Source organism: Caenorhabditis remanei, chromosome V (assembly GCF_010183535.1).
Source record: "Caenorhabditis remanei strain PX506 chromosome V, whole genome shotgun sequence".
Taxonomy (NCBI): domain Eukaryota; kingdom Metazoa; phylum Nematoda; class Chromadorea; order Rhabditida; family Rhabditidae; genus Caenorhabditis; species Caenorhabditis remanei.
Window position 1 is genome coordinate 11,103,508 of NC_071332.1, and position 221,358 is coordinate 11,324,865.

The following is a 221,358-nucleotide window of genomic DNA, read 5'->3' on the forward strand; positions in this document are numbered from 1 at the left end:
TATTCAAGTTTAAAGCCCTAGATTACATTCGGAGCGTTCTAGAAAAAAGTAACCATATCCCCGAAAAAGATCTATTCAAATCATATTCATGATGCTTTTGTTTATTTTCATAGTTCGTAGATGCTTCATATATGAGTCATTGACATCGTGTTCATTCTCACTGTGAATTTTCACTGATTTGAAAGTTTTCTCGTGATCATTTCAGTTTTTCCTTCGTCTTTAAAGTCAAACTATTGAGCATCCTTGTTGGTTAATATTTTTTCTATTTTTCAATCCAAACTCTGGAAAGTAAACGTTCCTGATAATCGCTAATATGTTTTCCTCCTAGCGAGGTTCTCCGAAAAGTTTTTTAAAAATTGAAATCACCTTCATAGTACTTCTCAGAAGGTTCAATGAATTTTCGTGCTTTTATGCCGTCGACACCTTCCTTCTTACAAAGATTTCAATTTAACTAACACAGCTGCTTCCGAGCGCACTTTTTGCTACCCTATAGATAACACGTGCCGCCCGTCTCAATAAATTGTCATTTTTTGTTCAATCACTTATTGTCGCCACAAAAAAGTTCCGACATTTTTCCTCACGTCAGAATGCAGACTCAGTAGTAATTTAGCACTTAGTCTGCATTTTGTCGTAAGAAAAAATGTCGGAACTTTTTGTGGCGACAATAAACAAAAAAAAACATTTACTTCTTGTTGGTGGCAAGAGACATCCGATAAACAATTCATTGTCGCTTCTTATCACTACTGCTCCTTTATTTCATTTCATCATTGAATTCATATTGATTTTAATTTTTCAGATTACAGCAACTCATCTTTCAATAAGTGCATGTGTTCTCGACACGATAATTATGGTTAGTTTCCTTTTTTAACAGAAAATGAGTTAGCCGCAGCTCTTGAAAATCTCTGACGTCTCACAAGAAAACCTATTTCTTTTTTAAAACTAATAAAAATCAAGTTTGTTTTTCTTTTGATCTGAAACCCGAAAACTCCAGATGAATCCGCAGATGTTTTGGGCGGTTCACATCCTCGTCTCCCATCCAGATCATAACTTCTAACTCATAACTCAAAACAAAAAGAAAAAAATCATCCAGATGTTCAGATAGTTATGAGAAGAGAAACCCTTTCTTCCGGAACGGATTTTCGTTGGGTTTTCTCTTGAAAACGATTTAAAACCCGCCGAAAATCATGCATAAACCAGAAGATATTCAAGGCCACAACCTGACTTAACCACCGTTTATTTATGCATTCAATTTCTTTGAAATAGCAGAAATTTATCAATTTTGGAGGAAAAACATGACATGTCTTTTATAATTCATAGCAACATATTTCAGCCGTAGCTGAAAACACATTTTTTAGTTTTTTTTTAACAGAACATGCGAAAATCGACCATAATTATAAGTAATTTCAAGCAGTGCGATAGTTTTGTCGTCAAAATTCAACAGGGCACAAATTTTCAGTTAAAAACTTACATTTTTATCATTTTTGAATAAGATATCTACACAAGTATTGATATTTTCAAGAAAGTCTTTCTAAATCCAAAACATGCAAATTTTTCCAAATATGTGCATTTTGACGTGGTCGTGTTTGCGGACGTCTCCAGTTGCGCCACTCGGCGCGCTGTTGGTAGAATTTGAATTAGCCCCGTTTCTGCGCTATTTGAAGGGATTCCTTCCTTTTAATTGGAGAAATATATTATGTTTCAAAATGAAAATGTCTTTTGTTTTGAAAAATTAATCATATTTTAAAATTTTTCATCTTTTTAACATGAAATTTACCATAAACAACCGTTTGCTGGAAAAACTCTGACAATAGTTTTTTTTTCTTCACTGTATGCTCGGATTGCACAGATATTTAATTGTTTGAGCTTTGCGAAAACCCGGCGTATGATTATCTTTCTTGAAGTTTTCAATTAAATTTCAGTATAAACATTCTTTGTGCGATTTCCGACATCAAATCGAAAAATGTTTTGTTTTCTCTCTTCTTCTGAACAACTTTTTAATATTGCCTTTAAAAATTTTTGCAATTTTCAGGCTGACAGCGATTTAATGGAGCATAACGACTTTCGAGTCGTTTCATCGTCCACAGTGTCCAGGAAAGGTTCTACAAATATGGGAGGTGGAATGGTCGTCGCTGGCGGACTTCAAAATTCGAACAGATTCAGATACACGTTAGGAGAGGTAAGTTGAAAATGGAAAATGAAAGAGTAAGATCAAAATTTCACAGGAGTTTTACGGTGGACACAATTTATTGTTTTTGATTTCAGGTCTGCTCAACAAATGTGACATTGGATGTGAACGTCGGAACTGGCTGGACTAGGATACGGCTGAAAGAAGTACCAAAATTCATCGTCCACGCCTTCAACATGATTTCAAAATATGGAATGGAAAATGACGGATTATTTCGAAAAGAAGGAAACGCGCCTCGTTTGAATCGTGTTGAAACACAAATGATCTACAGAGGACAATGTGATATTTCGGGTGATTATACTGTTGCTGATGTGTGTACAATGGTTAAACGATTCCTTCGCGATCTAAAGCCACCACTTCTGGATTCTGAGCAGTTTCGTGCACGGCTTCTGAAGAAAGCGTGTCAGGCGAGAATCTCAGATTCGTATTTAATGACACGTGAAGAAATGGCAGACATGTTTTATGTGGAAAGTAAATCAAAAGAGAAACAAACTCCTCTTCTTTCGGATGTTCATTCTTCGACGTTGGGTTATGTGATGCGACAGTTATATAGGGTGAGTAGAGTTCTGAAAATAGAAATATCACTCAATTTACAAGACATTAAAACTTTCAGATCTCAATGTACAGTGACAAACACAAAATGTCGATCGAAAACCTTGCCGTTGTCCTCGTTGGAAGCGTTTTTGGCGATGGAATTCATGATCCAAAAAAGAGCGGACAGATGCGTCGTGGGTCGAGAGATGACATTTTGGCCCAGAAAAAACAAGATATGAATGTGCACGTGGCGGCGGTGAAATTGTTGATAACGAATGTGAGTTTATGCAATTTCTGTAGATGAGGGTAATTGTAAAATTCACGTCGCTTCTGATATCTGCAAATTTTCAAAAACTAGATTTTACAATGACAAGTTATTTCTTATTTTTTCAGGCCAATCTAATTGGAGTCCGCCGTGATCCGTACGTCACCAGTAACGCAATGGCTCGAAGCTCCAGTGCGATGCCACGTTGCATGTCCAGTGGATATGAGACGGCATCATCTGAAGCTGATTGTATGTCCACAAAGACATCATCGTCCACATTGAAAAGTGGCCAAGAGCCTGGACCATCTTCCCATATTTATCGTCGGGATTCAGAAGCGGCTCATAAAATCGTCACTTCCCGAAAGAAGGGAGAAGCTAATTCAAAAAAGAAAAGATCTGCATCATTCCTCCCAAGTTTTCGTGACCTTAAGCATCGTCTGACAAACATGAAACGGGCGAAAAGTCCTAGCCCGGATCGACTCATGACCGGACACTCTGCAACAGAGCCGAAACTGACGGATACGAGTTCATCAGATATGTACACAGATCCTCATGAAACTCAAGTTCATCGGAAGAAAGTAGCGAGAAATGAATCGAACACTGCTTCAACTGGATCCACAGCATCTGGAAGACAATCGAGAAGTCAGCAATCACGACGTCTCAACACAAATGCTGTACCGAGAATGGGTAGTAATAATAATAGAAACGTGTCGGCCAGTTCAAAACCAACGATCGCCAAAATTTTTGACACTGACATGATTCCGAGCAGCGGAGCACTTCGGCGACTCTCTGCTAGTGATCAGAATTCGGATGCTATTCGATTCGCTAAACATCGGTCGTCGAATGAGAAAATGAGTGCTACAGGTGAGTTGCTGCAAGAGCGAATAAAATGTGAATTGCTATCTGGACGGGGATGTTATTTTCTCTAAAGAAGTATTATCCTTTCAGAGTTCCTGATGTCTGAGCATCAGAGAGATTACCGTGATGTCCCGTTAACAACAAATACTTCGAAAATTCTGAAGCGTAACACGATGGTTCTTGGTGAAAACTCCAACTCAAAATCCAGTACGAGACATACCAACCGCCGGCACACAGCTCCAATTCACAATAACCGACCGCGTCGAAACCGTCCGAATACTGTTGGCACTGGCCTTCCACACAGGAAAGATTCAGTGTTGAATGGAGGATCATCGATAGAAGAAAAGGAGAATCAAGCGGATTGTGAGACGGATGACGCTTTGGAATCCGCTAAAAATGTTGATCATTCCGAATGGCTTCTCGAGCAGAAGGCACTTGAGGCACGTTCAAGAAGAGCTGGAAGAAAGCAGAAACAAGCGCCGAGAAATATTAATACGGAAAGTACGATAGGATTGAATGGATCTATGGCAGAGGAGCCGACAACAAGTGTAATGAAAGTGGAGACAATGGATTCAGTTAAAGAGGAATCTCCACAAAAACAACGGACATCAGTAATGGTAGTGATGAGAAAAGATTTGGACGAGGTTAAGAATACTAAACAGTTCTGTGACACAGCGACATCTCCAATGGTAGTTGATACACCGAAGGTGCGTTATTCTGGTCATCTAGGTGACTGTATCGAACACTCTTCGTTGCAGAAACAATCTCATGAAAATGGTCATGTATGGGTTGGAACGAAACAAGTCGTCACTGTGACACCAACTCCAACGATCGCGAGACGCCAGAGTCGTGCTCGTCTTTCGTACTCAAAAGCAAACGAATCATCACCGTTAGACATGCCTTCTGGAGCATCAAGAAGAGAATCGAGTCCATTGATGTCACCTATATTGAAACATGTGACAATAACAAATAATTCACCACAGGCACAAGTGGTCACATCGTCACCAAGGTAAGAGTGATGAAACATCAATTTGTCTTAAAATCAACAGATACAATCATTAAGTTTTACTAATAGTTTCTTTTCAGAAGTAGCCTCACTCCGAAATCTCATGTGCTTTCGCCTCTCGTTATCAAAATGGATAAGAATCTTGACACCCCAACACCACCGCCAGTTCCACCTCACTCTCCACCCAATCTGACTCCGCAAACGTCGCGAGGATCGATGGAAGCTGCTGCCGAGATGAAGAGAATCACAATTTCTGGTGTCTCCCATCAGCCTCGGCGACCACCGACGCCTCCATCTCATCCCAAAATGTCAAACCCATTTTCTCCAAAACTGCCGATCAGATCGGTCACTATTGACAATGGATTTGAGCTTCCGTCGAGTGCCAAAGAAGCTCCAGCCACAGAACAGCCTCCTTCTGCTAATCTTTTTAAACTTCCACAGTTGCCAATCACAGCAAGAAAAATGACGTCGAGTCAAATTTCGCCACTTGCATTCCAACGACAACAGAACCCACATCAGTCAAAATCGACATTGTCTGTTCCAAATCGGGCGAATCTTCGAGAAACGAAGAGCATCGATCCCGAGACTTTGCCGTTACGGTCAGCTCCGCTTCATGGAACATCCTCAGGAGGAGGACAATTGTCCCCACGATCGAATGACTACTTTGAGTTTGGAAAATATACGAATGCGCTGAGATCAGCGACTGATGAGTTTGTAAGTCAAATTTTATTATATGTTCTAAAATGAAAAATCATTTTCCTATTCAGGCATTACCCCACAGAAAGCTATCAGTTGAGACACGCCCATCGGTTGCCATTATTCGAACGAATAATTGTGGATTGGTCCGATCAAGAGTTCATCATTTCCAAGTGAGTCCCATTCTGTTAGAATCAGTAATATTTCAAGCTGATCTTTCTTGTTAACAACTTCAAAGTCTTGTTTCCAGGAAATTGAACAGCTCCAACGAATTGATTCTTCAATGAGCGGCCGTTTATCCGCCCTTTCTCAAACATCACTTCGAAGCAATGATACTCATCCATCTTCATCTGATCGCTTCTCAGATGTTTCCGATCTTCGTCACAATTTGACCTCATCTGAATCGAATCGGTCGTTGGAATCGACTCCAAGCACACCGACAGCAACAGCTGTAACTTCACGGGTTTCATATGGTTCTTCTGCTCCTCGCCATCATTTTTGAAAACAAAAATAATTATTGTATGTGTGTGTTTTTTCATGAATTATGGGTATTCTTTCATTTCTTCACTTTTTGTGTCTACATCTCAAACGATCCTCACCGTAATTATTTATAGATTTTCTGTCCTATTTTCTTGCTACGCCCCAGGCGTCTTGAGACTCCAGTACTTGAAATCTCCATGGTCCCGCCCTTTTACATCTTTAAGTTTTCCTAAAAACTCCTTCACCTACCTTCCATTTGTCATTTTTTAGACGGATTTAGTTTTTCTTCGTTATGTTTCAACGCTGAAATACTTGCATCCAGACTCCCCCCACCTTTCCTCCCAATTTCCATTCATCTCTGCTCGCCCGCTTCTTCTCCGTTTTTCTCCGGTGTCGCTGTGCATCATTACACCGCTGCTTCTGCTGCGCACGTCTTCAGCACAGCTCCAGAATTGGAATTAGAATTAGAATTCAGCACATTTCTCTTTATTTTTCGCATTCCATCTGGCACGTCTTTTGCTTGTGCAAGCACCTCTTCTTCAGCTCCCACATTTTGGTGCCAGCGGTAGCACCCAGGAAAATGGAGAAGAAGCGGACGTTTCTCATTTCCCACCTCCTTCTCATTCGTTCGCATTCCACATTTTTCTTCATATGTTTCTCCTTTTCAACATTTTTTTCACTGTATTTTTCGAGACATCACATCCTCCCGTCCAGCATCACATTTATTATCATTATTCTCATCATGTGCTTTACTTTTCTTTCCCTCAAATCTTTTTTTATAATGTATTGAAGAAACACTTATAAGAATGTCATAGATGAAGCACACTTGTCATAACTGGATGATTTCTTTTCTCAAAACTCTTGCTGTCTTTTAACGATGGAGTTATCAATTTGAGCACACGGAAGCTACGACGGAAAACGAAGGACGGAAAGCATGATTTCTGGAGTACAGGAAATTCGAATTAAATGAAAAGAGGAAACGATATCAGATCACCGTTTAGGAATCTGAAAACCAACTCGATGGGAAATTCAGCAGCTCCGAGCAAACAATTGGACTTGGAGGAGTTATGGATAAGGAACATTTGAAACCAGGAGCTGGATCAATCTCACTCCTGCTCCCAAAGTACTGAAAAGAACATTCTCGATGTATAATTTATGACAAAATAACTCGATCTCCATCATCTTCTCCATCTCTATTTTCTCCCAATTTCTCTCTCCTTTTCCCACTTCATTTGAAATCATTAGTGGCCTTCCCATTTATCTATTTTCCCCGGTTTTCCATCCCTCTCTCTCTCAGCTCGATCTATTTTTTCTAATTAACTTCTAGTTATCTAGAAAATAGAGTGAGTGAGAAGAGGTGTGTCTACTCATTTCCATTTTCACTTTTTATACGAATCGACTAGACGTTTTGCTCCGTTCTTCGGGAGTTCTGAGAGTTTTTGTTGTGGGATCTTCTGGGTGTGATGACTGATGTGAGTGCACACGAAAGCGATGGAATGGATATTCAGCTCTCGTTCTAATATAAGTAATTCCTTGTGACATCCCATAGAGTTCATATTTATTTAAGATATTTATAACAATTTCATTCTGATTTTGACTTGACATCCAACAAGTTATCTCCATTTCACTTACTTCCTGGTTCGCCTTTTGTAGTCCTTGAATCCTAATGATTGTTTTTCAGAGACCGTCAACAAATTCTTTAAGAGTGTGACATAACCACGTCGAAGTTAGGAAGTCATCATGTTTTCGTGAGTTTTTCAAGTATTCTCTTTGTCTTCGTGGAATATTCCGGCTAGTGAGTGTTGTGTGAGATGCCATGTCTGTTGCCATTGTTTTATGTTGCGTTTAATTTAGTTTTCACGTAGGAGCTTGAAACTTCAAACATGCATGTATTACATCAGATAAGCCTGTGCATTCTGATTTCAAAATTCAAGGTAATATCAACTTTTCCACCCCCGCACTTATTTTCAGATTAGAAATTCGAACATACTCGAAATGTGATGCGAGATTTTAAGAAAACCTATCATGTCGTGTAGTAGACGAATCGGTTATTATTAAGCTTTTTCAGACTAATACCAGCTTTGTTAAGATTTGATAAATGAGATACCGTCAAGCCTCCTGTCGACCGGTTTGTTTTCAGATACGGGGTCACTTCTTTTTGCAAAGTGTATCCGATTTCTCCAAACTTGGATAGCTTTGTGTTTTCATCATATATCACGATTCATGGGATTCCCTTGGCACATTTTCTGATAAGAACAGTAAATTGAAGACAAGTTTTTGAATATCGGAGGATTTTGTGGATGATAGTCAGACTTCTCTATTAGAGGGTACCGCACCATTCAAAGTTTTACGGTTCATGGTTCAATTGAACTTATAGAATCCCTTCACGATACTCTCTCCATCTGCCTCTGTCCCTTATCTGTTTCCAATTCTATTTTCGAAATAAGCAGAAACAAAACCGAAAATGTATCGGATTTCGTGTCACTTCTCCATTTTTCACACACCCCTTCTTTCCGTTTTCATCCGGCATAGTGGACTTCATCCCTCTTTCTCACTATTTTTGTTTTTGTGTCCATCCAATTTTTGTTTCATCTTGATACCAAAAAGAAAGAAAAAGAGACCCCAAAAATAGAGCTGATGTGTTGAAAACAAAACAAAAACACATTGGGAAAACACTAAAAAAGAGAAAGGAGCAGAAGAAATAATGAGACTGACTATGAGAGCAATTATTTTGCTTCTGGAACACGTATCGTATATTGTTTCATGGTGGCTCTTTTGCTTGTATAATCTGGGATCTTTTAAATTGTACTTTTGAATCTACTTTTAAATTTTGATATCAAACCTCATTTTAAATAATTAAGAACATATTCAGAAAAATTGAATGTTCTTTGCTGTATATCTCTTAATATAAAAAATCTATTCAGAAAGAATAAGAGAAACTGGAAAATAAAACATTCTCTCACGTCTAATCCTTTTTCAAATCTTTATAACCATCGACTCTAGTCCAGTTATTTCTTTTTCAAACTCTTGTTTGTTCTCTAAATTTTCAATTAAAAAAACATAATTCTCAACATAAAAACGCTCCTTTTCCATGTTGATCGGTCAAATTTATAATGAGGTTTTCCATCTAAACTCCACAAAAAGTCAAGAAAAACGGCTCAATTTCGCTTTTCAAGAGCAAATAGTTCGGCGTCGTCGACTCGAATTTCTTCTTCTTCCAAAGTTGGATGAAGGAAACAGGGTTGTTTTCTTTTCAAAGATTCGGATTTGTTGTAAAAACATTTGATCGACGTTTACGAGTTCATGGAAACTTATCAACTTTACGGTGATAAATCATTCCATTTTTATAATTTCTGGTTTTTTTTTAGTGAGAGGTTTCTGAAAAGGGATCTTATAAAATTAATTTTCCCTAAGTCGCTAGAAGTTTTGATAAAGGGACTCCTGTCTCTATAGCCAAACACTATCGAGAATCTCTTTGTTTTTAAGTTCAAAAGTTCTTGTTCCCATGAAATCTGACCATTTCTATATTCTCTTTTGACCCAATTCGACCCGATTCGAGTGATTCTTCCACCCTCAATAAAAGTTGTCTGATCTTCTTCTTCTCCTCTTTCATCAAGGGCACAAAAAATTGAATAGGCTCAAAATGAGGCACATCTCTTTTCCCTCATTCTCCCATTTTCTGAGCACAATCAATGCTTCCGACACTCTTTTTTTCTCGTCTTCTGGACACCAGTTTTCTATTCTTCGTCTTCCAAATCGAGAGAAAAATTGAATGAAAAAAATGTATTTGTTTGTGTATCCTATCTGTGTGTGTGTATGTCAAATGCTCTGTTATTGAATGGATTCAAGCCACAAAAACGGAGATAAATGCCAATAAAATGGATAATATAACGGATATTATTTGGCAGTTTTTGAAGCACAGCAGCCTTCATTCCAATCCATTTATGTCAGTTCTTTTCATTTGTTTTTCTCTGTTTCCATGCGATTGTTATCTTTTTTCACGGATACATTTCTAGATTTTTGAAGTTTGGGCTATAAATTCCAATTGTTGTTGTTGAAATCAATACTCAATCTCTCTCGGATCCAGTACCACTTAATTAGAAACTTGTGTAATTTCAAAAATTTTGAAAGTTTGGATTTCCATGAAAACCCAGGACATTAATTAATGCTCAAACCGTAAAAGTTCTCGTCGCCTTTCATTTAGAACTTGCACTTTTTCGTCTCAAAAACTATCGATCAAAATACTATTCCCTAGGTACACATGTATTCAAATTCTCCATTTCTTCTATTTTCTATTCACATCATCACCGCCATAATCCCATCCTACTGATAAAATGTATCTCTCTTTTGCTAATGCTCTCCATATCCCTTCTAACACCTTATTCTGCTCCTTCTGTTTCTTCTTCTTTTCACTGCTTCTTCTGCGTCTCTTCTATCCGGATGCCTTCAATCCTCGTGCTTCTATCGATTCCGTCTGACGCCCTCCGGTCCTTCAGCACTATTTCAGATGGGGTGTGCTCAACGACTTCTATTTTTCTATTCACATGTACATAAAAGAGAAGGAAGAAAGGAAAAAAGAAGTATGACAATGATGATTTGTGCACTTTTCGAAGCTATTGCTGAGGCTATTTTTGTGATTTTTTGAGTTGGGAAGTTGAAGATTTTCACAGAAGGTTCGGAGGCTTGCGAAGGTCTATTTCCAGGACCTCACTGACTTGATTTTCATCTAATTTCAAATGATCACCACCGACCGCGTTTTGAATATCAGTGATTATTCAAAAACATTAATGAATACTCGTAGAACAATTCCTGAACCTCAAAATCTCAGTGTTTCTATAACGGGGTTGAAACACCGTCCGATCCATGGTCTCTTTAGAACGATGCTCCGAACTTTCTCTCAATTTCTTTTTCAATTTCCTCAATTTTCTTCAAAAAAATCCTTCTTCGACGTCTTCTTTTCTCTTCTTATTCACACTTGACAAGTTCAGTTCAGCTGTCATGAAAAGAACGAAAAAATTCATCCTATTCTCTTTTCTTCCCCTTTTTCCCATTTTTTTCATAAACCATTCAAGTGCTCCTTTTTCGTTTTCAAACCCCCTTTTATTTTTTTCTATTCTTTTCAAAAGGGGGGTCACTCTTTCTGGATTATCATAAAGAGAAGCTTTTCAGTCTGCTTTTGACACTCTTTGACATTTTCTCATCTTCTGCACAACTGGTTTTGAAAAATAGAAAATGGTTCTTGTTACAAGATCTTCATGTCTTAATCAAGAAACTTCAGATATCTGAAACTTCGATTTAAATCACATATCTTTTCCAAAATCTTCAAAAAGAATTCATGTAACTTCTAATTTTGAAACCAAAAATGCTCCGAAATTCCAAATAAATTCCCTGAAACTTCTAACATTATGACCTCTTCGCGGAACAATAAATATGACATTTTATGCGTTTCCATCATCATTTTTCCATTCAACGAGGAATTATTGTTGTGTGGTGGAAACAAGCAGACCACTTCTTTCTCCACTTCCAGCTATTCTCTTTCTCCCGCCCGCTTCCTTTTCACGAAATTTTCGTTCTGTTTTTGTTCCAGCCAAATCGAGAATTTCCACCTCTTTCCTTTTTTATGCGCGTGTGGGCCACTCCTCATTCATTTTCACACCTTCTTTTTGTTTTTCTTCTTCCTTTTTCTCAAAGAGTGAAAGAAGGTATTTTCATTCGAGGTCTGGGTTGGGACGTGAGATAACCACAGGGCAAACTCGTGGATTGCAAGAATCCGATATACTGATTAAGAAATATTACCTTTCAGAAACATAACTGAAGACATAAATCTGATACTAGGGTCCAGATACATTGTTTTAAATAAGAAACTCCCGCTTTTTCAAATTTTTACAGTCTTACTTTTGTTTTTTCTCACCTGACATCTAATTTATTCAATTCAAAACCAAAAAAAACTAGAAAACCTCATTTTCATATAAATCGAACAGGTGTTTTGGCTGAATTACTTCAGTTTCCGACCATCTAGATTTGAACACTTGAAATTAGATTGTGTAGGTTGCTGAGTTCAATTTATAGAGATTTTTGAAAACTAAAATTAAAGATCTGTTCTACCCAATGTCTTCTCTCTTGAAGTCTTCCATATTCACTGAGGCTACATTCTACCTTCTCCAACACATCCATATCTTTGAAATTGTAGAAAACGTGCATAGAAAAAAAGTTAGACTCTGGAATAAAAAAGTGGAATTTTTTCCTCATTCTCAATGAGATGCACTTGAATAAATTAACTTTTTGCTACAAAAAAGAGGATAGCAAAGAAATTTATTAGAAAAAGAAAGTTTCGTTTGCAACAGAATGTGCCATCACGTCAATCGGATGCACTTTTGATCATATTTTTTAAAGTTTCGGAACTTCTAATTCATTCTGGATTTGAGAAATTCAAGCTGGTTCTTCAAAAAAACCAAAATTCAAACTTTGGTCAGATCCTGAGAAAAAGGTTCTCCCGGATTTCTTTTTCTGAATTTTCAAAAATTCTTACTCTTTTTGTAGCATATGTGTATGTGCTCACTCAATTTTTGCTCACTCATCTCCTTCTTCTCCTTTCGTTTTTCTTTTTTTGGGACCGCCCGTCTTCTTTTTTTCTAACGAAGTATTTACGCATTGCTGAGCTCACATTAGTGGTTTGAATAGATGGATGCTCCCTCGACTCCTTTTCACTCCTCCCGGCTGCCAAAAACATGCGCTTCTTTTCTTTTCAGCCGTTTGTTGATAAAAATTTGTTCGATTAGTTCGCGGTCCGCTTCATTTCAGAAAAACGGAAGATGTTATCAAGAACTCATGCTCAAGACAATACAGAATTACCTGGTGATAATCAGTCATCCGGACCATACTCACTCGTACTTACTAGTCAAGTTATTGAGGTGTTTCCACTATTCAGTCTATTCCCAACCAACCATTTTCTCATTTCCCAGTATTTATTTCCAATTCCCTCTGATTTTTTCTCCTACCTTTTTAATGTACAGTTTTGTTGCTAAATGCATTACTTTCCATTCATTCTTTTTTTAAAACGCTCTCAACATTTTCTGATTGTCTAACAAATTTTCAGACCATCTTAAAAGTACCACCTAGCATCTACTAACCAATTTAATAATTGATAACCCAAATAAGAACTAAACCATGTCAGAAACGGACTTCAGGTAAAACACTCGTGTGTTTTCTTGTGTGACAGTAACAATCATTGTGTGAAATGAATGATTTTGTGGTGTGTTAAAGTGTGTTGACCTGGCTATGAAGTTGATGAAACTTTGAGATAAATATTAATGGAGAAAGTTATTTAGTTGCCACAGTTTCTCAATCTTTCTACTGATTGTGACTCAAAATTGCCCCTAATTATCCCAAAATTGACTTCAATGTTTCTTCCCATCTCTTCCAAACCCTTCCATTGGAATTTCTAATGAAAAAGTAGACTCCTCGATATTTTTTCTCAAACCCCTCCCCCCTCCTCAGTACCCAACTCTTACCCCCTTTTTCTCCACTTCCCATCATGTCTCCTCATTAGAAATTTCAGAGAAATACGAGTAGTAGTTGAGGGAGCTCACTCCTTTTTTCGCTGTATTTTTTTGAGTTTTCCTCTTCCCCCCTGAGATGATACGTGTATAACATTCTCCATCAACATGTTTTTAGTTACGGCACATTTTGTATACCCCCGCAGAAAAAATGTTCATTTTTTTAAATACCAGTTCCGTTTACTGTCTCATTAGTGTTTTCGTTGTGTCTAGACCTTTGTATCAGCGGCTCCAAGTGGGTGTGTTCATTGTCGTTGATTCTTGTTTGGGTATAGATATTGTACTGGAATATACGTTCGTAAATCTCGTGGTTTTGTACGGTTCGACCGAAAAACTTCAGGAATTCACAGCCCATCCCTGTCTGATCTATTTGGGACTTTCACCGTCTCCAGTGAACATCGATCCATCCACTTTCCTTCAATATGTTTTTCTCTATGACAAGACAATAATCCAATAAAACATCCTGAAGAGATGGAAAAAAGAGTCCTCCATAGTCTCTGTATCTCTTCGTCACCAAGATCTAATAAAACCTTTCCGGCTCAGTAGCTTAAAAGTGCATTCTTTATGAGAATGTCAATGAGAGACATACAACGAAAAAAGAGAAACAGAAGAATTGAAAAAAAATACATAGATGGGGGAGAAAAATGGAGAGAAGAGCCAAGGACCCCCACCAAATAAACCTATGTTTGTTGAGGGGTGGGTTGCTCTTTGTAGAGGTCCTTATGGCTGGCTGGGAGCCCCCGTTTTTAGATATTGACGTGGTGTGTTTTGTTTTGTAAGAGATGGTGTGTGAAGATAATTTATCTCGTTTTTAGAGACCCTTCTCCCGAAATTCCTTCGTGACCCCGTGAATTTGTCGAGTTGTTTTCTTCTGTTTTGTTATTGACTTGTGAATGAATATCTCTGTACCGTTTCACCCATTCACCTGAAAGCTTCCCGAATATGGGAGCTGTTCATACCTACTCAATTCATTTATTGAGAAATATTCAGTTTTTTTTCCAGTATGTCTGTGTCCAAAAAGAAGGACGAGGACAAGGAGAAGAAGTTCCTCGGACGACTTCAGTACAAACTTGACTATGATTTCGATAAGAATGCGGTGAGTGAAAAAGCAGCCCGATCAAACCTATTTCTAACCAACTCAAATTTTCCAGCTCACCGTAGTCATCGTTCAAGCAGAAGAGCTTCCGGCAATGGATCTCGGAGGAACTTCGGATCCTTATGTCAAACTGTTTCTTCTTCCGGAAAAGAAGAAGAAGTTTCAGACGAAAGTACAAAGGAAGTCGTTGAATCCGGTTTTTAACGAGAGTTTCACGTTCAAGGTGAATGACAAAGAATGTATCAGGACTTATAGCATTAATTTTTCAGATTCCATTCAGTGAAATTGCCGGACAGACATTGGTGCTGAATGTCTTTGATTTTGATCGTTTTGGAAAACATGACCAGGTAAATCATGTTGAGAGCAAAATCAGTAGAATGTATTGAGCGTTCACTAGAGATTTGAGATAACGAGACAGAACCTATCGAGTTGACTTAATGAACAAAATTTATGAGATCTTACTAGAAAATTTATTATCATGAATTTCCATTCACAGTAATCTTTCAGATCGGTCAAATCTCGATCCCACTGGGAAAAATCGACTTGGCTGTGTCCATTGAGAAAACTGATCTCATCGAGAGTCCACCTGAGAATCGTCTCGGAGAAGTTTGTCTGGCTCTTCGATATGTTCCAAACAAGAACAAGTTATCTGTGGTGGTCATGGAATGCAAGAATTTGAAGAAAATGGACGTGTTGGGATTATCAGATCCTTATGTAAAAATCTATTTGATGATGGGTACAAAGCGTTTGGAGAAGAAGAAAACTACAATCAAAATGAAGACGTTGAATCCTTATTACAATGAATCGTTCAGTTTTGATGTGACACCTGAGAAAATGATGGTGAGTTGTCTTTTTACTAGATTCTCTTCTTTGCTGAAGCTTTTCTTAACTTTCGTTCATTCTATTGTTTTCAGAGAGTCCACCTTCATGTCACAGTATCCGATTACGATCGTGTTGGATCGAATGAGAGAATTGGACAGGTAAGGAGAAAAGCCACAGTCCAAAATATATTGAATTTTTATATTAATATGCCATTCATATACTTTCAGGTAATCATCGGCACTTGTGCCACCGGCGTCGCCCTGAAACAATGGAATGATATGCTCGCCACACCACGTCGATCAGTTGCTCAGTGGCACACTTTGGTGCCGTTCAACGACGATTAAATTGTACAATTTTTCAGTTTTCGGAATATCATGTATCGATTTTCAGGTCTTATAATAATTCCACATCACCAGATCGATAGAGATTGTGATCTGTGATTATTTTAAGAATTTTTCTCTTTTTTAGTTTTGCATTGTCGATTTCTTATCTCATACGCTTTCACGTTCTCGTTTTTGCTGGAATATTCAGAAATATTTCCAGCTCAACAGAAAAAGGAACGTCTACATTTAACCTCGCTAGATCAAAAACAGAGCCCAATCGAACAAAACTACCCAAAAATTCTGTGACGCATAACTTTTTGTTTATATTTATATTGTCGATTCCTTCTCTCTTCCCACTCTTTCCTGCCTAACCTTTCCCAATTCCAGTAGACTCATCCTTCCTTCTTCTTCTCTTTCAGAATATCATATTTCAATAACAATTATCATTCCTCCTCCCACTTCTCATATTTTCTCTATTCTTCACACTCTTTTCCCATTGAACCATTCCTTTATTTTGTGATCTTTCGTCGATAGTTTTTCACATAAAGTAATTTTCTTCGTTTTTTTGGATTTTCAGATGGGAAGCAACCCTCGGTTTTATACAAAAATAATCGTACAAGACGTGTTCAGAACTTCACAAAGTCGAAATGTACTGATTCTCTAAACCTCATTCACAAATTTGAGCATGAACTCTTAAAATTCTTCGAACACTCAAGAGTGTTCTAAAATGAAATTTAGAATAACATTGAGAGCACACTTCAGTGCCTGAACATATTCCAATTTCTGATTAATTTTTCTTGTAATACTGAAAGAGCATTTAATAGATTCTAAAGTAAACTTTTATACCAAAATTCTCAACTTTCTCTGATAAATTCCACTTTTTTCAGATAAAATGCTTCGAATATTGATATTTTTTCTTTCAAACTTGATATCACATATAAATGGAAACCATTTCACATTCGATGCTGTTAGCCTAATCACTAGTTCAGATAACTGGCTCAATGAGGAAATTCCATGTATTGGTAAGGAAGAATAACACTCGGAAACTGAGAAAAAAGAATCCATTTCAGGCGATCGTATTCGTTTTGATAATTCAATGCCTGTCGTTGCCTTCATGGACCATAATGTTGACGTTAGTTCCCATTCTTGAATCATGCTCACACCTAGAATTCATTCAGGTTGAATCGATTCATTTACCAAACAATGGACTTATTGTTTTCACGGATAACGGAGCTAATTTCGGAGATGATGTTCATTGGCAGTGTGCCAAGGATAATTTGGAAGAGCCGAAAGGTGAGCTGATAGTTTTCGACTTGTGAACCTTAATAGGAATACTTCATTTTTACTTCAAAGAAAGTTTTCCAGACGTGTTTTTCACTCGTGGAAACGGTCGTGACATATCGTTTTATAATCCAAAAAATTGGATTCCTGACCGGAAACTGTTTCTTCACATGAATCAAGTGCCGTCAGAAGTTGTGAGTTCGAATCAAAAACGAAAAATACTATACGTTTTCTGAACTCCTTCTCACTTCAGGACGATGTAACCGTTTCCTCAATGTCAAGTGCTCAAATTTATCTGGACTTGCCGGTCAAAGTGAACACATTTCGATTCTACAAAAGAGAAGTTAGTTTAATCTTTCATTATTGATCCGAATTCTGAAATAACTTGCGTCATAATACTTTTCAAAAAAATAATGCTTCATTTATATATGGCGCGGAAAAAGGGAGAATTTTTGGAGGGTGATGGCACAGTACTCGTAAAAAAGGGATCAGTTTTCGGTGAGTGAGAGAATTTTTGGGATGCGGAAAACACATAAGCAAAATAAAGAAAAAAGTAGAATATGACATATAGGATACAAGGAAATGTACAAAATGAGAGGATGGAGCAAAAGGAGAAAACATGGTTAAGAGTGGAAGAGGGGGAGATAAAAAAATATCAAATTGAATCAAGGCATTTGACCGATTGCATCATCAATCGCCCAGACTCCCATTTTCATCTCTCGGATTATGAACGAGATAAAGATGTTCCAAGCTTCAAGGGCGGCTTCTCGTTCCTGAAATTATTAAGTTTTGGTTCCAATGTTGTAAATTATCAAAAATTATCAATAAAATGCCTCTAGTCCTGAACTAACCTGTGGCGATGTGAATTGGACTTCTGATATGATTGTCTGTATCGTATTCTTGAATTCTTTCCACGCAGATGAGGAAAATACAATTTGTTTGTCAAAGTGAACTGCGCCAACACGTCGAATTCTCATTATGATATACTGTAAAACGTAGTTTGAAATATTATTGAGTTCGACACTCGACACTTACACTCTCTGCCTGATTACTCTGCATCAGATTCAGAAGTTCTGTAATGAATCCGGATATTCGTCCTCCGATCTCTTGGAACTTCGCATGATCTATACTTCTTTTGCATGAACCGTTTAGAAGGGAGACTTTTTCGGGTTCCTGAAAGAAAGATTTTCAGTTGCATTCGATTATTCTGACTCCGTTTTTCTCAGATTCCAATAAAAACTACTTACATCTTTTTTGCACATAGTCGGATGTTTTCTAAACATATTCCACGCCACTCGAACTCCAATCTCTTCATTCGTCATTTCTTTCGCCTTCTCCCATGAAGATATCAAAATAGACAACCGATCTCCCAGAAGTTGTCTGAAACTGAAATTCCACTTCATTTTTTGTGTCTAAGGGTGTTTCTAATCAATTCAAACCACACCAAACTACTATTCTACCATAAAATCTATACTTACCCAGAATCACAAATCGTCTTCTTCCGTTTTATCGTCATTCTTTCATTCATTCTTGCACTTAACCACTCTGTCGCTTTCAAGTAGATCAAACAATTAGTAGCAGAATTGATGAGGACCAAAAAGTTACTCGTATCAATCAAGTAATAGTTAGTGACTCCAACCGTCACTTCCATTATATCCAGTGCGAACGTCATACTTCGGAACAACAGAAATTTTATGACCAATAGGGCAGAAATGACTGTATTCATACTTTCTCTTGATGCATATCTTTCCAATAAATTATCAGTCATCTGGAACAGTTGACGACGTGATCGATTTGATCCTCGGAGGAAGAAAAGAGTTGCAATACTGACAAAGATGATCAGACAGGTTGGACCAATTGAGACAAAAAACATTCTCAGAAACATTCGATACATCGAATAACTTGTGTCTGTTCTCAACCAAGTTGGCAGCAAATGATATGTGTTCTCGTTCGTTTCCAGATCGAAACAAGGCACACATTCGATTTCAAAGAACACTGGGAAGTTGAAAACGAATGCGGCTAGAGATAAAAGCAGTGGCATTCTGAACAGCCGGCGATACGTGGCACAGTAGATGAATGATATTCGTCGTTCACTTCGGAAGGATTGAACGATTACTGTAGATCGAGAAGTCCTGAATGGGTCTCGTGTTGCCATGAACCGTTGGAGAGTGATGGCAACAACACACCATGTCTGAATTTACTCAATGAGATAGAGTACCAGTGATGTATTTAAAACTCACCGATGCAGTGTTTGCAGTATGTGAGAACGCGTGAAACCATGGAACAAGATGATTGAGTTGATCTAAATTGCAACCAAATGATAAGCCTATTCTCCTAATTGAATAGTAGAATAGGGAGGACCAGAGAAGTACAGTATCCCAGAATGCAAGTGCCAACATGGAAACTGCCAAAACGACTCCTCGATTACGATCCAGTGATGTGACATGTACACTTTTGACACCATTCAGATTTCCATATGTACCCAAAATGACGACTGCACATGTTAAATATCCATTAACCATTAGGGAGAAAGCTCTGAAATTTTAGAAACGTTAACTTCTCTTTTCTGGAATAAAGTGCATTGCTATAAAATCATGGAAAATCTGACCAAAAGATGAAAACGGGAAACATATTTTGCATAATGCGGAAATTGATGTTCTTGGTTTTGCCTCGATTTTTTTGCTCCCGCTTCTTCGAATCAAATTTTAAGGTCAAAGTCTATCAGAATCTTGTCAAATTTGTTCTTCCTAGACTTTTGAGCAGAAAAAGTCTAGTTCATAGACGAAACAATTTTGGTTAATTGAACTTCATTCAAATTGTATTTTTTTAAATTTCGGAGTATATATCAAAAAGAAGAAAACGTACGAATAGGTGGAACTGTGTTCTGAAATGAAGCAATAACTTCTATTGAAGTGTGAAAACTCATCATCAGAGTCATTCAAAATTGGCGCAATTGTCGTTGCTGGGATAAGATCCATCGTTGTCATTATCGACACATTTTCTTTCGTGCTGAAATTAAGATAGCTATGGAAAGTAACTGAGTGATAGAAGACGAAAGTTTACACAAGATTACGATAAGCAAGATGAATACGAGAAAGAGAAAATAAGCATTTTCACTTCATTCCGTCCATACAAACTACCAAAAAGAGAGAAAACAGAAGATACGGATTGAATTAGAAAATGAAGAAATAGAGTGAGACGAACCACTTTTTAGTAGGAGGGGTGCACTTTTTTGCACGAAACCTGACCAAATTTAGGATAGGATAGGACATCGAAGTTTTTTTTTCCGAAAGTTAAGAGAGAAAGGAAATGGAGCTTCTCAAACTTGTTTCCAAATAGATCTTTTTTCTCATGAAAAAGAACTTTAACTGATACGGAAGTCCGGATAAAGAGAGAAAGAAAGAATGTTTGGAGAAAAAATTGAGCGGAAAAAATAGAATCAAATGGGGAGGAAGAAAAATAAACATCAGAATAGTAAAGTAGACACAATCTCATGATTTCTAGGATTTTTGAACTTGTTTTAGCTGGGTTCGCTTTGTTTTTTGGTTTGTGCTCATGGGTTAAACTCTCATACTCAAAATCACTCTATTCATCTGAAAGTCATGATGGCTTTCGAACCAAGTAGACTAGAATTTAGAAAGCTTGAAGCAAATAACCATGTGACCAATTTTTGTATAAGAATGAGTTGGGGGAGGATAATATTCTAATTAGCTTTTTTGTTTATAAAAATGCAAATAATTTTTGTTTGGCTGAAAGTGCAATCAAATGGTGTCAGGGTACGGGAAAGTCTTTGAAACAATATTTGAATATAAATGGGATGAACAATGAGAGAATTTCGGATATGATAATTATCAGAAACGTGCAATTAGATGAGCATAGCACAGAATATAGTTTAGTTAGTCTCGGATCAAATCGGAAAAGGGGGCCGAGCTACTTCTAACAATGAGAGCTGAATTTCCCTATTCAGGCAACTGTAGAATTGTTAATAAAACCCGGTTTCAAATGGAATCCAGTAACTCAAAAATCAACCATGTGATTTCAGCAGTTAATGCTTTTTGATCTATTAAAGATTCAAGTTGAACAGCAGAAATGAGAAGAAAAAAGAAGAAGACTCAATGCAAAAATGACTAACATTCCTATTATTCCATTATTCTTTTCTTCACTAGTCTTCAGCAAATACAGAATATGAAAGTGATCACCTAGTTAATTGGATGGACTTGGCTCTGCTCCAGAAAGCTCCAGAATCCTCTGGCACCTTCAGAAGACACAAAAATGCTGGCGTGAATAATTCAGAAGACGTTGAGGCTTCTTGCACTACTCATACAAACATGAAGTTCTTGAAGGGTGTTGGCGGAGAAAAGAAAGGAGGGACGAAAAACGGTTTATGGGGTTTTTCGCGGCGAGCACCAAGTTGATTCAATTCAATTGGATTGGTAGAAAAAATGGGAGAAAGGAAAAGAAGAAGAGGATAAGAAAAAAGAAGAAATGGGAAAGGTGAGGATAGGAGGGGACTTTTGGAAATAAGAAGAAGAGAACAAAATAAGAGCACGTGAAGTTCTGTAGGTGATGGGTAGTAATGTAGGAATCAAGAAATTATTGGAACTCTTTTTACTCGGTTCTGATGGAATATGAAGTTGTTATAAGGCTTGTGTAGTAGCAAAAGATATCTAATCAGTTCAATATTGAGAAGGTTGAATCTAGAGGAAGATTTTTTCAGTCGTTCGCCTTGGAATGTAGATACCTGGATTTCCAGAATTGTATCTAACTAGCATATAACTTCTGAGTAACAGAGAACAGTTGAGAGCAGTCCTAATCAAAACTGATCCAGGAAATTGAACTTTCATTGTTTCTCCCAAAAATAGTGAGCGTCCAAATCCACCGGAAATCGAAACGCTGCTCCTACACTTGTCCCAGGGAGCACATGTCCGCCATGCGGGGTCCTCCCAACTGATGAATGATGTTTTCATTTCCGGGAGGCATCATCTTTTGTCATGTCAACACCAACAAGGGCGGACGGGAAGAGAAAAGAGACATGAGAATGGAGGCATGATGCTCTTTTTATCTAGAAAAGAAGATTGAAATTGACTCCTCGTGTCCTTCTGTGTTTGGGATTTGTTAGTATACTGAGAATTATTCAATTAGTTGTATTGGAATGAGATAGGAAAAAGAGAAAGAACAAAAGGAATTTAATTTTGAAAGGACGACACTTGAGCTTGTTACAGCTTGGCACATTTCGATAGGACCCACTTGATCTTCTCTTGGACTGAAAAACGACTGAGAGGGAAATCTTTTCTTGATCAGAATTTTGACCCGAACACCAAATCCTACATTTCGCGAGTTTTGAAAGAATGATGGGAACTCAAAACTTGCCCAGATAAATATATAAAATTATAAATAAATATCCATACTCGAGCACCTCTCGCTTTAAAGTTTCTACCATTTCCGATTCTGCATTTCAACTTTCAAATACATGGTCAAAAATAGCAACAAACATCTACAAACATTTCGAAAGATGAAAACAAAACTCTTATGGCTAAAACACCAGTTCAAAGCCACCAATTAACTCTGATTGAGCAGTTGTAAGGAGAAAACAGAACGAGAGACGAAATAAATATTTGTGATTTTTTTGGGGAGTTCCCTTTTGAGAGTGTTAGGGTACTCCGTCATCATCTCGAGAGCTGTTGAGCAAAAAACTCAACAACTCACTTTTTTGTACTGTTCACAGTTCAATCTGTTGAGGTGGAGTGGGGTGGACGAGGGCTATGGACAACTTCAATCAGAAACAGTTCGTCGAGGAATCTAAATTACTTCAGAAATTTTTCTCATCTAATGTCCATCATGGGGGAAATAGATATTTCTAGTCTAGTAGACGCGGTCAAAGAGTTCTCTATTCATACATAAAAAATAAATGAATATGTTTCTCTCGGAATCCGTCTCTCAAAATAAAACAGGAACTATATATTTGGACTTTGACGGAAACATAAAAATACTAGTTGGTCGTAGGGAAGAAATACTAGTCAAAAACTAGTATCCTAAATGAAATTGAGAAATGAAAATGACACAAAGTGCAGTGCAAAACGGAGTGAGAAATTTACTCCTGAATTTGACAGGAGACACAGTGAATCGGCCTCGTCCGGAGAGTTGTGTGTGTGTCTTGTGTGAGTATGAAATTGACTTTTCTCAATTAAGAATAAAAACAAGAAATGGAAAAATTCTGGGATGATTATAGGGATTGGTAAAGAGTACTAGTGAGGTATTTGGGTGAGGTTGTCATTATAGTTTTCGGAATTTCAGAAATAATGGGATAGTAGATGCTGGTGCCAGGTACCAAAATAGAGCTCTTTCCAAGATACACATGATAAATATAAAGGATTTTTCTATTATATCTTGAAAAGAAAAGTATTTCTGGTGGACATGCACCTTCTGTATTGGCCGGAAAGATCCATAACACTTGTAATCAGAGAGTCAATCATGACTGAAAGCTCCAGTTCGGTAAGTTTTCAATAGTGAAATCATGAGACAGATATACTCTACGTCATGTTCCAGGAAGAAGAGTAGTTGTCATTTTCTATAGTCAAAAGCATTTTTCTGACATATTGTTTATGGAACACGTGAACCTCAACAACTGATTCATAGACTGGGGGATTTTAGAGAATAACAAAACTTTTGGCTCTGGGATTCTTCCGATAGAACACTAGGAATTAATTGAAATTTTCTGAGCGGTTTAGAGATCATTAAAGTAAAAAAAGATTTGAAACATTCAAAGTTAAACTGAATTTTTGCATCTCAAGTTAAGATTTTGACAAGAAGGAAGGGTTGTCTGTAAAGTTATCATACAGTTGATTAAGGAATTACTTATAAGCTCAGACGAGATACTTGGCAGGTTTTGAACTGAAGAATCCAGAAATTCATAACAAAAACCCAAGAAAAAACATCAATTACCTGATCATGTTCGTCCATTTTTCCCACCCAATTTCTCAATAGCAGTTGGGAACAGTGTAATAACAAATTTTTTAATTGGTCGAAGAAGCATGTTTTTCCTACTCCAGTCTACTCAACCATCCCAACAATATTTTCTTCCCAAAACATGCTAAACTTTGACCTTTTCTCTTCTCTTCAACATTTCCAAAAGTCAGTCTATCCTTTCCGATTAAGCTGAGAAAAATGGGGAAAAGTTAGTAGTAGTTTTAGGAATAGTGTACTAAAAATGAGGTACAAAATGAAAAGAGGAGCATCGATCACTCTCACTAAAGCCCAGATGACGTGCGTCATCAGAAGGATGGGCTATTCTTTTCACAAAAAAAGAGGAAAAGTTTTCAGTTTTTTCGGGAAATGGGGTGGAAACGGAAGCGGATACAGACAGAGTGTGTGACTTAGTAGCGACATACAACAGAAAGATAATTTTGGAATTCTAGGATGGAGTCGAGATGGTAGTCAAACCTTCGGAACCAGTTGGATTAGCTAGACTAGAGATATTGTATTAGCTGAGATGTCCACCGTTAGAATTTTTAAATGTGAGGAAACCTGAAAATTTAAAATTATACTTTTCTAAAGAAAGAAAGAACAAGACTGAAGGAATAAGATTGAGAATACAATAAACTATCACCTTCATCGAAGGAGCAAACGACCAAAAAACAAAGAAAAATGAAAAGAGAAAACAAGATGAAGATTACAGTACTCCCTTGTTGTCTTCAAATAGGCACCTCATCTAAATCCTACTTCATCCCTTGTTTCCGTGTGGTTTTCAGATTCGGATTCTGGATGTCAGAATCCAGGATTCCGAACCGAATTCCAAAATCCAAAAACAACAAAAATAATTAATTTTTGGAAACAAAAACTGGGGAGAATAATGAAGAAACAAGAGGAAAAAAGTGAGAAATTTTGGAAAAACAAAGAAATTGGATACGGTGTTGGAAACAACACAAAGAGGAGCATGTGAAGAAAACGTAGAGGAAAAATAACTTAGGGAATAAAAAAGGACGTTTTAAAGAGAAATAGGAAGAGAAAAATGCAATAAAAAGTTTGAATTTTGCTTTTTTCTGGTATTTCGAAAGTAAGTAAGTGCATAAAAAGTGACGAGACATTATATAAAAAGTCTAAAGTTTATAAGTCGCGTAGTCACATTCTTGAGACTAGTGGTTTCCAAAAAATATGCAATAGCTTCGAGTAGCCTATATTTTCTTGAGGAGACAGTGAAACTGATGACTCACAAAAAAGGGATCGTGAGACAATAAAAAGGCAGAAGAAGCACGAAAAAGGCGGAGGTATTCGGGTATTCATTCTTTTGTTTTTTGGTAAAAACGTTCGTTTGGAATATTTTTTAGAATGGGAAAGAGTTTATTGACGTCAAAATATTAGGGAATAAACATAAAGGAAAGGATCAGGCGGTAGGGAAAATGAAAAATAAAAATAGGAATTTGACTCACCATCGTTTTTTGAAATTACAGTACATTAAAAAACAATTACTATTGAGTTTGAAATCTAAATGACTCAGGCTTGTCAATATTCCTGTTCTTTTATCTATTGCTCTAATCCGCAACTTTATTTTTTATAACCTGAGTTGTATAATTTCTGGTATTTCACAAGTCTTTTAGATTTCAAAACACAAAAAAGTTTTATTTTTATTTTTCCTCTCTCAAGTATCGTAGGATCGAAGTATCATAGTATTGAGCCTACAGAGGTGTCGAATTTCTCAAGGATAGACTATAAAATAGTCCATCGAGTTAGTGAGAAAATAAACAGATATCATGAGAATTTGTGTTGACGGAATAAAATATTGAAGAAAAGTAGGAACCGGATAATTTTAAAAGTAAGATTTTCAAGTGCATCAGTTCCAGATATTTATATGAAAGTCGGACTCAATCAGGTGAACGATCAGCTCAGAAACTTTGACATCACTTTCATGTTTCACATTAATTCAAATTTCTCGTATAGATTTGAAACTGTCAACTTTAGTAGAAAACTCAAACTACTCACTTAGAAAATGACATCACGATGTTAAACATAACATGACAAAAATCATCAGATCCCTCCGTTTTCCTTATGACTTTTCGATGTACAAGGTTTCAAGTGGTGCTGAGAAAAGAAAAGTAAGGGAACATCCAAATCTATATGGGAAATAGAAAATAAGAGAAGGATAAAGGATTCTGCCAGTTTCACTATTCCTTTTTCCATTTCTAAGAATCAAGTCTGAATTAGAATTGGACTAAAAGAGGCGAGAAAATAGAAAATCGGATTAGAAAAGTTCAGAGCCGATGGATCCCGGAGAAATTGGAAAACTGCCTGCGGGGAAATAAATGAGTCATAAGTTGAGAGTTGAGTTGAAAGATTGGTAGACTATTTATGGTTACGAGGCACTATGAAAAGAGAAGAGAGCGTACAGATATCAGACGATCTGGATAATGTTTCCTAGTTTCGGTTCTGTGATAGCAAATTCGTTGAAATCAACTTCAGTTCATTCCAGTTTCAAATTTACTGTTATTACAAAATTACTATATTTTGAACTGTGAGTATTTGGAATTCTAGATTTCTCTACAGATAGACCTACTGAAGTTTGCTTCTACAAAACTAAGTTGTATTTCGTGTTACTAAAATCTTGAAAATTACGAAATAAATCACTGAAACACGAGTAGAAGCACATGGAAATGAGTAAACTGTCTGTGTTTACAGTTCACGTTTTGAGGATACATCGTATTTTACCAGAAAAGCCGCCAAGAGCCACACGACAGGCCGCTGACATACAGAAAATGAGAGCTGCGAGATTTTTGTGGAGCACACAGAGAGACACTTTTGTGCTGGTTGGAAAGGGGGATTTCAAATGTTTGCCTTCTTGTCAAATGTACTTGGAGTGAGAAAAACGGTGAAATTTGGGATGATCGAAAAGAACAAACTGATAATTTCTATAAGTATGCTTATTGACAGTTCAGAGAAATAGATTCCTCATCAAACGTAGATTCAGTATTAGGGTGATTCGTACTACTTCCCTTTCAAGAACATAACTGAAAACCTCTGTTTTAGTACTGGACCCCAACAAGATCCCACTCAGAACACAATACACAAACATTCAATAAAACATCTCCGAATAAAAAAACTTGACTCCAATGCTCTTTTCATTGGCTAGACATTTCGGAAAGAAGGTCCGAAAGCAAAAGAAAGTCAGGCTCCCGCTTGGACAATTATAAATCGCCGGAGGGCACATCACAAATCGTTTTCTCTGCTACCACCTTTCGAGATCTTTTTGTTCATTTTTTGCCATTTCTGACGACAAAAACTTGAGTCTAAAAGAGTTTCTAGCTAGTGACATACTTTTGTGTGATGAATGAACATGGACTTTGTTCGGAGAAGAGAGGTGGGTTCTCGGGGGTCTTCGATGTCTTTTTTGCAAAAAGAAAAGCAGAAAAAGGTAAGAAAAAGTGGTACAAAATTGGTTTGCACTTCATTTCCCATTTCAAAGTTTTCGAGGAATCGGGAGGAAATTTAGAGGCGGGAAAATAGAATTTGAATGCAAATTCAATGGTAGAGGTGCACGAGAAGTTCTTGCAAGAGAAAAAAGTGTTGAAAAAATAAAATAAGGAAATGGAAAATATTTGGAAAGTTTTTTGGATCTTGAGAAATGCGAGGAAAACCAATAAAACAGAAATATGTAGAGAACGACTTTCACAAAATTGGGGGAAAATTGTAGATCCATCAATGAAAGACCATGCGGTCCATGGGATTCAGTTGAAACCTGTAGTCCTAAGATATTCAAGAATCAGATTTCATCTCATTCAATCCAGTAAAAACGAGGAAACCCCAAGATCCTTCAAATACTTTCGTCACCTTTGAAAATCCTTGACAAATAAATCTAGAGAGGAAACACCCACTTCCGACTAACTACGTACTGGAATTAATTAGTTGTATACAGAAACAAAAACACAAGAGGAAGGATCACAAAATTAAAGAAAAACAAGTTCCAAGAAAAGTTCAGAAGGTCATGTCATTTCCGACACAGGGTGATCTTGTGTTGTTGGGTGGAAATTGGGAGGGCCGAGTGCGAAATTCTAAACTCAAGAAGTTTTTCCTCCTCTTTTCTCAGTTTTTTGCAAGCCGAAAAGAGAAAAAGAAGGACAAAATCCAGGACAGAAAACAATGTGTATCCTATGTATCCATGATGGCAGCAGAGGGTCACAACAGTTGTTCTTCCCGCGAGAGAAACGGAATGATGTGATGATAAAAGATGAGGAGTTGATGGGAAGCAGTAGATCATGCACCACTTGGTAACCCGGATGAGATTTTATTGCTGCCGATAAATTCTCGGGGAGAGAAAAGTTTCTGATGGGGGAGGGAGGATCATGAAGTTTATGAGGTGCAAAGAATGAGGAACGAACAGATGACACTTGACTCGGAACTCTTCAGTTTGAGATAATAGGGACGCGAAGAGGGCACATGTGAGGCTATAACGTGTGAATAGAGAAAGATCGTTCCAAAAACGACCAAAAGTAAAGTTGATGTATATCAGAAAACGTGACAAAATTAGAAAACATCCGAAAAAGAAGAGTCATGAATTGGCTCACCGTCTCAAGTTTCTCTCCTTGTAGTGCTATCAATAACATTTTCTTTTTCTGAAAGAAACTTGAGATCTTCAGATCCTCCCTCTTGGAAGCATATATGACGTGACCTGTATGGCTAATAGAGAAGTTTTGAGATCGAACAATAGAGAACCGATGGGAAAAGTGTGCAATTCACATGACAATTTGGAAGCTAGGGGGATCTCTACAGTATGACGTAAAGACAGAGGTTAACAGAGGTTACCCTAAACAAATACAACTGTTTCATCAGGACTTGACTCATTTCTAGACAGGATTCTGGTCTCTGAACCATCCCAAAAATTTCTTGAATGAAAGAAAACTACTGAATGAAAGACTCCCATTTCAGTGTATCCATCTATCACACACTTCTCAAAGTGTCCTTTAAAAGTTTCCAACATTTCCTACCCTCCTACGTCTTCCACGTCTTCAAGGGCGGGCTCATCTTTCAAAAAAAGATGGGAGAGAGGAGAAGAAAGTTGATTTAAATTAACTTTGGTGTTTGAAATGACGCATTGCTTTGAAAAAAGAAAAGAATGAGGAAAAGAGACAAGAACTTTTCTATGTGTGTGTTTGTCTCCGACGTCTTCTGGACGTCTTCTGATTTTCTTCTTCCTTCAGAAGCAACAACAACAATGTGTGAAATGAGATTTCCTGTGCTGATGGTAGTGGAAGGGAAAATTAAAGAATTAATTGAAAACTAACCAAATCCCGAGAATCTCACTAGAGCTGCCTCCCAGTTGTTTTCCTTATTTTTGTTTTATTCTCTTCCAGTCAGAAGAGAAGTGTAAAATAAGAAAAAAGTTGGAAAAAAGAGAAGAATTCGAATGGAAAAATGTATCAACTGAGTATCAAATGTCGTTCTGTGCCAATTAGTAACTCAATATTGTCCGGCAATTGCATCTTCAATTATTTATCAAATTCTTCTTTTTCCTCTCGCACTTTCTATATCTCTTTCCCTCACTTTTTTTGTCCTTATGGAGAACAAAATGTGACAAAGATGGACTTGTTAGGGATATATTATATTTAAAAAGTTAGAGAGTTGATTAACAAAGAACTGTCAGAATAACTAAATTCTGGAAGTTACTTCACAGCGTATAGGAGTAAGCTGACTGGAACCAGATCTCTTTAATTGGACATTTGAAAAGAGCATGAGCATGCTTTCGTCTAAAACTGCGTAACGTCAAATCAATGGTTCTATATAAACAACTAGGTCTGACCTGGTCTCAATCTAAAAAAAACGAAATTTGAAATGATTCGTCTTTTATAGAAACCATACAAAACTTTCAGAAATTGACTAGACTCTGAGAGATGACACACATTCTTCTTTCTCTTAAATTTTCGAAGATGTTCACGTAGAAACATGTTTTCATGTACTCTCAAAGTTTGGAACTTCCGTCAACAACCCAATATCTGATTTTCGTTCTCTCTTCAAACGCGCGAACCGCGCACCAGTTAGAACCGAAAATTGCCTGAAATAGAAACCGATTGCCTAGAACGTCCTAAGAATAAGTTGTTGTGTTTGCCTATTTGTGGTGCATCTGTGTTGTTTCAAAATGAAATCTCATGAATTCCGGGAGACCACGTGGTGTCGGCCTTCCCGCCTAGATGCCGCCTAGATGATGACCTCGTTGAACCGGAGGCTTCTGCTGAAATAGGAAAGAAGACATAATTGTATTTTCTTTGGTTTGCAGGGGTCATGTGATTTTTAGGAGGAGAAAAAGAACATCTGAGAGACTTCTTAGTGGGTAGACTTCTATCGGGAGACGAATAGACTTGCAGCGGGGAGGACGATGGGATGGAACGGCGTCGAACGAAACGCTGAAAAAGTCCAGACCCAAATATTTTACAGTATTGAACGTCAGGTTTTGATGACCGAGTGGAATGGATTCTCGCTTAGACAAAATAGGCACCATTGAAGACTTCGCCGTCAAAGGGATTCTGTTTAGAACAGCCTGTTTCCTAAAGTAACTCAATGTAGTTCGATCTCTGACTTTGCCAATTCTACTTGGGGATTACTTTTCTTGACAGTTTCAATCTAATTGTACTATCGGGTGAAAAACTTTTTAATGGATTTTTGTAGACTACCAAAGATCCACGAGTTCCAAATTTGATTGTTTGTATACCACCTAATGTTTTCTTGAAGTTATGAAACTGTTGTCTTCGGTTCTTACAAATGGTGGTTCCCAAAACTCCCATAAAGGCTAAGCGTAACAATTGTCAGTTTTTTGATCGGTGAAAAAATTGAAGAGAAACATCAACAGGAGGATGGAGGGAAGATGACAGGATAAAAAAGGAGGGAAAAGTGAAATTCAATTGTTTCCAAAGGGGGCCTGGTTTGTGGAGATGAGTGGGAGTTTTAAGAGTGGGAAAAGATAGAGCAAAAGAGATGAGCAATTAGACTGGTAAACATAGGGCAAAGAGTGAAAAAAGAAAAGAATTTTGAGAGAGGAGGAGGAGCCGGATAAGGACATGGGCATGGAGCAGAAATCATCAATGAATAACACATGGATTTTTGGCCTTTTCAAATAAGAAACTCCGTAGGGGGACAAATGGGGGAAACTGTATGGAAACATGTCCGCTGAATTGAACCATCAACCGGTTTGCTAGGTTTGTCACCCGACTCGGTTATAGTTTTTACTAACAGAAGCAGGATGTTTTTATTTTTTTCTGGAATGTGAGATGTCACAAGAAATCAGTCAATTTAGATAGACGAATGAAAATGAAGGAACATGGGAAGAAGTGACGTCTAGTCGACAACTGATTTCTGAGCAAGCCCAGATCTCAAGATTCCAAACAATCGTCAGATGGTGCTATGAAAGAACTGTTCCATTTTCTACGAACCCAAAGAACCGAAGAAAAAAAACGGAAAAATAGAAAAAATGAGGACAGAATGAGTTGGAAGGAGAAAGATTCCCAAGAGTATATCATTAGGACAATGTCTAGATTGAGAAGAGATGCTTCTTTTAGAACGAACTTGAAGACTTTTTTTGGCTTGTCGAAATGTAATTTGGGGAACTCTTTGAGAATGTTTCTGGTACTTGGAATGAGGACAGTTGGAAAGGAAACGAATTGGGACTTTGTGGTTCTTAAGATTCGTACGGGGAGTTTCGGTCCTTCCTCACCTGGCAGATTCATAGAGATGGATAAATGTTATATAGAAAAATAGGTCAAATCGAGTAGGTTCTGAAATGTACTGGGATACGGTATGACTTTTGAAAGAAAATGAAGTTCAGTGAGAAACCATTCCGTCCTTCACACAAGACAACAACAGAAACAAAAGTCACAATACTTATGTCATCCAGCACTAAAAATAGCCCAATCTGCCCTTTTTGTGTCTTTTGATGTGTTGTCAAAGAATGATCACCGGACAAAAAAAATCAAAAAGTGAAGTAGGAGCTGCGAGTTGCCAATAGTTAACACTGGCGTTAACACACTAAAACACACAAGTCTGTCAATGGGTCAAGTATCTCTGATCAAATAGAAAAGTGACAAAATGGAGAGATATTGGGGATTTTCGGATTTTCCTTGGGCTTGAGATAGGGTAAAACCAATTCTGGGAACAAATCCATCTGAATATATATATATATATATATATCCACGTTTATTACAGAGAATGACAACCGACGACTTCAACTTATTACTTCGTAGTATGGAGGGACAATTTCAAATCAATTTGGCAAGACCATGGGCCAAAGAAAGCGATCAAGGAGGGGTCCAGCGAATGATTGCAGACGATGCGATTACGGTGAAAAACAAGGAGTTGGCAGAGGATATAAGAGGGATTGTTAATACCAATTCGAATAAAAAGGTGAGTGAAGTCACATGTTAGACGAAACTCATAACAAAAATCTTCAGATTTTCATTCAATCAGAAACTAGTTTATAGCTGTCTCTAAAGCCTTATTCTTGACACTGTAACATGATATATCTCAGACTATTTGATGTCTCTAGGTTCACATTACGTACACGTTCAAAGTTGAAACTACACAGACAGATTTATGACGAAAAGTAGGGAAAGTTTTAAGAAAAGTTATAGTACTTGGAGAACAGTTTATCAATTTTATTGAAGCAATTCTAATGATAGACAAGGTATTCAAAAATATATTCAAACCATAATGAGTACACAATCCCATTTTGAGCTAAAACAGTCCGTCTCAAGATCAGATCAAAACGTGAAAGCGAGTGAATCAAAAAACCAAAATTCAGTATCAAACGTGACTCGGTTACCAACATCACCTAGTACTCCATGTACTCAAAATCTCAAATAAAACGAAGACCAAACAAGAAAAACGTATCGGATCAAAATGAATCTTTGGACCGACGTGTCTTTTCTCTAAAATGTGTCGTCGGAGACACTGATACAGACATACAGCAAATGTTGAGAGAAGAGATGTATCTCACTCTCTGAGGCTCATTGTTGGTGCTCCCACTTGACATTCAAAAAATCGGTTCAAATTTTCGAATGTATTTAGTGTTTACTAGGGTAAATGAGTCGGAGTGAGACTAACGAATTGAAAAATGTGATCTGCACTGACACGTAGAAAGGAGATATGAGAATAGATAGATAGTTTCGTTAAACAGAAAAAAATCTAGTGTGATCTTGCTCTTATCGTTGTTCTCGAAACCTCTCCGAGCAAAAATCTATGAGAGCTCAACAGAGCAAAAGTATCAGTTTCCTCCTTATCACGGGTAGGTCAGGTCAAAGTTTATCTTTACAGATCCTCTCAACAATCTGCTCATATATCGCATGTCAAGACATCCAGGGACAATGTGTCGACTTCTTCAAACCTTTTGGACATTGTTGCTATGTTTGTGGAACACAAATTAACTTCTTCGCATCGGAGTTGCATCTTGATAAATCAAGAGCAATGGTATTTAATGTTTTAAGTGAAATGGAAGTGACTGATACAGTTTTTTCAACATTTGAGAGGAAAACAGATGACCAATTGGGCTCTGAATATGAGGTACGAAGCGGTTCGTGTGTAAATACTATGTAATTTTTTTTTTCAGATCGCAGTAATATCTTCTCATAACATAACATTCGATGAAGATTTCCACAAAAAAGCCCGTGATGAAATAGTCAGAAGACTACTGTCAATCAGCTCCAACAAATTTCCGACCGTTTCAAGTATGAAATTGTTCTCGTCCAAAATCGACAGAACAATTCGAACTCTTTCGAAAGTTGTAGCATGCCTAATTTACTTCTCAGTTGTCATTACTTTGGTTGGAGTGTATGCATACAAAAACATGGAGTTGAGAGTTTCAAGGTAATTCTGATAAAAAGTATTCCTCATGAATGTTGCACTTTCAGGAAAAACTTGTTCAATCCGGTTATCAAATACAGAAGACACCAAGATGACGTGGCAATTGAAATGGAAGGCGGGGTTGAGGAGGAGACTGAAAACGTTGAGCCTCGAGAAGAGATACTGGAAAACCAGAAGGAAGAAAAGACAATTGAAAATCCAGAAGTTATAGTAAAAGAAGAAGAAAAATTGGAAAATGTGGAGGATTGGAGAAACATAAATCCGAATTTTGAGCTGACTGGTTCATCTGACGATGTGGAGAATCAAATAAGTTATGAGATGACAGAGACTGTTAAGCGGGAAAATTCTGATGTTGATGTGAAGAGAGAATCTCCAGATTGTACGGAGTTGATCAGAGAAACAGAAAAGAGCTACGTGGCACCTTTTGAGAGTATTGATACTCTGGAAACAGATTATTTGACTTCATTTGAAAATCCAGATGTCCAAGAAAAAGATGAAGAAGAGAAAAAAGTGGAAAAGGATATGGGATCAGCAGTAGAAGAACAAAATGAAGACGTGGCAAATATATTTGACATCAACCCGAATTTCGAGGAAGAAGAAGATACTTCTGAGCCGGATTCTGATATAGCTCGAGATGTTGAACTTCCACAAATTACCGTTACTTCTGGAACTTCATCTGACGTGGATCCAGAAGCAGAACCAGAAAAAACTGTCGGGAAAGAGAATAAAGATGTAACGGAATCAGAAGAAGTTGAACTAATGGATTTATTGTGAAAGAAGAATCCAACTAACTTATTGTCTGTGATAAAATGTTGTTCGAGTACAAACCAATTTTACAATAAACTAAGAATCACAATTGTTTTTATCAAAAATTATCATTATCATTATACATACAAAGCTGTTATAAGATCTGCGAGAAATTTGAAGTTTGATTTTTTTCAACTCAAAATGGCAAAATAATGTACATCAGAAGGGGGAATCATCAGAGAAGTTAAAGCAGTTTCAATTTGAAACACACCAGTTTTTGAAGACTTTTAATCCCAAAAGTTCTTCAAATGAAAAGATTTTCAGCTAACCAGAATCTAGAGAAGTGACAACCGGTTTTGGATCACAGAGAATCATTTGTGGTGGAGAAGAAGTTATTGAGTGATTTTCAGGAATAGTGAAAATATTTTATATAGAGAGGATAATTTATTTTTTGGCCTTTGGCATGTTCTTGTAGGCTTCTGGAACTTCGGAAAGAAGACTGTGCCATTGACCGACCGGTTTGTTTTTCTGAAATATAATTATGAAATAGATTCTATCATCCTTTTACTGACCTGCTGCCCTTCCTCTGGAACCGCGTTTAGACAATTTTCCCATTGAGTTCTCCCGTCAGCTGTCGGACTGTCCTTACCCAATATACAACACCCCAGAAGATCATCTTTTCCTATTCTGTAACATGGCTATTTTGATATTTTGATCATTTCATTCCTTTGATCTCACCTATCCCAATCCATGACTTGAATCAATATGTTCGTTTCTGCGATTTGACTTGATGGAATGTCGAAAATTAGAGTTTCATGGAAGACTGGATTCAAATTTGCTCGTTTTGTTGAAGACTTCTTGGATTTGAAGCGTTTTCCGTTGAATGTTTGCTCGATTTTCACATAAGGATCTGGAATTACTTATGATTTCTTCTATAATTACTTTTTGACGACTCACCGGAAGCTCCAGTAATATCCATTGGCCTCAAATTATAGGCCTTCGACACGTTTATGGATAGTTTTTCGTCTTGATGAGAGTATGTCAAAAAGAGCAAAAGATCCCCATAGTCGTTTTTATTCTGACTTCCAACAATGTGCATTGTGTACTCAGTCCACGTGTAAAGATCGGATTTTTCGAAGAGATCCCGCATTATGATATTTCCGATGAGCCCGTGGCGAGTGAAACGATCGAAGTCATAGACAGTAAACTGAAAAATTGAGAGCTTTAATTTTAATTTGCAGTTCGTTCAACTCACTTGTAGCATTCGGTTTGCCAAGTTATTGAACGAGACATCAAAAGAAAACATTTCGTTGAATTCCGGATCGTTATTCTTCTTACAAATTCTAGTTTTACAATGACCACGTCGCTCCGGTAACAAATACATTTTCACATATGGATCCACCGTAGTTCCTTTGTCTTCGACTGGAAGATTGTTGGCACGGATTACGTGTAACATTAGTACCCTGTAATATATATGATCAACAACTGAACTACACGCTTTTCTTCATGTTTACCTATGGATGAAATCATATCTAAGTGCAAACGTGAGTGTTCCACGAATACAACCTCCGTCCGACTTATCGTAGAAACCCAATTCGTAATGCATCACAGATCGCTCGTCGATATCCTCCATCTGAAATTCAAAAAGGAAATAAAATACGGAAAAAACCTATATGCCAAAATGAGAAAGAAAGAGATCCGTTTATGTTTGCCTAGAACAACCCGTTAATCCATTTTAGTCACAGATCAGATTACATTTGAGAGTAAGTAGAGTAACTAGTAATTGGTCATTCAGTCAATGTGCTCTATTTTCAGATTACTTTTGATCTTTTGTTTTTACACATTTTAGCTTCACGGGATCCCCACAGTGCGTTACAAAACATCATATTAGACCTAGCCACTAGTTGGGAAATCTAGAAAAGAAACCACCACCAAGATACATTTTTATAAAAATACCTCGTCTATAACTTCATGGTTTCCATCGACGTTGAATAAGAACATTGAATTTCGCAAAGAAGATGCAGATCTCGGATCATCGCCAAGAAGTTCGCAGCTATCGGAACTGAAACAGTTGAGCATGATGAGAATGAAAATGAATGATGAAAATGAGTATTTCACATGTGGGAGGAAAATTGAGAATAGGGGGGAGGGGGTGTCCCTTTTCTCACTTCTCCTATTTCTTCTACTAATTAGTTACTAATCTTTTGCTTCTAGCTTCATTTACATTTTTAGAGCCTAGATGATTCAGAAGAAAACTGTATAGTTCTCGAGACCCAGAGGACCGCATCGATAGAGAAAGAAGATTCGAAACCCGGAAAAACTGAGTATTCCCAGAATTCATAGTTGGAGAATTTTATGGTTTTCCCTAACTTACACAGGCAACGAATTGGTGGCATGGAGCATCATTTTTTGCTGAAGTTTCAAAAGATGATATCACGAGAACGTATAACAAGTAGAGGGAAGATAATGAAAGAAAACCAGAAATTATCAGATGTTTGGTCTTGTTAACAAAGAAAAAAACAGAAGAGGCAAGGGGCAGGGGGTAAGAAAACTGAAAAGAAAACTATGAAGATGATGGAAACGTTTCATGAATGAATGATTTCTGCTGCTTTCTCAAATAAATTAAGCTGGGAGGAAGAGGAAACATCTAGAATAAACGTGGGGTAGGTTAGTGATGGTTGAATAATCTAAAAGAAAGTTTCTAATGGGAACGTGGGTGGAAATTGAAATGGCTAAAAATTAGGTTGAATAAAAGTGATAGCGAGGATGCTCTATAAATTTAAAATTGTTATTAGAAGGATCAGTCAATTGTGGTAAATTTCAGTCGAAAAATTGATCTACCCGGAAAATCACGAGAAAATGATCCCAGAAATATGGAGAAACACCGTATGAAAATATTCACTGATTTCCAGTTTCTATTTCTTTCTGCTCGCTGATCACTATCACTGAATGGATGTCCATTATTAAGAAGACGAGCTCGTTGAGATAAGATTAATTATGAAACTTGACTTTTTTGTTATGTGGAAAGAAGAAAAGAATAAGAAGAAGTCGAGATGAGTGTAGGAGGGTAAGAGAACAGGTGTTCTGTATGAAAGACGTCATTTTGAGGGTTCTTGTGTCGAAGATGATGAGCTGAACTGACACCTCTGGAGAAGGGAAAAACGTTTTGAGGTTTGGTGAGAAGTAATATAATACTGCAGACCAGAGAAAGTACGTGGCAAACCTTTTTTCAAAAACAATTTGAGTCTATTTCAAGAAAAAAAACTAGTGTGCTCCGGAGAGACCTATGAGAGGTTGAACGTTCTCCAGTTATTCGGAATTCTCTAAACTTCCGATGACATAACATCAAAAGATGAGTATCTTCCAGTGTAACAATATAATAAAAGTGCATGAATCTAGGAGGTCAGGAAATCCGAGAGTCCCCTCTTCCTCCAAGTAATCCTATGTAATGTATCACGTGATAAACTGAATGGAAAAGAGGAAGAAGAGCAGGCTCATCTCCGACAAATGAGCTCAGATAATGTGTTTTGTTTCTTCTTTTCCCGCGGACGCTTGTCGGAAATCAAAAAGTTTCACAACAAAACAATTGACAAGACGACAAGGAATGCAATAAAATGTGTCAGGTTGGAATGGGTTGTAAATCGTGTCTAGGAATGTTGCTCGTATAAATTGTCTTGTTTCGTGTAAATAGAAAAAAGAGAACCCAAGAAAAATCGAGAACTTCAGGACCTTTTCTGTGAGAAACTAAACTTTTTGATTTGAAAGTTTGAAAAAAAATGGCGACATTTATTATCGAACTAGACTCCAATATAAAAATGAACTTGAATGAAGTGCATGAAAAATCTAATATGAGCCAATATAAAGCATGTCTGTATAATGGATTAAAAGCTTTCACTACAATAGAAAAGGGCACAAATCATATGAGAGGGAGGGTAATCCTGTTCTGGTTTTATACACTTTCTTCTTTTTTCAGATCCTCGATCCAAAAGTGCAAAGCAAATAAAGTCAATAAAGATAGATCTCAGCATATCCCAAATTCTGGAAATCGGCAATCAGTTTTAGATTATCAAGAGTAGAGAAATCTATATTTTTACTTCAACCCACACAAATAAAAATTCAGAAAAAAGAGCTATCGAAAAAAGAAAAAAAGAAGCTGGAAGATTGAGTTAGTCTCTCAAAAATGTATGAAAAATTCAGTGTTATTCGATGTGTCTGGGCGGGGATTTTTGGATTCTAGATTTCATAGATTTATGTCATAAATCCTAAATTTCAGGAAATAACGAAGAGTGAGTGAGCTCTCGTGAAAAATGCTCTTTTTCACGAAATTTGATATTATACACCTAGGATATCCTATCTTTTTTTCTTTTTCACTTTTTTCCCCTATCTTTAATGTAACAAAAATTTATGAATATGGACTAAATTTGAAGAGAGTAGCAAGTCTAAGAATAGTTCAACCAGAGTTGCCTTTTTCAAATATAAATAAATCTATAAAAAACGAAGAAAATGGAAAAAGACGCATGAATATTCATGAGTGAAACAAGGATAGGCTTAGAAAAAAAAGGTGACCGCCATCAGAAATCCCATATTTTTCATTGGGTTTCGGGTTGAAATCATGCATTTTTCAACAAGCAGATCAGTTTTTGAATAGTGGATCAGCAATTTTACTAAAGATCAGAATAAAATGAGTTTTCTGAAAATTGTCCTACATAAGAAATAAAAAGAATAGTCAGAGCTAATAGATTTTGATTGGTTTATGCTGAAAAGAGTAATCCGCTAAAGTATAGATTAACTCTTGCTTCTTTTAAATATCAAAATAATACTATTTCTCTCGTATAAAAATAATACAAATTCCTTGATCCCATAAGTCTCCAGAGAGTAATTTTCATGTGGGAGAAATGAGAACATCTCAAATCGTTTCCTTCTGAAAAAAGCAATAACAAGAATGTAATAGTAGTAGTTAAGGCTAACAACTACTACTAGTTCTAACTGATATCAGATGGGCGGCTCAGAAAAAATAGAAGCTTTTGTAATTGCAACAAAGTGACAGAAATACCTGGAAAAGGCGTGAGAACATGAGAGAATTTGATCAAAAGTACATGATTTGTACCGAGAAAAGTTTGGGAAAATCAAGATCAGATCAGCTAGATCACCGACTTCAAAAACTGAATTATGGTATTCTGGAAGCCCCGACCAACTTAAAAACTCAAGAGTGTTCGTTTTTGTCCTCTCATTCTTGTAACTTTATTGGAAATATGTTCCTTATTATCTACCCATTTGAGAGAGATTATCCTCATAGACTATTCTCGAGAAAAAGAAAAGAACCTAAAAAACAAGAATAGAAAATTGAGCGGATGGGATACAGAGTACTGTAGGTTTAGAGAACGTCGTTCATTCTCACATCTATTTTTCTTCTAATGGGTGAGATTACATAAATAATAATCAACAATCACAAGATATAACGAAAGTGATCTAAAAATGAACTTGCACATAATTATAGTATATTGAGAAATATTACTCATTGTGAACTTTTCTTTCGAGAAACTCGAAAAAGGCACATCAAGAAGAAACCTGGAAATGTCGACAGAACAAAATGCTGTTATGTTTCAGAAATATGACATTTTGTATCTCCGATATGTTAGTTTTGATTGTTCGACATAAATAACAGAACTACACAGAATCTTCGAAGTCATCTCCAGATCGTTTCCAGAAAAATAACTTACGTTGAGGCGATCGCTGGAGATGTACAAGGAGTGCTCCGATTGGAGAGATCAAATGTTCGATCCATCCACGGTGGCGAACATCCGTTCCTACTGAGCACCCGAGCCCGATACGAGCCATTCATTTCTGCAAAAACACATAATTTTTAATATTCGTCTTTCTGAAAGAAAAATTCTCATTTTGAAAGAAAACGCAAGACACGTGTCAGTTTTCAGCCATCAGAATGAGACGCTTCCGTTCCTCTTCAGCGTAAGAAGAAAAAAACTTGAAGAGGAACATAAAACATATGGAATTTTCATTTTTTCTGTGTTGGCTGCTGGTAGTACACAACAACAACACAATGCACATTTCAATTTTAAAACGAGACACTTTTGATGTCACTATTTCTTTCTTTGACAAAACGTTTTCGAAATTTAAATTCACAGAAAAAGTTTATCGAAAGATCTTTGAAATAGCAGTAATTTTGAAAGTTTTTCAACATTCTAAGAAACAGGAAGAGTCAATTTATCTGATATCAGTCATTCTATATCTGATAGTTTCAGCCAAGATGTCTGGATGTTGAACATTTCATTCAATATATCTGAAGTTTTTGGTACTCAAACGCCAATTGAAAATTGTTTTCAGATCAAATGACATCGTCTCATCGTATCGGGTTCTTTTATGAAAAGAAAATTACAACGAATGTAGACAAGATCTGACTGTCTCCCCTGCTCCAAACAAAATTAGCTCCATCTAAAAGTGACGCATTCTTTCGGCGATTCAGCCGGACACCTCGACTCAAAATTAAAAGGATAAGATTGGAGGGATGAATAAGACAGATTCGAAGTAAAAAGGCAATAGTCGAGGCGACTAATGAGCTAAGCGGCACAGCTTGAGCACAGGGTGTGCTGACACAGAGCGATGAAGAAGAAGAAGGAAAAGAAGACAAGATGAAGAAGAAGAAGTTTGGTGAGCGTGTCTCGGGAACTAGCACAAAATATATAAGAATGCCTCTCAAAACTTGACGCCCCTAATGATATGTTAGAAGAGCGCCCTGCGAAAGGATAGTGGTTTCTGTGTGTGGTGTGGGATGGATGGAAGGAGAAAAGTATGCGCGTGGTGGAGGTGGAAGTTGGAAATTACCGCGTGAGAGATCGTTGGTGACAAGATTTGAACTTAAAGTGTGCAAGATAGTGGGTTGTAAATCGAAGAAGTAGGAATTATAAAATAGCTAACCATCGAGATCTTTTAGAACTCAACAATCTATTCTTTGATTATTTCGGTGTCTTCCAGTTTTCTAGTCTCGTTTACCGATAGAATCTGATCACCCATTTCAGTAACCATCTGGAGCTTTACCAAAACCAATCGACAGATCCTGTTCTATTTAAATTATTTCAGACAAGAGAATCAACTTACTGCTGATTGACAATGTGGATGTACTCTGCGGCACGCTGACTTTGATCTCCGGAACCGAGGTCGGCACCTCTGAAATAAGTATCATTGAATATGAAGGTGACTAAAAATAAGAAAATCTCTTATATTCCAGCCTAATCTGGTTATTTTCGGGTGTGATCTCATCGGATTTGAGATATTTCTGGTTGCAAATATGTTTTATGGTCTGGGAATTTTCTCACACCTTTTTTAGAAAGTGCGGATAGAAAAGTTAATTATAGGAGCATTGATTTGGTGAGAAACTGACTACAGAAACATAATTTTTGAAATCAGGACGGTACAACTTGAACACCTTCATCGCAAATATAATCAACAGATTTAATTTTCAGCGAGTACACCCTTACAGGAACAAGACATCATTTCAGGTATCACTGTATTGAACGCATGATTACTGTGCTATCTATTCCCTGATTTAAACTTTCAATCTTACAATCCGATTTAATCAGAGATCGCGAAACTAGACATGTTTCAATTTTTTCACTCTCATAGCTCCACCTGGTTTGCTGATTCTTCTCCAGTATCGAGACATTTTCAACGTTTCCTTCTTTTTCTTCCGTTGAAATGTTATATTTTGATCGTTGGCCTATATGACGAGAGTGCAGTAGACAAACGGCGGCTGTAAGTGCCTAGTTTTTGACAGGTGTTCTTTTTCTTCGATGGAGTATCGTTTTGATGAAATTCAATGGTACGGAGTAGTCAAATGAAAACAACGCGAATATGGTAGCACCAACGAAAAATTGTTTGAATAGATTTGGGAAGTTAGGATTCTCCTGGTTTTCAGAAACGTCAGACTCAAACTACGGGAAATAAACAAAAAAGCAAGTCGATGAAATAATGAAAATGACGGGGAAGGAGGTCAAGTTTCAGAAAGAAGTATAAACTAAACTGAAGGGTATTTGAAAAATGATACAGACTAGTAAGTGGGGAGTTGGCCACTTATGTTACAATATTATAAACTGAGAAAAAAGAGCAAAAGCCTAAAAAATAGGTGCAAAAGGTTTTTGGAAGTCATGGAGAAAATACTGATATACTTCTTGAAAAACGAATGGGAAGAACTCAAAACAAAAGACCGTTTTTGGATATGAGAGAAATCAATGCATATCAGAATATATACTAGCAATATAAGAAAATAGATGGGGAATAAAATGAAAATCTATAATTTGGTAGGTAGGTCTAACAGCGACATCCTCTGGAGACTGGTTTGTTTATTATCGTTTTATCTGTTTCTCAATGTTATAATTTTGAGAAGATACAGAACTTACGAAATAGATTTACTCTGAATGACTCAGTATATCTGATAAAAAATACAATGTCTGAAAATCCAAACTTTTATATATATATATATAAGCAAACCAGATCAAAAGAAAACTCTGAATGTACTCGCTTATTCCAAAAATGGATCATTCGATGGATTTACGTCAATTTCGAAAGGTTTGAGAAAATGTTTGTAGAGTTTATCCATTCTTATAGTTTTTAGAAGAATGAATAGTGGATTACTAGTGGATTAGAGGAAAGGATTTAAGAACAAATATAAAGACTAAAACTTAAAATCTTGGAGATTTAGGATAAAATGTCAGAAGCATGAAAAAGTTTGTGCATTTCATATAATCAAAGTATTAATCCTTAATCTTCGCTAACTGATGGCATTTTTCTGGATTCCTAATGAAAGAATTTGAAATGTTTCATTTAGTGATAATTCTATTATAATGTCAGCTTCATAGTTGAGATATTGCAGAGAAGTGTGGAGAATGAATCCGAAAAAAACTAGAATCGACTAGTCCGAGACTTCAAAATTACGTCAATGGTTCTCAATTCTTTGGCTAGTCTCTTCTGACAAAAATTTGTTTAGATAATCCCCATCTCTTTGAAAATCTCAACGCATTTTCAATCAAATATATTTTGAGAAAGTTCAGTATAAAACAGAATTATATAAACTCTGAACTTGAAGCGAAGTGCCGGCGGATCCAAAAATTTAAACAAGAAAGTATTTGAGAAAAAAGATATGTATTCTATTTATACTAAACGAACTTACAAAAAGACTTATTCGTTTCCTGAAATTTTATTAAAAACTACAATAATCTATTAATAGAAGGCAAAACATTTCAAACTTCTCAGAAAAAGTTGTTGATTCGTATTCAACGGCCCGTATTCTTAATTTTAACTTCGATCTCATAAATCGGAAATAATGAGAGCGCAATTTGACGGACGAAGCTCCGAATAATTTGAAAGTTTTCTGTTGTTTCTCGGTTCAAATATCAAAATGTTTCTGCGCAGAAGTTTGAGATTTTAGAAAGTCACAGAATAAAATTCCAAAAAAGTTTACATACATAAATCCTCCCAATCTATCCTAACAATTAGACTCAATTCAACTTTTCCCATGGCCTACCCCCAGATTTCCTTCCCTTTTTCTTATCCTTTTTCCTTCGATTTCTCAAAAAGAAGCTTTTTCTCAACTACAGTATTCTTTTCAAAAGTCCATTTGACTAATCACATAGCTTTCAGAGAAATTGCAAAAATGGAGAAAAGAAGAAGAAGAAAGCAGTGAAGAAAAAGAGATTCTTGAATATTCCAGATGAAGAAAATGGCAAAAAGTATTGACATTCACTCCACCACAAACTGATACATACACGTGTTGAAGAGGATTAGACGAGAGGATTTTAAGCAAGAAAAATGGTGGAAATAGGCTAAAAAGGAGCAGATTTGTTCTGGTATTGTGACAAATCAGAATAAGCTCATAGCATGGAAATATTTAAATTTATCAGTCTTTGCTTTTTTAAAGATTCAATTTTTATAATGCTCCAGGAATTGTAGGATAGCGCATTCCAGAATTCGAATTTCAAAGCATTTGTGTCCCTATTTCTTGTGGTTCCAGCAATGTATAAAATATTATTCATGTCTGGTTTTAACAAGAAAGAACTATCAAAAAGCAAAACCTGAATCCAATTTCTTTTGACTCTGTGAATGCTTTTCAAAAATAAATTTTCGTGGAAAAGTCGCACTAAAATTGCACCTGGAAATCGTTTCATTTGCGTGTTTTCAGCGTCATTAGTTCGTAAAATTCTGAAATTTCTGTGAAAAAATTGAAAAATTATGGGAAAATAGCGAAACCCAGAGCTTTTTTAAATCAGAAAATTCCATATTTCCCAGAGAGATTCTGCAAAGACTCTGCAAAGTTTAGATGTAATTCGAAAAATAAAAAGTAATAAATATCAATTCTAGAGTTATCGGTTCTTTTGATATATCCAAAGGCTAAAAATAAGACGTGCACGAAAAACGACATAGAAATGACTCAAAATCAAGTCTAGGTCACCTTTATAAATCTTTATCCTCACTAGGGAATGTTGTGAGTGGGGTATGGAGTTATGGCAAGTGACCTATATCATTGGAAAGCTGAGAACACGTTGTTTATTTATCTGTTTTCCATTTTTGCTGAGGACCCTCATAGTTCGAGAAATTTAGGTCTGAAATTTTGAGGATATTTTCCCCGTGAACTCGCGGTCACAGTTGATTTTTGAAGATTTTCGGCAGATTCAGTTCACGTGAAGTTTCAAAATATAATAAAAGTGAAAACCTTAAAAAATCAGCGGTCGAATGGTTCAGTGGTAGAGCTCGGGAATAGTAATCGGAGGGTCTGGGGCTCGATATCCTCTACTCGAATTATTTTTTTTTTTGTAAAGCTCATAACTGGCTCCAAGAGCAATGTGGGTCACTTTTCCATGTTTTCGGGGTTCTCTGATCTTTAGAGCATCTGGTTCAGGCCTTTTCAAAAAAATTTTTTTGAATTTTTCAAGACTTTATATGATCATGTATAGGCAAAAATTTTTAGAATTTTTTTTCTGGTTAAAAATGTGAAAGTTGCCTATGTGAGGCTGTTGTTGTGTGTGAAAAAGTGACCCACATTGCTCTTGGAGCCAGTTATGAGCTTTACAAAAAATAATAAAAATAATTCGAGTAGAGGATATCGAGCCCCAGACCCTCATTACTATTCCCGAGCTCTACCACTGAACCATTCGACCGCTGATTTTTTAAGGTTTTCACTTTTATTATATTTTGAAACTTCACGTGAACTGAATCTGCCGAAAATCTCCAAAAATCAACTGTGACCGCGAGTTCACGGGGAAAATATCCTCAAAATTTCAGACCTAAATTTCTCGAACTGGGAGGGTCCTCAGCAAAAACAGAAAACAGATAAATAAACAACGTGTTCTCAGCTTTCCAATGATATAGGTCACTTGCCATAACTCCATACCCCACTCACAACATTCCCTAGTCAGCTTCCCACATCCTCATATCACTTCGAATGAAGCCTCCCAAAAAGTAGATTATAATCCATGTGCGGTCTACATTTTTCATTTTTCTGCTGGTGTACTTTAGTCTGACTTATGCAAAATGTAGGGATAAGGTGAAAGCTGCTCGAAAGTACTTTACACCTTTCAAGATGTACTGGAGAACAGTAACTTCAAAAACTATTGATAACTGTCGAACACCTATTTCAGTCCCTTTTCTGATCATTTGCTTTATTGAACCCAACCCCGTAACAAGGTATCATTTTCAATACATCGGATTAGAATAAAATTTCAAAAATTGCAGATGAAAATTGCAGAAAACACTCCAATCGCGATTGATTCTATCACGTGTCATCTGAAGTGTCACGTCTTCTGGTTTTCTTGATTTTCATCGTCCAACTCTTCGAATTTCTCACACGTCATTTTATGCGAACAACAAGAAAAACGACACAAATGGAATTGATTTGACGCTGGATATCCCGCCGTTTTCTTCGTTGGACTAAGCAAAAAGAAGAAAGGAAACAATAAACAATGGGTTAGGTCTTGAATAGATATCTGTTATTTTTAGATACATTTGTTTTTAATCTCAAAAACTGTGGCGCCTAAGATACTTTAATAATATGCGTATTTTAGGATTAACCTGTGGAGGTATCGAAAACATTGTGTTGGGGTTCAGAAGTACAAATTTTTGGTGTCTCAAGTTGCACTGTCCTATTCATTACTCCCAAAAGGTTCAGATTTACCTAGCCGTTCAAAAGAACCCACCTGAATATTTGACCTTCCTTTTGATCTGCCGCACACATATCCTCGCTCCGAAGTAGAGGGCACATGAGCTCAGAATCAGTGCACAAAACGACAATATCGCTACCAGAACCCACCACCACCATTCGTCCATTCGGGTGTTTCGAAGGAGACGAAAGTTCTCCTTTACAAGGTAGTTCAACAATTTTGCCTGAAATTTCAAGGAAGTTAGAGGAACTATATGTTTACTGACGGGAACGAAAGATACGTTGAAATCGAAACAGTACCGAGAGAAGAATTTGAAAAAGAAAGAGGATTGGTAAAATACGGATGCGTGTTCATAACTTCAGAAAAAGTTCGCACGTGAGGTATAACGAAACTTTCAAAATGTTTTCTAGATTACAACTGTTTCATTCATCCAACATTTTGAGAGAGGAGCTGAGCTAAAATCTTCTTTAGCGAGTGATAGTGAAGGTTCAGATCTACGAATGGGTATTTCTCTGTAATCTCTCTCCCGATCACACTGTACACCTCTTTGAACTCTACCACAAAACGTTGAATCTTTGTTCTCCAATTTTCACCGAAAACTCAAAAAATGAGGTTTTGCAAGAAATCTCTTCCCCGGAATCCCTGCGGACCAAAAACTTGACGATTGAGCGAAAAAATGAAAAATGCGCTGTCGGCCAGGGAGTCCGAAGAAAAAAAATGAAAACGATTTGATTTCGTTTGGAATTGGAAAAAAGGCATAACTGACGGATGACTGACAAAATTCTGCAGAATTTCTTCCCGAGAAAAAAATAGAAGAAAAATGGAAGGGCTCCGTGGAGTTCTTAAAAGTAGAGAAAAACGGGCGGAAAATGGGAGAAAAGGAGTGCGGAGTGGTAGATAAATCACTGAAAAGGAAATGGAAATGAGTGGAGAGTTTCAAGTGGGACTCATAAATCTACCGTACTTCTCTCCCTGGCCTCTTTTGCATTTTTTTTTGCAGATTGACGTAATTCGCTCAACGCCCTCAAAACGTTTTTTTCTGAGTTTTTTTTATAGAGAAAGTGTGATGAATAGAAAAGTTGATTTGCTATTATGATCTATTCTAGGAAAAAACCAAAAAAGCAATAAAAAAGAGAGAGCAAAAAAATAAAAAGGTTGGAAATGGAGCAGTAAGACATGTATGTATGTTATGGAGCACACAGGGCACATGAATAAAGTATTATCTTACCGGGTCGGGGTCATTCAGTACGATTATTGAGTCTCAAGAGTTGCATTTCGAACAAAAAAAAGAGGCTCAAGATTTGTTTTGGTTCGATCAGGATTGATCAGAAATAAGCTTGTTTCTGTTCATTCAATATCTTTTGGAGAGCTTACCAAGCATAACTTTGTTAACAGATTTATGCGTGTCAGATTCCTCAAACAGTTTCAAGACCTTCTCCATTTTGTTCCAGTTTTTTTTGTTACAGAAACAATACGAATCTGTTTGACTTCTGTACTTTTTGTTGCAACATTACTCACTGAAAAGCGTAGGTGTCTCGGATGCCCTAATTCCATCCTACGACATTCCTCATTTCTTTTATTCTCACTCTCACCCTAACTCAGAAATATAATGATTTGCTTCCGAACAAAACAACGGAATTCAGAATTGGATGAGACTGATGCCGTCGCACAGAAGTTGGAGACGACAGAATAGTGAGGGGAGGCGGTAGGAGGTATATAATATTATATGAAAATTTTATTGGGAGCAGGAATATTTGTGTGCTGTGTGTGTATGGGTGTGGATCCTCGGAGATAGACGTCCCTTATTTTTGGGTTGAAGTGAGTGGAGAAGGAGATGCATTATGATGATGATGGGCTTGATGGAAGAAAAAAAAGACTGGAACAAAAAACAAATAGAGAAGAAAGGAGGAGAGATGGAGAAGTGTGAATGAAAACTGAACTTTGTTTGAATTTAAAAATGGTTTGAACAGATGGATGACCTAGGGTATAAAAGCGAAAAGTTGAAATTTCAAAATTAATCCATATTCCTTTGAAGACCCACTCTCAAAACAGGTGAAACTTGTAAAAATTCCAATAAAATGTCTCGTGAAATGACTCTTGTTTCTTCTTATCAGTTCAAAAAATCAATCATTAATAAAACCAGAAAACACAAGAAGCTTGGCTCCTTTTCTGTATTGATAATTTTGTCTTGGAACTAGTTTTTTTTTAATTTTAATTAAATTTCAACCTTTCCCTGTTCAGTTTTGTGAAATGTGGTTTCAAAATCCCGCTCAACTTTTTTTTAAATTCAGATATTGTTCTGGAACTGGAACTGGAACTGATATGAACCTATAAATGAGGTATATGTTTTCTGTCAGCGGGTAAATGAAAGAAGTAGAAAAAATGGGAAAGAAGAGGTGGGAAATTAGAAAGCGGTACATATATCTATATTCATATCATTAAAAGCAGCGTTTTCACATCTCCGGCGGAAATTTGCGTTAGCACATAGAGCACATATTAGTGTGGTCATTCTAAGAAAAAATGGAAACTTCTTCGAAGAAAGAAGAAGAAAAAAGAAGAAGATGAGAAGAAGAGGAAGGATAAGGAAAAGAAAAAAGTTGTAGAAAAAATGGAAAAGTGGAAGAGGACATTGGTCAGCACGGTCAAGGAGTTCACATTCTACTGAATCTGATAGTTTCAGTTTTTCCATGAATTTTAAATGTAGCACTTTCTAAAAGTTTCATGTAAGAGTTCAAGAGGAATCGAGCGGGAAAAAAGTTTGTCTCGAACATTGTCAAAATTCAACAGTTTTCTGAAAATTTAATTGGAAAAACATTTTAAAAATCATAATTTCTTGAAGCAAAAAGCAAATAATTGAAGAAAAAACGAAAAGAAACGCACTAGGTTCAACACAAAACACTCGACTTTTCCCCTTTTTCACTCTATTTTCTTTTCTCTTCAATCGTCACACAGAACAACTAATACGATTATCTTGTGCTCTGAAATTGATCGTGCTGAAAATGTTTCTCTTAAAAATATGAAAGAGAGTGGAAAGTGAGATAAGAGAGGAATGGGAGGAGCAAGAAGTTGTTCGAACTCTGAAGGAAACTGAAAAAAAGAATGAATGTCTTTATGAAAGACGAGCATTGGGAATAGGAATATGAGGAGGCTTTTGAAGGTCATTTTTTGGTTGAAAGACAAGAAAAAAGAACAAGTTTCTGGTTTGGGAGGGAAAAAAGTGAAGTGCACGTAGAACAAAAAAGAGATCATTGGGTTTTATAGCAGTCTCGAGAAGGTAGTACTGATCATTCTTTAGAGTCGGAAAGATCAAGGAAATGTTTGAATAAAACTATTGTGTAAATCAAAAAAAAGAGCCAGAGTTGAGGTATATCTACTTAAATTACGTTCATCTATTTCTGTGAGACATCTCTTCAAGGTAAAACATGAACACTGCAAGTTAGGCTCTTGTTTGCTTATAGTGTTAGTTATAAACTTCCATAACTACAAGGTACAAATAGAAGTGCCAAGTTCAAAAATCAAAAAAATCTTTGAATAAAGTTTACGGAACAATTCAGAAAATCAGGCAGTGATGTATTGTGATCTGAGATCAAAGACAGTTCTCATAATTTCTGAAACATATTCTCGAGCCAAAACTGTACAGGTACTATCCAGGAAATCCAGCAGAAAATCAGCAGGTTGACCTGTACTGTATTGAACAATTCTGGCTATGAAAGTGGTACTAGCCACTTCAGTAAAAAATCGTGCTGGCACAGTGCCAACAACTTGTACCTAATAATCTTTCTAGTCACAGTCCTATTCGATTTCGGAAGCTTTCTAAGTTCAAAAGTCAACAATATCGATTTCAATCGAACGATCAACAAAACATAAATCACATAGAAAAAGAAAGTACAGAAGAGAAACAAATAATGAAAAAACATAAAAACGACCTACTGGTTGAGAGATTTTTCTACTGTGTTGTCTTCTTCTTCTTTCTTCTTTTTTTCTTCTACCCCCCGAAATGACATGTGTATGCAGAGCACTCGAGACCTCCCTCCAAAGCCAAAGAAAAAATTCAGTGTGTTTAATTTTGTCAATCTTTTTTTGTCTTCTTTGAGGGTTATGTTTTTTCTCATCTTTGAAGATAAGAGGAAAAATAAAACTTGAGAAAAACGTGGTACGGTAACGGTCTAGCTTAGCAGTTTGCCGTACAAGTGCCAGACATGCGTATTCGAGAAAAAGAGCTTGCAGTGCCGGATGACTAAGAAAAAACGGGTAAACGGAAAGAAAAATGAGAAAGTGTGGAGATTTGAGATCTGAGTAAAATAAACGGGAGGGGGATAGGAAATTAGAAAAAAACATTTTTTAGAGATTGAGAATGAGATTTGAAATTTATATACTCGGGAAAAAGGGGGGCTCTTTCAGTTTTTCCTACTGTTTCGTCATTTCTCAGGAGCTGAAACTTGGTAAAAATTGATCATTTCCGTTCCTAAAAGATTTTCGAAATATTGAGATATTTCGAAATTCTGAATACTCAACCAATTTAGAGAAGTTTCTGGAGGAATCTCATATTGAAAATAAAACAAAACGAAAGAGAAAAGTTTTCGGGTCGCTAGGAAACCGTTCGGAATGTTTTGTCATGAAGCAGTAAAAGAAAAGAAAAAGGAGAAATCATCCATGAAATTTCTCCAGGGAACCACTGAAAGGACGGCTTCTTTCTTTAAAGGAAGGAGTAGTAGGTCAAATGAAAACTAGACAACAAGACTCCTAGACAATACGGCGACACCAGAAGAATAAGAACATGGGAACCTGAGATATAGTCAGGTACAGAATCAAACCAAATAACAAAGAGCTTCTTGGGTGAAGTTCAAGATGTTCTCGGCTCGATGATTTTATACCCTTCCGTGGTACATTAACCGTATTCTAATCAACTATACTACTAATTAAGCAACATAACACTTATTTCCGGACCTCAGTTGGTAGTCTACCTTTATTACGTCTTTCCGGGTGCATGTATAGACGTTAATATTGTTACATTTCCTATGTCTACTGAAGTAACCTAAAGATCTTTCAAAACAGTAATACTGTTGGTTGAGGTCTGCAAGTTACACAGTAGCATCTTGACTGGCATTTCAAATAGAATCACAACTCCAATGTTCCTCTTAAACTGAAACAGAGAACTCTCATACCAGAATCTTCACCCTAGCTGTCATAGCGCTCACTTCTCGAAATTCGACAACTACCATACAACACAACTCGAGTCCCGCCTTCGCTTTCGATTAAAGTGACACTTGTGTTCCGTGCAAAAAACAAAGAAAACAGATGTGGGGAATAACATCCGCGGCATCAGTTTCCTTTCTTCCTTTTTCTCACATCAGAAGGCGTCGTCGCCTTCCGCTTCTTTGCTTCTTTCAGATGAAGGCGACGACAAGTGGCAAAATTGGGCAAATTAGGGTCGACTAGAAGGCACGACCTAGAGGAGCATCCAATTATCGGCTAACTACATGTTGCTTCCCATTTTCAGTGGGAGGCTTCGGAAGGCTTACGTCTGTTGAAAAGAAGCAAAATATTAGCATCGTTTTGTTTTGCTGAAAACGAATAGTGTGAGATGAGATGGATTTGAAAATGAAAAAATGAGTAGGAGATGAGTAAATGACCAGTCGAGACTATTAGTGAAGAGTTATTAGTTTTTTTAGGGGAGCCGTATATTTCAGGGCCACAGGGAATGTTTGGTCTTGGTGAAAGCGTTCAATACGATGTGAGATGAGAGATTAGAATTGGAAACGGATTAAACACATTGAACGACTCTGATGTTTACTGTAATTAATACAACTTTTTTGACATCTCTGTACTCTTTGATTTATCTGTTTCTTCTACATTAATGAAGGATGATTGACGGTGCTGCCATAAACTGCATCATCACAGAAGCCACGCCCCTTCTGTGACTTATGGCCTTCTAGAATCCGGTAAACAATTCCAGACGGTTTTAGTTTTTAAATTAAATCTATCGTATACTTCGTCTGGCTGATAGTGAATGGATTACGAGAAACAGAACCAACACTGGGATATTATATTGGAAAATGATTTTCATTTTCTTTTCATTAAACCGAACCCACGCATTATCTATTCTTGGTGTCCAAATAAAGGACTTTTCTGGTGTGAAGAGGAAGAAGAAGGACGCGGAACAGAAAAAAAGTAATTAGATTTTGTCGTAATTTGATTATATGGAAAAAGGACCAGATTCGGAGAATCGGGTTGGCTACGTTAGAGTCAAAAAAGGTTTCAAGATATTGCTGGTTTATTTCAATCAGGAAAACAGAGATAAAAATATTTAACCTATTTAGGTCTTCTTTTCTCTACAAACCTAAAACATTCACTATTCCGAAATTGCTATAGGCGTTCCATCGAACAGCGTATTTTTTGAGAAATGTATAATAAGAAATAAGAAAGATGCTCTGAGTGACCTTTCGTATCAGCCAGATGTGCTCATGTGTGTGCTCCGTCGAGTCGATTAGACGAACAAGTTTCAGAAGAGCAAAGAGGCGGAAGAGAATAGAATGAAGACAAAATATGTGTGTGTAGTGAATGGAACCCAATGTTTAAAAGATCACGTGTAGTTCATCTCAGGAAATTGAAAATTAAGAAAATATAGAAGTGGAGAGTGGTTAAGAATGAACAAAAACAGGATGAGAATGGGGTCAAATGTCAAAAAGTTTGGGGCCAAAAGGAAGTGATTTTTGTGGTCATTTTGAAAGAAAATGTGCTCACAGCACTTATTTTAAAGTACCACATGAACAACGAGGAAATGGTTTTTGAAACTTTTGGGAGTTATGAATAAATTCGAGAAGAATGCTCTCTACGACAAATTTTCTTTGAAAATGAAATTCGATATTGAGATTATAAAGTGGAAAGTCTCATGATTCAACATTAGAACCCCATTTTTTGAGTGAGAATGCATTTTTCTTTACTCTGTGTTCTCGAAAAACTTAATTTTATTTCTTGAGCAGGTGCAACTGAAAAGTTAGTTTTTAGTGTTTCGGAACAGCTGTCTTTTGAGAATTTTGAATTAAGAAAAAAGGAAATTTGAAAACTTCATCTTGCAAGATAGTCTAGAACCTAGTGATTTTTAGGAGAAACATTGTAGCATAGAATATTCTGAACAATAGAAACGCAGATAGAAGTTTCCATCAGAACCAAAACTGTCAAACCACTTCGTCATCACTACTCATGTTCAAATGGAAATATCAAACCAACAGATTGCCTCATTTGAGACAGGTAATGTATGTATTGTGTAAACGAGAAGGAGGCGATGAAATAACGAATTACAAGAATTTGACAAGGTCGAACACCTCGGTGACGTTCTTCGCAACTTTTTGACTAATGATGGGCGAGCGAATGTGAAATTAGGGATTGGCGAGAAGTTGTCGGAACAGAAACTGCTGCAGAATATCTAGAAACTAAAAACAGACAAATGAAATTTGAAAAATAGAATTCTAAACATTTGGTTTCATGGAACCAACGATTTAAAAAATCAATTCGTTGATCTTATAGAGTAAAAATCAGAGAATTCTTTCTACATGCTGGTCACGAGTTCAAAATTAGTAAACGAAATAAATATTGGTTTCCAGCTATTAAAAAAGTGGATTGAACTAGAAATAGATTGATAAAAAGGGGTGCCGACTACAAAGGAAACATTGTGACAGAGCAATCTGAAAAATAAGTTATGATGGCAACCAAGGTAACGTGAATTATATAAAGTGGGAGTAATTATATTATCGAGTTCTTTTTTTGGTATTCAGAAAAAAAATCGAATAGAATTTGTGCGGAGAATAATATGATTTCAAACCGAATTCCAGTGACTATCGTGAAAACTTTGACCTGCATTTCGGAAATCTGAATTCGAAAGTTCAATTGATTCTGACCATGTTTTGAACCTTTTTGTTCCATCTTCCAGTTTTTCCACTTTTTTTCAAGCAGTCTGTTTTTGACATTTCTGCACTTAAGTCTCTCGATATGTCATCATTTGAATAGTAAAATAGAAGGAAACGAGACCTTGTGAACATGGGAAGAAAAATAAATTAATTGAAACTAGAAGAAATAAGAAGAAAAGGAAAAAATAAGAAAAGAAAAACTAATGGGCCGTACTCTCCTTAAGTACGTCTCTTTCTATTCTTTTAAATTCTCTTGTTCATGTGTTTCTTCGATAGTTTTTAAAATATAAGAGTGATTGGATTATATTAGAAAATTGTTATAGTTCTAAAGCTTTGAATTCTAATTCGCTTCAGATTTTCAAAAAATTTTCTAGATTTCAGAATTGTTGTCAAAAAACAGTACTAATATCTACAGTTTCAGATAAGAACCAGTGAAATTCGAAGCTGTTGAAGTCTTTTTGAAAACTGAAACACTTCTACAACAAAAAAAGCAAACCTCGTGATATTCAGATCAAGAATGAAATGGAAATAAGGGAACGACGATGATGAAGGGTAGAAAAACGGGGAAAAATGGGAAAAAGGAACAGAGGACTAGCAGAGCGAAAACACAATTATGACAAGAAGCCGAGTATTTTCAGTATATGAGAATATATAGATGTAGAAGGAGAGAAAGAAACGAGACTGGAGAAGAAAGAGGTTCTTCTGTTTCCAGAGAGCAGTCTTCATGTTTTTGTGACTTTTAGAAGACTAGGAGGTGTTTTGTTTTATGATCAGACGAGAAGTAAAGAAGAAAAGTTGCAGAAAATGGGATGGAGGTGGACCACTTCCATTAGAGACAAGTAATTTTTGGTCTTTTTTGGCAAGGTGGAGTCAGGAAACAGACTTTCTTATTTTGGGGCAGAGGCTTCAAAAAACTTCAAGCTACATCATTTCCGGGAAAATCCCTGGATAATGAGGGAGTTTATACCCTCAATTCAGCAGTCGGTCAACAGTTTTCAATAACTGAATCTTAAATTTTTGAGCGAGTTGGTTCGTAATTCATTCATTGAAAATTCAAATGTAATAAGTGATGTCAGAAGTGATGTATTTCTTCAGACTAACAAACATATCGTCACTTCTTTGTTCTTCAAAAAACTGACTGGTCATAAATTTATGTACCAAGAGTCGTAATTCAACCGAGGGCACAAAAAGCGAGCATGTGGTGTCATGGTAGCATGAAAAGGTATTCTAGGCAAGGGAACAGGAAATAAATAAAATAAAACTGGCTGTACGGAGAACTGAGAAGATACTGGAAATATGTAAGATGTAGAATTGATGAGAGAAGGATGACAAGCTTGAGAAAAAAGAAAATTCCAAAATCTCATTCTGTTTTTCTATATTTCACTGACTCATAGAAAATCACTGAAAACCCAGAAAAGGGCAATCTGATTTCTAGAAATTTTGCATGTTTAGAAACATCCAAGAAGACTTTTCCTTACTTTTGCAAACCCTCTTTTAACGAAAAAAGATTGATAGCCGGAACCAATAAAGTCCAATTCTTTTTCTCTTCATTCTTTTGCATGGACGATTCTCCTGTTGAGTGAGGAGCCAGTAAGATACATAAATGAACAACATTCCGTGCCTTCTTCATCAGCTTTTTTCCGCACTCGACGTGTATTTTATGTCTCTGCGTTTGCCCGATTTGCACTATCTCTTCGAAACAATTGAATTTGTGCGTGTGTGTCTTTGAAGACGTCGTCGTCGTCCACGTCTTCTGGAGGAGCCATCATCTCCATCACCTTCTTCTTCTCTTCCTTTTTATTTTTTATTTCATACCAATTCTTCAATAGATGAGCGGAAATTGGATTCATTTATTTCCCAGACTCGTTTCTAGTAAATTTCCAACTTCTGAATCGGGAAAATCCCATTGATGGTTCTAAGAAATATGAGAAAGCCAAATTTGAAAATTTCATCCTCTGACTAGTGACTGACTCTGTAGTGAACAAGACCTCCCATTTCTTTTAATTAATCTGTGGATTCCCAACCGTTTCAACGTGGTCATTGAAATTCTATAAATATGGGAATTACTGCTGAATTTCCACACGTTTTGAAGATTTTCGAGAAACAACGAGTTTTGTGGGAACCAGGCAATAAAATCGGATTATTGCTGAAACTCTAGAAACAGCCATCCTTAAAACAAAACGAGATGATCACAAAATCAGTTTATTGAGGTAAAAAAATAATGTTTAATCACAAAATCACATATTCGTTGAAAATGAGAAAAAACTAGAGAAAGTTATAGGATATGTGGATTCACATTCTGATTTCATGAAATGGGAATGGGGAAACTTGGAGAAAGCCAAATAGAAAGACGCTGGGAATCGGAGAGCTTTCACAGAAATACTCGTGTAGACCTCTGAATATACTTCCGTCTAGCCAACATTAAACATTCAGTTACGAGGAAGGTTTTCTAACAACTAACCTTTTCTGAAAAATCATTTGTCTGCTAAGTAAATACCAGGGTTGGGAAATTCCGGGCCGGGCCGGGCCGACTGAAAAATTTTCCTCGGCCCGGCTCCTGTAGAAATTTGAATATTGTTAAAAAATTTTTGAAATTTTTTTTTTGATTTTTTGCAAAAAACGTCGAATTTTCTACTATTTTTTGAAAAACCGATAAAAACTGAAGCGTACAAGAATTTTGACTATTTTTTTAATAAAAATTTTCAAAAAATTGTGAAAAAATTGTGCCCATTTTTGAAGCCGGGCCGGCCCGGGCCGGGTTGAGGTTGAGGAGTCGGCCCGGCCCAGCCCGGAATTTCCCAACCCTGGAGCTCACGAGATGCGAGGAACCCGAAGAGGAGCCCACGTGGAGCCAGGAACCCGAAGAGGAGCTCACGAGGATCCAGGAACCCAAAGAGGAGGCCACAAGGAGCCCGAAGAGGAGCCCACGAGGAGCCCACGAGGAGCCCACGAGGAGCCAGGAACCCAAAGAGGAGCTGACGAGGAGCCAGGAACCCGAAGTGGAGTCCTCGAGGAGGCAGGAACCCAAAGAGGAGGCCACGAGGAGCCCAGAGCCCGAAGAGGAGCTCTCGAGAAGCCAGGAACCCGAAGAGGAGCTCACGAGGAGCCAGGCACCCAAAGAGGAGGCCACAAGGAGCCAGGAATCCGAAGAGGAGCCCACAAGGAGGCAGGAACCCAAAGAGGAGCTCACGAGGAGCCAGGAACCCGAAGAGGAGCCCATAAGGAGCCCAGGCTCGGAAGGGGAGTCCACGAGGAGAAGAAAGAGCTGGGATTCTCGACAAGTGCTGAAGCTGATTCTCGCGAGACGACACTCTACTTGGTATTGCAGATGACAAATGATTTTACAGAAAAGGTTAGTTGTTAGAAAACCTTCCTCGTAACTGAATTTCAGAAGTCTTACGATGGAAAGTTGGCTAGACGGAAGTATATTCAGAGGTCTACACGAGTATTTCTGTGAAAGCTCTCCGATTCCCAGCGTCTTTCTATTTGGCTTTCTCCAAATTTCCCCATTTCCATTTCATGAAATCAGAATGGGAATCCACATATCTTCACGCCTATAACTTTCTCTAGTTTTTTCTCATTTTCCCCATTCCCGATGCAAGCATCCACGAGTAGTTTACGATTTCATTTTATTTACTATTCAAACGTTTGTTTTTTTTATTTTCCCCAGATTCGTTTCATGCAACGAATATGTGATTTTGTGATTAAACATTATTTTTTTACCTCAATAAACTGATTTTGTGATCATCTCGTTTTGTTTTAAGGATGGCTGTTTCTAGAGTTTCAGCAATAATCCGATTTTATTGCCTGGTTCCCACAAAACTCGTTGTCTCTCGAAAATCTTCAAAATATGTGGAAATTCAGCAATGCAGATGCATTTTCCCAAAAAATTCTGAAATGCTAAGAAAATCTGTGATAATTTCTCATCTTTAGCGAGATTAACCGCTGCTGCTCAGAAGATGAAATTTGCAAATTTGGCCTGTTTTATATGAGGAGAAGAATATTTATTTTACTAGAAATTCTATATAAATAGAGATGAATACAAAGTAATAATAATTTACTAAATTGATTTTTTGGATAGAACAAGATTTAGATAAAGTTGAAAATTGGTCGAAGTTCGGGGTTGGTATCCGTAGAATTCCTAGTTCATGAAAAAGACGATCAACCTTTTCGATTTGAGATATATCATCTTTTTGATCAAAAACTATTCAGATTCTGGATACCATTTGAAAGACAGAAAGGCAAAAACATGGCGAGAAGAAGAAAATAAAATAGAATTTTGTAATCAATAAAATAATGTGAAGAGTTGAAATAGTTGAGGCACGGTTTAGTATTGGTAGCAGATTTTGTATCCGCAGCTGGTCATACAACAGGATGGTTGAGCCTGGAAACAATGAAAAATTGATGGAAATAGTAACTGGCAGAAGTTTAGGAAGTGTCTCTACTATGGTACATTTGACAATGATTTTTTTTTAAACTATAGAGAACCAAAACTACATTGGTGTGAGACAGCTTTCACATTCTCTTCTCACTTCTTACCGTATTTTCACGTCCCAAACAATCGCTATCACTGTTGCAGGCATCAGCATGGGCGAACAAGCAGTTGAGTCCAGCATTGGCATCATTTGGACAAGCTGGTGTTCCAGTAACACCACTCTGTCCGCAGGTGGCTTGGCAGGAAGCAAGAGATTGGAAGTTGTTCGCATTTCCACCACATCCACTGAACATAAATTGGTTGCAACGTCCAGATGAAGCATCATAGTAGAATCTGACAGCTGGAGCAGTGCATGATCCAACAGCAAGTGGAAGAGAGCAGATTGAAGTACCTAAAGAAAAAGTGCTCCTGTGAAACGATTCAAAATTTGCTCACTCTTCTTACTGGCAATTCCGACTGGATCACGGCAGATTCTGGTGGCAGAGTTGGTCACTGGATTTGGTTCGACACAACATTTCTGAATTCCTGGACAGTTTGAGTCCATCCAACATCCGATTGTGGTATCTTGGAGGACAGAAATGCCAAGTGGACGCGGGCAAGATCCCGATTTTGAGTTGATCTCCGACGCCGGGATTCCTGAAACACATTATTTTGACCAGTGAGAGAGAGGTGTTTGCCCAGTGCGGGAAAAATGCAAAAAGTGTCATAATCTTTTACAAACAGGCCTAAGCGCCGCCTGTTTGTTGAAGTATGTTTTGTTGTGATCTTTCGCGCCATTATATTTGAGCAATAAGTGTCTGAATGAGAGGAATGACTACACATGAAATACAAATATCATTCGATTCTAATCTATCTTAATCGGATGATTAGGTTTCTGAGTTCGAATAATAGCTCAAAAGGGTTTCAATCAGAATTCAAGCAAAACGCCGCCAGGCCAAAAAAACGAAATACAGTTTCTTGAATGTTCTTTGATGTTGAAGTAATCGTGGCTGTAACTGTTCTGCCTGGAAGGGCTTCTTAGACATTGGAACTATGAATTCCCGAGTCCACTCTTTGAGCGAGTATAACTGGAGTGATTCACATTTTAGTAAAGAAATTATCGAGTTTTTTCTAGTGTTCTCATCCTTCTTTCATTCTAATTCACTTAAAAATAAATTGATGTTCAAGTGGAAAAATTTTTTCAAACAGAACAATGCAACAACTCACCAGCTGTCACAATTTGGCAGCACTTGTTTCCATCAGATTGAATGCATACTTGGCCGGAAAGTGGGCACGTCTGAGCATCGGCTGTGCACTGGATGAGAGCGGCGGAGCTGGAAATAAAATAATTCTGATGAGGGGATCAAGCAGGGCGACGAATCACTATAGACAACATCATGAAGTCGTTTCAGATACTATATAGACTCAATGATTCAATTTCATTTTTACCTGGAACAGAATCCAATTCTTGGAGCAGCAGTCGTTGGAGCCGGAGTCGAGAACTGACGAGCACACTCTGGATGTTCGTGAAGTTTTCCAATATGTCTGTAGTATTCGCAGATGTCAATGACACCAAAAACACTGACAAAAGTCTGAAAAGAGAGAGATTTTCAGAATATTTCATAAAAATGAATGGATTACCAGTGATGTAAAGATAATAGTCCTAATCATAATGTTGCAAATAATTATCAGAAGATCGGACTCGCAAGTGGGATATGAATTGAAATGAAGGCCGAATGAATGAGCTTGTTTGACCGGAGACACTCGGAGCAGCCAGGTGGGAGGGAGGGCGGCTGGAGGAAAGGCGGTTTTCTGCCGGCGCCACCTCCCGAAATGCTCTTTATAACCGTACGCAACACTAGAGATAATTGATTCCAAGGAGAGTTCTCAGATAGGAAACGGAAGAGAATAGGGACAGAGCATGTGTCCAATTAGAGGATTAAGCGCTTCTTAGGTGTGGTAAGCAGGTTTTAGCAAATATTTGTGGATTTGGAGGATAAGAGAGTTTTTGGCATTGTTGATCGGATGGATTGGCACTGATGAGACAGTGGATGGTCACTTGAGGATAATGATGATAGCAGTGGTGATCAACAGCTGTTTTGAGTACAGTCACTGTTTGAACAGATATGAGAACGTGTCTTTTGGCAGATCGAACAACATGGAAAGTGAGCACTCATTGTGGTTTTAACATATTGAAAGCCATGGTATCTGGAAACTGAGTCTTCTGTAAGTTGATGAGAAAAACTCCGTTCAGCGAGAATCACTAAGAAGAAAAGATCATCTAGCTGACATAAATAATGTGGTTTACATGCGATAGGGTATCTCTTTGTTCTCAAACACTTTTGATGTTCTGACATGTATATTTATTCTTAGAACTTTTACAATGACTCTCAGATTTAGTAGAGGGCCCGGGAAAGTCTTTGGCAGAATATGCATCTCATGAGTCCTACCTAAACATAACCAAACCATGCTTTCTTAAATGAAATCGGAAGGTTTTGCCCGATTGCGAATTTCAGTTTCTGGAATCCAATTTATATAGGGTTATTTTCATATTACAAATTCATCTATATGTGTTTTCATTACTTCGACGACTTGTTTCCCATATTACACGATTTGGTAATCAAAAAAGTACACACAAGAACAGAACAATTTCTTATAGTTATCAATGAACCATCAGATCTTTGACGTTGCTCAGATTATGTTATGAAAAGTACGGACCATTGATTCTGGACTCCGAAAAGGAAATATACGTTCCTTCTCAAACCGAAATATTTTCCAACCAGTCTACACTTGGACATCTTCTACTCTCTGAAAAATTTCAGTCCCCGGACACTTTTCGTCAAAAAAACTGTTCTGCACCTAAATGACGTCACACGCGGTCAATCAGTCATCGGCAAATTCTCCATCTTCAGTACTCGAAGCACACCTTTTTTCTCTTATCCCTTGTTTCTCAACTGTAACCGCCATTGTCCACTTCCGGCGAGAGTTTTTGCCGTGTGCTTCCATGTTTGCTTGCGTCGTCCTTCTCTTGGCCATCCGACGGCACAAATAGAGCCGGTGGTGAATGGGAGACGGTCGGGGCAAAAAGTGTTTGTACAGGAAAAATGACAAGATAAATGACAGCGGGGGCTCATGGAAAAATAGAGAGTGAGAGAGCATGAGCACGGATATAAATTCATTATTATTCTTTAGGTAATACTTAACTGAGGACTGAAGTCATTTTTATTTCTCATGACTCAAAAGGAGCCTAGGTGGAAGAGTTTTTCCACGCAACCGTCTCTTTCTAAGTCAGGAGAACGGGAATAGCAGCGTCTAGAGCGATTTTTGGCATATGTTCCAATGATGAAAGTTTTTAGAATTGTCTGAGGTATCATAATCTGAAATAAAAACATGAATTCAGTCCTCCTTTAATTTCTAATAATTACAACTCGTTTTTCTCATGAGTGGATTGATGGTTAGCACTGTTAGTTGGATCGACCAAATCGAATCCTTCTCTCTTACGAAGATTGTTCCAGAACTCGAGGGGCTCTGAGAATATTCTGTTTTTTAGTATTTTCTAGCAAGGTCATCATACCTTGGAAAAGACCATGTTTCATTGAAACTCCAGTTGATTCAAAATTCAAAAAGTTGACATCATCTGGATCACTCACTGGTCTCCATTCCACGCCCTCAACTCTTGGTGCGCTGAAAATAATATTAATATGAAAATGGGAGACGTGATTTTTAGGAGGTGAAGGGGACTTTCTAATAGCTTCAACATTCAACCTACCCAGATTTCGCGAATGACACGATCATATCAATCAAGTCATCCCGAATCCAGCTATCTGGCTCTTTAGTGAAATCCATTTTCGCCATAATTGGCATATCGAAGAGATAGTGATACTCGTTGGCATGTGGAGATCCTGAATGGAAGCACGTCAGTTTAGATTTCAAGTTATAGCAAACCTCGAGCCTGCTGCGGAACGTATTTTGGCCAGATATTCTCATTGTAATGATCAAAACGATAGGTCCAAACTGGAGCCTTCCTCTCTACTCTAGCCGTGATTTCACGAAGAATCGGCACATTGAAAGTAATGTCGGAAAGAATCTAAAATTGAATTTCAATTCAAATTACTACTACCCTAATTTTTAGAAACAAACCTCAGAATACCGATCGACATAAAATCCATTCAAGTCTTTCTCATTTTCTGGTTTTCCTTCTCTCACGTAGTAGTCCAGAATTTCTTCCCAAACCTTTTCACGATTTTCCCCGTATCTGTTGTTGTAGAGGAGTTTTCTTCCAATGATTTCAGAAATAAATTCCTCGTCAACTTTCGGAAGTTCCTCTGGAGACAAACCAAAGTCAGCAATAACTCTTCCCATGTTCATGGCAGCTGAAAGTACTTTTCTCAAGGCCTTTTTCAGAGAATAATTTTCAATTGAACTAACCAAAATAGGATCCTTCTTTGTTGCTCATCCCGATCAATGTTGGCTTCACTGGAGCATCTTTAATCAAGTCTTCTGGATTCTTTGGCAAATAATCTCCATCAATAACAGGTGACCATCTCAAAATATCAATTGTTCCAGTCGTGAAACCTTGCTTCTCAACAGCATCAAAAATCTCATGAAGCGTCTTTTTCTTCATGCACTCTCTGGCTCCTGGCCATGGACACTCGAGAATTTCAGCGAGTTGTTTAGAAGTTTCCACTACGTTTGGACCAGTTGCCCACCCGACAAAGGAACTCGCTGACATAATAATAGCCTTCGAATATAGATCTCTTGTATAGGGGCTCATGGTGAGTTGGGAAACACTAGCAGCTCCAGCACTGTATCCCCAGATAGTCACTTGATCTGGATCCCCTCCAAAATGTTCAATGTTTTCGTTGACGAATTTGAGTGCTGCTGCTTGATCAAACAGTCCCCAGTTTCCTTGAACATCTTGAGTTCCTTCGCTGAAGAAACCTGCAAAACAGAAATTTGTAAAATTCTTCTAACAACTTCAGGATATGAGTTTTCGACAGTTAACACTTACCCATGAATCCAAGTCGGTACTGAATAGTGACCACAATGACTCCTTGGGTAGCATATCTCTTGGCAAAGAACTCGTATCCATGTTGACTTCCAGATCCGATTTCATATCCACCACCGTGAACCCAAAAAAGAACTGGAAGTTTCTTCTCCGCTTTCTTCGGTTTGATTACGTTCAAAGTCAGACAATCCTCTCCAGAATGGCTCGAGAATTGTGCTACGAGACGATAGTGAGGAGTACAGTCATTTCTGAATTGAGTTGCTTGATAGACATCTTCCCATGGTTCGGGTGATACTGGTTTCTGAAAAATATTGAATGAAACATAGTTACACATAAACTTTTGGAATCTCAAAACACATATTTAGAATTATAAAATAAATGTTGCTCACCTCAAATCTCAAGTCATCAACTGGTGGTTTCGCGAATGGGATTGCAAGGAAGACTTCGGCATCTTCGTAATCGAAACCTTCAACTTTGCCATAATTTGTATCTACTATTGGTCCGGCCCAACAAATTCCGAGCACTAGAAAAGAGACCAGGAGAACCCGCATCTGAAACAATTTTTGTTTAAAATTTGATTGTTATCAGAAAAACGGTACGAGTATAGCACAATGGTATTTTATTAGAAAACTAAAAATTATGAATGATTTGTTGGTAAAGAGAGGGCAAATGGTTGTGTTGCGAGAGGTAAGTAATCATCTCACGTTCTGTTAGAGAGTGAGAGACTTAGACGGGAATTATTGGAGACACAAATACACAGAGAAAATAATTTTTGATCGTTGTGACCAGTTTAATAAAGTTAAATGAGTATTGGAAAAGATAAGATAGACAATAAGTTTAGGACAGAGATCCGCGATTTCGTTGGTATCGTTGAGAGACTTTTGCAGGTGAATGAACCACAATAAAAGAAAAATAACTCTGGTCAAAAGTACGTTCTAATTTCTTCCTGTCATTTCCATTTCTGTTGCATTACCTTCTCTTCATCAGAAACAGTGTACATTGATGTATGTTCATTCATGTGTGCATAAGAGTATTCATGTGTTTGTGGTCATTTTTCAATGATAAGACATTGTGACTTGAAAGTCAAAGAAAAGAAATAGTTTGTGTTAAGCTTTCATGACTTTGAATGACTCTAACCACGAAGAAAATTCTTCGATTCGAGAAAAATAGTGAGAATGTTTCAGAAGTTTTTACAGATTTGCCAACTACAGTTGCCTACTGAAAGTCGCTACCTATCCTACTTCCACTGATATTTACATCGGGTAGACCAAAAGACAGAAGGAACAAAACACACAAGATACATCTAGAAGTAATAAATCAAATTAGAACAAAAAAATGCGAATGTGGTGACTTCAAAAGATAACGGTCAAGTGTATATAATGTTAGTTCCCTGTTCCGATTCTCCTATTTCTATTCTATAAGTTTATCTTCTTTTCAGATACTTTAGAAATAAACAAAGGAATATTATATTTATTTTTGTTTTTTGTTTTCGGATTGCACCGTTCCCAGACAATCTCTAGTCTCCGAAAAACTGAAAAACAGCCTATTTCCATTTCTATCTGTTCAATTTTTGTGTTTTCTTTTTTCCCACCAGAAAGTAGTTTCGATATTTCCCTATTCTCTCTTTTTTGTTCTTTGAAAGTCACGAACGACTTCTTTTCATTTTTCGCAGTTATCATCTAATCTGTCCACGATGTGTCCATGTGTCTTGTCGAAATTGTACTTGACGTAACAAAACCTGTTTTGAACTGACCGGACGGGACTGTTCTATCATCTTACTATAGGTATTGGGAAAGTATCACCTGATAATTAAAATTGAGGAACTTGTTTTCAGAAAATTAAAAAGGAGTATGAGTGGAAATGAATTTTCATCTTATAATTGATTGAATATGTAGTTGGTTTCAGAGAATGATCATGGTATTAGTATATACAGTTTCCTTCAGATGATATAAAAACTACCTTAAGCTCTACATTCACTTTTCAGATTATTCTTCAAATACATTAGGAATTCCCCAGCTAATCACACATTTTTTGCACTTTCCCATTTTCGATCCACTTAATGAAATTTTATTACATATCTTACTCAATTTTTGCATTTTTATAAGCAGAATTTCATACCTGCAAGTTCAACTCATAGCTGTGTTATTCAATTTTACTTGCCGCCAAAATCGGCATGTCCTAAACCTATTATGATCATTTCGTGAAAAGTTAGTCATACTTGTTTTGAGTTTTTTCATATTCTGATCAGACGAATTCATTTGGATGAGTGACGTTGAGGCGTTTTGCTTGAAAATGGAATGATAAATTTGATTTTAACTTCAAGTTATTGTTTTTTTTCAGTAAAAATACAAAAAGAGAACCCGAACATACACATATTGAGCTTCATTATCACCCGTCATCATCTTCACTTTTTTCATTTCAGTTTCTTTTTTCTTTTCCTTTTTCAATGCCCCTCTAATCATGAATCGTCATCGCTGCTACTTCCTCCTCCTCTCTACATACCGAACGTGGCATCTTCTATGTCTCCTTCTCACTATTAGTCGAAATACGTAAAAGATGAACCAGTCTCTGATTTCAATCTTTTTCCTCGTATTTCTTTTTATTCTGCATTTCTAGTAGTGTTTTTGTAATATCCGTTTTGGAAATTCAATAAACTTTTATAAATTCTAATTTCTAGTTTTTCTTAAAATCAGTACCACTACTCAAAGTATATGTCTAGTCTAGACTCAATCTTCGAATAAATTTCAGTAACAAACTTTAAGTGTCAAAAACAATTTAAACCCATATGTTGTGAAATACATTCTCGCAACATTGGGTTTTGCATAAATACTTTAAACACCGGGGCAGAAATAAACATCAGTTCAAAAATTTCAAATAAAATCAACTACTTCCGTGTTTACCTAAATCTCTTTTTTGGAAGTGCAACCATACTAATGTTTTTCAAACAAGATTAATTTTGCATGAGTTCGATTAAAAACAAAAGTTCGGTCAAAAGAAAAAAGAACAATAGTTATAGCTTTGCATGAACTTTTTTTTGTATTTTGTAGTTCCTTGTTTATCAGAAAATTTAGTTTTTAGCTGAGACAGACGTTAATTTTCTTTCTTTTCCTGAAAATGAACATTAATCCTAAGCTTATTTCTACTGGTTTAAAACAATTTTGTATATATTTTGTACTATAATAGTCATCGTCGGCTATTCTAGTTATTTCTCCAAAACCATTCCGTTCACAACTGGTTCATAATATCTCGTTCAATGTTCAGTTCATCAGTTCATCCTGTTCTAACCTGTAACTATACGGATACGCAGACACACTTTGGACATTCTAGCATTTCTGCGTCTGTCAATTCACAGTGATATTTCTTCATTCAACGTATTTTCACGTGGTCAAAACCTGAAGATCATCTTCGTATCTCGTCTATGTATCAGATGATTGATAACTTGATAACCTTCCCCTCCCCCTAACCACCTGGGTGTCATGATCCTTCCCCTTTTCATCTTCCTTTAAAATATATTTTTCCACGACAAAAGAATTACATGTTCCATTATTTCCCATCTTTTCATATTTCCACATTCTTCTATTCTGTATTATATTTTTCATTTTTCAGAAAACTCTCTGCCAATTGTACAACTCTTCTCATACTGGTGATTATTTATGACCACTGCCACCCAAAAAACTGCCGATAATCACAATAATGAGAGGTGGGTATTGTTTATCAAGGGTTTTTAATAGTTTCAAAATTGGAAAACAAAAATAAGTACTACTATTTTGCATTGTGTTCAGAATCGCCTGCCAGAGCCGAATGGAACAAAATTCGGATAAACATGGAATGAATGAGAAAATGGAGATGTCCTCAAAGCAGGAAAAGCATCTTCCAGATGTGAGTTGTATCTAAGTTTTTAAATTATTCTGAGTTTTTTTAAGGAAAAATGGACACCTTATCTCTTTTTCTGTATATCTTCAATAGCACTTGCATCATTTCAAGACGGGTTTCAAATTGGGTGCATCAATGCTCCGGGTCCTTTGATAATTGAATGGATCAAACAGTGTCATTTTGAACTTTTCGGGGAAACTCTATCACAATACAAAGCCGATTTCATTTGGTGAGTTAGGTACTGATAATTCATATTCTAATTTAACATGTTTCAGGTCAATTGCCGTCTCAATGTTCTCAGTTGGTGGAATGTTTGGAAGCTTTTGTTCCGGATATTTAGCTGATAGAGTGAGTTCTAATACTAGTAGTTCTACTGTACTGTCTATATCAACCACTCATAACAACTTATTCGTTTTAGTTTGGCCGTAAATCCACTCTCCTCTACAACAATATTCTTGCTTTAATTGCTGCCACGTGTCTTTCATCCTCTAAGTTATTGAATCTCTACCCAATGATTGTCATTGGCCGTTTTCTTGTTGGTCTCAATTGTGGAATTACATCAGGATTAGTTCCAATGTTCTTAACCGAGTTGGCACCTGCCAATCTCCGTGGAAAGTGTGGATCCTTCCATCAACTCAATATTTCTGTTGCCATTGTATTATCACAAGCTCTCGGTCTCCCATTCATTTTCGGTTCTCAAGAAGGATGGCCATATATCTTTGCTTGTGTTGCTGTTCCAACATTTTTACAACTGGCAACTATTCCATTCTGCGTTGAATCACCGAAATACTTGATTTCAAAACTTAATGATCGAGAAGGAGCACGTAGAGTTTTGGAACATCTCAGAGGTCATACAAAAGTAGATGAAGAACTGGAACATATGGTACAGGAGACAATGATGACTGCTGAACCAACACATCAACCTGGATATCTTGCATTGTTCAAGGGGGAGAATCAGTGGCCAATGATTGTTTCCATTCTGATGATGTTCAGTCAACAGTTTTCCGGTATAAAGACTTGAATAGTTTTGAAATATTTGAACTTACTTTTTTGAGGTATCAGTGCCGTTACATTCTACTCAACTCTCATTTTCAAACGGAATGGATTGTCTGGAAACGAACCAATGTACGCTACTGTTGGCTTTGGATGTATCAAGCTCATTGCCACATTCGGATGTCTTTTCCTAATTGACCACCCCAAGTTCGGAAGGAAACGTCTTCACATTGCCGGACTCTCCGGAATGTGTGTCTCATCTATCCTAATCGTGATTACTCTGACACTATCCAATGCTGGGTTCCGATGGGCCAGTTATCTGAATATTTTGTTTATTCTATCGTTTGTGGTCACATTCGCATTCGGTCCCGGCCCTATTCCATGGTTCTTCACGTCTGAACTTTTTGATTCGGCGACACGTGGCCGAGCTGCAGCGGTATCAGCCACAAGTAACTGGATCGCCAACTGGATGGTTGGACTCACTTTCCTTCCAATTAATGTGAGTGATTAGTCTATTTGAAACAATATCATAATCTAATTGTTTTCAGAATATAATCCACCAATACGCTTTCTTGATGTTCACTTTCTTCACATTCACTTTTGCCATTTTCACATGGAAATTAGTTCCAGAGACAAAAGGAAAATCTCCATCTGCCATTCGAAAAGAATTGATTTTCATGAAAAAACGTTTATTATCATAGAGAGAATATAAGCGGATTTTGCTTCAAACAGGATATTTTTTGAATTTGTAATAAATATTTTTCGAGCTAATTTTTTTTAAGATAAAGGAGTAAAACGTTAGAAACAAAAATAAAATTAAAATAAGAAAGACAAGACGTTTAGTTGAATAACTGACAAAGTCATCTAAATGTTATTTTCTAAAGATCAAATTCCAACAGCGGCCCGCCTCTTCTGTTCTCCCAATTCGAAATTTGAAATGTTTTGAGGTTGATGCTGAGTTCTATCAGGTCAAAACAATACGTCTGCAGAACAAAACATGGACCCGAAAACTGGTGACCAATCATCAAGACACCTACCAAATTAGTACATCAAAACAATAATAAAACACTTGATGACGAAGAGAATTTGGACAACTTGAACGATACAATTACAGCTGATCTGATCTACGGAATAAACTTTTCGTCTTAATTTCTGCGCAGGAAATATATTTGATTGGAATCACCCGTTTCAGAAAGGAGGAAGCTACTATGAACCTGCATCTGTTGAACTGAATAGCTAAACTGAAATACGGTTGGTTCATACAGGATTAACTTTACACATATTCTAGAATACTCGTTTGACTATCAGAACCCTTCAATCCTTTGTGAAAAGTTTAGGATTTTTCTAAACTGATCTACAGTGATGTACCAAGTTCAATAATTAACCAGAGATCCAGATTGTCCGGAGACCAAGACAAGGCACATGTCTTCCTTCTTGTCATAAGCGACCAAACATTTCCAACCCGAATAACATACGTTGCACCTGACGACATCACTCCAGAATAAGTCATGACTTCTTTGTCAAAAAGTTTCAGATCAACGGTCATCCGAACATCGTATAAAATGGAACGGTTGTGAATAGTCTGGCAGAAAATTAATAAGTTTTCTAATAGTTGAAATGCTTCGCTTCGTTCTCATCCTTCTGGTTACATTGTTCGTCATTGCCTCTGCTCAATATGGTTAGTTTTTATTTTTGGAGAAGTTGACTACAGTAACAGAGACTCTACGCTTTTCAGGATACGGCTATGGAAACTACGGATATAATGGTGGATATGGTGGTGGATACCCAGGATATGGTAGATATGGAATGAACAGTGGACTTGGTGTTGGAGTTGGTGGAGGCGGTCTTGTTGGATCTCTCCTCGGAAGAAAATAATGAAACAAATGAATTGTGATCGGACTGTGATGACTATTTTCTTTGTCTGAAACTGTATAATCTGTATTTATATAATAAATTATTCCATTTTCTCTTCCAATACCTTCAAAAACAACATCTACTCAGCATTGAATTCAATGTTGAAGCCAAAGCCAAACTCTCTAAAAGGCTTTCAGGCACAATGAAAATGTTTTGGAAACTCCATCAAGTCAGTTTATTATGAAAAGTATGCACTATTAAAATCAATGGGAAAGCAAAATTAGAGATATCTAGTGCTGAGATTCTAACAAATTTGGACATGCGATATGTTAAAACTGAAAATCTTACTACTCTCATGCATAAATCGAGAGATGCGAGAGATGGTTATTTTTCGCGTATTTCTAGTCAGATTTATCGAATTCAGATTTTTCGATGGTCTCAGACATTTGCATCAATATAAAGTGTGTAGATTCTTTTTTTTCACAATAACATGCAAGTTTCTACTGGAGTTCAAGTTGACGTACTATTGACCGTTGATTCTCTGAGAAACGAACGAAGGGAAATTGAAGAATCGCATATATTTTATCATTTAAACTTTGAGTTCATCTAGAATGACTTGATGTTTTCTGCAAATAATTGATGACTGATCAGATGTTATCAAAAACAACCTCTGTATAGAGATCCAGAGTGTCCGGACAGACAAACCAGTAAGTTCAAAGACAAAACGAATGCCTCTTTACTCATATCCAAATGACCGAACAGACCCGATAAACAATTCTGCACCTGACGAACAGACCACGGATGACATCACAACTTCTTCGTCAAAGTTTTAGATCAACGTCATCAGGATACAGTATATAAAAAAAACGGACGAGGATATTCCGGCAAAGAAGTAAATTTTCTAACTGTTGAATAAAATGCTTCGCTTTATTCTTGTTCTTCTCGTTGCCTTGTTCGCAATGTCGTCTGCCCAATATGGTTGGTTTTGGGGGAACAAGTTATTTGTTATGGTTCTGAAGAAATTAACGACACCATTGAACTTTTAAGTTTTTATTCTATGTGTATTATCCATATTCTGATCATTTTCAGAGCAAATTTTGTTTTGAATTTTTCGGGAAAAAAATTTTCACGGACTTTTTTAATGAAAAGTTGAAAAAACATGAAAGTGGAATTTACTGGAACGGTTTCTGGGGTGTCTGATTGTGAGGGGATGAAATTTGTGTAGGGGTAGTCAAAAACACTCCTAACATGTACCGAACGTTTCACAGAGTTATCTGAAAAATTGAAATTTTTGTGAATTTTTGGGTGAAAAGTCAATTATTGGGCATATTTTACTAGGATGACGTCATAGGGGACTGGTAACATATTTTTTGTAAATCACTACCATTGGGGTACATATGCTGTAAAAAGAGTTCGGATTGAAACAACTTTTTGCAAATGTGCCAAGGCCCAACACAAACATTCTCACTCTTACAGATAGTGCCTCTTAAGATGCTTATGTGCAGTGTTCTCCTCTCCTGTTTTTAAAATGAATTTTTTAGTTATCCTTATTCAATTCTTGAATTTTTCTCTTTTCAGGTGGTTACTACGGTAACTACGGAGGATATGGTGGAGGCTACCCAATGTACGGTGGATATGGAATGAATGGAGGATACGGTATGGGAATGGGAGGAATGGGAGGCGGTCTTCTCGGAATGCTCCTCGGAAAGAAGTAAGCAGAGAAAATTAGAATCAATCACGGTGTAATAAATGGGAATAATTCTTTAATGCCTAATAAATGTATGTAATGTCTTATTTGAATTTCTGCTCAAGCACCCCTTTCTCTATTTGCCAATTTTGACACTTATAGAGAAAACTAACGTCATTGACGTTTATAATCCAAATATTATTCGGTCAGATAAACGATAATTGAGATAAGAACCAATTTATTGAACTTATATATTATACAGTTTTGTTTTTTTGCATTACTCCAATTGATATGGCATAGGTGGGAGTCATCACAATTTCATCTATTTCTTTCCGATCAACAATCCAAGAAGCCCTCCACCATAAGCTCCGTAACCTGGGTTATGTGGATATGCGCCGTAGCCACCGTATGGACCGTAACCGTAACCTGCAAAAAAGTTTGTTGGTAATGAATAACACATTTACTATAATGCAAAATAAGCTAATCGAACACAAACGAACCCCATTGAGCTGAAGAGAAGGCGATGAGGGCGACGAGAAGGATGAGAATAAAGCGAAGCATTTTTTAGAAGATCAGGTAATGTCTGACTGACGATTGAAAGTTCTGTTTACTTTTATACTACTCAATTCAGAAGGTTTTCTATAACCATAACGTCATCTTAAAAGAATCGTCAGGTGTGAGATTGTTTGTCTTTTGGACCACGAGACCTAATTGTTTGTTGTTTTTGTTTGTATTGAATTTTGCGTTAATGTAGTGAATTCGGCTAATTGTAGTAAAAAATTGTTGATTTTTGAGAATCGCTTTGAGATTAAAAGAGCATGGTTTAGAAAACTCCGCTCAAATTCAATTATTTGATAATTAGTGGCGTGTTTTAAATTTGCCTAGAGACACATATGTTCCTGTTAGCTATTACCCAGTTTAAAAAAAAACCGGCGATGTGGTCCACTTCAATCAGAAACCGGCGATGTGGTCCACTTCAATCCAATTAGAGAACAAAAAACAACAAACACTAATTATATTTGTTTTGTTTCTATATTCAGAAACAATTGTGCACCTGACAGTTTCTGTGGCGACGCCGTTGGTTGAAGTTGATCTATTTATCCCCGCCGACTCCCCTCTTCGGGTAGAGCAGAGATAAATAGGCATCGGTGGTGATAGAAAGACGTTGAAGACGAGTTGTGGTTCAGTGGTGGTGGTATAGTGTGGTTCAGTGGTGGTAGAAAGAATAAGAAGTAGGGGAATAATCATTTATTGGTTTGAGCCAACAGCTGGGGACAACTTATTGGAGGGAGAGGTGAAACTCACCTCTCCGCTCGCTGGGGAAGTTAAAAGTATAAGAAAAAGTGAAAAGGTGAACAAGTGAAGTGAAAAGTGAGTGGGCGAAGCGAAACATGTTTTGTTCTAGAAGGAATTGAGAAAATCCCGCCGAAACATGTTTTGCCGCCAGTGCAGCGGGGCGCGTTTCCTTTGGGTTTTCCTCGGCCACTGCTCCTCGTCCCTCGGCCGCGAGGTGCGGGGATTATTGATTGGGACGATGAAGCTTGGGGAATTGAGCAAATAAGAGCTGGGGAACTGAGCGGAAGCGGTTAGTGAAGACATCGTGAGGTGACGAGTCGAAGATGAGTCGCCGAAAGGGTCGCGGTTGTAATATAGCATATTACGGGCGCGACATTCCGGGGGGAAGAGGAACCTACTTTCGGAGTGAAACAAAGAAAGTAGGTTGAACCACTTAGTTTTGCGAAATTCCCCGACCCTCTTCGGGCCTGACGGAACCTCACGCTGTGGCTGGTGCTCTTCTGAGTCCGGGTCTGGATCGCCGAAAGAGATCACGCTAATAACCAACTGGCTATGAGCGCGACATTCCGGGGGAAAGAGGAACCGTCTTCCGGGAGGAAGAGGAACCTGCTTTCCGGGTGGAAGAATTCCAGACCAAGACCCTCTTCGGGTCGTATTGGACTTTGACCACGCTCTCCTTGTGGATCTCCTCGTGTCATCTCGACTGTATGGATGTCCTTGATGTCGTCTCGGTGGATTGAGAAGAGTTGGAAGTTAGGTGACTATCCTTGTAGAAGAAGTCGACGAGTGGTGCATCTTTGAGTGACGATGCTGGTGGTTTGACCACTCTCCTTCCATCCGTGTCTCCTCCATGACTCATCGCTTGTGTTGCTCCGCTTTTGTGCTTTAGCTCCTTGTTTGGCTCTAGTTTCAGCTTTCTAGGAGAGTCTTCCTCTGCCTAGAAAGCCTTCATCTTCCTGTCTCCTTCGGATCCTTGTTGCTCCTTGAGGACGATCTCCAGGATCCTTGTGGCAGTTCACTTGCTGGGCAGTTGTGGCGGTTTACCATGATTGTAGGTGTATGGGGGATTGAAGTTGGGGAAATGAAGTTGGGAAATATAAGGACTGGGGCTAAAAAAATGGGGAAGATGACTAACAAGGGTAAATAAAACAAAGAAAAGAAACAAAAATGAAGAATTTTAGATTTGTTTCTTCGTAGTGGCATCAGGTTGTCCTAGAGGGGCATTGTGTCCTGAAGCTGGGGAAAGTTTGCTTGGGCAAGCTGTGGATGGGCAGATTGAACAATCGTGTTGTCAGATGCAGACGATGGTCCTAAGCAGCAGGTCATGTTGCTTAGGTGAGCCTGGATGGCGTTGACTTCTGTTGACCTGTGGTGAAGACTTCTGTCGACCTGTGGTGAGCTTGTCTTACGAACTCTTCGTTCGTGGACTCATCTCCAGTTCCTGCTGTCGTTGTTGGCACATTGGTGGCTGCTTCTTGGCCTTTGTTCCAATCAAGAACCTTCTGCTTGGACTTCCGTTCTTCACAGAAGCTTTCCGCTTCGAGTACTGACCTTCTAGCTTGATTGCTTGAAGCTGATGTTGGCCGAAATGAGGTGTTTGCTGGGAATTGGAGAGTTGAGTTGGAAGAGTATGTTGATGAGCTAATGGTCGGAGGTTTCAGCTCCTTCGACTCGAAACAACTGGTGTTTCTGGCTCTTCTTGTCGGCTCCTATCTTGATCATCATGGAGTGCTTGATGAAGTACTTGTTGAGGGAATTGTCCTCTGATCCAAGTGTTGAAGTCTTTGGTTTCACCTCTTCGGTGATTCCAGAATCCTTTTGTTGGGCGATGATACTTTGTTAAGCTTCTCTAGCTTCCTTCTCCTGAAGGTGCCTTCCCAGAAGCGACGACCGTCTCTGTTTCGTGACGACAGAGCTGTCTACCAGTTCTCCTTGTCGACCAGTGTGTGGTAGGCCTATGTGGATTCTTTCTTCGCCGTCTGGGGTGAGGGACTCCTTGAACTCCTTGATGAGTTTGTTGATGAGTGTCTTCTCGTCGACATCCTCTTGTTTCTTATCGGTTTGAACTCTTCGTTCGTACCGATTATAGAATTATAGCTCCAAGTCATCGAGTCGTTCCGACCTCAGACTGGTTGTTGGTATCGCCGGAATCATCTTCTGATTCTGACGGTGTGCCATTTGTCTTTGAGTTCGGTTCGGTCCTACTGGCTTTGTTGACTTGTCTATGTGGGCATGGGGACGTCTTCTTGCTCTCTTGATCTTTGTTGGTAGAGTTGTGCTAGGGTCTTTGTCCTGGCGCAGTAAGATGTAGCTACTGGCTCTTTTCGGGAGCAAGCTGTCCTGATCTCCTTGATCTGTTGTCACGAGCTGTTTTGAAGAGAAGATTCAGCTCTTCGCTGTTTTCCTCGATTTGAGCTCTCGTTGAAGGCATTCATCCTTCTCCTTGAGCTGGGGCGAAAAGTTTGTTGATACTTTTTGACACGCTACTCGAGTCCTTGGTGGCAAATCGGTGAGTTGTTCCAGGAGGAATCCTTCGTGTCAGATCGGTGGATTTTTCAAAGGAGAAATCCTTATCGAGAATCGTTTCTTATCCATCTTCAAGTGATGGCTGTTGACGATTTGATTGGGAAGAATTTGCTGCAATTTGATGGTGGATCAGTCGAACTGATTTTGATCTGTTCGGTGTTCCGATCCACCTTGGCTTGTCGGGCTGTTCATGTAAGACGGTTGATTAGCAGGAAAGGATTTTGATTCTTTCCTTTTTCGCAACCGCCGAACATATTGTTCCGAATTGCAATAATTTCTGCTGATCGAATCATCAATACTCATTCCCTCTTCGGGACGAGCTCGAAGATTGACGATGTCCGAATCCTCGCTCTTGCCCTAATCCGATTTGCTGGGGATTCTGGAGTTTTCCTCTTCGTTGACGATTGTAGAATCGCTCGGGTTGCTGATAAGGAGTGCCTTCCTAGGAGTGATAACACGCAACTTCCAGATCTTCTCTTGAATCGCTGGATCGTATCCTGTCCAGATTACTTCTTCGGTAATTCTAGACAAGATCATTTCCACTGCTTCCGGAGCTGAGAGTTTGTTGCTGGGACGGGGACAATTGCTGCAGGTCGACTTTGGCGATGATTTCACTGACAGGTTGTTGCTCTGACCATTTAAGCTTGGGGATGGGGGATTTCATTGTAGGCGACTTGTTAATAAAACATTTTGGATGATGAGACATTAGTTGGCTTAACAGATTAGGTGAGTTTTTTCAGTTGTGGATTGACTAGAGTTTAGGATTTTCATCCTTCTCTTTCCGCGACGACTGATCTCTGTTGCCTTTGTCATCCGAAGCGTCGCTGTTGGTGTCTACAATCCTTCCATCCTTTGACCTGTCTGGGCAATGTCCTGTGAAATGACGTTTGTGGCAGCTGGAGCAGTTGAATCTGGACTGGCAGGTGAAGACTCCATGACTTTTGGACAGACAGTTGGAGCAGAGAGCCTTCCTGGTGACTGCTTCGAGCTTCTTCTTCAGAGAGCTCGAACAGTCCACTGCTGCATGTCCTTTGTCGTCGCAGTATCTGCATGGTTTCGTTCTACTCGGCGGTGTAAATGTAGACGTTCTGTGGGCTTCAGGCTGTTGGAGTCTTTGAGCTGGGGATAAACAGGACGAGGAACTTCTTCCCGACACTTGATTTTCCTGGATGTTGTTCCGATGAAGAATGGTGTCTGTATGACTCTTCTCCATCTGATTTTCCTCCATTCGAAGCTTGAACTCCACTGTTTCCAGCGTTCTCTGCACTAGCTCGTCGAAGGTGTGGATCCGTCTTGCCATGAGCTCAAAGGCTTGTTCCTTAAACTGTTGTGGCAGTTTGTAGGCGAAAATAAATTGGAAGGACGGATCTGATGGGTTTACTCCAAACATCATAAGTTTCCTGGCGTAAACTCGGGTCATGTGCAAGTGGTTGATGAGCTGAGCAAGATCGTTGCTGGGGAAGGGTGTGAAGTGTATTTGTTTCAGTAACTCGAACATCTGTCTGTCCGGGTTACCGAATTGCTTGATCAGTCCTTCCCGAAGTATCCAGTACCCTTTTGGAGAGTACTCCGTGGGGTTATGTAGACGTGCAACTTCTTCTGTGAGCAGCTTGAAGAGAATGGTTTGCTTCATCTTCGCATCGATGTACTTGTTTTCGTGGACCATGCTGTCAAACTGAGCCATGAAAGCTTGGAACTCGTGTGGTTGTCCGTCGAAGGGTTTCAGCGTGGCCATGAGTGACTGGATGATAGTTGCGTTCATTTGAGCTTTAGCAATTCGGCATTTAAGCTCTTCCATTGACACTTGACGTTCCTGCTGGGGCATATAATATCTTTGGACTGATGTTTCGATCCGCGGATAGAATTGCTCCTTGGAGTGTTTCCCTCCTTGATTGAAACAATCATCAGATCCTCTTCGTCTCTGTTGCTTGTCACGAAAGTTTTGGTTGGCAACCTGTAGTGAGTCACCTTCTCCGCGAGTTGTCGTTGTCTCAGGATATCCTTGATTCTGGAAGCTGGGGTCTCTTCGACCTCTGCTTTCATCAGAATAGGATGGATTCCAGCATTCTTTCCGTACTGTTCGAGCGATAGGGACGTTCGTGGAGTAGTTGGCGTGATGTTGCCTCATTTCCTTGTTTCCATGTTCGATCGCGTTGATTTGGGCAGCAGAATTGACTCCACCGGCTGGGGCATGGCTTTGAGGCGCTGGATTGGAAACAATTCCAGACTTTCCAATTGCTGCATCAGATGGGATACCCGATAAGGATCTCTCCTTCTGCAGCTGATCTTGTTGAGCTTCCTCCTGAGTAAGCTTTTCATTGATCTTCTCAATGGTCCGCTTTACTCTTTCCGTTGTCTCTTGGAATCCTTGAGACTTCAGATGAGCCACCATTTCCAGGCGAGTGGATTCCTCTTGGATGCTCGTCTCTCCTTGCAGGATAAACAGAGCTTTCTTCTTGTCAACCAATGACTGTCTCCTCTCGAACAGGGAACGTTGTTTCCTATCCTTTGTGGGATTTGCCAAGACGACTTCGTTCTCGTTACAGCATCCATTTGACTCCTTGATCAGCTTAGTGGCACGTCCGCGATATTGCTCGATAAACAGTGTATCTTCCGCCATTTCAGATGCGCTGGATGATCTTCTCCAAGCCTGTAATCAGGTTACATCGTCGACGGGGATTGAGCAATGCACGGAGGTTTGACACGAGGCAGAGCAAAATAGATCAATAACATGTAAAAGGTCGTAAGAAGGTAAAAGAAGTGTATGCCATAAAGGTACAAAATTAAAAGAATTTTCTCCTTTGATTATTTGAGCTGTTGTGGCATAGTTAGCTTCTTCGACTAGAAGTTTAAGCGCTGGGGACATGAGTGGTTGACTAGATTCTTCATTCGTCTTCCTTGTGGATGTTGAAGCTGTCTTGTTGTCCATCCTTGACTCTCTTTTCCTAGTCGTGGTATCTCCTCTTCGGAGACATTGCTGACTCTGCGTATGCCGTTTGTATTCCTCTGGCTTGTGCTCGGACGACTGATGAAGACGTTGTTTTCTTGAAATGGAGTTTTCAGTAGTTGTAGTCTTCATGCTCCGTTCCAATGCTTTTAGAAGTTCGAGCTCTGGTTGAATCTCTTCCTCTCCGGTGGACTATTGACTAGCTGGTCATGTACGAGATAAGACTATCTCATATATAAGTAATCTTGAAACCTCTTCGGTTTCAGATCACTTTGATCCTGACTTGTCAGTCCAATTTGCTTCTTTCGTTGTTGCTGGCAGCTGGTGAAGACGTCCATGAAGTAGTTGACTTGGATTTGTCACGTGGATGGTTAGAGTGTACCGTTCTAACCATCTTGCATCCGCTGGGGAACGAACTTCTTCAATGGTGACTTCTGCGCAGCTAATCTTGGAAGCAATCCTCGTGTAGAAGTGAATTGGACGGTAGGGTGTGAAGTTGTTGTTGTCCATCTTCTACAAGATGATTCTCGTCTTCAAGCTACCTCTTCGGTAGCTCTCTTTCGAGATATCTTGTGTGAAGATTTTCCAGAGCTTTCGTATTTCTTCTTTGGTAACTTTGTTTGATTTCTTTGAGTTACATTCCTTGTAGTTGTGATCTTCGTGAGCTTGCTTCGTACTCGAGGTACCTCTTCGGTAGCTAGGACGAAGTTCGCTGTTGGAGACCACGGGTGGGGGTAGGGTAGGCTGGGGTAGGGATCTCCGGTTTTAGCTTATTTAAGCCTGTGGCATCTTTGTGATGCCATGATAAGCGGATGGCACGCCAAATGCCATATTGTGATGTGGGGTAGTGCCGCGTGTGGCATCAATTATCCACATCCGGTGGGTAGTGACTTCTGATTGTCACCATTAACGTCCTGATGTTGACGTTGTTTATTTTTCAGTGCAGCATGTTGCACCTATTATCAAGTAAGTTTGAGTGATTGTTGCAACTCTATGTCATTTCGGCAGCTGGGGTGCCAATGATTCCAGATGGTGATGTAGATATAGAGGTTCCATAGATGGGAACATCAAATTGCGAAGGCGAAAAAGGGGTGAGATGTAGAAGACGAAAATGTGATGATGTGTGAGTTGATAGAGACGAAAATTGTTGTGAGTTGTTGAAGGCGAAAATGTGTGAGTTGAAGACGAAAAGAAGACGAAAAGAAGACGAAATGAAGGCGAAAATTGAAGGCGAAAAGGTTTGGAGAATCCACTTTTGTGTGCAGCTGGTGCTAGTTAGTGGGCTCCTCCGGTGCTACCGACGTCTTCCCTTGTTCGGGACAGTAACACCCCGATGATTCCTGCTTGTAGATGCCAGACAGGTTTCTCGACCTCCTCCGCTTTTCCGCTGAGGCCTCAGCTTCAATTGGAGTCGGCTAATCATCGGTAGGAAGCAGGGGGAGAAGGCAACCAATCCTCTTCAGACTGGCTCCTCCTCTCTGGCCTCAGGGTCCCTGTCTCCATCTTGATATATCCCTTGTTCGTGGTTGGGAGTGAAGATTCAACACATTGGATTGTAGAATCGATCCTTCCTCGCATTGTTTGCTTCTAGCTTCGAGTTCCAGTTCCGTATCCCTTTGGCCGAAGGGAAGGCTCCAGAATCCGTCGCTGCTGATGTGGTGAAGGCTTCAGAATCTCGATGACACTTCGTGATGGGGATCGCCTAGTCTTGACGTCCTCACTTCCTTGATGCCAATAACGTATCGTTATCCTTTGATCCGTTGAGTTCTTCGCTGGGGTACAATGTACGTCTCTACTCATGTGGTCTGGCCTCTCGTCATCCTGGAGTCATCTTTGGACCAAAGCACCTGGGGAAAAACCCGCTGATCGCTCCGATAGTAGTAGAGAGTTGCTGGTGGAATAGCTGATTGGTTAAACAGAATTTCTAGTTGAGCTAATAATTGTGCTCTTCGCACTGACTAGCTTCTCTGTTAAATCAGCTACTCACCTAACAAAACTGGTACAAGGTTTGTGAGCTCCTCTACTATAGCCTTTCTACTACGCATTAGGACAACACGCAGTATATCGGCTGGGGGCTTCATATAGTAGAGGGGGAGCGGCTCTGATGCGTCGGGTGCCACGATGTTCCTTGCTGAAGGGAACCCTCGACGACTTCTTCTTATGCATCACTCTCCTCTGCTTCATGCTGTCGTGCGCGAAACTTCCACGGGATATCCTCTTCGGATTTCCCTTACTAATCCTGTGGAATTCGCTGCTCGGTGTTGTTCCGACGAGCAGCTTCCCTAATCCTTCCGGTACCGAATTCGATTGCTCGCCGGTGCCCCAAGAAGGCAGCGTTGTCGCTGTAGCTCAGGAAAGCTGGGGAGGCAGAGGTAGTGGACTGTGTGATGCTAAGGTGACTTTTCACTTGCCCGGCTTCCATATCTCTGATAATTTTAGATTATCGTACTTGAAGGCATGAATAATCGCACTAGGCGAAACATTCTCCTCCGTTTCCGCGAGATATGGGTGCTGGCTCGCTTCCAGTAAATGATTTCGTTGCTCCAGCACGAAATATTGAAATCTTCCGATGAAAAATCGATAATTTTAGCAAATTATCGCAACAAATAACACAACTCTTCGTTGTGAAATCTGTAACAATGCTTACGCGACAATTCCTTGGTAGTTCTCCGCGGAATAATGCCTCGGCTCTTCGCCGGGGACTTATCGCAAGCTTTCGCTGTTGCATCATCTTCATCGGTCGATTTTGTCACTGCTGGCCAGTTCTTCGCTTCGATTTGACGAAATGGGTGTCCAGCGAGTAATTTTCCTTTGCGATAATTGACGACAGGTGGGGGTTGACATGATGTTGTGCGATAATGCTCCGAGACTCTTCATCTCGAAACATACCGCTCGGTTTCCTCCTATTGCATCATTATCGATTGATTGTCTCGCTGGGGAATTTGTCCACATTTCGGAATCGGTCAGCGTCTTGTTCTTCGTGTTCTTCCGAAAAAAAAATTTCGACTTTTCTCTTCGAAAAGCCAAAAGATTCTTCTGTGCGAATCGGCGTCCGAAGTCTTCGAGTTCTCCTTGGAAAAAAATCTTTTCCATTTCCGGTCGATGTACCATGTGGCGACGCCGTTGGTTGAAGTTGATCTATTTATCCCCGCCGACTCCCCTCTTCGGGTAGAGCAGAGATAAATAGGCATCGGTGGTGATAGAAAGACGTTGAAGACGAGTTGTGGTTCAGTGGTGGTGGTATAGTGTGGTTCAGTGGTGGTAGAAAGAATAAGAAGTAGGGGAATAATCATTTATTGGTTTGAGCCAACAGCTGGGGACAACTTATTGGAGGGAGAGGTGAAACTCACCTCTCCGCTCGCTGGGGAAGTTAAAAGTATAAGAAAAAGTGAAAAGGTGAACAAGTGAAGTGAAAAGTGAGTGGGCGAAGCGAAACATGTTTTGTTCTAGAAGGAATTGAGAAAATCCCGCCGAAACATGTTTTGCCGCCAGTGCAGCGGGGCGCGTTTCCTTTGGGTTTTCCTCGGCCACTGCTCCTCGTCCCTCGGCCGCGAGGTGCGGGGATTATTGATTGGGACGATGAAGCTTGGGGAATTGAGCAAATAAGAGCTGGGGAACTGAGCGGAAGCGGTTAGTGAAGACATCGTGAGGTGACGAGTCGAAGATGAGTCGCCGAAAGGGTCGCGGTTGTAATATAGCATATTACGGGCGCGACAGTTTCAGTCAAATGACTTATTCGACTAATTTCAGAACATTGGTTCACTCGACAGGATTGTATAAAAGTGGCTCTAATTTGAATTCACTAAGAATCAAATTGGATTTTCAAATTATTCTTCGGCATGATTCGTTTTCTTCTGGTCCTTCTAGTGGCTCTTATTGCCATATCATCTGCACAATGGGGTAATCTTTTACACGTATTTTCGTTTTGACTAAAAAGTAATATTTACTTTTGTAAGAATAAATCGGTTTCAGGTTATGGCCCATATGGTGGATATGGAGGATACCCAATGTACGGAGGATATGGAATGTACGGAGGATACCGTCCAGGTCTTCTCGGAATGATTCTTGGAAAAAAAAAGTAAAGTGAATAATTTGCATGAGTAATGTACATATAAATTTAAATAATGATGATAAGCAATAAAGTTTTCTGACATGAGTTTGAAGAAATAACAATCAGAATCTCAAGGTCACTCGTCTTTAATTAACAAATAACTGTGACACTCGATGAAAGAGGTGCGGAGAAAGATTATCAGATTTGGATACCAACATTTTGGATGTGTATTGTTGGAACCTTGTAGAGTCGGAATAAAAACTCGAAGTTCAAAAAATGATCTGCGACAAGAGGAAGAAAGCTTGATTTAATAAACGACAGCTTCCTTCGATCTATCAAATTTTGTATTTTCAGCTGAAAACTTTTCCCATAAGTTCAAATTTTTATTGTTTCAAAAATAAAATGACGTCAATGACTCATAATTGAACCAGTCCTAACTAGGTTGAAGACCTCCTTACCCACACCCAGACAACAACAAAACGACTGTTTGTCTTATGTTGTTTCGTTTATCTTGATTGATCTTCAACACATCACATCTCGCAACTTGAAACAACCGTCCCAGATGACGTCAGATTTCTTCGGCAAAGTCTTCGAATCACGTCATATTTGGCCCGTATATAAAGGGCATGGTTAGCGGGATTCGGGCAAACCGTTTCCTTTTGGAAATTGAAATTTCTAAACCTATTTGAAAATGATTCGTGCTATTCTCATCCTTCTTGTCGCTTTGATTGCCATGTCTTCTGCTCAATGGGGTAAGCATTTTCATGTTATTATTTTCTACATCTCCTTTTCTACATCTTGGCTCTATTTCAAAAATCTGAATTATCCGTCGAAAAACTTTTTTGAACCCAACAGTTTTTTTTTTCATTCCTAAGTCGAAACTGATTTGTTCATCTTTAATTTTGTTCAATTTCCAGGCTACGGACCATACGGAGGATACGGTGGAGGCTATCCAGGAATGTACGGAGGATACGGCATGCGCCCATATGGAATGTACGGTGGATACGGAATGGGAATGTACCGTCCAGGACTACTTGGAATGCTCATCGGAAAGAAATAGATTAGTCTCGGTGGAAAAGAATTTGATGACACAGAGGATCTCAGCTCAGTGATTCCGGTTTATGATATGTTTTATGTAATTCTTTTTGTAACTCAAGTTATAATTTTTTGAATAAACTGTATTCTCGACAAAAAAGAAGTGAAACTGTGCAATAATATGAATTGTTACAGCTCTCTCAGGAAACCACCACAGAAATTGATGTTGTCCAAAAACATTCTGGCACCCACTTCAAATTACCGATATTAGAGAGAGGTTAACTCTTGTGTTACTTATAGTGGTAACCATTTGTTTTTTAGTCCGTAGATTTGATCCATAGAGAGTTGCATCTCGGTAAAGTTATTTTTCTTTCTTATCGAGCTTTTTAATGAAGAGATTGTACGAAACAGTTTCAAACTGAAAAGTTAAAGTTCTACTCCTGATCTGCAAACTCCGAAAAGTTGGCTTTTTGAGAAAACCAGTAAAACCTGATTATAACCACATTTTCAAACTTGACAGTTTTAAACTGGAACCTGCAAGTGTTGTATCTAACTTCCTAATTATTCATTTATGTGAATCCAAACATCCATAATATCTGAAATTGTTCTGGAAATCCTTGTTACCCCGATAGAAAATATTCCCAACCTCCGCGAAAAATCTAAACACTTCAGATGCTACCGAATTCCCATCTCCATCTTGACACTCTCTATTTGATTCGATGCTTTGATACTTCTTATCTCAAGCCGAAGATCGAATGCATGACTTACTTCCAAAACCCTACAGTATCCTCTTCTCAAGTCTCACACGATAACAAAAACCTGATGTCAAATATCCGTCTATCAAATTAAAACGGTCTCGAGACCATTGTCCATATGGAGACAGGTAGCCGCAGCGGCAGCGAACAGAAATCGAATCAGAAGAAGAGGAAGAAGTTAGAGATAAAGAGACCCAATTCGTCAAATCACTATCAACATCTGCATCAAATCATCCTTTTCCATATATAAGAAGACCGAGTCAAACCATTTGTCTAGAAGATTTTTTCTCGGAAAATGATAAAATCAATTATTTTGGTATTTGCTCTTTTTGCAGTTTCCTTTGCTCAATGGGGTAAGATTTTTGGAAGAAAAATAGGAGAAATAGGTCAGGAAAATCAATGTTTGTTTTTCATTTTCATTTTTGCACCAAAAATTTCGAAAGAAAATTCTGGACAGAATGCAATCTCCAATCCGAATAAAATATTGCTTCAATTCCATTTACAAAAAAAAATAATTTGAGTTTCCAGGCTACGGTGGTCCAATGATGGGCGGCTATGGTCCAGGCATGATGGGAGGTTACGGACCCGGAATGATGGGTGGATACGGTCCTGGAATGATGGGTGGATATGGACCAGGAATGATGATGGGCGGTCCAGGAATGTACGGAGGATACGGAATGGGAATGTACCGCCCGAGCCTGCTTGGAATGCTTCTCGGATGATGTGGGCTTCAGATATTGTTCCTAGATCTCTGAATATTCAACTTTGCATGTTTTTATTTTGTTTCCAGACTGATCATAATAAATGTTTTCCGTATTTTTATCGAAAACCTATTCTCATGCGAATTTGTTATGTCACTGGTCAACGGGAACTTTCTGTTGAGAAACAAAAACAGGTTAACATGTCCATCGAGAAGGACGAAACTGATAACAAACATTTTTGACAGATGGATTTGATAACATTTCCTAGATCACCGATGAACAAGACAGAAACTAGTTTTTGAGTAAGAGTTCGTTGATGTTCCAGCAAATACGCTCTATTGAAAATGCTTTTCTGTGTGAGGCAGTTGCTCTTGAGGATAATATATACTTTTGAGTACAGTGCAAGAACAATATTTTCAGAATTTATTATTTCCAACTGAGCGTGCAACAAGAGATCTAACAGAATACTACCGTGAAATCAAAGCGGATAAAAATGGAATGTCAGCAAAGAGATATTTGTCATAGAATTTGCATCACGATTACTTTCCCATGAGCATTCCGAGAAGTCCTGGACGCATCATTCCCATTCCCATTCCGCCACCGTATCCTCCCATCATTCCGTATGGACGCATACCGTATCCGCCCATCATTCCTCCTGGGTATCCACCGTATCCCCCCATCATTCCTGGATAACCACCGTAACCTGAAAATGATGAATTGAAAAGAAGAAGATCTAGCCGGTTTAGATGAGAAAATCTACCGTAACACGCAATAAGTTTATTATATTTTTGGTTCAGACATTATTGTTGAATATGAAACTAACCGTATTGAGCGTAAGACATGGCAATCAAAGCGACGAGAAGAATAAGAATTGAGCGAATCATTTTTCTGGTTTAGGTTCGATATGAAGCTATATCCCTTTTCTTTTCAAATTCTTCATTTTATACTACCCAGTTGATGCTGATCTACTCCGCCCCCTTCAACCCACAACACATTGATTTGACGAACTGAAATATGACGTAGCATTTTCGGGTTGAAGACAATACTTATCATTAGGTTGGTCATTCGACTGTAGGATGAACACCTTCTGACGTTTCGTGGTCTGTCTTCTGGTTTTAGTTGTGGTTTGCACGTGGACTCCAGTTGTCACAGATTTTGTGATCGGAAGTTGTTCGGGAATAAATCGGCTATACTCAAGTTGGTAAACCAAATTCAAATAATATGTTTTATTTATTTTGCAAACTGTACATTAATTTTGCCGAAAACTGCTTGATGCTGTTCAATTATTTTCTGAATTACTATTTTAACACAGAAGACAACGCTCTCAAAGTTTTTGCACAGTAAACCAAAGCGAACAGTTTAAGGCATTGTCTGCGTCTCTCCACATGAAGCCGCTCTCTTGTCAATAATTTTTCTGTTCAATTTTCTCCACAGTTTTTCTAATTTTCATTAGCTGTTCAGTTTTCTACGTCATTTTTTTAAATTTCCAAATTATTTCATGTTTCCTTGTTCTAAAAACTTCTAGTTTGATCTGTATAGCGTTCGCGGGCGCCGCGTAACAAGATATTGAAACGCTCAAGCATCTCTTTCTTCCGTGTTAAATAAATAATCTGAAACTCCTCCGCCAACCCTCTTGATGATTCCACGCATACTTCTTCTCTTCTCTATATTCTCAATGGTTAGTTTTCCTTTGTCTCTGTTTTTCAGATTATTTGAATAATCAATTAATTTCAGAAAACCTATTAAAATCTTTTTTTCGAATAAATATCAATTTAACGAGCTTTTTTTGTTTTCAGGCGTCCGCAGTGACTATCGAGCAGCTGACATGGCAACCGGAGCTTGTCACGAAAGAATCGATTCTGAAAAATTATTTGAAACTGACCAACGAAACGATTTTCGAAGAAATGACGACACTTGCATTCGTCACAATAGTGAGTTGGTCTGGTTTGTTGATATGTTTCAGTGTATAGGGAAAAACAACAGAATTAAAAATAATTCACTTTTTCAAATAAAAAACGTATATCTTCCTTCATTCTCATGTCAATCATCTCTTTTTTCAGTGGAACCCACGTGGATTTTATCTCGCACGGAAGCGTGTCAATCGCTTATCGTATGTCAGTAATGTATGGTTCGAAGTGGAGCCGACGTTCGGAATGGACGTAATGTCAGACGTTGCAATTGTTGGAATAAAGAATATCGACAGAGATTTCATAAAATTTCTCCGAAAAAACAATCCGAATATCAAAATTGTACCGCGCTTCATGTTCACTAAGTTCACAGAAGAGGTCGCCGATTATTTTATTCGAACGGAACACATAGTGCAGAGAGTCGCACAGACACTTGCCAACTTCTGTCACAGAAATGGATTTGATGGATTAGTTATCGATAGTTATTCGACTTTCGGAGAATCGTTAATGAAACACAGAAGGTGAGTGAAAACGGATAAAGGAATATATTATTTATATTTCGATATTCTATAAAAACTTTCCAATAACATGGATCTGCGAATTTCAGAGACACTATGGAAACATTTGAACAGATGGGCAACATGATTCGAAGAAATAGGCTCATTGCGATTCTTTCCTTGCCAAGCCCTGTCGGCAATGAGTATTTTCTAGGCGACGAAAATCAGTAAGTTGTACCACCGCTTGTAAGAAAGAGAGGCGTAGTTTGTGGTATGAATTGAGTTTGTGACACGTCATGATTGTAAAAATGTTATGCTATGCTTATTTATTTTCAGAGAAAGTACACTCATCAATTCGAACGAATGTGAGAGTTTGCTGAACTCGTATGATTATTTCCAAATGTGGACATACATCGACGGATTACACACTCGAAACTTTATTCACGATAAGTACCTTCTCGCTAACATGGAACTTTGCAAGTTCTCACCGAAAATCATGCTAGGAATGAGCTTGTACGGACTTGAATACGAGTTGGAAGACTATCTTGAGGGACCACGGCTACGTGATTGGACAACAATCGATTCGAAACGATTTTTACAAGTTTTGAAGTTGGAGGATTCGGTATTGACGTGGAATAAGAAGAACAAAGAACATGAATTGACTTCCAAGTAAGGAATTGAGAATTGTTCACGCAATAGTTTAGAACACGCAAAAACAACACGCATTGTGATATTTATAATGAGATTTTACAATTAGAAGAATGCTCGAAGAAAGTTTTTCAATTTTTGTTTTGGAAAAAAGGATTTCTGTTAAATATTTTTCCCAATACCGAAAAGAAATTGTTCTAAACGCTCACAATAACTTTTTTAATAAGAAGATACCGAAAACTAACCTTGTCATAATTCAGAGCCAACAACACATTCATCCTCTTTCCATCGCTCACGACATTGGAGTATCGGCTCGCTCTTGCGAAGGAACATGGCGTTGCCGTTGCGTTTTGGGACTACGGACAGGGACTCGACTATTTAACTAATTTAATCTAGCTATGTGGCAGCTTATGTTAATTATTATTTGAATTGTATCAATATTTTATCATGTGATGTATTTTAAATTAATTGCTGTCTTACTTATGAATAATCTTCGCCGTTATTACAGGATGCTTCGCTCTCGCCTTGTTGCCGTCAAACATCACGTGTAGGTAGTTGGTGGTGCGGCGACAGAATCACCCCATCGAAAACCTACAGTATCCTTTTCGTTTTGACTGAACACGTGAACAGGGTGTGCTTTGTATGCTCTTTGAAGGGAAAATGAGCACGCACAGACCTTATCATTGTCAGTGAAGACGGTTCTTTTGACGGAAGATTCTCTAGTTCAGAGATTGACTAATTTTGTTTTGAACAGAGAACACGGAAATGAGGGTGCTTTGGTTTTCAGCGTATTCCAGTATCAGCATAGGATAAAATAGGACTTTCAACATCAAATCACCGAAATTTAGAGAAGGAGGTGAGAACTAAACTATATGTATACGATCGAACTTGATTAGAAAAAGAGTAAGAGAAAATCAGACCATACTAGGCAGAATGGAGAAAATGTTATTTATCAGTTTGCCATGTGGCGATCAGACCATTTTGTCCTGACATAACCTTTCTGAAAATGAGTGTTCTTTGAAGAGTTTTAAATGGTGGCGATACTGTAGATTGATAGCGGATTGACCAGAAGTTTCAGAGATTCAGGATTCAAAGAGTTTGATCACACTGTGAAACAAAGTAGGCCAAACAACTTCACCCGGTACACTGTCTAAACTTTACTGAGTATCAAGTGGGTTCAGCAGAGCAATTGAGAGCTTTATGCAAAATAAAATCTGAAAAATTATAACTCTCTTTGATTGAAATTCCCACTTTTTTCACAATTTCAATAACGATTTCCCATCATTCAAACCTGCGTATTCAAATGTCTCAAGCATACAGTTCCCCATTCCCAACTATTGCTCCGAAGTTTCGATTTTGTTTGGCTTCTTCACGGAATCATACTGTACTATAACATAGTCTACCAAGTCGTCGTCTCCATTTTGGTCAATGTTCATCAAAACAGTCACTACTATTACTACTACTATTACCAACTGAAATATACCTAATAATCTTTGTCATCTTCCGAGATAATTGCCTTCGATTTTCGAAAGTAATATTTTTGTTCAGCTCACTATGAACAATACATAGTCAGCTGACATTGTGGGTCCTTTCCGATCATTATTGTATTTATCACAAATGTTTTCTGGCTTCCAGAAAGAAAAAGATGACAAAAATGTAAAGTTTTGCTTAGTACAGTTGAAATTAGCTCAGATTACAGTGAAGAAGCTCCGCCCCCTTTTTCCTGCAAAGACATCATTACCAAAAAACCGAGACGCTAGCTCTTTGAGTGTTATGATTCCCGACTCCGCCCGGAATTCAGTCAAGGAATCACCCTCTCCTCATGATTTTTACCATTTCGCATCTTATCAGTAACTTTTTTGAAGAGAGAGCAAAACGTTATCTTTTCTAAAACAGCCCACTCTCTCCTGTTCACATGCCACTTTTTCAGTATAAAAAGGTGACGATTTCGTTCTTTCCAGTCAGTTTTCAGACTCATTTCTCAAAATTTCAAAAAATCTTTTGCAAAAAGAATAGTCAGTTTTCTTTTTTATTTTGGGAATATGCTTTCCATATGTATAAAGGTTCTAACCAAAACCTGCAGGAATTTTTTCAAATATTATCATCCCAAAAACATAAACAAATTTTCTGAATGTTCTCCTTTTTTTAAACTAAAATCAATCACTTTTTTGACTCACACCTCCATTTTCCATATCCGAATATATAATTCTTGTTGTTTTTCTGAAGGTGTCATCATTGCTTATAAAATGAGTATTTTCTAGAACTCACTCCTTCAAAATGGTCCAAACTGAAATGGAGAAAAGTAAGCCACTTGTTGCCATTTTCGGCGCTGGAATGATGGGAAGTGGTATTGCTCAAGTATGCATTCAAGCTGGTTATCCTGTTAATTTGTACGGAAGAAGCGAGAAAAAACTTCTAGAAGCTCGTGAGACAATAAAGAAGAACTTGATTCGTGTGGCCGGAAAGAAGAAGGTTGATATTCCAATGGAGCCAGAGGCATTGGAACAGATTGCTTTAATGCAGTTGGAATTACTCCAAATTCATACTGATGTGAGTACATTTTAAAGGTTTCGGATATTTTAGGACATTAATTTAGATTATGTTATTGTAATTCTCATCCAGACAAAGTATTAATTATTGTTATCCAGATTCCCTCTGCTGTCGAAGATGCCTCCATGGCTATTGAAGCCGTCGCTGAAAACTTGGATCTCAAGCTGGACATTTTCCAGACTATTCAAAAGACTTGCCCAGAGTGAGTAAGATCTATCTGACTCATTAGTATATCTTTTTCTTTCTTTCTCTCTAGAAACTCTTGACTGAAACCAATGCTTGTCATTTCCAGACACTGCATGCTGATCACCAACACTTCTTCTCTGAAACTCTCCCAAATGCTTCCAGTCATCAAGAATCCATCTCTCTTCGCTGGTCTTCATTTCTTCAATCCAGTCCCTGTCATGAAACTTGTTGAAGTGGTTTCTACTGACGAGACCTCCCAAGATACTACTGATTTCTTGTTCAATTTCTGCAAAGAAATCAAGAAATTACCCGTCGCTGCCAAGGATACTCCTGGATTCATTGTCAACAGACTTTTGATTCCATACCTGATGGACTCGATTCGTATGTTGGAACGTGGAGATGCCACTAAAGAAGACATCGACACTGCCATGAGATTTGGAACTTCCTATCCAATGGGACCAATCGAATTGTGTGATTACGTTGGATTGGATGTGCTTCAAAGTACTTTGAAAAGTGGGTTTAGCTGATTTCAAAGAACTTTTCTCAACATTTTATTTCAGTCTTCCGTGAAACAGTTCCCGGAGATGCTCGTTTTGCTCCAATTCAACTTTTGGACAAGCTTGTTTCTGAAGGAAAGTTGGGAAGAAAAACGAAACAAGGATTCTACACTTATTAGCTCCATCTCTTGCTTTCTGTATATAAAATTGCATTTTCAATATTTGAAAATCATGTATATTTCGCTTTTACACAGGTCATTGTAGTTTAAGAAATAAAGTATTTTCTATGAAACGATCACGAAATAAACTAAATTTGAATATCAATGTATTCCAACGATTGTAGTCATTCTTTGAAAGGATTGAGTTCATCCATCTCTTCTGCTGGTCCCACCTCAGATTGCCTTCTTCTTTCACCTCTTGAGAATCTTTTGGTTTTCAGCATATAATAGATGTATGATAGATGACCAGCGGTGACAAAACCATAAGAAATGAATATACAAATTGCAAATGTGGACGGTAACGGAAGAATAATAACCAAGATATCTTTGAGCACCGAAAACGTGTTACAAAGAGCATTATGAGTTCCAAATACTGTATTTCTCTCTGTTTCAGGAATAGTCATTTGCATTATTTGGGTAACAGCAAGATCCATGCACCAGAGTCCTGGAAGAAAAAAAGAGTGTTCACATTTTGATTGCTTACCATATCTTGCAGATGCGATGGCAACTAAAAACGCCATAATACTGGCCAAACTGACACCATCGGAAGTAAAACTAGCCCAATCCACATGCGGACTGACTCCCGTTGAATTTTTCCCATCGAAACTGTGAACCATATCATGCCACCAGGTACCCATCGTGATATTTTCCATATAACTTTTTATATTCATAGGGGATCCAGGAAGGAACACGGAACTGACTGCCAGTATTGCGAATACTTGTTGGACGAGTAATCCGATTAATCCCGATATCAGAACACCAAATTGTTTCTCAAATATCGCATAGGAAAATGCTCCGAAAATAGCAGTAACAGATCCGTAAGATCTGAAAGCACCAAGTATGAATTCAGGTAGTCCGGCACTTGATCCATATCCAACTGCCAATCCACCAAATGCCATCACAGTCATATAAAGTAATGCTTCTCCCAGGGCAGCTGCAAATGATTCTTGACGCCAATAGGTGTAGATTACATTCGAACTCCGACGATTTGACACTTCTTCTAGCTTATCATCTTTCATTTGGAGTGATGGGACTGACATGTAGATTAGTCGGAGGAAGAAGGCTTTGGATATCATTGAAACGAGAGAGACTGCACCCAATATTCCAACTGTTTCTTGAAGACCAATGCATGTTACCAATGCCTGAACCAAAGGTTTGACTTTCATTTTAAAGATTTCTGTATTCGTGTTTAGCAATATTCTCCTTGTGAACCGTGTTTTAAAATGAGTCAAACAGAAACTTACTCCAGTTATCAATGGTCCAATCACGTTTGTAAATTGATCCAAAGTCAGTAATGTTGCATTAAGCTTTGACAGTTCTCCTTCCTCTGCTATCTTCATAACCCAATCTCTTCCAATTATAAATCTCTCTGCATTGATGAAAAGTCGGTTTACTGCACAAAGGAACATTGCAATAACCATAAAAGTAATGAATAATGCAGAAGAAGTATTCATTGAAAGGCATGCTGAAAACAGGTTATTACAGTTATTTTTCAGCCAGTATTGAAATAAAACTCAACTGATAATGAGAGCAGCCGCGGCACAAATCGTCAAATTGTTCAACGGCACAACGGTCGAAATAGCTGAAAATAATTTTGTGAAAACTTGGAAAATGTATATTGTCGGAAACTACTAGTATTTTGCATTCAAGATTATGATTCAAAAACTAAATACTTGCCTCGTTTCCGTGAAAGGTTATCAAATTATTTTCCAAGGTGACCGCTGAGAAACATTTGAAGAATTTCTTCACAAAACTGTTCTATGGAAAGTATTCGCATTCCACCCAGAAGATCCATACATAACGAAACACAAAATGACCATGTTCTGTCTTCCTGAAATAGTTTGAGTGCACGGGAATTCAGTTTTCTGAAACGAAAAACAAAAGAGTACTTACCAAACACGCAGAGAAATATGCACAATACAACCAAATTTTGCTGTTTTTCGAGTGAGAACTGCCGTTCTGTCTGCTGACAGGTTTTTCAATCATCAGTGAATAAATTATTTTTTAAAGCAAAAAATGTGAGCGTCTGACTGATTTTATACGTAATCACCTTTTGTTTTAATGACAACATTAGCGAGGAGGTTTTATAGAACAAAATATTTTATGAGAGAGCACGTTTTCCAGTTTGTGAGAGAAACGAGACTGGAAAATAGAAGCAATACTATAACCTTGCATATTCTTCTGTCTGTTCTTTCTCTTCAATCTTAGTAATTCTCCTTCCAACAGTCCATATACTATTGGTTTTCACTAGATAATATACAAAGAACATGTGTCCTACGGTAACAAATCCATAAGAAATGAATATACAAATAGCAAAAGTTGCAGGTAATGGGAGAATTATAACTAGAACATCCTTTAGCACAGAGAAGGTGTTACAAAGAGCATTATGCATTCCAAATACTGTATTTCGTTCTCTTTCAGGGACAGTCACTTGCATGATATGGGTGATGGCAAGGTCGAGACACCAAAGTCCTGAAGTTTTATTTTTGAAAAAATGATTGCAGTCAGCAGATGCTTACCGTATCTCGCAGATGCAATTGCAATCAAAAACACAAAGATACTGACCAAGCTGACGCCATCTGAACTGAAATGGTTCCAATCGACATGAGGATCAAAGTTAGTTCCATTGTTTCCATTGAAACTGTGAACCATATCATGCCACCATCCTCCAGCTGTAAAATTTCCAAAATATCCACCGAGATCCATTGGAGATCCAGGAAGAAACACAGAAACTACTGCCATCATAGCAAAGAACTGTTGAACCACCAATCCAAGTAGTCCCGACGTGGCAACACTATATCGTTTCTCAAAGAATGCATAAGAAAATGCTCCCAGAATTGCGGTCAATGAGCCAAATGACCTGAATGCTCCAATGATGAATTCAGGTAGTCCAGCACTTGATCCATATCCAACTGCCAATCCATCGAATCCCATCACTGTCATGAAAAGAAGAGCCATTCCGAATGCAGCTGAGAATGAGACTTGTCGCCAATATGTTTTCACAACGGACTCGTTCAGACGGGAATTTGAAAATGGATCAGTCGTAATTTCCTCTTTTTTATCCTTTTTAACTTGAAGCAGTGGATTGGAAATGTAGATCAAACGGAGGAAAATGGATTTCGAAGTCATCGATACGAGGGATGCAATTCCAAAGATTCCAACTGTTTCACGAAGACCAACCCAGGTGACAAGGGCCTGAGAAATGCTTTATTTTTTATATCTTAAACTTGTTTATACCACTCACTCCTGTGAATAAGGGTGCAATCACGTTCGTAAACTGATCCAAAGTTAACAGTGTGGCGTTCATATTAGACAGTGTCCTGTCGTCTCCAAGTACCATTACCCAATCTCTACTCGTAATGAATTTCTCTGCATTCAAGAACAAACGATTCACTGCACACATGCACATCGCCAGAACTAGACACATAATATACCATGGCGATGTCGCATCGATGGACAAACAAGCTATAAATAAACGAAGTGAACCTGGGTCAATTCAATGATAGAAACTCACTGATAATAAGACCAGCAGCTGCACAAATACTCAAATTATTTAACGGCACAACGGTCAGAATGGCTGGAAAAAACTCTGATTTCTTACGTAATTCATAGTTCTGTTAATCATGGACACTTAGAAGAGTACAGAAAACTTAAGAATCCACTATGGTAATAGTTTGAGTTCTCAGCAATACCTCTTTTTCTCGAAAGTCCATCAAAAAGTTTTCCCAGATAACCACTTAGAATCATTTGTAGTACTCCTTCAAACAGTTGTTCTATCGAAACAACTCGCATTCCACCCATCAGAACCATACAGAGAGAAACACAAAAAGACCACGCTCGATCTTCCTGAAACATCTTGTTGGAATAATATTATATATTATGATAAATATTATGAAAGAAAAACAACATGCAAGAAATATGAAAACTTTCAAATAATTTGAAGCTGGTTATATTCCTCACATTACTTAAAATTACTGAAAACTCACCAAGCATGTCGAAATATAGGCGCAATACAAAAAAATACTAGTTCTCGAGAGGGTACCACTGGTACGCCTGTTATTTTGTGGCGACGGTTGCTGAAAAGTCATTTCAAATGATGCACTCGGCTCGTCTACTCTTTTATGACTGATAACTCTCGCTTTTTATTTCCAGGTGACATGATAACGAGACAGGAAGCAGGTTCGATGGGTTTGTGAAATTGAAGAGATACAGAGCATTGTATAGTTTATTACACACAAAAACAGTACTGTGAGTTTCCAAACAATCAATACAAAGTGGTATGTAAATCTGTGTGAACTTGCATAAAGTGACGACAATGGAACGGTAAAACAACAAACTTGACGTAGTGATAGGGCAATTCACAACAAACAAAGTTCTTCTGATAGTTATTTTTCAGTTTAAAAACAGTGAAGAAAGTATTGTCAATGAGAGTGGAGCATACCAAAATGATTCGGATCAGCAACAGGATTATTTTGTTTCATTTATTCCCTAAATTAGGAAGAGCTGGACATCGTATCTGAATCCTATTGTAATCGTTGAAAAAGGATTGTATTTGACGGATAATTTTGGGGACCAAAAATTTTATATTTTTTCATTTCAGGCATCAATATATCCTCAGTTTGATTCAAACTTTAATTATTGTTTATAAAAACGATTGTACTAGACTCGAAAAGAAATTCAAATCAGTTCAAAATGTTTCATGCTGATATCATTGCGAATGAAAAGCTGTTATTATGAAACATAATAACTACCTTTGACCCATTCTGTCTTGAGTTTATCTGCACCCAAAACAAATAACAAGATTTTCAATGTTTGATCAAAATAGAAAATCTCTAAATGAAGTGTTAGACATAGCTGAAAGGCAAAACTAGCAATCAAACAAGGCGGGGCACAAAACAATTTTCTCCAGCTTTCTACCAATTCTTATTTTAGACACTTTTGTCTTCAATGGCCAACTCGACTCTATCGGATCCCTTGAATTGGTTTACTTCAGTATTGATGACTGTGGTTTGTTTGACAGGATATAAGAAAACGGCTGGTTCCAAAAAATTACACATTACAGAACGCAGTCTTCGGTATTGTATGCAATGTTATAATAATAAACAATGTCGCGAAATCAGCTACAGAGAGAACATCTTTCAATCTCATCTGTGCTGCTCGAGCAATCGCTAACGTTATTATTCTGGGACTAGGATTCTTGTCACTGTTTGTTCCACTCACAATATAGTAAGCTCGAAATTAGTTCCTACCAGATGTGGTTTGTTTCAGCGGAGATACATTGTTTCCTCCTGTACACCACGCGATTGTTATCACAATCATCAACAGTCTCTACACCGGATTACAGAATTGTGGAGTTCTAATAGCTATAAACAGATTCTGTGCAATGTTTTTCTCCATCCAATATTCTAGATACTTCACTCCAACAGTCACTTTTGTAAGATCTAGAGCTAGACATTCCTTGAACAGTAAATGGAACAGTACCTCATTTTCAGTTTGCAATCCTACTGTTGCTCTCCTACAGAATCTTCAGAATGGGTCAAGACATTGTTCAGAACATTGGTAAGTCGTCTGAGTCTTCCTCTCCACTATAACATTGGTTTATTTTCAGAGACTCAATGTTTCTCAACATATTCATCAGAATTTCTAACCTGGTTCCCCACGAGAGACCCCAATTGCCGAAATAAGTATGCGGATGTTGTAGATGGAACAGTTATTCTTTTGGTTGCATTGGTACTTATTAACATTGCCACTTTTGTGAAGATATACTTGTTTTACAAATCAACTGAAATGGATTCAAAAGAAATCAGAAATAGAATCAGAAAGAACAGAATAATGTTCTCCCAAACGATTATTCAAGACTTGAATTATTGTATTGATATGTTGTTCACTTTCAAATTGAGGTAATATAACAAACCAAGGTTTTCTTCTAGATTTATTATTATCCAAACCAGTTCATTCAAAAACTTTAATCGAAATATTCAGCACAATCTCGTCCTCCCGTATTTGGACATTCATAAGTGGAAGTCTCATATGGGAATGTGTTCATTCATCTGATGGGTAAACTGCACTTCTCTAATTACCTTTTGAAAATATTTTGATTTCAGTCTAATTATGATAATGTTTAATGAAAAGCTGACATTCTTGAAAAGAAGTTTCTTCTCTGCTTCATCACCCAGCTCATCAGTGGCTCCTCAACAAAGTCCAGTTATTCTCGTTTCATCACCAAGAAGTCCGGCGCCAATTGGCTGATAATTTAATTTATCTAAACTATTCTCATTTGTAATATAATGTAATATCTATTCCTCAGTTTTATAGTCAGCGATCCCCTCAGATTTCAATTTCTTCCACCAACTTGAATGAATGAATAAGCTTTATCAACAATTCAACGAAACAGAACATTTTCGAAATGACAAGTTCGAATGTCGGTTGAAATTTTTCGTAAACATAGTAGTAAATGGCGGAAGTAAGGCGGAGTTGTTTGATAATTACAGAATGAAAATCTCGAGAATTTCCTCATTCTATCACATATTGTTTGTGTCCACTACCAATCCTTCTCAAAACTTCCATTATGAATTCTACTTATAATATAAGTGATCCATTAAATCTAACAGCGTCTGCTGTCATCTTGCTCGTGAGTTGGAAAGTAACCTAATTGTGATAATTTAACAGTTTCCAGCTTGGAATATTTGGAATTGGATGCAATTCCCTTGTAGTTTATGTATTCGTAAAAGTTCGTGTTGAAAGAACATCATTCAATTTCATCTGTGTTTGTCGAGCTGTATGCAACATGTTCATTTTGATATGGGGATTTCTTGGAACATTTTTGCCAATCACTTTCTTGTTAGATGATTTCCACTCTGTAGTTAATAATATTCCAAGAAAATTTCAGAAATAACATTTTGTTCTCATATGAATACCACACAATAGTGATTGGATCATGCAACAGTGTCTACACTTCCCTTCAGTTCAGTGGCCTTCTGATTGCTGCCAATCGGTTCTGTGCAATGTTCTTCCCTGTTCTCTATTCTAAAATATTCGGTTTCAAATTCACAATTGTAGGCACTTATATACTAACTTGTGTTGTTGATTACTTTCTGTTTCAGGTTATCTCATTTTTTGTATTTGGATATGAAATTGCAAAAGTCATTTATGAATTCCTGGATTTTGTGATACGTGAGATTCAAATCGAAATATATGTACCTCAAGCCGAAAATGTTCAAACATTATAGGCTTGAAGTGCTATCTCATCTATTTCCCAGAAGAATTGGCATGGGTTCCGAAAATTCCAAAAGAATGTCACGATGGAATAGATGCGAATCTTGACACGACTGCTATTTTTCTTGGTCTGGTAGTTGCGCTCAATGTCGCAACATTCACGAAAATCTTCCTATTTTATAAGTCAACTGATATGGATTCAGATGAGATCAAGACAAAATTGAGGAAGAATAGAGCTCTGTTTCTGCAAACAATGATTCAAGATGCCATCATTCTGGCAGATATGTTTTTCACTTTGAGAATTAGGTACGTTCAAACTTCTATTGTTTATTTTTTCATCAGTTTAATTATAGTAGACTGAGCAACGCTCGTGCCTGGTCATTCTTCTGCGGAACAGTCATTTGGGAATGTGTTCATTCACTTGATGGGTTCGTTTCATTTTGTTCGAAAATGGTTAGAATGTCAGTATTTCAGACTCATAATGTTGTTGTTCAATGAGCGTTGGTCTCTACTCAAAAGTCATTTGTTCAATATCTCTCATCCAAAATCTACATCGTCAAGAACGACTCAATCCAGAATGTTTGGTTCTGAGAAGTGATAGACTGTCGACAATTTTGCACATTTTTCAAAATACTATTACTCTTCAAGATATTTTTCATGCGAAAACATTATCTTTATGGCCTACCCAAGGAGTAGTATCTCTCCCTATTTAAAAAAAATAAAAAATTCAATGAACGATTTGCTGATCTTTTTGTCAGTCAAATGATAAGTTAATCCAAATGTAATACCAACTAGACTATACCAAGTCAACAGCTTACTCAAACTGCAGTGTCAAAACCAGTTACTTTTCCTTAAATTTATCTTTCCCGCAATCAAAGATTATTTAGATAGCCTCCACTCACTACCGCACTTTTTTCATCTCTGCTCTTTCAACAGGCGAACACTTTTTCACGCGATAAACTGTTTGCCGCGAGCTGGCATGTGCAATGCGGAAGGATGGGCGGAAATCAAGAAAGAGAGTATAAAAGCGAATAGATTAGAAATGATTCTTCATCCGATTCATCTTTCGGCTCTTCTTCTTCGATATGCGCTTCACATCACTTGCCATTGCTTTCCTCGCTTGCGCCCTCGTGGTGTCTGTAAGTAAAGTTATCTGAAGTATCTATAGTCTGAATATCAACTTTAAGGGCAATGTGATTCGTGAAAAGAGACAGTGTGGATGTGCACAGCCGCAGCAAAGTCAGTGCTCGTGCCAACAGGTTCAACAGACTCAATCATGTTCGTGCCAATCTGCTCCAGTTGTTCAACAAGCGGCCCCAGTTCAACAACAACAACCGCAACAATCCTGCTCTTGCGCTCAACCACAACAGACTCAAACCGTTCAAGTAAACTGTGACTTATCAACTCATTTACAATACTTTCTTCCTCAGGTCCAAGCTACTCAATGCGCCCCAGCTTGCCAGCAAAGCTGCACCCAACAGTGCCAGGCTGCTCCATCAGTTTCCCAGTGCCAACCACAATGCCAACAACAATGCCAGGCTCAATGTTCTCCATCGGTTGCTACCACCACTACCACCCAAGCCCCACAAGTAGTCCACATTCAGCTCCAGGTCCAACAAGTTCAACAAGCTCAGGCCCAATGCCAACCACAATGTCAGCAACAATGTCAGTCCTCATGTGCTCAACAACAGCAACCAGCCAGTCAATGCAACTCTGCCTGCAGCAATCAATGCTCTGATATGTGCCAACAGAATGCCCAAGCTCCTCAACAAATCCAACAGGTTCAACAAGTCCAACCAACCAACACTCAGATGTACAACCCATACAACAACAACAACCAAGGATCCCAATCCTGTGCTCCAGCTTGTCAACCAGCCTGTGACAACTCATGCACTTCCCAACAAGCTCAACCAGCTGCTCCAATGTACAACCCATACCAGGACACCACCACCCAAGCTCCAGCCTCATCCCAAGCTGTCATTCAAATCGTCCTTCAACGTTCAATGGCTGAATCCTCCCAATGCGCTCCACAATGTGAGCAATCCTGCCAGCAACAGTGCGTCCAACAACAGCAGCCAGCCGCTCAATGCCAGACAGCCTGCCAGGATTCGTGCTCCAGCTCCTGCCAAGCAGCACAGCCAGCAACTACATCTTGCCAACAGGCTCCAGCTAGCAGCCCATCCAACTCGTGCTCCTGCCAAGCTAACTATTCTCCATGTGGAAACGGACAATGCTGCAAAAGAAAGTGAACGGACTTGAATTTTGAGTCTAATCTGAAACAAGTTTTTGTATATAATGAAACCATTTAGTTTCACAAGAACTTAATAAATCATTTTTCATTTTTCAAAGTGTTTCAATTATATTTAGCATTTCTTGACTCTCCGGTACATCTTCAGTAATTCAAGTATTCTATCCTCATAATTCTAAGAGAAGCAACCAATTTAGAGAACCGGAGACATAGAGAAAGGGGTATTGGTCTTGTGAGAGTGTACTGCTGCCTCGTGTCTCCTTCTCTTGGTCACTCTCCTCCACGCGAATTTATTGATTTGCATCTATACTTGTTCACAAGAATTTCAGCTTATCGAGATTTTATTCTGATTGAATTCAGAGAAATTTAGACTCTGAAAAATCTCTAATTTGATAGTTGTTGAAATTTTTAGTCAAATAATCAAACTGAAAACTAGAAAACTGGCTTCAAAAATTATGTACTGGAATTAATACAATATCAGAATCAAATTGATCTTTTTTCAAATCGTACATTTCGTTATGATTAACAGTTTTTTTCAGTTCTTGAATGAGCTCTTTATAAATAGTTTTCAGTCATGGTAGACCGTCCACGTCATCTGGTTGAAGAAGTCCGAATGGACGACGGTGAGGACAGTTCTGATGATGATCGACGTGATCGAAGAGTCGATGTCATTGAAATGGACAGTCCAGGAGAATTCGATGAAGATGAAGACAACGACGATCCATTTTATGATGAGCCGCCAATCAATTCGACTTCTGAAAGTACTGATGAAGAAGATGAAGAAGATAATGATGATGCCATGACATGGGACACTTTATCTGAAGCAAGTGCACCTGAAGCAGAGCCAGAGGATGATGATGAATGGTATCCGTTGTCTGAGAGGCAAACACAGTTCCCAAACTTTGCTTTGCCAACGACCACGTGAGTAGTACTTGATTCTGAAAAATGGACCGGAAGTTATCTAGTCCTCGGGATCTCAAAGTAATATATAATTCCAAACTCGAAGTAACGTAGTATGTAGAAAACTAGGTCCTCTGTTTGAGCTGTTTAAACATTTAATCATTGACTAATGTAAAAGTTTTCAAACAGCTCCCAATACGGAATTGAGATGAAACGAACTAAATAACAGTGAATCTTATGAGAGATGATGGCATTAGTAGATTATCAGTTGTTTGAAAATTTCTCCAAAATGGTTCCAAAGTGCGAGGACTCCTATCTTATTATTAATTTTGATTTTTCAGAAGACCCGCCATAAATTCAGCTCCACAATACCTTGCTTCTTCTTCGCGTAATTATTCTCCAACTGGATCAGAACAGTTTTCTGATCAAGAAGATGTCGAATTCAACAATTTTGTCGATGTTATGCGTCCGGAGCCAACTCGTGAAGAGCTTAATCGCACAGCTCTCGATTACTTCCTCCATCATGGACATTCAGAAGTTGTGCACACTTTCTGCAAGGAGATGGGTATCCCATTGCCAGAAAAAGAAATTCGCGAGATGAACGAAAGAAATGAAATTCGAAATTTGATTTGTGAGGGAAAAATCGAAGAAGCGATTGCAAGACTTCCAGCTGTGGTTATGGAAGATGAAGCTGTTCATTTCGCTGTTCATAAACAACATATCATTGAGATGATTCGGAATGAACAAGCACAGGAACCAGTGGAATACTTTAGAACTCATTTGATGAAAGATGGGAAGAGACCGAATGATGAGAGAATGGAAGTTATTGAAGGAATATTCACATTGATGGTCTTTGCGGATGATGATTCCGAGTTTCATGTATATTTGGAACAACGGGAACGAGAACTGGTAAGATTCACATTCGTCATTGAAATGGGATTGACTAAAGCGAAAAATACGAAAGATACGGAAAAATTTTCATGAGAAATATCTCTTTCCAGACCGCTAAAGTTGTGAATAGTGCTCTCCTCGGTCAGATGGGACAATCTAGATCCTCAAAAGTTGATCTTCTTGCTAAATCTCTCGCATGGGCCAGAAATGAAGTTTCACAAAAACATGGTCAACAAAAGGTGACAACCACAATTCAGTGGGCTGACGATATGTTTAAAACGGAGTATAACATGTAGGTTTTTGGGATACTTTTCTGCAATCAAAAAAATAATTTTCAGAAATGACCTTGTTGAAAAAGCACTCAGACACAGCCCTCTTGATGATACTGCCGATCTGTGTTAAGCTATCAAACGATGCTTCTTGACAGAATACATCGTGACTTCTTATGATATTTATTCCAATGATCATGCTTCCTATAATTCAAAACTGAAAAACACTGATTCATGTATCTTATCTGTATCTTTTTTGGATCCTCTAAGTTAGTGAAATGCTTTTTTAAATTTGATCGCAGTCAAATAAATGAGATCAAGATGTTCATAATTTCTTGTTTTTCTTCCCAGAAAATCCTTCCACTCAATTTTTGCCTTCTCCACCCCCGTTTTTCTTCTCTTCTTCATCTTTTCCATCACCCGCGATTCGCCCCCACTGTACACAAAAGATTTCTCTGCACACATACACAAACAGCTGCCTTCTTCTTCTTTTTCTTCGTTTCCCTTCCCGCCGGGATATTTCTATCAAATCTCCGAGAGCTCGTTGAGCACATTTTACGCTGACGGGAACACATTTGCATATTTTACACTTTCTGCGAGGACTGGATTTCAACTTTACTGCTTTCTGCTGCTAGTGATATCAACTCTTCAGTTTTATGAGATCACTTTTGAGATTTCAAATAGAAAATCAGTTTCGCAACATGTTTGATCCTCACGTGCTCTTCTGTTCCCTTCGGGTGGGAAGAGAAAGATTTCAAATACTTTGTGTAATTTTGTTATTTGTGTCGGGAAGGGTCCGTCGAAAAGCATTTTATTTTGTGATGATCGGAAGTTCAGCGCTCACAGTTGGAGTCCCCATGCGCTTTCTCTCGAATTAGTGTGGTTTCGGTAATAATTTTATATCGACAAGAACGAAAAACTTTGACGACATTTTCTAAATTAAAAAAAATAATTAACATATTCCCAAGTTGTGAAATCGGAATGATTTCGAACGTTTATTTCATGAAATCACACGAAGATTCGATAATTTTGAGCGAAAACTAATTTTCTACAGTTCCTGCATATGCGCTCTACTGCAAAATTTTAAACTCGCGCTGTTTTGAGCGACGGGTCTCGCCACGAAATGGAATTTTTTGAATTTGAATCGAGCCCGCCGGGTATCGTTGTGTCATCGTTTATGTTTTGGACGCTGTTTCCGGATTTTTCTGTTTCCAAAGCGCGAAAATCGTGAAATATAGTATTCGTCCCGCTACTATAATGTATCTTTGAAGATCTCTCAGTCATTTTTTCATCTAAAGTGTTAAAAAACAACACTTCTCAATTTTATTCTCAAATTCGTTCAATTATAATAATCTCTAGTCATTCAAGTACGCGATCTCCGTTTTTTGAAACTTTTTCACTTGAACTAGATGCTCCTTTTGCCAGAATGCCAGAATTTCGATTTCTTCCTCTATTTCGAAACCACCGTCACCTGTTCCTGTTTTGTGCTCATTACGTTATTACTTTTTCTGGTTCTAACAATCTTTTCTATTTTTTTTCACATTCAGTCTTATTTCGAAACCCAGTTTCTGCTTTTTGTCGTCTTCGTCATCCGGACCTCGAGAATTTTATTGCGAAACATTGGCTATCCAAGAACCATCCGTTTCCCTTATTTCTTCGAATTTCATTTTCTAGGATTGATTCAGAAAATGAAGGCGCGGCGGCGCCGCGGCAGTAGTGACGACGGCCCATTGTGTCAATCGATGAGAAGAGAACGAACCAAAAAAAAACGAAAACGGACAGGCGGCGCGCAGCGCTCCGCTTCTTCAACCGCGCCGCTCTGGGTCATTTGAATGAATCAGTTGTGGCGCGTGCCGATACCCGACGACGATTCCTGTTCATTTTCATCCGCTGTCCGTTTTTTTGCCAGTATTGCGATTTGTCTCGTTCGTCGGTATTCGTTCTGAAAAACGATGATTCATATGATTCTTTGTTTTAGAATCTAGAACAATTCTTCGTCATGTGTTTTATACATTCTTTCTGATTCACTTTTGTTCCCATTCGAATTTTCATTGATTGAGTGGGCAACAACCAGGATGGACGGATGGACAACGTGCGGACACTCCTGAGAAGTGGGGTCGGCGCATACAAAGTCTAGTAGAGGACACTGCAGCCAGCGCCGGAAAGAATAAGAAAGACGATCGACGACCCTGTGTCGCACATTACAACATCTGGCACTTCTCTTGACTGGCTATTTCTCAGTTAATTTCTCTTCATTTCGAATTCATTTCGGCAAGTCGGAGAAGAGCCCTGATGGCAATCACTAGTTGCGTTTGGCCTTGTCATTGAGAAGAGCGGTTTGAATGACGCATCGCTCAAACACAGAACACACAGACTGACTGTCCTTGAACGATTTTCACAATCGTCTTCTTTCATCCTGCGTTTCGGCATAATCGAGTTGAGCTGTTTTGATTTCGCAATCTTTTTTTCTGGAGGTTCGTCTTTAATAATTGAAATTAGAATTTAATGGTTTTGACGATATGATATCTGGCCCATACACATCATTATGCGAGTCAAGACTGGAGTTGGATTTCTCCGATGACTCATTTCAAGACAAGGGCGTGGCCTATTCTTTCGAAATGATAACAGTTTCAGTGTTCCGCCCACAAGCAACCATTTCGTTGCCCCCCCCCCCCCATTCTAGTCAATCGGCCTCCCACATCTTCAATCTCCCGAATTTTTTTGCTCCTTCTCTACAAGACAAAAACACATATCACGTTTGATTCGTTTCTTTATATATATATATATATATATATATACCAGCCTGTCTCCCCCGCCTTCGGCGGTTGAGCCGGCTGGTCTCTCTTCATTCGCGTGGCCATTAACTTTTGAATGTGCCCGCATGGCCGAGTGGTCTAAAGCGGCGGTCGTTGTCCAAAGCACGCCAGTTCGGTTTTGCCCGCTGGCTCAGTTTCTCTTCTCTTTCCAAAACCGCTGCGGACATCGCCTCAGACAAACAGACAACGCCCAATTGTCTTTTATATATAAGAATGATAATGTAAATTTTGTGAACTTTCCTCAATGTTGCTGGGCCCAAAGTAAAGAATTGGAGGGTAGAGATGGGCGGTGTAGTTGTCTGCGCGTACGCTAAGTAGAGATTATACGCTTCGACTGTCGCAGCACCGAGTTCTTTTCGCTAATTACTCTCATCAACTATTGTTTCCACTGTGCGTCGGTCCCCCTCCTGTATTGTGTCCTTTTTTCCTTTCAAAGCCGAAATCGATGGCGGTTTTTAAGTTTCCCATAGAAATGCTTTGAATCTTCAGATGTTTCTACGCTTGAAGAAGACATGATTTAGAATGATTTAGAATTGTTTTTCTAAGGTATTTTATTCTTCATGATGCTGCTTCTTTCATTTTGATACGGTTTCTTCGTCATTTTTGTGCTTGCTGACTCATGTTCCGTCGTCTATATCGTTGTGTACAACACAAAAACGGGTGGTTTTCTAATCTCTCTTCTTCTCCCCTCAATTGATACCAGAGAAAGTATATAACGTTCATTCGAACTGAGAAAATGTGATGACTAATGAAATATCTTTTTTTTCGAATTTTTTATTAGCTCGCATAGATTTCTTCTGATGGCCTCTAGAAACTAGATCAAAACGGTGCAAACGGAGAGTAGTCACCGTGTTTTTTTTTATTTCGGGAGTGAGACTGAGTAAGGGCCGGACAATGGTGTGAGTGTTGCACATGGCGAATGTTTGCTCGGTTCTCTTTTCACTCTACTCTTCCTCACTCTTCTCTAACAGCTCTTCAGATCGTTCACTCTCTCTGTGCACGGAAACGATGACCATTCGGTCTGGGTGCTGCTGCTATCCGCGCCGCGTTTCCCCCAGTCTTCTACTTGTCACTATCTCTCATTGTCTTCCTCTCTAAATTTTCAATACTCTATCGTGCCGCTCCTAAGCGGACGCGCTCGCACAGGCAAGCACTCTGACTGGCGGTTGTGTTGTTGGTTGGTTGGGGTGGTTAGGGTTAGGACGAAGGGACGGCCCGACGTTTTTGCTTCTTTCTATCCCCTGTCTCTCTGGCAAAGCTTTTTGTCTCTATTTCTCTACTAGCTTACCAGTGGGGCCCACCAATACTACCAATATACCTCACACTTATCTTCTAGCTGATTCTCTTATCTGGGTTACACTTTACCTTGTTGCGTTCTTTCCTCCACTCGTGAGAGCTTCTCATTCTTCTCTTGTTATCTTCCTTCACTCGTGATTAAATCGATCGATTATGAAATTTGGAATTTACAGGAAACTCGACTTGATTCTCGGATTCTTTCCACCCCTACGCTACTAAACACATCAAGATGGTAAGTTTCTGGTTTTTTGTTTATTTATCCTTTATCGGATGTATAACATCTTTAGAAAATTTGGAATGTTCTGTTTGAAGTGTGTTTTATTGTAAAAATTCGAACTAAAATTGGAATGGATTTCCTCTGTCATCTAACCTAACCCCTCTATGTGTGCTCTTGTTTTTAGAGTTCCGGAGTCATGGTTGATCCTGACGTGCAGACGTCTTTCCAAAAGTTATCCGAAGGAAGAAAGGAGTACCGCTACATTATCTTCAAGATTGAGGTTAGTTTGTCTTCTTTTTTGAGAAGTCTAAATCTCTCGATTCAGTCTTAAGAGAAATGAACTAATTTCAGGACAATAAGGTTATCGTCGAGTCCGCGGTTACCCAGGATCAATTGGAAATCTCTGGTGACGACTACGATGACTCCTCGAAGGCTGCCTTCGACAAGTTCGTTGCTGACGTCAAAAACCGTACGGAAAATCTCACTGACTGCCGTTACGCTGTTTTCGATTTCAAGTTCACATGCTCGCGCGTCGGAGCTGGAACATCTAAGATGGACAAGATCATTTTCCTCCAGATGTAAGTTTCCAACCAATTTTTTCAAACAAACTCAACTTTTCCTGCTTTTACAGCTGCCCAGACGGTGCATCTATCAAGAAAAAGATGGTGTACGCCTCTTCGGCTGCAGCCATCAAAGCTTCACTGGGAACCGGAAAGATCCTGCAATTCCAGGTAAGAATGACGCAATTTTTCCCATCGCTTCCCCAATAGTAACGAAAGTTCGAACCGAATTGATTTCTTGTTCAAAGCCTCTCAATCTGATTAAAAAGAGCTTTTTCGTGTGTTTCAAAAATTCCCGATTTTGAGCTCAAAAATTCAAACACTCGAGAACTTACAACTTTTCGTGCGAAAACATCAACCCTATGGTCCGATGAAGGAGCAAGATCTCCAAATTTCTTATACTCGAGAACACCTTTCAAATCTGTTATTGATTTTTTTTTCAGGTTTCGGATGAGTCCGAGATGAGTCACAAGGAGCTCCTCAACAAGTTGGGAGAGAAGTACGGAGATCACTAGACGCCCGTTTGATCGAGAGTCGACCTTCTATCGCCGTTTTTGTCTTCACTGTCCTTCCTGTCAATAGTTTTAATAGCTTGATATTCTCGATAATTCGGCGAATGTGTGCAGTTTGAATGTTTTTCCGAGTGTTTCGCTCTCACCCCTTCAACAGTCACTTATTCTTCTTTTTGTTCTTGAATTCTCCTCGTCATTTTCAAAACTGTCACATTAGGACTGCGACGACGATTATGACGATATGATCGTCTGACTTCTCTATTTTTATCATTTCTTAACAAAGCTAATTTATCCTCTTTTTTATCGTTTTCCTGATTGATGATTGATATTCTGGGGGCGATGTGTGTGCCCACTAATTTAATACAATGTGTCGGGTAAGCTTCTGAACGACGAACACGTTAGATTCCCTTTTGAAGCTTCACTGTTCTCGTCGCTATGAAATGCGTGTTAACCCTTTCTCATTTCGATTATTTTTCAATTGTAAACGCCTCAAAAAGCCTTTTTCTATTTCGTACTCTCCCCCGGAATTCTTCATCTTTACATTTTCCTTTTTTTCGAATCTTCTATTGCGTATTTATTTCCCCTTTATTTCACTTTTCTCATCTCCCGTTTTCACGAGAACCCGCCCCAAACTGTTCATGTATGTGTTGTGTTTATCAAAAAAATTATCACAATGAAATCACGTTTGGAGTTTGTATTTGATGTGCCTACTTGATCTAACAATCCTAATAATGTGTGGAAATTGTGGAAAATCAAGTTTTGTAGAAATAGGTCGATCTTATTATTTATTCTCTGAAATACAGGCCTCTGGAGTCAAAGTCGATCCATCGTGCAAGAATGCCTACGATCTCCTTCACAACAAGCATCAACACAGCTACATCATTTTCAAGGTGGGAATCAAGAAAAAGACGAGAATGATGAAAACAAACTAATTATATTCAGATTGACAAGAATGATACCGCTATCGTTGTCGAGAAAGTCGGAGAGAAGAGTGCTCCATACTCTGAATTCGTCGAGGAGATGAAGAAGCTTGTCGAGGACGGAAAGGAGTGCAGGTAGATAGACAATTAGGTAGCTAACATTTTCGGGATAATCAATTGAGAGAAACATGGAAGTATCTGAAAAACAGCGAGAAAGCTTACAGTTCTCTCACAGTTTCAAATCTAATTTTTCAAAGAAACCGAACTTTCAACATCGAAGGAAAATCCCATACACGAAATCTAGAAAACTAGATAAATGACTGAATCAAATTTACACTTGTTCAGATACGCTGCCGTCGACGTCGAAGTGACTGTTCAAAGACAAGGAGCTGAAGGAGCAAGCACGCTCAACAAGGTCATCTTCGTTCAATAGTGAGTTTTGATGAATTCAAAAAAAGTTCTAACGTCTGAGAAGACATTACAATTTAGCGACAATCGCATTTTGAACTCAAGTGAAGATTTTGTTGTTTTACAACGCTTTCTTTTGAACAGAGAATTTCTTATATCGATTGAGAACAATTTTATTTAAAATTTCAATAACAGACTCCACTTTCAAAACATTCCGGTATAAATGACAAAAACTACAAATTCTGAAAATTCCAGCTGCCCAGACAATGCTCCAGTCCGTAGACGTATGCTCTACGCTTCGTCTGTCCGTGCTCTCAAGGCTTCTCTCGGTCTCGAATCTCTCTTCCAAGTCCAAGCATCTGAGATGTCGGATCTTGATGAGAAGAGTGTCAAGAGCGATTTGATGTCCAACCAAAGAATCTAAATGACCCATCTCACACCATCCAACTTTGATTAATCCCCTAAAATCTTCTTCTCTTCTAAATCAAAAATGTTACTTTTTTCTGGTACAACCTAGTCTCTGGACAATTTTCAATTCAAATCAAATGTGCCTTTTCTGCTTTTTCTAAATTATCGATCCTTTCTTTTTTTTTCTGTCTGTAAGTTTCGCAAAAATAAATTTTTTTCAATCAAAAAAAGATTCTTGATTGTCGGGAAGACCCCTTGAAGTGGATATGAAGCAGTTGTTGTTGTGCCATTCTTCTCGGAATCCACTTTCACCAAAAAACAATAAAATAGATGTTTTCCCTCCCAATTTTTTCAGAACCTCTCCCTTTTTTTCATGGAGCACCACAACACAAGAGATTGAGCACATCTTTACTTTTGACCCTCCAGCCACTCGACTTCGGCCTCTCCGAATTATCTTACCTATGAGATACCTTAACTTTTCTCTTAGTTTTTGTTTGTTTCGAGAGACATTTTCTGTCGAAATGAACAGAAAACACAAGAAAACGGATACTTTTTGCAAAGTTTTCTGCCAGTTTTTCGAAGAATTCGGCAAGAGACTTGTGAAATTCATGCACAACGTTTGCTTGACTTTTTTGTGTTTTGAAATTTTTCTGCTGAAATTTTCCAAGTGTTCAGATAGAAAATAATTTATCTGGAAGGGCTCCGCTTTAAAGTTTAAACTTCGGTTGTTTCGATATTCCAGGACTGAATCCCAGAGCCAATTTTTTCTCAAAGTTTCACATATTTCGGGCAAATATTGTTGTTTCAAATGCTTCCCGAGATACCAGAATCTAAAAAAATCTGGAAGATCTTTGTATAAAAAATCCCATGTTTTCTTCATGTTCTTTTTTATTCGTTTCACCCCATTTCCCCTCCCTTCTAAAATGAATGGCCTCCAGATGCGGTTTTCTTGATTTCGTTTTTTTATGTTCCTCCATGTATCACGGAGAGAAAAACACATAAATATGAGCAGTTTGTGCGGATTCAGACCACATTTCTTAGATTCTGAGAGTTCTTGGTTCGTTGTAAGAGTGCTATTTATTTTGCTTTCAGACTGGATTAAGGGATAAGAACTGAAATTTTCTGCATTTTGAGAAAACCAAATATCGAACACTTTTTGAATTATAATACCAAGTCTTCAACACACAGTAAATTTGCTCTTGTGCCTAAACTTACGGCATGTTTCATTCCTGTAGTGTCGTACACAAACATCATTCTACAGTAAGTCTCTCGAGAAAGTTCAAAAACCGTACAGAAAAGTTACGTGCCTATCGACCGTTCCTCTCGTTTCCATCTATCCGTTCTGTTTTTCTGTAAACAAGAAATCCCCTCAATTCCTCCGTGTCGCAATATCCTTCAATTCCATTTTTCCATTTCCCCTATCCTTTGACATGCCTTTCCAATGCACCTCCTTGCCGCCATCGGCTCTAGACACATAACATTACGAGATTTCTGATTTCTTATCACTTTTCTATCTCTGATAACCTCTTCCCTTGTCATTTGGCACCGTGCCAAGTGATGCTCTCACATCAAGTTTTATCACTTCGCTTTCATGAGCCATTTTTCCATTCTATCTCATCCTTCTGCTCCATACTTCTGCTTCACCCAACAACAACACCTGACTGGTTTCTTTTCTCTGCAACGCTCATATCTCTGTACTCTCTCGTGTATTGTTTGAGGTGAAAGGTCATGGAAAGTTAAAGTTTTGGAGAAAACGGAATGGATCTTGTGACGAAAGTGTGGATGAGTGACTGTGAGCAAAAGACCTTTTGTTATTGATCCTATTTTGATTGCTTTATTTTTGATCTTGGTCTTGAATTCTTTCTCTTCGTGATCATGATCAGTGGCTTATTACCGGTTCATGGATCTCCACGAGCTGAAAACAGATTTTTGAGATTTGGTTCAGATCAAGAACTAGTCTGGACCAATGTGATGAATTACAGAACTTTCAGCTCAATCAGCTTCCAAAATATATCGAACTCTGCCATCTTTGTTCTCCATATTTCCCGCTCAACTTTTTGTGAGCATCTGAAACCGCTTGATTATTTCTTTGCATCTTAGTACTCAACAGAGAGCCGACCTTTTCTAGAAAGTTGCTTCGAACCCTAATAACCGATCACGTATCTATTCCTACCCGGAAACTATTCAAACCCTCCATGACCTCTCTATCTCTTCCATGTGTTCTGAGCATGTTCTCTGAGGTCTTGTGACGAAAATTACAGGATAACTAGGATGACACTCGTTTCTTCTTTTGTTTGTTTCTTTGGTTTTTCAATTTTGTGATTTGATAATTTTATGAAAAAGTTGGAAGCTGGTATCACGTCATACGTTTTTCATATCAAACAATTCCGCTTTTCTTCTTACTGTACACTTTCCTATCTTCCTCAACTTCAACTCACTTTGTTTTTCCAGAATTATCAAAGATGTCATTTGATCTAGAAAGTTGTGAAAACTCTGAATCCTCTGGATGCTCCATTGAGGACAAACTTCCCACCAAAAACTGTTTGATTCGTGGAAAAGATGGTGTCTACGCCGTCGGTAAAAAGGTTGCTCAAGGCAGATATGGAGCAGTTTATGAAGTTTTAAGACGAGCAGACGGAAAACCATTTGCATGCAAATTGGAGATCTGCGAAGCTCATTCACATGGATTGGATCAAGACTACAGTGTCATGACTAAAGCGGCAAAAAGAGGTCAGTTAAAATGTTTCTGAGATTCAATCAATTTGAAATTTCTATTTCAGGAGCGGAGAATCTGGTGAGAATGATAGATCGTGGAAAAATAGAGGAACATTTTAAATTTATAATCATGCCATTGGTAAGTTGTGATAACATTTTGAGACTTTGACTAATCCTTTTTCAGCTCGGTGAAAATCTGATGAACCTCCGGTTCCTCTTCGAAGACGGTCGTTTCTCCCTTTCCACTGGTCTCCGTTTGGCACTCATAGCAATTCAACCTATTCAAGCCCTTCATCAGATTGGATATGTTCATAGAGATATCAAGGTTGTTTTTCTTCTGATTAAAATTAAAATCAAATTATTGTTTTAGGCGTCAAATTTCTGTATTTCGGATCCGCACATGCTCCAACAGAACCCAGAATCATTGAAATTGTGCCTGATTGACTACGGAATATGCAGATCATTCAAAGACAAAAGTGGAGAATTGAAGACTCCAAGAACTGATATAAAATTCCGAGGAACCAACAGATATGCCTCACTGGCTGCTCACTACGGAGAGGAACAATCAGCGAAAGATGACATGGAATCATGGTTTTATATGATGATCGAATTGATTTCTGGTTAGTTGGAAACTAATTTATATTAACTCCATGTCACTTCTTTCTCTAGGAAACCTTCCCTGGTCATTCATGCATCGTGATCAGAACAAAGAAGTCGCCGCGATGAAAGAAGCATGCAGAACTACGGACGGTTCATTGATAATGATGAAATTTTGTCCGAGAGTAAGTTTTGGAATCACGAAGTCTATTTTCAGAACGAATGTTTTCAGATTGAATTTCACCGTATCCAGGCGTACCTCATGGGTCTGAAATATCAGAACACAGTGGACTATACATTCATCTCTGAAATGGTCCATTTGGCAATGAGAAACAATGGAGTGAGGATGAGTGAGAAGTTCGATTGGCAAGAAGACTAAATAATCTGATTATTCTTTTCGGCTATTCAATATTTATTGATATTTTGTGCATGATAACTAACCTCTGAAAGAGAACAACTTGCGAAAATAAACGTCTTTACTCCTACCTCTCATTCTGAAAATAACTTCCAGATCGTTCCCCAATCACGTGAGATTCGAAATTAATAGTGCTCAATAAGCAATCATTTCCATTTTGTGTTCTTCATGATGCTCCATGAGCTCTGGCCTCCTAAGAAACTCCAGATAAACAAACAGAAAAAGAAAAATACTAGAAGAATGAAAAAGATGGAACAAATAACAAATTAGCAATGAAAATGCGCATAAAATTACAAAAGTGTTGGTTTTTTCTTTTTTGCAGCACACGGAGAGAATCGGAAATGAGGAACGCATTTTCTGGAAAAAAAAGGAGGAAAACGGAGAAAAGAGATGGAATGGAGAGCAGTTGAGACTTTGAAATATTTATGCGATTGGGTGATGAAAAGATGTCTAACCGAAACGAAGTCAAGGTTTGCCACTCAGTTTCATGCGGTTTTAATAGCAACTTATGGCTTAATGAAACATTTTATAGTTTAGTTAAAATATGAAACTTGAAATTTAAGTCATGAATAGTCTCGGAACATTTAACAAATTTATGTTCTAAATGTCTTTGTTTCTGTACGATTCCGAAAAGTGTGGCCACTAACGGAAAATTGAAGTGTATAGAACACTCATCCTTTTGTAATAAAAGTGTATTTTTAGAACCAAGATTTGAATGAGAGTTGAGGATTATACTCCTTGAAAAATTAATCTTCCAATTCCATGACCAATGTGTGAACATTCTGTGATAAGATTACACCTAGATGGATTATCCAGAATATATTAATGCTATCCAGAACCAGTCCAAAGCGAGTTCAATCTGAAGGAAAGTTCATGAACTAAATTGAGTGAATTCCGTTTGAGATCCACTTTTCTATTATTTCTTTTGTATTTTATTTTACAGAAGAGGCTCTTAATGTACTCGAGAACTTCTTTTAGAATTCATTCTTCATTGTTTTTAATCCAAACTTGTCGCCTTGTACACATGAAATCATTCCTCACGCTCTGAAAATCTCACAATTTCTCGTTGTGAATCTGAAAATGTTTTCTGCAACTCCTTCGTTGTATATTTCTCTAAAATCAAAAGTTCAAAAATTCACTCATATTTTATATGGAAAATCACAAGTATCCGGTGCTAATTATTGGGATTTAAGCTATGATAGTCATGTGCTCTACTGGGATTGAAAAACATAATTGAATCTCGGAGGATTTCTAAATTGCTGTCATACTACACAAAAAGCCATCACAGCTTCCAAAATCGGGATCTTTTTGGGTTTATCGGTACTGTGCCCAAGACTTTCAAATTTGGTATGAAAACCTTCTACTCAATTTCCATAAAACATGGCTCCCTTTCTTCTTGACCTTTTTTCTGTTGATATATTTTCATAATTAATGCTCTGAATATGTTCTGATCTTTTTTGTGAGATCGGGGGTTTCAGCTCAACAAATTCGGTTACACTGATCTTGATTTCTGATCAGTGAACTCTTTACTCAATTACTTGAGAATCAAAGTAATTTTAAGCTCCAGTCAAAAGAATCCGGTTCCACTTCAACTTCTGAATTTATTTATTCTCAATTCCGTTCAGCCTTTCTTCACCACTTGTCAATACTTCACATAAATCTTTCAAGTTCTTCTTCTTCTCTTCATCCATCCAGAAAACCAGTAATCAGTCAGTCAGTTGTCTACTCTGACAAATGAATTGGCACTTCATTAAGAAAACGGCACGTGGATTGAAGAAGAGAAATGTGGAAGAAGTGAATGAAGAAGCCGTTGACGCCTTCTTCATTTTGAAGAAGAATAATTCCTCTTCTCCTGCCGTCGTCGCCTTTTCTTTCCTTTTCTCCGGAAGTGCATCATTATTTTTGTTGTTGTTCGAGAGGGGAAAGGTTACTGGTGCTACCAGTTGTCATTTCTTGCAAAAAATGAGTGTCGTTAGGTTTCGGTGTTACCATAAGACAGATTTCCTTTATCTGAACCCCACAATCTGAATACCAAATAGAACAGTATTTGATATTTGATACATGCTTTCATGCGATGCCAACTCTTTCAAACTGATTACATCGTACAGTACCTGATTGTTTATAATAGTTATTGCAAATACTAGAAGACTTCTACAAAGAACTGTCGGTTGTAACTGTCTCTTTGTAATTGTGGGAATCCCCAAGATTCTATGAACGTCCCAGTTCCACAAAGTTCAATAAAATACGAAGATACTTGATTTTTTCAAAAAGTCTTGATATTCAATTGATCATAAAAACCACAAAACCACCCTGACTCACTGGTTTTCCTTGAAAATCAACATTCAATACACAGTGATTTCAACAAAAGAAATCATTGAACAGTGTCCTTGTTCAACAAAAAGTGATAACTTCTCTAGACATTAAGGAAGCATCATTATGACTAACGAGAAATTGTCTGGTTCATTACTTTCTTTTCTGAAAAAAATACTGAATTCATATAAAAAATCAAGGATTAGAAGATGAAAATGTGGGCATTTTGTTAGATCCGTTCAATCAAGATATTCATTTTAATCTTTTTCTAGTTTTTCTCCATGTGGGGGCATTTGTATGCATCCGAGACGAGACTTTGAAGCTTGTTTTCTCTAATATACACACCATTCAATATCTCAATTCATCTTTTCAACTTTTCCTATTTACAGAAACTATGATAGGCGTCTGGAATTCCATATACTTCCGTCGCTTTGAAAATGATCCGGCCCGAGATGAAGCTCCACCCGCAGAAGGAGATCCAATGACCACTGAGGTACGTAGACTCGATAATCGACCATGTAATTGTTAGGTTATCTCGTATATACTGACATTTTCTCTTCGGTTTTGCATTCAATTTCTCTTAGTGATCTCTCAATCTTCATATTTTCAACTTCATTTCTACTTGATTCTGCTTTATTTTTTAAAATAAGGAGTTCTTTGAGATTAACAATGCACTCAGACGAGGTCAGTTTCCAACGTTTACTCAAATAAGCTTTTGTATCGAAAATGATCTGAAAAGAATGACGTATTCTTTGCAAACCTACAGTAGTAAATTGGAAAAGACACTTAAAAATAAAAGAACACACTCATTCGATATTCTAAAATATTTGAATTTCTAAATTACTCGAAGATGTGTGACGTTCGAAAGAAAAGTGTTCAAAATTGGAATCGAAAAAGTGAGTCAGGAGTGGGCTCTTTTGAATTTTAAAAGATGTGGAAGTATCCAGCAGACCGCTGAGACTACCAAAATATTCTACCGAATATTAACAGCTCGACTCTCGGACTGGATTATCGCTCAGAACTCATTGAAATCAGAAGAGTGCTCAATGACGTCTGTGTTCCCTGCTTTTTTTCCTGATGCGACTTGTTTTTGACCTATTCTCGAAACCAGAAACTTTGCTAGACCATAAAAAGCATCATCATTTTCTTGCGACAAGAACATCAGACACCAAAAATCTTGTTGTTTTGTTTCCTGTTGCTTAGCAGATATTTTTATTTTGTTTACCTTTTCCTGCTCCTTTTAGTGCCTTCTTGTCTCTTTTTAAAATTTAAAATTTCTCGGTTTTCTTCAAAAAAGAAAACGTGCGAAATGTTCAATATTTCTCGCTCTATTGCACTCTGCTCCTAAGTCATTTCCTTTGAATTCTGCGCTCTAGATCAAAAAATTGGTTTTTGCTAAAAAAAATCAACAATTATTCGTTCTCTAAATCCCTCATTTTCGGAAGCATTGAGCATATTTCTCGAGTGCTCACCGACCTCTAGAATAGAACCAAAAATTCAATTTCAGACCAATTCAATTTCTTTTCTAAAGCTGTTTTTTTTTAGAATTATCATGTTTTCTGCGCGGGGGAGTCGAAAAGAACAGCTGAAGCGAAGAATAGGAAAAAATTAAATTTTTTAATCCTGTCTAAACTCTAGAAGACAGGTGAAAGAGAGGGTGGATATGATTAATTTCCGGGGAGATTTTTGTTGCCAAAACGAGAAATTTTTCTAATTTTGTGCTTGTTTCTCGTTAGTCATTCTAATTTTCAGGTACCAGATCTATTTTGGTTTGTAAACAATTTTGAGATAAACACAATGGAACCAGAGTCAAAATGAAAAAAGCTGAAATTCAGAAATGAGAAACCGGAAGCTTACAGGCAACTCGTATCACATTATGTTAGAAGTTACTCTGTATGGTTTCAATACAAGGTTTAGTAAATTTGCCATGTTGAAAAGAAAGTCTGTATCTGATAAACCTTTCTTGAAAGCCAGAAACATATTCACGGTGGAAAACCAAAGTTCTCAATCATACTTTCAGAATCCCATCTTTTTTTGTTCAATTTTCAAAGTTAACTTTTTTTTTTATTCCGAATCTGAAAATGAAATCATTTTCAGAAAGTCTGTTAAAATAACTATTTTCTTCGATTAGAAGTTCATAGATTTCCCACTCCCTGAAAAGTACTGAACAGACAGGAAAACTTGCTCTTGAAACTTATTTGATTCAAGTTAAAACCAAAAATCAGTTTTACAGACATTGAAACTATTTGCCCTGACAGAAACTTCTCAAATCAAAAACAAAATGTATTCTCCAGAGACCTAAACCTAGGTTCATTTCACCCACTTAATCACCATCTGACCAAATAGACACTTGACAGCCAAAAACCAATTTCCGGTTCCAAAAACTCTATTATGATTAGTTAACACCAATGGCAAAACCAGAAGTAATATGCATATGTTGTTAGTCGGGTGGATAGGTTTTTGTGCAAATTTACAGCCAATTTCCGGTTCACTGGGTCTTTCTAGAGATTCTCAGTCTGAAAAAAGTAAGAATTCTGTGAATACTTTTAGCCCTTATCTGTCTTTTGTGTGCATTAGAGCAAGGGATTGTCTCACGATCCAATGGAGTTCTTGGTTTGGTGCACTTCAAGACTTTCTAGAGAGTCAGAAAGAAAGTTTAGAGAAGTTTTTCGTTCGTTTTGTCAGCATTTCTTGTTTGAGAATGTCTAAAACCTGTTTCAACCGGACCAAAGTTTTTAATTGCTCGGTGTCCAATTTAATACGTTCTAAAATCAAAAAAGATCGTTCAGACTGATTATTTGATCTATTTTCAAACATTTAATATTCAACCTTCTGAAAATCAAAATTCTCGTGTTTTCATTCATCAACTGGTATTTAGTAGGTACCAATTATGACCTCACCTGTTTTCATTGATAAATCGCTCTTTCAAATCATTTTTGACTTATTCGAAGGAGTCTTCCGATGGAAAACGTATCTTTAGTTTGATCCACTCCCAATCCAACTACTCCCTGATACTAAAATTGTACTTGCGATTGCGTAGTTTCGAAATCTATACACATTTATCTGTCAGTTTTTTCCCATGCAGCCATAAATAACCAGTAGTACAATCTTTTTTTGTACGTTGAAACTAATACTCTGACATCACCATCCGATTCTCCTCCCTTTTCCATTTTTCTCATTATTCCCTTTTCCGGATTTTATTCCAACCTAATCCCTTTTCTTAAGACGCGTCGTCCTTTTTTTGTCATCTACCACCACCAAAGAAAACATTCCCAGGCGTCTCCGAGGGAAACGAAAATTTTAAAATTAGAAAGAAAAGAACAGTAGTTCCCGTTTTGTTCGGATTTCCCAGAAATAGAGTTGTTGTGGGAAAATCAACTGAAGTATTTTTGGTTTTTCCCGAATCTCAGTTTTAGTTAGTGCGGGAATGTCTGAAATTGTTCTTTTCAATTTTCTTCAATTTCCTCGTTTCACATCCGTTCTTTTTGTTTTCTTACTGGCTTCTCAGAAGAACTTTTCGGGTAAGACTAACCCTCTAATTTTAGATAAAAACAGGGTTTCGCTAGGAGCTCCGGTGAGCTGTGAAGCTTGTCCATTGACGTTGTTTGAAGAAATCTCAACGAGCAGAATTGATTTTTTATTTTCCTTTTAAACTTGGACTGGTTTTAATGATACTACTTTTTTAATGAAGACGGAAATGGAAATATTCTGATTCAGTCTGGGTGAATCAGTCTCTTATCGAGAATCTCGATGACTCACAGAATTCTTATTTACGGTTGATTGAAGAAGTAGCAGGATTGTCCCGATCAAAGAATAGAGCAACTTTTATTTTCTTATTTTATACAATTAGCTGTCCAAAAATAATAGTCTCTGATGTATTCTATTTTGAGATGTTTAAAATTTACATTTCGAAAGATGACTCACTTCCTACTGAATTTTTGAATAACAAAGCTTTCGGATTTCGAGTTGTAGGTCACATTTTTCCGGAGTGACCTGCTATACCCTCCTCTTTCAATTTCCTATTCTCCACATATATGAAACTCCAACTTCCTCTTTTCATACTTCAAAATGAAACAACCGGCCCCCAGTTTCACTCTCTATTTTTTCGTTTTTTAACCAGAACGAATCCCATAAATCACGCTCCAATCATAGAAAAGCAAACAGTCAGCCATGTGGAGAAGGCAAATAAGAGCGGTCGGAGACTATTGCCTAATCCGTTATTTTCACGCAATCTAATATGAATAATGGCTATTTTTGTGTAAGATAAGCAATGCAACCGGAAATAACAGTACACATGTATACAATGACCCATTTATTACGCTCTCTATCGCGGAATCCCTTGATAAAGCACCAGAAAAAGGTAAAATAAGGTGAAAATGATAAAGTTGACGGTATGACGAGCAGGTGACTGCGAGGAGTGCGTGCGGGTGTTGTCATTGATGGCGAAGGGTAAAAAGAGTGACAATGCACCCAAAAAACCTTCGGAAAAGATGGAAATCCATTCAATGCACTCACAACAAATACGCGCGCTCCTCCTTGCACCCGTTCGCATATACGAAACTATTCGCAACTGAATGAGTGGGTGTGGGAATCTCAGTGAGAGAGTGGAGGATTAGAGAAGTGCAGGGGAGCGCGTTTGCATATTTACTTTGCGAGGGTATTTGAATTATAATTAATTGTTAATCAATATAAAATAAGCCTGATAACAGGAAATAAAGGAGAATAATAACAAGGTGAGTAGAACAGAGAGTAACGAAGGTTCTGAAGGTCCTAGTTTTGTGGGCAAAACCTTAGGGGGCCTTCAGATGACCTTCAAGTTGGCAACTGAGAACATTCTCTGGTAAAGTTGACAACACTCCCGGGGGGGAGGGGGCGACGGATTCTTAGCGTCTGCGCTAGCGTCAGTGATATGCACGTAGTTGATGGGCATGCTCTTGGCTTTGCGAGAGAGGTATTCTCTGACGCGTCCCGTCGGCAACTCGGCAAAATCATCTTCTGCAGCTTCAGCTGGTATGATCCTTTGAGGATCTTGATAGGTACTCTCGTCTTCTACTCCATTCCCGAGGAGTTCGAAGTCCTCGTAGTCTGGCTCACCAGGTTCTCCAATACTTTCAAGTTTATCGGTTATTGGGTTCAGTGGTAGATTTGATTCTGGTAAGTTGTACTCAGCTTCAGCAATATTTGGCAAGTCATTTGTAGGGAATAGCTCGGGGGCGTATCTCATGTCGGGATCTTCGAGAATTGCGGGTGTTGGCAACTCAAATGAGTTGTTGTCCTCTGCTTGATCAGCTTGCTTAACCGCCTGTGTAGATGGGTGGTTCAGTGGATGTAGTTCAAGCGGGATCAACTGACAGACTGCACGTGAGTACAACTTGCCTTTCACCTTCACAATCGCTGAGCGAATTTGTCCATCTCTTTCAGATCTTTCGACTTTAGTGATAATGCCTAGTGGCCATTTATGCCTTTTAACCAACTTGGTAACAACGATGACCACCTGACCCACTTCAGGTTTGATGAGCGAACAACGCTTCTTTTTGTGCATGTTTTCTCTCAGATGGAGCAAGTATCCTGTCGACCATAACTTCCACATTCGTTCCGTAGCTGCTTCCATCTTATCTAGATGTGCTCGAACTGCTGCCTCAGTACTTCTTGGAGGTACATTGGGGTCTTCAGATTCGGCTGGAATTTCAGTTAGGACTCCTGGGTTTATGAAATCGAAGGGTCTCAGTGCGACCATGTCTCCTGGAGATCTGGCGTGTGGGATCAGAGGGCGGTTGTTGACCATTGATTGAGCTCTTGACACGACATATTGAAGCGAATAGTAGTCATACATTCGTGCCCCACACTCTTTGGTGATCTGGGTTTTCACGAGTTTTACCACTCTTTCGTAGATACCGCCTTGCCATGGAGCGAGAGGTGTGATGAACTTGAAGTTGATCAGTTCTCTGGCGAGGTACTCGACGAGTGATTGACTATAATCTGCATTCTTAATGTCTTTGTTGATGATCTCACCGCTCAACTTAAACGTGGATGCGTTGTCCGAATAGATACTCTTTGGCACTCCGACTTCTCCGAAGATCATTTTGAGTGTTTGGATGTATCTGAAGGCTGTTCCATCTGGAACGACTTTGAGGACTGCTCCGCGGGTGTTGAGACAAGTGTAGATGAGGACGTACGCTTTTTTGGCTGATCTGCCATCGTCTGCTCGGTACATGATTGGTCCTAGGTAGTCTAGTGCTACATTTGAGAACGGTTTAGATGGAGTAGTACGGCATTTAGGGAGATTTTTAGTGTATGGATAGTCGAAAGGGAAATTGTTCACTTTCTGACACTCGACACATTCTCTGATGATCTTTTTTTAGGATGCCTCCAAGTTTGGGAATCCAATACTTGGTCCGGATTGCGGATACTGTATACGTCTCTGGTAGATGACCATTTATTTCATGTGTCTCTCGAGCGATTAGCTGAGCCAGCGGATGTCGATTGTGGATGAAGATTGGCTCGCTAGCTTCCTGTGGAAGTACTGGAGATTCAATTCTTCTGTGCACTCGACGTATCCCTTGTGTGTCAATTTTGAACTCAATGTCGGTTGGGTATTTGTAGTCAAGAGCTTCACAGTCCTTGTAATGCTCGGTGATAATGAGCAATCGAGCTACCTTTGCTCTGTGGAGCGGGCAGTCCGATTTGGTGAACTCTTTCATCACTTGACTTTCCCATGACTTGTTTTTAAGCGAGATGCTGAATGAGCACGGAATCTGTACGACTATTCTAGTCAATTTGGTTAGAGATTTTGTTGCGTAGAACGGAATGAACGATCCTTTCCGAGTGACTCTGATGTCCGTAGTCATCACTGTATCGGATGGAGTCTGAGCTTCTTTGTTGGCCGCGGGTGTTGTCACTTTCTTTTTTCTTTCCATAAGCGGCTTTCTTGCCTTTTTGGTCTCTGGATCAATGATCTCGGAGTAGACCAATTCTCTGAATTCTGCTGGGCAAGTGACTTTCCCTTGGATCATGCATGGCCAATCTCCCGGATCCTGCTTGAGGAAATCCGGGCCTTCGAACCACATCTTGCTGTTCTGGAGTTCAGTGGTGCTCATTCCCCTTGTGGCAAAGTCAGCCGGGTTCTCCTTGGTTGGACAATGATGAATTGTGGTATCAATGCCACATTCCTTCATCTGGTTCCGATTCTCTTGGATAGTTTTTATCCGATTTCCGACCCATTGGCGGGTGTTCTTTTCTAGGAGAATCCAATAGAGAGCACAAGCACTGTCGGTGAACAGCTTGATGGACGCGATGTTTACACGGAGCTCTGCGATAATTGCACAGGCTAGATTGGACGCACATTGAATGCCAAGAAGCTCAAGTTTCGGAATTGTCCAATTCTCGTTCTTTGACGGTCTGATTTTGTTCTTACTGGCGAGTAATGTCACAATTGGTGGTCTCCATCCACGATGCTGTAGGCGTAACAGACTGAAGCGTAGTTGTCATGCGAGGCGTCACTAAACGTAGGCAGGTGTTTTTAGAATGTCCCTATTCTGTCGTAAGCTGTCTAGGTACGCTAATCGCTCTGTCTACGTAGTGGTTACATAGAGCTCTACACTCATGGAGTAGCTCTTTTGGAGTTGACTCCTTCCAATTCATGCCATTATTAGAGAAACGTTGCAGTAACCGTTTAAAGGTACTAGGCTTGGTGTCACTAGACCTAACGGGTCGAACGTCACCGCCATTTTGGACGCAACATCTCTTTTAGTTGGATGATTAATATTCAGCTGGGCTATTTTTACGGATAGTCTATCCTCAATCGAATTCCACGTATATCCAAGCAGCTTGATAGTGGACTGTTGAGCTCTATCTGCTGGTGATAGTGACTGCACGGTCTCCGGATGATTTACAATATATTCTCTCAAGTTCCTTCCCATTTTTTGGAAAATTTCTTTTGAGTCTTTGATTATTGCGGAGATTGCTGATTCGTCATTCACTCAGAATAGGCAGTTGCCAACGTTAATGTTGTCCTTGATCTCTTTATTGAGATCATGCGGATTGTTGTCCAGGTTATAGGTGATATATGCTGCAAGTTGGAAGTGGCTGCTAGCAACTCCGAATGGAATACGTGTGAATCAATATACTTGGATATTGTCGGCTGTTGCGGGTGCTGTTACGTCTTTCAGCCAAAGAAACATTGTCACATTACGGAATTCGGGTTGAAGTCGGACTTGATGGAACGCAGTTCCGATGTCAGCTACCACGATGATTGGTGGGAACCTTACTCTGACTAGAATTCCGAATGTAGGAGTGATTATGTTAGTCCCGGCGTATAAGCATTCATTCAATGAGAGTTCGCCGGCAGCGTGGCTGGAGGCGTCCAAGACAATGCGTAGCTTGGTTGTCATTGAATTTTCTTTTACTACGCAACGATGCGGGATGTTGTACTTTGGACCTTTGACTTTCAGCATCTCCGGTGTAACCTTCTCAATATAGCCAGCGATTTCTTGATCAATAATAATCTTCGCGTACTTTTCGAGAAGATCTTTTCCTCTCTTCAAAGTCACAAGAAGACTTACTAATCTTTTGAACGCTACTGCATGATTGTCAGCTATACGTACTTGGTTGCCATTGTAGGGAAGTACTACTTCCAGTTGTCCGTCTTTGTTGAACTTGACGGTTTTGTTGAATTCAACAAGTAGGTCGAGAGTGGTCCTTTTGAGATCATCGGATACAATTATGTGCTCGATTCCCAGATTCCCAACTCTGTTCATTTGGGCAATAAGATACGTTAGCTTGGTCATGGCGTCTTCAGGTTCACAGCAGTTCGGAATTGTGTTGGCCATGTTGAATGTTGATTGATACTCGTCAGATTGCGGCGTTGTTGTCCGGGTGACCATAGGTCTAGCCTCGGTACAGAATGGAACAAAATTCCGAGCTGAGTTTGCTCCAGAGCTCTTCCGGATGGAAGAATGTGTTCTCGGTATTGTCGTTGAGCTGAGATCCAGGATAACAGGTGGTTTCCCAGAATCATGTCAATCTTTCAACCGTTGTATTTTGCACTGGTTCTGACTCGTTGAGTATCAATTCTATGGCTTTTCTATACTGTGAATCTTCTGAAGAACACTTTGGAGCAGCGAACTTCGTATTTGGGAGTATTGGGGTACCTACGATCATAGAAGAAGGTAGATTTTCGGTACCATATAGGGATACTTGTAAGGTATAAATCTTCGTTCTGGCCACTGATGGAACAGAGTCCTTAAACTGTAAGTTGTGTTTGTTTCAAGACTAGGATTGACCGCGCTTTGATTGTGGCCTCAAGAATGAGGGATAACGATGCGCCCGAACCCGCCAGAGCCAGCAGATGTTGTCCATCTGAGGCCTCTAGACATGGGAACGTTAGGTGGCTGTTGTCACTATCAGCAATCGCTGTAGTCACCTAATGCGGTGGATATCTTGCCAAATATTTGGTAAACAGCAACGTGTCCAATTCATTGGGATCTTTGCCCTCTGACCAGTCGACAGAAACGAGATTTTACGATACGTGATAGTAAGCAACAAGGCACTCGGTAGTTGGGATTTTGAAGGGAATTGCTGTACTCTCACCACGGTGTGTGGAAACGTCCGATGAGTCAATTTCAGATTAACGCCTTTAGTTCCTGGGGCATAATAGCCTTCCAGTGTGGCGTTGGTGGCAGGATCTGTGTATTCATGCGGATGTTGTGATACAACGTAACTGGATCCCTTCTCCCGTCGTTTGCGCTCTTGTAGCTTTGTTGACCTGCGGATGCTGTCCGACTCTGATTGGAATTCGTATAGTGTACAGCAGCGTATGACTCTGGCAGTTCATTCATTGGAGGCTGATTCATCTGGCTAGTGAATGTATGCTCGATAGTCATGACTTCGATTTCACTGCTGATGAGATCGAGGATGTGATCATGTGATCGGTTGCTGGAACGCCTTTGTCTTTTAGCTGTTTTAGTTTTAGCTTTTAGCTGTTGAAGAATTCCGGCTATCTTCACGACGTCCAAACGCATTGCTTCTGGGTCTGTTTTGATGGAACGGCATTTTCTGCAGCTTCGAAATGAGGCTGTGCCTATTGTTCACCTTTCCATAGACCTTCTTCAATGAGCAGAATGTTGTCATGATAGCGATGTGTGAGTCTTTAGCAAGCGAGATGCAGTTCTTTGCTGGACCAGTAATATGATTCAGAAGAATGGCATACTTCGCCTCCGCGTTGAAGTTATTGTTCGATAAAACGAAGGCAACCATTCGCTGCTCCAGTTCATGAACCATGCTGATATTATGATGCACTATCTGCTTTTGATTCTCAGCAACCGAATGTATCGCTTGCATGATATCTTGCATGTTTGGAGTATTATTTGCGATTGGTGTCTCGTTATGTTGTGGCACAACTAGAGGGCTTCTGAAGGGTACTGGTGCGCTCAAGATTGGTGTTTCAATGTGTTTTTCAACATTAGTAATGACTGAGGCTCGTGTGCCCGCAGACGTCGAAACCATTTGCATCGTGGCTTGGGCTCTTGTTGCCATAGTGGCTGGAGCCGTGGCTACATTATTATTCGGAGTCGACGCTGCTATTGGCGATGGTTGAGCAGTGATATGTTGTGGTCTAGCTGCGTGGAGAGCAAGCGCCTGATTCGGCATTGGTGAATGTTCAACATGTGGTTGAGCCAATGTCATAATATTTTGCGGCTGTTGTGCAAGCTCATTCTGCAGAGAGTAGACACGATCAATGTTTTCAGTCTCTTGAGCAGTTCTCCTTCTGACGTCCTCCTCGTGGGCTCGACGATGTTTGTCTGCATTGATCCTTAGGATACGGTTCTCTTTCTTGGAGTCTCAAGTTCATGAGCTTGTGACCGTTGGCCAGCTGGTCAAACGCTTCGTAGTCGTAGTCCATTTGAAAGATGTTTCGTGCTGCGGATGATGTGATTGGTCCGGAGCTAGATTGAGACTCAGTGCGGATAGCGGATGGTTATTCTACAGTTGTGGACTGCATGTTGTTCTGGCGGACGTTGTCCATGCCGCTACCGACCTCGTTAGCTTCTACCAATCTGTCATCTTCCTGGGCACCCGTTCCATAAGGATCGAATTCAGTTGGGCGACGACCACAAGATGCCAGGACATACTTTAAACTGTTGACGCCGTTGTTGAGGTCAAGTAAGACTTCGTTGGCACCACTGTCATGGAGAGCGTCTGTGACTTCCTTGAGGAATGCGTCTTTATCCTTCGATGCTTGCATCTCAGGTTTATTGCTTTATCTCTCGAAGGCTAGTTTATCAGTGAGTTCAAGCATTTCGGCGTCAATACTTTTGAGATTTTTGTTTTCGGGAACAGCGAAGAACCACGTCGCCGCTGAAGCTTCAATGAGCTCCTTGGCTTCGTTGATGTCCCTCGTGGTAACCATTCTTTGAAGGACCTACAAACGACTGCATAAACGCCGTCTGTTGAGATCGAGATCTTGAGCGGTTGTTGGCTCGTGTATGTGGCACTTCGAATGCCGAAAGAGCGGAGAGCTCTTTGCGGCTTCTTGGCAGCGAATTTGAAGAGCGGCTAATACGGCTAGACATCCTGATGAGTCGCGATTGTCGATGACGATGTTAATCCAGTTAACTGCAAACGGGTCGTTGTATATCTTGAAGTTGCTTACGCAACCATCTGCGGTGGAATCTGGAGCCGTGAGATGATGAATAGCTAGGATCTTGTGATAACCAGCTCCTCATATGAACACATTTCTGTTGAATGATGTTTGTATGTGTTGATGTTATGAAGTATTTCCAGACAGCGGTGAAACTGTTGGATGTTTGTATATTGCACAAGCAGTGCAACATACTGAATGAATGGGGTGGGATTGAGACTCTTCAGTAACCAAGAGCTGCGCAACTCTTGGTGGAAAGTCACCGCGCACCCGTCAAATTCCAGTAAAACGTCGGAATCATCTGGGCAACATAGCTTCATAGGACCCGCCCATTCCGGCTCCGACTGACTGTCGAAGCGTCGAGCATTGGAACCGTGGGTTCGCAAATGCTAGGGTGCCTACTTATAGTGGCTTCCTCAGTTCCCTTTCGGAGACTGAAACTGAAGAGCAGCTCCTGCAATCACCGGATTCAGCGCGACCACAGGTCCGCAATATATGCTCCTCATGCAGTAGCTGATCAGAGTAAAACCAGTGTTTCAGGTAATATGTTACATACTCGGACCAGTTAGGCATATTGATTCTATTAGGAATAAGTTTAGCAGTCAGCGCTGAGGCGCAAAGTTATGTCTTTATTAGATCTTTTGTATGTTACGCGAACTAGATCAGTGGTTTTCCGTGTTAGTGTTACGGTCCCCCTATCTATGTTTCACGTGCGATATTGTAACTTTTTGCTGCGTATTCTTATAACTAACTTCATCGATATCAATCAATACAGATTTGCTGCAAGAACATGATAAAAACAGCCGACCAGACGGTGTCTTGTCTGCGTTATATCTCTTTGTAGTGCGATATTTCTTTGTTACTTTGTTGTTCAAAATTCCTCGGGTACCAACCAAGGATTTGATGTTCGAAATCTCGCTACCAACGTCATTACTCATATAGTCCTCTGCGTATCGGTTAATTACTCCGATACAGACAACCTTCTTTCTGCTACAATCTGTAACTGCCACTTATAGACCTTATTCAGTCAACAAAGTCACGTGCATTGGCTTAATGAGTATTCTGTTGGGTCCTCAGGAGTTGGTGACTCCTTCGGATACTACAATGTCCTGGATACTACTCAGCGTTGACTACCGTCAGCGCTATAGTTTATGTATTCTAGTAACATCTCTATATTTCAATTATAGCCGAGGCTATAACCTAACTTTCGGAATAACAATCCCAATTGGGCGAAGTCTCCCTGAACCTAGCCGAAGCTTATGGTCACGTGGGGGATACCTCTATTAAAGTTGGTGAGTTCAATGCAAATTGCACCTTACTCGAGATGTTTGACTTCCGGCTCTAAAATGAATTTCACTTCATATGAACCGTCCGTCTGTTGCTACTGACTGATGTTATAAAACAAATGTTTTGTCGTGCAGAAGCGGATGGAGTTTGCCACAGAGCATGTGATGTTTTGATGGTAGAACGTGTACTCGTTGTGGACTTTGATGATGTCTGCTTCATGAGCAGTCTTGTTGGTGCCTATACTCAATGTATAGGTCTTCTGAAGGTTGACGTTGGCCAAAAAGACAAACGTCTGTATTGTGGATGATGTGTCATCTCTTTTAATATGCAAATATGTTTTGCGGATTAGTGAAAATTTATTTGGGTTTGTCATCCCCGTGATTCTGCTACTCTTTGAGTAATCAGTGTGTACCTATATGGTGTTGTTGTAGCTAAAATTTGTTGCTGAAAGTTGTGTTCGAAAGAGCACCTCTTGTTGCGTAAGCCATCATCTCATCCTCTCAGAGCGTTCCGTGATTCCACCTTAAACAGATGTATCCGGCAGTGTATTATTCTCTGGAATCTCAAGGAAACGCTGGAAGTTGTACGAGATAACAGTTTAAGATCTTTATTCAATTGAGCATTCGCTCTGAAAGAAACACAACAATTATGTCCATATAGTGGAGCAATCATAACACTTCTACAAGGAGAACAGTGGTAACCAAAAAATAGAGAAACAAGAATTTAACAATTCAGCGGAATCTGAGCCCATAGTGCGGATGGTGACGACTTCTGTGACTGAATCAATGTCCAGATCTCGAAGGACCAGCTCCTGCAGTTGGATGCGACTGAAAAAATCAATAATTGTTCACTATCAGGTTGTAATTCTGTTTTACCTTGAGCAGTGCAGATTTTGATTTGTGAGGTGGCGGGTGTTGTCCCAATCTACTGCCCTTTTGCAGTTTCCAAGTACAGAACACGATGTTGTGTTTCGCAGCCTTTGGATCATCAACTATGTGGATGCAATTGCGGCACAATGTGTCGACCTTCTTGCAATCCTGATGAATTCCGCGATCGTTTTCCGGGAACTTCTCCAAACACTGCAAGCAGATGTTGTGACGGAGAGCTATTTGGATTCTGTCGATCGATGTTGGGAAACTATGGCATTGGTCAGTGTTGTGATTCGGCTCAACACACAATGTGCAGCTTCGCTGAAAAATTAACAGCATTAGCTCTCTTTCAAATGAATCAAAAGATAACTCACGTTGACTTTTGCGGATGTCGTCCCTGGAATCGCATTTTTTGCGTTGTCCAGTTTGTATGGATTGGCGTGAGGGACTGTGGGTGCAGACGCCGATAAGAGAGCTTCGATGCGGTTGTTGGTCGTTGTGAGAGATCTCAGTAATTTGCGAATCTCTTGTACGTAGCCAACTACTCTGTCCATGTCTCTTAGCCAGGATTGCTGGCGCTCGGCTTGGATGATAGCAGTGAGTAAGTAACGGAGCTTCTTAAGCAGGTCCGTTTGGCTGTTGTATGCTAACACGAGTTCTCTGTTGGTTTTCTCGATGCAGCTCAGCTTCTCCGCTACTTGATCAGTGAATCGGATCCATTCCAGAGTCACTTCATCTACAAACTTGAACTTGCACAGTTTGTTTTTTACAGTCTCGATGATTACACGCAGATCCTTGTCTTCTGAAAGACGGGACGTTAAAGGTTTAGGCTTTTACTGCTATTTGTTTTACCCTGACTCGCATAATGCGAGGCGGTTGTTGTTTTCACTGCTTTGAAGGTTGGATAGATGACCTTCGCTTCTTCCGATGCTTCGACGTCTGCGGATGTAGCCTGTGGCACGTTCTCGTCGCCCCCTTTCATGTGTCCTGAATGAGTGGACCAGCGAGAGGGACGCGTTAAGCGTGCGGATGTTGGCGTCGCGCAGATAGCAGCTTCGGAAGCCTTAGTGTCTTCTTTGTTGAATTTCACTTCGTGCGGTCCGATGTCATTCATCTGTAATACATATTACAGTGAGACATAGAGCCCACACTGAAAAATAACAACAAGTCGTGATGTACGAGAAAATCAATATCTGTAGAGAAATGAAGATATGTTCATTTATTTTACGATAAGGATTAATCAGAAGATAAAAACAGTGATTTAACAATTAGGGATGTTAGCAGCTCCTAGGCTTTTCAGCGGTTGTCGCTCTCTTCCTTTTCCGAGTGTTGTGCGGATGTTGTCCTTGTTGTGTTCCGTCCCATTCCCCTTGTCTTCCGTTTCAGTGAACGGTTTAGGAGTCGATTGAGCGGAGCACAAACTCTGGAAAGGAGAGATTCGTTATATTTTCGACATATATGCTTTAATTTTACCTCCTATTCTGTCCAAGACAGGTTCGGATGCGGCTGTTGGCGTTGGACGCGGGATGTTGACCTCGACTGCCGCCGTGCGGACTGGTTGTCCGTGGCAGCGTCGATATGGATTGGAGGTGGGCGGATTAGATGTTCGGTGAAGGCTTCGACTGTAACTGCGGTTGCAGTTTTTCCTCCGAGCTCTCTTTCCGGGTGGCATCCTCTTCCCTCCATCACTGAGTCGATCCATTGTCTCATCGTCCTTGATTGGACTCGTCCGTGAGACTCTGTAACTATTTTAGTTATTTAAGAGCTCTTCTCTCATGTACACTATACCTCTGAGCAACATAGACGGTTGTGAACGAGGTTGGCGCGGAGCACCCGGTGCTGCTATGGGCATGCGGATGTTGATCTCAGTGGCCGAATCCTCGGAATCGTCGTCAACGTCATCTGCCGCTTCGATGTCGCGGTTGTTGTCGCTGTTCTGTAATGAAAACAGTATGATTAGAGGTTATTATAGGTAATGAGAGTGGATCGAGTTTTTAGCCTTAAATTAGCAAATTTTCCGCTGTAAATCAGTGTTTTTCAGTATATTTCTATTAAATTCATAATGAAATAGTGACCGAAATTGTTAACAATGAGCAATAATCGATTTTCATTGGTGGGTGTTCGAAATATTTTCAAAAGTAGCTATGGAACCGCTATGCGGCCTCGTCGCTTCCACCGAAATTCAAAAATTGCATCATTATTTGAGGTTTTTGCCTTAAAATCGCTTGGAAGTCCTTAAATTCTATAGAAAACTGGGTAGAAATGGTATTAGCTTCGATGCTTTTACCGAATTTCAGCAGTGTGACTACGAATTAGTCGGCGTTCACTGATTTTTGGCTTAAACATGCTCAAAATCACTGATTTTTAGCGTTTTTTTGCCGAAATATTACGAAATTTTAGCGAATCCAACTAAAATTTTGCCGAAGGAGTGGCCATTGGCCTTTTTATCCACAAAAGAGTGAAATTTATCTGGTTTTGACACAAAATTTGCAGCTTTTAGCCACTTTTCGATGATTTTCAGTCGAAAATTATCGATTTTTTGCGTTTTTGGTCGAAAATTCTCAGATATTTTCAGATTTTTTGGTGATTTTTTCTATTCATGACTAGAAACTACCAACCTCACTCTTATTAGAGCTTGAATCCGCGGATGTTGGCGCTGGAACTGTTGCGGAGGTTGTCATGGACTGTCCCTCCAAGTTTTCGCTGGCCTGTGGGGCGGATGGTGGTGTTTTGTCGTCGGTTGCCATCGAGAAGTCTGAAATAATCCCTTTAATTAATTTTAATCACGGAAAAAACGGATAAAATCAACGGAAATTACGGAGAAACGGCATGAGAGACGATAAAAATTTTAGGAGAAGAAAAAATTTTTCGTTCGCGCTCGTTAAGTCCGCAGTCGTACGCAATGTCGGTGAACATTAGACAGTACGACTTTTTGGCGGGAAATTCAAACTTGTGTCGATTTACGGCATTGTTGCTCATGTTAAAAGCAAAATTGCTCATAATGACGCAAATTTGTGCGAAATTCATAGAATTTCGACTTGGGTGAATAGAAAAAATCGAGCAGAATTTCGCCATGACTTGACACAGAGTTTTTCGGCATTCTAGTGAGAACGACAATCGAAAAAGGGTCTCTAGTGCGGGTCTGAGGCTAGTTCCGACGTTTTTCAGAAGATGTCAGCTTCGACGGCGATTTTCGAGCGGATGTTGGCCAACGTAGACTTCGTAGAATAATGCAGACTTCGTAGAGTGACCGTGACATCGTAGAATAACGCAGACATCGTAGAAAATTCGACGTAGACCTCGTAGAATAACGCAGACCTCGTAGACTGAATTGTGCTTCTTTCTTCAACGATTTTCGAGCGGAATGTTGGCCAACCACGACTTCTTCGATCCATTTGGCCTTCTTTCTTCTGCCTACACACTGTGGTGTAGGACTTTTCAGCTCGATTCGCGTCGTTGACTGCCGAAATCCTCTTTTGACCAGGAATGGACTCGCGGACAATGCCGGGAGCCGTCGACTGGTGACGTTGACTGCCAAAAATTCTCCTTTGACCAGGAATGGACTAGCGGACAATGCCCTGAGCCGTCGACTGGTGACAAAGGAAAAATCTGAAAAGGAGAGAACGGAAAGACGACGAAAGCGCGGAAAATCAAAGAAAAACGAAACAAAGAGGGTAAAGGGTAACATGTTGCTATTTTTTAGCTACAATTGCTCACTTTTTACACGTTTTTAGCCAAATATTCAGAAAATCAGAATTGTGCGAGCCGACTCGGTTCATATACAGCGGGAAAGAAGTCCTCGATAAATTAACGATTCGTGTAGAGACATAAGAGCCGTTTTCGAGTGGGAAATAATGTCGAAATCGATAAATTTGCGATTTATGTAGAGACATCAGAGCCACTATACAACGGAAATGCCGAAATCGATAAATTAACGATTCGCCGCTGGCCATCAATTAAAAAATTGAACGGTCGTTATGCACCATGTGGAGAAGGCAAATAAGAGCGGTCGGAGACTATTGCCTAATCCGTTATTTTCACGCAATCTAATATGAATAATGGCTATTTTTGTGTAAGATAAGCAATGCAACCGGAAATAACAGTACACATGTATACAATGACCCATTTATTACGCTCTCTATCGCGGAATCCCTTGATAAAGCACCAGAAAAAGGTAAAATAAGGTGAAAATGATAAAGTTGACGGTATGACGAGCAGGTGACTGCGAGGAGTGCGTGCGGGTGTTGTCATTGATGGCGAAGGGTAAAAAGAGTGACAATGCACCCAAAAAACCTTCGGAAAAGATGGAAATCCATTCAATGCACTCACAACAAATACGCGCGCTCCTCCTTGCACCCGTTCGCATATACGAAACTATTCGCAACTGAATGAGTGGGTGTGGGAATCTCAGTGAGAGAGTGGAGGATTAGAGAAGTGCAGGGGAGCGCGTTTGCATATTTACTTTGCGAGGGTATTTGAATTATAATTAATTGTTAATCAATATAAAATAAGCCTGATAACAGGAAATAAAGGAGAATAATAACAAGGTGAGTAGAACAGAGAGTAACGAAGGTTCTGAAGGTCCTAGTTTTGTGGGCAAAACCTTAGGGGGCCTTCAGATGACCTTCAAGTTGGCAACTGAGAACATTCTCTGGTAAAGTTGACAACAAGCCACTCAAAACAGGTGTTTTTGTCCGTCTATCGTATGCAGATGATAATAATAATGACATTCAGAACGTTGTCATGCTATTGCAATATACAACTAGTTAGTATCTGATTATATTTTTTGAGCAAATCTGAAAAACGCAGGTAGGAATAATAACATGAGTCAGTTAAAGGTGTGCTTTGAGTCGGTGCCCAAGGCATTGTCTGCTTCCGTTCTTGCTCTTTTCAGGTCATTTATGAGGTCTATCTGCACTTTTTCTGGACTCGAAGTTCTCTTCTTTTTGTTATAGTTCTCACGACTCTTCCAGTGAAAAAAGAATCGATTAAGAAATTTTCAGAAGAATTGAAATAACTCACTAAAGTTTCGCACGTACCTTCTTAGAATAATCTCATATTTCATTTTCTGTGAGAATCTTTTCGTGTCTGGATTTGGGTTTTTTGGGAGATTAGGTAATATATATATATAGGGTGTCTGAAGTGGACTTGGTTGAGCTTTCTGTCTTCACAAAGATTTTGAGAGTTTGAGCTTGATGTCATTTTTGATCCAAATCTTCTCCAAATTTTAGGGTATTTTGAGTCGATGCACAATGCTCCTTTTCTTCCAGTCTGTTACACCGTTGTCTCTTTAATATGAAAACTTCTTTGAATTCTAATTTTCTTTGAATCTTTTATGCGAGGCGGTACTTCTATTTCGTACTTGACTCTTCAACCTATAAACATAATTTATGAAAAATAGAAACTTCCCAATTACACCTGCTAGACCCACTAAGTTTAACTTAAAACTGACGTTTCTGAAATGAAGTGGATGTTTAAAAAAATCTAAGCCGGTCATGTCAGCAGCTGCTTCCGAAAAATGGTGTGTAGTTCCGTTTTCGAAGTTTTCACATCATTTCATAGGCGATTATCTTGAAGAATATGGCGAAACGAAATTGATAGATTCTATCGTTTCTAGGTCATTATACAATTTCTAGCCGCTCCCTTAATCAGATTTCTTTAATTCGTAGTCCGCACCTTTTCTGATATCAAAAACTTCTGATCTGATACTAGATCCATTTAGAATAACCTCGTAAACTACTATAACCCAAAAGACCGAGTTTTTGATTCAGATTTATTGTGGTGTGACACATATTCAAAACTCAATTTGTCATCCATCTATACCCACTCATCTGACTCTCAATTGTAGTTTTCGTTGGTACTGATTACTATGTCTAGAATTCAGACGAATTCTTGTGGGAGTGAAGAAAAGGGAAGTCTAGGGAAAGGAAAACATCTAATCAGGAACACTGGTAGAGGCAAAAAGTACCCGAGCACCCCAAGGGAACCAACGGGAAATGAGAAAAAACATTTCGTCTTTTTCTTTTCTTTTTTCTTCTGTTCATATTTCGTCTTGTTTGTGTATCTTCCATTAGTATTATTATCTATTCGACAAGTTTTCTGATTGCCAACATTCAAACTCCTTTCGTCAAAAATACAAAATATGTGAAAACCCGCATTTGATATACGTTGATTGGGGTCTCTCAAGAATGCGTCATAACTTCCAATTCAGATGATATATAAGATTCGAAAATTCATGAATTCTGGAATCAGAACTCACTTAGATAAGAACACCTGCCTGATTGAGCTGTGACGAATTACGACATTTTTCCGTTTTTTCAGTAGCCATTATGCTGCCATTAGACAGCAAGAGTTCCTGGTTCAGTTCTTTTTCTCTTGCTGTTCATTAGAATTTGCTCTTGAAAAAAGAGGAAGCAGACACATCTTCTAAACATTATGTTTTTTGTCTTGCAATAGTTGTTCTGAAATTATACTATGTCATTTGAATTTTCGTCCTCATAATCCATCTCTTTCATTCTACATTCTACTCGACTTTTTGATCCTACTTCTCTAAATCTGTTCAAGTCATCCCCACTTCCTCTCTTTCTCCTTCAGAAGTTCTTTGACCACCTCTCAAATGACTTCGTCATCTCCTTCCGCCCCGCGGCCAAAAAACGTCCTGAGTTCACTCTCACACATACAAATTTGATTACCGTCCCTTTTTTCCTCCTACTCTCCGGACACACGTCAATTCACTATCCTCCTCCTTCCATGTCTCATCTTGTTCTTCTGAATCCACTAGCTGGCTATTCATCATTTCCATTCGGAACCCTCCGAAATGACCTCGGTTTCTAAAAGAGGACAATAGAGGGGAACTAACTAGACTTGCACTTTCGAACACCTTCGTCCTCTCTCCAGAAGGCTAGTCTCCCTTCTACTTGTTCAACGGAAAATGAATCAGAATAAGGGTGGAGACCACAAATAACAAATCTTTTTGTAGTTAGGATTAGAATATAAGGATTTAAAAGAGGCTAATAGTTACTGGTCATTTTCCGAATTGCTCCGTCTTCCTATTTCTGAAATCCTTATTTCTAGGACCTTCTTATCCTTTTTCAAAGAAAAGACTAGAGTGCCCATCCATTTTTTCGATTCAATTTGGTCCTCCCTTTTTTCTCTCTTCACTTTCTTCTTAAAGATGTTTTTCTTACTCATTTTTGCGGCTCGTCCTCCATAAAAGTGTCCCCTAGTGTATGATGTCAGTCACAACGGAGGCTAATCAATCATAAGGTTTCCAAGTTAGTATCATCAAACGTACAATTGTCGGTGAAAGGCTTCCTCTCACTCTTCTAGATTGTTCGGGTGTCATACCTTCCTGTTTTTCATTTTTCTATATCCTATACGTTTGGTCTGGCTTTGATAATGAGAAAAGGGGGAGAAACGGTTAGTTATCTATCTAGAGCATGTCTAAAATAACTTGTTGTCTTCTATACGTTCTTCTCAAATCTTGCTCAAACTAACACTGTTAAAACATCTTCTGTTTAATTTCACTCATTTTAATTCTTTCTTATTTTCAGATGCTCTTAGAACATGCCTTGCTCTACATTGCCGTGCCAATCATCAGCTTTAGTCTCCTCGTCTATATATTTTATATTTTGAAAAGAAGACATCGGAGTTCATTAAATGTTGGATACCCATATCCGCCACAACAGAGAGGTAAGCATCCTAATATCTTTGAGAGATTTTTGAAGTTCTCATTTCAAATCACCTCCAGATTTTTTACCACTATTTTAATCATATTTTGTTTCCAGGACCAATTCCAACTGCTCCAGTAGACGAAGAAGCTCCTCCATACGTTGAAGCGGTCACATGTCGGACAGACAACATATTTGCAATCACAGGTGAGTAGTGTCATTCGAATCATTGACATTCAAATCTCGATGAGTAAATATGTCTCTGGGTGATCAAAGAGGACATTCTGACTAGACAAGGGTTGACGAGGGTTTTCGGAAATTAAGAAATGAACACGAAAACGATAAAAACAAAAATTTCAAAATGTGATTTAGGGATTTGTCAAGGACAAGGAAATACACAAATCAAGAAAAAGACAATAAACAAAAACTGATAAAATTCAAATCCAATTCTCTTATTTTTCCAGAACCCGACCTTTCCCGATACTACAACATGCACTATCTCGATGAGTGCTATCCACCAAATTTCATCGCCCCACCAACCGAGCCACCACCACCGTACCCAGGACTCGAGAAGGGACCACCACCACTTGACCCTATCATCTATCATCGAGATGATATTTGCTAGAAGATCTGTATTTTACAACAACCACAACAAACTACAGTAACCACTTCATATTACATTTTTCTCATTTATCTGTATATATTTGACCGTACCTGACATAGTCACTCCCAATGATTCTTCCCTTAAAAGCCCAAATCAGACCGGGTAATTTTGTGTAGTCCTACGGGTTTATAGACCATTTATTCTTTTCTAGTGTTTTTTGCTTGCATTTATGGATTGATTCAGTTTCATCAAAATGAAAACTTAATTTAATGTACTTTGTATGTTTTGAACAACAAGGCAAGGACAACTGGAAAAACATACATGTTCGATGAAGTACTGAACTAGAAGAGCATGTGCCTTGATAATATTCCAATTTTTATTCTACATTAGCAGAAGCTTCAGTTCAACAGCTCACATTATGCATAGTCTACGTCTTATGGGTCACTCAAAAGCATATTCTGCTCAAATTTGTTCAATCGTAGATCAATTTCCGAACCACAAGCTTCATCTCACTTTTCTCGTAAGTGAAGCCAATCAGGAACTAAAACCACTTGACATTCATGATTACCAGACTTTATTACTCACTGAGTCGTTTACAAGAGGCGTCTTTAGCGAGTGACATCAATCAGAGTTCATTTTCAAAACGATTTGGAAATAACAAACTTCTTTGAATTGTTTTTGTTCCGTCTAATCGAGCAATAAAATGAGGAGAACGAACCTGCTTGTTTATGGAGATCAAAAAGTTTTGTTCCGATAGCAATATGAACTATGATGTGACCTGGACTAGTTCAACTCCTGTCTGATTTCAAAGCTAACCTGTAACTCTAAACTTTTATATCATTCTTCAGGGTTCATCTCTGGTCATTAAACCTGCAAGAAGTTCATCCTCATTATAGTCTCCAAATTTACATTGCAAAGATATAAAATAAAACGAAAAGTGTGGTGTGTCACTTGTAATATCCCACTAATCCGTCCCATGGTTATTCATATCCAACCCTCTGAAATATAATAAACTCAAATCGGGAGGATATATTAATCCTTTGGTACTTGCCACAGACCAGTACTCGACTCGTACATTTTTCTATTTTTCTGACCTAAAATGCCAACTTTCTGGAATTTTCTAGTATTTCTGGTTTTTGCAGTCTGTCTGGTCACAAGCCAGAAAGGAATCCCGACTAGTAAGTATGAATGCCTTGAATTATGAAAGGAGGGGGAGATGATGAACGAATGATTTTTAAAACATATGCCCATTAAGCTGTTTTTGTATTGGTTATTTATTCTTATCATCGAAATTTATATTGTAGGCGAAGAGTCAATTGACGAATTGGTCTCTGCTGGAGTTTCGGAGAATGCAGCCGCAGGAATCGTAAAGTTTGACAAGAAACTTCAAGAGCCATTCGAGATGGAAAAGACTGATCCAGAGGGAGCTAAAGAATTAGAACAAGTACTTCACAAAGAGTTCACGGAATATATTGAGAATTTGAGTGAATACGATCAGGAAGCATATCAACAGTTTATTAAAGACAAGCATGCTCAGCTATCGATAAATTAATTGGTATGAAACTGTTTGTTACAAAGATTTTTCCCTAATGGCATATCAACCAAGAAGGCTACAATCGGCACATTTTTCAGTTAGAGTGAATCTGATATTTTTTCTTTACTCTGCGTAACTGTTCAATAAACGAGACGTATGTATAACTTTTCGAACAGTTTCTGATAAGTTTCCGTATGTTAGTTCCCTTTTGGAGATAATTGTTCATGTTTTCTGCTACAAGGTAACTAAACAACAACTCCTATGAATGTATTCGTTCAGGGTCACTGCTCAGTCAACATCCTGTCAAGTCCTGTTCTTAAAAAAACATCACAAATATATAAAAGTCGTAGATTTATAAGTATTACTTTAATTTATTTTGTGAATGGCAGACCTGCCGCTTCAATTTGTCTTTCCTTCCCCGAACTTTAATTAGCTCAATCATCTTTAATCTTTAATACATCTTTAATAGGAAGTGGGTCTTGTACAGTAACCCCGTAAGTTCAGTGACTTGGCGTTGATTAAAAATCAGCAGACATTATCGAACGAGAATTTTATCAAAAGAAAAAGAATCAGCTTCAGCACTTGGCGAGAATCCCAGCTCTTTCTTCTCCTCGTGGACTCCAACCATATCTCGTAATCTGAGATATCATTATGAAAATTCATTTGAGATCATATATCGAAGATCGTCTTCATTAAATGATATGCTTCCCCACCAGACTTGTTTTTGTTTGAAATTTAGTATGAAAAAAACAGAAAAAGTTAGTCATCTGAGGTTATTCAAAACTGAATGAACACTTCCTACCTATCAACTCCCGAATTTATATCTGAAACTCTTCATAAATGGGCTTTCATCGAGATACCTGTACTCATATTTGGTACTTATTGTATCTTATTTCAAACTCCAAAATCAATGAATTCCGTGAAATGGCCTATGCTGAATCTTCATTGTTGGAGTATTCTCATGGATATTGTTTTCAGTATTTTGATATGTCCGTTCATGATAATTCCGGCTATCGCTGGCTTTCCAATAGGACTTTTCAATGTGATCAAAGTGCCTCCGATTTTACAGTTTTATTTAATTATCACACTGTTTGCAAGTACGATTATTTTCATCTTCATGATAATACATACCAAAATATTTCAGCAGTTGGTCTCAGCATAATATCAATTATGGAAAACAGATATTATCTACTTTTTGCCAAAGAATCTTGGTGGAGACACGTCAGATATCCATTTTTAGTTTCAAACTATGCTTTGGTGTTCACGTTCTTCATTCCACCACTTTTTCAAATTCCCGATCAGTCTTTTGCACGCGATTTTCTTAAGAAGGTAACCATATTATTATGCGAAGTTTTCATAGTTGAGTATTGCTTCTAGGAGTTTTCGAATATTCCCATATCGAGATACGAAACTTCGTTATTTGTCATAACTCTGGATAATTATTACATATTCTGTTCAGTATTTCTCACCGGGTTCTCTATAGTTGTCCAAGTTTGCGTGTTCAACTTTCTACTCCTTTTCAATATGAGACGTATATCAAAACTAGGAACATTATCACCAAGTACATACCAATTACAAAAGAAGTTTCTGATATCACTTGCCATCCAGGTAGTTGAAACCAGTGCGTACGGTCTCAGATCTCTATTTTCAGATCTTATCACATATGGCATTCCTTTTAATACCTGCTCTTTATTACGAGTTCTCAATTCTGTCCTATTATTATAATCAGTCATTTAACAATATTTGTGTGCTTTTGATATCTTTTCATGGATTTACTTCAACGATTGTGATGTTGTTCGTACACGAACCATACAGAAATTTCTGTTTCAAAGTGCTCTGTGTTTGTAGTCCACCGAAAAGAATCTCATCTGTTAGAACACATTTCCGATAGTACGCCATTTATGTTTATTTTTTCAATGAACAATAATTTCTTTAAAACTTCATAAAGATTCAATCAGAATTAAAATTTCCTTCTATCAAAGATCCTTTTTGATCACAGTTCTTCTCATGACGTTGTCACACCAGACGTGTTAATTATGCTTCTCATTTTTGATAATAATCCCGACAAGGCAAAACAAGAAATCTCAGAAAAATATGTCTGCATGCAGAATCAACGTAATATTCACATAACTAAATGAACACTTCGTTCCTGTCTACTCCAGATTTCATAGCAGGAGTGCTTCACATCCTGACATTTATCGAGCTTCCCATCAACTTGTTAGCTGCATACTGTATCGTATTCAAAACTTCCAAACCTATGAAATGTGTGAAATGGGAAATTCTGAATTTACATTTTTGGAGTATGTTCATGGATATAAATTTGAGTATTCTGACTCGACCGTTAGTTTTGATACCAGCGTTGGCTATGTATCCATAAGGAGAACTGAAAACATTGGGAGTTTCTTCAGTAGTACAAGTTTACTTGACTGTTACTATGTTTGCAGGTCAGTAATTGAATATTACAAAATGTGGGCATAATCGAAGTCACTTATTTCAGTTGTCAGTATGAACATAGTTTCCTTAATAGAGAATCGATTTTATTTACTGTTCGCAAAACAAACTTGGTGGCGTTATTCTCGTTATCCGCTATTATTCTTGAATTACTTGGTTGCGTTTTCTTTTTTTATCCCAGCTGTTTCAAGAGTTCCTGATCAGAATGAAGCTTTTGCTTCTTTATTGGAGGTGAGATTCCATGGTTTTCAATTTCAATTTAGGAAAATTATATGAACAGAAAACTTCCAGAATTTTCCAAATATTGCTATATCAATCGACTCAGAGTCTATATTTATTTTCTCGCTAAATCTATATTACATATTTTTATCTGTTTTCCTAACAGGGTTTTTCACAGTCTCCCAAATTAATATTTTCTGTTTTCTACTCTGTGTGAACATGAGAAAATTGTCACGGCAGAAAATTCGATCCCCAAAAACTTATAAACTAAAGAAAAAGTTTTTGATTACAATTGTCATTCAAATATTCACTCCGCTCATTGTCATGTTTGGACCTGCGACATATTTGGATTTATGTCTGGCTTTTAACTATTATAATCAAGTTACCAACAATATTTGCATTATTCTGATTTCCCTTCATGGATGGGTCTCTGCTATTGTCATGTTGTTTATTCATGAGCCGTATCGAAAGTTTTGTAAAAATCTTTTTATCGTAGTTTCCGCAAGAATATGGTCACGGCCAGCTTTCGGTCTCGATAGTTTTCGACCTTTCTTTAGTTGAAAAAACATAAAAACTGAGTCATCGTAATATCTCACATAACGTTTTCAGAGATCTTCAACACCTTCCCATATTTTATTTGGATACTCTGTAATCCTTGATTTTTACAATTAAACAGCAAACAATATTTGTGTTATTTTTCTATCTCTTCATGGATGAAGTTATACAATTTTAATGTGGTTCATTCGTGCTACTTACAGAGAATTTTGTTTCAAAACCTTTGGGATTGTTAAACTTTGAAAAGAAATCATTTTATCAAGTGTTCTCTTTCAATTCTTCAACATAAATTCTTCTTTCACAGTAATCTGCAATTTTAAGAATTTTTTCCAAAAGAATAGGAATTCAGTTTTTCTAGAGCAAAACGATGTAGCTAGGATTCACAAGACAACTCACTTACATTGTTAGATGTTTTTTATAAGGAAAAAATAAAAGTTTGTTCTCTTAAAGAAAATGAAAGTGAACACAACAAGCACTGGATAAAAATCAACTGAATTCTTCTGTGCACCAATGAATCAAATTTAAAATTCTCTGAAAAAGTAAGCGTTTTCTTTGGAAGAAACATGTTTTTCCAATTTTTCAGCTCGAGTGAGTTTTAAAACATTTTTATTAATAGAAATGTTATTTCAAAAAAGTCGATGAAGAGGGTCCCAGTACATTGTAGATGCATTGGGAGTACAGTAATCTCAATAAATCGGAAGATCAAACCGAAAATAATTTTTTCATACAACGTTTACATGATCCGGACAATACCTATTGTGAGATGTAATCATGTTTTCCGATAATAATCGAAATTCGAGAAAGAGGCCAATTCGGAGATGGTATCTATGATCACGAAGACTTTCTGACCTTCTTGAACTTCTGAAATTCGCTTTAGAATTTTCAGTTTTTGTGATTAGTATGGATGTACATCCCATCTTAATCACACAGTAAACATCCTCTGATAATACCCACCCCCCCCCCCCCCCCCCCCCCCCTTCTGAGCCTCTTTCCATTGAGTTTCTAAAAAAGTGAAGAATAGGTATCGAAATTACATCAAAAGCTCTCAATTGATCAATTTTCTAACCATAAGACTATTCTGAAAAGGCACATATCATATCACTACTTTTCATTCTCCCAGTTCCTCTTTTCTGCACAAAATCACAAATCACGGATTTTGGACACAGTGGATCTTATCGAAACATTTCGGCAATTCACAAATCGGTTGGAAAAGAAAAAAAAAGACGCGTTGGATGGTGTTGGTAACCGAAGCAGTATATTTGAGTAGATAATGATTTTAAACTATTTGAAAAACTTACCTCAGCTCATCAAAACATGTAACAAAGTGCGTGTGATTGAGAGAGAAAAGATATATTTAAGAAGATTTGACCATTGTTCTGTTTTTGACAGGAGTGTAGAACTCGAGCTTCTGTAATTTTAAAATAAATAAAGCTTTTTATTGACTTGCAGTGAAAAACCGGCTCAAACAACACTTGAAATCCAACCCGAAATACAGTTAGGAAAAAATAAGAATTAAGTTAACAGAATATCTTTAACCGAATCGTCGAATCTCATGAAATTAAAGAGATCGGAAACCCGTGTTTGATTATAAATAGTTTTGACTCCACATCGTATTGATCCAATCAACAAAATTATTTCTCCGAACCGTTCTGCTCCCTTGTCTTGATATTTGCTCATCACGTGATCCATTAATTCCTCCATACACTTTGTATAGAACCCTGCGAGAATTCCTTCTTGACCAGCATAAATCGCACGTTTTGAGCATGAAGCTGAAAAAATGCTGACAATTGGACTTGAAAAAACACACCGATTTGAATTAAAAAACTGTCAAATAAACAACTAGTTGCCTGCCAGAGGTCATTCCGTTTGTCTGATCCCTAATAACCAAAGTTTGTAAACTCACGGCTCAAAAGAAGGATTGTTTTCAAAGCAGCACATTCTATTTCATCGATTTCCAGTTTCCGAAAGGGATTACTCACGCAATGAAGAAGTTCAGTTACAAAGTTGTGATGGAGTCTAAAAAACAAATGAGATTTGAAATTTGATTCACTGATTTTGAGGACTCACTGTGTCTTGACTCTCATATTTTCAGCTACACTAATATTATTGGCCGACAGACCAAAGAAATAGTCTGGATGCATAAAACTTCCATTTTGAAGAAGCCAAATTCCGAGATCTGCCTCTTTTGCAGTTTTGAATCCTTGATCAATCAACAGAAATGCTAGACAATATTCTGCCAGAATACTTTTCTTGGATTCCAATGAAAGCTTTTTGAAAGGTTTCAAACGGTTTCCCCATTCAGCAGCCTGCTTCAGACACAGCTTCAGCATCACATTCACGTCCGGAGCCCTAGCACGACGGCGGAATTTTACGAAATTCTGCAAAAAACATTCAACACACTGAGTTTCTGGTTAAATAACATACAGATTGATCTTTATGAAACGCTACATCAATGTGATGCTCTGCAAAATAAGGAAGCTGCTCTGAATTCTGCAGCCTTTGGAAATTGGCCCATTCTTGCAGAAAGTTATCGGATTGATCTTGAAATATAAACTATTATAAGAATAATTAGAATAGTTATTTACCGTCAATGATTATAAGATCAGGACTTCCTGATTTTTCATCTCTCGAAACTTTTCTAGGTCCGACAAGATCTCTTCTCTGGATAGCTTCTGGTCGCATCCCTACTCGTAAACATTTTTGAAATCTACAGTATCTGCATGCACAACGGTAGGCTGAAAGTAATGAATTCACATTCAAAACAATCAAATCCAACTCACTATGAGAAATCAGACAGTTTTGATCTCTGAGGCACCTGTATTGCATTTTATTCACGATTGCTCTCCGAAAGAACACAGTGCATCCAAGACATGCCGATGCACCGTACCTTCTGCTATTCACACGATCACCACAAACTTCACAAACTTCTGGAGAGATTTTTTGAATAGATGGAGAAGTGGAAGACGTTGAAGAGGAAGTTGGTAAAATCAGGACGTCTTCTGGGTTTACCATTAGTGAAGGGTTTCCGAATGGAGACATTATCTGAAAACTTCCCAGTTTAGTATGAAGTTGTCTTCAAAGGAAACATAAGAAATGACTAAAAGTTTGAGGAAGTTAGGCAGCCTTTAAGGAGAGAGTTGTTCCAGTTCAAGTATGAAACGCGAAAAATATATTTATAGAAAAATATAGTAATATTTCACCAAACAACGATTGAATAAGAAAAAGTATAAGGAAAGGACATAGTTCAAGAAATCTGATTGTAAATCGAGTTTGACTAAAAAGAGATTCAAATCTCCGATATCTGCTTCTCTTTGAGAGGCGTGATTCTTCTGTTAGACCACCCTGTTTCTAGCCTGAATTGAACGGAACGATCTGCACTCAGAAAGAAGAATATGTCGGAGATTACCATCAGCTTCCTACCGTTTCCGTGCCTTATGCAGAGAAAGTTCAAAAATTCAGAGTGATCAGTTTCAATATGTTAATGGGTATGCATTTGCTTGACAAGTGAGATTATATTCGAATTTATAAACTGCACAATTTTTGTAATTATTTGAATAGAGAAAGAAAACTCACGGGTTGAATCCTATGTGAGGGGAAGTCGGGATAACAACATGAAATGAGACTCACATGAGTTTGAAACGGTTGAGCAAACATTCAAGATACTGTAAAACGAATAACAATAAAACATTCAAAACATTGTTTTTCATGAGATTCGCTGTCGAAAGGAAAAGTGATCCTAGATATAGTTTTGAGCCATGATGAGGCTCGAAAATGTTTCGAAATAGTAAAGAAAGGTTAAAATACATTATAAGTCGCAGTGTCTTATGTTGAAATGCAAATCTCAAAATGCACATAACAAACTGTTCAAAAGAACGGAACATGCTGCATGTTCTATTTCATATTAAACTGTCTAGTAACAGATAAAATACTGACATGGAATGTACTTCTGTTGCCCCCCCTAAAGTACCAATTTTTTTTGCTCATTCGATGAGTTTTCCCGAGAGAAAATGACCCATAAAGGGTTTTCCTGTGACGTGACCTCGTTTTTGAGAAATTGAGATTTTTCAAAAAATGCAATTTTTTCGAAAAATTTTTTTCATTAATTTTTTTCATTATTTTCCTGGTTTGTTCAAAAAAAGAGTTTAGAACATAATTATAGCAAATTTTATGTAGTTTTTGACAAAAATATGAAACTTATGAAAAAATAATTTTTTGGTCCTGAAAAAGGTCAAAATGTGACACCCTCCAAAAAAAAAATTTTTTTTTCGAGAGCGGCAGAGGTGACATATATGTGGTAAGAAAGTACAACTCATCTGGATCATTTTTCTATATATCACTATAGTCGCTTCCAGTCAAAAATTAAGGAAAAAGTTGGTCTGAAAATTTTCATTTTTCGAAAAAATGTGACATGTCAGAAATGAGTTCGAATTTCTAACATTGAATAAGTTTCAATGAAAATCTTTTCAGAATAAAGATTTTCAGATTGTATTCCATGATTTTCAAACAAAAAAGTTCATCCCAGTTGACTTCTCTTGTCATACACTCGTTCAAATATTGCAAGTTTTCTCATGTGGTGGAAATTCAATTGCTCATAACTCCTCTAAAACTGAAGCAAACAGGCTCAAAAACGCTAAAAAACTTAAAAATAACTAGTGCTTCTTAAAAATCATAATTGGGTTGTTTTCCCAAAAATTGTTTTTTTCGACTTTTGATAAGGGGGGACCACATGAAATTTTTCCAGAATCTTGAAAAATTTTTTTTTTTGAAAACAACCAAAATTAACGGTTTTTAGCATCTATTCTTGTTTATACACTAGTTTTAAGTTGTTTTCAAAAAAAAAAATTTTCAAGTTTCTGGAAAAAATTTCATGTGGCCCTTATCAAAAATCAAAAAAAATAATTTTTGGAAAAACAGCCCAATTATGATTTTTGAGAAGCATGAACAGGACCAAAAAATTATTTTTTCATAAGTTTCATATTTTTGTCAAAAACTACATAAAATTTGCTATAATTATGTTCTAAACTCTTTTTTTGAACAAACCAGGAAAATAATGAAAAAAATTTTTCGAAAAAATTGCATTTTTTGAAAAATCTCAATTTCTCAAAAACGAGGTCACGTCACAGGAAAACCCTTTATGGGTCATTTTCTCTCGGGAAAACTCATCGAATGAGCAAAAAAAATTGGTACTTTAGGGGGGGCAACAGAAGTACATTCCATGTGAGTCCAAGCTAATCAAACACAGCCAATAATTTGGTATTGTCTACCAAAAAGCCAAAGAATAAAGGTTTAATTCATTGTTTGAGATCAAACTTTAGACTAGACTACTGTAGATTCATATCTATCAAAGTGAATACTTTATATTTTTTATCGCTTTCGCAAGAAGAAGAGCATCAATATCCAGCTATCGCAGTTTTTCAAATCTATGTTCATTCAGATTATGGAAACAAAAACCAACCGTAAATTTTTCCCGAACGTCGATGAAAAAAACTTTCGGAAAATAATTACAGATTACAAAAATCCAAAAAAGTTTATCTTCTGAAAACGTGGAAATCTGGCTCAAAAAGATAAGCGTAGGCTCAGAGAGACCAAAGAATGAAACTGAAAAAAAGTGTGATGTCCGAACATTGAGTTCTTTTATGAAAAAAAGAGAAGGAAGTGATGGATTGCCTCACAGAAAATATAAAATTTTTGAAAATTTGAAAAACCAAAAAATCATAAAACTAGAGAAACACTGTATTCTGATGTTTTGAACTACATGGTGTCGTTTTCTGTAAAGTAAGTTTAAAAGAGGATGAGGTTTGAATCTGATTGAATTCAATTTAATATGTTTCAATTATACCAAAGGAGAGATCAAAATTCAGAAGGCCACGATGTGCTGATATAATGACTTCGTCCCGAGTAACCCGACTTTCAAGAAAGATTGCAATCACTGAGACAGTCGAGCAAAAAATAATTTCTTCTAAATAATTCTCGGAAAGATGGAGATGGAGACAGTTCTTTTCTTTGAAGTACAGATAGGGGAATGAGATTTGAATCTCGTTTTCCGATGAATCTATTGAATGTATACGGTAAGCACGGAATTGTTCTTTTTTTTTCGTGTGTAGTCTAGATGATGCATGAATGTTCAATTTTCTGCGTGATGTTATTTGAACGGTTGAACTCATGGGTAATCTTTCTGAACTTCGATATCCGAGTTTTGACGATTATGGAAATTGTACTCGGGACTTCAAAATTTAACAGAATTGTTTTTAAACCTGAAAACTAAGGTATTCAAAGACTATCACTCTTTGGGTTTCTCTCAGAAATGACTGTGAAACTCTATAATGAGTTGTGTAGAATCGGATAAATAAAGAATAATCTAGAGAATGCCTGGGATATATTTCAAAACAGTACCCAAACTTTCACGATGGGTTGTAATAAAAATTCATAAAAATTCCATCGACTTCAATCAGAAACATAAGAGAAACTGAGCCTACTGAATTTATCGTAGCTCAAACACTAATACTAATCAGAGAAAATAAATCGAACATTTTTCGTTCGATCTCCGAAACTCACGTCTTCAATAAAAAACCTTTTAAGGTCACATATATGCAAACTACGAATTATTTGGAAACTGCATGCTTGAATTCTTTTTGGAGTGCACGTAGTTTGAATAGACACAAAAAGAAAATAAATAAAAAGAGTGGAGACAAAATGTTACAAAATACATGGGATTCAGGAAACTGAAAGAAGCAAATCTGAGTACGTTATTTGAAGTTATACTCACAAAAGAAAATTTGACTATTCTCAAAAGAAGAGGAAGAGGGATAGCACTGTATAGTTGTTTTCCATTGGAGTATATAATTGTACAATTTCAGAAGACACCACAGTACCCTAACTATACAAAACAATATGATCGAATATGAAAAACAAGAGAAGTAATACAGCCTCGATATTCTAAAATTCTTCGACAAATACTTGATAGGCGAGGGAAAAAGAATAACAAAAGACGACTACGATAGCTCACTGATTATGAGCAGAACACACAATGCGAAAACAGGAACACAGAAAATTATTCTGTGGAGTGTGAGTTTTGGTCTAATTTTTTATCAGTTCTGATGGGAATACTTCCGTAATGAGATGCAATTGTTCCCTTTAGTTCCCTGAATTGGTGATCGGTCACACACATATACCTTTGTTCGAAACTTTCAAATTAAGAAAATTGTTTTTCAAAAATGGAAAAAAGCTTCACATTCTAAAAATTCTACGAATAAAACGGGAGAAAAAGTGGATTTGATTGTTCCGTTGTGAAGATGCACACGAGATTTTTGATCTTCCGAATGAAAGTCGGAGATGTTTATCTTTAATTCTCATCCTTCCTTTAACTGCTGCTAAGAAGTCCGTTTTTGGAACCGATGTATGGAACGTCATCACTGTCAAAGAAGATGAAATGTATTTAGTTTGATCGAGAGAAAAAAACATTCATTTGTGAATTTGTTTCAATGGTTTACTTTACATAGCAACCCATAAAGTTTGATCAAAGCTAAACCATCATCATTGTGAACAACTTACAGAGAAACAGAAAAAACAGATATAAGAACATGTACAGTTTACAAATATGTATCTGTTATATATATATATCGAGGTTGCTTCACAATTTAATTTTGAATTCGTTCAAATTCAATTATTGTTATAGTTCTAATTTGGTGGTCCTTCCTTGTACGTGAGACGAAATCATGAAATCGACAGAAGGCGGATACACAAAGATATTTATCCGATAACCATTGAACATATCGGTGAAGAAAATAGTCAATACGAGAAACAATAGAACCGATCCTAGAAGATTCTCCTAATACGAGAAAGTCCGTACATTCAAACATCCAGAACAATTGAATAATGATTCAGTTAACAAGGAATGTGGTAATATAAAAATTTATTCGATTGAGCAAGATACTAATCAAGTGTTTGGGAACGATAACTGATTTTAATCAGAATAATATAGATAATTTGATAATCTCCAGGAAAAGCTGATGAAGAAGAACGAGCGAATGGGTATAGTTTCAGGTAGATGTTTTCTGGAAAACGTTCATACACTACAGTACCAATTATGAATACTTACAAAAGTCTACAGTTTAGAACTAGTCACAAACTATGAAACTTGATTCTAACTTTTGCAAACCAGATCAAAACCAAAAAATTGCAATCGACCAACCAACCGAAAAAAACAAAGTGGCACTGTCTCTCTCATTGTTACCATAACTAAAACAAACTACACATTCGTAGGAGTAGACACTGTCTGTTCTTCTCCTCTCCAATCCCCTCATTCGCTCGAAAAAAGGTTGCTAATAAAACAAACAATCGTTTTTTTGTTCCTCTCACTCGTTCCACCTCCCAGCAATGCTCGTTCGGTGTGCGCGGACTCTGTCTGGACTCGGATGGTTGGGGTGCAAAGTACGCGATCGTTTCTTTTTGAATTCTTGGTTTTTTGAACACTTTTCACTCAAAATCACTATCGATACGATACGATATCGAGTTAATATTTGTGACGAGTGCGAAGTGATGTGGGAAAGAGGCTCGAGTATAGGGAGTTGGTTGGGAAAGAGATCAGAAATGAAACGAAGACTCCTTTGATCAAACAGTACCAAAAAATCAAATGAGGTTTGGGAGATCGAAGAACTTAAATCGATCAGTTCAAAGATTCCAAAATCAAATCTGTTTGAAATATCTTCAAGTGTAGCGCTGTATAAACTCGTCTAACATGTTCAAATTTCATTCGATTCTCTTCTTGATCTCTCAAGTTCGTTCAATTCTTCAACTTCTAGACATGAATCACAAGACGATGAAAAAAAGAAGAACACTTTTTTCGAACACGCGTTCACTCTTTTGACACTCCAGAGACCTAATCAGCTGTTCCGAATATGGGAAAAATTGTGCAAAACCTGACTGAATATGATGAGAAGAATGGAACAGATGTCGCTTACCTCAATGTCTCGACGATTACAAATTCGTAACGTCTGAGTATAAAAAGGTACAGATCTTACGAAAATGGATCTAGCCCACGGAGTTCTTTTCAATTGCGTGGTAGCTGGGATCTTTACATTTTGGCTCGTGACTTCACAACCCTATGTTATAATTTACTGTTTTTTTCTGTTCATGAAATGATAATAACACCTTAAGTCAATGAGAAAAATGTTCAGGTTTTTCGATTATCCATGTCATTATTACCTTCTAACTACACCCTGGACACCGACGATCGGCTGGTTGGAGCTCTTGTTTCGACGGTTAGTCTATTTAAATTTTTTTTTTGAAATCAGGTTAGCACGAACGTTTAATGAGCCATTTTCATTAGCTGTTCCACTCGATAGTGTTCGATTAAATTTCAGGAGTGCTGTATCGGAGCAATTTTAATAACATTGATAATCACTGGTTGCTTCAAAATTCCGGCCATGCGGACTCCATTCGGAAATCTAACAATCAATCAGTCGACTGGTCAAATGATAGCTTGTTTATCAAACGGAATATTTTTCTTCTTCGCTTTTATTGTGTAAGTTCACTGTCGGAGTCCGCAGTTCATCTTTTAAACATTTATTGTCTTGATTTACATTTATTGTTTGAGACTTAGCTGATTCTATTCAAACTATATGTTTTAAACCTTCAGTGACAGCCGCACTATGGTTGAGTATTCTTATATCATTGGAGCAATCTCCTTATGTTTATTGGGAATTATCATCGTATCATACTTCCTCATGTCTCTAAATCGACTCACTGCTATTTCACTTCCTTTTCAATATCGCTGGTTGTTTGGGTATTCGAAATACAGAATAGTGTAAAAGTTTTAAAAAATTTCGTTTCAGGAAGAAAGCTATCCGATTGATGGTCAGTTTGAACTGGGGAATTCCATTGGCAATCAGTGCATATCTGATGATTTTAAGTAGGTGTTTCGGACAATAAATGTTGATATTTACTTTTTTTTATTCCAGAAGAATGCGGATTTCAGTTTTTTCACTATGGATGGACGTTCTCTACAATTCCAAATCGAGAAGTGATGAATCAGAATTTTTGATTAGATCACAACCATTCACTTTTCAGTTATGTGGTCCATCACTTCGTTTGTATCTCACTTTGAGCCAAATGCCTGTTACCGTACTCACAGTTATTTGCGATATCCTCACTTTCTCAATGCTTGTTATCGGAAGACACCGCATTTTCAAATCGAAATCAGCCGAAATGAAACGTCGAGAAATGAATTTCGCGAGACAAGTTTTAGCACAAGGTGCTGTTTCCTTGGTTCATAGTTTCTGGTATAACCGAGGAAGAGACTTGATACCAGGCTTCTCAGAGGAATGGAGAATATTTCTAACGACTTCTTTTTCTTCAAACTTACTTCACGTTTTCGATGCGTGAGTTCTGAAATCGACTGAGATAAGTAGACTTTTTGGTTTTCAGTACTGTTGTATTCACCTGCAACTTCGAATTCAAGGACTGGCTTCTGAAGCAAAAAAAGAAACAAACGCTAGTGATTGTTTCAACGATTCGAGGGAGAAGTCAATAATAACAGGCGGTTAAATCGTTAAATCTTGAGAATACATATTTTATTAACAGTTGTTCCAATCCTACAGCAGAAAACAAAGAGCGGAAAAATAGAAAAACAAAAACGAAACGAACGTGAAAAACTTAACGATTTGAAGATAAAGATTAGTTGATTAAACATATGTATTGCGTGAAAATATTAGTTATCAGAGAAAATACATAGTCAGATGGCAAGTGAAAGTATTTTGTAATAAATTGATGTATATGGTAGAATTCTCAAAAAAAAAAACCATTTACCGTCTGGGGTGTTATTGGAAAGCTGAGAGAGAGTGTACTGTTCAACTAGTTCATTTCGTTGTAAAAACCTTTATGACTTGAGTGCCAGGTCGATGGTCAGATTGTCCAACTCATTCTGAAGCTCCATGATTTCCATATCTTGAGTCATCTTCAGCTTTCTTGTCTCATATTCAATGCCCAGATCCAGTTTGCATTTGTTAGCGAACGCACCCATTTGAAACTCCTTCGTATTCTCCAACATATTCTTCTTATATGTTATTTGATGAGTCAATCTGATCCCTTCCTCGATCATTTGCAGTGAGCCGTTTTCTTCTGATTCGAACACTGGAAGAGCAGTGCTCAATTCGGCGACACGAGCATTCAAATCACTTTCAAAACTGTTTTGGCTCTCAACTGCCTCCGCCTCTCGTTGTTTACATTGATCTTCAGCTTGCTCGGCAAAATCTGAAAATTCTGAATTGAGTAAAAGTTGTGAACGCTTTCAAAGTGATAAAGCTCACGGTGATTTGCGCTGGAAATACTTCCTTGAATTTTGGAGAGAATCAATGTCTGCTCTTGTGTCATTTCCGGTGCTGAAATTATATAATGAACTAGAGTCATTCCTGAGAAAGTAAATAAAACTCACCAGCTTTTTGGAAAAGTTCAGTGATCTGACACATGTAGTACTTAATCGGACGCGGGGCTTCTGGTCTATAGTTTGGATTTCTCACAACTTCAATGGGATGAGCAGGCATGACTGTCTGAAATTCGCAACATAATTGTTAAAAAAGAGTTTGTTCAACAAGAGATAAAGAAATAAAGTTATAGAATTGGAGAACTGTCCGATTGACAAAACTCGGTTTAGATCATTTGAGTGGTGTCATAAAAGTCGGGAAAGAGCTCCCTTCTTTTACGATTCGGTTGATAATTAGTCACAAGGGGTTGTATACATATATATATATATAAGAAAAGTGAAAAAGGTCGGATTGGCACGATAGCCGCCAAAAGATATATTATATAGTTTACGATCAGCTAACAGGCAACGAGTGCACGGATGGATTTAGAGGGAGCAGACGCCGACGAGATGGTAGAGACGGAGAGAAAAATAGAGGATTGTAAATCAGGAAAGGTCGAAGATGCACAGATTTAAAGAATCACGAGTCTCGCGATTAAAAATGAAAAAGGATGATTAGAGCGATAGCATTTGGATGTTTAAACCAAGTTCAAGAGTAAATAAATAGATGTAAAAAAGTAACTTTATTGATGTTTTGAGATGAAAGAAAATTAAGAGAGAAGTTAAAATAAATGAGAAAAACATTGCATAATTGTGGATAAACTCTCACGGAAAATGAAGGATTGAGAAAACTAAGATAAATAATAAATTAGAAAAAAGAAACAGGAATGACGATCTGGAGAGAGAGATCAATAATCATGAAAAGCATCATGAATTATTTCATCATTAATTGAATCTTTATGGATTCAATTTTCTTTTTATACTCAGCCACATTGATCTGGTGCTCGTACTCCATCATTTTCAATTTCTCCTTGTGGTCCATCAAGTTGTTGTGGAATTCTTCACTCATTGCGTCAGCATCTTTACTGACTCGCCTGATCTCCTCATCAATCTTCTCGTATTCTTCCTTTTTCGCCTCATTGTCGATCTTCTGATGAGAATTATTCTTGGTATGGAATAAAGCCTTATTCAGTGAATAAGCCTTCGCGAGATCTGCGGTGTGCAGTTTTTCCTTTAACCCGTCGATCTTTTTCTTCAAACCATCCAGCTCGATTTCCGATTTTTGGTTGATTTTGTTTATGTTAGCTGAAAATAAAAACGGTGAAATGGCAATGAATTTCCAATCATTCTCAAAGAGGGCAGTTGTATAGGTCCCTCAGCCAATATGTTCCAAAAAACTCACCGATACCGACCATAACTGTACTTTTCCCGAGTGAAGTGAGTGTGTCCTTCTGTTTTTGTGTGGCGTTCGGTGCTGAAAGACGAGCTTTTATTATTTTGAACTACGATAACTATGTGCATGATAGGAGTCATGACAAAAACTTACCGATTTCGTTGAAGAATTTTGTGAGAATTGCAATGTAATGAGCAGCTGGCTGCGGGTTTTTCTTGTCGAAGACAATATTTTCGTCCGCATACTTGTCGGCCATCATCATCTGAAAATCATGAGCTTTGTTTGTCGATACTTAATATTATATTCAGATGCGACACCTCACAGCGGAAATTGAGTCAAAGAAAGGAAGAGCCTAGAAATAAGTGATTAACCGTCAGAGGCAAAAGCGTGTACCTAATGAAAATTGACAAACACCCATTCTACGTCCTTCGCGGCTTCCACAAAAAAAAACTAATCGAATGGTGAGAGACATAATACGGGCTCATAATGTCCACCAAAATGAGGTGGTGAACCTATAAATTTGAGCAGGGGGCGTGGTCAAAAAAACCCAGTTTACGATCGCTTTATTATGCGGAAAGAAGCCGACGGAAGAGAGTGAATAATGCCGAGATTTACAACTCCGATTGACCACACAGGCAAATTAAGAGAGCAGCCATGTACGAGACCCTGATCAGAGTGTAATAATCGAAAGAAAAGGAGAACATATGCGTAGTATTTCGAAATAGAGGAAGAAAGAGTGAAAATAGACTCAAAAACAGTATTCAACTGTGAAAATAATTTAATTAGGTGCCGCAGATTCTGTCCGTCTATGAGAAATGCGACTAAGTTTGTTTAATAATGGTATTCAAATTAGATTTTTTTTTAAACTGAGCGAAAAAGAGACACAAGTATTTAGGATATAGAAAGTAAAGCATACAAACCAGTTGCAGAACTTGATTGAGAGAATTATTTTTATTATGTTAGAATCTTGAGAGAAAATGTGGATTAATAGAAGATCCTGTAAATGAGAGAAGGGGGAAAAGTCAATCGATGGAAGGAGAATATGAAAAGCTGTTCGAGAATACTAAAGCTCAAGGCTGAATGAGACAAACGTTAGAAACAACAAGACTAGTGCATGTATTTGAAGGTGGTTATTCCGAATATTGTCTTAATCTCTTCAATCTTTCATATCTTTTTCGCGGCCAACTCCTTCTCCAAATCGTCCAGCATATTTGAGATCTCGATTTCTCTTTGCAACTTCTCCTTTTCTTTTTGAAGTTGAGCAATTGTCTCCTTGTAATATGCAACAAGATCATGATGTCCTTTTTCAGCATTGAGCATGTTCTTGGTCATTATTTCCAATTTAGTTGCTAGATGCGTAAAGTGTACTTGGAGTAGACCATTGGAATCTGAAGCATGGTAAAGAGTGTTGGAACCTTCCTCAATTTTCATTTAACTGTTATTCAAGGTTTGAACTTACGTGCACAAACAGCAATGGCGTCGTTCTTCAATTCCAAGAGCCCGGCCAATTGCGTTCCTGTTATTTCGGGAGCTGGAAAAAAATTCAGCTCATAATTATATCAGTCTATCATTTTTGACTTGAACTGATGACCCAAACTGAATCCTCATGCATAAGAATGATGAATTTGAATGAAATTTACCTATCTCGATAGCTAATTTGATGATTTTCTCCAAGAAAAACTGCACTGGTAGGGCCTGAGTTAGATTGACAGCCTTTGAATTGGTTACTTCCGAGTTACTGGGAGTTGAAGACATCACTGTAACTTTCTCAATTTCAAATTCACTAATTGTGAAGATTGAGAAGAAAGTCGTCAATAAAATGATTAAAAAGAACAGAAAGAAAAAGAAACAAGAGGAAGAAGAGGATGATGACTGCTCATGATTTCTCACCATTACTTTTTCTGTGTCTCCGTGTCAATCACACTATTTCGTTTACCGAAATTTGGTATGCTGATGAAGAAAAAATGAGTTAGTGTCCTTCTTCTGTTTGCTTTTGAACGATTGGAGGCAAGAGAGGAGAAAAATGGAAAAGAAGACGAAAAGTGGCGAATGGCAGTACGTGGTCGTAGAATAACAGGAGGAGAAGAGCCAGATGGAATAGTTACGAAAACAATTCAATTTGGGAGAAAAAGTAAAAAAAAGAAAAGAGGAAGATACTGTAGATTAAGTTGAAGTGATGTAGGAGAGGTTTAAACCTGGAAGTGGGTATAAAGAACCGAAATAGGGCTAATAAAAGGACATGAACAAATGGAATGAGTCTAATAATAAAAGAGAAGTAGAACCCTATGATATTGACGTCTGGTTAAAAAAAAACTATTAAAAACAGTAAATGCAGCTATCCTGGTTTTACGACATATGTGGTATAGAAAAGTGGTTTGAATGAGGAAAAAGGAAACAGCTCAACGCTTTTGAAAAGGAATTGAAGTTGCGCAATAGGCATTTAGGTTGCCAGCAAGAAGCTTTGATCACGTGAGATTGCGCCATCGGCATGAGAATGTAGCAAAATGGAAAGGAGGTATTAGGTATGTTTTTAATAGAAATATACCATCAATAAGAAGAGGAACTGTATCTCCAAATCTTATTCTGAGAAAGTCGTGAAACAATCGTAACGAGATGTTCGGAAGTTCTGCAGTATAAAATGCGATTTCCATATCGTCACAGTGAATTCTGCCTTTTCAGATAAACTAAGACTCTAGGTTAAAAGTGGTTGCAAGTGCGAAACCTGAAAAAAGTGGAAGTATAAAGGGGCCGATAAGTTATAATCTTCCCAAGTATTTATGTTTCTTTTTCCGGTTAAGTGATCAAAGTTTATTTACAGTGCAGATAACTGATTTCAAAAAATTGTGGTACATTAGAGGTATGAGAGATATTAAGAATACCCAGTATACTGGGTACTAACTAATTTTGTTTTGACTTCTTGTTTCCAATTCCCATGAAATTATATAGCGGAGTAGTGGTTCAATGCTATATTTTGTTTAAATACGAGCAGCGAGGATCTATCTCTGAAAACTTTTCACAATGAGCTCCCTCTCGAACATTCAACAAATTGTTCAACAAGTATGTACGCCTCTCTCTATCAACACTTTCCTGATTCATCTGATCGTTCATAAATCTCCAAAGAAATTAGGAGTTTACAAATACCTTATGATCTACATCGACCTTTTTGAAATGCTTTATTCTATACTGGATTTAATTGCTGCTCCTGATTTTTACAGTTATGATTAAATGTACTTAGTAATAACTTCGTCTGATAAAATTCTGGTTCCAAAATGGTTTCAAAAGGTGTTGACTACCTTACTTTGTTCAATGTTTGGTGTCTCAATGGCAATGTTTGGAATCCATTTTGTATATCGGTTTCTCGTTGTTTCTGGGTACTGATACTGTATGAGGTGAAAAATAAAAGTGATTTATTTTTAAGAAATCGGTACTTGAAAACACTTTCATCCGATAAGTTTGCTGTTTGGTTTGTGTTTCCTGTATTCTATGGATTAGTCTGGGCTGCTGTTATTTCTGTGACGTTGAGTCCCAACAAGTACACCGATCAAGTGTTGATGTGAGTATGCTGGTTGCAAACCTGAAATACTTAGATAGCCAGGATTTCATCCACAACTTTTCAAGCACTTTATGTTATTTCAGAAATTCGTACCTAATGCATCGAAGTCTTTCAACCACTGATATCAGTTACCTTGGACCCAACTATTGGATCACTATCAACAACGGAAATCCTATCTTGAACTTGAGCTATTTTGTCGGAATGTCCCTTATTTTCATCATGGTCACAATATCAATTCTTACAATGTTTGTATTCGCAACACTGAGTTATCGGAAAATGGGAACTCTTGTGGAAGTCACAAACAACTCAAAACAATATCGAAGTCTCCAACTTCAACTTTTGAATTCACTAGTTGCTCAGGCGTTGATTCCAGCCATTCTGATGCAAGAACCCTCTTGTATCGTATTCTCTGCCCCATTTTTTCATAAAGGAACTGAACTTCTTGGAGGGATTCTTGGGATTACGGTATCATTATATCCAGTTTTAGACCCTCTACCAACAATGTTTGTGATAAAACACTATCGAAACGCAATTTTGAGTGAGTTATAGTGCGAGCTGAAGACATGCACTGACAACAAGAGTTTCAGAATGTTGCTGTTTGAGTGAGAAGAAGGATAATAAGCCAACTAAACTCACAGAAGCCACAATTAAAATCTAAAATAATTTGATTTTTTCTGATGAAACACGCTTACAAGTATTTAATTATTATTATAAATGCTGCCAGATGATTAGATACTGAAGTTTAAAATGAAATTGTATTCCTTTATGTTCACTGACTTGTCTGATCGAATATCAGAATATACATGTTTGCTAATCAGATCTGAATCTTTTTTTATTAATTTCGCGGACACAATAAAAATATTCGAGTAAAATAACACAAATTGAACTGCGAAATCTATATTTTCCAATCTCTCTTTTGAAAAGTTGATACTCCATTCTCTGAACTTATTACCATCGAATCTGAAAAATTGCGTTCTATTTTGTCAAAAATATAAGACAGGCCAAATTTGAAAATTTCATCTTTTCAAAGAAAAGTAGCGGTTATCTCCCTAAAGATGTGAAATTGTCACAGATTTTCTTAGCATCTTAGAATTTATAGCAAAAATAGAGATAATTGCTAAATTTCCACATGCATTTGCTAAATTTCCACATTTTCGAGAAACCCTGAGTTTTGCGGGAACCGGACAATGAAATCAGGTTATTCCTGAAATTCTAGAAAAAGTAATTCTTAAAACAAAACGTGATAATCACAAAATCAGTTTATTGACGTGAAAAAAACGTTGAATCACAAAATCACAGATTCGTTTCATGAAACGAATCGGGGGAAATATAAAAAAAAGAAAGTTTGAAACGTAAATAAAATAAAATCGTGAACTAATCGTGGATACCCATTCTGGATGCGAGCATCCGGGATGGGGAAACATGAGAAAAACTAAAAAAGGTTATAGGCGTGAACTATAAAATGTGGATTCACATTCTGATTTCACGAAATGGATATGGGGAAATTTGGAGAAGGCCAAATTTAAAGGCGATGGGAATTAAAGAGCTTTCACAGAAATACTCTTGTAGACCTCTGAATATATTTCCGTCTAGCCAACATTGAATTTTCCATCGTAAGACTTCTGAAATAGAACATTTAGTTACGAGGAGGGTTTTCTAACAACTAACCTTTTGCGAAAAAGCATTTGTCTCAGCAGTCCTTAAACTTCAAAACTGTCAAATATCCATAAATTCACGATTAAATCTGAAAGCGTATTTAGAAGATTATGTCACCTGCTTTTTAGAATAATTTAGGTCATAGAGCCGAAAACAATGTATCCAGATTGAAATCATTGAGAAGAATAGGCTAGCAACATACGACGATGTTGAAAATTGACAAAATGAATAAAATACAACAATAGGAAAAGGTCACGAATAATAATCAATAAACCTGAATCCCCGTTTTTTGCAGTAAGAATCACGTGACCTTACCCTGTTGTTGTTGTTGTATTTTATTCATTTTGTCAATTTTCAACATCGTCGTATGTTGCTAGCCTATTCTTCTCAATGATTTCAATCTGGATACATTGTTTTCGGCTCTATGACCTAAATTATTCTAAAAAGCAGGTGACATAATCTTCTAAATACGCTTTCAGATTTAATTGTGAATTTATGGATATTTGACAGTTTTGAAGTTTAAGGACTGCTGAGACAAATGCTTTTTCGCAAAAGGTTAGTTGTTAGAAAACCCTCCTCGTAACTAAATGTTCTATTTCAGAAGTCTTACGATGGAAAATTCAATGTTGGCTAGACGGAAATATATTCAGAGGTCTACAAGAGTATTTCTGTGAAAGCTCTTTAATACCCATCGCCTTTAAATTTGGCCTTCTCCAAATTTCCCCATATCCATTTCGTGAAATCAGAATGTGAATCCACATTTTATAGTTCACGCCTATAACCTTTTTAGTTTTTATCATGTTTCCCCATCCCGGATGCTCGCATCCAGAATGGGTATCCACGATTAGTTCACGATTTTATTTTATTTACGTTTCAAACTTTCTTTTTTTTATATTTCCCCCGATTCGTTTCATGAAACGAATCTGTGATTTTGTGATTCAACGTTTTTTTCACGTCAATAAACTGATTTTGTGATTATCACGTTTTGTTTTAAGAATTACTTTTTCTAGAATTTCAGGAATAACCTGATTTCATTGTCCGGTTCCCGCAAAACTCAGGGTTTCTCGAAAATCTTCAAAACGTGTGGAAATTCAGCAATAATTCCCATATTTTTTGAAGATCAATGACCACGTTGAAGCGGTTGTGAATCCACTGATTAATTAAAAGAAATGAGAGGTCTCGTTCAAAAGATGAAATTTTCAAATTTGGCCTGTCTTATATGTTCATCTCCTACCATCCACTTCGTTTTTTTCTTTATCATTTCTTTCAATACTTGTCTATAATGTTGTACCATAAACATGGTAGGTAAAGGGTCCAACACTGGATATACTGCCACAGCAATACAAAACAATCCACCAGCAATCTCATTCCCAAAATGCAAAATGGGTCCAGTGAACATGAATGAAGCAGGGCCGTGCATCAAAACAAACGGAATAGTTACTTGTACTACTAACATATTCAGAAGTTGAGATTGTAAAATTTTATAACCCTCCGAGTGTTGAGAATCGTGTAGAAGATTTCCAACTCCTTTATAGCATTTATAGGCAAAAATTGAAATGGTAGCAAAGGATATTGTCTGTATATGAGTTGCACATCACTTGGTAGAAATAACAGAACAGTACTTACCACCATTATAGTGAGACCAGCCATTCCTCCACAAACGATCAAATTCAAAGTCTCAGTTCCATTTAAATCTCTTGTGTAATAGTTGGGACCGACGTATGTAATTTGATCGATTGTGATATGACGAAAAGGAAGAAAACGTTCCCTGGAAAATCATATTAGTGGATCTTTCATTGAATAAATCACTAACCCAAGTACTATATTGGTGGATTCACTGGGACCAAGTGTTCCCACAAGAAAAATACCCCACACGAATCCATATAAAATCGGGGACAGAAACCAGATGCAAACTTTGAATGCAGAGTCCATTCGGATCATCGGGCTTCTGAATATGAAGTAGTCTTTTTTTCCGATCAGAATGATTTCCTCACCCAATAATAACACAGTATCTGTATATGAAATGTATCGTAAACATCGCCATAGATATCCCGAACATATTACAGAACAAAGTGTTGATAACTCGGATGATCCACACTGGTAACCCAAACCGATCTGTTCTAGCAATTACTAGTATTACGGAACTGTAGCTGTAAAACTCCTGAAAACTTTATTAGTTCACACATGAACCGATTGATCACAATAACCGGTTGTACAATCAATCCCAAAAATGCGTAAAGCAATTCAAACGCGGAAATATAAACCATAAGATATTTATACATTCCAACTCCATCTGGGGATCGGTATAAAACGAGTTGAATCAACAAACTATTGGAAATAAATGACAAAATAGCACATACTTTTTGAGTCAAAGATTGAATAAATATCAGGTTATCCATTCGAAAAGAAAGTTGACAATAATAGACGAATGGCCGCGAGTTGTATAGCGTGTTGTATAGCTAATTTCCGTGGGGAACAATAGAATAAAAACAGACGAGACCTTATGATAACAACATACGCAATTCCATCTTCAGGGACAACCACTTCTTATAAACGAGAACTTCTGTTTTTATTGTATAAGATTAGAAAACAAAAGTGCACTGGAATAGAAACCACATAACACTTTAGCATTCAAACAGTGCTAGCGAAGTTTAGATTTTTGTGCTTATTACAAAGAAGCAGGATTACAATGTAACAGTTTTCGGAGAAAATTTTGAAGGGAAGTTCATTTTTGTTGTAGATCTAGAAAGTATTCCAGAAATATAGCACACTTGAGAACTTTATTACTAAAAGAAACTGTGACATCATATTGCAAACATAAGGAACTTGAAAAATGCTCTCCTACCTTTGAAATTGTTTTCAATGTACAGAAATACTCGTAATTTGTAGAAAGCTTGCACTTATAGCTAAAATTTAAAAAGTAATCTTTTGAATTATGTGTAACACCCAATATCTGATGACCATCTTGAGTTTGTGTGATAATGGAAAGTAATCGGAGTCATCTGGGGGCCAGATTTGTAATCTGCATCAGAGTGGACACACGGTAGATCAGTTCGTTGAGGAATCGAAAAGCAAAAGTTTTAAAACGAAAAGAACAAATAAGAACTCACCAAACATCCCTCCCCGTTGGGACATGTGTTATCCAGAGATCTATAATATTTCTCATAGTAACATCTGAACATAATCGGGAAATAGTACGCATGTGTTGGCAATTTTGAAGCCACTTTTTGAAACGATGAGGAGTTGAGAAGTCTGAAATTATTACATAGTGTTTTGATGAATTCAAAAATATATACATATAGCTTCCAGAATGGCAAAAATTAACTCACTTCTCCAACTCATTTTGCACCGGTTCCAGCACTGATTCATTCAATTTCAAATTCTTGAAAATCGAAAATGCTTTCATTTCATAAGTGATTGGATCCTGTCCATTCGTGTCCACTGGTCTCTGCATATGAAGAAGAAAATTGTGATTTACAACATAGAATTTCTTGTCAGGAACGTAAAATGATCTGTGAATCCACATTGAATCTAAATCAACGGGTCTCGCAACGATCTTCCCAGTGTCTGTGGTAGTGGCAAACCATGGATGACAGAACTGTTCTACTAGATTGATATCATCAATTTTTGGTTTGTTGTGAAGCATTATTTCTCGTTTCGGATATTGGAAAGTGAGAATATTAGGATGAAAGTAGAATAGGGATGAGAACTCTTCATAATAAGAGTCAAATCCACGTGGCACCAAAACATCATCCAAATCAACAAAAGTGATAAAAGATGCCACTTCTTTGTACTGTAACAGACAATCCGTATGTGCTCCTGCTTGATTTCTCCATTCGACATTCGAGTTTGGCTCCGGCGAGTCGAAAGTATTGTTTTTGAACTTGTATCTCATCCAATAATCGACAGTAACGTAACCAAATTTTTCGTATTCTTTCACCAAATTAAAGTATGACTCGAGCATACTTGTCACATAAAGATGAAGATGTCCACCAAAATAATGAGCAATATGTGCGTGAGTAACAAAAATTTGCCATTGTTCTGCTACGAATTGAGGTGAGATACACATGATTACGGGTGCCGGAGCGGTCGCACGAGGCGGACGGAACGGGATCTGTAACAAAGTAGATGAAGATAAAGTATGGAAATGAAATCTCACTTCCATTCTCGTGTCGCCATCCACTATTTCCAGTTTCTTCATGTTATGTAAAACTGTGGAATGAGCAATGACATTGATGTAGGCACAGTTTGCATAGGCTTCCCTGGAAATGTTTTCAACTGTCAAACGATTGAATTATTAGCTGGAAAGCTGAAGAAACTCACTTCAATATTTTCGGAACAACCTCCACAGAATATCCTGATCCATTTGTTGCCACCAAATGCATCTTATACTTTGTAATATCTCTCATTGTATTCCTATTCATCAATAAAACCATTGCCAGGGCATTTTCTCCAAGCGACTTGGATTTCGGATAATAATAAGTGCTGACTATATATGCATCTGTATTGGTAATTGGATCCCCAAAAAACGTTTCCGCTAGTTTTTTCTTGAAAGAAGTAAACATAATCAAATACTGATCACCATTCTCTATCACTGGTGGAACAATGAAAAAACTGAGGAGATATATTGTAGTGATGACTGTGAAAAATATGAGCTTCTGGAAAATAACATTCTCAGAAACCATCCAAATACTTTCTGACTCACGATTGTTTTCAACTCCATTGTTTATGCAATCGAAGTTCAAAAAATGATGTACATAAAAACATGAAACGAAATTATTATAGTATGGAAGCTCAGGGAAGAAGATTATAGTGCAGCTATACGGATCAAACGATCATCAACTTTTTGAAGACACGAGGAAGAAATAGGAGTGAGAGGAATCGAAAAGAGGCAAAATTGATGACACATTTAGATATCCAGGTGGAAAAATTGAGAGAGAAAACACAGATTCGGATCCGCTTGGAAATGAAGAATAGTGTTTATTGTTGTACTTGTTGTCTTATTTTTCAGACATTTTTTCACCTAGTTTAGGAAAATATGTTTCGAATTTTATATAACTATGAGTGAAGATATTAATTTGATTCTGTTTTCTAAGTTTGGCTGAAAACGTTCATCTTCTCTTTCGTATCACATGATTTAAGTTTGTGTGAAGATACTTGTATTTGCTTAAAAAGTTGTTTCGTATTCTCATCGATATCTTGTAAACTTTGCAATTCGGAATAGAAAACGCACATAATATTCTTCCTCCTATTCACATATCAGTTATTTTTTGAATGAATGAAGTTATCATACAGACAAAGCACATTCACCGGTTATTCATTTTCAAGTTAAGTTATTCATCTTCCCATTCTTCGAAAATGGGAAACACAGATTAATCCAGCGCGAAACACCCGATTGATATCTTTTCTGCGAATATTTATAGATTGGTCATCGAAGATTCAAGCATATTTTTTCTTATCCTGCAAGTGTATCTTCGCAATGCTGACGACACAAACGGTGTATTTTCCGTACGGAACTGGCATACGGTATATCGAAAAGATTGATATTTGCTAGCCGAACATGTCAGTGCTTTTAGTTTTAGAAGAGGCTCTGATCTTATTAATAAAAAGATAAATTCTTCCTAAGAGTTTGAAGAAAGACTCGTACAAAAAATACCGGTAACAGATTTCAGGAAGAACGAAAACAACTAGAAAAAAGTTATGTGTAGCATCCAATATCCTTGGACCACCTTGGATTCTCATGGTAGTGATATGTGATTGGTTCCATTTGAGGACCAGATTTATAATTGGCGTCCGAATGAACACATTTCATATCGGAACGTTGAGGAATCTGAAAAAAAGTTTTGACGATGAAAAGTGTTTGCAAAACAGTGTTCAAATGCAGAATCTAAAAAGTCGGTTAGGAAATGAGAAAATTTAAAACGAGATAAAAAACTCACCAAACATCCTTCACTATTTGGACAAGTTGACATGTATCCTTTCTTGTAGTAGCAACGGAATAGAATTACGAAATAGTAGGAATGAGTTGGTAGTCTTTCAGAAATGCTTTGGACAACTGTGGAGTTCATTAATCTGAAAAAAGAAGAAAATGTTCATTTGTTTAGTATTCTTAGCGTACGATACGACTTACTTTTCAAAATCTTTCTGAATCGGTTCCAAAATTGAGATATTCAATTTCAAATCATCCATCATTTCATAATTACTCATACCAAATGGAACTGAATCTTGTCCATCTGTATCAAATGGTTTTTGCATGTGCAACAGAAAGTTGTTCTTCACTAAATGCAGTTTTTTATCGGGAACATTGAATGATCGATGAATCCACATTGAATTCAAACTTGATGGTCTTGCCACTATTTTTCCAGCATCTTCCCGATTGACGAACCAGGAATGTCCGAAGATTTCTTGAAAGTTCATATCAGACATATTTGGTTTATTGTGAAGCATCATCTCCCGTTTCGGATATTGAAGTGTTACAATTTCAGGGTTCAAAAAGAAAAATGAGGAGAATTCGTCAAAGTAAGTGTTGAATCCACGTGGAATCAGAATGTCATCTAGGTCGAAAAATGTGACAAATGATGCAGCTTCCTTGTATTGTAGCAGACAATCCGTGTGTGCTCCTGCTTGATTTCTCCATTCGACATTCGAATTCGGCTCTGTGGAATTCAGATTTCTCTCAAATTTCATTCTCATCCAATAGTCGATTGTTACATATCCTTGTTTTTCATATTCTTTGATCAAATCAAAGTATTGATCAAGTATACTCGTAATGTAAAGATGGAGATGACCACCGAAATGACGAGATATGTGGGCGTGAGCCACGAATATTTGCCATTGTTCAGAAATAAATTGAGGTGAAAGACATATGACAACTGGAGCTGGAGCAGTTTTTCGGGCATGGCGGAATGGTATCTGAAAATGGAGGTGTGTTCGAAATCGTCTCAGATATCGAACGAAACCTGCATCCGAGTTTCCCCGGTTGTGATCTCTAATTTAGAAAGATTCGGTAGAGAATTAGTTGTCGCCACGACATTCACATATGCACAACCCGAGTAGGATTCCCTGGAAAACGTTTGATTTTTCGTGGTCTTTTTCATATATGAGTCTGAGATTATAAAATAAAATTATTGTGAAATGCACTTATTTCATATTAACCCTGAGCTCAACAGACGACTTTTTTCGACAAGGTTATACATAGCTTGCTAAATGCGACATTCCCGGAAAAAAACTCACACAACTATTTTCGGAACAATATCGACAGAATATCCTGACCCATTTGTTGCCACCAAATGCATCTTATACTTTGTAATATCTCTCATTGTATTCCTATTCATCAATAAAACCATTGCCAGGGCATTTTCTCCAAGCGACTTAGATTTCGGATAGTAATAAGTGTTGACAATGTATGCATCCGTGTTGGTGACAGGGTCTCCAAAGAAAGTATCAGCCAGATCATTCTTGAAAGAATCATACATGATGAGATACTGGTCACCATCTTCCAAAATAGTGGGGACAATGAAAAAAGTAAGAAAGTAGATAGTACTAACAGTGATGACAAACACCCATTTCTGAAAGAAAAAAACGTTGTTTTAATTCAATAATTTCTATAAAAACTACCATTTTCTTGAGATCCACCATCCTGAGACAAGTCCTTCCTATAAAACAAAGAAGCGTCTAGAACAATATTCAGTTACATCTAAAGATCGTTGTCTCTGTCCAGAGGATAGCGTGCACCCACTTTTGCTTCTGCCTCTCTTCTAGGTGCAAACACGTTTTCCCGTCTCACGAACCTACAGCCAGGAAGGAAATATGAAAATCGTTCCTTGTTTCTGAGATGAACAAGATTACGGAGATCTGGTACAAATTTATTTGAAGAACCAGCTTTCAAATTTGTTTCGTGTATTCCTTGCTGTTTTCAATTTATTTTCCTTTTTTTTGGATTCTCTTTCCGGATGCATGTGATAGATTAACGGAGTTGAAATCGAATTCGTTTCTTTAGCTCTGATATTTTTTCGATTACTGACATATTTTTGGTAATAATTTTCTATAAAAAGCGTTCTCTTCCAAAACTTTAATATATTCGGCTATTCAAACGTTTGACACTTTTATGATTTTCTTTTTTCGACTTCTCGATAATATAATTTCCCAAAACTCGGGTTTAGAACTGAAATATTAACGGCTTAATTTCTATCCCAATAAAGTGCTGAGAGACTTTTTTCGAGAATAATTTAATTTGTTTCACACTTTCAGTTTGTTGAAAAGTATGTCTTGACTTTTTCAAACTGCCGGGTTTACTCTTTTCAGAAACGGATTTTTATCGGGGAAGAGTACTTAAAGAAGCCACTACGTTCCCAAATAGATTCCTTCAGTTATTGAAGCTTACAACTTTTATGAGTATTCTGGAAAATGGCAGTTCTAGAATAAGAACTCAGGTATTTTTGGGCAAGAGTTGGGCAACGAAACTTTCGATTGGGCCATGTGACCCGTGAATAGGGCACAGTGCCCGCAAAAAGGGCCACATGGCCCAGTGGGCGCAAGTTGGGTGCAGGTTGGGCCACAGGTTGAGAGATAGGAAAACTTGGCGGATGTGGGCACAGGTTGGGCGCTTGGTGAGGATGGATGAGCACAGCATGGGCACGGAGTGGGCACAGGTTGAGAAATCGCGATCTACTGCACACTCTGATTTTTCGCCACGATTTTTCTTTTTTATTTCGTTTCTTTTTCAATTTTATCGTCCTTTTATATAATTCTACTTATTTCGCACAGAAAATGAAACAAATCTAAATTCGACTTAACAGGTAAGACAGTATTTTTTATTTGTTTTTGTTTACTTTTGGTGAAATTTCAGCTGAACAAAAAATGATTTCAACAACACAAGAATCATCACCAACTACGCTCTCCAGCTGCTCATTTTCTTCTATCTTTAATTTTTTGCATTTACTCGGAATTTTTTGTTGTAATTTGTATATTTGTAGTTTTCACGAAAAATTATTTCCTTTTCCTGTATCCCTATGTTCCATCTTCTAGTTTGACCAATTTCAGCTTATATTATCCTATTACTTTCCATAATTTTTGAAATAATTGTTTCGTGTTTGAATTTGACAAATAAATAGTAGAAAAGTACAAAAATGTGTAATCTTGTTAATTATTGTGATTAATGGGAAAGAGAAAAGGGAGCTGAATGCTGCGCGTTAAACCGAATTTCGGCACTTTGCCCACGAAATGGGCCATGTTGCCCAGAATATGGGCATGATGGCCCGCGTAGGGCGGGCCATACGGCCCAAAAATACCTGAGTAATGCTTTTAAAAAGGCATTCCACTCCTCCGTCAATCTACGAAAATAACTTTAATCTTGTTCATCAAATCTTTTGTTTCCACATTTTCGTGGAACGAACGTAAAAAAAACTTTCACATCGAAGATCCTTCGTTCCGACATAGAAGTGTCCACCTGGTTCAGATATATGCAGACTACGGAGATGGAAGAGATATCATTTTCAGGATTTCTGATGTGAGATAAACAAGACGAGGAAGATCTAGTACGAACTTCTTTTTTTCAAAAACTCGAATTATGTTCATTTCAATTCTGAAAAAGTCCGTATTTGATACCGAAAGATTTTTAGTTTGAAGCAACGTATTACAACATTTTTAAACGAATTCATTTTACAAAAGAAATTTCAAATATTTACAATTACGATGAAAATTTGTCAAGGTTAAAGCCGATGGAATGAGAAAAAAAAGAAATAAACCGGAAAGAAAGAATAATGAACAATAGAATTATTGGGGGAAGGCCCATCTCTGTTGTTTAGTAGCTGCGAGAGATTTTCTTCTTCATGGCCTCAATGGTTTCTGAAATATATGGGATGAGGATCGAGATCATAGGTCCAGTCAATTTCCTCCTTCTCCAAAAACTAACCATTCAACATATCAATCTTCTTCTCCGCGCACCGATTGATTCTGTGAAGATTCGCGTTATCTGCTCGCAACTTTTGGATTTCCGGATTCCCATTTTCGAGATCTTGTTTTTTCTCGAAACCATCGAAATCAGTGTTTCCTTCACGGCAGTCCCTCCAATTTGTATTTTGGGAAAAACGTTCCGTGTTACGACCCAATGGCACTTCGGGTCTATTGTTACAGTTTGAGAGTCTACCATCGAATTCCTTGACGTTGTCTGGAGTGTTGAGACTAGCTGATTCATAATGATTCGGATCTTTTTCCAAGAACTTGACTGTTTTTTCGAGTCGAGCCACTTGGCCTGAAAATTTGTTATGTGGGTTTGATAGATTAAAAAAAAGTTTTCTTACTTTCCAGCATCTTGATTTTCTCAGAAGAAATAGAGCACGAACGTTTGTAGTCGTCTCTCTCAACCTCAACTTTCTCAGTTTTGCACGAGAGCTGTTTGAATTCATCTGAAATATTCCGAATTCAAAAAATGTTTTCTTAGAAGTAACTCACCTTTCAAATTGGATATGTAATCCTCGTATTGATCATTACAAACCAAGTTGTATTCGTAGATATTTTTTTCGATTTCCATGTGTTCAAATTTTTTTTCGAGTCGATTAAGCTTTGCTGAAATAGAAGTGAAAATTAGAACATTTATCTTTTCGAATGAACAATCTGAACTTACCTCTCAATGCGTCATTTTCACTGTCTTTCAATTTCAGTTTCTGCTCGAATTCGTTGTTTTGACAATTCAATTTTTGTTGGAAGTCTGAAATTCAGTAGTTTAATCAAGAAATCCAGATTTGGATAACTGACGAGCATGGCTGGATTTGACATTTGTCGCAATAGCTTCGATGGTTTTGATTTGATCTTTCGTGGCGTTTGGAACTGAAAAATGAAATATACGGGTATGAAGAAGTTCTGGAATGTAACTCTCGTTGTTCAAAACTTTGTCTAAATGGAAAGTAATGACGAATTGACTCACCGATTCCTTGAACATATCTGTTGAGCTCGTTGGCATAATGATCCACTGGAATTGGACGATCCGCGCTGAATGGAGTCGCCGCGTAGTGCATTGTTTCTGAAAAACAGTATTTTTAGTCACTACAACTACGAGAGGGGAATTTGGAAACAAGATAAGAAACAAAATCAGAATTATTAACAGCAAAATTGAGATTATGGTTGTAATTGTGAAGAATCATGTTGAACAATAAATATAATATCGAACATTAAATTGATTCATCAAAATAGTTGAATGAACGAAAATAGTACAGTAATACTATTCATATAACTACGGTTTATTGGCAAGTGTTTTCTAATTGACCGACAAATGTATCTAAAGTACTTTTCTATGTTTCTTTTGAACATGACCCATTTCCTGTTGAAAATGCCACAGCTGTCTATTTCTATCTTCTTCTTTCTCTCTCTCTGGGCATTTCATTCTTGATTTTACCGCTTATCAAGCCCTTAGTGGGTTTTATGAGCGAGTTAAATTCATCGACAATTTCGTGTCCTTGATTATAGTAGTCAGGTTTTTCAAAAATGAGACAGAAAACAGTACTTGTTACTGAAAAAAGTTTAGGTTGAAAGTCTAAAAATATCTCACATTAAGCTACCAGTCAAACAAAGTTCAGCTTAAAAGTCAAAGTCTGGCCGTGGAGATATAAGTGGCTTTAGAGGTGTTTTACATTAATATTTGAAAAAAAAAACCGTTTTCTTCATACAACCTTGGACTAGCGGCAAATATCATGCAAGATTCTGAGAAAATAGACGCAGAGAACCAGAAACACAACAAAAACTTTTCGAACGACCCTAGTCGCAAATGTAAAGTTGTCGGGAATTTTTTGAGATGTTTTAAACGCCAGTTGTTGGAGTCATAATGAATAAGTGTAACACATTAGAGAAGAAGAATTGAGTGGCGGGAAGCAAAATGATTATCAAACAGAAGATACTATAGATAAAGAGAATTGAGTAGCATGAAGTAGTCCAATAATTCACAATACCGATAGAGTGTATGCATATAGGGGAGGGGAGACAAATATCAATTTGAATTTGAGATGCATATTATGCAAAAATTTGAATGATTGAGAAAAAAATAGACAGAGATGAAGAGAGAAGGTATTAAAAGGGCGTTAGAACATGCATTACGGAATGAGAGTAAATCAATATATGAGGAGACACGGGGAAAGGGTCCGAAAAAGGTTTCGCGGGAAGAATATAATGGTCACGTCAGTGTAGTGGTGAGGAGGAGGGAAGGATATGTTGTGCAAGGAAACGTTTGTAATGTGAACTGTTCCAGGTGGCTCACATCTGGTCGTCACTCATCTTCTTCCACGGCACATTTTCTCTCTGGTTCTCCGGAGTATTACAAAAAGAGTGTTGTATACGAACATCATACAAAACAAGTATATTCAAAACTCTAACAAAAAACATTCCGAAGTAGAAACTCTCAAACAAGTTGCATTTAATGATAGACGAAAGAGAAGAATTGTGAATATTTCACCATGGTTACGAAAATCTGTCATGGGGTAGTGAGCTGGCGTGGATGTGGAGGCAGAGAAAGAAGTCTCAAAAGAATATATTTAATTGGAAGTTCCTGAGAAGAAAGAAGATTATGATTATTCTTGTTTCCTCTTTTCAGGGCCGTTCGGTTACAAACTTAAAATACGACAGATCGAGAATTTAAAGAAAGTCTCAGAAGTTTGAACACAGAAAATTGCTCAATGTATCGTGTAGTCGAATTCTTTGTGAGTGTAGAATTTTAAAAGAAATAATGATTGAAGAACGTACCGAAGCGTGTCCAACGAGATGCGTAATCGGTAAGTAACGTACCCACGTTTCATTGTAATTACCGGCATCATGGTGGCGATAAGTTTATAATTACGAAGTCAATGCAGAAAAAATCGAATTGGTTGCTTTGTTAGTTTTTTTTTCGAAACTGACCATAATGTGTTGCTCGGATTGAAAAAAAGGTGATTTTCGTTATTGAGCTATCATACGCTGAAAAATTTCAAAAGATACTAAAGGATATCCAAACATAGTTTACGAACAGAGAAACGTTTCATGGAACTTCTATGGTTTCTAGAAACTGCGTGAGATTCAAAGTTTGAGATTCGCGTGTTTGACTAAACTTTCCGTGACCTTGCTTATTTCCGATTCAAATCTTTCCAAGATTTTTTTGAAACTGAATTCTGGACGATTTATCTCTACCCGTTCAGATTTCGTATTCAAAGACAAGAATCTTTCGGTGAGTGTTACTTCTTGAAAATTAAAAATCTTAGTGATGATTTCCAGAAGGAAAAAAATACGACTGTATGCGCAATGCGTATAGTTTCAATCTTCATCTTCTTTTTGTCTCTTGAGAGTCTTTCAACAACTGCAGTCTCTTCTAGTGAATTTTGTTTTTTTCAACTTCTTATCAATTGTGTCACTTTGGTCATTAACAATTATGATTTCAGAACAATCAAATCTCAAACTAATCGCAGAAGATTTTCGTATTTTGGCACGTGTGACTAATGCAATATTTCTTCATAATGCTGCACTCAACAGACAGATTCAAGTGGATGACGTTGTATCAGAACTCTTTCAAATTTCCAAAGAACGATTCAACGCAATTATCAATGTAGATGTGAAGACAGCGATACCGGAAATTAAACGAATGAAGAAAAATAAATGGACGCCGACACATAATTCCCAAAACTTTACAAGTTACCTGATGCCACAAATTTCAAAAATCTACTCGGATCTGCCGGAAAACATAAAAAAGTTGAAAAAAGTTGGCAGTATTTCTTCGGATGAATTACTGATAGAAGCAGCAGCGGTTCGAACAAAAGATATTTTCAACACAACATGTTCTCGATTGGATTTCGAAAACATGAAAAAGTTCAGAATGCTTTTCGCTGGAAAACCTGATAACTATCAAATACCAGAGAACAATGAAATTGAAAAAATACTCAAAACATTCAAGAGTCAATCTAAGAAAGTGATTGAATGCATGAAAGGTTTGAAAGATTTAGAAGTCAAACTGAGGCAGCTATCAATTATAAAGGCCTACGATCGATACAAAACAGTTCAGAAGGTTAAGAAAATAGTTATGGATTTTGAGATTGCCCAGAATTCTGCGGGTCTATGGGGGAACGCTTTGGACACCCTGAAATCATATTTTAATTCTACAAATGATATTGCAAGTTCCTCAATATTGGGAACTAATGCTACCCAATTTCTTGAGAAAATGAGCATTGTGATGGATCAAGTGAATCAGTCAGTATGGACTACCGAATACCACACATATGATTACACTGATACTGACTTGACGTTCACTGCTGGTTTTCGAGATTCAAGTGACTTATTGAAAGTTTTCCAAGATTTGAGAAGTCCTTGGTTTCAAAAGAAGATTGCAAGAGGCGCAAGTACAGCTAAACTGATCAAAGCTCTTCAGCCATATCGAAATATTTCTCAAATGATTATTAATTTGGAAACCGAATGGAATTTAATGATGGATTTTTCTGAGCAAAAAATCGATACTGATGTTTTGAATGGAGTGTCAGTTTTGAAAAATATCAAAACCTTCGCGGCGAAGTCTACAAAACACTTGAAGCTTTTGGAAAATATCAAGGGGAAAATAATACAATGTCAAAGTTTTGGGACGAAAGTTTTTGATAGTTCAGCTTTCATCCGTTTCGAAAAAGAACAACAACCTGGTGAGAAAGTGATGAATCAGCTTGCAAAATTATCGAAACATATCTCGGACGTGAGTTCTAAATTGATGAGAGAGTCTAATTTATTCGAAACACGGCTTATATACAATGAACAAATTTTGAGTGTATTATCAGGAGTAAATGGAAATTTTAATGATTCCTTCAAAATAGTGAAAGAAACTGAAGTATTAATCGATTCATTTGGAGATAAGTCATCGCGTTTTTATGATTTCATTGAAAATATAGCATCTGTATCAGAAGAGTTGAACCATTTGAGAGTGTTTTCTGAGAATGTTACATCAGTGACAACAACATTTGGAATCCACAAGGTCTTGGAAAGTTCGAAGATTCTTGCAGTTGCCGAATGCTTCCGGTGAGAAATAATTTCCTTTCAATTCAGAGATTATCAAAATATTTGCAGTGACCATGTAGACGAGTTGAAAGAGACAAAACAGATTCTTGAAATACAACAGCATATTCTAAATTTTCCGAAAAATTATATAATGGATGAAATCATTAAATATTTGAAAAAGCTTTCCAAGGTAAGAAAACGAAATACATTTGTTTTTTTGAACACAAAATTTTCAGGTTCGACTCGAAATGAAAAATATTGGAAAATTGGTTTTAGCTCTTCGTAAAGTTAATCAAAACCAAAGGAACAAAACGGATAACCATGTTTTAACACTAAAAAATTCGAAATCATTATCAGAAAACCTCGGACAAAGTACGAAAGTATTAGAAGATTTAGAGGAAGCTCGAAGGAATCGAGAAGAATTTCGGAAGAATTCGAAATTCTCATCGAATGTTGTCGCGATTATTGGTAGGCAAGGATTGGCTGATTGGATGAAACCGATGAATCGGTTCGATCTTTTGTTGAAAGAAGCGGATCAACTGGATAGAGAAGCGAAGGAATCTCGGAATGCGACATTGATTGAGATGACTGATATATTTGAAAAAGCAACTAAAATTCATGGAATTGTTGGCAGTAAAGATCTGCTCAACAAAGTGTTTGGTATAGTAATTTACTTCGGTTCAAACTTAAAATAATCCCAAGTTTCAGAAGAACTCGAAATTCATTATCCAGAGGATGAGAAAGATGCAATGGAATTCTTCCAATTGGTCCGAAATCTGGATCTTGATTTTTCGAAACATCAGGCGCGTCTCAAAAATGTTCGTGTTACTGTCACGTCATTAAAACAATATTTTGATGAAATATTTGGACATATCAAACCGAAAACAGTCACGATAGAAATCAAACCAGCCGTCTCTTGGATTGTCATTTTGAGCATTTCAATCGGATTCTTCTTTTTCGTTATCATAGGGATCTTCGCTGTATATGGATTGACTGAAAGTGGTAGAACGAAATACAAGAATTGGTATTTATATTATTTCGGGAAACATGCCGATTTTGAGAAGCGTTGGAGATACTCTGTAAGTGTTTTCTTCTTCATTTTTCTTATTATCAATTTTTTCAATAATCTTCAATATTCAGAATTTCATGGATACCACAGATGGGAAAAATGCCTTGTTAGATGCTGTACGTGAGGGGAATAGAGCTAATTTGTTGAAAGTATTGAAGAATGGAGCATACATTGATGCTTATAATAGTAAGCGATTATTTTAGACCATCAGAAATTTCCATTTTTTCAGAATTCGGAAATACCTCACTCCACGTGGCAACCAAGTTTGCTCATCCAGATCTTGTGGAACTTCTGATCAAATATGGAGCAGATCGTTCTCTTCTGAATTACAAGAATCGAACACCTGTGCAGATGATTCCCCATGACTACAAAACCGCGTACCCAGAGAGAATTGAAAAATATGAACAAATTATGGGAATTTATGAGAAATATGAGAAGAAATCATTCAGAATGGGTCAGTTTAAGTGATAATAATGTTTGGTCAAACAAAACACTTCCAGCTGTTCCTCGTGAGTTCCCAGATAGTTCATTCCATATTTGGATGGACGATGCGACGGATGAGAAGCTTTGCAACAAATTCATGGATAAATTCAGGGCGATTGTAGGACTTTGATACATACAATTGATTAAAAAAACTTTTTCAGACATCCGATGAAGCCTTACCAACGACAACTCATTGTGTTGTTAGAGTGGATACAAACGGAATTCTGGAAACTAGTCATTTAGATCTTTTTATGTGGATTTTCCATGGTGTGATTATTGTGAAAGAGCAATGGATGACTGATTGTTTGGAAAATGAAAAAGTGATTATGGAGGATGAAAAATACTTGGTTGAGAAGGTCAAATTCAACGGAGTCGTTTACAATTCAATTCTTCCATGGACTGAATACATGGCCAAGGGAGAAATGCCCTATTTGATTGGTGTTTTTGTGGCAGTCACCATCCCAGACTATAAAAATTGTGAGTTTTCAGATAAGCAGTTTTTCAAACTTATTGTAGACAGCAGTGAACTCAGTTATTGACTTTTTTCAGTGTTAACTCTATCGACTATTGTGACGAATCAAGGCGGAGTGATGATGAGTACATTCCCTCTGAAAGAGCAGTTCAACCGAAACTCTCATCCGTATCTTCATGCTCACTTGGGACCACTGTTCTTGATTCATGATGGGACAATTGATTTGAGTGTTTACAAGAATGATAAAGACAAAATGTACACATTGTTCACTGAAGAAGAATTTATCGTTTTCATGCTGAAACGAAATATTAACAGAGATAATAGAGAGAACCCTATTCCTGTGATGATTAATGACGAATAAAATATTTTGATGAATTATTTCGCGGCATGTGAAATTTAGATTTTTGGTGGAGAATTTCATTTCAGTTTAATGGCTTGCCAGCTGAAACTATTGCGCATCCGGTTTCACATGAACGTTTTTTTTTTTGAAATTGGACCAATAAAAAATTATAGAACTTTATGAATAAATTCACGCGATTTCCTCGTCAATTTTATTAAACTTCACAGTTAATATTTCACGTGAACATTCACGTCACAACATCCCCAAAACCTTTATGTGCTCTATTTTTTTCTATATATAATGATTTTTCTACCAACCAAATTCAGTACCAAAGTATTGAAAAACTGTCGATTCGTTTGAGTAGTATTCCTAAAAAAAAGAATCTATCGGTAAGTGATCTTTTTTAAATTTCGAAAAACAAAATTTCTGAATTTAGAATGAAAAAGATAAAAACTGTATGCGCAATGCATGCAGTTCGAGTTCTCATCTTCTTGTTTTTAGCGTTTCCTTCTAATATCAAAGCAAAGAATCCAGGTGAGCTGAAATCGGTAATAGCCCGGGATTTCACTATTTTTTTTAGAAAAATCCGATCTTGAACAAATCAGTGAAAACTTCCGTATTCTGTCTCGTGTCACTAATGCCATTTATCTCTCAGCTGAAACGATTAAAAAGGACATCAACGTCACTAACATTTACTGTGAGCTTCTTCAAGTTTCGCCAGAAAATTTAGAAAAAGTCACAAATGTTGATGTTGAACCAGTGACAGAAGAAATCAATAGAATAATCAAAGAGTTTGAGAAAATCAAGACCAAAATTCAAAATGAAGCCAACATTTCGACAAAACTGACGGATCTAACATCGACTTACATGAAGTTATTCGAAAACATGGAGAGATGGAAGGACGATGCCAAGGAACATTGGAACCAACTCAGAGAGATTTCCACAAATTTAAGATCCAACAACTTAATCAACAACGACTGTTTGAGTTTTGATATCCCAACGTTTGAAAAGTTCCATTCGCTTTTCGACAAAGAAATGATGGTTTTGCCACTGCCTCCAGAAAATGAAGTCACAAGAATTATGAATGATTTCCTCGGGAAAAGTGAAAACATGAAAAGTTGTAGTGAAGTATTATCAAGAATTAAAAACAATGATTCTCTTTTGGAACTTATCAGATTCAATGAATCCAAACTTTTGGATGTCGAGCTGACTTTAGCGAAAATCCGACAATTCGCATTGCTAGGAAAGAATACTAACCACGCAACTGATATGAATCTTCTGATTCAAAAACTTTCCACCTTACTACATCGTACAAAACCAATTTGGCAAGGAGATAGTAATCCTGGGAGTATGCTACTAGCAATGCATGGATTGAACAAATCAATAACAGTTGCCCTAGATGCTCTACAGAATCCATATCTTACGGATGATTCAAGTACTGGTGGACTCCAAAATCTGGCAGATTTGTCGAAAGTTTTCACAGATATCGAAAGTCAGTGGTTTAAGAAAATTGTTGCGAAAGGAGCAAGCACAAAGAAACTTGCCGATGCTTTTGAGCCACACCGGAAAATCTCAAAAGAAATAATACTGCTCGAATCTTCGTGGAAAGAATTACTCGGAATACTCGGAGAGGAAGATAAAGAAATGAAGAATCACTTTGAACCCCTGATAGGGATTATGGAATTTGCCGTAAAAACACCAAACGCAGCCGAAACGGTCAGTAGTAAAGAAGTGAACTGCTTGGAAAAAGGAAGCAACACTTTCAATATCAACGACCTTCTTCCATTAGAAAATGATATGCGACAGATCGAAGATGTTGCACTCAAGATGAAAAACCTCGACAAACAATTCAACGCAATATCAGTTTTTCAAGCTAATGGCTTGGTAATAGCTATCAATGAACTGAAAGGGATACTTGAAAACACAAATATTAGTTGTGCCGAAAAAATAATAGAAATAAGTTCTTTGGAATACAAATTCGAAAATACGGGAAGGATTCGACGCAACATCTTCGGTTCGTTACGGAAAGTGCGGGATATAGCCTATTCAATGAAGGAATTAAAAAACACGATCGGAAATATAAACAGTTTAAAAGAAGTTAAATTTGATATAGTTATGGATCAGTTACAAATGAAAACAGTTTCGGATTGTTTCAGGTGCGTGAATTATATTGAATTGAGAAACGGTGAGAAACCTAAGAATCAGAAATTTGTTTTCGAAGTGACCTGAATCATAAACGTAAAGTGTCCTCAGTTTTTGCAGAGGTCCGAAGTTCAATGGCGTGAATGCCTCTCTCAATGTGATGAATTCAATTCTATCAATCTCACCTGCGGCTGCAGTAATATCTACTTCCTATAAGAATAAACTAAAGAAAGTAATTTTCCAATTAGGTGCATTGCTATATGTCTGAATTCATTTTATTTGCAGGTTAAAAATGCACTAGCTGCCATTTATAAAACTGCCAGCACCTCTTATTCAACAAGAACATCAGATGAAACGACGAAAATTCTTCTGGCATTTAATAACTCCAAAACTTTGGCTGAGAATATCGGCAAGAGTACTGGCATGCTGGAAAGTCTTGAGGCTGCCTATCAGGATCGCAAAATCCTTCTGGATTTGAGCCCTGAAGTTATGCCGAAAGAAATCTTGAGAATTTGTGAGAACGAAGGTTTATCGGAGTGGAAGAATCCACGAAGATTGGTCAATGAAATGATAGCAGATTATGAGAGATTGAATAAAGTTGCAAAGAGTCTTCGGAACGACGGTCTGATTGAGATGACAAAAATTTTCGAAGAAGCGGCAGGGATACGTGGTTTGCCAGGGAGTGAAGGACAGAAATTAAGAATTGGCAGTGAGTTGTTTGTTTCTAGAGAGCATCAAAAGCTTCTTCCAGAAATAAGGATTTCCAAATTTTTTTGTAGATAAAATCGTTCAAGATAACATGGAAGCATCAAAAACATACAAGAATCAAAAACATATAATCGATAACATCACGAAACTTTTAATAAAAATTGAGAAATTAGATTTGGATTTTGCTAAAAATCAAGGTCGATTGAAGAATGCGAAAGTGACAGTTACTAGCCTGATGAATTACTTCGATGAGATATTCGGAAATTCGAAGCAGAAAACAGTTACGATCGAAAAACAAGTGAACCTCTCATGGATTGTCATTCTGGGACTTTCGATAGGAATTTTCTTTTCGATTCTGATTGGATTAATTGCAATTTATGGTTTGACTAAAAGTGGAAGAGCAAAATACAGAAACACCTATATGTATTATTGTGGGAAACCAGAAGATTTTGAAAAGAGGTGGAGATATTCGGTTAGTGAAATGTGTTTAATCGAACTTTCCACATATTTTTATTTTAGAACTTCATGGATACAATCAATGGCAAAAATGCTCTTCTGGATGCTGTTCGTGAAGAAAATGAACCTAATTTATTGAAAGCATTGAAGAATGGAGCTTATATTGATGCTTATAACAGTGAGTTAAAACACTATGTGCTTCAATACTTTACATCAGAACATTCCAGAATTCGGGAACACTGCTCTTCACGTGGCAACTAAACTTGGACATCCAGAATTTGTGGAGCTTCTCATAAAATATGGAGCAGATCGTTCTCTTCTGAATTACAAGAATCTAAGACCAATGCAATTGATTCCCTATGACAAGAATGATTTGCCTGAACACAAGGCGAAGTGTGACCAAATAAAGAAGATTTACAAGAAATATGAAAACAAAGCATTCCGATGCAGTGAGTTATCCTTGCCACTTATGAATTACCTAATATTTTTTGTCTTCAGGTGTTCCTCAAGTTTTCCCATCAAGCTCTTTTCACATTTATATGGACGACTCGACAGACGTTAAACTCTGCAATAGTTTCATAGATAAATTTCCAGGAATTGTAAGCTCAATCATGTTTTTTCAAAAATAATGTTCACCGTCAAAGTTTCCAGACTACCGACGAAATCACGTCAAATATAACTCATTGTGTTGTGAAAGTGGATTCTAACGGAGTTTTTGAGACCGACCGTTTGGATCTTCTTCAAAGAGTATTCCACGGAGAAATTATTGTGAAAGAGCAGTGGATGGCTGATTGTTTGAATGATGAGAAATTTATTGAACAGGATTATAAATATCTTGTTGAGGAGATCAAATTCAATGGAGTCGTCTACAAATCGGTTTTACAATGGACGGAAGCAATGGCAAAAGGAACAATGCCATATCTGGTTGGGGCTTGTGTGGTTTTTGTTTTCAAAGCAGGTTATCCGAATTGTGAGTTTGGAAAAAAACTAACGATTTAACTAGAACCGAATATTTTTCCAGTGGCCATTTTGACAGAAATTATAAAAGCTCATGGAGGGTATGTGTTGTCACAATTTCCTCAGAAGGAACATTTCAACGTCAATTCTCATCCATATCTTCATTCTCATTTGGGACCACTATTTGTTCTTCATGATGGATCGGTAGAAATAATAAAATTCCAATTAATTCAAATTCAGTTTTATTTCAGACCGACTTGACTGTATACAAAAACGATGCTGATAGGATGTTCACCGTTTTCGATGAGCAGGAATTCGTGGAATTTATGTTGAAGCGAGATATTCATAGAGATAATACTGAGAAACCGATTGCAGTTATGATTGGAGACGAGTGATCTATGATGTTTAATGTTTGAATAAAAATATGATGATTCTTAGTTAGTCTGACACACTCTAGCAAAAATGAAGAAAATGATTTCAGATATTTTTCATGTAGAATAATAATCCAGAGAACTCAATCTACATAAGGATCTAATAGTAAGAGTTAAATTACGAAACTTGAGCAAAAAATTATTTTTTTTGTACCTGACCTCTACGTGTTGCCGTAAATTTACATTTTCCGGTAGTATTTTTGGAAGTTAATAGTCAATTCGTATCTTTACAAAGTTTGTATAATATTATCATCGCTGTTCATCAAAAGTATAAATCTTTCGGTAATAAGTTTTCTTGAAGACTCAATATAAGTTTTCTTGAAGACTCAATATATAAACTTTCTATTTTCAGGGAAAAACGTTAGAAACCATATGCCTCATGCGTACATTATTTGTTTTCATTGCAATAATTTTCTCAGTGAGAGTCTCGGGGAAGTCAAAATCAGGTCAGTAGTTTTCGATTGCCGAGAATCGCAACATAGTTTTTTGTCGATACAAACTAAACTCGTAACGAGTCCGTAAGACCTTGTTTCAGTCCCATCCGGTCTACAACTGATATCCAAAGATTTTGCAATTCTATCACGTGTCACTAATGCTATCTACCTTCAATCTGCTTTTCTCAAAAAAGATTTAGAAGTTCGAATTTTTCTCGCCGAACTGCTTCAAATCGGCTCACAGAGTTTCTCGAAAATGGTTGATGTGGATATTCAAACAGCAATTGATGAGCTGTACAGAATGAATGAAACTATGTCTCGATACCCACAGAATCTCATTGAGATAAAAGATTTGCTTCAAAGTCGCCACAACATTATCATTGTAAAGGAGATTGCGGAACAAGCAGATTCTTTCTCTGACACGATGAAGTATTCATTGATAGACATGCTGATAAAAGCAAGGAATATTCGAGAATTTTTCATTGTTAACAACAATTGCTCAAGATTGAATCATACAATAATTTTCGCTTTTCTGGATCTTTTCGAAGGAACAAAACCGCTACCTGAAAGCAATATAATTTCAGAAAGTTTAAATAACTTTCTTGAAAAATATGGCAGACAGGAGATCTTCCAATGTTTGATTTCCTTTCCTAAATTGAGTACTGAAGCAGAGAAAATCTTGAAATCGAGAGAATATAGAAACTACAAGAAACTTATTGATGTAAAAAACATTGCTCTGAAGTTCACTTCAAGAATAAACGATTTGAGAAAATTGGCTGATAGAGGACTCAACGAAATCAAAGAATCATTCAGATTTTCAAGGCCGGCTTGGGATGGAAACAGCGAAAATTATAACCAAACTCAGATCAAAAATGCATTTGAACATTTTCTCGTTTCGGCTGAAGAAATATACAAGTATCAAACTATTGAGTACACACCATCTTCAATTCATACCGCTGGATTTTTGGGATCTAAAGATATGAAGAAAGTTATTGGCGATTTGAAGAGACCGTGGTTTAAAAAGAACATAGCCAGAGGTGCGAGCACCAAGAACCTTGAAAAGGCACTGCTCCTTTTTCGAAAAGTTCCACAAACAATCATCGATTTGGAGACTTCGTGGAAGAAGTTCGTAAATTTTACAAGTAGAAACGACAATATTCAAATAACGATTGAACTCTTATTAGATATAACAAAAGTTTCTGAAAATTATCGAAGTTACAAAAAAATATTGGATAAGTCAAGCAAACTACTATCCAATTGTTTGAATTTCGGTGGAATTTTCGATCATGAACAGTTTCGAATTTTTGAAAACGAACAGATTCCCTTGAAGGAAATAATGACAATAATTTTAGAAATTAACGAAAGATTTTCTCGGTTCGAAGAACGCTATTTCCCTTTTATAAGTGGAAAATTGGATATAAAAAATCTCGAAACTATCAGAAAAAATATGAATTGGGTCTTCTCTCTAGCGAAGTTTCAAAATATAACCGACGAAACATCACTAGAAAGTATGCACGAGATGCGAGATTGGTTCAAATTGGCTGACAAGAACAATGGCTATTTGATGTTGCTCAGAGAAAGCGCCGAGTGGTCAATGAAGTTGAAAAAATTGAAAGAAAAATCAGAGAATCTTGAACAGAAACAGAGCATATCCGTTAAAGACATTTTGAATAAGATAAAACTAATTGAGTCGGGAAAATGCTTCAGGTAAATTTTTTATTCTAAATTTCAGACCGCCAAAAAAAGAGTTTAGAAACATTATATGTTTTTATTGTAGGAAAGACAGTTCGTACTTTGTCAAACTTCAGAACGTCATTAGTAGTTTGATCAGTATCACATTATTCACTTCAAACATGGTCCCTCAAACTAGAGAATACTTGGATTCTCTTTCTGAAGTGAGGATTTACGAACTCCCTGATGCAGACCAAAACCAGTTCCTTTCAGGTCAAAAACAAACTGGAAATTGTGAAAAAAGAGATAATGACTGTGAACAAGATGAGACCGACTTCCGATTCGAATGCTGTTTTGTCTCTGACAAATGCTCGACAGATATCTGAAGCTATTGGACTTTGTACTCGGACTCTGAAGAATATGGATAGTGCACGTCGACACAGAAAACATCTTCTGAGTATCAAGGAATTCGAGAAGGAGACAGAAGAAACATTGAGACATTTCAAGTTGAGAGACTGGGAACATCCATCGACTGCATTAAGGGACATGCTTGATAAAATTGACGAATTGAATCAAGAGTCAATCAATCTGAAAAACGATAGTCTGGATGAAATGACAGGAATTCTTGAGAAGGCGGCAAAAATCAATGGAATGCCTGGAAAGAAGACAACATTGCAAAAGTTTTACAGTGAGTTTAGACAAACCAACAATGTGCCAAATATTAGAATTTGTTTCAGAGAACTTATCCACGTCATCACATGAAGAGAGTTATTCGAACGACGACTATTACTTTAATATTGTTCAAAACCTAGATTTGCAATTCTCAGATTATCATGGTCGTCTCAGAAATTCTCGCGAATTTCTCGCGTTATTGAAAAACTACTTTGATGAAATATTCGGTGAGCCGAATCCAAAGAACAACAAGAAGAGCATTGAACCGGCTGTCTCTATTACAAGTTTAGTGTTCATTATAATTGGAATTATTTTCGTCATATTAATCGTGTCTGTGCTGGTTTATGGGTTGACAGAAGCAGGGAGGACGAAATACAAGAATCTCTATCTATATTATTTTGGGAAACCAGAAGAATTTGAAAAACGATGGAGGTATTCGGTGAGCTTTGTTTCGAATGTTATCAAAAAAAGAAACCCTTGTTACAGCTGTTTATGGATCAGTTCAATCTGAAAAACTCGCTCCTGGATGCAGTTCGAGAAGTGAATAAAACCAATTTATTGAAAGTTCTAAAGAATGGAGCATACGTTAACGTCTACAATAGTATGTTATCATTGTCTTGAATTCGTATTATAAACATTTTCAGAATATGGTAACACAGCCCTCCACGTAGCCACTAAACTTGGTCATGTTGAATTGGTTGACGTCCTCATCCGATATGGAGCAGATCGTACTCTACTTAACAGTTCCAATCGTCTTCCTGAAGAGATGCTTCCATTCAGATATCGAGCTTATCAACCGGAGAAGGCAGATCAATACGATAAGATCAAAGCAATTTACAAGAAATACAAAAATAAGAAGTTCCGGAAGAGTGTTCCTCAAGTGTTTCCTGTTCATTCTTTTCATATTTTCATAGATGACAGAACGGAGACGAATTTGACCAATACTTTCATGGAGAAGTTTCAATCAATAACATCAGATGAAGCAATGGAAACAACCACTCACTTCGTTGTGAAAACAGATCAGTATGGAGTAATGGAAACTGATCGTTTGGATCTATTACTATGGATATTCAATGGAGTCATTATAGTAAAAGAACAATGGATGACTGACTGTTTGGACGATGAAAAAATAATTTCACAGGATTACAACTATCTGGTTGAAAATATAAAGTACAAAGGAGTCATTTACAATTCAATACTTACATGGACTGAATATATGGCTAAAGGAAAGATGCCATTTTTGATTGGAGTATACGTGGCATTGGTAATGGAACATTATGATAATCGTAAGAGAATTCGTCTTATTTGAATTTTTAACCCAAATTACTTTCAGTATTAACTCTCACTGCAATCATCGAATCACACGGCGGAATAGTGTTGAATGAGTTCCCCTTGAAAGGGTACTTCAACAAAAATGCTCACCCGTATCTGCATGCGAATCTGGGTCCAATTTTCTTGATCCATGATGGATCAATTGACCTGAACGAATACAAAAACGATCCGGATAGACTATACAATCTGTTTACAGAAGAGGAATTCGTTATCTTTTTGTTGAAGCATGAAATCAATATTGATACTAGAGAAAACCCGATTCCGGCGATCAAGGAGAAAGCGATTAAGTGACCTTTGCTGGTTTTTTTAATGAAGTAGTTCTACTCGAAACTTAAATTTATATTTTTATTTGGAGAAACTCTTCGCTCTGATAACTTTAGAATTTTCTCTAATCGTACTGCATTTGAATTCTCAGTTTCTCTTCAAACTTATGATGTGTGTCTTCACAAAAAATTCATCCACTCTGGTTCGAATCCTGTTTCACAAAATTTATCTTAGTTATTCGTTTCATTTTTATTTATTTATTCAAACAGAAAATTTCTTGAATGAAAAAAACATCAAATAAAAAAGGAATGAAAGAGAAAGAGAAAAAGTTGAAAAACAATTGATGATTGAAGCAGATAAATATATGGATAGCGTGTACAGTTATTTTTATTTATTGAAAGAAATTGATGATATTGATGAAAACGTGGTGAGAATAAAAACGAAGACCAAAAAGTCTATGAACTTACAGATGGAAGTTCTAGATAAAATCTAGAATAAAGAGGATCCGTGAGTGTTGATTTCCGTTTGGATATTGGCAATCTCCACTTTCTTCTTCTCCACTTGATCCAGAAGACTTTTGAGATCTTTTTGAGATTTCTGGAGACGCAGCTCCATGTAGCGATTAGTTGCCTCTTCAATCAGATCTGAAACTGAAAATTGACTGAAACGAATAGAATATTTTACACAAACCAGCAGTAGACTGAGCAGCGATGACGGCTTTACTGACGTGGACTGAAACAAAACAAACAAATTGTCATCTCTCGTTTAGATAAATGTGAAGACTTACAGTTGTGGCTCAACTCGATGTTTCTGGCAGTGATACCGAAACGCTTCCATTGTTTCTGAGTGGCAGATGGAGCTAAAAATGTTTCATTTTCGAAACCTTCCCAGTCCACCCGAAAACTCACCCATTCCTTGAACGATTCTGATGAGTTGGTTCATATAATGTTCCGGTTTGATCGGGCTGTTTGGATTGAATGTTGCCGGAGTGCGTGAAGACATTCTTCCTGAAACTATGTCACCGTACTAAAATAATTTCGAAACAAAGAAAATCCCGAGAAGTTGACACCTCAGAAGTAGGTTCAAGTCGCCTCTTTTTTCTCATTTGTTTATAATGCCGTGAAACTCGGCAAAAGGGGAATGTAGTCGGGCGGCACAAAAGGAACGTCTGCTGACCTCGAAAAAGTGCGAAAGAGCTTGTAAACCATCTGGCGAAGAAAGAAGTGATCTATGTCACAAATAAACAGTTCTAATGAGACAAAATCACATAATAGGTTACAAGATTTCAGAAGGTTTCCTTTTTTATATTGCGAATTTTCAAAAATAGGAACCGAAATAAAATTTTATCTTGACTCAACATGAATAACTTTTTTGGTAAATGTCTTTCATTCTCTATGGACAACAGACAAAGTGCAAAACTCGAAAAAGTTTAACTACTCACTCGAGCAACCCTTTGCTAATTCGTGTCTAGTCATTAACTTTCTCTTGATTGAAAAATTTTCGCAAATTTCTGACGAAGATTTAACACTCCTCATGACACTATTTTCTATGTTAAGGTTCAAAACAACTTTTTCGCGACTTCAGTAATTCGATGCTAGCGCATCATCTCAGAAACAATTAAGCGACATCGAGAAATCCAAAAAACATCGACAAGAATGCTATTGAAAAATCAAAAACAAGTGAAAATGGTGGTTTCTTTTCAGCATTGGTACAAGAAATATACATAAATGTTTTCCACCGTGCAAACAGAAATGGATAGAATCCCATCAAAACGAAACTTTTATAGCAGAGAAAAGAGGCAAAAAGAAGCGAATCGGAGGGAAATTTAATGTGAAAACTCTGCGAAAATACTGTTTTTCTCTTCGTCTTCTCTTGGAGAAAAATTTGGAAAAGAGTTTCAGAAGAGCGGGCTGTGTTCTCTAATTTACAAAACTGCTTGGAGGTATCTGGCTCTTTGCTGTCGCACGTTGAAAAGAATGTGAAAGTAATTTTAGATAAAAGTTTGAAAGTACGAAAAAGCGTATAAATGGAGACGAGGGAAAGATATAGACAGGAAATAAGAGAGAGAATGAGGATTTCTGCATATGCTTATTAGCATCTAGCCATAACATTTTCTACCTGATTTGCATCCCCAAGGAACGGGTGTCTGAGGATTCTCGCCATCATTGTTTTTCAGAATTTTCAGCAAAAGTAATGACTGGTTTTCAAGGAATGAGTCGGCGTATCTGGAATGAGTGGAAGCTACGTCTTTTCACCGGGACTATGTCTCACAGAAACTATCGGGAAACACCTGATCAGTATCTTCTACCAGAATATACACCTGCTGTTGCTTTCTGTCAACACTTCCAACCAAGGGAACGGAGAACAAAGAGATGTTCAACTTTAATGAACCGTTGTGATATATTCTCCTCTCTTTTTGAGCATCTGCCTCTTTCTCTTTTAGAGATGGCTAGGGTTCACTCGTATAATAACTGGCTCAGATTCCGGCGAATCGTTTATACAGTTCTTCAGTATCGTCTTATTCTACTTTATGACCCAACTCTTACATCTGCCCGGCGGCTTCTTATTAATCGCAAAACATATACAAACTGTCGAGATGGTCATAATAAAAGGAGGAGCTAACGTGACCTTTGAACGCCTTTTCCGACCTCTTCTGTGTCAATGTATCATGTAACAAGGACCGCCCTTTTTGGGTTTTATTGGTCGGTGATCAGTACAGCTTCATCCGTTACTCTAAACTTGTTGAGATGCTTTCTTAAAATTTATCCATAACGAACTCTAAGTTTCAATGGTTACATTTTCAGAAGTACGTTGAGACGACATGTCTGATCCACCACCGATTGTTCCATCGGTAGATCCTAAGTTGCCGTATGCTTGCGTTAACGATTTGATTCGACTTGTCCGACAAATGGGTAAACTCTCTAATTTTATTTGTGAATCTTTTTCAGAACTTACACATTTTTCAGCCCCGCATGCTACTCAGTGGCAATGGAACGAGTTTGGAATTCTTGCACGTCGCATCGAACTCAGTCACGAGTGTAAGAGCATCAAGTAGATAACTTTTAAACTAAATTATTATGTTTCAGTTTACCTCAAGAAAGCTTACAGTTCAGTTGAGAAGTCCAGCTCGTGCAAGTCAACCGCTGACAATCTCCTGGTGAAACCTGCTAAAATAGATTGTAATGAGACTGCACTGAAAAACTCGATCGGGAAAGTATTTTCGAATGTTAAAGAGATTGACAAGAAGAATAGTGTGATGCATCTGGAAATTGAAAAAGCCAAGAATACACGAATGGTTGTTGAAGAATCAGATAGTCAGAAAGGTAAATTTATGTTTTATCGACATCTGAGAACAAACAGCAATTTCAGATAACGTCAGCAACTTCATAACAATGAATGCGGATATAATCAGTCTTCGCAACGTCGTCAACAAAACTTTGTACAAGTACGAGCTCATGAGTAAGGGATTGGAAAGTGCGATGCGCACAAATATCAACCTGAACGGAGAGCTCGATATTTTCCATGCCAAAGCAATCAATACTGCGATGGAATTTCAAGACATAGAGGATAGAGTTCAATGTTGTATCGCAGAACTCGAATTTTGCAAGTACGAGATCCAAGCGAAAAGAAACAAGGAAAAATACGATTAATTTCCTATTGTCAATCTCAACTTCTTATAGAGCATTGCTTATTCTTCGCTTCATCTCTTAAATTTCAATCATATGTATTCCAATATATATAATATACCTTTTTATCTCTGTCAATTATGTTTATTGCAATTAATCCAAACATTCACCCTACTTTTTAATATAGTCAGAAATTCGTTGAGATCAAATACCAACAATGCAGAGGTCATCAAATTCGATCAATTTTCTTTCAGAATGCATTACTTGAAAGTAGTTGTCTTCTCAGCTTCCCTGTTGCTCTCTTCTATCGGAATTCCCCATACTGGACTCTCTGCTTCTTTCTTTGTCAAAATTGGAGACTCTGTTCCTGATGGTTTTCCATTGTTCTCAACTTTCAATGATGTTCGTCCAACTCCTCCAATCAAAGATTCGATCAGCATCTTTTCGAGTCTGGAAGAAAAACCACGGGTTAGTATCAAAACCGTGCTCACTTCAAAGTGGGTATTTCAAATAGACAACTCCAAAAGAATGCGAGAACGTAGGCAAGAAGAGTTGCAGGAACGGATACATAGAGGAACTGAAAATTTCGAATAGATGAAAAATTAGAATTTGATATGCAGTTGTGAAATATTCTCCCAAGAAACTTTATCAGAACCTCAGTTAAAACCTCTGCCAAATGGTCAATTGTAATCGAATATACCAAAGACAAAATACCTACATGTTCCCATGTTGAATAGAAATGAAGAGGTCCACCGACATTCAAGTAGTAGTACAACACCATCCAATGAACAATATAAGCACAATACGACAGTCTTCCGAATGGTTGCCAAATTGGGTGCGACATGAAGTTATTGATTGGTCCACCCCATCCCATGTGATTCGCTCCAACAACCCAACAAATGAAAATTGCCCATCCGAGTCGATCAAAGTTGTAAAATGTGGCTCTTGTGAACACATTCCAATGTGTTCCTTTATCATAATCGAAAGTAGAAAATAGACAGAAACCAGTGATAACAAAAGCAAGCATCCATCCACATATGCATAACACCCAGTTCAATCTGATCTTTCTGTTTCCGTAGGTAGCCAGTAGGTAACCAGTGAGAAGTCCTACAAGATACGGTGGGCAGCGAATCCACGGTTTTGAGTAGACGATTCTATTGAAGTCATTCCCGTTTCCATTTCCAAACCCATCGGCAGTCAGATTATAATCTCCATAGAGGATATAAGTAGTGATGATACTTCCAACACATCCAGTAACAACAGTAGCAGATCCAGCAGCAAATGAGAAGTAGAGTGCAATCAGAACTATTGGAGCAATGAGATAAAGTTGAGTGTCTACTGCCAAATACCAAGTGATATTATAGCATGTTTCGCTGTTTGTTTCGGTAGTTTTATCGAAATTGTTGAAGTAGAGAAGATTATGCCACCAGTATGTTTTGCAAAGATTGGCTTGTGGTAAAATTACATCTAGAAATGACTTCTTAGTATATACTCCAAAGTTGAAAGCTTACTCAATTGAGACGCGCTAAAAGCTCCTTGAATATACGGAGCATAGACAGTGAAAAATCCAATGAAAAGCATCATTGGCGGAGTTAATCTCAAATAACGATGAACGTAAAACAATACCCATGTTATTGGATTCGAGATCATTTTCTTGCTCGGCTTGGTTTTGAAGAACATGTAAGCGACAACGATTCCAGATAGTACAAAAAATGTATCAACTGAAACGAATCCACTGAGTAATAGGTGATTCCAGATGTGGTTTGGAAAGTCGAGAGCTGGTTTCAAAGTATCTCCGAGTGCGAGATACAAAAATGAGTGACCTGTGACAACCCAACACATAGATAGAAGACGAATGCAGTCAAGAGATTTGATAAATCCTGGTTTTTGCTCCTTCACGGATAAAATCAATTCTGCATTTGTCCAGAAAGAGAACGTCAGAAGAATCTTCATGACCAGGTTTTCCTCTTTTTGACTGGAGATTCCATAAACTATTTCTCTAGTATAATCAACTGAGGAAGCAAGAATAGCAATTGAAACCATCACCATCAAAAAAATTCTGAAAAATACATATTTAAATTGTTATTTAAAAGTCTTTTAAGCTTACGTGTATCCCCAAAACGCCGAGTCTTTTTCAACCTCATTCCTCACACAAAATGCACTGCATGCAGTGAACGGATAAGGTGACATTTGATTAAAAATGCTGATCATATCTTGATGATCACAAGAATCTGGAAGACAGACTGCGATACGAAATGGTAAAGATGCGTATAATGGAGTTGAACTGGTGACTGCACACGATACATTTTTCCCAGGAGTTATGAGAAGGTAGCAGTAATTTGTGTTGTACTTTTTGTCACTGATTCGATTACATTCTTGATACGATCCATCGTAGAGAGTTTTGATTTCCAAGAGTCCTGGACCCGGAAACTGACCAAACGAGTCAAGTTCTAAAAATATTAAGAAAACGTTTACCGCAAAGTTTTTTGATGAAAAACTTACGTTGAACTGCATACAAATTGTCTTCAAGAATCTTCAACTCTTTCATTGTACATTTATTCATAACAATGCATTCCGTTGAAATTGTAGCGAAAATCTCCAGCGACTTCATCCAAGTATTCGTATCATTTTGACATTGTCCAGTTAAATTGTGAATTGTTGAAACTTTTAAAACATCTTTCCATGCGGAATATGAACTAGAACAGTTCAGGAATAAAGTAAATGCGGAAAAGAAAAATAATAACTGATTCATGAATACAATAATCTATAAAACTCGAGTACTTGATATTAATACCCATATTTTCCTTTTTATACTGCTTTCCAGACTTGGAATTGATGACGAGTGACTCAAAATCTTTGCACTCAAAACTTGTAGATAAGAAAATACAATGGGAAAGAATCTAGACGGCGAGTGTGAGTTTTGATCCTGATCATAGAATCCTTGAGGCATTTTGGACAAAAATTAATGAAAAACTGATTATAAATCATACAAACGAGAACAAAATCATTGAAATGGTGATATCAGTTGAGGGGGAATTGCACAACATTGTGAGTGTCTAGTGAGAGAGATTATTAGTTAAATGAAAGCGATTGATAGATAAGAGCAACCTGGAAGTTTATTTCAGGTCACTGTTGTATGAAATTATCTGAAATCCAAACTAATATTATTGTCTCTCGTAGACGATTTCGTTTTGTTTTTTTAAGTGACTTAATTCTTGTGAATGGTTCATTACAAAAGTAGAGTTTTAGTTTCAATGAGCCTATTTAGGAAGATAATAAGGAAAAAAAATCATTTCAACTGTAGAAAAGATTTTGTACTTAAAATTTGACAACAGCATCTACACTTTCTTCTTCAATTCCAACATCGCATTCTGGAGTTTTTAGTTCTTTCTTTCTCATTGGATATAAGTTCCTTTTACTTTCAGATGTCGATGTTCTATTCTCTCCAATCAAAAATTGAATCAGCATTTTTTCCAGTCTGGAAATCATTGCTATTGTGATTCTACACTGAATAAGGAAGGATTCCGAGACGAGATGTAGTTACAGGTCGAGAGATACAGCAATAGAACGGAAAACTTGCGCTTGTTTCAAATCTATATTCGGTTCTTGCTAAACGATCTCATGAAAAAGTTATTTGTGTTTTTGTGGCTTGTCAGTGAAAAATAATCGTTTTCAAGACTCTCAAAATCCAAAACTTTCCGCAAAAGAATACAGATTTGAAACCATTTTTCCGTTCTGATGGTGTATCTCTCAACCTGTACCTCCGTGTCGATCCGGGGTCCATCTTTAGTGAGATTCTGGCTTACTTCAAAGTAGGGATTTCGAAAAGACAGCTCAAAACAAACGCCACAACGTACGATAGAAATGAAGTTGGAATCACAATATAGAGGATCTGAAATATTTATTCTATCAGCGATTTTTCAGTCCACTAACCACTTCCCATGCAGAATAATAATGTAGAACACCTCCGACGTTCAAAAAGTAGTATAAAACCACCAGATGCACAATATAAGCGCAATACGACAGTCTTCCGAGTGGTTGCCAAATTGGGTGAGACATGAAATTGTTAATTGGTCCACTCCATCCCATATGATTCGCTCCAACAACCCAACAAATGAAAAATGCCCATCCAATCCGATGAAAGTTATAAAATGAGGCTCTTGAAAATATGCTCCAATGCACTCCTCTGTCATAATCATAGTTCGCAAATAGGCAAAACCCGGCAATAATGAATGCAATAATCCATGCACAGAAACAAAATATCCGATTCAATCGTAGCTTTCTGTTACCATAAACAGCTAACAAATATCCATTGAGCAATCCAATCAGATATGGAGTGCATCGAACCCATGGTTTTGAATAAACAACATCAAAGAAATACTTTTGATCTCCATTCCCAATCATATCTGCTGGGATATCGTACTTTTCGAAAAGAAGGTAAGTTGTAATAATACTGCCAACACATCCAGCCAAAATTAGCGAGGTTCCGGCTGATAATGAAAAATAAAAAGCGACCAAAACGATAGGAGCGATCAAGTAGAGCTGCATATCGACAGCCAAGTACCAAGAAATATTGTAGCAAGCAGTACTTGATCCACTTTCAGAGTTGTCAAAGTTATTAATGAACAACAGATTACGCCACCAATAATTTCGACACGTTTTGATTTGTAGAGAGATTTGATCTGAAAATTGGAAAAAGGGATCACTATCTGAATGGCGAAAACATACTCAAATACGTAGCTTCGAAAACTCCTTGAATATATGGGCCATAGACTATGAAAACCCAAATAAATGTTATGATTGGTGGCGTCAATCTCAGATATCTATGAGTGTAGAACAATATCCACGTTGTTGGGCTAGAGACTATTTCCTTGTTTGGCCTCGTTTTGAAAAACATGTATGATTCCAGATAGAACCACAACAATTCCAGATAAAACTAAAAAAGTGTCTACCGCAACAAACGCATTCAACATAAGGTGATTCCAAAAGTGCTTCGGAAATTGTAAAACTGGTTCCAGTGTGTCGGCAAAATAAAAATATAAAAACGCATGAACGGTGACAACCCAGCATGTAGAAAAGAAACGAATACAATCGAGAGATCTGATGTGTCCTGGTTTTTGCTCTTTCACAGATAATATCTGTTCGGAGTTAGTCCAGACGGAGAAGGTTAGGAGAACCTTCATGAAGGTGTAACATTCTTCAGCACTAGAAATTCCCCAGATAGTTTCACGAAAGTAGCCGACAGAAGATGTTAGAATTACAGTTGTTGATATTATCATCAGGAAGAATCTGAAAAGAACCTGCTCTTTGTATAGTGTTATTTTAGAAACTCACGAGAATCCCCAAAATGTGATGTCTTTCTCCACCTTATTCTTCACACAAAATGCATTGCAGGCAGTGAATGGATAGATCGAGATTTGATTGAATATGTTTTTCATTTGTTCATGATCACAAGATTCTGGCAAACAGGCTGCATACCTGACAGGTAGAGAAGAATAAGAAGGCGTGGAACTATTGGACGAACAATTCTTGTTTTTTCCAGGAATAATCAGAAGGTAGCAGTAGTTTGTTTCGTACTTTTTGCCACTGATTCGGTTACAGTCTTGATAAGATCCATCATATAAAGATCTAAGTTCCAGAAGGCCAGGAGCAGGAAGTTGTCCAAATGCATCGAGTTCTGAGAGAAGAAGACTTGAACACTTATATTGAATACGCAAGCAAAAATTGATTTTTTTTTCTAGAAAAATGCGTCATGGGCTTGAGTTGAATGTTTCACAAGAACATTAGACTTACGCTGTATCGCATACAGATTCTCCTTCAGAATCTTCAATTCTTTCGGTGTACATTTATTCATAACAATACATTCCGTTGAAACTGTAGCGAAAACTGACAGTGACTTCATCCAGGTATTCGTATCATTTTTACATTGTCCTGATATCCCATTGATTGGTTTGGGATTGAATACGCTTTTCCAGTCAGTCGGTACACAGTTAATGTTTGAAAAAGTGAAACAAAAATAAAAAATAGAAGACGACTCATCTTTCTAAAGAAACTAATAAATCAAAACTTCAAATTATGATTCTTCTTAAATATAGGTAGAGAAATACTGACTGATAGCAGGTCACTTTTTGATAAAATCACGGAATGGCGGATTATGGTCATGGTTGTGATTTGAGCCAGACTATGTCAAACTTGAGTTTGAAAGCAAAAATGTTGAAGTTCGTATAAAAAAGTTTGGGTGAACTGTATTTTTAATGCATTTTGTAGTGAAATCGAGATCAAAGTGGAACAATTCACATTAATTACAATATTATCAGAAGATTATTCTCATAGTTTCACGTCTTCTAGTTTTCCTTCTTCTATTTCTATATCCCATGCAGATGCTTCTTCTCTCTTCTTCTCGAGAATCGGTGAAACTTTTCCTTTCAAGTTTTCAGAGAGCGGAGTTGCTGTCTCGTCAACTTTGAGAGATGTTCGTCCAACTCCACCTATTAATGATTCAATAAGCATCTTCTCGAGTCTGGAAGCATATAAGTTTAGAAAATATTGAGTTTCACGTTGACTGTGACTTACTTCAAAATGGGAACCTCGAATAAACAACTCCAGAAGAAAGCAAGTACATATGACAGTAGAGTTGCTGGGATTGCGATGTAAATAAACTGAAATTCAATTTTTTTTTCGAAAATCTTAATTGTCCCACTCACCACTTCCCATGCAGATGAATAATGAACAACGACTCCTCCAACATTCAAGTAGTAAAACAACACCATCCAATGAACAATATACGCACAATACGACAGTCTTCCGAATGGTTGCCAAATCGGGTGAGACATAAAGTTATTGATTGGTCCACCCCATCCCATGTGGTTTGCACCAACAACCCAGCAAACAAAAACTCCCCATCCCAATCGATGGAAATTATAGAATGTAGCTCTTGTGAACGTGCTCCAATGTGCTCCCTTGTCATAGTCGTAAGTTGAAAAGAGACAACCGCCTGCAATCACGAATGCAACAATCCAACCTCCAACAGATAACGCCCAGTTCAATCTGATTTTTCTGTTTCCGTAGGTAGCCAGCAGGTAACCAGTGAGAATTCCTACGAGATACGGTGGGCAGCGAATCCAAGGTTTTGAGTATGCAATGTCAAAGAAGTTGTTTTGATTTCCATTTCCGATGATATCAGCTGGCACGTCATAAATTCCAAATAAAATGTAAGTTGCAATGATACTTCCAACACATCCAGTAACAATTACAGCAGTTCCAGCAGCAAATGAGAAATACAAAACAACCAAAATAATCGGAGCGACAAGATAAAGTTGAGTGTCCACTGCCAAGTACCAAGTAATACCGTAACAAGTACTATCTTGATTGTTGTCACTTTTATCAAAATTATTGATATAAAGTAAGTTTTGCCACCAGTAGGTTTTGCACGCTTCGATTTGAGGGTACATTCCATCTGAAATTTAAAAGTAAAAAACTTTCATCTAAAAAGTATTTACTTACTCAGCTCAGAAGCCGAAAACACTCCTTGAATATACGGGGCATAGACTGTGAAAAATCCAATGAAGAGCATGATCGGAGGGGTTAATCTCAGGTATCTGTGAATGTAGAATAAAATCCATGTGATGGGATTCGAGATCATTTTCTTGCTTGGCTTGGTTTTGAAAAACAAATAGGCGACGACAATTCCAGAGAGCACGAAAAATGTGTCGACTGATACGAACGCGTTGAGCAGTAAGTGATTCCAGAAATGTTTGGGGAAGTTGATCACTGGTTCCAACGTATCAGCAAGAATGAAATACAGAAATGAATGTCCGGTGACTACCCAGCACATTGATAGAAGACGGATGCAGTCCAGAGATTTGATAAAACCGGGTTTTTGCTCCTTCACAGATAAGAGAAGTTCTGCATTCGTCCATAAGGAGAAGGACAACAGAATTTTCATAAAAACATTCTTCTCTTTCACACTAGAGATTCCAAACGCAGTTTCACGAATGTAGTCAATTGATGAAGCAAGAATAGCAATGGCTGATACTACCATTAGAAAGATTCTGAAAGAAAACTATAGTTTTATAACAAGATCGAGGACGAAAACTTACGAGAATCCCCAGAATGCGGAGTCCTTTTTCACCTCATTCTTGACACAGAAAGCAGCGCAAGCAGTGAATGGATAGGGCGACACTTGATTGAATATATTGATCATTTCTTGATGATCACAAGATTTTGGAAGGCATGTAGCGATCCGAAGAGGTAGGGCAGAATACAGAGAAGTAGAATTAGAAACAGCACACGAAGCATTCTTTCCAGGTCTAATAAGCATGTAGCAGTAGTTTGTGTCGTATTTTTTGCCGCTGATTCGTTCACATTCTTGATTAGATCCATCATAAAGTGTCTTGATTTCGAGAAGACCTGGTGATGGAAATTGGCCCCACGCATCGAATTCTGAAAGAAAACACTTACTTTATTCAAGAATTGAACAAAATAAACACACGTTGAACGGCATACAAGTTCTCTTCAATAATCTTCAATTCTTTCAGTGTACATTTATTCATAACAATGCATTCTGTTGAAACTGTAGCGAAAATCTGCAGAGATTTCATCCAAGTGTTCGTGTCATTTTGACACTGTCCAGATATTCCATTGATTGGTTTTGGATTAAATATATCTTTCCATCCAGCAGAAACTCCTCTCAAACAGAACAAGAAAATAATACAGATGAGTAATGATAACCTTGTCATGACTTCACCAATAAAACAAGACTTTCGAAATTGATGCTCCTTCCCGTCTGATTTTATAGTGCATTTTGAAAGTGACGAGTAAGGCGATAATGTTCGGACTCTGCTGATAAGGAAAAAGTAACTAGACTGATTTTGTGAGTGGGAGGGGGAATGGAATAAACCACACTTTTTGTACTATGCGTTTTTGGGGAAATACGTATAAACTATATTGGTGAGAGAGGGTCGTAGATTATTTGGGCGCTGATGATGATTTGTGGAGAATTGCACAATGTTGTAACTGAGAAATGAGTATCTAAAAGGTCTAGTTCCGACTATTCCTCTCTGCTGCGAACCAAAATATACTTGATTGTAAGAAGTTGCACATCTGGCTTCTATTTTCCTAATTTGATCATTAGGTTACTCTTCGTGGGGTCCATCTGTATCAGCTCCAATGTTTGTAATCCTTACACCTTCCACCAAAAAAAACATGTGTTCTTCCGATACGTCATCAATCAACGAAACCAGGAATAGGCTTCACAACTCCTGACCACTGATAATTGTTAATTACGAACTTTGTTTCGCTGATTCAATTCTGCATCATTTTGAACTACTTGACATCATTCAACTCACTTATTTTCGGGGTTACAGGAACTGATAAGAATGGAAAAGAAGCTTATCAAAATGAAAAATGGATGATTGACCGTATGATAGATCAATTCTTGATGATGTGAAGATGACTCGTCAGAATTTTGAAAACATTTTTCCCGGTTCGAACGGGAACTGCTAAATGTCATGTACAAACTCGGAGCAGATAAAAAGTAGTATTTAAAATAAGACGGGAGCCCTGTAAAAATTCTGAAACGCCTGGTTTTCCCTTTTGAACAGAGCACGGTGTACATTTACTCCTCAATACTTCTCAGACACAAAATCGTGATTAAAAAGTCTCCTATCAAATTCGCTCTACTTCTTCTTCTATTGTCTCTTTTTCCTATTTCAATTGTTTTTTAAAAGTCTATGTTCTCAATGACGAATGTATTTGCAAATGGTGTCATAGTCTCTTGTCAAAACACGCACCAAATGGTCAGTTTGGAACGAGGATCACCGTTTTTCTCTTCTTTCTGCGCATTGTTTGACTTCCCTATCACGATGAAAGAATAACTGTGTTGGAGGAGAAGAATGGAAAAGGTGAGTAAACTTTTTGGAGTTGTTTGTAACACAAAAAAGTAAAATGTTAATTGAAATATTTTAGGTGTTGGTTTTAAATAGCAAGTTACTTAGAATAATATCAGAGAACAGTTAAAAATGTGCTTTCTTCCTATTTAAAATCACAAATTTAGAAATCGCTAGCTTACTATGAAAATTTGAAAAACCTCACTCTAGACTACCGGTGTACTTTTATGTTTCCTATCTTCTGCAGTGTCTACAACTTCCGGCTGATCGGTCTACGTGGACTGGTTTGATCCAACTGATATCTTCATTGAACCATCTGTCCAAAAGATTTGCAGATACCGCGTGATTACCATCCATTTGATTGGTTCTTTGGTATGGTTCAAGATCTAATATCTTTCATTCTCTTTAATCATGCCATAAAATCACTTCATAACACAGAATGATCAATGTTTGACCAAAGTATATCACCTGGTAGTTGGGTATGAAATTGGTACATATTACATTGATAAAATAACAAGTTTCTCGGTTTTTTTTCAGATGAACGACGTACAAGTAATAAATTATCAAAGTAATGAGTGTCGCCGGTAAGATGGAATATGATAAAGAGAAGAGAAACAGATGAGAAGAGAAGAAGACGTTGAAAAAAGAATTAGAAGGTGGAGGAAGTGCGAAAAAAACATGATAAAACGTAGAAGAATCACAGATGTTTTCACTGCGTTTTTGATCTTATTTCCGATAATTTTTATAAACTTCAGTCTCTTTTTTTTTGATAGATGTTATACTCATATGAGTTTTAGTATGTTATAAAAACGATTACTGTTTCCTTTTTATTCCAATTCAAACCTCACACATTTATCTCTTTTGTTTTTTCCTCTTTTCAAACTTTTGCTTTTGCACCCATTTTAATGTTTACTCTTTTTTCTCGTAATATAAACTCTGACCTTTTTCAAAACGAAGGATGAGGGATCTATTTGTTCAGCTTGACGAAACATGAAAAATGAACATTTATACGGAAATGTTTCCTTTTTCAAACATCAATTTGAGTTGTGCTCCTATTAAATTTAGTGGGAACCTAGATGCGTGACGAGCGTATAAAATAAAGTGAACACTTACCTCTGTCTCAAATCTGGAGAGCAGAAATCTAGAAGAGAGACAATCAAACACTATAGAAAGTGTACCATAATCCAAAACATACTCAAGTCGCATCAACTTTCTCTTTAATTGCATAACGCTTTGTAATTTTTTGAACACTTCTTTTTTTTTCTATACCGTAATCTTGTTATAGAATGACATACCTACATCTAAACTGTAACAATCTTGATCTAAATATATTTTCCTACCTGCTAACCTGTTATCCTATGAATTATAGCCTCCTTGAAGACTTCTTACAAATCAAAAACCTTACAAAAAGTCTTGTTAGTTGTATTTGACGCTTCTTCTATTTCTTCTGAACATCTTTTCGTCAAACATGTTTCAATGGAACATGAACTATGACTAGACTGAGGAAAATAATAACACACACTTCTTCTCTGTTCCTTATTTACTTTTCCTCCTTCTTTTTTCCGCAAAGACAATTTGTGTTTCCATCTCTCCGCGCGGAAGCTTTACCCTTTTTCTCGTGCTCAGATAGTTCAACACCAAACCGTTATCCAAACTTACCCCTAAAATCGGTACCTCCTTCTTCAGCAAAAGCCTTCTTGGGTCATTCTGTGTCACAACGGACAGTAGCAACAGTACTTCGAAATGAAACAGAAGGTTGTGGATACCGAGAAATCGGTCGATCCCATCTTTCGAATCTCTGGACCACCTGGAATGGAGAAGGAAGAATCGGACAGTTCGCTGGAGATGAAGGAAGGTCAGTTATTTCTCAAATTCTTTTTTCGGAATTCGTTTTTCGATTCCAAAAACATTTAAAAACCCAATGCATATTTCAATATTCAGACTGTTTCTCACTGTCCGATGAAGACGCAGAAGAAACCAACTGGCGGTTAATCTATATCACCGCTCTTGTATCTTTTCTTGGAGCAATCGAGGGAACTGCTGTTCATATGAGTGAATGGCCGTATATGAGGGAAATTGATCCAGATGCAACTGTCCAGTTCTTTGGTATTGCTAGTTCTGCATCAAAAGCAGCTCATGCTGTTTTTGTTCTTATTTTTGCGGTGTGGAGTTTTAAGTACAAGACTGTCAAGTGAGTTTTTATGGAAGAGAATCTTTTATGACCAATTTAAATCTAGATGGCCTCTGATAACCGGACGTATCATTGCCATGGTCGCCTGTTTCCTATACCTCGCAATCGAATACGTTCCAACTGGAAGGCGTTACATGATGATGTTCTGCTATATCCTTTTCGACATCTCCGGTAGTTCTCCATCAATTCTTCGTGCTTATATCGCAGCTGTCTCAATGCCAAAGGATAGATCAAAAGCTTTTGCTGCAATGTCTCTTTCCATGACACTATCTATTATCTGTGGACCATGTAAGTCAAATGTTGCAAATGCGCTCTACTGCCGAAAACGCTGGTAGAGCGCTTTTGCCGCATTTTCACATAATAATTCCAGTGATTCAAATGGCATTCACAACTATTCCGTATCCCGGATTTACTATTATTCCTCATGTGAAATTTCACGTGTATTCTGCACCCATTTGGATTGCAAACTCAACCAATTTCATCTCAATTGCTATAATCGTATTTGGAATGAAAGAGTTACCAAGAAAACCAAAGACCAAGAAGCGTAAGTTCCGATTATTCGCATTAAACACGTATGAAATCTTTGTGTTTTAGCAAAGAAGCCATCAATCTTTGAATTGGAAGGACTGAAATTGAAAATCCAGAAGATCAAGAAAGCCAATATCGACTGGATTTTGGTGTTCGTCTGTTGGATTGCCAAGTGTGGAAAGACGATGACTGCCAGATCTATTGGAACGTGAGGAAAATATTAGGAGTGACTAAAATACAGAAAAAGTTTTCAGTCTTTTACCAATTCTGATGATGGTTCAATATGGATGGACTGGAATCGAGACAGTGAGAATTACTTCTTTCCTTATGGGAGGATCTGGAATTCTTTCGATGTTTGTCATCGGAAGTTTCATGTTCTGTAAACTAGGAACCATGTGAGTCTTGCTTTTTCCTATAGTCTGTTCAAACGATCTCATCAAAAAATCATTCATAGATATATTTCAGAGTTCAACCTCGATTTATCTACCTTTTCTCGATCGCTCTATTCACTATGCTCTATGTTGTGACCTACCCATACAAATCGATCGGAGTAGAAGTTGCTGCTTACAACTCAACAGATAACACTGGTTGTGACCCAGATAAATACTCTTGGTGTGAGGGAGGAATTGCTCCACAACCGTATATTTTCTTGTGTTGCATGGTTTTTGTCTTCGGAATGACAATGCCATCATCCGGAATCTCATTGGATACTATTTACTCAAAGATTTTGGGAAATATCGATCAGGTAAACTTCAGAAATGTAATGGAAAAGCAAATTGTTATTTTCAGAGTGTCATGCAAGGAGCCGCTGTAATCCTCGATGACATCATGATGGTCATTACCCCAACTTATGCTTCGTAAGTTTATTTTTCATAAAATTAGTTTCATTTCGTATAATTTTAACTTAATATGAATGATTTCGCTACCAACTTCTGAATTTCAGATACATCTACACTCTTCTCGGTCTCAAGCCTCTCTGGATAATGAACGGATTCATCATGTCAACAGTTGTCATATTGTGGATTATTATGCTTCGAAAATTCAAACCATATTCTTAAACATTCAAAACTCTTCTTATTTTCAAATCCTTTTAAGAAAAACGGGTTCAAAACTCGCATATCTTCCTATGTAATAATGTTATATAAACTACTTTTATTGAATAATAAACCATGAGATTCATTTTCTCAAAAATCACTTGCAGCCCGATTTTTGCCAGGAGAATGAACGAAGAAAGTGTTTTGCGGGCTGACAGACTTGCAATATAAACCAATAAATCGTTTTCGATAATCTGCTGACCTCCAGATAATTGTATAAAAAGTGTGGGAGTAGGAGAACATTGAAGACATTGACTGCAACAGAATATCGAATTATTGAGAACCTAATCAGGGAGAGATATGACTCACAATATTTCCAATTATATTACTCAAGTCTTCACCAGAATAACCTAAAAGTATGACGAAGTTTATAGCAAATGCACTGAAATAATTTGAAAATATAAATAGTGCTGCAGACACTTTTAGATGACGCATGATTTTATAGCTCTCTGTACTCGTCTGACCTGAAAAGCGACTGATTTCTACTTGAAAAGTGCATTGAAGATGGTACAAGAATAGCAATCTTGAAATGGCACAACTTCGGAAACCTCAGACAATTATAGAACGAATCATGCGGTTCAGTCACAACAACCAGTAAAAAAACCAAGAACATGCATTTTCTGTTATTTACCTTTCTTCTTAAATACTAAAATCAAAATGAGAAATATCAAAAGACTCAGAGTATTAGAAGCCACTGTAACTGGAGCCAACACCTTCCGGATCGGGCGTTGAAGGGCTGAAAACATTTAAATGTTTGCTAGATTCTTTGGGAACTACACTGATTTTTATCATTTTTCCTTTCGCTTACCCATGAATGAACTGCACAAATGCAGAGAGCTGTAGTCTTCTCCTTGAAATCCCCAAATCACAATAATTCCACCCCAAAGAAATGGTATCATTGCCATCGCCGTAACATATTTCCAATCAGAAAAATTCCGATGAGCTATTGGAAACATTACAATAAATAGGATGTCGAGTAGAATGAACACCATAATCGAAGACTGAACGCAATAACAAAAAATGTTAGGAACAATGATATGGAAACATGTTTCTCGCAGAATTTCAGTGTCGGTTATCATGAGATAGACATCGATAAAACTATTCAAGATACAAAAAATATGTGCAGTACTCTGAATACATTGGAGGTATGCTGTAATTGAAGAATTGAGTCCTTGATTAGAACTAACGTTCCCGTTCCCACTCACATGATTTTGATCTAAACGATGAACTAGATAGAATAATGAAAACTAGATGAATGTTCCCAAATATACCAAAACAAATGAAAAATGACTTGTGGGTGGCAATGAGAATCTGATTCCACCGGTACATAGAAGAACGTGGGAGTCTGAAAAAAACAGTGGGAGATACGATACAGAAGAAACAGGAGATACGGTAGTTGAGATAAGACAGGGTACGAGCATTTAGATTTTTCAAACACATAAATGCGACAGAAAAAAAAACTGAAATGACAACTTTAATGTACTTTTTGAACCTAGACCACTTTTCGTCAGTTCAGTTCGAACGAATTTCAAGGCAAAAGAAGTAAAGAGAAAAGAGAACATTCTAGACTTCAATTCAGTTTCTGTTTGCTTATTTTAATTTCTTAAGAAAAGTCTCCGTTGCTGACATAGACAGACTCAACTCCTTGAAAACACTGAGAGTGAGTCAAAAAGAGTGGAATGCTGAGTGACTGGAATGCACCTTGTATCATGAAACTTTGATCTAACTCATGTTTGAATTGTTCAAATTTGGAAAATTATTTGATATTCAAATCACCCTTTCGTTTTGATAGCCTAGATTATGTTTTTCTCATTATTTATGAAAACTTCCTCTATGGAAAACTAGTGACGTTTTCTGATTTACTACACTCCAAACCGTCCAATGAATCTTTATTAATTTTTTCAAAAACAAAATCCGTTTGATTTTTGGAATAATTCTTTCAATTCCTTGTCTACAATGTCCGTGATATTATAAATTAGTTTAGACGTCCCTTGTGTCTCGAGCAGTATAACATATGATTGAGCGAGTTAAATGTATCTGACTTCCCATGTGGCACATCATAGTGAAGACTGATTATTTAAAAGATTTCAAAAGTGTAAAAGGATTACGATTGTATAAAATTATTCTTCGTCTTCCTCCAGGGTTCCTCCAAGGCTCCTCCTTCGGTTGTGGGCTCCGCCTCCGATTCTGGGCTCGTCCAGGGCTCCTCTTTTGGTTGTGGGCTCCTTCAGGGCTCCTTCTCCAATTCTGGGCTCCTCCAGGGCTCTTCCTTCGGTTGTGGGCTCCTCCAGGACTTCTCCTTTGGTTGTGGGCTCCTCCAGGACCACTACTGAATATCTGGCAACTGAATGACCATTACAGATCATTCTGTCACCGGATGCTCAGTACTGAACATGCTATAACCGGATGCTCAAATTTGGAGGAGGAGTCCTGGAGGAGCCCAGAATCGGAGGAGGAGTTTTGGTGGAGCCCACAACCGAAGGAGGAGCCCTGGAGGAGCCCAGAATTGGTGGAGGAGCCCTGGAGGAGCCCACAACCGAAGGAGGAGCCCTGGAGGAGCCCAGAATTGGAGGAGGAGTCCGCGAGGAGCCCAGAATCAGAGGAGGAGTCCACGAGAAGCCCAGAATCGGAGGAGACTTTTGTTTATTTTTTCTGAACGAACTTTTGACATAATTACTATAAATCCTTCTTACTTGAATCTTAAATTCTCTAGAAACCTCGTGTTTTATTTCATCTCAAAAAAAAGTAAGACTTCTGAAATTTTGTGCACTTTATGAGACACGAAGCATACACAAGAAAACGGGACGGATAACTACGATAAACCCACTGGAAAGCAAAAAGTCTATGCACGATCTGAAATTGTTCCGTCGTTTGTAGTGTGAAGAGCACTGGAACCATAACAATTGCAATCAAACGCTCATTAACTGCTCGGTGTCCCCCTTTTCCCTCTTTCTAGGAGGTGTGTGTCTATGTTTATATATTCAGGCGGTCGTGCCGCCCGGCACCGTCCGGATACGTTCTCTGCGGAGGGCACCACCAAAACAACACGAGCAACATGCGGTCCGATTACCGCTTCATTTACGCGTATTGCTTTTTCATGGATAGAAGCTTATTGTTTTGTTTTTTACCTATGACAACCATATTTGAAAATTTTCATTTTCGAATTTTTTCTGAAGTTTAAATTTTCGTTTTTCAACTGCATTCTTATCCTAACGTAAGACAAAAAACCATTCCGGATGTCTGAAAGTTAAAACTTTTTAAGCAAAGAGAATTCATGCTTTCTTTAACAGCTTTGGTCAAATATCGTCACATCTTTCTATCTGAATAACTCTGGTTGAACTTATCATACTTTACTGAAAACTTCTTATTTTGAGAAATCGAAAGTATTTAACCGAACAGAAACAAGAGAGATGCAAATTCAAAATGAAAATACTCAAATGTTTTGTTTATCAAGAAATATGCAAATAAATGTTTTTTCTTGAATAGCTATTCAATGTTCTCTGATAAGATATACAACCCTGCGTATTCTCTATAGAAACCACCTACTTATCAGAAAACTCATCAATATACTAGGGACAAGGACGTCACTTTGACCCATATACAAGTTGTGGGAAGACGTTGCGTAACTGATTATTCAAACTCTTTTTCCAGATTACTATCAATAGTTTCTTGTTTATTGTGCGTTGCGTCAGAAAAATAATACCTCTTTGTAAAGAATTGATAGTCAGTGTTCTCGATTTTCGAATGTTTCACAGTTCTCTAGTTGTTTTCCTCCAATATCTTAATTTTTTAAAACAAAATTTATGATCTGTAAATTTAACTTGAATTTTCCACTTCACAATTCGGACCGGGCCAGTGGCTCCTCCAAATTGGTTTTAATTTGATTTTTGCACTCAAACTTACAGAGATTCGCAATTTTATAGAGACATATTAAGATTCTATATGGGATGTACTATGTCCGGATGTGCTAAATTTTCTAACTTTTGAAAACGAGAATTTTGAAATTGGGCAGATTAATTTTTACCTTGGGAATGCTTCTCATTGTTTCTAAACATTTATCCACCAGTCGGTTAACGCAGCCTTACGGCTGCTCAACCTCCTTTTCTACACCGCCCGTGTTGAAAATTTGAAGAAATGAATTCATTTGTAGAATGAAAATGTTCTATAATTATTTTCCCCGTGAACTCCTATTTCCCTATTTCGGAAACAAAAGCCACTGAAAGGCTTGAAAACCACGTTTTTTTCACCTAGTGACCTAGTCGAGACCTATTCTAACTAAAAAAATAGACGGGCATCATTAAGAGAAAATTTCTGATCTTTTGGTCCAAGTTTGAAGAAAATCGGTTCAGTAGAAAGGGCGGTAGGATCGGCGACAGACACACAAACATACAGCCGTTTGCGTTTGTTAATAGTAAAGATCTTTTTTAAATTAGCCCTTACCTTCTCCCAACTATTACCCCTTAATTATCCACATGATCCGTTTCCTCTCTCCTCCATTTCAAACAGTTTGAATCTTTCGCTTCCATGGTAACCTTTTCCCCTCGAGAGCAGTTTGTTTGCCGTATTTTACGAAGGTGTTCATTAAAATAAGAAACAGAAGGAAAGATGGGGGAGGGAGCAGAGAATGGGATCTTCTACCATCTGTCTCTTACTAATGAGAGGGTCCGTAACGAGGAAGAGAGATGAAGAAATAGTGTTTGAAATTGAGCAGGAAATTTGAATTTCGTTGGAGAATTTAGACTCTTTTAAGGGGGGTTTTGGTTTGAAGTAATATTTATAGTTGAAAAGCTTTCAGTCAAAACCTGAATTCATTTTTTCAATCAACTTTTCAGGTTTGATAAACTCAACATTCAACGTTATGTTCTCTTTTCGAAAACTGTCTGATATATTTCTGATTTCCATGGTTTCCACCGCTTAGTCAGTTCTTGCGGAAACCATAGCAATATGCTCAATCTCCCTCATTCACTCAATTATTGTATCATATTGTTCTTCTCAAAAACCGTCAAGAGTCATTCTAATCCCCTCCATCTACCACACAACGTGGCAAGGAGGAGTGAGGCCAGTTGGTCCAAGATATCCAAGAGACAGTACGAGATGTCGAGAGAGTGAACAGACAAAAGAAGAGGTAAGCGGACTCTTATATAACCGTTCTCACACCAACGGACTTCCCATGAGCAGATTTATTGATTTCTCGGTTTTCTTTTGTTTGCGGGCTTTTCAAGGGTCGGGAAATAATTCGCACCTCTGGGGGAACTTCAGAAAATGGTTTCAGCACCCTTTTTTGAATGAAAGCGGAGTTTTTGTTAAAAGAAAGATCCATTCCTTTTCATTTATCGAGTCATCAAATTTTTGAATGTTCAAAATTTTTATCACTGCTCTCCAAAATTCATCATTGTCGCCAACACCATACCCAAACACCAACATTTCCGATTTCTTGTGCTCCGTTTGTTCCTTCTCAACTCCTGATTTCCAGACACCTTTTATATATAAATACACTTCTTATCGGGTAGCTTTTAATTCAAACTAGTGTCTGGGTCTCTCCGATATTTTGTTATATTATCTATGTTTTGTTTCCAGAAGGAAAGACTTGCCGACTTTTTTCTTCGCTGAGAACGAAGCAATGTTGAAGGTTAGGGCTATGTTTTGCTTTCTTTTTTGTAACTTTTTGTGTCTGGGAACATTTTCGCAAGTGGAGTATTTCGAATTTCCTACAGTATACCTGGAGAATGATATTTTTTCTGTCTTTCAGTCCACAGATGTCTTTTACTTTCAGTGTCGTCATAGTCTCCATCAATACAGTATCCTCTTTTCAAGTTGTTCAATTCGAAAAGTATGCTCAATCGGGAGCTGACTAACCCCTCCAATTACAAAATGTTATTATTCCTCCTAACCTATGAATCATTTTTTCCTCTGCTCATCGATCATTATTAGTTGTTTCTCATTTGAACCGCCAATACTGAATATTTTTTACACAATATCAAGTTAAGGTCTCGGTAAACAATGCTATAGTCAACTCAATTTGAATATGAACTGTTGTTTTCTCAGAATTTCAGATTGTTTATAAGAATATAAAATACAATTCTGACGTTCCAAAATCTTATCTTTTTCCGTTTTATTCAAATATCCGCCCGAGCTTGCATGCTCTTTCTTCCCCATTCTACACATTCTTACTGCTATCATCATGCCTATCACACTTCATTATCATTTATCATCAAATGGAACAACGGTCTCAAAAGGCACGGGGGTGAGAATGTTGGTTCAAACGTTGGTTCGTGCCAGCCACCACCGTCTGTTTGCAGACTAGCTTTTGTGTTTTATCACTGCAACACCATTAGACGAAAGGAAGGAACGGCTTTCTTTTCACACATTTATCATTTTCTAAACAACTTGTCTTCATTGAAATATAATAGATAGGTGTGAACCGTTTTTCACCAGCTTTCCTTTTTTGAAACTGAGTTCAAAAAAGTTATAGCTAAAATATTCAAGAAGTCATATCACTCTCTGTAATCTCTGAACTTTTAAGATGTGTTCCCGTCCCAGTTTACAAATTTTCCCCTACTATCTGATTTCGTACAATTAGATTCTCTTATTTTCCTCCATCGTCTTACAAAAAAGTCACATGCAAATAATCAAAACTATATTATGATTACAGCATAATCGTCTTTGTTTCACAATCACATTACTTTTACAACTACTGCTCTTTCTTCTCTATTTGTATGCATTACAATTGTATTTACTACTCCGTGATTCTGTTCGAATCAGTTTTACTTTCTTTTCACTGCTTATCACTGGTTCTGTCTCCTTCTTCTTCATATTCTTATCACTTTTCTTTATTCTTTCAAAGGAAATGATCACTCTTGAATAGAAGTTAGGCATATTAGGTTTCAGAGTCCATCGTATTCCCTCATTATATTTTGAGAACAATTTTGTACAAGTCTTTAAAATGTTCTAATTCGTCCAAATTTATTAGTTAGGAATGCTAGTCTAATTCTGTTCCAACTTACAGTTCTTCAAATCAACTCCACCCAAATCAAATTTATTTCAGTTCTCACTTCCAGTACAATTTCCAGATAGTGTTCTCAAAAATCGTATAGTCATTTTTACTCCTCCCATTACCCTTTACTCTCGTATACACTCTAATAAGAACCGCCCTATATTGCTCACATAACATTTACCTTTCTCTGATGGTTTTCTCTGTTCTTTTCTATTCTCATTCCCTTTTTCTCCATATTTCTTTTTTTCTTCTTCTCGCTTGCCTTCTTGTGATTCAGAATGCTGACCGTTCTGAGTGTCCCAGCCACAACTTTCACCTCGTTTAGTACTGTTTTTTTCTGCTCTTCGTCATACTTTCACAGCTTTCACGCGTAATTCGGAGAACCTAGTCATCGAGTTTTTTCACCAGACACAAAGAATTTCGTTTGTTTTTTTGTTTCGGTAAATTGTCATTGCCGTTGGTTTTTCAAGGTGATCCGGCTAAGGGCATCTAGAGACAACTTGTTCTTTGTGTACCTCTATCCTATAATCAAGGCTACTTTTTTCGTTTTCCTCAAAAGATTTATGACGAACTGGGAGGCTGTAATCAAATAGTAATGTATGTGTAACGGGTTTTACCGGAAAATTAGAAACTACTTGACCCAGATTGTTGAAATTATAGTTTGAGCTGCAATGTCGGAAAGTGTTAATTAAGGGTCAATGACAGATGCTTCCAGACGGACAGGGCCACTAACAATATGGTCTACTGATGCGTATGTTCTAATAATTATTTTTGAATCTCGAAATTCTGTCCCCATATTCGAATTTTACCCGATCCCCTTCCGCTCCTTCCTAGAAATTCAAATATGCTGCTGCTCCTTCTGCTGTCGCCATCTTCATTCTCATTTCAATTCTGTCATTTTATGTCAGTAAGACCACATGCAATCGTCATGTTCTCATAGCGGGTTACTGGGTCGTAGGAGGGTGCAAAAAGAAGAGAAAAGAGCGCTGGACGCAAGTGATTCATGACAAGATGGTTCACACACGTGGAGAAAGCCAAGAAGAAGAAGACCGCCTGGGTTTTATGAAGTGCGTTTGAATTTTTGTGGCTTTGGGAACCATACGCTTTTGGTGCGTCTTTTTAGGAATCTCGAATGTCTGAAAACTTTGTTGGGCAGGCCCATCTCATTTAGGGGTCCGTTACCCTTGCACCTAGATTTTGGATTTCTGTAGGATATCCTTTCTCCTTCGCCTCTCTCATTTTTTTTCATCCGCAATTTGTAATTTGACTACAAATTCCTTTTCATCCTCGATAAATCTCTAACCATTCATTACTTTTACCTCTCTCATCGTCTGGCACATTTCCCTTTTTTCTTGTTCTCAACCGGTTTTTCTCAATTCACACACAAGCCAATTCTTCCTGTCGGTTTCTCTCTTGGCGTGCCAAAGGTTTCAAATCGTCTCCTCCCCTTTTCCCTTTGAATACAAAACGAACAGCTTTATAGACAAGGGAGAGAGTGTATGAGACGAAGAGACGCAGACATGAGACAGCTGTGGTACACCCAGAATAGTACTAATTTATAGGGTGGGAGTAAGTGGAAATGAAGATGAGAAGGAGGAGAAGGAGAGTGAAATCAGAGAATGAAATTAGAAATTGAGAATTGAAAATTAGAAATTAGGATGTTCCCAAACGCCAAGTCATCACTTATCAGATCCAAGAGAATGTTTCAAAACTCATACTGTCTCTTCACCCTTTCCATTCTCGAGCATCTCGTGCTCTTCCGTCTTGCAAACAATTTTGAACGAAGATGCAAAAAAGAAGAGCGCAGACGCACCCTATTATACACCAACACCTCTGAATCATAAATGAATAATAAGTGCGGTACCTGGCACCTCTCTTCGCTCTTCTATTTTTTTCTTAACCTTTTCACGCCAAACCGACAGTTTGAATATCGAATGGTTTAGAGTTACCGGAAGGTGTGGCAGAATGATCGAAGTAAAAGACCCACACAATTTCCATTCAGATATTTCTTTTTTTTTAATAATTCAACTATAATAGGACTTCTAGAAGCTTTGGGAAACTCAACAAAAGTTCCATGGAAAAAATTCGAAAGCATTTTGATAAGTTTTCTCAATACTTTTCGTACCAAACTCATAATTTCTGATTATTTATCTAGACGCACCAGACGAGAGATCAAATTTTAAAAAACCTAGATTTTTTATCTTTCTTTTCCTCACACGGTTTATATATTGGTACATAGTGATAGTAAAAAAGAAATTCAAACGTTTTATTGTCCGAGCCTGTCTGTGATGTATTGTAACAATTCTTAACCAAGTTTAGTAAATTTAATAGTGATTTGCAGTAGAATTACTTATCTCTATTTGCAAAAATCTACTAATCACTATTCCAAATTAGGTGACATAAATAACTGTTATGTATTGTGCAGTAATCTTGATTTCATTCTTGCTCTAATTTTTTCATTAGCAGCAATCTACAGTATCCAATTAAAATTGTTTTAATCTTCTCTCATCTACTAAGCATCAGGCTACAGTAACCGATCCTCAAGCAGCTAATGCTAATCCAAGAATCCCGTAGAAGACACAATCAAAAAACTTAATTTTCAATTCTAATAGCAAGAAACAACAAAAAACTGCTATATGCGAAGAACCGGAACACCTTCAAACAAATCCAATTGTGTTCTCTTCTCAGAATTACGCCACCTGACCACAAAATACCACGATCTTCTTCGAAATCATTTCACTTTCCTCTACGCCATCACCATTTTCTACTACTTTCTCCCCCACCATATATTCTCACTTTCTCCTCTTTCTATTCATCATTTGTCACTTTTTTGAAACATGAAGGGAGCGCCCATGAACCTTTCAAATGTATCTATGGATGTATGCTTCTCCTTTTCATTTGTTTCTTCGTTCCCCAAACAAATTCAAAAACTTGGCAAAATGGGAGAGAGTTGGTTCCTGTCCGTACCACTGCCCTCCTATTTTTGGGATGACTCGCCGAGACGGGGATGTGTCATATAAAGAGAAGGAAGAGAAGAATGGGACGCCCTTTTTTGAGTGAGGGCCTCAATTTGAACGGCTCCACAACCCTATTTTCAAAAATAGTCTCTTTGGATAGTCATTTTCCGAGTTTCAATAGTCCAAGATTTTTTAGACCCCTTTTTCGCTGGCTCGTATGGTCAAAATTCTTCAACTATTCAAACTTTTAAGGACATGTCGAACAAGATTTTGAGTTTTTATTCTACCTTTTTAGTCCTGTCCTGATCTAATCCTATTTCCTTTTCTACTTCTATAGGAACTGTCTTTTTAAATATTTTTGGGTTATTGCTAGTTTTTCAAGCCCATCATGCTGAAACTTAGTTTTTAGTTTAAGATTTTTTCATGACTTTTTAAAAAATTTTAATTCATTGAAATTGATTTTTTTTTAATTTTATTAATTTTGTTCAATATTCATCTTCTGTTTCTTCTTTGGAATTCTAAAAATATATCAATTCTCCACTATTTCTTCTCAGCTTCTAGAATGTTCTCGTTGATCCGATTTCAAATTCCGTTCCGTTTCTGTGTGCACTTTCTTCTTTTTCCTCCTCTTTTTATTCCCATTTTCCCAGTTTAACACACCCTATCAAATACCGTGTCGGCGATGACTTTCGAAAGTTTTCTCATCAATTAACTTGAATTTTATAGCGCCGAAGAGGCTGGAGCGGAGGTTAGAGGGGCACCCTTTTCTTCCATGAGCACACAGAATCATTTAATGGCTCCGTTCGCTTCTTCTGCACTTTTGAATTTTTAGAATTTGCTTTCTTCGCCCTATTATTCAACTTTATAATTTTAAACAGTCTGAAGCATATTTTTTAATTTTCATCTCTGAATTGAACTTCCATGAAGTAACACTTTCGTCCCAAGCATCTCAAACTTTTTACCGTTCCTAATTTCAAATTTTACCGCATTTCCTTCCCCTCATGTCCCACTGACCGTTTTCATGCCTACTCACCCGTATGAGTTTTACCCGGATAGTCACCACCGGTACTTGGTCGTGTTCGGATAGGTTTGAATTTTGGAATGGGAGCGAAAGAGAAGTAAGTATTTCCGCTAGTTCGAGGAGAACTACAGACACTCCAGGATTGTTCTTCATCTGAATATTTTTACGCTGGAAGACAAGAATTAAGCTTTTTGTAAGTTGATACAGCTCAAATGTGAGTTTCACTATAGTAAGGAGATTTTTGAATTGTTAAGCTGATAACAGTTAAGGTACAAAGACATGGTCTCACAACAAGAGTTCTCGAGATACTCGTGAATCTCTGTCAATCTTGTCAAGAACTGGTTTCCTCTTAGAATTTCAAATAAAAATGTAATGGTTCCCAATTCAAATGTCCACTATTTACCTTTGCCGAATTCCATTCTCTCATCATTATTACTCCAATTACTTTTTGTCTCTGTTTTACCGCTTCTCTCACTCTTCCGTTCTAACCTGTCTTAATTACAGAGACATCTCTCATAAGTCGACATCTGGATCTGCCAATTTTTGAAACGGATCCCTCGTCTTCACCTTCACCTCACAGGTCAATTTATATAACTACCATTTCTAACTATCCATCCTCTTATCGTCATAGTTCATCTCAATTTTAAACCGAAAAAGAAGGGTGGTGCCTAGTACGGTGTCTCCTTCTCCTTATTTCTCTTCGTTCCGTCGCCAAGAGCAATACGGGCGGTTCAAAACCTCTCGGCGCCCTCTAGACCGTCACGGCCACCTTTCTATATCCCTCTCTCTGATCGGTTGATTGGCGCCGTTGCATGGCGGCGCCAAGGACGTGACACCCAAGAAATGGAATGTGTCTTAGTATGCCAATATGGTTAGAGACAGCAAAGTAGTTCGAAAATTTTGCAGAAAAAGGAAGTTCGGAGAGAACGGACTAGCAGCGGGTGGTCCTGTGCACTTTTGGGAACGGAATTAGGTTACCTAGAAATGCTACCACCTGGAAAAAGAAGAACGGATTGAGAATTCGACTTTTCACAATGTATTTTTTCAAGACCCAACTTCAAATTATTTCATATAGAGCAAAATCTTTTGAATTCTAACTTCTGAATCCTATACCACACGTGTCATACTTTGCTTCCGTTTTTAGAAGGAACAGGTTACCTAATGAAACAACCGGTTATCCACTTGTGATGGCATGGCAAATATCCTATTACTTTTTTTGGATTACTTGCTTACCTTGAGATGTGGAACAGCACTGACCAGAGATTGGGACGTGTTGTATTCTTGTATTTGGGACTGCCAAAAAACCAAAAAAAAAGGTAGCCCATAAATCTCAATTCCATTAATTCATCAGTAGAAGTGATAAATCAAGTTGAGGAAAAGGAATCTAGGTTGTTCATTAATTAGAATCAGTGTCATCCGAGAAGTGTCAAATCAGGAATTTCCTGAACAAGGCAATAACTTTCTGAACATTATTTTGAATTTTTTGGAAAGCACCTATTTATGAGTTTTCAGACTTTGAAAAAGCTAAAGCATAGTATAACATAACTCTCAGAGGTCTAAAAACCTATTTTCTTTTATTCTTTTCCAACACCAAAACTACCGTAACCCATTATTTTCGTAAGTATTGCCAATGTGCTATTCATCTTTTTTCACTTCTCCGTTCCATCTCATTTCGAACCACTTTTTAAATAGAAGCCAATGAAAAACGAACGGCCATGGAATTCATTTCTCTCCAGACGATTTACAAAACGACCTCTCTTTCATTCTCTCTCCGCATGCCGATCCGCGCCATTTGTCCGTCCGGAAAAAAAACTGACACTTTTTATTTCGTGGATCCCCAAGGTGAACCGGGACGAACGAACGACGGCACTTTTGAATTGCGCCACTCTGAGGCTTACCTGGCGCACAGATGGCGTGAATGGCATTTTCGAATAGTTTGTATTCTCTGAGAATTTTTCATTCTTCTAATTCTGAGATTATCTATTTTAAGCTAGTAGTTTCTGACCTTTTTATACTTTGCCATTGAACTTCTTTCAAATAATTCCTTGTAAATCTTCAATGTCATTTCAATTTTCTGCTTGTTTTCTCCAACGAGAAAAAGTTAGGTTACTCAAAATCCGATGTAATCCTTCAGTGGCAGCAGTTGTTGCCGCAATTAATAGTTTTAGGGTGGTGACTGGTACGTCTTTCCGCGCAGCTTCTTCTCGGATTGGTATCTTCAAAAATGTTTACAACACAATTCGGGGACCACTAAGTGTTGGAAACGGAGTTTTGTCAAATGGGTGTGGGACGTTAGTGGTGACATATATTTTATTCTCTTTGATCCGAACTTCTCTATCCCGAAATTTTAGTCTTTCAGGTTTTTTTTTGCAAATTTTCGTTCAATACAGCTCCATTCTTTCTTCTTCCTGTCACTGAATCTGAAATTATCAAATACTAATACGACAATGAATTGAAGCAATATTTCACCTCTCTCCGTCATACCGATAAGTTTCTAAATTTTCAGTGATTATCTTTCTCTCTTCTTTTACAAACTTCTCACCATTTTTTCTCATTGTTCCATGATCCTAAATTTCTCATTTCCTTCCATCCCATTCGACCTAGAATTCACTTATTTCCCCTCGTCCGACTGGTAGCCCACAATTCAAACTTTCTCTCTTTTTTCTTCCCAATTCTAGGCAGTTTGGTTAGGTAACGGGAAGTGCCTGTCGGCGTCCATCCTCAATCTTCCGTTTTCACCGCCAATTATCACGTCGTTTTACGAGCCAATTCGGAATGAAAATGAGAAGAAAAAGAGAGAATGAAGAGAAGACGTTAGCCGATCCGAGAAAATGGTTCATTTGAATTTTAAATGTGGGTTAGTGAGTAGTCTAGTCACTCTCCATTTTTCATAAGATTAGCTTAGTCGGGAACGTTCTTCATCAGACTTCAATGTGTCAAAGCATAGTTTGGCTCTACTCTATCGGCTCCTCAGATGTCCTCCCCACATTTTGCCACATTTTGTTTTATTCTTCCGCATAATACGACACCTTTCGAAAAGGCCAAACAGAAGCACACCTATCTAATAACGTGCCAATGGATTGCTGATGAGGTGTCCCCAGGCACTATGTTTTTTGTGTCTGTGTGCACGGTCATTAGTCTCTGGCGGCACATTCGACTTTTATGGTCTCAGGAATGTGACATGTGCAAATACCTGAAGAGAGTGAATAAATGGGGTTATCGAGTAGGATATTGAGACTGTTGAACCCAAGAACAGATGGAATGGATGAGAGATTCCCTGTAAGATGTGGGCATTAGATGAAACATGATAGATTGACAAGCAGATTTGCGATGGAGCAATTTTTCTCCTAGGAAAAGACTTTGTCAAGTGGATGAGAACATAGGATACGGTAGATGGTCAGATTAATGTACTTTGTATTGAGAGAGGACAATTTTTCTTGGGAAGACTTGAGATCGTTGTTGAGTTCCAAAAGTTCTGTTTTACATACAGAACTATAAAGTCTCGAAGAGCTTGCATTAAATTTAATTAAAAATAGAAAGTTTTGAGGATTCAACTTTCAGAGGTTGTGAAAACTTTACTATTTATATTTTAGCTTCGTAGTTCAAATTTCCGCCACGAAAATCTTCAGAAAATCCAGATGAAGGGTCTTGAAGTATTCCCTTGAAATAAATTTTTTTATAATACTATTTTATTGAAAATTCCTAGAACCAGGTATTTTTCAGTCAAGAGTGAAAGCTACGAGAGCACATAACGTAATTCCCAAAAAAAAATTAGCTGATTTTTTGACAGAAACGGAACCAATTTTCGAAATTATCTACTATCAGTTCCATAGGTCCGAAAACCATGCTCTTAGATCTCATTTGTTAGGCTTTCATCTCATTGAAATGGTTCAAATAACATGACCTAGACAAACCTTGTCTAAAAGCAGCTAGTTTTGATTCAGATCGTGACATCCATAACAGGCTTCATCGATTTATTGGTGTAGATAAGATCATGTGTGTGTATACTGAAAATGGGGAATTCCTAAACACAGATCAGAAAAGGCTGAAATTTTAAATTATCTGCGCCTACCTTTCTCTCGAAACCCCTTCCATACCTGTTCTCCCCTCCGACTCTCCTCATTCAAACTCACCTTACCTCATCTATTCATTCAAACGGACCATCGAGAAGAGAACATCTCTCCCATATCCTCGGTTGCTGCGATCGAAGGGACCACTAGCCTAATATCCTTTCTGTGTACTCAGTCAACACACAGTTGAGCGTTTCTCTCCTCTCCCGCCAACTACACAATTCAAATGGTCCGTTCTCAGGAACCTCTTCGGATTCCATAGTCTCTAACGAATTGATCCAAGTCTCCGAGAGAGAAAGAGGTCACACAGACGCACATTGATGAGCCATCTATTGGCCAAGAGAGAGGACCACCCGGGATATTTGAATTCTCGACGGGAGGGATGGGGAAGAAGGCCGTTATTAGAGTGGTTTAGGAGAAGAGGATTAGTCAGAATACTGAGAAAAGTAGAGTTTTTGAATCGTTGGAGTTGGTGAAACTTAGTTCAAGGCAACCAACTAAAAAGAAATAAAAGATAAACTTACTCAAATTGAAGCCTTAAATTCATTCACCCAATATATGAGCAAGAGAAGATCAGAAACAAAGTCTTTATAACAATTACCAGTTCTTCTTCATTCTTGATGTCTTAAACTGGATTTGATTCGAATGAGTATGATGTTTTAGGTTCGATTCTAAGTTTCATCTTATAGGCATGTAGTTTTACATCTGGATAGACAGTTGAGGTCATCGTCGAACAATGAACACGTCAACATA

The 221,358-nt window shown here is 37.7% G+C and overlaps 48 protein-coding genes across 48 annotated transcripts; 27 read left to right on the top strand and 21 right to left on the bottom strand.

The window, feature by feature from the left end:
- Window positions 1-2,044: 2,044 nt before the first annotated feature.
- On the top strand, window positions 2,045-6,046 carry GCK72_018983 (uncharacterized protein; the record flags this gene model as incomplete). Its single annotated transcript, XM_053732829.1, has 9 exons — window positions 2,045-2,176; window positions 2,263-2,739; window positions 2,799-2,996; window positions 3,113-3,848; window positions 3,933-4,549; window positions 4,601-4,851; window positions 4,929-5,562; window positions 5,616-5,717; window positions 5,795-6,046. 9 exons carry the CDS (start codon window positions 2,045-2,047, stop codon window positions 6,044-6,046), a joined length of 3,399 nt encoding a protein of 1,132 aa, XP_053581742.1.
- An 8,537-nt stretch (window positions 6,047-14,583) lies between these two features.
- Window positions 14,584-15,842, top strand: GCK72_018984 (uncharacterized protein; the record flags this gene model as incomplete). Its single annotated transcript, XM_003110611.2, has 6 exons — window positions 14,584-14,676; window positions 14,732-14,899; window positions 14,946-15,023; window positions 15,184-15,516; window positions 15,591-15,656; window positions 15,726-15,842. The coding sequence occupies 6 exons, from the start codon at window positions 14,584-14,586 to the stop codon at window positions 15,840-15,842; spliced, it is 855 nt and encodes a 284-aa protein (XP_003110659.1).
- An 871-nt stretch (window positions 15,843-16,713) lies between these two features.
- GCK72_018985 (uncharacterized protein) lies at window positions 16,714-17,469 on the top strand (the record flags this gene model as incomplete). Its single annotated transcript, XM_003110250.1, has 5 exons — window positions 16,714-16,843; window positions 16,892-16,953; window positions 17,000-17,114; window positions 17,187-17,296; window positions 17,356-17,469. The coding sequence occupies 5 exons, from the start codon at window positions 16,714-16,716 to the stop codon at window positions 17,467-17,469; spliced, it is 531 nt and encodes a 176-aa protein (XP_003110298.1).
- Window positions 17,470-17,767: 298 nt separating this feature from the next.
- GCK72_018986 (uncharacterized protein) lies at window positions 17,768-20,089 on the bottom strand (the record flags this gene model as incomplete). The annotated part of the gene is made up of 7 exons (XM_003110212.2): window positions 17,768-17,875; window positions 17,954-18,088; window positions 18,138-18,275; window positions 18,350-18,482; window positions 18,581-19,293; window positions 19,343-19,637; window positions 19,968-20,089. The coding sequence occupies 7 exons, from the start codon at window positions 20,087-20,089 to the stop codon at window positions 17,768-17,770; spliced, it is 1,644 nt and encodes a 547-aa protein (XP_003110260.1).
- A 15,034-nt stretch (window positions 20,090-35,123) lies between these two features.
- Window positions 35,124-47,009, bottom strand: GCK72_018987 (uncharacterized protein; the record flags this gene model as incomplete). The annotated part of the gene is made up of 10 exons (XM_053732830.1): window positions 35,124-35,207; window positions 35,252-35,366; window positions 35,418-35,589; window positions 35,637-35,886; window positions 35,935-36,142; window positions 36,194-36,312; window positions 36,636-36,741; window positions 40,400-40,523; window positions 41,793-41,861; window positions 46,880-47,009. 10 exons carry the CDS (start codon window positions 47,007-47,009, stop codon window positions 35,124-35,126), a joined length of 1,377 nt encoding a protein of 458 aa, XP_053581743.1.
- A 10,559-nt stretch (window positions 47,010-57,568) lies between these two features.
- Window positions 57,569-58,114, top strand: GCK72_018988 (uncharacterized protein; the record flags this gene model as incomplete). The annotated part of the gene is made up of 1 exon (XM_003110634.2): window positions 57,569-58,114. One exon carries the CDS (start codon window positions 57,569-57,571, stop codon window positions 58,112-58,114), a length of 546 nt encoding a protein of 181 aa, XP_003110682.2.
- A 963-nt stretch (window positions 58,115-59,077) lies between these two features.
- Window positions 59,078-60,835, bottom strand: GCK72_018989 (uncharacterized protein; the record flags this gene model as incomplete). The annotated part of the gene is made up of 6 exons (XM_053732831.1): window positions 59,078-59,134; window positions 59,290-59,576; window positions 59,630-59,821; window positions 60,392-60,498; window positions 60,614-60,756; window positions 60,806-60,835. 6 exons carry the CDS (start codon window positions 60,833-60,835, stop codon window positions 59,078-59,080), a joined length of 816 nt encoding a protein of 271 aa, XP_053581744.1.
- A 1,750-nt stretch (window positions 60,836-62,585) lies between these two features.
- Window positions 62,586-65,190, bottom strand: GCK72_018990 (uncharacterized protein; the record flags this gene model as incomplete). Its single annotated transcript, XM_003110335.2, has 9 exons — window positions 62,586-62,692; window positions 62,739-62,848; window positions 62,934-63,066; window positions 63,110-63,251; window positions 63,305-63,537; window positions 63,593-64,105; window positions 64,176-64,473; window positions 64,562-64,723; window positions 65,146-65,190. The coding sequence occupies 9 exons, from the start codon at window positions 65,188-65,190 to the stop codon at window positions 62,586-62,588; spliced, it is 1,743 nt and encodes a 580-aa protein (XP_003110383.2).
- A 2,635-nt stretch (window positions 65,191-67,825) lies between these two features.
- On the top strand, window positions 67,826-69,739 carry GCK72_018991 (uncharacterized protein; the record flags this gene model as incomplete). The annotated part of the gene is made up of 7 exons (XM_003110588.2): window positions 67,826-67,872; window positions 67,955-68,051; window positions 68,096-68,274; window positions 68,321-68,393; window positions 68,464-69,052; window positions 69,101-69,537; window positions 69,587-69,739. The coding sequence occupies 7 exons, from the start codon at window positions 67,826-67,828 to the stop codon at window positions 69,737-69,739; spliced, it is 1,575 nt and encodes a 524-aa protein (XP_003110636.2).
- Window positions 69,740-70,655: 916 nt separating this feature from the next.
- GCK72_018992 (uncharacterized protein) lies at window positions 70,656-70,913 on the top strand (the record flags this gene model as incomplete). The annotated part of the gene is made up of 2 exons (XM_003110222.1): window positions 70,656-70,716; window positions 70,774-70,913. 2 exons carry the CDS (start codon window positions 70,656-70,658, stop codon window positions 70,911-70,913), a joined length of 201 nt encoding a protein of 66 aa, XP_003110270.1.
- A 5,845-nt stretch (window positions 70,914-76,758) lies between these two features.
- GCK72_018993 (uncharacterized protein) lies at window positions 76,759-77,107 on the bottom strand (the record flags this gene model as incomplete). Its single annotated transcript, XM_053732832.1, has 2 exons — window positions 76,759-76,987; window positions 77,037-77,107. The coding sequence occupies 2 exons, from the start codon at window positions 77,105-77,107 to the stop codon at window positions 76,759-76,761; spliced, it is 300 nt and encodes a 99-aa protein (XP_053581745.1).
- A 4,345-nt stretch (window positions 77,108-81,452) lies between these two features.
- On the top strand, window positions 81,453-83,430 carry GCK72_018994 (uncharacterized protein; the record flags this gene model as incomplete). Its single annotated transcript, XM_053732833.1, has 2 exons — window positions 81,453-81,720; window positions 83,321-83,430. 2 exons carry the CDS (start codon window positions 81,453-81,455, stop codon window positions 83,428-83,430), a joined length of 378 nt encoding a protein of 125 aa, XP_053581746.1.
- Window positions 83,431-84,090: 660 nt separating this feature from the next.
- GCK72_018995 (uncharacterized protein) lies at window positions 84,091-84,459 on the top strand (the record flags this gene model as incomplete). The annotated part of the gene is made up of 2 exons (XM_003110590.2): window positions 84,091-84,151; window positions 84,317-84,459. 2 exons carry the CDS (start codon window positions 84,091-84,093, stop codon window positions 84,457-84,459), a joined length of 204 nt encoding a protein of 67 aa, XP_003110638.1.
- Window positions 84,460-85,307: 848 nt separating this feature from the next.
- On the top strand, window positions 85,308-85,911 carry GCK72_018996 (uncharacterized protein; the record flags this gene model as incomplete). Its single annotated transcript, XM_053732834.1, has 2 exons — window positions 85,308-85,317; window positions 85,718-85,911. The coding sequence occupies 2 exons, from the start codon at window positions 85,308-85,310 to the stop codon at window positions 85,909-85,911; spliced, it is 204 nt and encodes a 67-aa protein (XP_053581747.1).
- A 518-nt stretch (window positions 85,912-86,429) lies between these two features.
- Window positions 86,430-86,774, bottom strand: GCK72_018997 (uncharacterized protein; the record flags this gene model as incomplete). The annotated part of the gene is made up of 2 exons (XM_003110559.2): window positions 86,430-86,593; window positions 86,714-86,774. The coding sequence occupies 2 exons, from the start codon at window positions 86,772-86,774 to the stop codon at window positions 86,430-86,432; spliced, it is 225 nt and encodes a 74-aa protein (XP_003110607.2).
- A 752-nt stretch (window positions 86,775-87,526) lies between these two features.
- GCK72_018998 (uncharacterized protein) lies at window positions 87,527-89,338 on the top strand (the record flags this gene model as incomplete). Its single annotated transcript, XM_003110213.2, has 6 exons — window positions 87,527-87,568; window positions 87,687-87,821; window positions 87,951-88,318; window positions 88,405-88,521; window positions 88,631-88,963; window positions 89,203-89,338. 6 exons carry the CDS (start codon window positions 87,527-87,529, stop codon window positions 89,336-89,338), a joined length of 1,131 nt encoding a protein of 376 aa, XP_003110261.2.
- A 1,881-nt stretch (window positions 89,339-91,219) lies between these two features.
- Window positions 91,220-92,354, top strand: GCK72_018999 (uncharacterized protein; the record flags this gene model as incomplete). Its single annotated transcript, XM_003110552.2, has 4 exons — window positions 91,220-91,492; window positions 91,591-91,694; window positions 91,785-92,191; window positions 92,239-92,354. The coding sequence occupies 4 exons, from the start codon at window positions 91,220-91,222 to the stop codon at window positions 92,352-92,354; spliced, it is 900 nt and encodes a 299-aa protein (XP_003110600.1).
- Window positions 92,355-92,518: 164 nt separating this feature from the next.
- On the bottom strand, window positions 92,519-96,386 carry GCK72_019000 (uncharacterized protein; the record flags this gene model as incomplete). The annotated part of the gene is made up of 7 exons (XM_053732835.1): window positions 92,519-93,535; window positions 93,638-93,858; window positions 94,770-94,865; window positions 94,913-95,588; window positions 95,638-95,858; window positions 95,908-95,970; window positions 96,380-96,386. The coding sequence occupies 7 exons, from the start codon at window positions 96,384-96,386 to the stop codon at window positions 92,519-92,521; spliced, it is 2,301 nt and encodes a 766-aa protein (XP_053581748.1).
- Window positions 96,387-97,340: 954 nt separating this feature from the next.
- On the top strand, window positions 97,341-98,642 carry GCK72_019001 (uncharacterized protein; the record flags this gene model as incomplete). The annotated part of the gene is made up of 7 exons (XM_003110498.1): window positions 97,341-97,400; window positions 97,456-97,619; window positions 97,662-97,827; window positions 97,886-97,952; window positions 98,002-98,293; window positions 98,376-98,450; window positions 98,498-98,642. The coding sequence occupies 7 exons, from the start codon at window positions 97,341-97,343 to the stop codon at window positions 98,640-98,642; spliced, it is 969 nt and encodes a 322-aa protein (XP_003110546.1).
- A 319-nt stretch (window positions 98,643-98,961) lies between these two features.
- GCK72_019002 (uncharacterized protein) lies at window positions 98,962-100,206 on the top strand (the record flags this gene model as incomplete). Its single annotated transcript, XM_003110607.2, has 7 exons — window positions 98,962-99,024; window positions 99,070-99,233; window positions 99,283-99,448; window positions 99,497-99,566; window positions 99,623-99,914; window positions 99,962-100,036; window positions 100,083-100,206. The coding sequence occupies 7 exons, from the start codon at window positions 98,962-98,964 to the stop codon at window positions 100,204-100,206; spliced, it is 954 nt and encodes a 317-aa protein (XP_003110655.2).
- A 487-nt stretch (window positions 100,207-100,693) lies between these two features.
- On the top strand, window positions 100,694-101,857 carry GCK72_019003 (uncharacterized protein; the record flags this gene model as incomplete). Its single annotated transcript, XM_053732836.1, has 3 exons — window positions 100,694-100,747; window positions 100,796-100,993; window positions 101,039-101,857. The coding sequence occupies 3 exons, from the start codon at window positions 100,694-100,696 to the stop codon at window positions 101,855-101,857; spliced, it is 1,071 nt and encodes a 356-aa protein (XP_053581749.1).
- A 6,584-nt stretch (window positions 101,858-108,441) lies between these two features.
- GCK72_019004 (uncharacterized protein) lies at window positions 108,442-109,320 on the top strand (the record flags this gene model as incomplete). The annotated part of the gene is made up of 4 exons (XM_053732837.1): window positions 108,442-108,525; window positions 108,597-108,823; window positions 108,877-108,976; window positions 109,249-109,320. The coding sequence occupies 4 exons, from the start codon at window positions 108,442-108,444 to the stop codon at window positions 109,318-109,320; spliced, it is 483 nt and encodes a 160-aa protein (XP_053581750.1).
- A 728-nt stretch (window positions 109,321-110,048) lies between these two features.
- On the top strand, window positions 110,049-111,069 carry GCK72_019005 (uncharacterized protein; the record flags this gene model as incomplete). Its single annotated transcript, XM_053732838.1, has 5 exons — window positions 110,049-110,078; window positions 110,121-110,207; window positions 110,260-110,372; window positions 110,583-110,669; window positions 110,901-111,069. The coding sequence occupies 5 exons, from the start codon at window positions 110,049-110,051 to the stop codon at window positions 111,067-111,069; spliced, it is 486 nt and encodes a 161-aa protein (XP_053581751.1).
- A 2,446-nt stretch (window positions 111,070-113,515) lies between these two features.
- Window positions 113,516-114,744, top strand: GCK72_019006 (uncharacterized protein; the record flags this gene model as incomplete). The annotated part of the gene is made up of 6 exons (XM_053732839.1): window positions 113,516-113,783; window positions 113,834-113,907; window positions 113,953-114,093; window positions 114,139-114,388; window positions 114,438-114,550; window positions 114,598-114,744. 6 exons carry the CDS (start codon window positions 113,516-113,518, stop codon window positions 114,742-114,744), a joined length of 993 nt encoding a protein of 330 aa, XP_053581752.1.
- A 16,053-nt stretch (window positions 114,745-130,797) lies between these two features.
- GCK72_019007 (uncharacterized protein) lies at window positions 130,798-131,998 on the bottom strand (the record flags this gene model as incomplete). The annotated part of the gene is made up of 4 exons (XM_053732840.1): window positions 130,798-130,842; window positions 130,891-131,205; window positions 131,259-131,686; window positions 131,737-131,998. The coding sequence occupies 4 exons, from the start codon at window positions 131,996-131,998 to the stop codon at window positions 130,798-130,800; spliced, it is 1,050 nt and encodes a 349-aa protein (XP_053581753.1).
- A 6,439-nt stretch (window positions 131,999-138,437) lies between these two features.
- On the top strand, window positions 138,438-139,179 carry GCK72_019008 (uncharacterized protein; the record flags this gene model as incomplete). Its single annotated transcript, XM_003110635.2, has 3 exons — window positions 138,438-138,576; window positions 138,672-138,761; window positions 139,019-139,179. The coding sequence occupies 3 exons, from the start codon at window positions 138,438-138,440 to the stop codon at window positions 139,177-139,179; spliced, it is 390 nt and encodes a 129-aa protein (XP_003110683.1).
- Window positions 139,180-140,257: 1,078 nt separating this feature from the next.
- On the top strand, window positions 140,258-140,710 carry GCK72_019009 (uncharacterized protein; the record flags this gene model as incomplete). Its single annotated transcript, XM_003110229.2, has 2 exons — window positions 140,258-140,336; window positions 140,463-140,710. The coding sequence occupies 2 exons, from the start codon at window positions 140,258-140,260 to the stop codon at window positions 140,708-140,710; spliced, it is 327 nt and encodes a 108-aa protein (XP_003110277.2).
- Window positions 140,711-145,429: 4,719 nt separating this feature from the next.
- Window positions 145,430-146,929, bottom strand: GCK72_019010 (uncharacterized protein; the record flags this gene model as incomplete). The annotated part of the gene is made up of 6 exons (XM_053732841.1): window positions 145,430-145,686; window positions 145,821-145,933; window positions 145,985-146,295; window positions 146,342-146,457; window positions 146,503-146,652; window positions 146,698-146,929. 6 exons carry the CDS (start codon window positions 146,927-146,929, stop codon window positions 145,430-145,432), a joined length of 1,179 nt encoding a protein of 392 aa, XP_053581754.1.
- Window positions 146,930-153,342: 6,413 nt separating this feature from the next.
- On the top strand, window positions 153,343-154,448 carry GCK72_019011 (uncharacterized protein; the record flags this gene model as incomplete). The annotated part of the gene is made up of 6 exons (XM_003115210.2): window positions 153,343-153,440; window positions 153,555-153,701; window positions 153,751-153,827; window positions 153,877-153,938; window positions 153,986-154,296; window positions 154,343-154,448. The coding sequence occupies 6 exons, from the start codon at window positions 153,343-153,345 to the stop codon at window positions 154,446-154,448; spliced, it is 801 nt and encodes a 266-aa protein (XP_003115258.2).
- Window positions 154,449-154,793: 345 nt separating this feature from the next.
- Window positions 154,794-155,457, bottom strand: GCK72_019012 (uncharacterized protein; the record flags this gene model as incomplete). The annotated part of the gene is made up of 3 exons (XM_003115633.2): window positions 154,794-155,167; window positions 155,224-155,295; window positions 155,349-155,457. The coding sequence occupies 3 exons, from the start codon at window positions 155,455-155,457 to the stop codon at window positions 154,794-154,796; spliced, it is 555 nt and encodes a 184-aa protein (XP_003115681.2).
- A 693-nt stretch (window positions 155,458-156,150) lies between these two features.
- GCK72_019013 (uncharacterized protein) lies at window positions 156,151-156,871 on the bottom strand (the record flags this gene model as incomplete). Its single annotated transcript, XM_003115711.2, has 3 exons — window positions 156,151-156,521; window positions 156,619-156,690; window positions 156,763-156,871. 3 exons carry the CDS (start codon window positions 156,869-156,871, stop codon window positions 156,151-156,153), a joined length of 552 nt encoding a protein of 183 aa, XP_003115759.2.
- Window positions 156,872-157,773: 902 nt separating this feature from the next.
- GCK72_019014 (uncharacterized protein) lies at window positions 157,774-158,364 on the bottom strand (the record flags this gene model as incomplete). The annotated part of the gene is made up of 3 exons (XM_003115218.2): window positions 157,774-157,997; window positions 158,069-158,140; window positions 158,250-158,364. 3 exons carry the CDS (start codon window positions 158,362-158,364, stop codon window positions 157,774-157,776), a joined length of 411 nt encoding a protein of 136 aa, XP_003115266.2.
- Window positions 158,365-159,915: 1,551 nt separating this feature from the next.
- On the top strand, window positions 159,916-160,820 carry GCK72_019015 (uncharacterized protein; the record flags this gene model as incomplete). The annotated part of the gene is made up of 4 exons (XM_003115178.2): window positions 159,916-159,980; window positions 160,028-160,162; window positions 160,246-160,700; window positions 160,750-160,820. 4 exons carry the CDS (start codon window positions 159,916-159,918, stop codon window positions 160,818-160,820), a joined length of 726 nt encoding a protein of 241 aa, XP_003115226.2.
- Window positions 160,821-163,001: 2,181 nt separating this feature from the next.
- GCK72_019016 (uncharacterized protein) lies at window positions 163,002-164,217 on the bottom strand (the record flags this gene model as incomplete). Its single annotated transcript, XM_003115288.2, has 5 exons — window positions 163,002-163,394; window positions 163,445-163,586; window positions 163,632-163,766; window positions 163,813-163,979; window positions 164,026-164,217. The coding sequence occupies 5 exons, from the start codon at window positions 164,215-164,217 to the stop codon at window positions 163,002-163,004; spliced, it is 1,029 nt and encodes a 342-aa protein (XP_003115336.2).
- Window positions 164,218-164,898: 681 nt separating this feature from the next.
- Window positions 164,899-166,541, bottom strand: GCK72_019017 (uncharacterized protein; the record flags this gene model as incomplete). The annotated part of the gene is made up of 5 exons (XM_053732842.1): window positions 164,899-165,070; window positions 165,148-165,932; window positions 165,978-166,080; window positions 166,142-166,476; window positions 166,524-166,541. 5 exons carry the CDS (start codon window positions 166,539-166,541, stop codon window positions 164,899-164,901), a joined length of 1,413 nt encoding a protein of 470 aa, XP_053581755.1.
- Window positions 166,542-167,516: 975 nt separating this feature from the next.
- GCK72_019018 (uncharacterized protein) lies at window positions 167,517-169,456 on the bottom strand (the record flags this gene model as incomplete). Its single annotated transcript, XM_003115331.2, has 6 exons — window positions 167,517-167,648; window positions 167,758-167,890; window positions 167,949-168,730; window positions 168,778-168,880; window positions 169,052-169,386; window positions 169,436-169,456. The coding sequence occupies 6 exons, from the start codon at window positions 169,454-169,456 to the stop codon at window positions 167,517-167,519; spliced, it is 1,506 nt and encodes a 501-aa protein (XP_003115379.2).
- A 2,164-nt stretch (window positions 169,457-171,620) lies between these two features.
- GCK72_019019 (uncharacterized protein) lies at window positions 171,621-172,833 on the bottom strand (the record flags this gene model as incomplete). The annotated part of the gene is made up of 7 exons (XM_003115666.2): window positions 171,621-171,664; window positions 171,732-172,070; window positions 172,120-172,224; window positions 172,271-172,384; window positions 172,443-172,526; window positions 172,574-172,645; window positions 172,743-172,833. The coding sequence occupies 7 exons, from the start codon at window positions 172,831-172,833 to the stop codon at window positions 171,621-171,623; spliced, it is 849 nt and encodes a 282-aa protein (XP_003115714.2).
- A 1,697-nt stretch (window positions 172,834-174,530) lies between these two features.
- Window positions 174,531-179,191, top strand: GCK72_019020 (uncharacterized protein; the record flags this gene model as incomplete). The annotated part of the gene is made up of 11 exons (XM_053732843.1): window positions 174,531-174,576; window positions 175,216-176,457; window positions 176,701-176,827; window positions 176,876-176,996; window positions 177,043-177,466; window positions 177,515-177,885; window positions 177,947-178,061; window positions 178,105-178,329; window positions 178,376-178,476; window positions 178,520-178,835; window positions 178,908-179,191. 11 exons carry the CDS (start codon window positions 174,531-174,533, stop codon window positions 179,189-179,191), a joined length of 3,372 nt encoding a protein of 1,123 aa, XP_053581756.1.
- Window positions 179,192-179,607: 416 nt separating this feature from the next.
- GCK72_019021 (uncharacterized protein) lies at window positions 179,608-183,828 on the top strand (the record flags this gene model as incomplete). The annotated part of the gene is made up of 10 exons (XM_053732844.1): window positions 179,608-179,704; window positions 179,751-181,054; window positions 181,598-182,021; window positions 182,092-182,492; window positions 182,540-182,654; window positions 182,704-182,925; window positions 182,975-183,075; window positions 183,128-183,446; window positions 183,498-183,637; window positions 183,685-183,828. The coding sequence occupies 10 exons, from the start codon at window positions 179,608-179,610 to the stop codon at window positions 183,826-183,828; spliced, it is 3,267 nt and encodes a 1,088-aa protein (XP_053581757.1).
- A 415-nt stretch (window positions 183,829-184,243) lies between these two features.
- GCK72_019022 (uncharacterized protein) lies at window positions 184,244-185,488 on the top strand (the record flags this gene model as incomplete). The annotated part of the gene is made up of 3 exons (XM_053732845.1): window positions 184,244-184,310; window positions 184,400-185,427; window positions 185,483-185,488. 3 exons carry the CDS (start codon window positions 184,244-184,246, stop codon window positions 185,486-185,488), a joined length of 1,101 nt encoding a protein of 366 aa, XP_053581758.1.
- Window positions 185,489-185,808: 320 nt separating this feature from the next.
- GCK72_019023 (uncharacterized protein) lies at window positions 185,809-188,264 on the top strand (the record flags this gene model as incomplete). The annotated part of the gene is made up of 7 exons (XM_053732846.1): window positions 185,809-186,005; window positions 186,076-186,193; window positions 186,243-186,657; window positions 186,707-187,080; window positions 187,128-187,242; window positions 187,286-187,927; window positions 187,975-188,264. The coding sequence occupies 7 exons, from the start codon at window positions 185,809-185,811 to the stop codon at window positions 188,262-188,264; spliced, it is 2,151 nt and encodes a 716-aa protein (XP_053581759.1).
- A 462-nt stretch (window positions 188,265-188,726) lies between these two features.
- GCK72_019024 (uncharacterized protein) lies at window positions 188,727-189,239 on the bottom strand (the record flags this gene model as incomplete). The annotated part of the gene is made up of 4 exons (XM_053732847.1): window positions 188,727-188,881; window positions 188,928-188,969; window positions 189,025-189,096; window positions 189,146-189,239. 4 exons carry the CDS (start codon window positions 189,237-189,239, stop codon window positions 188,727-188,729), a joined length of 363 nt encoding a protein of 120 aa, XP_053581760.1.
- Window positions 189,240-191,058: 1,819 nt separating this feature from the next.
- On the top strand, window positions 191,059-191,887 carry GCK72_019025 (uncharacterized protein; the record flags this gene model as incomplete). Its single annotated transcript, XM_003115395.2, has 4 exons — window positions 191,059-191,149; window positions 191,204-191,275; window positions 191,324-191,560; window positions 191,607-191,887. The coding sequence occupies 4 exons, from the start codon at window positions 191,059-191,061 to the stop codon at window positions 191,885-191,887; spliced, it is 681 nt and encodes a 226-aa protein (XP_003115443.2).
- Window positions 191,888-192,123: 236 nt separating this feature from the next.
- Window positions 192,124-194,411, bottom strand: GCK72_019026 (uncharacterized protein; the record flags this gene model as incomplete). Its single annotated transcript, XM_053732848.1, has 5 exons — window positions 192,124-192,313; window positions 192,508-193,330; window positions 193,375-193,922; window positions 193,971-194,313; window positions 194,366-194,411. The coding sequence occupies 5 exons, from the start codon at window positions 194,409-194,411 to the stop codon at window positions 192,124-192,126; spliced, it is 1,950 nt and encodes a 649-aa protein (XP_053581761.1).
- Window positions 194,412-195,181: 770 nt separating this feature from the next.
- On the bottom strand, window positions 195,182-197,765 carry GCK72_019027 (uncharacterized protein; the record flags this gene model as incomplete). Its single annotated transcript, XM_053732849.1, has 6 exons — window positions 195,182-195,370; window positions 195,797-196,545; window positions 196,592-196,719; window positions 196,826-197,152; window positions 197,198-197,540; window positions 197,657-197,765. 6 exons carry the CDS (start codon window positions 197,763-197,765, stop codon window positions 195,182-195,184), a joined length of 1,845 nt encoding a protein of 614 aa, XP_053581762.1.
- A 425-nt stretch (window positions 197,766-198,190) lies between these two features.
- GCK72_019028 (uncharacterized protein) lies at window positions 198,191-200,601 on the bottom strand (the record flags this gene model as incomplete). The annotated part of the gene is made up of 6 exons (XM_053732850.1): window positions 198,191-198,383; window positions 198,437-198,522; window positions 198,568-199,319; window positions 199,367-199,914; window positions 199,963-200,305; window positions 200,355-200,601. 6 exons carry the CDS (start codon window positions 200,599-200,601, stop codon window positions 198,191-198,193), a joined length of 2,169 nt encoding a protein of 722 aa, XP_053581763.1.
- A 2,892-nt stretch (window positions 200,602-203,493) lies between these two features.
- GCK72_019029 (uncharacterized protein) lies at window positions 203,494-205,527 on the top strand (the record flags this gene model as incomplete). Its single annotated transcript, XM_003115694.2, has 9 exons — window positions 203,494-203,605; window positions 203,692-203,941; window positions 203,988-204,229; window positions 204,312-204,485; window positions 204,536-204,677; window positions 204,724-204,864; window positions 204,935-205,214; window positions 205,259-205,326; window positions 205,413-205,527. The coding sequence occupies 9 exons, from the start codon at window positions 203,494-203,496 to the stop codon at window positions 205,525-205,527; spliced, it is 1,524 nt and encodes a 507-aa protein (XP_003115742.2).
- GCK72_019030 (uncharacterized protein) lies at window positions 204,748-206,555 on the bottom strand (the record flags this gene model as incomplete). The annotated part of the gene is made up of 4 exons (XM_053732851.1): window positions 204,748-204,846; window positions 205,873-205,913; window positions 206,195-206,299; window positions 206,372-206,555. The coding sequence occupies 4 exons, from the start codon at window positions 206,553-206,555 to the stop codon at window positions 204,748-204,750; spliced, it is 429 nt and encodes a 142-aa protein (XP_053581764.1).
- Between the last annotated feature and the right edge of the window lie 14,803 nt (window positions 206,556-221,358).